Raw genomic sequence first — 243,481 nt, 5'->3', positions numbered from 1 at the left:
ATTAAACTTTTATCTAAGTAAATTATATATACGTAAATTGCCGTGTTGTCCCGACATAGAATGGGCCATCCCTTCATTTCTAGTGGGTGTCGTAAGAGCCAGTTAAGGATGGGCGAGGGATGGGCAGCAGCGTTCCTCTTAAAACATCTCTAAAGCCTGACTGCGATTGTCAATCCAATGCCAAGCGTGACAACTACTGACAAAACTCTTAGCTTATGGCTTATGTTCAGCGGTGGACAGTTTTTTTTTTTTATGAATAATGAATATGGTAACCCCGCCTGCGCTATCTGTATACGCTGGCGGGGCACCAGTGAGGGATGATAGGTGAGGATGAAAAAACAGGCCAGTTAGCCCATCGTGATGAATACACTTAGAATTCAACACGATGGTTTCCAGGGGGGACCACGGGGAGGTCGACCTGTTAGGGTATATTGTTAGCAATGGTACTGATAATCCGCATTACTAACAATCCCTTTCCCCCCTAAAAGAACGGTGGACAGTTAAAGGCTGATATGAGGATGATCAATAGAAGATCTATATCTGATTTCATCACTCTCTATAAAATAATAAACTATACATGGGGCACTAACACATTGTTGAGGCATGTTTCATTTCGTACAGGTAATAAAGAATACAAAAATTATTTTACGAGTATATAGCGATTTGTAATAATAATTTATCGTATCCAATTATCCGCATGTACAGAAAATATAACAATGTATGCGAGGACCTTGATATTTTCCAACAATCCTTGCAATGGTATAATTAGGCTGCCAATTTGTTGCTTTAAATCTATAGTAGTTATTCTTTTAATGTTTATAATATCAAATGTTATGCAGAGTAGTTATTGGAGTACAAATTTGATGTTGTTTTATGTAATATTTATTTTACTAATATATTAATTTGTAACCTTTTGAAAAGGCAGGTCAGTTAGCCCATCGTGATGAATTCACCTAGAATTCAGCACTATGGTTTCCAGGGGGTACCATGTGAAGGTCAAACTAACAGGGTATATTTCTAGGAATGAGACTGGTAGCCCGCATTACTAACAATCCCTTGCTCCTCCAAACAAGTTCGTTAGTACAGAAACGAAAAAGGGCCAATAGATTTTTTTTCGAAAAAAGTTAAAAAGACATGTTTGGATATTATTATTACATAGTAGTACACATTATATAATTTTGATTGAAAATTTCTTTTTATGTAAATATTATCTTGATCAATTAGGCAGGGTAGGATTAAAAATATTCCGCCAATTCCGGATTAATAGATTTTCTGAAAAGGTATAAGAGGCAGATACAAAAATATATTGTCAGAACATAAAAAATAGTAGAGCAATAGTTGCAACACTTACCATTACTCATTAGGTACTTCATATAATGAAAGTTTTTTGGCAGGTGTAATTAACAAAAAACAAAAACATAAACTTAACCGATGATCCAGCACAGAAAAAAAAATTAAATACGAAACAAAAGGATTTCGAGCGGGCTACGAATGATTCAAAATCTTCAATCAATACAGATTCAATGTTCTTTTTTTAGATGTCATAAAAAATTATAATGTCATAAAAATCTGTCATAATCAAATTTTCTTCGTTTTTTGTTTTGTCTTCAAACAATACACATCTTAAATAACCATTCGACATAGAATTATTCCAATCCATGAAAACAGCTTAACGCAATATTTTATTAAAAGGAAAAACCTGATGGAAAAACATATGCTTCTGTACCTAACAGATACTCTTTCAGGCTCCTGGCAAAACTTATAAATGACCTTAATAACATAGGTTAGCTAGACCATTTTCAGCACCATACACACCCCAGCATGTAGCTGAGGGAAAGAACAAAAAAAATTACTGGAAAAAGTTTGTTGTATGTTAATCTAAATTACCAAAAACATTTTGCGCTGAAGCTGTTCATATAGCCAATTATATTTTAAATGAAATTCCATCTAACTATAAACAATAAACCACCTTTTGAAAAATGGGGGACATATGTTCCTTTAATAAAATAATTTAATATTTTTAGAAAAAATGCATTTGTACTAAATAAAAAGAAAATAATTAAATTTAATCTAAGAGCCCAAGAAGGAATTTTTGTAGGGTTTTCAAAAAATACTAAAGGACATATGTAAAACATGGACAAAAAAAAGACAAATAAATATTGTATTCGGTAAAAATGTAAAATTCATAAACGAATTTTTTAATTAACATGATAACATTATTTTATGTTATTGTAAAATCATTTAATAAATAAAAATGATTGACATAAATCTATTATTGTGGGTTCCACTGCATACATACATACATACTCCGTTGTACAGAACATTCTCTTATGACTATAGAAAAATTAAAGTACAGAATTCGCTGTATTTTATTTTTATGTGTATTACACATTATAAGTACAAAATGAGAATAAGATATATTCGACAGGTCTCATAATTATTTTTACAATTTTGACAATATTTTTTTAAAAATTATTATATTATTTGCATGAAAATTCCGGGAATAATATTGGGTTCATTAGATTAAAATATCTAGATAATGGTTTTTGAAGCTATTGTTTGTAGTACATTACTAATCCATAAATAATACAAGTCGATTGCTTACTTTGGGCGAACATTCCAACACATGCGCGCAAATTTGGTATCAATGAATTAAAATATTTGATTGTTTCGTCAAATAAATCTTTCTATCTCTTGTGTGTTTGTTTGCTATTTACGTAATGTGACAATAAATTTTATTGAACTTTGGAATGTATATCAAATATACTGTAATAACCTAATATTATTATAATTACTCTTTAATCTCATCGAATTCAGTTCTGTCTTATTAAAATATTCCACTTTTAATTAGGTTTCTAAATATTACATGGTGCTTATCATAAACTATTTACAAATTATTCGTTCTTTCCAAACTGTATCCACGAAATATTATAGATTGAACATATAAGTATCTATGTATATAACAATAGGCATTCCCAAATTTTTTACAATGGAACTTTTTACAGATAATAAATATCAAAGAAACATTTAGTACAGTATAAGTTTTCAATGTAGATACATGTAGATAAAATTACAAACATACTCACAATTGTTTATAATTATAAATTCTGTTAGTCGCGACTATGTATTGTCTCAAATAAACAAGTAACGCTAAACCCATTAATATTGCAGTCACCTGCATCGTCCATTCACGGGGCATACCACATTTTGATACTTTTACCTCGTCAGGAGTTACTGTCAACTGGAAATAATAAAAAAATGGTTCAGCTATGTACTAAATTTACTTAGTAAAAATCTAAGTGTGCTAAAACCACTGAGATGACAAACGCTCTTGACGCGTTTTTACAACAAAATTTCAGTTTCGTAATAATTGGCAACGTGTTTTTGTAAGAATTTCAGTAGGTAGTTTTAGCCCCCATATCAAAATATAATAATATATAATATAATAATACAGGAGCTGCTGATGCACAGCATACAGAAACAGATATGGCAATGTTCCAGTCAGACCTCTGCTAGCCAAACAAGTGATAAACGAATCTATTGATCTACACTAAGCTAATACATGAGACAGAACGAGCCAACAATATCCAATGTTTTGTTCTTTCTCATGTGTGCATTAAAATGTACAAACATATTTATTAAGCCTAGGTTGCCCAAATTACCTATATTAAAAACTATTTACTTACTTAAGCAAAACTTAGCATCACATTATGAACTTTCTAAACACTTACCAAATAGTATTTAGGGTCCAGTCTGTTCCTCCAAGAAAACGAAGGTACAGTATACTCAATGAATTCTATCTTATGATCAGATGTTGGTACAAAGCTATGACGCACCACACAGCTGTGGTGCGTGTGACCGCCAAAAGCCGCTCGTGGGTTTAAACTCTCAACTAGATATTCGGTAGACTCCTTAGACAGGCAGTCCCAGCGTTCTTCAAACAGGTTGTTTCTTTCTGGTAATGGTGCTGCATCAGGCTCTGTGCAAATGCTGTCAGACTCACGATACAGTGGGTAATGCTGTAAAATAATACAGCTTTATATAGTAATGAAAAGTAATCTAAATGAATATTATAAAGATGAAAGAATAAATTTTTTCGTTGTTTGTGTTTTTACTCAATAAATACTTAATTTTACCGTGTGGTCCTGGCATAGAGTGGGCCACCCCTTTCTGTCCCTGGGTATCGTAAGAAGAGACTAAGGGGCTTGAATGGTCGAGGGATGGGCACCAGCATTCCTTTTACAATGCCAGTCACTAAATAAATATAATCGTAACTCATTTCATATGACAAACTATAACAAGATGTATTGAATGCTTTGTTCTTAAATATAAATAAAAAGTACTTACATTATTTTAGTAGGTACTAAATTACATAAATAGAATTAAAAGTAAAAAAAAAAGGTAATAAATAGTATTTACCTGCATTATAATAGGCCTGCTGTATTTCTTCAATTTAGTTTTGCCTTTACATAATGGCGATCCACTGCTACATTTTAGAATATCTGTAAATTAAATAATGAATGTGAGATTGTTTATGTGAAAAAAAAATGTGTTGAAAGTGGTTCTACAAATCAATTAATTTCTTGAATAATTAGTCACTAAGAGATAATAAACAAAGTCACTTTCTTCAAGAATTTAATATGGTTGAAAAATAATATTATTTTACAAATTACTTTTACCCTTAAAACTTATAACTTTTTAAAATAAAATAAATATAGACAAGCTTCAAACCACAGGGATGTACATATAAAACCCTTTAGGAGAAGAAAAAGTTAATAACTATTATTTTTAATGAGCTAAATTTAAAGTAAATTTTTTATACAGTTACAAAAATAATATTTTTTTAATGTAGAATGTGTAATTTGAAAATGTTATTTTAAATTAATAATTACATATGTTAGTCAAATCTATTTTTGTATGTACATTCCTATGGCTTAAAGCATGCAATATAATCTAACATACAATAGTGGCCATTTAGTACCGGCATAGAATAGACCACCCCTTCCTTTCCCATGAGTGTCGTAAGAGGGGACTAAAGGAGGACAAGAGATGAACAGCAGCGTCCTTCTTAAAACATCAACGTTGCTAGACCCCAATACTAACAATCTCTTCACCCCCCGCCCCTGACTGTGGTTACCAATCCATCTGCCAAGCGGGGCAACTATTAACAATACCCTCCAAGAGGGAGGTTTATGTTCAGCAGTGGACAGTTAAAGGCTGACATAATGATGATAAAACAATAGTGAAAAATCTAACCTGAAATTCTATCAATTTCATTGACTGCCCTTGAGCACAGGCTGCAACCATCACCTTCCATAGCCATAGAATTAATCAGCACAAAGTGGTTGTTACGGATGCTCACCAAGCGAATAGGTGGTGCATTCAATTTGCTCTCAAACCTCTTGGCCAAATGTGGGGTTATCCTTTGAATGCACTATAGTTAATATTAAAGACAAACATAATTGAAATAAAAATTACTATTTACAAGAAAAAATAGAAGAACAAAATTAATTCAAATAGAATAAGAGGTAATGGAAACTTTATTAATAATAGCTATTTGTATATTTATTAATCTAAATAAATTATTAATTAAAAATTAAATAGTTTATCACATAATATACTGCAGATTATAATACATGTTATAAATAAATTTTATCTATTTGATCAAATAAATATACTCATAATATGCAAAATGTGGTTACCTATGAAATTTGTCACTTTCTATAGATCCGGCCACGCAAAATTCTCTTTCAAATTTCTTATTTTAAAAATATACAAATCTTAAAATTGGTGTAGGTATAAAGTGATTTAAAAAATCAAATATAACTAAAGGCAAAGCAATGTTTATTTACAATACAATGGTATCATAGTATATATTTTTCCAAACATTATTTTTATAACACTTTCTTACCTGTAATGAAAGCCAATGTCATGATTTCCAACAACAGCAAACATTGTTGTTCCATCTAGTACTTTAAACAATTTATGGAATCTTTCTACATATTCATCAAACTCTCTCTCAGGACACCATTTGCCCTCATCAAATAAGTCACCTATTAAAATATATGTGTATTGAGATTTAATAAAAAAATATCTATATTGAAAATTAAATTAGTAGATACACCTACCTAAAACAAACACAACCTCAGGTCTATGCAGTGTTAAAGCAGTTTGAAATGATCTATGCATTTGCCATTCTCGGCGCCATTTATCCAGCCAGTGCCCATTACGAGACCCAAGCAGATGAGGGTCAGCCAAGACCATGGCATATACCGGCTGAATTCCATCATTAGGCGGTTTATTCAAGATTGGCCAGCCGCACTAAAAAAAAACGATACTTTGGTAGGAACTTATTTTTCAATTGTTTAACTTGCCCAAGCTATAAAATTACCTACTTGTATTTGAGTAACGTAATAAATAATATATTCACAATAAATATAGATACAGATAATTCCAAAAAATAGTCTAAGAGAAACGTTAAAAAACAATTTATGTCGCCATCTACGGAAAAGCATCACTATAGTAAATACGTTAAACGACGAATTGATAAAAATAGAAATAACGAAAGTAAAAACATAAGTATATAATTATATATTTTAATTATCAATTTCAATAATGCAAAATTTACAAAAAGAAACAAAAAGAATTATCACAAATCAAACTAATATGGTAACCACAGAGCAAATATAGTAACCACAGATAGTAACCAATCCTGACAGCACAAAATTTGACAGCAGTAAATTCATAGTCTCTCTAATCTGTGCATACACTCTCAACCACAGGTACACATAGTATTCCATAAACGGTCAATTATAATTTATTACCTAGTTTATTTAAATAACTTGATATTTTTTGTAATTTAATATAAAACATGTACTTTAAAAATAGCATACTTTATTTTACTTGTGAATTCATATAAATACTTGCAATGTCGTCAATGTGATTTTGTTATGGACCAGCAACTAGATGAGAACAGGTACACGAGCATTAATTTATAAATACCTACTTGATAAAATTTATTTTTCGAATAATACATGTTAATCACATTAATGTATAAATAACCTAGATATATAATTAGAGATAAGTAATTAAAAAATAATATATATATATATATATATGTAAAGATAAAAAATTTCTTTGAGATCACTGCCAGCTGATAGAGTGCCTAGGATACTTACTGCATTTCCACGCTGAATAGCAATGGTAATGCGTTAACCAAAGTATAGGCCAGCTTTCTGGTCACCAGAGGTTTCCACCAGACGGCATGAAATCTCTTTAAAAAGATTCATGGCCTCGGGGCCCCACGGACTCAGAGTTTCAACTGCAAACGCTGTAAATATATATCCATTTCCAAGGGATGAATATTTACGGCTCTTGATAGACTCCTGGTGTGTTGCGGCGGCACCAGCCCTCTTGGATGTACATGGAAGGTAAGACGGCGCCACCGTGTCGACGCAGGTGAAGTCCCATACAAGCGGACGTCCCATCCTCCAAGGTACCAAGGACATCCCGTCCATAGATGATATATACATACTGAGAATCCCGTCATTACCTACTTCTTCTTCTTCTTCTTTTCATTAATGGCAATCGGTCGCTATTTTTACGACCATTTCTGCCAGCATCATGTATAAGAGGCTCGTACTGGAGATAGAAATTATAACTAAATAATTGGTCTAATTTTGAACTTTTTGGTATAAAGCTGAAAAAGACAACACAATATGAGCCAGTAATAAATATCAATACAAAAATCTTAAATATATGTTTTCTATGAATATATAAAATAAATACATAATATAGAGTTTATAGTTTGATATTATTGTTTTTGATAAAATTTACCATAATCCATAAAATATTGGGGTTTTCAGTAAAAGAAATAATTAAAAGATTACTTAAGTTAGTAGGCTGGGGAATTTGTTCTTTGACAAGTTGTGGGTATAATGGGCTTATACTATTTAAAGGGCAGGCAAAAAAAATATGGTTTACATCACCATCTTCTTGACCACATTCACAAATAGAGTTATCTCTAATTCTAAGTTTGTGCAAAAATACTGGTGAACAACAATGACCAACACGTAGTCTACATAAAATAGAAATGATAGACTTAGGCAACCTTTTGTGTCTAAAGAACCAAGGTTTAATAGGGATAATTGATTGGATCGAAGCGTAAAATCGGCTAGTGTTTTTAGACGAATCTCGCCAACTATTCGTCCACGCATCTCGGAGGTCTTTTAATGGGCATGCTATAAGGTCATTGCAGACGATTTTATCGTGTTTCTGATCTCCACCATTATTGGCTGCAAATTTAGCAAGAAAAATCATTACCTAAGATCCCTACATGAGCAGATCCACATCAAAACTATCTCCAGACCTTTATCTGAACACTTTCTTAATTTTGATTTAATATCTAAAATAACGGTACTTCGAAATCGATTTTTAAATTGGTTTCCGCTCAGTAATTGCAAACAACTTAAGGCGTCTGAGAATATGATACTTTTAGAAATGTTGTGCGCTTCTATAAAGTTGCACGCCTCTAAAACAGCCAAACATTCACCGGTAAATACCGAGCAAAAAAACTTTTATTGCATAGATATTTTCGAATTTTGATAATACAAAAACCGGTAAAACGTGAGTTTGTTTGTTTGGAAGCATCTGTAAAAAACCGGTGGTAATTTGGCCAGAATTTTCCAATATATGAATTAAACTCCGAATTTGCTTCAATAGTATTTTTATGTATACCAGTGTCTATTACGATGTTTGGTTTAATATAATTGCTTGAAAAGAGCATTCAAATAGCGGCCACTTAGAAACCCTATTTATGGGGGCCACTTCTGTTAATTCCTTCATTCGTCTATAACTTTTGATAATTGGGGGAGGGTTATGAGAATTGAGAAGAAGGTTGTCTAATTCTGCTACAGTAGCCGATATGGGATGAGTATTAATGAAATATGTTTTATATAAAAATTTGTCAGATAAATATTGTTGACGTAGTAGAATAGGGGGGTCTACACACTCTACCTGAAGGGCATTGCGAGGTGATGATTTCATACATCCCGTTATGATACGCAGGCATTTAGATTGAATAGTCTCTAGCTTACGTATAGCTGTTTTGTTACACGGTAACAGGAGAAATGTCGCATAATCCATCACACTTCTTATAAGGGCGTTGTATACGAGTTTCAGACTGTATGGATGAGCACCCCACCAGACGCCAGAAAGTGCTCTTAATATGTTCACATTTTTTTCGCATTTGGTTATAATATATTCCAAGTGGGGCACACCTGTTAGTCTTGAGTCCAAATACGCGCCCAAAAATTTAACTTTTTTGCTTGTAGGGATAAGGACGCCGGCAACTTCCAAGGAGGGTTCAGGAATAGAGCGTTTTTTCGAGAACACAACTACGGCACTTTTGGTTGATAGTTTCAAACCGTGAAGTTCGAGCCATGTATTTAAAGATTCAAGGGAGATCTGCATGGAGGATATGGCGGCTATAATGTCATTGTCAGAGACATATAGTGCTAAGTCGTCTGCATATTGGAGAACACGACAATTATCGTTCAATGAAAGGTGTAAATCATGTGTGTAGATGTTAAATAATAGAGGGCTTAAAACAGATCCCTGCGTCAGCCCATCCAGACAGTTCTCGTCTGTTGGGGGCCATCGGTTCGTGACAACCTGACGTTCCATTAAAATACTACATATAACATGGATCATCCTTGCTGGAATGTTCAGCTTTTGCAACTTTTGCCTGAGCACCGAAAGAAGAACGCTGTCATATGCTGCTGAAATATCTAGGAATACCCCTATTACGGACTGATTTTTAACAAATGAAGTCCTTATGTCTGTTATTAATATCCCCACACTGTCCAGTGTACTAAGCCCTCAAATCCGAACTGGGATTTTGGGAGAACATCATTATTTTCCACCAACCATTCGAGCCTATTTTTGATCAGGTGTTCTAAAATTTTTAAAAGCGTGGATGATAGGGCGATGGGGCGGTAATTCTCTGCATTATTTGGGTGTTTGCCTGGTTTCAAAAGAGGAATGATAATTTGTGTTTTCCAACTACCAGGAAGCTCACTAGACGTATAAATAGCATTCAATAAATTAAGAAAATATTGTTTTAATGTTGGACCAGCATTTTTAATAAATGAGTAAATTTTCAATCCCTGGTGCAGAATCTTGAACGCTAGATAGTACAATATTTATTCTTCCATTTTAAATGATTCTCTATGACGTCAATCCCGGTTGGAGGACTGCTCAGACCGCTTAGACATTCCTCCTGAGCTGGGGCTGTTGAAAATCTCAAATAGCTTCTCAGCTGTTTCTACTGAGATAGCTGGCGAAAATCGAGGTGCACACGCTACGATCATTGACATTTTGCCAAACCAGATTTGAAGGTGTATTTGGCGAAAGGCTATGCAGAATCGTTTCCAACCTTCCTGCTTCTTCTATGAAACAGACGCTTTGCTTTGGCTGTTATGTGTCGAAAGCAAAAAGGTTGACAGTCGTCATGTTTGTATTATATGTGATCTGCTTCATTACGTGTCGTTATCATTTGTGTGCATGAACATATTAATGGGGTTTTTTGAAACTAGGTTTTTTAAGTGTATTTTCATTAGCGCTCTTTTCAATCATTTCTATCAATTTGGAATAGGCATCTAAAATGTTCTTTTTATTTATTGTTGGTAAAATAGTAGATCTGTCCTCTACCGATTTGTAATATGATTCCCAATTAGCCGCAGATGTACGATATTTCAATAATGGAGCAAGATTTTTTTGCCAGTCTAGAAGATTAAAAGTATGGGAAAATGGTCGCTACCGACAAAGATGCATGACCAATGGAAGAGAGATGCTATATCTGGTGAACACAAAGAGATATCGACACAGCTTTTGTGTTGATTCGGAGGTGTTCTGCGGGTATATGGGAACCATCATTAAGAACGCACAGGTTAAGTTCATCTACTAGCTCTGCCAGCAGTGATCCAAAGTTGTCACACATTTCAGAGCCCCATAAGAAATGGTGTCCATTAAAGTCACCCAGAGCGAGAATAGGGGGTGGTACATTCAAAAGTATTTGCTTTAAGTAGGAAATCAGGGAGGGACGGGGGTCAGCTATGTAGATAGAAATAACAGAAATATCCAAAACTCTAACTGCAACAACATTGATATTTTCATCATGAGAGGGGAGACCAATAGGGGAGCAAGGGTGATTGTTATCAACTAAGATGACAGATCCAGCATAGCCATCTCTGTCATCTCTAGCTGGAGAATCCAGCAAGATTAAAAACTGAACCAGGCTTTAGCCATGATTCAGTTATGGATAGGATTGTAGGGTGGTATTTATTAGTGAGATAAGATAGTTCATGTTTCTTGTTGCGAAGACTTCTAGCATTCCATTGAAGGACTGATAGAGCCATTTTGATAGTTTATATTAATAAGAGACATAATTTTATTTGCAACGTGGTCTGGCATAGAGATATTATTATTAGTAATAAATGCGGTTAACATATTAATTATTAGAAAATATATGGAGTTTCTCGAGGCGATTTTCTATATATGGAGGGGGGAAGGGAGTTATTAGTAAGAGCACTGCCATTTTGCATGAAAGAGGGAAACACATAGCTATTAACAATTTCATTATGTGATTGGCGGTCATATCCAGGTGACAAGGTAGGGCGGGATTTAGCTATATATAACAGTTTTTCTATATGATGTTGTATGGGATTTGCATAGATTGTTCTGATCTGGTTTTAGAAATATCTGAGAAGAGATTCTTGAAGAAGACTGACTATGGGGAGGATGGGCTATTACATCTGCATATGACCGAGTAACTGCAGGGATTTTTTTACAGGCTTCATCATAAGAAATTGCTTGTTCTGCCATCATAGCTTTAATGTTTTTCTGTCTGAGGAACTCAGGGCAATTTCTATTAGTGGCATAATGATGACCAGTACAGTGAAGGCAAGAAGCTTCTGCTTCTGTGATAACACAAGTTGCAGCTGAATGATTTTGGCCACATTTGAAGCATCTAGGTTTTGACCTACACTTATCCTTTGTATGACCATATCTACAGCAGCTGTAACATTGTACAATGGGATATTGATATAATTCTACTGGGAGGGAATTATAACAGCAAAAAACATTCTTTGGCAAAGTTTGTCCATCAAAAGTCAGAACTACCGTTTGTGTCGGTCTCCATTCAGTAGATTCATCTGTAGAAATTTTCCTTGACAATCTTCTAGTTTTAAGGATTTGTCCACAGCCAGTTGGGAGTTTAATATTTTCAACAATGTCTTCATGTGTCCATTCTACTGGAATGTTACGGACCATTCCCAATCGTGTGACATTGAATGTTGGGATAGAAGCAGAGTAACCTTTTTCAACTAGTGCGTTATTAGATAGGAAGGCATTTGCATCTGCTGCAGACGTGAATTCTACTGAGATTTTATTACGGCCTATTCGCTTAACACCATCCGAAAGAATATTCGCAATTTTATTTTTTAATAAAAATTGGCCAAATTTAAGAGGGTGGAGAGAAGTACCTGATTGGGGATCGGATTCAATCTGTGATACGTAGACGAGATATCGAGATTTATCGGCATGAGAGTATTTTAAACGACCCACAACTTGTTTTAGAACTTTGGTAGGGGATGGATTTTCTGAAGGTGTCTCTAATGTTCTTTTCCTGGCAGAGGTTTCAAAAACATCAGAGGGCACTGTTAAGACAGGCGAGTATTCAAATAAATCAGGGGATTTATCAGGCGGTATATCAGGTGGCTCGTTGCCCTCCATGATATCCACCTAACAAAAAACAATTATTACTGGTAAATTAGGATTGTTATAGTATAAATTTACAAACCACCACCGCAACACTGATACACCACACACACACAAAACACCAAAAAGATGAAAAGATATCAGAAAATAAATAAAATCAATTTAAATTCTCATTAACTCAACACACTTTTCGATCTCCAGAGTACCTTCCCCCCATTACCTACTTATTTATTTATGTCAATTCTCTCAAAACTAATTGACACTGACAGCTATTAATGACATTTTAAAATTCTTATTACATGTGTTTTAATGTTTGTTTACTAAAATTTTATCATTTTTTTATACAAGGAAATAAAAACGAAACACGATTGATATTTTTTCTATCTCTATTTTATATGTATTTAATAAAAATTTTGATAAAAAATGTCGGTACATTGGAGTTCAGAAATTATGAAATGGGAGTACCGGGAACTTCAAGCCACAGCTATGTCTGTGGATTACTCAGGAAATAATGTATTATTGGCTGGTCGAAGGTGGCTCGCTATTAAACAGCTTTCTCTGGATGATGACGGAGGAGATATAGTGAAGAAATATCCTAGACACAGCAAATATGATGCAGCTGGTGCAGAATGGTGCCAATCATATCCCGGACAAAAGCTATGCGCTATTGCGGTTAGTAAACAACAATATATTTAAACTATGTAGGATTAGATAGTTTTATAAATATGGTCTTAATTTCATTACATTCTTACAGTATATTTATCAGTATTTGTAAACAAGTCCTTTGTATATTGTATTTTGTTACAGAGTAATCAACGCGTAGATGTATATGAATGGCGTGCTGGTAACGACTTGACCTGCATATGCTCTCTTCGTGGACATACTAGGGTTGTTAGTGATACACATTTTCATAGGCAAGATCACAACCTTATCGCCACTTGCTCTATTGACACATTCACTCATCTCTGGGATTTGAGAGATGCTAGAAAACCTGTTGTTTCTCTGTGTGCTGTAGGTCAGAAACTTTCTTAATTCATTAACAAATCTTCAAAAGTACATAAATAGTGAAGCAAAATATTATAGGCAGAGAGGAAGTGAATGCCAAAATGACTGCAAATAGAGATGATTGGATATGGCCAAGAAGTTATAATTTTTTTATGCAATTTAGAATATATGCATATATACATATGCACCTGATGGAAAATGGTAACCATACCTATACACATGAACAGTACAATGAACATAACTGAGTATACTGTTTTACCTATGATATCCCCATGTATTGCATTTCTGAGGGCTAAAGTGTTATACAATGCTTTTTTTTTTTTTATTTTAATAATTAAAAAAACATGTATCCAATGTAACTAAGTACATTGTGACAAGCAATTGTATATCTGTAATTAAAAAAATTCAGAAATCTTACTAATTTAGAAATTACTATAAAAACTAACATATATTAATATATTATTTCTACTATATATTGCAGCTGGAGCATCACAAGTACAATGGAATAAAGTAGCTACTCACATAGTGGCAACAGCACATGATGGTGATATTAAAATTTGGGATTATCGCAAACACACATCACCCATACACTATATATCTGCACATCTATGTAAAATACATGGTGTTGATTGGAGCCCACACCACGAGTATCAACTAGTCACTTCAAGTCATGATGGTAGCATAAAATATTTTGATATAAATAATGCGAGACGTCCAGAGAATATCATAATGACAAACTTCCCAGTCTGGAGAGCAATTTACACCCCTTTTGGCAGTGGTTTATTAACTATTGGTGTGGGTTGGGGTGGGTTGCCAAGAGCTGAACAGGCAGGGGTTATCGGCATTTGGGTGGGAGGATCTTTAACACATAGACTAGTTGGTCATACAGACACTGTCCAGACAATGGTGTGGAGACCAAATACTGCACCATGTAATTACCAACTGGTCACTTGGGGCCGTGATCAGTCTCTTAGAGTTTGGGCAATGCACCCATCACTATTGAAGATGTGTAATCATTATTTACCAGATGATGAGGACACTGAAGAAGATAATAACAGTGATTGTAAGTTTCCAATTTTCCAAATTAAATATAAACAATTATTTAAACATAAAATGTACTTTAATAATTGTCTTCCACAAAAAAACAAACCGACTTCGAAACTCTGTCTGCAAAACCAGTTATTTTGATTTAAAAATTAAACTACTGAACCGATTTTGATAAACATTTTATGGGACCAATCTGTAAGTATATTCTTTCAGATAAAAAAAGATTTTTTTTTTTAATTGATTTTCTTTGCATAATTTTTAAAATAGAATTTTAAAAATTTGTTGTTCATGTTTGTCTTCCAATGTTAATATCAATCTTTCTTTGTCTTTTAATTTCGTTTGTTGTAGTAAATTTGGAAATATATTTCATGTATAGAGTTGACCTCTCTACAGATTTATTATAAGTATAGATAACAGTTATTTTATGTCTACTATTAGAGTCCAAAGATCAGTTTTATTTCAAACACGATCAACCGTGTTTATATTTGAAATATCGGTGGTAATTTACAAATTGTATGTAATATGTTAAATTAATATGTATGTTAAAGTAATATGTTGTTTTTGGGATATGTTAAATTTGTTAAAAAGTAATTTCACACTTTTATCACTGTAATTGCATGGTTATTGGACCAGGATGTTTATAACAGTTTATTTGTAATATTAATATTGTTTTTTAATACTCACTGCGATTCAAATATCACTATATTCATTAAAACTTAACAGGACTCTTTTATCTTCATAATTCGCAATTTCCTCTAACAAACAATAACATGTAATATTTATTAAATTATTAATACACAGTGAATTAATTGCATTAGTGCAAAACTTATTTGTTTTTAAAAAAGAAATGTTGTAAAGCCAATGTTTACTGTGCGTCATCCTCTAGTACAATCAAACAATATGACAATTTATTGCTTTTAAAATTTATATATAATTATAAAAGGGACCAAGATCATGATACTGTAAGTCAAATAGCCAATAGAAACTTGCTATTCTAAGAAATATATTAACTTTATTTCTACTATTTTTCAGCAGTGAGTTATGCATCCACAGTAGGCTCAATGAATGATCTATCAGTCAGTGATAACAAAGTTCAAGACATACAAATGGCAAGTAAATTATTATTTTATAATTTAAAAATTATATATGAAATGTATAAAAACTAATAAGTAATTAATAATATCCTTCCATATCATACCTAGTTTTTAAATGATTAGACTTTCGGTTTTTATATTTATAAAGGTACATAATTAACTAAGTCAAAAGGTATCTGTACTATTTACGATCGTAAAAATATGCTCTTTAGTGCCAGGTGGACTGACTTTGGCTATAGCCCTCACAATTCCATATAATTATTAAGGTATTTATAAAATGTTATTTCAAACTATTTTATTATTTGTAACATGTTTTATTACTTGTCTGCAGATTAAACTGACAAACAAATCTACCACATCCATTAATGAAGAATTTGAATCTATACCAAAAATGGCCAATATAGAAGTTACGGACATGAATATTGAAACGCGTACTTGTCAAATACACTCTGAACGCAATGGCTACATAGCAAACTTACAAGTAATGTTCCCAAGAAATGTAACTGAACAAACTATACCAAAGTTTTCTTGGCTGTCGGGCACGAATGTGGACAGTCCAACTACAATTAAAATATTACAAGCAATAAATAGGACTGCTCATCGCAAGAAAAAAGAAGGTCACAGATGTTTACTACATTGCTTAAAAACACTGGCGACATCTATCGACGAGGTACATTTTATCTAATTGCAAATTATCTAACTGTATTCTCAAGGATACCATCACTCATACTGTATATTCCAGATACCAGTGAAGACCAATGATGATACGGATTCTATGAAATCTAGTCAAAGAAGTCAGTCTGAGAGTGAGAATGCTGGTGATTCATGTATCCCGTTTCCACGTACATGCGGTGCTAAGTGGTGCGGAGTGAACACTCTAGTCGTATTCAATCGTCCACCGAACGCGAGGCGATTGTCATTAAAACATGAAGCGGGAACACCCAGGTGAGTTACTCATTATTATTCAAAGCTAGTGTTCCCATTCGTGTTTCTACCGTGAAGCACTTGTGTTTGCATGGCTGTGTTTCAGTTTGAAAGGTAAGACATTGCGTAAATTTACAGGGTACAGAGGAATAACACCTAAGTCCTTAGGAATGGCAACGCATGGGGGGTATCATGGGCGAAACAATATACTCTGTTATGTCCATGATACTGCTCATGTCTATAGGCGACGGTCACCACTTTTCATCAGTTGGGCCGATAGCTTGCTTGCCATTCTAAGTTGTAATAAAAAAAAAAGTTCATCATTTTTTACTTACATTATAATAAAAATTATATTATAATTATTTTTACCCGACTGTCAAAGGAATGAATGTAATATTTTTCGGGTGTATATTCAAGACATTTTCCAGATCTTTGATGCAGAGTAGTGTCGATTTTATAATCGAATGAAAGATCGCTCCGATTATTCATTCGTCATAATTTCAGCCGTTAACTATCCACTGCTGTACGTAAGCCTTCCCTATAAGGGGAGTTTTACCAGTTGTTGCCATGCTTGGCAGGCAGGTTGGCAACCGCAATTAGGCTTTTAGAGATGTTTTAAGAGCGACGTTGCTGCCCATCCCTCTACCGTTAAGTGACCTTAGTCACCTGTTACAACAGCCACGGGAAAGGAAGAGATGGCCTATTCTATGCCGAGATCAACACGGGAGCTCCGATTATTGTATATATCCATTTTTTGTGAACTTTGTGTTTGTGACATGATAAATAAGATTTTATATGTTCAATTATCATTCAGGTCGATGTCGTCGCTGTCGTTAGCGCCGACGTTATTCGGCGCGGGGTACAGCTCTGTATCCCCACACGCGACCACTACGCCCTCCCCTACAAACGCACCTGGATTCCCGCAATTACATCATAGACATCCATCGAATTCGATAACAACATTCTATTTTCAAGATAGATGGGTAAGTTGTTAGTTAGTCTTTGTCACTTGCAGTTTACCGCATGCTCTATACCGTAACGGAGTCAAAATACAATGTCTCACCACTTCTTTTCATTCTCGATGGAAAGGATGGTTAAAAGAAAAGTTATAATAGTGCCCGAATGAGTGGAAACTCGTGGACTTTTTAGTCGATTAGATTTTTTTAATGGATGATAATGAAATGGTAACCTCTCCTACGCTATTGATATACACTGGCGAGGCACCGGTGAGTGATAAAAAATAAGAATGAAGCAGGTCACTTGGCCCATTATCACGAATTCATCAATAATTAACCAGGATGGTTTCCAGGGGAAACTGCGTAATATACCTGATAGGGTATATTGATAGCAATGGGGCAGCAGACTTCATTACTAACAATCCCGTTCCCTCCAGTTGATTAGTAATCAGTAATTAGTAAATCTTAAATAAACAATTAAGTGAATATAGTGTGTTAGTGGATGATAAAGCAATGTTAAGCGCTGTCGGTTACGCTGGCGGGCCACCAATGAATTGTAATAGGTGAAAATGAAACCAGGTCAGTTAGCCTACTGTGACGAATTGGGAGGAAAGGGATTGTTAGCAATGGAGTTTGACAACCCCATTGCTAGCAATATGCCCTATTAGGTCGACCTCCACATGGTTCCCCCTGGAAACCATCATGAACAATTCTTGTTGAATTCATCACGATGGGCTAACTGACCTGCTTCTTCCTCACCAATCATCCTTCACTGGTGCCCCGCCGGTTTAAATATAAACCATTAAAAAAAAACTGACGAAATCAACAAAAATTGTTTACAAAAGGAACTGCTCGGAGTTCAACCTGACACGGTATATTGCTGGTAATACGGATTAACGTCCCCATTGCTAACAATCCTTTAATATGAATATAGTATAAGTAATGTAGAAGATGTTTGCGAGCAGAAAGCGGTAGGTCGGCGAGCAGGCAGTATGCGAAGTCGCGGTAGCATCTCGGGATGCGGATCGCCGCGTGTGCTACTCTATACTGCAGATCTGTTCCTGCTGCACCGCGTCCTCGCAGAAAAGTACGTGATCAATGCCGAGAACCCTGTTGGTAAGTTGCTTTTGCTATATATCTTCCTACTGTAAATAAACTAGAATTAAACCTATGTTTCATTCTAGGAGTTTGTGTTTAGTGTTCATAAATCATCGAATTAACCACGTTACCTAAATAATGTCACGAAATACAATAATTCGAATTGGTCTCAAAAACCCGCACTATAGTAATGAAGTTTTAATTTTTTTTTCCAATCTCATAGATTTTCAGATCGCCACCCTGTATTTTACAAATAATGCTAAAATGCCTATTATTGCAGCTTTACATGACAGTATAGAAATAAACAATATAAAAAAGTAACAATGCTCAGAATTGAAGATATAAAATTTCTTGAAAGCAGTGCGCACGAAATTCCCTAATACTATAGATGTCATTATTAGATTACCATTTATTATATATAGGCAACGTACATGCCCACATCTGTATGCACCATATGTAGTATAAAATATGTTTAAAATATAACCTTACTATTACAGAGATGTGCGAGAAGAACGCGAAAATAGCAGCGGAGGAAGGTGAGCGTGAACTTGCTGACGCTTGGGACTTAGCGGCGCTGTCGGCCCGCCTACTGAAAACACCCATAGTCGACCACCTTGTATCCAGCGAAGAGACTATGGGCTGGGTTGGCCATCCACTCTGCTGCAATTTGCTACAGTCTCTGTGAGTACACAGATAATTAAATATCTAAACTATAATCAATCGATAAAACATGTAATACACATGATACATGACCATTTTACTTGGTAATAATTGGCTTTAATAATTTATTGTAATTATAAAATAACCCATTTGATTTTTTCTACTTTGTATATAGGATAACACATACACAGAATAGATGGCGACAGAAAATTAAAAACATCTTTTTTTTATACAACTTAGAATGGTAAACAAGCTGACGGCCCACCTGAAGGAAAGTGGTAACCGTCGCCTATAGACATGAGCAGTACCATGGACATAACAGAGTATACTATTTCGCCTATGATCCCCCCCCCCCCCTGAGGACTCAGGTGTTATTCCTCTGTACCCAGTAAGTTCACGCCATATATATATATATATATATATATATATATATATATATATATATATATATATATATATATAAAACACGCAGTAAAATAGTTATTGTAATGATTGATGGAGTATGATGTTTATTAAACAATTTCAAAGTTCATCTCATTACATAGCTTCTTTATTGATGCTAAATGATAAATGCATTTTTCTGGTAGGAACGCAATATTTATGTATTTTTTTATAATTCCAGAATATCCCATTATGCGAAGTTGTCAGATCTACAAATGGCAGCGATGTTAACTTGTGCATTTTCCGTCTTCAATGATACCAGCAATTCAAGTTCACAGTCCACAATTAGTACTTCTAGTTGTGTAAGTTAGTTAATGCAACATAGCTTCAAAATTATACTCATATTTTATAGATAATAATATAAAAATAACGTAACATATTAATTACTAATTATTATAATGTTAAGGCATTAAATAAAATTAATTTCGAAGTTTTGATTTGACTAAATAATTCTGCTTATAGGGAAATGGTACATCTCCATACAGTACTGTAAACCAGTACAGCGAAATCAGCGCAGACGGCTGGACGTTACCCGTCATGTTGCGCAGTAACTCGTGTTCGGAGGCCGAGAACTTTTATACTGACTCCACCGTGTCGAAGTCTGAACGCGTGTCATCTTGCGTACTCGACGAATCGACGGTACACCTGTATAATTGCTTCAAACGAGCTTACGCTGATGTTTTACATCGGTGGCAGTTGTTGTATAAGAAGACTGAGGTGAGTTCTAATCCAGTATTTCAAATTATCTCAATTCACCAATCACTTAATCACTTAGTTAATTATTTTATTTCGATATTTTCGCACGTAACCTTGCAATCGAGAGACTAGTGTAACCTTACTAATGTTATGAATATTTTTGACGGTAAAAAATAAAATTATATCTTTTAAAAAAATATCAAATAAAACAGCATGTTTTATTTGAATTAAAACCTGTAGAAAACAACTAGAATATGTAATATAAAATATTTAATATCTTAGGTATAAAATGACTCAAGAAAGATATTAAATAAGAAAAAAATTATATGTTTCCTTACAGGATTGCATTATTCATGAGAATGGTATTGGTATACACATACTATATGGGATGTAGACTACTTTTCTACCGTGAAGCAGTTGTGTTTGTATGGCTGTGTTTCGGTTTGAAGGGTGGGATATGGCGGGAATTTACAGGGTACAGAAGAATAACACCCGAGTCCTAAGGAACGGCAACGCATGGGGGATATCATGGGCGAAACAGTATATTCTGCTATGTCCATGGTACTGCTCATGTCTATAGGCGACGGTTACCACTTTCCATCAGGTGGGCCGTCAGCTTGTTTGCCATTCTAAATTGTATAAAAAAAAAAACTTTTATTCCTGTCAGTGAGCATTACAGTAAAGCTAGTCTGTTAAATATAAACGTGTCGGTGATGGCGGCAGGTGATGAAGCTGGTGCGCGGGGCCGGCGGCGCGGAACAGCTGGTGGGCCCGGCGGGCGGCGCGGCGCTGCGCTGCGCCGTGTGCGCGCTGCGCGTGCGCGGGCTGGCGTGCGCCTGCGCGTACTGCGGCCACGCGGGCCACGCGCGCCACATGCTGCACTGGTACGATGCGCTGTCTCACACTAGTGTGGTTTTTTTTTTTATTTTGCCAAGTTTCTATCGTAATCTTTTGAGAACATACATACATATCTGTCACGCCTGTCTCCCATTAGGGTAGGCAGAAACAATGGAACGCCAAATGCTTCGATTCGAACAAACCTCTTTCGCTTCTTCCACATTCATCGATCTTTTTATACACGCTCGCCGGTTACGGGTACTTTTAATTTTTTTTTTTTTGGCCCTTCTTCAGCACGTCGCCTACTTGGTCAACATACGTCCGTCTAGGGCGGCCACACACACTAAAAAGTATATTTAATGGTGTCGAACCGAAAAACGTAACAAAATTTGCCTAGAAATCACTCAAGTCGAATGTCGTCCAGACACTAAATCTAATTTTTCCCATTAATAAGAACTTTAATCTTAACAAAATTAACTTAATTTATTAAACAAGTAAGATCTTTACCACATAGTCGCTACTTGACCACATGGTCATGGCAGAACTGAAGCGGCGTCTTTATCTTGTAGCCTGCGCAGTCATCTCAGCCGCTCTCATATTATCATTATTGTTATCTATATTCACGTCACCTCAATTAAATTGTAGAGGGATGGATAGCAGCGTTCCTCTTAAACATCTCTAAAAGCTTAACTACGGTTGCCAACCTGCCTGCCAAGCGTAGCAACTGCTGGTAAAACTCCCCATATGAAGAAAACTTAAGTTCAGCAGTGGCCAATTAGTAGCTGAAATAATGATAATGATTTTCACCCCACATATTGTATTCACGGTATCAACACTGTTTATATCCCTATTCACGTTTAGTCCCGAACATGAAGGGAAAAGCGATTGTTATTGTATGCCTTATTAGGTCAACCTCCACGTGGTTCCCCCTGGAAACCATTGTGAACAATTCTTGTTAAATTCGTCACGATGGGCTAACTGTGTATGTGTGATGGGCCGGTGTATACCGATAGCGCGGGTGGGATTACTATTCCATTTTCATCCATTAAAAAAAAGTTCCGAACATGAATTTAAATGTGTGTAACAACAAAAAATCTCAAATTAACAGTATATATTTTTTAAAACAGGTTCTCACAACGTGAAACGTGTCCAACTGGCTGCGGATGCAAATGCGTCATCGAGGGCCACAGCCTCTGGAAAAGTGTCAATAAATTTGTTTAACGTCTAAGGTAACCCAATTTTATTTAGCAACGCCGTGTATAATGCGATCAAAATAGAATAAGACCGATTCACCATTGTGACGATCATATTGACATATTAAATATTATTATAGAATACAGACGCTCAATGCAAACAATGTAGGGATAAGATATGTATGCAAAATAAAAATAAAATGTAGAGAAATACCCATCGAAAATACCAAGAGATTTTTTTAATCGCACAACAATTATTAATCCTGAATAATTTTATTAATAATTATATATGCTTTTCTAGAATTGACAGTCATTGACTTATCGTAATATAAGTTGGCTAATTTTCCTCTCTAAAATCGAATAAATCTATATCTATCTAATCTATAAAAGCGAATATAATAATAATTTAAAAAATGACCATGAATTTTTTAGATAATTTATAAAGCAATTTATTAAACAAATAAGTAACTGGTTTAAAAATCTCAACATCTGTGTATAATTTAAATAAATATGTATATGAAGAGTCAAATTGATAATCCCTCGTGGCTCTAAAATAGATTGATTTTTCAAATCATGCTTCATGCTGTAGTCGTAATATTTTTTATTATTTCAAACTTTTTATATTAAATATTTTATTATTCTCCCAGCTACAACTCTAAATAAGTAGTCAGAAGCATTAATTAACTCTTATTGTTGTGACGAACATAGATAATTTTTTTATAATTTATATTCTATGTTTTTATATACTCTACCTCTACCTTAAAGGTTATCTGAATTTCTGTGTTCAATTTTTTTACAATGTATGTAGATATTTTTTACATTTTGAAAATTAGGTTGTATAGCTTTGTACTGTGTTGTCTTGCGTTGAAGATAATCTATAAACATATTACATTACCAGGTTATCTCTAATGCCAAAGGCCCTTATCCCATAAACCTGATAAGTAGAGTTACTGCTGTATGAAAAACGTGATAATATTTTATTAAGAAATAGGGTAAATCATGTAATGATCATGCTTCATTCATATTGGAATATCGATGGATGATAATAAATATAATAAACTTAAATAAAAAATATTGTGTTCTATGCTGTGTACATAAAAAAGCTATTCAATTAATTTAAAACAATAATTTAATATAAATATATTAAGCGTTATACTTTTATATCTGTACATTTGCGTTAATAAATAATTACTCAAATTTGAATCCAGTATTTTATTTAACAAACATTTTACGATACATTATTAAAATGAAACAAACATAATGAACGTGTGCTCGTGAGTATCATAGATTTGTGAGTTAGAAATTCAAAAGTGTCATTTATTTATATAATGCTTACTTTCAGTCTCGTCAAAGCATTTATAAGTAGAAAAAGCTGTTTCATATTATACAATTAGGTCTACTTAGGTACCTTTTACATTAAGCGCGTATTATCATAGCTCTTACGTACTTGATTCTAAAAATAATAATTACATAAGTCAGTGCTTATAATAAAAAAAAAACTTTCTTTTCAATTTAATTTGGTTTCGTATGGCGCTTTATATTATATGTAAATACATTATTGTGGATACATACGTATAAAATCAATTGATAAACTTCAAAGATAACTTTCAGCTAAACAAATATACTTAGTATTTTCGCACATATCACAATAATGCAACATACGAGAACAATATTCTCAAAAGTAAGTCATAATCATTATTATAATGCCATTCTTAGGGCTAATCCACTTCGACGATGTGCATTGCAGAAAATGTCCAAGTTTAACTTAACCCTCTCTATTCGTTTAATTTTGTGAGCTCGATTTTCATTCACTTTATAAAAGCTAATATATATTCATGAATAAGTATGTTAATTAATTTTTGATATTATCCCAAAACAAGCAAATTCAATAATGTTTTAGCAATGAAAAAATAAATCTGCGCTGTGACTCGTTAGATGTACACCAGTCCTATACATATGAAAGTCATTTTGAGCATTATTTTCACACCAAATATACTTACATTTGTATAATTTATTTATGATTTGTCGTTCTTAGAAACTGTAGATTGTTCTTCCAGTTAGTAAATAGTGTTCAAAATGACTGATGGCAAAATTCAAAAGGCTTGACAATAATAATATAAGCTATTTATTATTTCGTCTAAGTATTTCTATGAACATAGTGGAAAATAATATTAAGTACCTATATACAAAGTTATCTTGGTATGAAATCTGCGCTTAAAGTACCTATTTATGTTCTTATAACTATGTATTATGTATGTATTTCAAATGTACCGAAACTATTAATACGGGGTGAAATCGTAAACGGTATGTGAAACTATGAATCAACCACCTATGCTATATAGCATTTTCGCCGATTTTCATTGGTATCAGCATATGCTGATATCATTGAAAATGAGCGTCATGTTCAAAAGGTCATGGTATATACCTCAATGACAACATTTTAATGGTTTTCTTTTCCCTTTTTGTTTATTTTTATTTTTTTTTTTTTGTAATTAAGTGTAAAAATATGCACTGTATAAATATTTCTTTCTTTTTCTTTTCTTCATTCTATAGAAAATATTAGGGCATATATTTTGTGAAACAAAAATACAATGGCCGAGCCACGTTAGTATGGGAGGCACACAATTTTTTGTATTTTTTCTGCTCTTTCTATGGGAAAAATTCTCAACTTCACTGCTGGAACACTCCCTTGAAAGGTTGATAACGATTTCGATTTCACCCTGTATATTTGCTTGAATAATTTACGCAACTTCGGAATTATTAAATTAATATCACTTGAAGATTTTAAAAAAGTTTTACAATACACCACAAATAAGTCATTATTTTCAATTGATTTTAATTCTTTATTTCATATCGCCTACCTTATGTATGACATAAGGCTATTTTGAAAAATTCTATCGTTATTATTTAAAAAAATTAAGATTTACAAGCGAATAGTTAGACATAGTAAATTTTATAAGCATAGTTATATTTCATTTACTCATAGATAATCGAAAAATTTTATAGTTTATTTTAGCAAACGAAGAACAAAGGTTGGTATAAAAGGTAATAGAACTTTTGCAATTTCCACTTTATGCAAAAGAAATTATATTATTATATTTATTATTTTGCTCAAGCAGTGTACTGTATCTGTCATATATAATAATCAAGAAATTTTAAATATTTGAAGTATGCATGAAATTAAAAAAAAAAAATAGGGATACTACAGAAAGAAGTGAATCTGACGTACCAAATGAAGTATTAAAGACAATGCATTATTTTCAATTTTATATTTAAAAGTTGTCGTGTCAACTACATTAAATTTTAGTTTAAAATTATAAAACATAAATTTTGGAAATTTATATATTCATAAAGGACACTTTGACGCCATAAATATGAACTGATCACCATATAAACTGCAAATTTTGTCACTAATTTCACTATGTACAAGAATTTCTTACAGAAGTGTTGCTAGTTATAAAAAACTTTACAAGTAAATACGACTAGGGAGAAATTAGGCACCCATTGTTTAAAAGCAAACTACGTCTAAGGGGAAAATATCTACTTCATGTAACTAAATAAAACTTATTAGAAATAGTATTATTGCAAGGTACAAATGAGATTCCATCTTCTAAAATATGGTAAAACTACATTGATTTTCATAATTACATAATCGTTTACAAGATCAGATTTTCTATGAATATCTTGAACTCAATATTTTAAAACTAAGATTTATAAAACTGCTTATCAAAATAAAAATAATACAAATATTGTTCTGTACCTTAATCGACATAATAGTAATATTTTTGTAAAAGTAATATACAGGAAAAAATATTTCGCTTACATTTATACTACCTTGATTATTACCGGTATGCAGCAAAAACAATGTCGTCGATGGATAAAAAAAACTATTCAATTCAGAAAAATTCGTTTCATTTTTTACACAGTCGATTTAAGGTAAGGAACACGAATCGTTGACAACGTCTTTGTCTACATCAGACTGTTCTCACATGGCTAACCAACTACGAGTACGTCTACGGAACTGGTAAAAAATACGCATGCGCGACGCAACGTCATGGACGATGTGCATTTCAGAGACGGGTCGTTCTATTGTAGCAGCTAAAACAAATAACATTTATTAGTGAAAATGTTAATCAACTCCCACACTAAGACCATTGTATTTGGTATAAATAGCCAGAAATATATATTCATAGAGGTTTAGTGATTTGCTCTTTTATATTGCGCAGGCGTCGATTCAGGATTTTACTAATTATAATACCATGAATTGTTTTCATGGTTTTTAAAAATATGATTCTACCAAATAAAAAAAAATACATGAATAAATTTAAAAAAATATACTTATATTTCTAGGAATATTTACTAAAGGCAAGTTGTACTTGTTAGAAAAATGAATAATTAAAGCAATATTTTTATAGTATCCGCGCTTGATGCCACTTTTTACGTTGCAAAATTTACAGACGTGCAAACTATAGTGACGATGACATCTTAGTAAGGCCAAAGCCACTGATATATCCGCCAGACTACACCATATACAATAAACATGCTTTAAAAAATAATGAATGAAAACAGTTTGTATTATCATTCATAGACTAAATTTAAAAACTGTTAATTTAGAAAAATGCTCTGATTCAATAATAATTAAGGCGACCTACTTATTTAAAAAAAGATTTCTATTCACTGAAAAATATTCATATATATTAATGTGCAAAATACAAAAAAAAAACAACTATTTGAATACGGGGAAGGAAGAATTGTTTTCTTATTAACTATTTAATAAGTAATATTTTACTATGGCATCATAAAAATAGGATATTTCATTAAAGACAAACCTTCCTAGACAAATGAATCTATCGTGATTAACAATAACCTATTACTATCGCGTGAAAAGAATTAGAATGAACAGCAACGTCCGACGTCTTATTCATTCTCATGCGTAAGCTTATGAAAATGTATCTGCCGTTCAACTTGTATAAAAGAGTAGACAACAACTAGGCCAATACAAAACATATATAACCCTGTTATAGATCGACAATTTTCCTTCGTATTCCTGCGGAGTGACAATCTTTTGGGGTAGGGGAATATTTATAAAAGTACACGTAATATGAGATTGGTATAATTATTCGACCCATACCGAGCTACAAACTCGAATTCAAACGCACTAATGCGTGTTTTTCCCTTCAAATATCTCTATTAGTAGATAGAAGAATGCGTTATAAATTGTCATATAATCGTTAGGGGCATGCCAAATATATAAGGCAACTGCTTGTTTCTACAGTTATATGAAGAATGGTCAAGTGATTAACAGCTTTCCACTGCATGTACATAATCATAATGACGGTAGTTAATCGACACGAGACTGCCTCAAATAGGGCGTGAGCACGATAAGTGTGAGTTTATTGGTGGCGTACCTCTCTAGTAGGCGCCGCTTGAGCTCCGGCGGGTACGTGACGTATATGTAATGGTCGTCGTGGTCGTCGTCGAGCACGTCGTCGGCTGCAAGCCGTTCGCCGCGCGTCGGCGACGAGTGCGTCGTCATTGAGACCGACGCACTGCCCGCTACACTACCCTCCTCTGAACTGTATTTTTTACGAAGAGTAAACATAAATGTATAGAGAATTAAAAATATGCTTGATTCTAGAGTCAATGGGTATCTTAGATAAGTACTTAAATTACTATATTTTACGTGTAACTATTGTAGTCCTTCGTAAGTAGGATTACTATTTTAAAATTAGGAAGTGTTAACAGAAAGTCGAAAATAGTCCAGATTATATACTTGGTATAACGTATATACTTTATAATGTAAGGTTTAAGTATAAATACAATAAATCACAGCATAAAGTGTTCTTCATCCACGAATTATGAATCAATTGTTTTTATTTTCATTGTATCCTTTATATTTCATTTCACCACATATTACTTATATTCATACTAATTTCACAACACTAATGAATCTTTAAAAGGGATGTAAATAAATAAAAACAAACCCTTACAAGGATTTTAAATAATGTGTGTAAGTTCAATATTTTGATAAAAATTCCAGAAGATAAAAAACATACGATTTGTCCACACTCAATCGAGAGTGGTGGTAACGGTACTTTTACATCATTATGCATCAGATACTCCACCTGGTGGGTAAAGACTCATATATATTTTGGACGGTGCTACTCACTCGAACACAATCCATATGATATAGTAGCACATGCAGAGCGCGAGCGCGAGCCCGGTGGCGAGCGCCAGCAGCAGCGGCCACGGGAACACGCGCGCGCTCGGCGCCGCGTCCTCCCAGTAGCGGTCGCAGCTCAGGTACCAGCACACCGCGCGCTGCATCTCCTCTGCACAATCACCCAGATATTACCGATAAAAAAAAGCCTAGGCGGTAAAGCAGTACCGATATAAACGATAGAAGGAGTAGAGCGCTTATTTAAAACCTAATTATTCTTATTTATCATATTTATTCAATATACTTATATTTTACTTAATTTCTTTTTTCTGCTACTCAAGGTTGACTGGAAAAATCCCTTCAAGAAATTTGTCCAAATGGACTCAATTCTAAATAAAAAAAATACATTATAAAAAGATAAAGTAGACACTTATACTATAATCAAGTTTTTTATATGAACATTCCAGAAACAATGTTCGAAGCCAACTGTGGCTTCGAACCTAACTACTGGTAATATCTTACTAGATATTGCGAATGCGGCCGTTGCATTTCATGAATTCTATGCACTATGAATACTATGCACTAAGGTTTTTTTACTTGGACAATGATGATGGACGACTTGAAATTGCTTACAATCCAATAGAAAGTAGCGACCATCGTCTATACATAAACATCAAATCAAAACATGAACCAACAAATAAAGTCAACACGGGATAGAACTACCAACCTTCCAGTTCGGTGAACTGATGTTGAGTGAGATGTAATAGGAGTGTCGCAATGCAAGAATGTACAATTTTCTCGCAACGCACTTTGAGTCCCTGCAGACGCGTAGGGTCGCAGGCGGCCCGCTCCGCCTGCAGCTCGGCCAGCCGTCGCTGGCGGCTGTCGGGCGGCAACGACGACTCCACCGTGTCCGCATCGCACAACTCGGCCGTCTGGTTCGCGTCGCCTTCACTATCTTCCGTCCTTTTTTCATCTACTTCTAAACATATTTTGTTATTAAATACTAACCATATTAGACCTTTTACATATCTATTTAAGGTCAATTTCATTTAACTAGAAATATCGGTATCAGTCAGTGGATGATGTCAGAATGACGGGAGAAAGTAAACCAGGCATTTATATTTTTTACAGAAAATAATATAGTGAAATATCCCTATATATCCCACGAGTATAAATATTCGTGAACCACTTGTGCTGAGACTCGCGCCATTCGGGTTTTTTTAACCATCGGTCTTTTTCCGGATACGATTTCAGGTTAAGCAAAATTAGGTAAATAGCGTCTATTAACTGAATTTAAGTATTATACTTCTCCATACATTTTAAAAATCGTAGCCGGCCGTATGAGAAAAATTTACCAGATTCTTCAGCTTCCGGTGCAGTGGTAGGACAATCCCGTGCGGGTGATGTTGCGCGGGCTCGCGGGCGACGCCGTGCCGAGCCGCCCGCGCCCCGCGCCGCGCCCTCCGCCCTCCGTCCGCTGACGCGCGCGACGCCGCGCGGCGACGCGGGTGCCAGCGCCGTCCGCGCAGCCTCCATATCCTGCCACACCTGAATCACATGTCACTCATATCATTATTCATTTGCTTGCTTGCAGAGATGCTCTAATGATATACTAGCTTATAAATCTCAAAGGTCATAAATCGAATCTAAAGAACTCCAAAAATATTACGTTCTCCATCATGGTAATTATTTATCAACAATTGTCGCTATTCCTCCTCAACTCCATATGAAATTATAGACATCTATGCTACAAATTGATGTTTTTAATAATTCATTTTTAAAATTTAAGTTTTCTGTTTAATATCCCAAATTTTTTAATTTTTATGTTTATTATTCGGTCGTAAAACTAAAAACCAAATATTTTTGTAATATGGATAAAATAATATTACGCCGACCTCAAATGATTGGGATAAGGGTAGTAAGATGATGATGATGATGTTTAATATATAAAATTCTTCACAATTATTTTATAAAAATTAAACAATTATTTATGAAGATATAGAAACTCTTGAAAGAAACCCTTAAGAGACTATATCTTGTTATATGTCCTATAACAATTCTATAACTGGTTATTTTATTAGAATTATTTTGTTTAATTCCGCTACTATTGTCAACACTCGAAGATTAGTTACTACTATGGCTAATGTGGAAGGTTATAGAATTTCTGGTATTAATAATCTTTGATTGCTTCAATCTTCCAGTGTTGACAAACGCGCATATACTACGCGTACATACTATGTATGTATACACGTACACATACATAGTATTTGATAAGAAATATTTTGTGATATGGTATAATACATTTATTAACCAGTGATATGGAATTCCGCAACAGTTTAGTAAAAGACTCTGTAACTTTTCTGGATTTAGGTTAATTACCTGCAATGACCACTTTACGTAGTATCTACTAGTGATCCATAAGTTTGAGTTTTCTTCTGCCAAAGAAAAAAATTATACTCACCTCGATATCTGTGCCAGGCCCGCCACCGCCGCTTAGTAGCCCGTGAGCCACCAGCACCTGACACCGCATTATGTCGCAGTAGTCCGCCAAACATACTGCGTCCTCCGCCTACAAACATTGTATTGGTTCTCATAGAGGTGTAAAATTCAATACAAATCGTAACTGAATTGAAATCCAGCTACATTTCCTAATAAATTTGTTATTAGTATGCAAATCTCAGGTCTGATTGATCATTCTCATAGCAACGATATGTATATGAATTTAAAGTTTTGAGACTGAATATCAATTTACCCAGTTTCACAAACAAATGTACGTTCAGATATCGTACATACGAATTCATAAATACGAATAGATATTTATTTATTTAACACTTTATTGCACCAACATAACATGATTTGTTAAACAATTTTCAATACGTATAGTGTATCCCATTGCTAACAATATATCCAACCAGGTCGACCTCCTCGAGGTTCCCCCTGGAAACTATCATGATTAATTCCTGATGAATTCATCATGATGGGCTAATTGGCCTGTTTTCATCCTCATCGATCACCCTTCACTGGTGCCCTGCCAGCGTATCCCATTAGCGCAGGCGGGGTTACCACTCCATTTTCATCCAATAAAAAAAAATAATACGTATAGTGTAGTACAAAAGGCGGTCTTATTGCTAAGCAATCTCTTCCAGACAACCTTTGGGTAGAAGGTATTAAAGCATAAATATGTAGGTGGCGCGTTAAAAAAAATTTCAATTAAAGGTTACGTCGTAAAACCTTTCAAAATCCTTACATGCGTTGACGTGATGACGAAGAAACACCGCCTGTTACGGAACTTTATTCATATAAAAGTCTAGATCACACCAATGTCCATATTCAGTTGTCAAAAAGGTTATTTAATCTATCTGCTCGTATCTTACAGGATAAAACTATACATGCGTATAAGCGCAGTAAGTACCCGTATATATATATCGGCTTATCAAAAATTTGCTACGTTATTTATACTCTTGCCTTGTTAATCTGGTTCTTGTGGCGCTGGTCAAAGTGCGTATCAAGATGGCGCTCCTCGTAAAAGGATTTGCCGCAGAAAGCGCAGGTCCACTGCGAGGGCCGATGTTGCAGCTTGGCGGCGTGCTGCGGTGCGAAGATGTCGCGAGCAGGATGGAACGGACACTCCAATGGGAGTTTCACCTAGAAACAGCGATATTATTATTTTAGCAATAGTTGTATATAAATGGTGCAGCCCATTAGCTGCAAAATCGGAGGAATTGTAGGTGCGTTGTACCTTTTTTTATACAAGCTAGTTCATAGGCTACAGTTTACCATCAGACGGGCTTTATGCTTGTTTACCATTTTTGTGGTATTAAAAATAAAAGCTGCAAATAAGTTCACCTGATAGGAAATGGAAAATGGTAACAATTGCATATAAATATGAACAGTGACATACTGTTACGTCCATGGTACCCTTCATACGTTGCCATTCCTGAGGACTGTGATATTATGCTAAATGTATCTTGTAATTTCACTGTCATATTTGAACGTCATGCCAAAACCGAAACAAAGCTATTGTGTATCGCAATAACTGTGGCAAGTCTACCGATTCTTATGTTTCTTTTTGCAGTCAATATACTCGTAATTAACTCCCATATTAAACTCATATTGATATTGTCACCATTGAAGACGTAATTTTTGAAGAAACAAAATCATAAATTATAAGACTGTTTCTTGAAACTTCAATGCAAGCGTGATCACGAACTCGTTTTAACCGTTTACGTGCAGTTCAAATAAACCTTTCCTAGTAAACGTCTATATACACCCAAAGTATACCCATACACCCAAGTCAACCGTTGGGAAAACAAATAGAGAGGTAGGAGGTGCATTGAAGAATTAAGAAAACATAAACTAATTTTGTCTGCTTCATAGATTAAATAGTTTTTAAGGCTTGATGAAGGAGTGAATTCGCGTTTAATATGTAGGTATATGTCTACGTACTAATCAAAAATCTTATTTAAACTTACTTGAAATCTCTCTAAAACTGGAAGCCATTTGCTTTGTATGACTTTTCTTACGATTTTGGAGTTGTCACGTGAACAGGTGATTTTGAAAACAGACGGCCCCGGCCACGGTATCAGCGTGAGGAATAGTAGGGCTAATACCTGCAATTTGGCATTTTTAAAGAAGATTTAAATATCTCTACTTAACTTTTGAGTGTACAGAATAATTTGCGGTATATACTAACTGATGTGCTGGCAGTTATACAGCATTATTTACTAATATTTAAAAGTGTTGGTCTCTGAAACTACTAGTCGGTTTTAATAAAATATTTATATTCGAGAACATCACGACACGATCACGGATTAAGCAGCGAAATACGGCTGGTAATGTTATAACTGTAAATGTTTTAGATACATTGTTATTATAATATAATGATATTTAATTATAATAACCTGCAGTCTTGCAAAATTGACATTTAGCGCTTGACCCTTTTCATAATTAAAACTTCAGAAACTTCATAATACTCGTATGAATCACATACAACATTAAAAAATAAAAAGATAAAACGTCTTATTATATAATACAAATACGGTTGAAATTTTAATATATTCTCACTTTGAAGTTTCATTTTAAAACATGTAAGATCCTAAATATAGAATAATTTATTCAAAATCGTCTTGTGTTTTTCAAAGTGTTTTCCACGTAATAAGTTTCATCAGTACCAAATAATAAATTATACTATAATGATTATAAATGTTAATTATAAATATTAACTATAATGATTTAGCGAAGAATAAGCTGACAATATTATCTCCATATAACATTATTTTTAGGTTAGGCTTCTGTTATTTAATTATCGATTTTCCTTCGGCTTCCATAACCTTAGGGGTATGTATTGAAATCACTCTTACCTCGAGAGAAAACGACGTGGTCCTCATTCATATCTTTTATGCCGCAAATATTCAATGAAACTTTTGGCATTTATTGTTTATATAAAAAGTAGGCGTTAGTTTATTTCATAGTTAGTAGTCGACGGGTGGTCACCGGCTGACTTAGATGTACGCATGCGCCACGTAACGAAACGAACCCAGTCTCCCCTTCGGGTCTGTTGATGTTATACATGAATTAAAATTCATTTTAAAATAGTCTCCTAAAAATAAGGAAGTTCCTGTTCAGCGAATAGACATTCTTACTTATACAGTCAGTTATAGTTTTTATAATATTTACACAACATAATCTTAATACAGACTTCATTAATTAATAAGATTGTGTTCCATAAAAAACATCTACTTCAATTTATTTTTTTTGTAGGATTACAAGCTTCTTTACATATAAGATATAAACTATTAGTAATGAGGTTTAGTAGCCATGTTACTATGAATATACTCTGTCAGGTCAACTTCCACGTGAAACCCCCCCCCCCATCCCTCCCCCAGCCGAACTATCGTGATTAATTCCTGATGAATTCGTAACGATGGACTAACTGACCCGTTTTCGTTCTTGTCTATCACCCTTCACTGGTAAATCACTAGCGTATACTGGGGTTGCCATTACATATCATTCATAAAAAAACTCGTAATCCGGGTTAGACGTTTAAGGTGAAGCTGCCGGGACGGTGTAGTAAGAACAATTAATCTTATAATTACATCCATAGAAATGACAATATCTGAGAATACCTTACTGAAAATGGTTTTGTTTTCTTTTTGTTTTGCAAATAATACCATAACCATACCCTAATAACCGCTATCGAGCACAGCTCTCTTCCCATTTGAAAAAGATATTAGGCTATTATGCTAGCCAAGCAGATCGATACTGATTATCCTCTTGTCGCCTCACCACATTCTAGGAAGGATGGAAGAGATTTATAGTAACTGGTTAGAACGACCCCGTTGTTCGAAATATACTTATTACATTGACCTCTTTCACTCAGAGAATCATCAATTCTCTATGAACTCATCACAACAAGCTAACTGATCTGCTTTCATCCTCACCTATCATCTCTCATTGGTGCCTCGCCAGCGTATGCCATTAATGCAGATGGGATTAATAATGACCCCATCTAGAATCATAGGTCTTTATAAAAGTACCATCACTATCATATCAATCATTACCTATCTACTACTGATTATAGGCCTCCCTCATAGACTGCCATAAGGAGCAGTTCTGAGCCATCTGCATACCTGCATCCTCTGACTCCCAGTAATGTATTTGAAGTCGTTGCTCTGTCTAGTGGGGGGTCGTCTTACACACTGTTTGCCCTAACAGAGTCGTCACTCAAGAACCTTTTTTCCCCATTGATTGTCATTTCTTCGAGCTATAAGATCAACCCTATGTCACTTTTAGTTTACTTATCCTTATTGCTTTTTAAGAATAATAATAGAAATAATCCATTATATCTATATAAAAATATCTTGGTGACAACAGGGTTGATCGTAATCTTACTCTGTCACCACACAGACATATGAATATGTATAAGTATAAATGTGAACAACAATATATAAAATAAACCAAGCTAGGTACTAAGTTAATATTTAACATGCTCCACGTCTAAGCTGCTACAACACGCTCTACGTCTGGGTTCCTTTTTATCTTGATTCTTGACACGCTCGCCAAGTGTTCTTGAATAAAAACGCCTGCATTTTTGTCCCATTTCTGTTTAATGCAGCTATGCATTTAACTAAGTACCTACATAAATATGGTTGGGAATTAATTTTAGTAAATGTCATAGCCCAGTAATATACTGCCCCGACTTATAGTCTATTTTCAATAGAATTTAACAAAAATGTAAGCCAAAGAACAGTTGATCCGACCATAAGGTAGTCTGCTGATGTCCAATAGTGGGGTGAAAATGATTGTTAGTAATGAGTTCTAATAGCCTCATTGCTAGTAATATACCCTCTCAGGTCAACCTCTACGTGGTTGCTCCTTGAAATCATCATGGTTGATTTTTGTCAAATTCATCATGGTGGGCCAACTGACCTGTATTTATTCTCACCTATCATCTTCCATGGTATCCGGCCGGTGTATACCGATAGCACGGGCGAGGTTACCGTTCCATTATCACCCATTAAAAAAAATGTCCAATAGTAATACAAATCGAAAATCAATTAGTTGATGTGACTTGTTACTAAATTAATTTAGAGAGTGTTTATATTACAATTTCGACAAAACTTTATTTTTCATTCAATTTTTATGGAGCAGACTGTATATAGTCATGAATTAATTGTTTTACTAACTCTAATGATAGAAAACACCAATAACACACTAAATTAATCCGAATGACGACGGGAGGCTCTCCGCGAAATTTGAGAATGACGAACGTTATGTTTACTACAACAGCAACAATGGACAAATACCTTTAACGACGCTATTAGGGATTATATTCGTGAGTAATATATTATTTTTCATAAGCCGTGTGGTCCTGGCATAGAATAGGCCACCCCTTTCTTTCCCGTGGGTGTTGTAAGAGCCGACTAAAGGAGGGCGAGGTATGGGCTGCAGCGTCCATCTTAAAACATCTCTAAAGCCTGACTATGGTTGCCAATACGCTTGCCAAGCATGGCAACTACTGGCAAAACCCCCCAAAGGGAAGACTTATGTTCAGCAGTGAGTAGTTAAAGGCTGATATAATGTTAATGATTATTTTTCATCGTCTATGTTATAATGATTGAACAATGTCAAAACTCATGAATTGTATGTATGATATAAAACCCAAGGCACACATTACAGATGGTAAAAAATATTTGAGATTTAATTAGGCATATGTCTCCAGCATTACGAAATGACAATATGTTTTATTTAGCTTTTTATGTGTGTAATAGTTGTTATAATTTTTTGTTAGATTTTCACAAAATTGAAAAATTATAAGAACTCGATATGTACTAAAGATATGTGCTTATCTTTAGTACGTAAATATGTTTACAGTTAAATAGTCTACATAATTTTATTACTCTAGTTAAGTATGGATAATTAATTTTATTTAATATAATTAATTAAAGTCTTTCGTGCATATGAAAGCTGCGGAACTATTACAGTTCATTAGAAAATAAAAATAGCATAACCAACTACTTCCGTTATGCAACGCTTGTTGTGTTCAAATCAATTTTTAAAATTTAAAATTTACTCGTTTTGTGCCAACAAACGAATGCAGGTAACATAGCAAAAAAAAAACTGTAGTTAGCACTTCAAAACAATCCATGTTTGATAACATACCATACTGTACACAATCATGAGAAAACTGCAAAACTCTACCGCATTCAAAAGAATGTATAGCGTTACCCGCTTACTACACTGAAGAAATTTAACAAGAAAATTCTAGTCAGGTCAGTCAGCACTCTATCTTGTGTAATTGTACATTTAGAAAAATTATAAAATATAATCAATTATACAGGATGAAATCGAAATCACCGGTATCCTGTTAATGCAGTATTCTACTAATGAAACTAAATATTTTAAAAAAACATCTGTTTTACTACCTTACTATCTTAGCTTACTATATTATACCTAAATGTGAAAGTAAGTTTGTTTCTTACATTAGAACACCTTAACGACTTGACCAATTACTATAAAATTTGGTATACTATATAGAATGGAGAATCCCGGTTACGTAGATATACTCGCGGGTAAAAACTATTGGTACATATTTGGGCTGACTTTTAACCAACGACAGAAATTATAATTATTTTACTACTAAAATATATAGCTAGTCGTCATTTAAAATATGATGCCACGACCACTTTTTACCATCAAACAGCTCGCTATCGATAGAGAGTTTACCCCCATATCTTAGAGCTTTGATGGTCGTGTACAGTGTGATTTTAGAGGTGTTTCCTCCCACGAACGCTCAGATTATACGAGTCCCTGTCGAGATTTTTTTAAGAGACTACAGCATGGGGGTCAGAAAAAACGTAAAGGAATTTTTTCAGCGTCGACAATGCAGTCAGGTGAATCATTTGCTTGTTTCCTACTTCAGTGGTATAAAAAATCTAAAATAATCTAATATTAAAACGAAACCTTATACGTTAACGTTATGCGATATACACTTCACTGCAAGATTCAACTATAAAAATAGTAAAACATCACTAATTTGTTGATGTTATTTATAGTTACATACATATAATTATAGAATAGATATACCAGAAAATGATCAAGTGTCGTCTGCTTGGGTATGTCCTCAACTTCACTCGGCTTTTTACCACCAAGCTTGCATGCCTGTGCTCTAGTTTAGTTGGTGGGATAAACTTTGTCCTCATGGTCCTGCGGAGAAATAGTAACACTTGCCAGGACTTGAATTACGTGTTGTTCATATAGACGACGGGTACCACTTTTTATCACATGGGTCGTCAGTTTGTTTGGCATTCCAAGTACCATAAGAAAATTGCATTTTTTTTTAAAATTTGTTTGAATTAAAAAAAAATGTGTCTTTAATTACATAAAATTAAAGAAATCGTATTCGTAACAAAATGTCCTATATAAAACGAAGCGATGTAGAGATGTACGATTCCCGCCATGAATTTTTTAAAAATTTTCTCTCAGAGAACTTTTTCAACATTCATGGAAATTGGCTTGCTACGTCAGTCGTATCGTTTATTGGGTCATAGTGTGGAATGAATAGGTAATAACATTGCATACCTAAATGGAACACCGTTCTAACATTATCATCTCTTTTTCAATAATAATAATAAGTTCTACGCTAACGGGATACTGGCGGAGCACCAGTGAAAGGTGATAGATGAGAATGAAAACAGGCTTATCATGATGAATTCGTCATTAACCATGATAGTTTCATATCGTTGATTTCAGTATCCATTACTAACAATCCCTTTCCCCCAAAAAAATAACTATAGGTTAGGTTAGATATCTTTTACCTAAAAACAATTGGCTCGCTATATAATTGTATATATAAACTTGAGAATTATAACTATGTACATTGAACTACACTAACAATTTTTTGATTGCTCTAACTGTCCACTACTGAACATAAGCGGAGGGGCTTTGAGGTTTGGGTTTGGGGTTTGCTAGTAGTTGCCATGCTTGGCAGGCGGATTTGCACATTATTAAAAGACAAAAATTATTGAATATAATATAATATTTAGTTTAAAAATAGCTATTGTGTCAAAATTGTCACCAAAACGAATATAAAATAAAAAATTCTCGATTACAAAAAGAATTTACAAAAACGATTTAAAATTGGCAAAGATATCACGTGACGTACAAATACATAAAAATACGTAAGTAGTTTTTCATTTTTGAAGAATAAATCTAATGTAGAGGATGCATAGTAAAACAAATGAACAGACAGACCTATCAATTCTAATAACACTCTGAATGGTAGACATGTATTATACTATAAATTATTCAATTATTTGACCCCTGTCTATATAGACATTTTGTATACCTATTTACAGGTAAGATAGGACAAGATCGTAGTCATGCTTGTAATTATAGAATGTTGAAAAAAGCATCTATCTAATGTACTGCCGACAACGAGTAGGGGATGGGTCCCCTTTCTATCTAGGCATAACGCATGCGCGCAGACTCCGGGACAACCTTCTACTTCGTAACTTGCCAGTAAGCCCTTTGTATCGACAAGAATCATGCTTTCCTGGTTACACCAGCTGATATTTGAAAAAGACGGCTAACTTTATTGCGATAGGTGACAATTCTGATTATGTATCAGTTACCCGTTGGATCGGCTCGTTCTAGCTGTCCAGTCATTGAGTGGCTTTAATACCTCAATGATACCCATAATATATCGTGCACAGACATAGCTGTAACATCTTTAAAATCATCTGTTGGGTAACACATGTGCATGTTTTATATTTGATGACGATCAAGTGTTAAGTATGATGAATAAAACTGGTATTTTATTTTCCTGTATAACATCACGTTTAAGTGAAATTGAAAATTTTCCCTACATATTATTATAGGTAAGTTAGTTTGAATTAAAACTAAATAACTCTTAGTGAAATTTTGCTACTTATGTGATTATATTATAATTAAATTAATTTATTGGAAGTCTAATTAGGTATTCTATATACATATTTAAAAATAATTATTACTTTTATTTATAATCGTGTATATAATTATATATATTTGCGTGATCTATACTTATATATTTATATCCAAAATTTAACTTAAAATTAATTTACTACCTTGTTCATAATGTTTGTAGTTCTTATTTATTTCATATTTGCATGATCCTACTCATGTTTGCATTTTAAAAATAAATATCTACTTATCTAATACATTAGAAAATCAGTGAAGGAAACTAAATTATTGTAATTTTAAATGTGTTATTGTTTTAAATTATTTTTGCAAAAATTCTCTAAAACAAAAAATAAAGGTATGAGTAGATATGTAAATATACAGAGATGTAATTTTAAAATGAAAAGTTATGCGTATATTTACAATTATGTATTAAAGTAACTAAGAAAAATTGCTTATTTAAATTACGACTCTATTACAGTAATACTACTTTGTAATGATATCTTTTATACCTACGAGAACTTGCTTAAAGTAACCAGCGACGGCCCGTGATTTCGTTCCCGTGAACTTTACAATTATACCACATAACCTTACATTAACCATTCTGGATTTTATTTACTTCAAAACTTCTTTAAATCTATTTGCAAATACTTCTAAGCTTTTTGTAGAAATGTATAATTTAACCATGAAACATATATCATTAACCCATGACTTTGTCGTAACATTTTTGATAATACGTATCGTTTCGAAATATCTTTTTGATATTATACATTAACAGCTTAATAATTTACCATACAATAAATTTAAATACAGATAAACATACTTTGTTAATTAAAATATTTTTTGAGTTTAATTATTATCTACCAAATATGAATGCAAAGATTAACGAAATATTACAGAACTATCTTTTAATTTTCATAAACAAATAAACAATGTTTCATATTTTTAATTACCTATTTAAAAAATGCTCTGATAGCCAACTAAAACGATTAATGCATAATCCATACATTTGTTACAATATTGTCATTGATTTATGATTGTTTTTTTTTATATTTCAGCATGGGCCCGTTAACCAAAAATTCAGGGAGCAGAGCACGCTCTGTTCCGGTACGCTTCAAATACCTGTTTCTGCTGGCAACAATATGTGGCAGTTGCTTTCTTATACTTTCCATCAGCAACAATACTACAATGTTCTTTCCCAATAGCGACAACCTCATCACATCCTCGTCCTTTGACGTACATCGTGTTAACGCAGGCCATTCAGACAAATCTTACACCATCAAAACAGAGGGCTGTACTATTCCCGGCTTAAAACCCTTTCACGAAAGTATTAGAAAATTTATTAGACAACCTGAACCTAATACTTGCCCTAATGCAAATACTTCGTTGCTAGAAAACAACAATACACATATCTGGATCAAAGAAGAAAACTTACATTTTTATAATATGGCTAGAGATTTTAATATTTCTTGCTGCTATCAAACTTTTTACCGACCAACGGCAGTCGCGGATATCACAGCTATGAATGTCGACGATAGAGTACAATACGAACCCTGTATTAACTTTACCAGTTATATTGAAGTTATGAATGAATTCGTTAAAGTATCTTGCGGTTATGATTATAAAACACTGTACGTACATTTTTTTCTATTTGCACCTAAAAAACCTATGCTTACATATGATGAGGAGTCATTTGAAATGCCGTTAAATCAAACGGCCTATAACGTCATAGTGATGGGATTAGATGCAATTTCCCGGTTAAATTTTCACAGAACTATGCCCAAAACATTGGCCTTTCTAAAAAAGAAAGGTGCCATAGAATTGTTAGGATATAACAAAGTCGGCGACAATACATTTCCTAACTTAACTCCTATGTTACTTGGCATCAGAGAAAAGGACCTAAAAAAGACTTGCTGGCCTCATATAAGATCTACTTTTGACAATTGTCCTTTTATTTGGGAGTTTTACAAAGATGCTGGATATTATACGGCCCTTGGTGAAGACAGTGCCAAATTGGGAACATTTAATTTTGGAAAATTTGGTTTTATAGGAACTCCAACTGACTACTATATACATACTTTTATGCACGAGGCTGAAACTCACATTGGCAACAAAAAAGATTACAATACTTTCATTTGCATGGGAAACCAACACTTCTATAAAGTTCTTTTGGATTACATTGAAGCATTGACGACGACATTGAAATCATCCAAGTTATTTGGATTTTTTTGGGAAGTTACCTTGAGCCATGACTACTTAAATTATCCAATGTTAATGGATAGTAGTTATGAAAAGTTTTTAAAAAATCTTGACGAATCTCAATATCTAGATGATACTATTTTAATTCTACTTAGTGATCATGGTATAAGATGGGGTGATATTCGATATACTAAACAAGGAAGGTTAGAAGAAAGACTGCCCTTTGTTCATATACTTGTCCCACCAACATTTGAAGAGAATTATAATCGGGCTTATAACAACCTAAGACTGAATAGTCGACGGCTTACAACCCCTTTTGATATACATGCAACTCTTTCTGATTTGATAAATTTGGACTCGTTGACAGATGAAAAGATCACATCAAGAAGCGAAATGCCTTACGCTCATGATAGAAGTATAAGTTTATTCTTACCCTTGCCCAAGAACCGAACCTGTAAGATAGCTGGCATAGACGATCATTGGTGTACATGTCATAAAAGCAATAAACTTACGACTGATAGCGCTGAAGCGCAAGAGGCAGCAGCACAATTGGTAAGGAGTTTAAATTTGATGATGCATGAATATCCTCAATGCTCCCGTCTTACCCTAGCTGAAGTAATAGAGACAACAGAAATGATAGTGGGTACACCTCCAGAGAATGAAGACGGCTGGAGAGAAATAATGATAGTTGTACGTACTGCTCCCGGTGGAGGAGTTTTTGAAGCAACATTGCAGCACGACAGTCGCCAGTGGACACTGGTAGGTACCGTCAGTCGTCTCAACTTATATGGCGATCAGAGTCGCTGTGTACACCATTACCAGCTAAAGCTGTATTGTTACTGTTATTGAGTCAAAACTGTAATTAAGGATAACTAAAAAGCTGTGATATTATAAAGTACGATCAAGTTGTTTAATTCGTAGATAAACATGTAAAACGTATGAAATTAGAATGTACATATCAGTTGCTCAAAATATGATTAATACCGGCCTAATTTATATTCTGTGTAGTCATTACCTTATGTAAGTAATATATATATAGGAGATTTCAATTAATAAATAAATAACTTGCATTTAATAAGTAGAAAAAAGTAAATAAAAAATGTAATATTTTTTGTATTAGAAAAAGTGCCAAGTAATAATCAACGATAGGTGTGCATCAAAAATTTAATTGGTGTTTGCAGTGATTCCATTTAAATAGAAGAAATGTATAAGAATAGCTATAGAATAGAACATTGTTATACTTTATTTACCATAGTAGTAAGTTACTAGCAATATAACTATTATTCACAAACTGTTTTGGTTTTAATATTTCCACACAACGTACAGGAGATGGATATTTAAAGTGAGTTAGATACTATATACTGAATTTCATGATGCTATATTAATATCAGTCGTATGGTCCCGGCTTAAAATGGGCCACGCCATTCCGTGGAAGTTGTATAAAGCGACTGGGGGAACTTAATGATTAAAGGGTAGAAACATCCCTCTTAGGGGGGAAAGGGATTGTTAGTTATGGGGTCTAATTGACCTATTGCTAACAATACACCCTATCAGGTCGACCTCCACGCGGTTCCCCCTGGAGACCGTCGTGGTTAATTCTAGTGAAACACGATGGGCTAACTGACCAGCCTTTTCATCCTCACCTATCATCCCTCAATGGTGCCCCGCCAGCGTAGCCCAGTGCCGCAGGCAGGGTTGCTATTCCATTATCACCTATTTAAAAAAAACATCCCTCTTAAAACAAAACCAAAACCTACCTGCAGTTGTCAACTATCCTACTAAGCGAGATAGCCTCAAGGCCATTGTTCAGCAGTGGACAGTTAACGGCTGATACGATGATGACGATGATATTAATATTATAATTGCGAAAGTTTGTTAGGGTGGTTGAATGAACGGACGGTTTTTTTTTATAGGTGAAAATAGTAATATGACTCTAAAAATCGTGTCCAATTTGGTGAGAGAACTCTAAAAAATGTTGTCTGGGCATCCTCATATCAATTTTTTTCATCCTCATATAAATTTTTTGATAAATATCATCTTGTTACTATTTTATTATTATATATAGGCAAAATTTTTGTGAATACACGTATGTAATATTAAGTGTAATCGTGCCAATAGCCTGGCTTCAAGCTAAGAGAATTCTTTTGAGATTTGTTATGAAGAACCAAAACGAATATTTAGGTACACAATCTAGGTAGTGTCCCCAAATATTCATTTTGGACCCCACGATGATCATAAAGTAATCGCTTCTATACAATTACACCCAAGAACATTCAATTCCAAAATATTTGATTACGCTATAGGACTACGTCGCTGAGTGCGCATCTGTATACGCATTTTCTTTATTTTTTTTTATAGATGATACTGGAATGGTAAACCCACACGCGCTATCGGTATAGGTGATGAAAACAGGTCAGTTAATCATCATGATGGATTCCATAAAAATTAATCACGATGGTTTTCGAGAGGAACCGCGTGGAGGTTGACCTAAAAGAATATGTTACTAGCAATGGGGTTGTTAAACCTCATTACTAATAATCCCTTCCCCTGTTAGTTTGTGTTGACATGCAGTACCTGTATAATTTATGATGCTAACACTGTAATTATATTGATAATAGGAAAATAGGTAGTAGTGGATGAAAAGAGGTTGTTAGTAATGGGGTTTGAAAACCCCATTGCTACCAATATACCCTATCAGCTCGACTTTCTCGTGATTCCCCCTGGAAACCATCGCGGCTAATTGTTGTTGTTGTTGAATTCGTCATAATGGGCTAACTGATCATTGTCACCTATCGTCCCTTACTGATACCCCACCAATGTATACCGATAGCGCAGGCGGGGTTATCATTCCATTATCACCCATTAAAAAACACCGAGTAGTAGCCAGGGAATGAAGATAGAATACTTAGCATTAATTCCTATATTGCTGTGCAGATAAAGCACAAATTAATTATCTATACATGAGTGGTAGTCAAAGATTTCGGAATTTACGAATATCTTTAGTCAATACCTATGTCTTTGTAAATTAAAGCTTGGAAAGACCGCAACAACTATTATAACTCGTATGCGTCTAGGTCACGTATGCACACCTTCTCATTTATACAAGCTTGGTATTGTACAAAGTTCGTCGTGTAATTGCGGTGCTGAAGTGGCGGACTTGAATCATATATTCTTCTCATGTTCTAAATTTGACCACACCTCCCTTTTTAATCATCTCCGATCCATCCGTGTTCCATTCCCAACTTCTATTCTTACTCTACTTTCTTCCAATGATCCTATTATCTATAAAATACTATCTTCATATATATACGAGGTTTGTCCGGAAAGTACGTATAAAAGTTTTTTAAAAATTTTATTTTACAATTATTCAGGTAAATCAATTTTATCCCCTTCAAAGTACTCCCCCTGTGACATAATGCACTTGTGCCAACGCCGTTTCCACTGTGAGAAGGCTCCTTGAAAGTCCTCTGGTTGTAGGTTTCTCAGCTGCCCCGTCGTGCTTTTTTTATCTCATTTATGTCCCCCAAATGCCGCCCCCGAAGTACCAATTTTGTTTTTGGGAACAAGAAGAAGTCACACGGGGCCAAATCCGGCGAATAGGGGGGTGTTCGGTCACCGTAATGGAATTTTTACTCAAAAACTCACGGACAACAAGAGAGGTGTGGGCAGGGGCATTGTCGTGGTGAAGAATCCAACGCCCCTCTCGCGCCAATTCTGGACGAACTCGTGCCACACGAGCTTTGAGGCGTCTGAGCACATCGACGTAGAATTTTCCATCAACTGTCTGGCCTGGAGGGACGAATTCTTGATGGACAATCCCCCGAACATCGAAAAAAACAATCAACATTGTCTCGGCCCTCTCTGAATCTTTTTAGCCACTTGTGGACGGTTGGTTCCTTCACAGCATCATCCCCATAAACTGTTCTGAGATCGGCAAAAATTTCACGGCCATTCTTGCCGAGTTTCGAGAGAAACTTGATTACGACGCGCTGCTCTTCAACGGAAGCGGGCTCCATGCCGACGGGGTTTCGTTAAGAGGTAACTTCACAGATGGCGTGACAAGCCAGTTCGCACCGCACGGCGGTCAGACCAGAACTGAAGCATTGTTAGGGACATAAGGAAGGGGTCCTGCGCTTACCTGGCCTCCCCACTCCTCTTTCTCGCATTCCAGAACACTTTTATACGAACTTTCCGGACAGACCTCGTATGATAACAATATTAAGATTTAGTTATATTACATGAATACATTTATAGTTGCATCAATTGCTTTTCCTATATATTTATAAGTATATTCTCATATGTACAAGTATATCCTTCATATCCTATAAATATCCTAGACCTAATCCTTATCCTTTCTAAATTCGTTTGTGTTAGGTATTTTTATTACTATTATCGTTTCCCCGTTTTGTTCTTGGCAAAATACCCTAATATCGGGGTGAACGCCAAAAAAAAAGAAAAAAAAATTACCTATGTCAATTTCCGCGCTGTCAACTGTCTGTCTATATACCAATGTCAATGTCATGTCAATTTTTATCATTCCATTCCATCCCTATATTTTGTAATACTTTATATCTACGCAATAGAAATAATTGTTTTCTTCATTAAAAAATTATGTGTAATTTATAGGATTTTGTTCAGTATTTATTATTATTAAAAATGGCGTTAGTTGTTAGACCTTTTTACAGGAATTGTTATTATGTACATAACATAACCAAACCGGCAAGATGGAGCACAACTAAAATCTATCCTCTAAGAATTGTAGCTAGCGGGATTTGTTATCAGAAAATCATTCATAGGCCTTTACTCGAAGTTAAACAACCAGATTCATTGATGGGATCACTTACATTGCGTACAATGCAAAATAGTAGTGATGTCAACAAACCACAAAAAGACCATCAAAAATCTAAACCAGGTCTCTTCCAAAGGTTCAAAGATATGTACAGAGATTACTGGTATGTTCTAGTACCTGTTCATATGGTGACATCAGCAGTTTGGTTTGGTGGCTTTTACTATGCAGTTAGGAGGTGAGTTTCATCTGATGCAATATTTTTATAATGTTTTTGTTCTTGATCATTTATCTTGATAGCTATTACAGTTTGATATAAAAAGTGGTCAATGCATACTCTTAGGGATTCTAAAAATTACCTTTATAATACAAGTGAATAACTGCTATAAACTAAACGGTTTATGATCCATACTTTAGCTAAATTATCTATTTAAAATTTGAAGATAAGTATAAGAAATTGCACTTCAGAATTAACCTTTATATATTTAATCTCTTAATTAATATTTTTTTACAGTGGTGTAGATGTCTTGGCAATATTGGAATCTTTAGGTGTAAGTGAGAAATTGATGGCACCTTTAAGAGACTCAAGTGCAGGATATTTTGCTTTAGCATTTGCTCTCTACAAAGTAGCAACGCCACTGCGCTATGCTGTCACTGTTGGTAATTAATTGTATTATCTAAATAATTGTATAAAACAAAGTCCACATCTGTACATTTATGTGCTTAGTTTTAGACCCTAAACTATGCAAGGGATTTTGGTACACATTTCACTATCATTTTTTATGAAAGTTTTATATGTAAAATATATCCTAATTAAACAGTAAGTTTGATACTTTGGAACAAATTATAACCTCTGCAAAACCAGGGCAAGTTGGTAGATTTTTTTATATGCATATTGAATGTAATGGTAACTATGAGTAGATAAGCAGTTTACAAAACTGCTTGTCAATATTTACATTACATTATAAATACTTGGGTTACCAGATCGAAGGTCATATTTATTAAAGATATTTTTATTATCATGAATGTAGCTAATAGGGAGCAGAGATGAGCACTATTTAACCTAGATATGCCACTACTCCTGGGAAACAAAAGTGATAAAATCATATATTGTACAAATCAATAATATTTTATTCATTTTCATAATAATGTAATACAGTGAACACTCTATATAAGTAACCGCTCTATAAGCAAAGTTCTTTATATTTTTTATTCTACTCTGCTTAGTTAGAGAAGTAAAAGTAAAAATATTTTTATACTCCTTTTTTTCCCTATAAGCAACTTTTACCAATCAGCATTTATTTTTTTTATTGAAAGTGGTTCCAATGAGTTGTTTATATAGGAGTGTTCACTGTATTATTGATTTGTCCAATAATTTTATTAATCAAATAGTCCTTAATTCAAATGAAGATTATTTGTCATATTATGAAAATTTCTACTGCCATTAGTTTCACCTGATTTTATGTAGTTAATATCTGCTACTAAAGATAGTATCACTTTACCATTTAAATTAGCATTAAAATCATGATTTCCCCTAATAGCAATAATTTCATTTATATCTGTCAGATATTATGTAAACAAGTTGAATGTTATGTAAACTAAAATTCAACTATGAAAATAATCCTCAAAATGAGAATTTGTTTTTTTGATCTTGTTGTATATCAATCATTCTGATTATTAGTGTTTTTTAGAACCACCCACACTTTCGTAACTTTTTTTGAAACAAATATTATTATTATATAGGGTACCAAAATATAGTTGTATATTAGTCATACTACAATATTTCCAATAAAAGACATGATTTATTTATATAGTTCCTCATGTAATCTATAATAAATCTAAAATTAGAATTTTTTAGTATCAAAAACAATGTATACTTGAATGAAATTTCATGTTTTGTTCTAGGCGGAACAACTGTTGCCATTAAAAAATTTACACAAATAGGTTGGATTAAACCTGTACCCTCGAGAGAGCGTATTAAAGAATTGCTACAGGAAAAAAAGGACACCCTTCAAGATAGGTTTAATGAAAGCAAACAACATTATCAAGTGCAAATGAAAGAGAAAAGCACTCAAGTGATGGACGAAATGCGACGGTATAAGACCGAAATTCGAAACATGAAAAACAAGGTGAAAAAAATGTAAAAATATTTATATTTGTTTATTTAATGTTGTCTCATGGTTTAACTATGGAATTATTATTTATATAATTTAATTTTTAAGGGTTATTTATAATGAAAAAAAAAACATTAACTAGATATTTTAATAAATGTTTTAAATAAAATGGATGTTAACTTCTTTGGTTTATTTTTACCACAATATTAAATAAAAAATAGAATTTTTAGAATAGTTTATTGTTTAAATATTTATAAAAAGAAAATATTCCTAACAAAATTGTCTTTAAAGCATCTAAACATACAAATAATCACATATTCAAAATTTACAGATATAAAAAATCTTAATATAATAATTACATTAAGTACACAACAGGACAGCACATAACTGGAATGTTTGGTGTTGCTCCATTGAACCTAACTTTAGTTCTGTGACAATTACAATTAATAAAAAATTCTAATAAATAACACTAAATATCAAATCAGATGGAATATCACAATAGTATCATAGTTTAATTACCAGGTGTGCTGCCATGTCCAGTGTCCATTATTATGTATAATTAGTAAATGCATCCCAAATTTTATCTTATGACCATAACAATCATTAAGATAAACTTTTTTTGTACCGTAACAACAAGATTCTATCATAAATCCTAAGGAATTCTTAAAAATGTAAATTACTTTATAACAACATGTTTTAAGAAAGACAAATGGTGAATTATATGGCAAATTATTGAAACTGGCATTATCTTGTTTATATTCCTCTAAATCCCATTCAAATGAAGCAGCAAAGAAATTAATCTAATGATATCACAAAATTTTAGGCAAATTATACTACTGTCTTCAAGTCACAATCAATATTATTTAACATACTATGTTGTAGTATATGTAACTACTTGTATAATAACACAAGTTGTACTTGTATGAATATACAAGTAGATATGTCTATATTCTAATTAAATAATATTTATTAACTCTTACAAATTCTACATGGAGCTTATCATTTAATTACGGGATATTTAATATGCTACTTATTTCTGTTAATTTAAAATATCTTTAAACTGTCTGTACTTACCACTACAATGTTTTACAAATATAAATGTAAAACAACATTATATTATAATCTGTACAAATACTGATAATTTTTTAAAAGTACTGTCAATATAGAAACAATCTTTTGAGCCGCCAGTCGTTGAATTCTAATGTATGCAATATTTGTATATTTAGGTATTCAGATGACGATCTTTTTAACTTATATGATGATAGTACTCGTATATTAATATATATGAAACTGAAATATGTCACTTAACTGATATCACAAAATATATTTATTATTAATATGAAATTCCATCCCACTATATTCCTTTTGAATATGAAATCTGTAATGTTTTTGGTTCATTAAAATTTTAAATGATAATATATTAATTTAGAATTGCTAAAGTAAATTAGACACTATAGAGCCAAATTTACGGCCTAAATTGACACACAAAGTTACAATGCAGTAAACCTTATATAATTTGATCTGCAGGTTTACTCTTAAATCTAATATCAATATCTTTATCTTTTATTCAATCCAATCTATTGCCAATGACAATTTTATACTGCACTCATGAAACAGTTAGGAATTAGGTTATAAATGGGATCGGTTTGCAATAGTTTGCAATGACAAGCTACACTAACATACATCTATTATGATGAACAGTATGGAACTATTATGTCGCTAATATTGCAATTAAAAAGTATGCAACGTCACAATTTCAATATTGATTTATTGGAATTTATTTCAAGAGTAACCCCACTGGCATTGATTGATCTTAACTAAAATTTTATAATTTACATTTATTTGGACCATATTAACTTATCGTATAAAGCCATATTTAAAAAATACACAAAATTGCATACAAAAAAAATCTTATATTTTAAAATTGTTGCACCAAAATAGAACAAGTGCCCAATACATTATTTTTTTATTATTGTCAATTGCTGCCAAAATAGACCACACCCAAGATGATTTCTAATAAAAATATTGTTGCAGGACATTATAATTAAAAAGAATATTTTTATAGTAGATTTTCAACCACATTCAGGTCAGAAAATCATAAAGGCATTTATTTAATGGACAAATACAAACAAACGTCACAAAAAGCCAGTCTTATAGTGTCTTTTTTGTCAAATTTTATTAGGTTTCATATCGTCATTTAGCACTAATATAATAGGAATATCGTATTATTAGTAGGCCTTTTTTCACATTAGTCATTAATGAAAAAGACTTAAAATATTTGGATGTTTCAACCAAATTTTGGAGTGTGCTCCTTATCCATAATTCCAATTTTATTAACAATGATAAAATAGATTACAAGTATAATTAACCTCTTAGTAAATTATTTAACTGTATTAATAACCAACTTTGAGCAAGCTTCATTACAAAAGAAGAACTGCAATTGTAAAACCAAGCAATTAACCCATGTACTGATAGGATGCCGGAGACAGATGCGGAGCAGGTGGATGGCCAGGTCCTGAGGTAGCTCCGATGGTGGACAGGTGGCAAGAACGGCACATCAGCCGACCTGAAGGCAATTTTAATAATAATAGTAACAGTCACTAATTACTGTGTTCACAAATTAGGACAATATGTTATGAAGAACTAAGCAACAAAATCTGAGGATACACCAAACCCAAGCTTTTTAAGATATCCGGGGGATGAATAAAATTACAAAATGATATAATATAACAAACTCATTTAGATCAGCGATATTTCTTTCAAGAAAGATCGGAAGATTTCCCTTGAAAAAAAAAACGTGATATCACGAAAAGTCGCGGACAAGCCCACACTTACGCACCGTAAAGAAAACCTTAAGTTTCATCTGTAATATAAAAGTCGCTGTCGATCACGACGATCTGTCGCAAGCTGATACATTCCAAGGTGATTTATATAAATTTTTAATGAAATATTAAGTCCGATTATAACAAAATTTATTTTCTATACGTTTTATGTTAAGGCTGTTTCTATAACTATACTAATATTATAAAGATTTGACTATTTGTTTGTATTGAATAAATTCAATAACTATTAAATCGATTTTAAATATTCATTCACCTATGGAACGATAAACGTAGGCTATACATTATTTTCTAAAATTTTATTTACTTTTGCGAAGCTGGGGTGGAACGCTAGTACAATAATATTTCTATAGGATTACATTTACATGTCTAATAACACATGCAAATATTACACTAAAAGATATTTCTAAATTTAATGCAATACATTTCGGTTTTAAAGAACTTACCGGCTAATGGATAGCAACGTTTGTCAGGCTCGTCAGTCAGTTGCATACCACACACACAACACATGTAGCAGTCGACGTGGAAGTCTCGGTCCATTGACACCACTCTCACTGTCTCATCTGTTCCCTCAACTGGTGTTATACCTACATAAATATAGCTTGTTATACAACAAATTCTACCTTTATTACTAAATAGTTCATTTATTTTTCAGGTTAAGATAATAAAGAAATCGAAATCAACTATTATCTGTCACCTGAACAATCCCATGCCTATTTCCACGCTCAAAGGAAAAAAATGAAAACTATTTCACTTAAAAAAGGAAACTGACTATTTTATCTTTATAACACTTCATCATTCAGTCATCATCATTACCTTTTCCGCAACTTGCACATTTAGGCGCAAACATGCGATGATAGTCATTAACACAGTAAATCTTGTTATCAACATCCACAGTAAATGGCACACCATCCAAACATTCATTGCAGACACAGCATCGGAAACAGCCTGGGTGATATGATTTACCCATTGCTTGCAAGATCTGAAAGAAAATAAACAGCTATTTAGGTACCTATCCAGTATAGATATAACATAATGGTAAACATAATGTATATAAACTTATAACATCTGTTAGGATTTTTTCTCTTAAATATATAAATAAATTTCAATAAAATTTATTAAGTGGCTTTTCTTACCATTTCCATTATCAAATGCCCACAAATTGCACACTTCTCTGCAGTTTGTTGAAATCCTGAATACTGAAATTAAAATACAAAAAAAACAAAATATACAAATATGATTTAAACTTAATACAAATATCATGTAATGTAATGCATTTATGTATATACAAATTAGAGACCCACTAAACCATATTCAGGAATACAAATGATTGTATTGTGCAAAAATCAAACCCACAACCATTAGAATGGTAGGACAATCAATTAAACCACTACATCATTGACACTGTGCTGATGTAAATAAAATAAAAATAAAAAAAAAATTACCACCATCCCAGAAAAGGTAGTGAAGTGAAACATGAATGAAAATATATCACACCAACCCCTAATAATTGGGATAAGGGCAGGAAATGATGATGATAATGATGAAAAAAAAGAAATTAAACCTGAAGAAATATATTTTGTATTATTGTCTGTATGTTGTTACAAATGTTGGCATTCTTACTAATATTACAAATGTTAAAAGCAATTTGTTACTGTAAAGTACCTTAACAGCTTTACTAATCACTATAAAATTTGGATTACATAAATTATATAGTATGGACGATATATTATCCCAAACATATCCTGGTTATGGGATGAAGTCGCAGATCAAAATTGGTATATAATACAGTTACTGAATGGATTTCATAGAAATACTAGTATTTATTGTTTGTGTAAATAAATGTAATGGCCGATAATAAACAACAATAGAACCATATCATAGAATCATAGCATACTTGAAAAATAAATGTAACTAACCAAGTAATCCTCTTCACAATACACTTTGCCATGTACATTATAGAATGCCTTGCCACGGAGTGCCCGCCCGCAAGAGCAGCAAATGAAGCAATTGGTATGATACAGGTTGCCCATAGCCTGACATGCCTGCCCTGCACCAGTGACACCAGCGCCACATGTGTGACATATACCTGTACACAATATTTATATATTATATATAGTACAATATACAAAGTATATAGAAAGACAATATCCATTTCTCTATAACTAAATATAAATTAATTTTATCATGAACCAATTTTTATTTTAATGAACATTTAAGTGATTATTACAAACTTTAAAGTCCTTATTAGCATTGTTATCTTAAATATAGTTTAAATAACCACTAATTATTGAATTGACTAATCAATGAATATTATTTTTTTATTCAATTTTAAATAAAGATATTATAAAGTTTTACAAAATTATATAGGGACTTTTCCTCATAAAATTGTATCAATCTCCTTGAGGAAGACTTTGTACAAAAGTCGATTGCTTGGGTACCTCTGTGCCATTCGTGTCTCAACCGTCAAGCAGTTATGTTTGCATAGCTGTGTTTCGATTTAAAGGGTGGGATATGGCGTGAATTTCCTGAGTACAGAGGAATAACACCTGAATCCTCAGGAATGACAATGCACGGGGGGTATCATGGGCGAAACAGTAAACTCTGTTATGTCCATGGTACTGCTCATGTCTATAGGCAACCGTTACCACTTTCCATCAGGTGGGCCGTCAGCTTGTTTGCCATTCTAAGTTGTATAAAAAAAATTATGGTCTGATTAATTCAGAAGCTAATTATAATAACATTAGAAACAGTTTATGAGTCTATTTTATATATGTACTGTTTGTAAAGAATTAGTTTACAAGTTTATTAAGATATTGAGTACTTCTAATATTATTTCTTTAATTTTATTATTAAGAAAATGTAATATTCTATATATAACAAAGAAGTTGACAAATGCTTAATACTTACCAAAATATTCACCTTCTTCATCTTGTCTTTCCATTTCCTCCTCTAATTGTCTAGTTAACTCTTCAATTTTACGCTGAGCTTCACTGGGTCCAGGTGGACGTGGTGGAGTAATGCTGTATGGTAATAAACTTTTGCCTCTCCCCCCTGAACCTCTAGAGCCACCTGATAACTGTGAAACGGAACTTGGAGTAGGACTTGGAGCTGGTGACTGTGCTGGGGAACACAAAGATGTCATCCCGGACACTAAGTTTCGCGAGCCAACAGATTCTGATGCTATTGATACATTATCCTTACTGGCTGCTACAGCTGCAGGGGACTGACCTCCTGTCATACACACATAATCTGACCCATTTATATCATCAACTATCTGCATTCTATTAACGACAGTTGGCTTTGCTGTATATCCACCATTGGCTAAAGCAGGTTTCTCTTTACCAAGAGTATTTGCAATATTTGGTTTGTGGTGGAAAAATTTAGGGCTTGCTGTAGCAGTCTGGACCTCAGTAGCAATGTTGGCTTTAGGTCTTTGAGCACTCGGCGCAATTGAAGCATAAATAGCTGTGGATGGAATTGTAACAACTTTGTCGTCAAAACTGACAGTAGAATTACTCTTTAAAAGAGCAGTAACATCAGTGTATTTAGGTGGTGCTGATTTCATCACTGTATAGTCACTACTTGGATTATCCTGCGATGAACTATATGGTGGTGGTGGTGGACCTTTGTCTATTTTTCCTACTCTTTCATTCTTCATTTGTGACACAGTTTTGTTTAAGTTACTGTTGGCCACCTGTGGCCCAGGAATAGATCCTTGCTGTATATAATGTTGGTCTTGAATCTGAGTAGGTTTATATTCACTTTTCTTTTCATTACTATCACTACAAAGCATATTTTCGTAAACAGATGGTGTTATTTTAGGTTTGGCGTTAACAGGTACTTGGGGCTGGGCCTTGCTATAACGCGTATCGTAGTACCCGTCGGAAACGGTAGGCGCCTGTCCGTGCTGGTACAATTGGTGATAAAATGCTGCCTGTGTTGACCTTTGATCACTATAATAATCAATATTTTCATACACTGGCGGCGGATATTGAGCGTTTGGATTTGCAGGAATCTCATACAAGTCTTCTGTTTGATAACTCAGTGACCTTTGCGATAATGAATCGATAGAACGCGTAGGGCTAGCGGGCAACGCTGCAGTATTTATATCATGTTTATTTATCGATGCAATTGTTTCCACTCGTTTAGGGGTCGCAAATTTTGATGCCGCTATAACATTTGATCTCTCGTAAAAACTATAATCTTGACGACTGTTCTGGGTGTTGTCCAATACAAAACTCTCTATTGCGCCGACCGGGCGGTTTTTGGCGAGTGTACTCGAGTTAGAACTTGCACCACCGTGCGCTTGCTCAGTGCCATCCTCATCTTTGTTTGATAATTTCAAATCTTGGAGTCCTAATATACACCGTTGTTCTTCAGAATTATTTCTTCGCGAAGATTCCATATTCTTAGAATTTATAAATAATATTATGAAAACTATAGCAAGATAAATTTATAAAATTAACAAAATAAACATAGGTATACTATGAATCATAGCCTAAATCAATTGAACTTGACCAGATTCGAATATCTCCAAACAAAACATCGCGCTAATGATGTAATGTAATTAGAAAAACAAGAGTCTTACAATACAGATAGCGACAAATAATATTATTAATAATAATATCAACAGAAATAGAAATCTTAGAAAATAATGACCACTTTTTTTTAAGGAAAGAATATTAGAAAAAAAAAACAATATTTCAAGAAACTTTAAAGTGTACGATGGAAGAGTCGTCTGATATAGATTATAATATGACAGAACGAACACACACAAAAAAAAAAAAAACATAGAAGTGTACCTATTCTATACATAATCATGCACCAAAGATATTGTACACGTTAACCATAAATTAAAGATAGTGCGTACGTCATAAATATTTGCTTTTGATTTTTAATGGGTGATAATCGAATAGTATTTCTAATTATTTTTATGTACTGAAGTAGAATTAGTTTTAAGTGTGCTTTACCTGAATGTAATATAAATAACAGAGAAAACACTTTCAATTTAGTGTTTTACGTATCAGTTGTGAAAAATAAAATGTGTATGTAAAAATTTTTGTTTATTCACATAACTAAATTATATATTCGACACAGCTTATGTAAAAAGCATGCAAGCAGGTTGTATCTGACTTGACAAAAATAGCAACTGATGGTGTATCTTTCGTCCTCTTTTTACTAATTATATTTGTATAAGAAGAAAGGTGGGAACCATATTATTTCCAGTTTTTATTTTATCATTTCTTCTATGTAATTCCTTGTTCTTAAATCTAGTCTCTCTAATCTGTGGTAGGTATGTGAGATTAACGGATTAATATAAATAATCGATGCATAGAAATAGATACATGATTATTCAATTTTTATCGATTTGTCAAAAATTAATTTTAATAAAAATAAATAATAAATTGAAAAATCTATATTTTTTTTATTTAAGAATCTACATGCTTTTCATATTTCAATAATAATCCTAAGAGATTTCTACAAACAATTTACCAAATTAAAAATCAAATAACATTATATGAATAAAAAAGGGACCAATTCAAAACCAAAAATTAACGCGAATGTATCTTTAAACTTTTAAAGAAAATCAAGGAATATGGAAACCAAATATTATTATTGACACAAAATTTCACTACCATTAAACGTTTTATTATAATAAAAATGAAATAATATGCATCCCAACAAAACGACACCCTTATTGTCTCCAAAACTACTTAAAGATATTCGTACCTTGAATCTTGTTCCTTGAACAGTAACGGAACTCTTCAAAGATTGGTAGTAAGAATTAGCAGAATTGTCAGTAGATTTCACTTATACAGTTTATAAGGTCCAAACAAATAACACAAAATATATATAAACGAACACACAATATCACTTGATATTTAAATAAAAATAATATTTAAATCACCTACTAATTTTCTATTTTCGTAATAAACGACAGTCAACAATTGCTAAGCAACACACGCAATAGGTGTCACACCGCATTTAAATTTTGGAACCAACCAAAAAGTATTAACAAAACTAAAACATAAACCAAATAAAAAAAAATGCCATAAATGTTCGGTCCTATTTTACGTTTGATTTTGAATTGTCACAAAGTGCGATCTTATTTTATATTTACTAGTATTAAAATAAAATACTTAAAACGATAATAAAAAAACTAAACGACTACGTTATGGTCTTAAAAACTAAAATATAAAACAAATCTTTCGTTAATCTTTAAGTTTAAACAATAAAAAATTAATAAACTATTGACACTAATTTTCAGTCTCGTTTTACGTACTGATTACGTTCACTACTACGGAGTAGTAGTGAAGTATCACAAAATGTTCAAAAGTATTATCAAATATGATTATAATAATGATTATTCTTTAAAAAAATACTTTTTCAAAAACGCGTAATATTAATCGAGTTTCTAATAATCGATTATTATATTATTAGAATATAATAATCGATTTAAATTAAACTGATTTTACATCCCTGATCTGTAGTCGCCATCTTGACTTATTGTTCTATTTATCCTTCATTAGGACGTTTTCAATTTATTACGGCTTTTACCGTATTTTCATGGCACGTGTAGTGATTTTATAAAATTATTGTTACCAATATATATTATATTGAGAATTAACTTTTATGATATTGACGGAGATATAATTACTTCGAGTCAAAATGTATGATACGGAAGACGATCAATATGAAGAGGAAGATGTTGAAGAAATTTCTTCGGAGCTATGGCAAGAAGCTTGTTGGATTGTTATCAACGCTTATTTTGATGAGAAAGGTTTGGTACGACAACAATTGGATAGTTTCGATGAATTCATTCAAATGTCCGTACAACGAATTGTTGAAGATTCCCCTCCAATAGAACTACAGGCAGAAGCACAACATTCTTCTGGGGAAATCGAAACTCCACCTCGATATCTTCTGAAATTTGATCAAATTTATTTATCGAAACCCACTCATTGGGAAAAAGATGGTGCTCCATCCCCTATGATGCCAAATGAAGCTCGTCTTCGTAATCTTACATATTCTGCTCCATTATATGTGGATATAACAAAAACTATTGTGAAAGAAAATGAAGATCCAATTGAAACTCAGCATCAGAAAACTTTTATTGGGAAGATTCCAATTATGCTAAGATCTACATATTGCCTTTTGAGTCATCTAACTGACAGAGATTTAACTGAACTTAATGAGTGTCCTCTTGACCCTGGTGGCTACTTCATAATCAATGGCTCTGAAAAAGTTTTAATAGCTCAAGAGAAAATGGCAACAAATACTGTTTATGTATTTAGTATGAAAGATGGAAAATATGCTTATAAAACAGAGATTCGCTCTTGTCTTGAACACAGTTCAAGACCAACTTCAACATTGTGGGTAAATATGATGGCTAGAGGCGGTCAAAGCATAAAGAAGTCTGCAATTGGACAAAGAATTATTGCAATTGTTCCATATATTAAACAAGAAATTCCAATCATGATTGTGTTCAGAGCACTCGGTTTTGTAGCAGACAGAGATATATTGGAACATATAATATATGATTTTGATGATCCTGAAATGATGGAGATGGTGAAGCCATCATTAGATGAAGCTTTTGTATTCCAAGAACAAAATGTAGCACTAAACTTTATTGGCTCTCGTGGTGCTCGTCCTGGTGTAACAAAAGACAAGCGTATAAAATATGCTAGAGAAATCCTACAAAAAGAAATGCTACCACATGTTGGAGTGTCAGACTTTTGTGAAACCAAAAAGACTTACTTTTTGGGTTATATGGTGCATCGACTGCTGCTTGCAGCTCTAGGCCGCAGAGAACTTGATGATCGAGATCATTATGGCAACAAAAGATTGGATTTGGCTGGACCCTTGCTAGCGTTCTTGTTCAGAGGTCTGTTTAAAAATTTATTGAAAGAAGTTCGTATGTATGCCCAAAAGTTCATAGATAGAGGAAAGGACTTCAATCTTGAATTAGCTATTAAAACTAAAATTATTACCGATGGTCTCCGATATTCACTTGCTACTGGTAATTGGGGAGATCAGAAAAAAGCTCATCAAGCTAGAGCTGGTGTATCACAAGTATTAAATCGACTGACATTTGCATCCACCTTATCTCATTTACGTCGTGTCAACTCTCCAATAGGACGTGATGGTAAACTGGCTAAACCACGTCAACTCCATAACACCCTTTGGGGTATGATATGTCCTGCAGAAACCCCTGAAGGTGCTGCGGTAGGGCTTGTAAAGAATTTAGCTCTGATGGCTTATATATCAGTTGGAAGTCAGCCGTCTCCTATATTAGAGTTCTTGGAAGAATGGTCAATGGAGAATTTGGAAGAAATAGCCCCTTCTGCAATCGCAGATGCAACTAAGATATTTGTTAATGGTTGTTGGGTTGGGATTCACAGAGATCCCGAACAATTGATGGCAACATTAAGAAAACTCAGACGTCAAATGGACATCATTGTATCAGAAGTAAGTATGATCCGTGATATTCGAGACAGAGAAATTCGTATCTATACAGATGCTGGAAGAATATGTCGTCCATTGTTAATCGTTGAAAATGGAGCCCTTTTGTTAAAGAAGAAACACATTGATAATCTCAAAGAGCGGGACTATAACAATTATGGATGGCAAAATCTGGTGGCCAGTGGTGTTGTGGAATATATTGACACTCTGGAAGAAGAAACTGTAATGATTGCCATGAGCCCAGATGATCTAGCACAACTTAAAGAATATGCATACTGTACAACCTATACACACTGTGAAATTCACCCAGCTATGATATTAGGTGTGTGTGCTTCTATCATTCCATTCCCTGATCACAATCAAAGTCCTAGAAACACCTATCAAAGTGCTATGGGTAAACAAGCTATGGGTGTTTATATTACCAATTTTCATGTGCGCATGGATACACTAGCACATGTATTGTATTATCCCCATAAGCCACTGGTCACTACCAGATCAATGGAATATTTACGTTTCAGAGAGTTGCCTGCGGGCATTAATTCAATTGTCGCAATTTTATGCTACACTGGGTATAATCAAGAAGATAGTGTAATTTTGAATGCATCTGCAGTTGAAAGAGGATTTTTCAGATCAGTATTTTATCGTTCTTACAAAGATTCAGAATCTAAGAGAATAGGAGATCAAGAAGAACAATTTGAAAAACCAACAAGACAAACATGTCAAGGTATGAGAAATGCCTTATACGATAAATTAGATGATGATGGAATTATTGCCCCTGGAATTCGAGTATCTGGTGATGATGTTGTTATTGGTAAAACAATTACATTACCTGAAAATGACGACGAATTGGAAGGTACTACAAAACGATTCACCAAACGTGATGCGTCTACATTCTTACGTAACAGTGAAACAGGTATTGTGGATCAAGTTATGTTGACACTGAATAGTGAGGGATATAAATTTTGCAAAATCCGTGTTCGATCAGTTCGCATCCCACAAATTGGAGATAAATTTGCCTCTCGACATGGTCAAAAAGGTACATGTGGTATACAATACCGACAAGAGGACATGCCATTTACATGTGAAGGATTAACACCAGATATTATTATTAATCCTCATGCAATTCCATCTCGTATGACAATTGGGCATTTAATTGAGTGTATCCAAGGAAAAGTGTCCTCAAATAAAGGTGAAATTGGTGATGCTACGCCATTCAATGATGCTGTAAACGTGCAAAAAATTTCATCTTTGTTACAAGAATATGGTTATCACCTACGTGGTAACGAAGTAATGTATAATGGACACACAGGACGTAAGATAAACGCTCAAGTTTTCTTGGGTCCTACCTATTACCAACGTCTAAAGCATATGGTGGATGATAAAATTCACTCAAGGGCAAGAGGACCTGTTCAAATTTTAGTGAGACAACCTATGGAAGGCAGGGCAAGAGATGGTGGATTGCGTTTCGGTGAAATGGAACGTGATTGTCAAATTGCTCATGGTGCCGCGCAGTTCCTTCGAGAGCGGCTTTTTGAAGTGTCAGATCCTTATCGTATACATGTATGCAACTTTTGTGGTTTGATAGCTATAGCTAATTTACGAAACAACACATTTGAATGTAAAGGCTGTAAAAATAAGACACAAATTTCTCAAATACGCTTACCATATGCTGCAAAATTATTATTCCAGGAACTTATGTCCATGAATATAGCACCAAGATTAATGGTGATAAATTAAGTCTTAATTGTTGTAATATCAATGTTAAGTATTTTAAGAAAAAAATAATCATAAATAAAAGTCTTCAATGTTATATATACTTTTTATTAACACAAATCGACGACATTAAGTGTAGCTTAACAATCATGATACAAAATGTATAAGTAATAAATCTTACATACTTCAATAATTTATAAATTTATCAAATGCAACACTTAAGACTTGAGGTATATTTAAACAAAATCCGTTCATATTATCAGAGACTTGCCTTTTATTCTTTATATACACATATTAAGCTGTAAGTAAATAACAGTCATTATAACATAAATTTTTTAATAAAATATAAACAGGGTAAAAACATTTAAAACATGTATAAATAGTATTTTAGTATTACAGTCATAGAAATAAAAGATTTAATACCTATTCTCATTTAGACGTTTTGGTCTAAAACTAAGGTGTCGGACGTCTGAAATAGGCGGATTTTGCTACATACCTACCTATTTTTTAATGAAATATTTTCTTAAGTAAAAATCTTTCATTTCCATGTATAATTTTGTATAATTATGGAAGATTTTTTTATACAATAACAATTCTACCGTGAAATGGAAAAAGATGTTATTTTCATAACGACAGGTACTACTATGTACTATTTAATACGATTAGGCCTAAAATATTTGTAAGTACAATTATAGTACTCACAAATATCTTGGGCCTAATCGTATTAAATAGTACATAATATATTTGGGTAAATATAAAAAAAAGTAAATATAAGATTGTGGACTATTAATTATAGGTAGTAATAAGGTATAATTTTCAGGTCTCATCTATTTAGAATCTTCGCCCTAATGGTAGGGCACATAATATGGAACAATGTAGCACTAAGAAAGTTCCTATTTTATAAGTAGCAACTAGACATAGTTTCTTTAAAACAATATCATCAACACCAAAATAATCCATTGTTTATTTCAATGCGAGATGATAAGCTATAAACATATAAGCAGTTTATTAAACCACTATTGGTGTTTTGTGTTATAATTATTTGAACGAATAAAACAAATCTGATTATAATTGATACTAGTGTCACCCGAACATAAGTATAGATTTTATTGGAAGCCTCCTTTTACAAATTTTAAGCAATTCAATTATTATAAGTTCTCCAAATGCCTCAGTTTATTATATTTGTATCAGTTGTCATTTGTACATTACAGCAAAAAAGGGAATTAGTATGTTCGGGTGCTCTTATGCACAATAGACGGACTTTGAATAACTGTAATTCTTTAAAAGTTCGTTATTTTGTTATATTTTTAAGTACTATATTAGGCTAATTTTGAATATATGTTATTAATAAATACAGATCTGTCGTTTTATTTTGTAATAATCATTCATAGTCAAAAGTTCAGATCGTTATTTCATGATCCGGTCCATGTCTTAATTTGATTCGTCGAGATTAAAGGTTCTAGATCGATAGGATACTCGATATTAAAATGAAATAAATTTCAAAGTAGAAATAAAAAAAGTATATGAACACAATATGACAATGAACCCAGAAAATATAATTGAAAATCCTCGTAGATATTCAAATTTTTGTCTATTTTCATAGATTGAGATAACTAATAATAAAAATTTAGTAAGCTTGTACAAACAGGTATTGCAAGCAAATTTTTTGAGTATTTAATTATAAATAGACTTAATACATACTTTTGGTTATAGTAAGTATTAAGCATAAGTCTTTTTTACTACCTAGAAACAGCAAAACTCTCCGAATTACAAATGCAAAAAGTGTTCTGTTACTAGGTAATTCAATCGTTTTTTCATTGTAAGTTATTTATGAACAGTTATATTTGCTAATATACAAATTACATATAGATTATAGCCACGTTGTGAATTTTAATTGTTTGATAATTAATTTATTAATAATTTAACACACTTTTAAATTTTTGTGGGACATTATACCTATGTGTACATTTAGATCTAGTGTGCCGCCACTGTACAGAATAAATTGTTTTTCTTTCTCATTATAAATTAATAATATACCTATAGTATAAACTACGTATTTGTATAAAAATAGCAATTGCACTGAAAAATTAAAGACATGAAGCCATAAACGGATCTAGAACCTGCAAAATTATAACTAGACAATAAAGATGTGCGTATCGATATTCATAATATTTCCATTATTTCTTTAATAATTTTAATATTAAATGCGTAACGATTCCCCAATCGAATTGACTTATTCTTAAATTTACTTTAAATATTTCTGTACAACTTACGTATCTAAAAACGCAACTGCTACATGACGCGTTTTGTTAAAATATATAAATAAATATAAGACATAACCCGTATATCTTCTAAGCACTGACTGAACTATGAACGTGCATTTCATGGGACTCCCATGTTATCATATGGTATGGCATATAATAATAAAAAAATGTCAAATATATCGGCAATAACTTGAGCATTATATCAGCACCACATGACTTAAATTGCACAGTAGACCGTTTTAATATCTACTGAGCAAATTTTTCTGTCTATGGTTTTGATCAAGTTTTATTTGACCGCGAATTGTAGCAGCACCAATTATATATGTATGCTCTTTTATGCAAAAGCAAGCAAGCACATTTTATACTTGCAAATGTGCATTATTAACAAGAGAGCTGAGAACCATATAATAGTAATTTGTTTGTTTCACTGTGTTATTAAACTCAACGCGAAGGCGGCAGCGCTCTCTGCTCTTCTGCATCTTCCTCCTTCGGTCGACTCCATTTTATCATAGTTTCCGGTGATCTATACAAGAACACCAGTTTTGCGAATAGATCTTCTTCGAGAGCCAGCTCGAGGGCCTCGCGTACCTATAAATGTAAAGGAGAATTTTATTAGCAGTATTAATAGCAGTCTTAAAAAAATCGTCATGTCGTATAAGGTGGCCCAGGATTTTGCCTCTTCTATTCTTTATTATTTTTAAGAGCATAGTAGAAGGAAAGATAGAGGGCAAAAGAGGAAGAGGAAGACCGAGGATTAACTACATGGGACAGATAAAGGAAACACTAGGCGTCATGTCGTATAGGGAGATAAAGGATATGGCCTGGGATAGAGCTGGCTGGAGAAAGATGCATAAATTAGTTGCACCGACAAGAGGAAACTCTTAAATGAAAAGAAGATTAATAGCAGTCTAAGGCTTCTTACAGAATTACTGATTACAAGACGAACATTTGTTATTATTTATTTATTTATTCTTTATTGACTACATTACAAAAAAAATGTCTGGTACAAAAAGCGGACTTAATGCTATATAGCATTCTCTCCGTAGCAGTCAGTCTTTGGCAAAACAGAAATTTAATTACGGGGTGAAAAAATTATATAATTGTTGTAGATAAATAATTACATGTACGTATCGATAGTGTTTTGAATCGATGTCATTGTATTTAAAAATATTAAATTAATTTAGAATATTACAAAAATTTTCTTGTTACACATCTAAAAAAGCTTCTTGCATTTTGTAGACCCAATATTTAAGTACCTAATAGAGACACAGATAATATACTATATTGTTATACCAAATACAGACAAATATTAATATTGTATTATGTTTTTAGATTTATGTGTAACTATGTTATGATAAATCAGACGAGGAATATCTACGGTCAGGTATCTATGTCTCAAAATGCGCACCCAAGAGCAATTTGTTTCTTAAATTTCCCCGAAGAAAAAATCAAAACCAGGACTATTTTCGCATGTACCTACCACAGCTCCTCTAGGGTAGCTAAAACTGTCTATTGTCAATCATTCATCACACTTACCAAATAAATATCTAGACACAGCTGCAGTACTCTGTCGACGTTCGGCAAATCGTCGAACATAATCTTTGTGTAAATCCCGGAGAAGAAGCCTCGAAGTACTCGAGACGCCAAGAATACGAATGTGGTATACAAGCCGATAATTCTGTAATCAATTATAATTATATAAATATTTTTTTATTCAAGTAAACTTAGTTATAAGCATTTTCGATGAACCTGATAATGATTTTATTATAAAACTACCGCCTAGTTTAAAAAGCAATTTCAGTATATTACGAGTATTATACAAAAATGTCTTTGAGTTTGTAGTCAAACGAATAGTGGACGCAGACAGATAATACGACGATCTACAAATCAGATTACGTTTAGCTCACCACTACAATTATCTGAACTACGTCTTAATGGTACACATTTTGCCTACGCAATTACAACAACAAACTGGGCTATTCTAGCCACTACAGAGTCTATCAATGGAGTATTAATATCTAGAGAAATAATCGTTATGGCCAAAATCTATCTAAAAATATATATAGATATATAAATACTTATTTTGTATAAGACCTTTTGGACTCAATAAGCAACTTTAATCTAAGTGATTAATCCTACACCCGAAGGTTACAGTTCAGGCCTAAACACAGTTCTTATACATCGTACAATATAATATGCTTTAAATATATAATCATTAGGAATAGTTCTCTATAACATCATTTAAATAGATGACAGAGCAACACAGAAGTAAATCCTCTATTCGATTGGGTTATGAGAAAAATCTAAAATGAACCTTATTTCTATCAGTGTAAAGTGTATCTCTAAGTGTCAAGTTAATATATACTCGTTTTACAAGTACTTACCCGCTGCCTGAAATAAAGTTGAGTGTCTCAGGGAACAGTTTGTCGTTGAAAGTGTACATGACCAGCATGTTGCAATTGTTCATTGGGATAGACGACAACGAGTCCTTAAAAATAATAATAAATTGATTATATGATTGTTAATATACTTTTATAAGTGCTATAACAAAATGCATAATATAAAAAAAAATCAGTTTTACAAATTGCTCTGCGACAAAATCAACTTATTGTATATATTGTATATATATATAGAAGATATTTAACAATTATTTCGGTAACACGTAAATATATATATATATATATATATATATATATATATATATATATATATATATATATATATATTTGATTGAAAATGAAGCTTTTAACTATCAAAATTAGTGAAGATATAAAACGCATACAATATGATGCGGTAGTTTTTGCGTGTTACAGAAATAAACATATAGACAGAGAGCAGACAAAATTTATAGTCAATATATTTTGGCTTCTGTTGCTCTTATTACATAATACGGACCTCTAATACGGATAAATTTTTCTTAAATATCTTCTATCTAGAGATATCAGCTAGTTACAATTTTATTATAACAATAAGTTGATTAAAATAAGTACAAAAATACAACACTAGAACACTTATACTTACAACAAAAAATATCAAAATCATTACTAAGTAAATTAAGACGTGTTTCACAAAAAAACCGTCTTCAATTGTGACAAATCTAGTCGTTTTGGTTCAAAAAAGAAACTATTGAAACGATTTTAATAAAATTTCTACGGGACCGATGGGTAATTATATTACTTTAAATAGAAGTTTTTTTTTCGAATCGGTACATAACTGACGGACTAATGTAATAATAAACATAAAAAATACAATCGAAATAATAATCTCCTTCTCTTTGAAATCGGTTAAAAAAATGATCATATCTCACCTGGCCCGGTTTGCAGTACTCGCGCACCCGCCAGTACATACCGTTACCATCTCTTTCTAAGCGGAGTTGCACATCGCGGAACAATCGAGCGTCTTCATCTAAAATATGCATATACGAATAAATAGTAACGCTTTTATTTATAAAAAAAAACAAGTCTTTAACAAAATAGATACTATATATCTACTATGTACTTAATAAACGGCTTATTCACTTTCCCTTTGAAAAATTTCAGATTACAATGCCTAGAAAAAAGAGAGAGATATTAAACTCTAACCATTGTTTACAACTGTTAAAGATTTTGACCCTTAAAAAAAACCGTCTTTAATCATGGCAATATAAGTTATTTTTATTTAAAAACTAAACTGATGGAACCGATTTCGATAAAATTTCTATGGGACAAATCAATAGGTATATCAGTTTCTTTAAAAATTTTCAAATTACTTTAGAACAGACTGAAAGAAAATACAACCGATTTGAAAACCTAAGTCAGTTGATAAACCAACTTCAAGCTAGGTAAAACAAGTATGAGATTGGATGTAAGATCTATCATATCGTCATAGTCGTAGAATACTGACAGATATGTATATTTAATGTTTGTCAGATCAGTCAGTATTCTACGACTACGACGATATGTATATATGCATCTAGAGAAAAAAATTATATATTTCGATTTACCAGTATCATCAGGAACTTCTGGCATGAGTTGGTATGCCGCTTTAGCGGTACCTTTGTTGAACACTTTGACGAATTTTGGGAACAGTTTTTTTACGTGTAACCTGATAAAGAACAAATCATTTTGAAATGTATTTATAAATAACTAGCGATCCGCCCCGGCTCCGCACGGATAGATAGAAGATAATATATAGCCTACGTTAGTCGCTGATAATGTTAGCTTATAGATGAATGAATCTTTTTTTTTATTTTTTTTTTTCATTGTTACCCTAATGAGAGACAGGCGTGACAGATATGTATGTATGTATGAATTTTTAAAATTAAGTAGTTTTTGATTTTGTCTATTACATACAAACATACATTTAATCTTTCCTCTTCATAATAGTAGTACTGTACTTTATAATATTAGTGGTACTATATTTAATTTTCATTTATATAGATCTTTACTTAATATTCATTAACATTCGCATTAAGTCCCGAATGTGAATTTAAATATATAGATTCTCATTTAATTCTGTTATTTGTAATGATTTTTTCAAATGATAACATAAACTTTTTATTTTAACTAGTTGTGGTCGCGACTAATATATGGGAGACATGACGATGACAATATTGCTATGTTAATATTTTCGTTATTTAAACATTACTTAAATATCTATAAAACAAATTGACAACACCTGTATATTCTATACAATTTATATAATGGAAGAGTTAAACTATATGACTCTATTATATATAATTATGTGAACTTACCAAGAATCCGACTCAGCTTTCCCGGAGAGTAGTTTGAGCAGGATTTCCCTCTGTGGGTTGGGTTTATTATTTACGAATGCATCGAGCGCCACCTCGCGGTGGTCTTCGATAGTAGGCGGGTTCGGCACCGCGTTCGTTGGGTGAGTGATCACGTATGTGAACTTCACCAGTAGGGAGGCATCTATAAAATTAAATCAGTTAAATGGCTCTGTCATTATATTATTCAATATTATAATAATAAAACAAGCACGGTCGTGGACAATTTGATAGTATAGTACTAATAACACTACACCAACTAGACAAAGTGACTAAGTATCGGCCGATACATACGTTATCTCTTACGTATGCATAAGACAGCATTAGTTATTTTTATAAAAATCAGTTATGTTTCTAATAAAAATGTATATTAAACATTTAATAATAACATCAATATAACAAGCTAGTGTGCACTCTTTAGTTAAAAGCAAAATATTTTATAGTATCCTGTACTAGTAGTTATGGCAAAAATGGGCTGCTCCTTTCTTTCCCGTGAGTGCTAATAGCTGATTAAGAACAACTATTGATCGAGAGATGGGCAGCAGCGTCTCTCTAAAAACTCCATCAACTACTGGTCCCCCCCCCCCTCATAGAAGAGGCCAATGTTTAGCAGTTGATAATTAACGTCTGATATGATGATATGTTTAATATACGTATATAAAAATTCCGTGTAGAAAAATGTTTATAAAGTTCTTGAAACTGCTTAACCGATTTTAATAAAATTTTGTAAATATGCATTGTTTGTTACGATATAGGAGATAGGATAGTTTTATCTCGATTAAAAAAGTGAACTCGGTATAGATGGCGACAGGGTGCAAAACAACGTTTGCCAGATCAGTTAGTACCTATGTTGTACAGTTTAAAAATAATCAAGATCTCCACTTACTGGACATGGCCTCTCGTTCGAGCCGGTCGAGTTCGGGCGGTGAGATCTCCCACTTCATAGTCGAGTTGGGATTGATGGTGATGACTGCGACGTCGTTGTACATGTAGTTGGAGAGGAACGTTTGCGCAGTACGATCGCGCGCGTACAGGTTGCTCAGTTGCGTGTAGTCCTGCTCTGTGTAGCTGGGTACGTAGAAACATGTTTAAAAATTAACAATTTGAAGGATTACAAATATACCTAAGGTCTTTAGATAAGGTTCCTTTTTTAACAAGTTCCTTTACTCATTGTGAATGTTGTTTTTGTTTAATGATTTACCAATAAGTAATATCACCAGTCAACTTACAGATCGATGTTGTGGGACTGCGCCGACATCTGGTAGACGGGTAGAAATGGACCGATACGAATCTTCACCGTAACGTCTGTTGGCGGGTTTGGTTCTCCGACCTGGTGGAATAAGTAATTCATGACAATTCATTAAGCCAAAGATATATCAATGGTAATAAAAAAAAGGAAAAGAAAAAAAGGAGAAACTATTAAAAACAATAAAAAATAAAAAAGTATAAAGATCACTTGCCGAGTTACCAAACGCGAAGAACACAAGAGGGAACCATATAATGGCGATCACGAAGGCAAGCACTCCGCCGCCGAGCAAGTATTTGGACGTGCTCGATTTCTTTACACCGCGCGGTTGTGGGTACTCGTCCTCCACGTATCGCGAGCACTGCACACAATTTTTATTTGTGTATTATTCAATTTACCAACTTGTATTTAAAATAAAATGTTGATACTATTTACATATATATACGTATTTTTAGTATCAATGTTTTATTTAAAATAATTTACAGAATGTCGATTGATAATTTTCCTCAACTTCTCCCAACCTTTAATTTGTAAAAATGTTATAAAAAAACATACTTCTATTACATTATATTTATATTATCGTTTACAACATTAAAGAATTTGATTGATGACTTTTGAGCAATTTAACGTTTTGTTTTATTTAGTAGTAGTACTGTTACTCGTTTTATGTAGTAATAATAATACTACTAAATAAAACGAACTTGATTTAATTCAGATCACAGAACAGTTTTATTATTACACATTGACCATGGATTTGTATTTTAATATACCTTAAGCAAAAACACGCTTGCAAAAATGTCTTCCATTTTGAGCCAGTCCATTAAAGTCATAGAGGTGTCGGTCCATATCCAGTCCATTAACGTGCGGAGCTCGAATACAAACGGCACAGCCATGAAGCTGTGAACAAAGGCGGTAAATGGATATTTGGTATTCTATTAATGTCGCTACTCATCACAACATAAATTGTTACTTTTTGTCTTAAATCACCTGCGCCCATTAACTTAATGCGACATTTCGGAGGTCGTCACTTCACAATTTTTAACCTATTCAGGTCATGTGGTAATAAAATAAATCACTGACTTCTTCTCGCGGGCGTCAACAAGCTTGTCGAGCACGATAATTTTCAGCAAAAACCCTCATTTTCTTACCCAATTTATTTTTATCTTTATTTAAGTAGTTACATTATATAAATATTTAAAAAATAATAAAAACAAATATTAAGTACTTAATAATGCAAACTACACTGTCAACTACAAGTTACTAGACAAAAATAATATATCTATAGTCTTATTAGCGAAAATGTTTGTTTAAACGCTTTAGTGCGTTTATCTAGAACTACCTGTTAGATTTAAAAAAAGTTTATGTATTTGTAAGCTAATTTTTTCAACAACAAGATCTTTTTAATCATTCAAATAACTACCATTTGTTTCCAAGTACACAAAATACTAAAAGTGCAATAGACTTACCCTCTAAAGAATATCATGTTGAGGAAGTGGTACGACTTGCAGAGGAAGTTGCCGATGATGCGGCGCGGGTACCCGCAGCGGATCTGGTACGCGGACAGCAACAGGTATATGCACTTCATCATGTACCACATCGGCGGCGGCAGCAAGGCGTTGAACGTCCTATATACCATCACAATTGTTAGAAATATGGTATACATTTCTTGCTTTGTCTACTTTAAAATAAAACAAAAAGTAATTAGTAATTTTTATTTTTACAACATTTAGAATAGCTAATAATCTGATACCGATCTGATAACTGTCCAACCATTACGTGTGATCACATGTACGCACGTGATATGTACGGATGATATGTACGGATGTGATAAGACACATACAAGTGAGCGAGACGCAGTCTCACTGCGGTGTCTGTTGTGTGCAAGCAGACTGATTTAGCACTTAATTGGATGCAAGTATTCAGTGTGCCAACGTAGATATTATTGCATTGACGTAAGTGTCAGCTCTATCTAGATATTAATTCTAATAGTTAGACTCAACAGGTATCTCACCTCTCGGTGATGAATGGAAGCACGAAGAACATCCACACATGCACGCCAATAATGAGTGCGTACTGGAACAGTATCTTGCCGAGCATGAACTTGCGCAAATAGAGCGCGCGATCGATGATGATCAGAGCGAACTGCAGGATCAACATCACCAGGAACGGGATTGGTACTTTGTTCTCTTCTAGATACGCTTGTACGCCGCCGTCGCCTTGGTGGGTCTGTGGTATTGTAAACGCATTATGTGCCATCAAATAGATAGTTTCAGAGTTGAAATAATTTTGTCACAAAGTGATAATACCTATATCGTTTGAATGTTTAAATTTGTTTTTAAAATATACAATGTGGATGTAAAAAGTTAATGCAGAGGTATATTTTTCAATTTAAAATAAATATTTTTTTTTTTCTTAACACACTATATACAAAACTAAATATAGATAGCATATAACAATACTATATAATTATCAATCAATAAAACTAAATAATAGATTTCAGCATAAAAATTATATAAAAATATTATATTTAGATATTACAGACCCCAAAAGCGGCGAATCCGAATATAACAACGAGGAAGTTGAAGAAATCGCAGAGAAACATGTAGGCGTAGATATCAGCGGTGACACGGGCGCCCGGCGCCAGCATACGCTTGAAGAAACGATGCGTTGGACGCAAGTAGCGTTTTATTCTGTAACATCAGTAAAAAATATCTAATAACATTTTCAAGCAAGATTTTAAAATGGAAGTGGGTTCTTGAGAAGTTAGAACCACAATTTTTTAAGTTGGGTTTCGCTCGCCCTAGAAAACGCCCAGTTTTTCGGCATAAGTGGAACCAACACGAGAATTTATTACTGAAATCCTAACTTTACAACTGATTAGTTTACTTACGATAATAGAATCACTTTGGGATAATGTTTGTATGTATCTTCCATCGTAGTCGTAACAGCTATTATTGGCTCTTGGTCGTCGTTAACCCTGGAACAATTAGATGTTATAGTTTACTATAACTCGCATTCGAGTGACACGTGTCTAGGTTTAAATGTAAGGTAACAATGATTGACATATTATATGAATTTGATATCAAATAAATACTCTTCTAAGCAACCTTTAAAAAGAAGTAACATAATAAAGCATTTGCAAAATGTTTTTGTAACTTTAAATAAATAAATAAAAATAACTAAGTAGTACTTAGACGCGCTACATCTCTCAAAGATATTGACGGAGAAGAAAACTCGAGTGGCTACTCTTACTATGTGAATAATCAATGGAAGTAGACGACTCGTTACCTTATAATGGGTTATTGGGAAAAGTCTATTAAGGAACATTTTGAATAAAGAGCAAGGCATGACCTCAGTCTCACTCGTTTACACTGTATTTCAGTTAGAAAAGTCGAATATGCCAATGTAAATACAGGATAACATCTCAATTCTCTGGAATGGCATGGCGTGGGAGAATCGTGGACTTTAGTTTATTCAGTGATGTCCTCAGTGCACTTCATGTTTATAGGCGACGGTTATCACTTTCCGTGAGATGAACTATCAGTTTCTTTGCCCTCCAAATTACATTAAAGATATATTCAGTAGCGGATAATGATTGGATGTAATTATGATGTACGTACTTGTAATGGTCATCATCTTGTTTAGAAGGCCCAGGCTCGTGTTCATGCTGCTCTGCTAGCATCACCTCGCGGTCGTGTTTCTCTGCAAGCTTTATTTCGCGTTCCGCCTGTGATAGTGATCCATTTGGCTCCGCTTCCTCGTCGTTTCTAGACAGTAAAAAAACATTAAGATCACTATAAAAATAAAACTAGAGCATGAATTTGTAGCATTGTTATGTTATTAATATAATAAAATTGTAACTAAACAATGTCCGTTATACTAAACGAGATAATTAAGAAAAAAATATATAAGTCTTAAAAGAGTAATAGCAGTCAAAATAATATTTTTTAGGAATTTTGTCTGCCTGTAAGTTTGTTCATAAGCTAGTACACCACATTGGATACGGTTTTCACTATTTAGCTCCTAAAGGTCTAACTTAAAAACTGATACATATATTATCTTGATAATCTTTTTAGAAATATCGCAATTCATTGGTTTTCCTACTTCTAAAATCCACACGTAACAAATAGCAAACAAAAAAGTTTTTAATAATCATGTAAATCTATTTATAGTTTAAGCTACCGCATTTTACAGAACAAATTTATTTTATAAAAGATATAGACAGTATATATAAAAAAAATATATGAATATTTTGTCAAAGAACTATGGTAATAACAACATTGACGTATTTGGGGCACGGAGGGGGAGGTGGGGGATATTCTTAAATAGGCCAGTGAATAAAAAATAACTTAATTATAATTAATTAAAAGTATTTAAAAGCACTAAAGATAGATTTAGATAGCAATTACTTCTATCTCATATAATAAGTAGTCTTTATAGTACGATACTAGAGTTACATATAAATTTATATATTAATTATACATTATTAACTAAATATAGTTATACAATTTTGTAACAAAATATTACGAATAAAATACAGTATTGTTTCATTATTCGTATACTGAAAGCACAAACGTTATTCTTATAATATTTATAAAAGCGTATACTAAAACACATATTTTATAACGCTAACAAATAAATAGCAAAAATACTAATTCGACATACATTGTCTTACAAAATGTAGTAGAAATCTACTATTATTTATTAGAAATAAACTCACAAATCAATTATACATCTAAGTTATTATAGGTACTAAAATTACAATTATAACGAGCTGTCTACCTATTCTATGTAGGTATCTACCATGAGTTTACCGAGTCGTTAAGTTATATACATACTTAATGAATGACAATAGTGATTGATTAATCTATTATTACATTACAAAACAATCTGTTAAATATAGTGTTATAAACAAACAAGAAGCTTAGAATCAAATGGAGATTTCATCGTGAACACAGTTAACTTACTTCATCTGCTAAGATTAACAAGATAGAAAATTCACCAATATTTAACATATAAATTTAACAAGGACCTGGAGGTGCTTATAACTTGACAGTTTTACAGATTAAATGGAACTACCTTGCAATAATTGGTACTAAAATCACAGACAGAACTGGAGAATTTGTAGTCACGTGATCCAAACCCGTCAAGTATTTGAAGGTTTGTAATCTCTGACTAGTATACAGAGAATTTCTTTATATCAAGTTATTCAAGTTATATGAATGACAAGATAGAAGATAATGAAAAATAATAATCATATTGCAATGTAAAAAAAAATTTCAAACACTAAACGATTACTTGAATAAGGAACATGCATGGCGTTAGTCGATTATACACGGGTTAAATGACCATGTTCTTTAAGACATAGTACAGTTAAATAAACACAACTGAGATTTAAAAGAGTAACTGTTGAATTTTTTGCGGGCTCTTAGCTGATAACAACATGTCGAGTCCAGCAGTAGAATCACAAAAATGACGATTTAAAAGTAGGAGTATATTCAATAAGTCTATTTATCTGATTGATTGATTGATGATTTTGAATTTTAACTTGACTTTAGGTGTGGTTTTAAGCACATGGCCCAACCAGGCCTATGCTCAAAAAGTCTTTGCAGATTTTGCCACGATAATGATCTAGGAAAGGTTGCAATGACACAGGCTTTTCTGCCTGAAAAAGTTCGTCTTTTTATAATAATAACAGATATAGTTTTACTACGATTGTAATCTCTATTTGGTTTTAAGCCTCTTTTTCATCAACAAATATCAATATAATGCACGAGTACGTGTCGGCGTGGCGGTGGTGGCGGCGGCGGTGGTGGTCGTGCTGTAGACGCGTCCAGACCAGGCAAGCGACGCGCGGGTCGGAGCGGCGCGCGTCCAGCTCGCGCATGGCGGCCGCGATGCTGGCCTGCACATGGTACAGCCGGTCCACCAGCCGGTGACGACTGGCTGAGCCACGCACGCACACCTAACTATCTATTGCCCACGCTCTGTCTAACATTACTATACCAAGGGGGATTACCGAGATATCTGTTACCACTAAACAACGTAGTATCAGTCCAACATAGCGCATTTGTGGTAAAGGGATTGCTCCATGTCGACTTACACGCGGTCTTTATTGGAAACAAACGTGATTAATTTCTAGTGAACTCACCATAACGTGCCACCTGATTGGTCTTCATCCTCTCTCCGTCTATATCCTCATCTATTATCCTTCACTGATACTTCACACTCATAAATTTATTTATAATACAGATGAAGTTACTATTTGATTATCATTCATAAAAAGTTTACCTACTAAGTGCGATTAAAATGACCTTAAAATACTATAGTGAGTTTTGAGTTGCGGATTGGTAGACAAGTTTAAAAAATTCACACTCGAATGCTGTACACAAATTTAAAAGGAGAGGATATGACATCAAAATTATTGGATACTGTGACTCCTCAATATCTACATGTCGATAAAGACAACTACGTGCGAGTTATCTCTAGAATTGTGATCATTTACGATCTATGGTAGTCATTTATCATCACGTAAATCATATTTGTTGCCTTTGTTTAATAAAAACTTGCTTTTATAAAGAGAAATATGTCCAGTAGTGGAATGTTAATATTAGTAAAGCAATAGTAACTATACTCACGGTCCGGTGGTGTCGTGCAATTGCACGTACTTGCGACCGACTTCTGCGGCGCGCCCGTCAACCACCAGCTGAGTATCCTCAGGCCTCAGCTGGTACTCCATGTCCTCGCGTAATTCGATCTCCGGCGTCGACTCCTTCCACAGACCCAGGGACTTCAGCATAAATCTATACACAAACAGATAAACAGTCAACATTTTAATTGTCAATGATTATTATGGAAATGAATTAAGCAGAAGGTGTAATGTACTAGTAAATAAGGATAAGCCTTTGGCAACTGGTATCTACTTCGTAAGGTACTTGGTGAAAAGATAGATGGGTATATGACATAACAAAGACATTTATATTACTTTTATGAAAAAGAACGACTAGTGTAATGTAATAATCCTACTAATATTATTGATATGTAAAGTTTAAGCGGATACGGATTTGAATTATTTTTTATACACAAATAAAGCATATTGTAATCTGTATCAATCTTAAAAGTGAAAGTGCGTTTATTTATTTATCGCTTAACGGCGCCTTAAGGATTTAACAAAATTTCATAAATTTTAATAGAAAAGTACTGTTTAAAACTGAGGGGCATAGGTTACTTTTACCCCGGTCAATCAACGTGCCACTGTCATACAGACAAAGGTAGAAACTAGTGTAATATACAAATAAAACATGCCTGTGTAAAAATATGATCAGCAGCAGCAATAAGTCGTATAGCGCGTAGTTACTCTTCCTCTCGATGCCGATGATTCGCGGCGCGGTGAACGGCATATTCGCCGGGATCGCCTTCTGGTTCCACGGCAGGATTTCGAATTGGAACATGCTCTTGATGAGGACGATAACCTTAACAAAGAAATTAAAAATAAATCTCATTATATTATTAATAGGTTGAAAAAATACCTTTCGATAACTCATAAGAATCACATCGGATCCAGTCATTGGAAGGCATTTATTCTCACCTATTATTAATTTAGGATTTACAAATGGAGGATTATGGATTAAAAATATTTACACAAATATTTACAAAGTCTGTAAATAAATCTGTTAATGATGATGATTATTACACAATCCAGTATAATCTGATGAATTAAATGGATTTAAATGAAATTTTGTACACAGACAGACAATATTATATATCTTGATAATAGCTGATGTAATCATTACTCTATTTATAATTATTATATAAATAATGTAATGACTTTATTTATCTTGTTTGTAATATGGAATTGTGTGTTATAATCAACACGGTAAACATTGTTTTTTTTTAACTCTTTGAATAGGCTAGTGATATTTGTTCAACAAATTTGAATTAAAAGCCTATATTATGAACTTTACCTCAGTATAGGCAATCAGCGTCACCCAAAATGTCTTAGTAGGCCGCGGTATAGTAAGCGTCCCCCATAAGAACACCATCAGGGGCAACGGTATAGACAGTATTGTTGCAGATTGAATCTGAAAATAAAAAGGCGATTTTAATGTTTAAACATTTTCTAATTTTGTTTTTTTAGTGTTATTAGTATGATATTATAACTTGAAAAGTATAATAAAATTAGATAAAATCAGTGTCTAGACGTTATTTTTTTTTTTAACTCGTAAAAATATTTCAGCATATTTGACTATTAAGGTTACTGGTTAGTTATAAACGAGTGCATTATTTGATCGAAAGGGCTCTATTTTCGCCTACCCTTATTCCAATTATTATAATATGTTTCTCTCCATATTACTAAAGGATTTGGCTTATAGTTTTACGACCGGCCGCCTGCCTGACGTCAACCCTCTTTGGGAATGCATTTATTGGTGGTTTCTATTTTTAATATAAATTACTAAATGAGAGGAACAAGTTATATCCATTATATATCAATGAATATTATATCAATGAGAATTATATCTATCCGTTATGTTTATTTGTAATCAACCAACCGATCATATTTGTGTATAAAAAAATTGCTGCAGTAAAAGTCACCTGATTGATGAACACAGTGATGTAACAAACGATGTCGGTATGCGCTAGTACAGCGTACCAGATGGCGTACGCCAAGTACACAATCGGCGACCTGCCCTGCTTGAACATCGAGTCGTCTTGCTCTTCTAGCAGCGTCACGTCCTTACTGCAATGCCATTATATCCGTGAATATAATAGCGTATCAGCTATGATTTCTAACAAGTCCCAATAGTTCGATTAAATAGCAAAAGTTGTTACAAATATTTTGTTGCTTTTATTTGATTGAACATAGTAAAGGAGCGAATGAATTAAACCAGTCAATAATCATCGAATATTTGTTTTTATCATTGGTAACACTTGCTATGGGGGAGGCCTATATCTAGCAGTAGATGAATAGCGGCTGAAATGATGATGATGACGATAATGAACACTTGCTAATAAAATATTATATAGAATTTGAGTGATCTTACACTTCGATGCAGCAAGATATCTATGATACTAGAAAAATGTCTTGATAATTACCATCAAATAAAACTATCAGGACTTGCTTACACAAAAAAATAAGTACAGAAAAATGAAAGCTTTAAATGTTGTTAACAGCGAATTTAAATATGTATATAACATTAGTAAACGAATAATAATTTATAAACAATAAATATTTGCGATATACTGATTCATGCGAACTTCTTCCCTATAGTCTATAAGATATTTACATAATTATATACGAGGTTTGTCCGGAAAGTACGTATAAAAGTTTTTAAAAATTTTATTTTACAATTATTCAGGTAAATCAATTTTATCCCCTTCAAAGTACTCCCCCTGTGACATAATGCACTTGTGCCAACGCCGTTTCCACTGTGAGAAGGCTCCTTGAAAGTCCTCTGGTTGTAGGTTTCTCAGCTGCCCCGTCGTAGCTTTTTTTATCTCATTTATGTCCCCCAAATGCCGCCCCCGAAGTACCAATTTGGTTTTTGGGAACAAGAAGAAGTCACACGGGGCCAAATCCGGCGAATAGGGGGGGTGTTCGGTCACCGTAATGGAATTTTTACTCAAAAACTCACGGACAACAAGAGAGGTGTGGGCAATTGTCGTGGTGAAGAATCCAACGTCTCGCGCCAATTCTGGACGAACTCGTGCCACACGAGCTTTGAGGCGTCTGAGCACATCGACGTAGAATATCAACTGTCTGGCCTGGAGGGACGAATTCTTGATGGACAATAACCAGAACATAGAAAAAAACAATCAACATTGTCTTGACATTTGAGCGGGATTTTCTTGATTTTTTTGTTCGTGGTTCCTTCACAGCATCATCCCCATAAACTGTTCTGAGATCGGCAAAAATTTCACGGCCATTCTTGCCGAGTTTCGAGAGAAACTTGATTACGACGCGCTGCTCTTCAACGGAAGCGGGCTCCATGCCGACGGGGTTTCGTTAAAGGTAACTTCATGGCGTGACAAGCCAGTTCGCACCGCAATCAGACCAGAACTGAAGCATTGTTAGGGACATAAGGATATTCCAGAACACTTTTATACGAACTTTCCGGACAGACCTCGTATGTGCCTGTCACAAAATAATAGTTCTTCAATAGTCTTGTACTAATATCATTATTAACAATAAAAAAAGTAGATAAACGTACTCTGAATAATTTTGCTGAAATAGATACAACCATTAAAGCTTGGACAATAATTTACTCACCTTTCCGACGTATTAGGCAGACAAAAATATACGAACAAAGCTGCGATGACATGCGATAATCGAGACTATTTAGAAGAAAGATCAAAAATACGAAAAATATTTTTTGAAAAATACATAGCGAAGCCCATCGCGTACGACGACAGAGATCGGACAAAACTTGTACTGTTTTGTTTGTAACGATTCAAAAATAAATATATAAAAACTTATAATGAATGTTCAGTTCCAACAAGGCCATTTAAAATTTTATCTTTTAATTGGCGACCGCGTTTTTACACAAAACAGTACAAGACATCCTGAATCACTCCACCTTCCGGTAGTCTGCAAACTAAACGCGCTCTCGTGCTCAGAAGTGTCGTCGTCGTCGTCGCTTTCATCGTCATGTCGTGACGTCACACTGCGTGTTTCCGACGAGTGCGACGTGTCGGTCGATAAGCGTGCTCGCGCCCGCGGCCGCGGCAGCGGCGATGCGTCTAACCCTCGCTCCATGCTCGGCGCCAGGATACGTATCTCCGGCACGCTTATATCGCTTAACTTACGGCTGTGAACACGCCGCGAACGGAACATACTATACTGGCTACCTGCTGCATCATACCTAGATATGAACGCATGAAATCTAAAAAGCAGTAGTGAAAAACGCTCTACGCTCTATATGTAATGTTATCTGTTTATATGTATCTTAAAGGACAAATTTAAATATGTTATACTAAGCAAATTAAAGAATATCTTGAAATTTCTACTTTTATGCAAATATATCATGATTTATGTAATAACAAGTAATTTAGATAGGATTTACGACAGCATAATGCCATCAATCAGATAGTACCGGATTCCAGAGACGGTGATGTAATTATGCCGAGAGCTTCCTCGATGAACATTTGACCTAAATAACTATAGCAGTTATTTATACACATAAAATATTACAACAATATTAATTCAACAAATAATTTGAATATACAAGGGAACCTATAATTTATTATTACGCTCTTGTCACATAATGTATTAATAAAGTATGTAGTTACACAATTGTAAATATTGTTAATCAATTAATATAGATTTATACAATTTAGTTGCAAATACAAACCCCATATCGTCCGCAGGTACCAGAAGATTATTGTTAGCGCTTTCCGAATCGCTACTAGGCAGCATGCAAAGATAAGTCGCTACTCACTAAATCACACTAGGTTCTATTATGAATAAAAAAAAAAACACTATGACAATGTTTATATAGATTACATGAAAAACTAATATTATTTTATATAACTATTGATTCTTCTAATTAAACTAATTCTTATTTAACTTTATTGATGCATTTTACTAAATATTAAATTAAGTTCAAATTATATTTTTATTAAAACAAATAATATAAAATGTAAAATCTAATTTCATTAACTAAACATACTAATCAAGTATCAATACAAAAACAGGGTAGATATTCTAATTACAAAAAATAGGTATATAATTTTTAATACAATTGCTTTTTATTTAACAATAATATTAATAAATATCACACACAGATATAACTATAGACAATAAACTTCGTGCGCAGAACTTTCTAATGAACAAGGTATGACGTCCATGAGTGTGAATAAAGTAGAGGGACAGGGAAGAGTGTGGTTATGTATTCACAAATTATGCGGCGCTTCTACGACGCTTAATTTGTAAATATAGAAGCGCCGCGCACGAAGTTGTCGACCAATTTATCACAAAAATCTGTTCTTGATTATATATGCGTCAATAAAGCTCTGATTAGTAAATAAAATCTATGTTATATATTATGTAAGTATAACATGCATACAAGCAGGCGATACTAAAGCTACCGAACCAACCTCGGCATTCCTTTGCTCACGCCATTAAATGACACGAGTTACAAAAACGTATACAAGTAAAAAAATATTAATACTCACTGATGGACAAGTGTTTCGGGCAGCGGTTCCCATATCATTTGCGAACCTTCTCTTATGCCTATACCGAACCCTTCTTTTTCCTACAAAGATAAATAAAAAAATATTAGAAATGCAGGATGAGAAAATAGATACAACAAATTTCTTACAAGTAGTCCGATAGAACCACTTATATACATATATTTACATAAGGTTCTGCAAACTTAAACTATCAATCGTATAGAACACGTAAGTATGCTTCATTTCATACGTAATTAATTAATTTAGCATATTAAATCGGACAATGTACATTTTGACACAATATAAAACGGTAAAAATTATAATCATTTTAGTACAAAAACATAAAATATATGTAGCGTAATTTGAATTTAGTACAATTTGTTGACAAAGAAAATAGCGTTGAGAAACAAATAGAACAGAAAAAAAGTACATAAGTGTATACTGGAAGGAATTAATGGATATTTTTAAATATGGGCATTAGAATATGTATAAATAGACAAGTTGTTTCTATCCACATTTTTTGGATGATAAGAGATTAAGAATTCAGTTCTTTTCTTTTGCAAGATGTAAAAGGTATCTAAGAAAATAAAATACTATCAAAAGGATATACGAAGACGCCCCTATACAGCGTGGTATTACTAAGATAAATTTTCCTCTTATGAGAAGAGATCAGATCCAATGAGACATTAATGGAGTGTGAAGATAAGTACTAACCTTGAGTATTCTCTTTTCGATAGATAGCGTCCGTGACACGTATCGATAGTCGCGCGAGTACTTCATTAGGTGACGCGTCAACGATATTAAAAAGCTCGATATAAACGCCCACGCCGTCTCCAAGTAATGCTTCAGTTTATCGAACCAGGTCTCTTGTTCTAAAACAGAAACGTAATTACGTTTTATAAAGAACTAATATTGTAAGATAAGGATTTATTTAGAATAATTGAAAAAAAATTAGCATTTGCGCTAATGCTAGGAATATATTAAAAAAAAACAACGACAAAACTTCATGTTTTTATAATTATTTTTATTTATCTTTACACCTAGTTGCATAAGTAAGTCGCGGTGTAAGCAGAGTGAATCGACTTTTAAAGGCCTTTATCCCTATTGATTTTCATAATTCACCTTATACACGCTGGTTCCGGAAACTTGATTCCTCTATCAGATAGGATAAAACATATTCTAGGTCATAATAGGTTAATTTATACCTTTCTATGTACCGACTAATAATTTTAAACTTTAATAAATAAAATAAAACAAGGGAGGTTCTTACCGGGCATTGCAGTGTAATCATCTAGTTCCGACACTTGTCCGTCCCTGTCCCGATCCCGATCACGTTCTCGATCCTGATCGCGTTCTGACATCGGCAAATTTACGCCGTCAGCTTGAGTTATGTCTGCTTGCGACGACCGACGACGCATCTGTAACTTTTTTGAAAACTTTATTATTGTATTATTATATAGAAAATGAGGGTAGTCTGTTTGAAAAATACTAGTTCTCAACTTTTTGAAAACTAAATATATCAATTCAATTTATATACATTTTAGCGCGGAAGTATTTAATAAACTGATCTTTCTTTTTGATAAAAATGTTAACTTCAAACAGACTACCACTCATAAAATAAATTTAAAATTCCGTACACCATACTTACCTGTTGCAAATATTAATGTTTAGTTTAAAAGTTTATATAGTCATATGTATTATTAATTTTTGATCAATTTTGTTATGCAAAGAAAATTACAGCCAAATATAAATAAAAAAAAAAATAAGAATTTAGAAAAGAAATCTACCTACATTTATAAAATGATAAAATAATAGCAATTTTATTAGGTGATAAACAGTTCTAATATGTATGGAGGTACCTATAACAAATGAAAGGTTTTAATATAAGCATTATATTCTTAAATGTTAATAAAACATGCTATTAATGCATTATTGTGTGCAATAACAGATAAAAAGTAATATAAATAAGTATAATAAACCCAAAATCCAATTTGTCGAAGCAACACATGCAACAAATATAATAAAAATTCCAAGCATAATAGCTCATTACTGAATACATAACATAGCTTGGTAATCTATCCATTAAGTGTGTAATAAGATTATAAATAATTTATATTAACATCCGTATTATTAACAAAATAATGTGTAGATACCAAGCATTACGGTTCTATCTGTTGATTGCAAATCTAGATTCAAATAGTACAATACTCGATTTTAATACTAATTTTGAGAAATAGTCATGAAACGTTGATATAAAATATATATTTTTAGATAAAAAACAATAACAAAACTTTTTGATACAAATCCAGTCCAATATTAGAAATAATAATAAAATAAGTATATATTCTAATACTATAAGGCAATTAAATGAATAGATAGAAAACCTACAAGGCTTGTATTAATTTACTCCATGTCTTTTGAATGTAGTTATATTGTAATCAGTAATTACACTGTTCAATATATCAATGAAATTTAAACAAACTTTAGCATGTTTTGTTATATGAAGATCTAGTTACATAGTTTCGATGAATCAGATAAGAGTTGCAATCACCAGTTCCAATTTCAATTAATTCTGATAAAAATGTAAACAAACTTATTTCGGCAATCAGCCAAGATATTTGGGTTTAAGTAGCTATACTATATAGTATACTATATAGTAGTATACCTGCACGAAATGCCTCAAAACATTTGTGTTTTCAATATATTAGATGCCTAATATGGTCCTCTGTCGCATTAGATTCTTACACGTTTGGAGAAATGTGGTCATACTGAGTGCTAGTTTTTTTTTTTTTTTATATACCACAAAGATATTAAAGCATACAGTGTGATAATAAATAGTCATTGTAGTCTATGGACGCCTGTTACACCAGGAATGTCACGTGCGGGTTACCGGCCATAACGGCATTATTCGATAAATGCATCTAGCTACTTCAGGATTATAGTCATGATATTATTTATTTTAAATATATTATAACAAGATTTAGGATGGCTAACTCGACATTACTTACACATTCATTCATTTCATAGACGCTATAAATGTTTGTTTACATTTTCAACTGAATTTATTGAAACATTATGAAGTCTAAGGTTTACCTCAGGCGGATAGGAGAGTGGATAACTGCCGAGTGAGAGTTGGCGCGCCGATCGCACAGCAGGCGCGGACGCGCGGCGCAACGATACCGCACGCTTTAAATCCGTCTTGATTGCTGTCGACAGCAGCTGCACCCGGGCCAAGCGGGAATGTATGCTTACCTCACTACACGCAACTTGCTCTGTCTCTTTTAGCTATTTCATTTTTATACGGAGAGTTTAACAAACCATTCATATCAAAATCCGTTGCGTGGTTTAAAAGAAATAAGTAGAGAAATATACGCTGACAGCGGATTTGTTTTACATCTACTATTTAAGAAGTACTTTTTAATTCGGATAATGAGATCATTAGTACCGTCACATTTTGTTTTATTAAACTTAAAGACAGAACAAGCTACGTATTTTACAACATTTTTTGTGCAATAGTTATTACAAAACAATTGGGTTAGTCACCTTAAGCTGCGACGAGGCATTTGAGTTCGATACAGTAAGCGGCATATATATCATCATTTTTATAAATATCCTTTAGGTATAAGAGGTAAGGGTAACATGCGATATACACCCAGGACAAACACAGGGATTGCTAACTCATTGCTTTTTGTCATGCTATCCAACCCAAACCCCTTCAACTTCGTACAATGCCCAGATTATAGTTTTAAAGATGATTCAGTACCCTTATTTTTGAACTATATGTAATTATTATTAAATTCCCGTTGTAAGGGTTTTAAATTATATAAACTATAACACCTATTAAATTGTATGAACCATGCTTTCCACAACCACAGTAACGAAGACATGATCCAGAAAAATGTACTAATATATCGAGACAATTGCCTAATAAACATTTCTAACACATATGACTTAATTACGTTCACAACCTAGACATCACTTAATATCAACTATTTCGGATTCGATTAATATGTCAACTAGCTAAAACTAAAGGCGGCGACGAACGCAACTACAAAACTCGTGTTCAAGCATACAATTCGAGTATGTATGTGTTATGATTATGATTATACAAAAATCGCTGGTACGCGTTTAAGCAGAGTTGCGTATGTAGCCAGCTTTAACATGCGATATTTGGAATAATTACAGTAAAACTACGTAAAGTAACGATTTGATCTTATGTTGAGCGACAGACAGCTTATCTGGAAAGAGATAAAAGCATACCTTCCCAAAACCCATTTCTTTAGGAGCGTCTTCATCAGAACTGGAGTCTTCATCTTTCAAGGGCACTTCGGTGTCATCAAATTCGTCGAACATGTAGTAATCTCCGGAACGCACCGCTATAACATAATTGATATTTTAATTGTATATTCAAATAATGTATTAGTGTAACTAGATTTCATAAAAAAATCAGTATTAAATATGTATTTTGTATATTTATTCTTATTACACAATTGTATACATTAGCTAGCAAATTTTTTGGTTCTTAAAAAATTAAATGAAGTCCTAATTTTTTTTTTTTAATAGCTGGCATATTACGCATTACTCAATCAAGAAATCCTTAAGTTTATACTAAGACGACTAAGTTCTTACTTTGAAGCTTTTAAAATAATTAGTGTAAATTGTGTTAAAATCAAAACGTTACTATTTTAAGTATTGCAAATTTATTATCTTTAAAGATTAGACTTGGATGACTGAATTGCGATCCCAGATTATAATTTTCACATCGCATTTTATCATGCTTTACTTGAGATGACATTTTATACACTTATAGAATATTTCAGCTTCAAAAAATATCAATATTGGAAGTATAAAATTTATCACTAGATACATACTGCATAATAATATTAATAAGATATTTGTATAGATCAGAATAATTACCAGTTATTAAAAAAATAGATTTCTCTAGTTACACCAATACTTAATATGTATACATAAAACTAAAAGCCGTGGATGTGTATCATATAAAAGCGATTAGTAGTCCCACACAACATGCAATGTATAATTCAAAATCAAGCACAATGACATTCACTTATCAGAATATGGAATGATGACAATCTACAAATAAAAAAAAAACTTCCTAATAGCTAATTGCATTTATGTAAACAAAATGTCTAACTTAACATTTGTCAATCCCTGTAATATGTACATCTACATTTATTCAGGAACATTAATATACATATGCCGATATATTTTAATTTTAAAATAACAGCCACAATTAAACCAACATAAATAATACAAAAATAATCGCAATAAATAATCGTCGTGATATAAAATGTGGAAAATTAGGGAATATATTTATTCATCTAATAATTAATATATCATTATCGAATATTAATTAATAATATCGATGGTTAATATCAATAACATGAAATCTAGTAGAAATTTGACATAAATGTAAGCATATTTTTCAGCCAATTGAATAAATAACAATGATAGATATAAGATTGTGAAGTTGACTGTGTGATTACTTTTAGTAAAACTATATAGGTGTGTGGAAAAGTGAGCACAACAAAATAAAGAAACTACTCTATAATGTTATACCTAACAATATATAAATATGTGAATGTCGTATGAAATTATACAGTGCATGGAAACATAAAACGAGAAACATGCAAAAGTTGCAGCAATCAAAATAGCAGAAAAGTCGTGCAAAGTCTTAAGCATAGTGCGCAAAGGCGTATTCTGTCTTTTATTTTACAAAAATATTATACAATTTATTTACATTTAAACATTGAACCGTGTACAAAATGTTTCAACCAATTACAATCGACGTAGTCAAGACAGTTCCCGCCGCAATGCTGTCTAAATACGAGTATCAACCAAAGCAGATTATGTTAGTGAGGCACAAGATTACTGCAGACGGATTCGTTTCTCAACGTTACCCTTCTGATGGCTGGCGGGCTGCTTGTACGGTAGTCTGTCTCGCGCTACAAAGAAAGGCATAGCTCAACACCACAGGAAACAAACCGGTTTAGCGTTTGGACAGACTTAAAGCTACTAGTTATTAGTATAAAATTCGCAGTCCAATTGTAACCCATCGGAAAGTTATCGGAAAGTTATTATTGTTGAAGCGCATCGCTATTATACTCATTTCTGATAGTCGCAAACATAGATCGGTATTAGCTCTATCCTTTTCTAAAGTATCTGACTCTATATTAGAAACAGATAAAGCTTTATATAATTGTAATTATTTAATTAAATAAACCTAAAAACGAATTTGGAATACATATTTGTCTTTTGTTTATAGCGACTATCATAGTACAATGACTGGACATGACAATGAGTAGGAAACACCACCAGCCCGGGCAACAATACGAATATACCTTCGTGTCTTCTCGTGAATACTCGACGTCTAATTGGACTTGATTCACTTCCTAAATGAGTAAAAAAAACATCCATAAGCGTTTGTTAGATTTAAAAACACACAGAACTGTAATATAATGCTTTACATTATTTACATGGTGAAACATGTAGTGTATTTTCACTGGCACATTAATTAAGGCATTTGCCTTATAATCGAAATTACCACGTACTTAGATATGCCTTCTATTCGCGCTTTAGAGCGTTATTAATTACGAACGTTTTAATGATAAAATATTTAAGAGTTGAACATTGTTATATCTACACGTATGGCTTTTTTCTCCGAGCCTGCCATAATTAAAAGAAATTCGTATATGGTTCATAATCTGTAATCTGCAACATACAGACTTATGAATAGAAATTAAAATTTCTAAGGAATACACGGCATCATGTCCAGGAGAAGGTTTCCCAGGCGAACATAGTTTTGTCCATACATCTGCTACACCACTGTTCTCATTTTTCTTTTGATATTAATAAGAGCATATCTCAATAAGTAGCAATCGTTAAAATAACACAAAGTAAAAATAATAAGGGCATATCTCAATAAGTAGTAATCATTAAAACAACACAAAGTACTAAGGGTGCTTCCATGGAAGTAGTTACAGGTATGATGGGAATGTGGCTCCACGCGGCTCGACATGGAAACGATGGAGGGTCGACTCATCACGGTGGGGCTCGCCACCGTGTGACGACGTCTGATCGGCGGCGGGGAGAATACTGGATACGATTCCTCTGGACTTTGCGCCCGAGGGAGGAGTTCCGAGGACGGCGGTGATTCGAAGGATATTCTTCGAGGTTCGAGGTATGCGTCTAGGGATACGGTCATGAGGGCCGACGAGGGTGACGGTGGTCCACCCTGGGAGCTCGGAGGAGGGAGGACTGGTGTAGGCTGAGGGGGTGAAGTGTGTGTGGGGGATGGAGGAACGGATGCTTCGGATACTGGAGTATGGAAGCCGCGTGGCGAAGCCGCACTGTCTGGTGTGTGGAATCCTCGTGATGCCTCCGAGTCGCCGTGCACTAACGGCACCTTCTCCGATCGCTGGGTCTCTTCGTCCTCTTCAAGTTCAAGAATGCATTGCGAAATATCCAATAATAAATAAAACTGTTCTTTCTTACTTTGTTTTTGTTTACACTGGTTTAAATAAAAAAAAAAAATACTTAAATACATGTAGGATTCGAACCCACCAATAATCAATTATATAATAATAGAAAGTACGTCTATAATTTTTGTATTGTCTATATCAACTTAAAAAGTTTTACCTGTGTCATGTTGGTGAGGTTCTTTTGTCATAACGCCTTGTATTTTTTTCTGGTTAGCCTTTATCCTCTCCATTTTCACCTTTATCTTCTCCAATATCTTTACTTCCTGTTCTTCTTGTACCTGCATTTGTTTTTGCCGTAACTCTTCTATCAATTCCGCACCTCTATAAAATTGCAAAGCAAACTGATTAGACAAACATGAACCATTAAATAAAACAAAAAAGTTCCACTATATAAACTAAATCAATGAAAGAATATACGTTAAAAATATATTAAAAAAACGGACGATAACGTTTAATTTTACGTGACTAAATTTTTAATAGAAATTTATACAAATAAGTATATATAATATGAATGAGTTGTTATCAATTCACCTTGATGCAAGCACAGTAGTGGCTTTACTCTCGTCAATGACTCTGTAGAAGTAGTAACTGTGGAACAACCGCCGCTGCAGTATGAGGAAGGCAAAACAAACGCCGTCCCACGCGAGCCCGATGTCCTCTTGCGGAACCGAACATGTTGCCTCCTATATAATATATTCTTTTAGACACTGACATTTAAAGAATCTTTGTAAGTTCCTACAGCAGTACGTATAATATTATAGTATAGCATAGATTTTTTCAGGATCAGCAACATGGCATTTTTTTTAAAGGCAAAACAGGCATAGATATAATATAATAGATACTCTATTGCATAATAACCGCTTACTATCAGGCGGTCCCTATGTTTGTTTGGCATTCTTGTTGCATTATTAAAAATATGTATTTTCTCAAACAGAATTTGATAGAATCGAGTGACAATAATTTAATATTTTGTTACAGAAAAAAAAAAAACACGTACTAGGTACACTGTGAAAATCAATCGTCAACGTGGAGTAAATTAATCGTTAAAACAATTATCAAAATAGTATTGGCGGAAGATATAAGGTACTAAAAAAAAAGATATAAGATACTAAAAAAAAAACAATCGATATAACAACGAAATCGAAACTGAGTACATTACACTTTAATCACGAATGGCAATGCTTTACGAGTACCACATTTTTCATCCTGCACTTTTCCCATATCTATTTGGGATCAGTGTAATATATATTCTTCTTCCATTTATCTCTATTTGCAGTCATCTCACTGGTCACACTAGTGACTAGTCTAGCTATGTCATCTTTCATACAGTCCACAAATGTATAAAGGGTTAAATTTTTAAATACCCTCACATTTATGAAAAAAAAAATACTCACACCATATCAATATCATAAAATAGATATGAATATGTGCAATATAAGTTGACGTTATATACTGATATATAATTTATAAACAAATTATATAATGAGTGTCCTTTATGTAATTTTCACTCAAAATACTTACCTTCTTACTGCTCTAAGTATCTTTAGTATCTTTTATTAATTTTATAATGACACTTAAAACCAGTTCAGTCACATTGTTCTAAAGTAGTCAAATATTATTAGTAATAAGTATATAACATTATTAATATATATTTATATAACATTAATATATCAGTAACATACAAATATTACAGTCTATATTGAGTACAACATCAATCACTATCTTCCAATAACTCATCATATTCGAATAATCCAAATATCGTTGAACTCTTCAACGTTTCTGGACACGCGATTATGTACTCAATATGAATTTCAAAGTTCCACAAAGTGCTAACAACCACCAATATATGTAACATCAAAGCTGCATACCATAAAATAAATTTTGACAAAATAAAGAGATCGCCTGAAACCAGAGTTATCCATGTTATTTATGTAGCTGATATTGTCTTTATAGTATTTTATTACTAATATATTTAACTAAACGTAATACAAACTTTAGTTTTAGGCGATTTACTCTCTGATTTTTTTTTTAAATACACATACATTAGTATACACATTAATCAGCGTGTGTTAATCGCTGTGTTATCTATGTGCCAATTAGCAGCTTGTATTATAAATATTATAATATAAATATAGTTACATACGTGAAGAGGCGGATCTAAGAAGCGGCCACAGAACTAAGTCATATTACTTACTACCTTATTGTAATCCATCTTGAGGAACCGTGCTATATTCCCACCAGCAAATTTGTCGACGCATCCTATGCCCAGAAGTTGCACGAGCCAGCATGCGTGATTCTGCATCACAGTGCTGAAGATGCAGCCTGGGATTTGTAGCAATGCTTTTACTACCACCACTGATATGTTGTATCGAAGTAGCCACGACCACCTAGATAAAAGATAACTTGTGAGAAATGTGACCTAAAAGCAGAAACATACACCAGATACTAGCCCTACAAAAAAAAAAAAACAAGAACTACTATAGCAACAAAATAAATTATGACTGTCATTAATTTATTAATAATCTCATTATTCTTATTTAATAACTATTTTACATCACTCTAAGATAATAAGTTGAGATTACAAGAGACTAAAAATGTATGTCATTATTACTTATACATTTTTATAACAATATAATTCTATAGACAACGATCTTTAGATAGGACACCATTTTTTTTAAGAACTTTTATTATTATCAAAAAACAGGAATAGATAAGGATTAGTAACATCGGTAAAATACTGTGACAATACTGCTTACCATTGCAAAATAGCTTCTTTAGGCCTCAAATAAAAGTCTGTCCCTTGCCAAAGGAAGATGAAGGAACCTATGAGGTAGCCCATCGAGAACAGGTTCACTCGATTAGTGCCCGTCATGAACATTATGGCGAGCGTCACCCAGAGCATTCCGAGGAATACCATACGTTTCAACACATCAAGCCATGTGCTGCAAATAAGGAATAATTTTAATTTATTAAAAACATAAGATTACGATGATATTTGTCATTTTAAAATGCCAACGTCGAATACCAGGATTTAGTCCCGAGTATTCGGCGTTGGCATATAAGTTATTTGTATACTAATAAGAAAGATAAACATATAATATTGTATTTTTTTTTAAATTAATTAGTTTTATTCTCAAGTAAGACAATTAAATTAAAAAAGAATTGAAATTTTATCAAGATTAAGATTATTAAGATTCTTTAATATTTTTCACTATAAATGAGTAGTTTCAGTTTTGGCCGTCCAAACAAATTTGTAACAGTCACCCTTATTTGTATGTAGATTTATAAAAAATGTTTGGTGTGTACTTGATCCTACTGCTTTATTTTTATTTAATAATATGCTATAACTTATCTTTTCTATGTTATTTTATATTTTACAAGTATTCGCGTCATCGTAAACAGTTAATTTGTAATCAATAAATTATTGAATAGTGTTTTACCTAACATTGCTAAGGAAGTCTGGCACGGGGTTGACAAAATTCGGCGTCTCCCAGTCCTTGCCAATATTCTCGCTGTTGGAGCCGCCCGGGTATGATTCACCTTGGATTTTTTCTATCTTGAACACCCGCAACTGCCGCGTGGCGAACAAAAGCAGGAAGTAATCGAAAACGAGCTTCATCGCGTGCGGCGGCTCCGCAGCGTATGGGAGGAATAGCCACGTCCGGATGTGTTTCATTTGCTGTAAAGAAAAAGTGTTAACAATTTTATATGAATAAAGGGATACAAGAGGGTAAAACCGCATGTACTCTGCACGGGCATTAGTACCATACTTCGGACACTACATATGGTAAATAGATGACGGCTGTACATGTGAAAATGTGTATAAACTGTTTCAAAAAAACTTGATGAAAATGTAAACAAATTAATAAATTGACCTGATCTAAATTCAATCTAATGATGTCCAATAGTAGTAATTATTTTCAACAAAACTAGATTACCTTTTTATTAAGATTTATCGAAAAAAAAAAACTATAAATACATATTTAGTGGTTCTTTTTGAATGAACATATTTAAAACACGGGAATTAGTTATGTCAGTTTGAGGAAGGGGACAGGAAATGGTCATACTATATTGAATAGTACTATAATACGCCTTTTTTATATAATATTTTACTCTTACATTATATAGATAGAGCATCGAGCCTTAAAAACGGGTCTTCTTTTTGTCAGCTAATTGTCAAATTAGCTGATTCGTTTTTTTATTAGTATTCTAGGTATATAATTATGCATAAAATATATTTTGATGTATTATTTAATAATAAAAATAAGTGTTTACGCATTAAAAAGATGCATAAATTATAAAACAAAATAAATAGAAGTTATAAAGGAATCACTTATAACTATTTATCATGCAAAATTGTATGAAAAAGTCCGTTTTTCTCGAAGCATTTCTATGGAGGAGACACTATGTATATATTTTAAGATTTTACTATATTTTAGTAGTATTTCACCGTCACGTGACCCAAACTATGCTAGTACTTACCTGCGCATCTCCACTCCACGGGTACTGGATACAGAACTGCGGCAGGAAGCCGACAGCGAGCACGTACTGCGCGGGCACTAGCACGGTGACGCACAGGCAGAAGGCGGCCCACACGCGGGCCTGGCGCGCGCGCCGCATCGACACGAGCGCGAGCAGCCAGCCCGCGTACACCACCGCGTACACGTCCATGCGCGACCCGATCACGCCCATCAGGCACATCAGGGTTATCTGTAAAGTCACATATCACAATCCACTATTGAATTTATTTGTATTTTTTTTATGAAATTTATGACTGTTTTTGAACTGTTTATGGAAAAGGTAGAGAATCCCTATTATAATAAAAAAATTGTATCTCACAAAAAAAAAATCGATTACAGAACAATTGTGACAGAACCAGTTATTTTGATTTAAAAACTATAACTACCGAATCGATTTTCAATGAAATTTTTACTGAACCAATCTGTAAGTATATCGTTTGAAATAAAAAAAAAGATTTTTCAAATTGGTTTATAACTGGAGTAATGAGGTATCAAACATAAAAAATACAACCGAATGGAGAACCTCCTAAAAAGGAGGTTCAAGAAGATTTGAAGTCGGTTGAAAAAGAACGTCAATTGATTACATGATAAATCTAATTCATATGAAAAGAATTTAGCCAAATTGATCGACACGTTTTATCGTGCCTCAAAATAGATAGATACTCTTTATTGCTTCCTCTAAAAGTTTACAATAGTAAACTTATTATAAATATAAACAATTACAAGAAATAATCACATTGAGAAAACAATGGGCGACCTTATTGCTAAAAGCGATCTCTTCCAGGCAACCTTTGGATGGAGAGGAGTAATTATAAACAGTTTGATCGGAGGCACAATGAAATTCTATTATTTCTTAATATAGAGTAAATAATAATATATATTATTTCAAAATATGTTATTTGTAAACAATTTTAGATTTAGAACCGATGATTCCCCGTATATATCTAATATTATCATAGCCAAACTGACTTCATAAAATAGAACTATACTAGATAATTCCTTACCTCAACTCCAAATTTATAGAAACCATAATTTATTAAATATTTTATACAGTGGATCATATCTATATCGGCTTCTTTCCGTGTTACTTCCGGGAACATAACCTTGTCTTTGCCTTTTGGTAGTAGACCCATTTCCCTGTAAAAATATATTAGAAATTATTAGTACGTAATTACAAAAAAAAAAGTTTAATTAATGTATTGAGCACAAACCGTTTCGATTGTTGTCTGTACGTGACGAGGGAGTAGAAAGTGAACACGGCTATTAGACCAATGTATCCCTTAAGCAGTACGACTAGAGGACGAGTGCGGCGAGCCTTCATGAAGCCAACCCACTCAGCGTTATTGTAAGTCGTTACATTCATAGTGTCATTCTCACCAACCTAAAACATACGACCACAATACTATAGAATAATAGTAAAACATATCAGATACCATAGATTATAAAAACCATATATCTAATACATCTAAGGGGGGAAAGGGATTGTTAGTAATGGAGAATGAGAATCCCATTGCTAGCAATATACCCAACCAGGTCGACCTCCACGCGGTTCCCCCTGGAAACTATCTTGGGTAATTCCTGATGAATTCATCATGATGGGCTAACTGGCTTGTTTTCATTCTCATCGATCACCCTTCACTGGTGCCCCGCCAGCGTATACCGTTAGCGCAGGCGAGCCTGCCATTCCGTTTTCACCCATCAAAAACTGGGAACTGTTTGAAGCAAAGGGACCGTGGAAATAAATCACTAAAATAATAATCAATATTCAAAATAAAATTTACACGGTGAAAATTTGATGTGCGTATTCTCATTCTTAAACATAAAATATATGATAGAAATATAATCATACTAGACAATTTCCGCAATTAATACTCGTATACTGAGAACTCACTGTACTACAATTGACGTTGAAAAAGTCATGTTTGATGTATTCGATCTGATACACCATCTTAGCCATGAGGTAGATGCTGATAAGTGTAGATATCAGCAGTACGCAAAACCGTTGCTTCCTCGCGCTCAGCCAGAGCGCCGGGCAGATTATCAACATTATTGGCACGTGCATGGCGCATACCTGGCAATAACATCGCGAATGTTAGTTCACACACACTAAATACAAGATGTCAAATTTATGTTTTCAGGAATATTATTAAGATTTTACAGTTGGGCTTATACATAAATTTCATTTTGCATGCTTTAATTATATGTATTGTTATAGCTATTCAAAAGGTTCTTTGTTTATATAAAAATATAAAATATTAAAGGCTATAAAAAAGCTAACAAATACAGGAAGCAATAAAAGAAATAGTTTTGTATATTGAAAAGATTATTAGAAATTTAATTAATAATATCTTATTCTAAAAATTGTAAGTGTCACTTAGATACGATTTTTTTATACAACTTTTTTTTTTTGTATAATAAAAAAGATACGAATCATAAATATTACAAAATCTGCCTGTCCCGAGCTCGAGGCCTAATTACACCTACGTCACATCATAGTCATAGTCATCACCAGTAAAATTATTATTGAAACAAACTAACATTAAATACGCTGAGTAGCATGAGCGCCAAAAATATAATTTTGACGAGATGTATGTCGAGATAGATGAAAAGTCTGTCAGCGAATATGTGTAGCTTTAGGCGCACGTCCTCATAATGTGTTGAGAACCCATTTGCGCCATCCCGCATCCGTCTTGCTCTCCCCACCACCACCCGTCCTCTCTGACACAGCGTACGACCGTGATGGTTTCCTGTAAGTCATATTGTTTTTAGGTAACTTCATAACGAATATCTAAAACTTTGTGTCAATTTAAATTTTCCGATTCACTTTGCGGCAAGTAAAAAGTATGATAAACGAAATCAATCCAAGTGAAGAAAGATATCAGACATATCATAGTAAAAAGAGTGTCATTATATTTTTAAATCATTTCAAATAGCTGGCTGTTCTCAATTCACTATATTAAATATTTTGTTTATGGTGGTACGGGGTATCGTTGCAATTGTGAATCAGTTTTGACAATTTATTTTGCAATTAATTGAGTTAAATAGATCGAATAAAAACACGGTTAGTGTTGTGTACAGAAACTATCAGTATAGGGGCACAATTTGTGCGATGTGGGACGAGTGGGTAGAAAAAAATACTTCTGCTTTAGAAGCAGAGGTATGACAACGCTACGTCAGTCTATTCATGACCATGGCTAGTATAACTTGATCGGAGCGTTTAGATAACTTAGGTAAATTATCATAGTTTACCTAAAGGATCGTGTTAATTCTCAACTCTTATAAACTATAATAGAGTTTAGTCCTATATTATTATCATTAAAGTTACTGCCATCCTTGCGTTGTCATCGTACCTATGAAGCGATCGTCTAGCGGCGGTGTTTATGGAAGACACATCCATAGAATTTTCAGCTTCTGTGATACTTCTATCATCAACCTCCGCTGACCGTGGCCGCTCCTCTTCAAACGGTAGTTGGGGGAGCTAATACAGACAATAATAAATTTTAAACGAAAACCATGGAAAGAATTTTCTTTCCAATAAATGCTTTATTAGCAAGAAATTCATAAAAAACGCAAAAGAATTATTTTTTTGTCACTAAACATACATTGCGGAAATTAAACCACCATAGCATTGGCATCCTGTAGTAGCCGTTGTATGGTGTCACATCATACAAACTTGATAAAAATAAGACCTCATCATAACAAGTTATCATCGTTCTAGTTCTGGACATGTCCTTACGTATTATATAGCTTACAATTATCACGTTATCCAAATGGCTTGGTACAGATTTTTTTAATTGATCTTGCTTCATTATGTGGTCGACACAATGTGTACGACATCCTGATTATAAAAGAGTGATTATATTCTTACTTCATCACCAGAAAAAAACTTTTACTACAAAGGGAAAAGTCTAAAAATTAATAACTCACATCGTCTTTTATAGTGGAAGCGCCGGCTTGACTAGGTCTGCTAGATTCAACGTCTTTTGCGACACTATTTGTTCTGTAACAGTAAATTACAGGCTATATAAATATATGAGTATAGCTTGGCTAGCCTCGATACTGTAGCGCATTAGAAATGTTTGCGTGCGTAAAAGGGTAATATTTAACTATAGTTTGAAAGTTACTATAGAAAGAAGAAGAAAGAAAGAAAAATATTTTATTCAGTGCAATGTAAAAAATACAATATAAACAACAAACGAGAAAAAAAAATGAGCAAATAAAATGTACATATAATTAAACTTAATTTACCATAATTAAAATAAACATAAAATAATCATTTTTACATGCAAAAATGCACTGAAATGGCTCCACTCAGCTTTAATGTATGTCCTAGGTGAACATACAGCTGGTTTTCAGTGGCACCAAAAATATATATATAAAAAAAGGGGGGAGAGAGAGGGCACTATTTATAATATTCATGATAATAATTAAAACAAAATTACAACTAATAAATACAAACCAATTACATATACTAGAAAGAACAAAATAGAATAAAATAACATTAATAAATATAAACATTAAACAATTAATTATAGAAGATGTATATGAAAACTTACCTAGTTTTCGGATCCGATAATGCCATAAAATCTTTATGGAAATAGTGTACTTGCATTATCGTGATAATAAGGAACAAAGTCGGAGTTAGTAATTTGACGAATAAATCCGCCGGGTGGTAAGGCTCCAGGCCTAAGTCATGTTGCCTAAAATATAATAATATTAATTAAACAAAGGAAAATTTTATGTATTAAGTAATTAAGTTTAAAATACAACTTACAGTCTTTCATTAATCATAAGATAAGCCTCTATAGTTTTAGAAAAGTTGTCGAACTGGTATATGTATATAAGTATGAGATTTATCATCGAATAAATGATGACAGTTATCCAGAAGACATACATCAGTCTTCGCCACCAGTACCAACTTATCTGCGAAGAAACATACAACGATTTTAAAACATTATTAATTTGAAATATGAGTTATTTAACATAATAGATAGGTACAAAGTATGCTATAATATACATATAAAGAAAAGTGTAGCAGGCCAATGGCCTCGCCAATGCTTTGTTTTAATATTATAAAGAAAATAAATGTGATTGTAGTGTTTTTTTGGTGGGTGAAAATGGTATGGTAACCCCGCCTGCGCTAACAGGATACGCTGGCGGAGCACCAGTGAAGGGTGATAGACGAGAATGAAAACAAGCCAGTTAGCCCATCATGATGAATTCATTAAGGAATTAACCATGATAGTTTCCAGGGGGAACCGCGAGGAGGTCGACCTGTTGGGTATATTGCTAGCAATGGGATTCTCAGCCTCCATTACTAACAATCCCTTTCCCCTCTGATTGTAGTGTTAGGTATATAAATATTTATTTAATTAACTTTATTGTCCAAATGAGAATATGGTACAAACGTCGGAGACATTGTAATCACCTGGAACATGAGTATAAACACGAGGAACAGGAACATGTATATGATGCGGAATATGGTCATCCGGTCGCCGGTGACGCCGATGACGAATAGCATGATGACGACGACGTAGATCCAGTAGCGAGCGCAGGCGGCCCGCAGCCACTCGCCCAGCGCGCGCAGCAGCCGTGAGCGGGACTCTTCTTCGCGCTGCGCTTCCATTACTGAAGTTTGCAATTAGGTGCGAAAAGTTTCTTTTATTATGTATTCTAACTAGTATTCTAAAAGTTTTAAATTAAAGAGGTATTATGAAAGATAACAGTTTTTATTATCTTGTAATTAATTGTAATTATAATCTGTGTTAATAGAACGTACTGAAAATGTAAAGAAACGAATAATGTATCTGGACTATAAGATCGCCTACTGATGCTTAATAGTAGTATAATTAAATAACTAATTAATTAATTGATGCTTCCATTTATTACAAATTTTATTTAGACAGTGTATCTGTAATAATTTCAATAAAACTAGGTTACCCTTTTTATTAGTTTCTATTGAAACGGGCTAATATTATTTTATATAAGTATACCATTAGTATATTATACAATTATTATAAATTTGCATTTTTGCATTATCTGTCTGCACTATGAAAAATAAAACAATCTTATTTTTTTTTTAATTTCAATATAACTTAAACCTTAAACAGAAATAATAAATCGTAGTTTTGTAATCAAATAAAATAAAAATTGTTATGTAGTACCCTCTGAGATATAGATTTATCTTTAAGAGCATCTTAAACATCTGTCTGTACCTTTTTTTACTTATAGCATAATTATATATTGAGTGTGAAAAGTTGCAAAAATCAGTGCTAGAGACTTAGTAACCAAGAGATTGTAATAGTTCCTGTACACTGTTTTAATAGTACAATTGAAGTAAATCTTGAAGTGAAGCAAGTAAAAGAACAGAAATATATCCTTATTGATAAGATCGAATTAAGTTTAAATTGAATTGTATACTCATATATGTACCTAAAATTGTGATTAGTGAATAGTAGTACTACTTTGTGTTTATATAAATTGGAAGAATGGAAACAGTGAAGTATTTGTAAAAATAACTTATAAAGTATAAGAAAAATTATAGATACAAAAATTTTGAAATATGACAAATAAACAATATATTTACCATTCGCCAGACCTATTATGAATGTAGAATCAAAACAACAGGACGATTAGGTACTATATTTTACTACTTATGAATAAAGTAGTACTTTGTAACTTTGGCTGCGACTTCTTCCTTAGAGTTTAGAATAAAAATTATCAATGTGTTTAGCATTACATTACATTAAAATTTTTGTACTAATAATCCAGAACGTGGTTTTTGAGCCAAAATTCATACAATTCAGTCGATTTATTTATTAATTTAACCATAAATACAAAAACATGAAGTACAACTATTTTCCCTGTACTCTTAATAAAATATATATTACGGCTTTTTATCGCATGAGCAAAGACAATCAAGTGTCAAAAGCTTCTATTTTGGGACGCATCTTTTGCTTTAGCCGCTTTCATAATTCTTATTATATAAACATTAGCTTTGAATACTCTAAACTTCTCCATCAAGTAGTATCACTGTAGAAACCGTAAACGGAGGTGAGTAATGTACTAATTACATAGTGACTGACCACTGGCAGCGGTGGAGACGGTGAGCTGCAGCGGCGCAGCCATGTCTGTGATGACGGCCGACTGGCGGCGCTGGCGCAGCTCCTGCACGCGCTGGCGCAGCGTTACCCAGAACATGCACGTGAACAGCGACTTAATTAACAATGGAACGCACGCCTCGCCCTCGCTGCGGCCCAGCCCTATCTGCCGGAGATTCACCTCCTGCAAAGATGATTTATAATAATTAAAATCGATCTTCACACGGTTCCCCCTAGAAACTATCATGACTAATTTATCGATTTAATTTAAGAATTCATCACGATAGGCTAACTGATCTGCCTTTTCATCTTTACCTATCATCCCTCGCTGGTACCCAGCCAGTGTTTACTGTTAGTGCAAACAGGGTTACCACTCCATTATCATCCATTAAAAAAAATCTCTCGCCTTCCCTTTGTCACCTGTTACGACACCCATTGGAAAGGAAGTGGTGGCCCATTCTATGCCAGGGCACACACGGCGACTAATGATATTGAAATATATTATTAATGTACACCTGAGTACTATATAGCTATATAACCATACCAAGTTCACTGACCGTAATATTAGACGGTAACTCTGCTTCGGTGAGATTCATGCCGTATATATACTGCGCGAGTAACAGCAGCATCGCGTAACACACCAGCACGGGGCTGGTCTTCAGCATGAACGAGCGCTGATCCTGGCACAGCCACACGATGTTCGCCCACATGAGGAACACGAACGTTAGCCACGAGTGGAACATTATGCTCCACGCCATCATGGTGATCGTAGTCGCTATGTACGACGATCTGAAAATAATAATATTTGACAATATTTTTTTTTACAAAAAATAATTTTCCTATCATAAGATCCGCGACACATTTACGTTCGTTCAATTTATTGTTCACGTAATGTTCTTTATACTTGGCACAATTAGTAAACAGTTTTGGAATATGTCTTTATATTGTATAAAATAGACAAATATTTAAAAAGGTTTTTGCGTCTTTGTATTTAAAAATAATTCGATAATAACTTTATACATATTCTGTGGATTAAAAATTGGTTTTTAAAAACTTTATATCCATTCTAAGGGTTAAAACTGATTTTTTTTTTATGGGTGATTATGGAATGGTAACCCTGCCTGCGCTAACAGTATACGCTGGCGGAGCACCAGTGAAGGGTGATAGATGAGAATGAAAACAGGCCAGTTAGCCCATTATGATGACTTTATCAGGAATTAATCATGATAGTTTCCAGGGGGAACCGCGAGGAGGTCGACCTGGTTGGGTATCTTGCTAGCAATGGGATTCTTAGTCTCCATTACTAACAATCCCTTTCCCCCTTAAAACTGATATTGTACGAATCGGTCACATTTGGGCCCAGCAAACACTTTATTCATATTATCAAGCTTTAGGCTTTTGATTTTACGACTGGTCGCTTGCCAATAGGTTATTTGAAGTCAACATCAGTCAGTATTTGAGAAAATCAAAATATTGTATACTTTACTCGGACAATGTCGTATGTAATTGCTAGTACAAAATAAGTTTCTATCACGTCTGACTCAAGGGATACAAATAGAAAAATGAGTGTCGTCACAATGAGAATTTATTTTCCTTGACGCCCTTCTCAAAGGAGTATCCTTATGATAAATAAAAATCCCAAATGAAAAAAAAAATCTAATGAACATGCCGTTTTGTTTTTTTCTTACACTTGAAATAGCAATCAATTAATGAAAATCTGTATCCGTCACATGAGCTTCATAGATTACACTATAATGCTCCAAATATATTGTAAGTTAAATTTACTAATCAGTCAATCTAGCGTATTACTGGTTACGACGTGGGCGATATGCTGAATTTTGTTCTCTATCCATAAAGGAATAAAGGTAATTTTACTTTGTCACAGGTACATGTTAACGCATACAATGTAGTAATGGTTTCGTTTCTCACTTGTCTGCAGGTACAGTTCATCGTTATACCAAAGTAAGGAACTACGTCATATACAGATTTGAATACCTGACTAGAACTTGGAAGAAATCTATAACAGCTGCAATGATGTCATCTATTAGGGTCGGTGCGTCCGCTTCTATGACTGACTCTGCAATAAATATTGGCTAGGTTATTAGTCATTCCGAACACTTAACAACACCTGAACGATGGCCTTCAACATCAAAAATTGACGCTATATGCATCGTAATTCTATTATAAAGGTATTAGAAATTCATTCAGGAAATAACTGTTTATAATTATGTCTACTTTAAATTAATGTACTCAGATCAGTAGTTAAAGAAAATAAATCTTTAATAAAATAATCAAAGTATTATCAGATACTGTGTCTTAAGACATTGTTAAATCAGATAATTAAAAATAACATGTATTGTTTTACTACAATGAATAACTAAGTACGACGATTAAGGGCAGCTCATCGTAAAATCTGTTTAACAAGTTCCCTATATAAATAATAAGCCATGACGTGTTCAATATTTAAAAACTATGTTTTTTAGCTAAACCATTATTAATTGGATAATGGACAGCTGTTACTAGAATTTAAAATTTAATTATAAAGTAACTGCAAAATGAATCGCTGTACGATATGATAAAAGAAAAATCTCAGTTTAATTTCATTCGCTGTTTCTCGGGACTTTACTCGCACATTTTCGTGAGTTTAATAGAACATCTTTTTTTAGAAAAGTTTTTTTTTAAAGACCTGTATTTAAACATAACTTTTTCAATACCTCAATATGAATGTATTGTTACTTTAATTTAATTGTGTGCACCTATATTAGTAATAATGATACAATAGTTTAATACCTTCATCAGGTACAACTACGGAGCCGGTGGAGTCCTGGTGCAGCTGCCTGGTCACCGACCCGGAGCGAATGCTCGACCACCGTTTGTTGGGACTGATGTTGCGCAATAGCTATACATGAACATATTATATCAATGAAAAGACTAAATTAAGCGTAATATTATTTATTTTTTAGGAAAATTATTGTTTGGTATTTAAAAAATTATACTGTTATTTTAGATTCTATATTTTACATGTGTAAACATGTCATAAAACTCAAAGCATAACACGATTGCATTGTTCAGTAGTTCTATTATTTTTTTTATTGACTTCACCTCTAAGTAATGAATTTAGAGCCATTTATCAAATAAGCACAAGCTTTCAAAAATTCAATACATAAAGTAATAAATTGTTTGCCATTCTAAGTTGCATAAAAATAATGTATGGAAAAACATGTAAGTACTTACCATAATATTAGTTAAAAAGACAGTGCAACAAACATAATGAAAACGGGCGCATACTAAAACACTTATGGCAAATATTTAGAAAGCACATGTATTATGTATGTCTTGATGGATAGCGTGAATCAGCATACAAATATATAGTGATTCTTTAAATATGTATAAACAAAAATAGATATAAGTGTAAAAAAGTAATAATTATAACAATAATAATGTTTTCTGATGTATCAGTACAGTTCATTTTATGTTTCATTCATGCTTTTGTTATTTAACATTATATGTAATTAGTTTTCATAAAAGTTATGTAACTTTTTAATTATGCGAATAAATCTAAGCATGGATAAAACAAAATGTAAACAAGATTACAAGTCATTCCCAATTCCCCCACAACATTTATATAAAAAAAAGAATAAAAGAAATACCTACAGGAGTGGTCTCACTGGCGTTCCCGTGGAGTGCTTTGGAATTTATGTATGAATATGCAACCTATAAAAGAATGAAAGCAGGTTGCAAACAAAAAGTTGAAAAATTTTGATGTTTAAAAATTTCAATAACCAAAACATCAATAATATAATTATTAGTTCCTCTATTGCCTACTGCAAGCGTCATGCCTTTTCCTATGCTTGGTTATTTCGTATCTAATAGTGTGTAACAGTGTATGTAAATTACATTTTAAAAACAGTGCAAAATCTCAGTTATCTACAGGTGCACATGTCACATGCATTATACACACTAGTGGTAAATTAGATACAATTTAAATCAAACTAAGTATGAGTAACATGTTCTAATTACGAAAAAAACTATTTAGGTAAATAACAACTTTTCTTATTTATAAACGTTATATTATTTCATTGGTAATAAATAATTAATAAGTGCTTTTATACTTTATTTACTCACTAAAATGCATTCTTACCCTGTCTTGCATTGACATTTTTCTTTTTGTTTGCTTGTGTTATTAATCCAATTTGGCAATAACATTTTAAATCAAAACGAACAACGTTTATAATGGAAAAAGAAATCTAGAAACTAAAAATTAATGTGCAGTGATAATATATATATGCCAACATATGAAATAGGTACTATATACATATAATCAACTATGCGGTGGATGATTATTCGAGAAGCTTACTCGAACTTTCTTAGTGGCATTCATCCACTTGTCCCTGGGTGCGCGGCGGCTGCCGCGGTGGAACGACATGCCCCGCACCAGTGATCCGTTCAGCTTGCCGGCCTCTATGCCCGTCAATGCGCTCTTTTTTTTCGCCTACCATCCCCATTTGATAGCATAAGAAATAAAATTTTCCAATAACTGAATGTCCCGTAAGAAATGGTTAGATTTCATTGTAATAAAAACAATTATCATTGTTTTTCTGTTAATAATTTTCCAATTTAAATTTTCAAATAGTTTTTAAGCAAGAAATTGTACTTTCTTCGCTGTATTATTAAAAAGCTATACCAACACTTACAGGACAAACACAAAATATAATAACTATGAGCCGAAGATAGATACCGCCATAAAAGTCATAATTTTATAGCATTAATAAAGGATAGTAGCTAAATCCCAATTGAAACTTAGTTTAAAAAGCAGACGGCTAATCATCTGGTTAGTAAATTAACTAATAACCGTTTCACAATGCTCGGTGATGTTTTGTCAATGCATACATACCTTCGGTTTAAATAGTTCTCTGGTTTCTATAGCGAGAATAAAGTATGTGAAGAGAATGACTAAAGGACTCGCCAGCGTGGCCCACATATGGTCTTCCGTTACTTCATATTTAAAGGCCATGGGGTCCGTATCATTTATTACAACCAATTTTGTGAGACCAAAATACCTGCAAAGATATCAAAGATTAATTTGAGATGCACTTGGAAAAAAATCCATTTGTAGCGATTCAACATTTGTTATAACTGCTGAATCAGTATTAGTTTGTTTATTTACTCCATCGCTTCTCCGTAGACATGCTAATAGTGTAGTAAAATACTGATAATGAATCTATTTCGTTCTTATTCCTTAAAATGTGATGAGAAACTAGATTTTTTATTACACTGTAAAGTGGTATATTCTTGGTTGCCATTCCATATGACCTTCGGTCTGTAGGAATGCAACAAAATATTGCTTTTTTTATGTTATAATATTTCAATGAAATCTACGACGAGAATTTAATCTGAGTGGTCCAATGTCATATTTCAAAATTTTGTGCTATAAAACATTTTCCTAAAGCGTATCTATAGACAGAGAATAAAGTGTTTGAACAAACGAAACCTTTACTTTTTTAATAGAAAGTTTTTTTGAATAGTAAAGATAGCGTTTCGTTCGTTTCTGAAATTCGTAAACTTACTGGTGAAGTATACATGGTACTAACACTAATATAACTCATACCAACAGTAAAATGTAGGCAATGACATGAGCACATACCTAGCGAAATCCATATCTGGTGGGTAAATAGCAATAAGCCAAGAGCATTGGTATACGATGAGAACTAGTATATGGACAGACATGATGGCCATCAGACAGCGACCGACGACCGCAAAGCCGCGCTCGAGAGGACGTCCCAGAGCCCACGCAGTTGCTGCGCCCATGAACACCAGGAAATATATCCCGGAGGTTACACTCGGTCGCATAATACCGGAGAACATTATAAGGAACAGCGATAAATATTTGCCTGCAATTAGAAATTATTTGTTTAGTTACTTGTAGGTAGTAAAGTGTTGATGTATGATAATGGGGTGTAGCGGTTTAACAGAGTTTATTAGTCAACTTGAGCCTTTAGCATAAGCTATGTCTAATTTGGGACCAGATGGGATTGTGCGATATGTCTACTATTATCTATTTGAAGTTTTGTAGTATGTGTAACTATGTTTTAATTACTCTGGTTAAATAGCAAAACGTGTCTTGTGTCCAGCCTATAGGGTGAAGTGCCCAATCTTTGATTATAACATCACATCTTAGTCTAAAAGATAGACAACATATAAAGTCAATATAGAGACTTCCTGCACCTCTGATGGTCATAGGAGATACAATATATTATGTCTGTACACTATAAAGACCATGACGTTGTTTTATTGATATCTATAGACGATGTTTAACACTAATATAATTTGTGAATTGAAATTCTTTTTATATAACAATTATAACAGAACAAAAACAAAACTATCATCATCATATAGGCCTCTTTCTACGGATGAGGGGGAGGGGGATTCTGCCAATTGTCGCCATGCTTAGTACGCTGGTTGGCAACCGCATTTAGGCTTTGGTGATGTTTTAAGAGGGACGTTGCTACCAATTACCTGACCATTAAGTTCCCTTTTACGACACCCACGGTAAAAAAGCCCATTCTATACTTATATATATATACTTAAATATCACTATAATTTCAAAAGCTCAAAATAATTTGTTCTCACCAGCGCTAGTAAGAAGTGGATACCGCTGATGTTTGGAGTCTTTCTTTTGAATATCAGTCGTTGGTCCAGTTACCAGTTTTTTGACCACTAAGTATACCACCAGGGATACACTTGTCATAACTAGCTGAAATTATGATGCGTTATTATTACACTAAGATTGCGATATAAGTTATATTCAAAACAACACTTGATTTTTAATTTCAAAAACCCATTTTTAATATTAATTATATTTTCATAGACTATGAGTACTATGACTTTTGTATAAAGAAGTATTCTAACTATGCGGTAGCTTGGGGTAGCAGATCCAACCGCTAATCCTTGTCTACATCTTTTATCAAGTTTCAGAGTATCGGTATAGCAAATTTCATTAAAATCTTTTCAAAATCAACCGCTACAATAACCAAGTAGGCACATAATATTCTGATGTCGATCCCCGCAAAATACAAGCATTTATAGAGAAAAGTATGTCTGTTTTGTTGCGACCTTTGCTATGTATTATTAGGTACAATTAAAATATTTACTATGGATGCTACATACCTCAGGTGCTAAATAATGGACGGCCATTAGAGGATCTATCCCAGCGTACGAAACCAGACCCAAATTATGTCCAATCTTTTGTATGATCGGATACTGATCAAGTAACGAGCCATAGGGAGTGAACGCTGCCAAAGCACTGTGCCATGCAATATGCACCATCAAAAGTAAAACTGACACTACCACATTAAGGAGAAGGTATTTGCCCCTTATTCCTGAAATAATTTATTTTTACTCATAAACAACATTCGTTTTTTATCCGTAAAATTAAAATACAAATATTCACAACATCAGTAGAGTTTAGTTACGAACATATAGGCTTACTAAAAAGACAAAGTGAAATTATAGTTCTGAAAATACACGGTTTAAATACAAATGTTGCAACAGGTTGTAAGTAAAAGGTATGGAATGTAAATATGTACTACATTTAGGTATCCTGAAATAACACTCATACGTATCTCATATTTAAATCATAACACTGCGCAGCATGTAAATGCAACTAGAACACAATATATTAAAACTTCGATAGATTAAGTAATCTGTGTATTAACCTATCCATTGTTTACTGTTGAATATAGATCTGCCTCATATTACGCCACAAAGTACAACCCTGCGCCTCTTGTATAAATCCGTGTACAAAACTAGGTGAAAATATACATTGCATCCTTGTTTCCATTCAGAAATGCATTACAAAACATGCGTTGCATAGTACAATGTTAATGTATTTAGGTACATTCCTATCTTATATTCCAAATATAAGATAGGAATGTAGGTACATTTAACAATTCGTAAACAAGGAGGTGCTAAACGTGATAAGATTTACATTCGTTGACCTAAATAGCCCTCTCACATTGCTATCGAAACTCTCGATATTTTTGGTATAATGCAGCATTCCAGTCACACAAATTAAATTAAAATAGATTCATTGGTGTGCTATTAAAATTCAAAATAGAACGGTGGCTTACCGCTAAACGTTTGTGAGTCTGGAACTTGGGGCAATGGTGCTAATAAATACAGCAACAGATATATCAACGAGAGGCCGAACGGACGTAGTGCTATACCTGAAAGAAACAATTAACAGTTAGGTATACAGTCAGGTATTCAGAATTAAAACTAATTAGGTATATTATGTTTACGCTTAATGAACAAAGAGGTAATGTAACGATTGTTATTTAGGACTAACTTCTTCTCGCGACTTCGTCCGCGTGACTGGGATATGTTTACTGATCGGTATAAAAAGTAATATATATCCTTTTCCATCCATAAATATGTGTATATCAAATTTCATAATGATTAGTTAAGCTGTTAAGGCGCTATAAAAAATATACCCCAGGAAACAAATAAACTATATACAGTTACATTTAAAATATTAATAATGGAAATTAATGAATTAGTTGTCAAACTATCGTGTTCAACTCCAAGTGTGTTTACGTTCTAAATACAAAAATATATTCATTAAAAAAACTCTCAGGGTGGATTATATCATTTTGAATAACTTTTATAAGATTACAATAGTAAACTTATTATAAAAACAAACAATTTTTTTTGATGGGTGAAAATGGTATGGTAACCCCACCCCGCCTGCGCTAACGGGATACGCTGGCGGAGCACCAGTGAAGGGTGATAGATGAGAATGAAAACTGGCCAGTTAGCCCATCATGATGAATTCATCAGGAATTAACCATGATAGTTTCCAGGGAGAACCGCGAGGAGGTCGACCTGGTTGAGTACCATATATTGCTAGCAATGGGATTCTGTCTCCATTACTAACAGTCCCTTTCCCCCCAATACAAACAATTACAAGAAAATATTATACTGAAAAAACAAGGGGCTGCCTTATCGCTAAGACTACCTTTTAAGGCAATCTTTGGATGGAGAAGAGTAATTATAAAACAGCGTGACTGGAGGCACGAAAACCTGTTCGTTATTTTAAATACTATAAATATAGAGATATAATATGTACGATAATATGAATATATAAATATACATTTTAATTATTGATACATACTTAAATCCATATATACACATAAGTATAACATAACTTTTGTTTTTAAAATTTGGTAGATATTGTATACTTTATGTAGAGGTTGGTAGACTATTCCAATATTTTTTTATAATATCACCTATATATTTTCATAATATTATAAATTGTCAAACATATCAACCACAAAAAATGAGACGAATATAGACTCTCCAAATTTTTTAAATGTCTTAAATATTTGACGTTTCTTGAAAAACAGGAAATGGTTTAGAAGCGGTGACGAAATCTATTATATGGCTCCTTTGCTACTACATCTACATAAGTATGTTATGTACACAAAAACATCGCCATTGAGGGGAAAGCGCAGACACTATAAATCACGAATGCGACACAGCCACGGCGAACCCGGCCGATAAAAGTCAATGTCAGATTAGTATACCTACTAGAGTTTGTAATAGTCATGAGAAGAATCGCAGTTCATATTCAAAAAGTCTGGAAGAGCTACGAGTAGATTTTGATTTTTTTATAAAAAAAAAATGTTTTTAAGTTCATTAAAAGTTTACAAGAACGATAGACTGATAGACTGTCAGAGCACTCAAACTAAAGTAGAATAGGATAGACCGCGTTATATGGAGCTGTTATGGGAAAAATTATGTGAAAATATCACCAGTTGTCAGAACGTAGGCACAATTATGATTTGGAGACAGCTACATGTACGTGAAGATTAATATAATTTTAATTCTAAATTGGGAACACATTTCTTTTATTTTTTTAGAAGCTTTTATATAATATTTCATATTCATAGGGAAAATTAAATACCTCCCTAACATCAAGTCATATTACAGTTGCAAGTAGAAGGAGCGGTCGCGCGACCGACGGCATGTTTTAAAACTAGTGGAGTGACCCGAGGACCCGACTCCGACTTCGCACGGGTGCATCTTGTACATTTCGAATTATCGGGATAAAACTATCCTCTCAAGTAAAAGCAACAAAAAGTGAACACGGGATTTTTATATATTATAATACCTAGTGGTATTAACATGCAATACACAGTAGGTACTCTGTACTTCAGGACAAATAGGTAATACGCAAAGCGGCAATAGCCAACCCAAATGTCACAGTAACATTTAGATTTTGTTCCACTTCGTTTTATACTATGCCCCATTTCTCTTTTCAACGCACCACTTATAAAGACTCGTTTATATTTTTATGCAATAAAAGCAATCCACGACATAGCACAACAGAAACAGACGACAATATAATTTCTATGATAGTATATTATAGACATGTCAGGTATATTGTACTTCAAATTAATGTTAAAATTAATATAAAAGTTTTATTATTATATTACTTAAAATTATTGTTAAAAAGTTCACAAAGAGAAAAACTTCGAAGTCGATTTTTATAAAACTCTTTTTGTGACGATTGAAAAGATGCCGATTTCTTTGCGAAGCAGTATAGTATAGACGCATTTCCGCATTCTAAACGTTTTCTTAAAGTTTTCTTTTTTAATTTAATTCGTTCTAATTGTCTACGAAATAACCCGTTGTTATTCGGTGCGTTTTATTAGTTTTTAAATAGGACCACATAAATGAGATTACTTATTAATTTTGATACGATTGAAAACACTGTTTTTTTATTGCGAAACAAAACGTACACGTACATTTAGTTCCGTGTTAGTATCTACTCGTACATAAAATGCTCTTTTATATTATACCTACCTGATTCTATCGCTTGTTCTTTTAGATTAATTCTACATATAAATACCGTAAGAGTACGGTGCTGTAGTGCCATATGCAGATATCTAACAATTACCTAACAAATTAGATGTCTTTTCGTAAGTTTATTAGGTAAACAGATATCAATAATCTACTAAGTAATTTGTTAAATGAATGACGAAATTTGTTTTTGTAAAAAAAGATGTTAATATACAGATAAATGAGATTCGTGATGAGTATAGACAAGATCATGTTGTACTTTATGTAATATTGGTTTAGGTAGCAATTAATAAAATATAGTACCTACCTACCATACTATATTTTAAAAATTAATCAAATACACCTACTTAATACAATACAATGTGTACTAACGAAATATTTAACAAGGGACAGCTAGTTTCTAATATATATTAAAACTATATACCGCCTAACAGTCGATTTTTTAATTTTTTAGTTTTTAAATATTTATTCTACTATTCGGGACGCCGGGTTAGCTAGTAAGATAAAAAAAGAAAAAAGGAAGTTAATAAGTCAACAATTAAATTAAGTAAGTAAAGTTTAAAAATAAAAATTATAAAACAAGCCATGCCATATCACTGAATTGTTTTGCCTTCCCGGAACCTCTCCACTAACATTTGAACTTAACGATATGGTACTAAAGTTCAAATTGACTTTTAAGTATTATTATGAATCGTTTGTATGGAAGTATAGAAAAGTGTTGCTTTTAGACTTATTCAAGCAATTTTTTTAAATTTTCTTTCCGTAAAAACCATTGTCGTACTTCAAGAAATATTATAAAAAAACAATTAGCGAAATCGGTTCAGCTGTTCTCGAGATTTGCGCTTAGCAACACATTCAGCGATTCATTTTTATATTATAGATAGAAGATAAATGATCTATTTTTTAGTAAATCAATAAAAAAAACTAAAGTCGTACCTAAAACACTTTCACGTGATTAGTGTAATATTTCTAATAATTTTCTCTACTTAATGTATTAGATAAATTTTATGCTTATTAGTAGAATATATTGATTGATGATGATGACAGTGATGAAAAATGGACTAATGTTATGTAAGATTTGGTTTACAGGAATTAAAAAAAAATAATCAAAATCAGAATTATCAAGACATCACGAAACACAAAAGGCATAGACAAATTGAGGTCCACATTTTTTTAAATCTGTTTATCATCATCATATCAGCTTTCAACTAACTGTCCACTGTTGAACATAAGCCTCCACGTTGGGGAGATTTTGCCAGTAGTTGCCACGCTTAGCAGGTGGATTGGCAACCGTAGTTAGGCTTTAGAAATGTTTAAAGAAGAAGGCCGCTGCCCATCCTTCGCCCACTCTTAGTCGCCTCTTATATTACCCACGGAAAAGGAAGGCGTGGCCTATACTATACCGGGACCACACGGCAAATCGGCAAATTTAAATCGGTCAAACAATAATCTATGAACAAGCACTATTGTTGTATCTATAATTAACAAGTTATAAAAAAATGCATGGCTCCTTCAATTTAGAATTTACATCACAAATTTCAAGTCAAAAGTAGCCCATCAAACTACGACATCCCACGGCCTTGAAAGTCTTAAGCATCTCTCTGCTGAAGAAAGGAGGAGAATGTTAATTGAATTGAATTATATTATAACGAATACTATACGACGAGGGCCATTCAACTGCCGTCAGCTATAAACAACTGTCTATAACTTATTTTATAGTCAGTTTGTTATCTGGATTTTTATGACAAATCTGCACATTCAATTTTATTAGAATACTTTTTTTCTTGAATTATAGACATTATTATAAGTACTTAATTTATAAAAAAAGAACCTTAGTTACTCTGTCCAATTACAGGGAGTCGAGAGGTTAACAAGATATAAATTACTGTGTACTAAGGAGGTATGTTTAAGTCTAATATTTATAAGTTTATTAATATGGATCCTTAACCGACAAAAAATTTAAAATGGATATTAAAAATTACACCCTCTTCCCCCAGCCCATGTTCAGCAGTGAATAGATGATTAAAATTAACAATGCAAATAACTCAAGATCTTTTTGAAGACTGAGAAAACTAATTCAATCAAAGTTTACGTTGATAGTTTTTATTGTAGAAATGTAAAGTTCAATGCAGGTCAGATATTATAATAATAGGTTTAGTAAGTACACTACAATGACTCATAGTATGCAGTACACCACAGAGATCTTGGTAGAATCACGTTAAAAACTGAAAACTTACTTAAAACTCGTAACGTATGAGACAATGTCAATGACGTGAATGTGAATCAAGACAATGAATTAAGAATTGCATCTTTTCAATTTTTTAAGTAACTTCTAACAGAGAACTTTCTATTCTTAAAAAAAAAATATAGTACGCGACACCTTTACCAATACTAAACCAGTATTTTTTATAATTAGCAGGGTTTACTTTCTTGTTAGGCCTATTTAAATTTTGTTAAACTTTTTGTGTCATTTTCTTGTGATCGCTAATAAGTGTATAATTTTTCTATATTATAATACACAACCATATTATGATACCACAATAAAAATAAGTGAGAAAACCAATAAACCGCAGCAGTCGAGTAAAGGGATCGCATTCTAACAAACTGTACAAATAAAATTCAATGTCACTAATGAATAATATTATGTATCTAAAATAAAACAATAGGTCAGGTAACGTACCTAAATAAATATTGTGATTACGCGGTTACGTCACTGTATATGGAAGGCAAGTGCTATTAATTAAATTAAGTAAGTACCTATCTACAGTGCCTACAAATATATTTTAACATTTGAGATATCTTACAATAAACAGCTCCGTCGAGAGTAGATATGTATACTTGGAATGATTCATTGGGTACATGTCAATTACGAGGTATATGGTAAATAACATCTTATGCGGCCATGTAATACTAAATACAATATCCATTTATGTCCATTATCAGTTGCATGTGCAACGATAATGACATGCATTGTTTTAAACCCAATGGATTTGATATTTTAGTGGCGATTAAAAATATGAAGCCATTTCCGTGCAACAATTACATTTCAGTTTTACTCGAGTACAATTTTTTTTTAGAGTTTCCTCGTATCGTTACAACTAATCCATTATCCTAGATAAAAATTAAACAATAAAATTAATAATCCTAAATGTGTTTATTTGTATATGTTATGTAAAATATATTAAGTAAGAATTTATGTATGAAAGATAACTATTAAAACAGGAAAAATATAAAGATAACGAAGCTCGCAGAATACTTACTCGTAGTTTAAAACTTTTGATTGCTGAATATTTCCTAATAAGTACAGTTAAAACAATATTTTATCAGAGGTTAAATGTAAGTAACACTCGGTTAATAACATTAATATTTCATAATAGCGTTAATATCGTTCATACCAATTCGGTGAATCCAAATGGCTGAACGAATTTGGTAGACAGTTGATCATATTATACAGGATTGATAAATAGGATGGTTTTTAACTGAATAACGCAGGAAAGGATATTATTAAATAGGAAGCATTAATTTTCATTAATCTAATTTGTTACTGGTGGAATATATACTACCTATGTACTTGTATATTTAGTTTAATGCACAAGCAGCATTTTGCCGTACAAAAAATAAGTTGAAGTAATTATTATTTTATTTTATTTGTGTAAATATTGCGTAACATACGGTTACACAAATTTTAAATGGTACATGCGAATTGTATAGCATTCTAATTTGTATAAAAAAAGGCATCATTTTCCATAGATAGATACAGAGCTAGCGCAAAAAACACTCCAATCGTGATAGAAATGTCAGTATTTTTATTGTAAAACCCATAAAATGCAGCAAACATACTTATATAGTAGATAAAAAATGTGAGCATAGTGAACTGCTGCGTGCTGTTTATGTTGTGAAAGAAATAAAAAAAAAAAGTTACTAAAATTAGCAATCATTTGTTGAAATGAACAAAAGATCCTTGTATCTATACTCATAATTTGTATCTATAAAAATTCTTTCACCTATAAAAAGCTACATTAACAGAGGCCAAATATAAATTTCGAAAATTACTGGCGCGATATTTCTAAATAGATTCTTTTAACTGGCTCCAACGATTTTAACGACATTTATACCTAGGGTTTATTGTGCGGAGAATTCAATTTAAGATATCGATTTTATATAAGACCAACTTATCAGTACGATATAGCTAGGTCAGATAGATTCTAAAATAATATATATTATAGATATAGATACTGAATACAAATGTGTTTTCCCAAAAAGCGATAGAAAATTAGAAATACAATGAACTCGACAAAAAGCTGTGGGCGGCAGCCAATAAAAGCGGCGGCAAATGAGAACTTATAGCTGACATTTGTAACAGCAAAACAATACGGGTACATTATTGTGGCTGAAGAAATTTACCATTGATATTTGAGACAGTAATGGCAAATTTGCATAGTTAATTCAAATAGTTCACTGATAGTAGTAAAGCTTCGTAAAAATGCGTCAGACTCATAACGCATGGAACGATTCAGCGCTAGGATGTTTTAATAAAATGTTGTGACACAGTAGTATGTATAACACCCATAATTTATGCTTTAAGCGTACGAGTAATGATTATCGTGAATAAACATAATAATGCAAATATAATATCAACGTAGACGACTGCTAGACTTTGTTATGTAGGCATGTGTAATGGGACAGTAATATCTATATTTAATTAGACGGCAATGACATTATTATTAATAATTGCTATGATTTATATGGATAGGATTGCCTGCTTTTTAATAGCTCTATGAGACTTTTTAATATTATCGCAATAAATCTTAATAATTCTAATAGAAAGATTTTAAATTGATTCCATCTATGTAAATTAAAGACTGGAACGAACTCCTGCTTGACATAAGATCTACCCTAAACAAACTACCTATTAAACATAAATTGCGCTCATATTTCATAAAAAATGCCGATTTATAAACTTCATTACCTTTTATTTATTATTATTATATATTTTTATTCATATTCATTTTTCTCACATTCCTTTTAAACTCAATCTTGCTGGTTACTCTGTTTGAGTCATAGATTGTTTCATTTGCTCTTCTAATATAGTTAATTGTTTATTATAGTAATATTTATGTATGATAATTTATTCCTTTATTTAATATATTACATGTATCTTTATATTAGTCTAATTGTATGTTTATAATGTATGAATATATTAAGTATTAATTTTTATATTATTTCAATTCAATAATGCAGCGCCTATTTTTTTCACTGTTTTCCAAATGGTTGACAGGCAGAGAACACCATCCGGTGTTAAGTCCACCATATGTACATAGTTTCACGGTACATTAAAGTTTAAATAAATAAATAAGTATACAGTAAAAACAGACTAATATTTTCATGTAAACATTTAATCCTTAAATGACTGAATCTACAAACTAGATTTACACAGATTTCTTATGTAACGGATGCTTATTTTATACATACATACATACATATCTGTCACGCCTGTCTCCCATTAGGGTAGGCAGAAACAATGGAACGCCAAATGCTTCGATTCAAACAAACCGCTTATTTTATACATAGAAGACAAACAAGCTGTCGGCCCCTGTGATGGATAGAAAGGACGTCACCTATAGACATGAACAGTACATACCATAGACATATGGTACCCATAGTACTATTTATACGTCGCCATTCCTGAGGATTATGTTGTCAAACATCCATACCCTGTAATTTCACCGCCATATCTCACCTTTAAAACTACTAAGCTTTCACTAAAAAGAGGTTTTTGGAATACCTTTACCAAAATATATAAAAAAAATGTATTAAATCACCTGGAAACGAGATCCACATGAAAAAAGCCACTGGCTTAGAATATCCTATAATCTAAGGGTTTCCTTCTAGTTCATAAGTATATTATGTCGTTTATGCCTCGAATTTCTTTACTATCTCATGGGAACCAGACCTTTTACCGCAATAAAATGTATCCAATATATTGGCTGAGGCACTAAGTCACGCACCAAAAAATATTTTTCGAAATATGTTTTATGTTGTTTTTATGTTATTTTCCTCTTTGCCAAATAAAAGGTTTTGTATTTATTTTACATGCAAATATGTTTTATTACATATAAAAAAAAAACATAACGATAACATTAAAATATTCTCTGTACTTAATTCAATTTTCTATCATCATCTTCCTACCTTTATCCCAATTATTATTTAGGGTCGGCGTAATATGGTTTTATCCATATTATTAAAGGATTTGGCTTATAGTTTTACGACCGGCCGCTTGCCTAACGTCAACCCTGTTTGGGAAAATTTAATATCAAATTATATATATGTATATTTAATTAATAAATAAATTTTCTATAATCTAAATAATCAAACTTGCGATTTCTTCTTTGTGCGATAGAAATATTATTAAAAAACAATAATTTGTTTGATTATATGTTAAAAGCTTTAGTACAAAATAGGTGTCATTAAAATATATAAAACTAATAAATTTAAATAATATACTTACAGAACCTATGAGGAGAACCTATTAACATAATGCATTCAAGCATTATTGGAATTTGTATAGGTAATTGCTAGGAGTAAACTTGATAATATTTACAGTTTTACACACTTTATGATCTCAGTCATAGACAAGAAGGTCAGATCTAAAGTAGCAATGCGTTTGAACAAAAGGGCAACATAAACATCAGTATTCGTTTATATTTATGATACAAGCGAAGAACTGTCTGTGTAATATTGGTTATCAGAGAATTAAATGGGTTATAAGTAGGTACCTTTCAACGCTCATAATTTTAAATTCATTAGTAGACGCAGTAACAGATATCCGTATACTTAATCGCTTTTAATTTTTACTACACATTGCCGTTAATATTTACCTTGTATTATCAAAGCTTCAACAAGGTCAATCATTTTTTATTGACAATTATTATGTAAGTATTAACATTTTTCTATGGCATTCTTATCAGCATTAGTTTAATCTGTTGATGTTCAATGAGTTTTATTTTTATATTATTCTTAAACCAAGTTCTTTATCAAATACAGAAGCAACCTCAATCATCAAATTAATAGGCATGAGATCAACACAAAAGTAAGCATTATAAAACAAAAATATATTTATGAAAACCGGTTTACAATTGATCATGTAATAGCATATTAAAGTCACAAATAAAAAAAATACCAACGGGAGTTGTTATGGAAGACTGTGAATAGTTAGTTGAGCCGTGTTCGTATGAAACGACAACTTTCGATCCATACATATTTCTTTGAGAAAATTGTTTAATTTCACTAGTAGAATACGCATTCAAAAGAATGCCTAAAATTTTAGTTTCTCCTGTATATACGAGTAATATCACAGTTTGATGGAAAATTCTCATTTCATTCACAGAATAGACATACAGACATCACGAAACTTTATGCGCTAACATATTCGGCGCGAATGAATTGCGATGATTTCACTTCCTATAGGTAAGTATATCCTTGATGTACATAATTAGGCTTGTTGATTAATGGATACATGTACCTGTTTGCTATTCCACTATTTTGAAGCAGCAATTCATTTACAATAAATAAGAAGTAAATATATTTTAGGATTTTTAACTGAGTAAAACCATCCTGAAACTACGGGCTAGTGGGTTTTAAGAGAGTACGTTAGATATAGACATTCTTAAAGTCATTTTTTACTTATTGATAGAATTCACCTTACTAATTGATAGAAAGATTACCTATGCAAAACATGAAATAACCTTTCGAATATAATATAAGCTAATTATAATTAAAAACTTTGATTCACAACGAGTAAAAGTAGATTAAATTAACTAATCACTTCTATTATTATATGCTAAAATCTGTGTGTGCTTCAGAAGTTAAAAATGCAACTTCAATCATGACAAATTTATATTGGTCCCATATTAATTTTGTAAACCAATAGAATAAATGGTATGCAAAAAAAAATCATAAACCTCAGTGCAAAATTAGGTGAATATGTATACAACAAAATTATCATCAATCAATTTTTTTATGTCGCTTAAAAATCAAAGCAATGGGGTTAAAAGTCGAACGAGTTTGATGTGTTGATGAGATCATTTTTATGTAGGTTGACTTGACAGTTAACCAGTTGAACTGTTCATGTATGTGACCTTGTGAATCGTGCGTCTGATAAGGCAATGCTAGTCGGCCCGCCGAATATTGCTCAAATGGATTAAATTACTGTTTTTACAGGGCATATTTTCATTTTAAATCAATATAAAATTGAAGAATTAACAATAGAACAATTTTATTAAACTACTAAAATAGAAAACTATGTATATACACATACGAACCATATGATCCGTCTAATATTTAATGGTTACAGTCTACGGATGCCTGCAATATGTCCACCATGGTGCTCAGTAGAACAACATTTTATTTTAATGTCATTAAATGTACTACTAACACAAAAGATTCCAATACTATTAGAGAGAGTATGAAGTACGTATCCTTTGGAATATTTTATCAGAAAATTAATCTTTTTTGGCGATAAATACGCAAGCTTGTCAACCGTCTCCAATCAGGGTAAGCATCCCCAATATCCACAGCTAACATACCATAGGTATACAATAAAAAAGCTTTGGATATACCATAATAAAGTAATACAACAGTGACCATGCTGTCAAAACAGCAAATATCGATAAGTTTTTATGCAACATAAAGCTGATAACCCACTTATAGAACTCCTTTGGAAAACTGTAGCCTATTTTATTGAATTAATAATTTCAATAGAAAATTTCGACTGACCTATTCGAAAGTCTGGAACGTTATGACATCATTTTGGTAATAAATGGCTACTGCATTTGTACAGATACACTAGGACAGGACTACAGGAGATTACAAGTTGAGCGTCAAGGGAAGAGTAATGTAAATAAATCAGTAATAACTTGCTCCAACACGAACTTTTCATTCAAGGACTTGTTCTATTAAATATTATTTCGTACATTTCTCTTTATATGTTCTCTGACGGAACTCACAAGAAATTGTGTGTTCACTATATGTTACTTTAAAATCAAAACCAATGTTGTTTGTTGTACCTTGTCGACTTAGTATCTATCCTGTAAAGGTATTGTAACAAGGAAATAAAATAAATAGTATTCATTTAGATATCCCAGCAGGTATTTTAAACACGACATGATTTGAATTACATCATTGTTACAAATCGGGAGCCAACAAATTAATAAATTTCCTGTAGCTTATATACCTACCTATGTATTTCCATGCAAATGAAAGCTAATTACAGTAACCTAATCAACAAAAAGTCTATCACTGAAAATAGATTACTTGGTAAGAACCAGAGTGAAAGCTATGTGATTAGAGTGGATTTATACAAATGTCACTCAGGTGGTATATCCATTTAATTAAAAGGTTGCCACCGCCCAATCCGAACTGTTAGTGTGGGTAAGTACACTATTTCGCAGAATAGATTTTATTTTAATTTATCAGAGTGGTATATTTATGTGTAATTAAGCTGGTGTACGATTAAGGTGGGGATCGGTGTGGGACGGCAGGGTGCCTGTAGTGGCATGCAGTGTGCGTGTGATCCGTCTGATTACACTGACACCGCTAGCATAGGGAGTGTCCGCAAAAGTCGACAACCGACAAAAAAGTAAATATACTAATAAAAGCCCACATATGTTTGAACACTCTACAAATATCTACGAACTTTGGACAACACAGTTCTTGGAATTTTGACAAAATTTCTATAAATTGTATAAACTGTTGTTAGATCATTGACTTTTCATACAGAGATATACGGAGGAAATGTATTTAATATTTTATCTGTACCCACTTACTATCTTACATAACAACGGCAAATAGGTTAACAAACAAGTTGAGGATCAATCAGAAACTACAGTGTATTAATTAGGAGCAAATGTGGTGGAATGTGTCCAACTACTACTATCGTCGAGAACTTATTTAATATACTTATAGCAGTGATACTACATATTAACCTTTTGATACTGAAACAAGTTTGCGACAAGTATCGAAACACTAAAGGTCAAAGCGACTTGGTCCACCGCAAATTAAATTATAATGAAGCCTAAGTAAAATTGATTCCAATGGCCTCATATTTTAAAGTGTCTTCCAAAAAGAAAGATATTTATTAGAGAAGTATGATAAGTAGAAGATTAAGGAATTTAATATGTAAAAATCCCGCGTCACAATGTTCGTTCACACCAATTCTGGCAACAGCTTATAATGAAATTTTGCAAATGTGTATTTTTTTACTCCAACGAGAGCTCCGCTTTAAGAGATAGTATAATTTTTATTCCATATCATATATATGTAGATAGGTGAAAATAGGAGGCAAAACAACATTTGCTGAGTCAGCTTGTTAGTTTATATTTTTTTATGGCAATGTTACGCGATTACACAGAAAATCCTGAAATGGTTTTGATTACTCTTTATGTTTTCGCGTCGATCTCAAAACGTACAAAGAATCGAGGATGAACTGAAAGTTTAAGAGGTTTTCATTACACAGTTGTCCGTTGTTATTTAAGAAATATAGAGTAAATAGTAAACGATTCCTCTATTTTAAAAGTAGTTCACGATTTTTTTTTGTAGGAATGTCATGTCATAAGGGTTAGTGGCAAAACTCGACGAAAGAAAGGTAGGTTTAATTAATGACGCTTTGTGATAGCAGGCGTGGCCCATTAGTTCAGCAAACATCGTGGCCTCACGCCATCCTGCAATCTACTCTCTTAACTCGTCTAGCAAACCATGTAGTGTTTGTTTGTGTATACTACTACAATAGGTAATAGCAGTTATCAACGTTCGTAGCGTAAAAACTTTTGTTACCTTACTTTCGATAAATATATTCATGGTTAAAAATTATAAAGAAAACAATACAAACTTATTACGAAATCTTATCATCTCATGATAACTTACGATTTTGCTTCGTAAATAAAAAAAACACGGAGTTGACACAATAACATAAATATGTGACTAACCCCTTATTCATAAAAACTATAAGCTTCTACAAGTCTATTTAACTATTACACTGTTTTGTCACTTTTTTTTTAATTGGGAATTCAACTCAAAAGGAGGATACAAAACGGTTCAATAATTAAAATATGATAATGAGAGGTTTGCCGTTTTTATGAATAAAGGGGTATTACTATCAATTTATAATTCTAGCCCGACAACAGATATAAAATATTTATAGTCAAATATTAAAAAACATATTACTACATTAAAAAGTTAAATGCCACTTTCTTATTTGTTCTATATTAGCATTACATAAATTTGTATACGATATATACGTATCATTGTATATAACATATTTGTGAAAGGACGAAAATTGTGCAATTTTTGTATATTATTTAATTGCACTTGAGGCAATTATAATTTGTCGAAAATCTGATCGAGGCTAATAAAATATAATTACACTTTTGGACAGTTTTAAGTACATATAATACCGGCCAAGAACATGCCATACACATTTCATATTTTCGACTTGACTGCATACAACTTAATGACACGATCATATTTGTTTTGTAGTTTTTATTTATAATATAATTACTATGTTATGTGAGTATAGGTAATAACTATAAAATAATATATACGTTATAATACAAAAATGTTTGTAATTTGTCAACTTATGTTTTTTGGGAAAAATGTTCAGTTTAACTGGTAGAATATAGGGAGTAAAAATGAGGGTATTATTTCAATTTTAGCTTATATATAATGTGTAGGGTTACATATTGTATACGAGTATAACGTATAAGTACGGCTTGTTGGGATTTTTTGGTATTGTGGGATGTTTGGATAATTAAGGAACCCGTCCTCTATTGGAAGCGGACGACGGGTTACTTCAAAGTATGTGAGAATTGGGAATAAATTCTAAATCGATATATGATGATGATAAATAACGTGGCACATATCGTACGATTTACATTTTCCAGTAAAACTTCATAGATTCAAAATAGCAACAAGCTGTTTATATACAGAGAGATTTACATTATAAATTTTTCGTTTTCGACAGTCGTTTACGGAATCCTGTCTTCAAAAATATGAATTGTTTCCTATTAGTGGCATTATTGTAATATCCATCGAAGTAATGTAATAAGCTTTACGACTACATATTGGAGAAGGTAGTAATTCAGACTTCAGAAAACATTAAACTCTGAAATAGAGTTGTAAACAGAGGGCTGGGGCAGGAACCGCTCCAAATTGTCACATTTATGGGCCACGCTGGAAAGGAATCTGGGTCAGGATGTGTTCTTTACGAGTATGTAACCAATTAACACAATAACAATGATTGATTGTGACAAGTATCTTATAAACAATATGCTTATTTACTTCTTAACAAGAACATTTTTCATTGCATAAAATAGGAGACTTCGTGAACTCATACTACTATGAACGGTCAGTTATTTCGCAGGTACCTTGCATTAAAAATATTTAAATTTAGAACACACAATACCCTGTTCCTACCTCCACCCCTAATAGGAGGAGGCCTATATTCAGCAATGGACAATTAACGGCTAATATAGATGGATGGATGGAATACCATGGACATCACAAAATACCCTATGTATTCCTCGAGTGCTGACGCCTCCATACAATAGAGAAAAAGAATATTTAAACTGTTTAGACTTCCTTCCTTAGTTGTCAGATGTATAGAATAGATGCATCATGATGCCCTTCGAAGTACGGATAAATGTTTTTACATACTCATAGAAATATATTACGCTTGTCTCAGATTGAGGTAAACAGAAACAATAGATCGCCAAATGTTCCGATTGAAATTTTTCCTCTCCCTCCACATTCATCATCATTTATACACAACTCGCCGGTTAAGAGTACTTTTATTTTGGTCTTTTTCAGTGCTGTCACCTATTTGGTTGACGTACATCCATCTAGGGCAGTTGTTACTGACATCTTTACTCATTGGTATGGAGTGAAGTTCCGATCCCGTTGCGATAGTTTTTTAGATACGTTATTTCAATGGAGTGCTTTGACTTGAGAATAAAACAAAATGGCTATTTCACCTGTACATTTCTTCCGATAATAAATCAAGTCAGTTTAACGGAATTTGTCTTAGAAAATATGGTAAAAAAGGCATTTAAAATAATAGTAATATAGAAAAAATCAAACTATAGCTTTATAACGCTTAACTAAAGGGCTTATTTATCAAATCAAAGAACAAATTCCAAGTACGTTTCGTAATGGATTTAAGGGCCAAATCAAGGTACAGGTATGTTGCTCGATCGCGTGTCAGGAATGGCATGCAAATTTGGTGGTAGTAGGTGCCTATAATGAAAAGGCTTGTAGACAAGGCCATGGCAAGTCGGTCAACGGGTCAGAGTACGAATCGCGAGGACGCACCCAGAATCAACCGGCGCGCCCATCGGGAGGATACATTACGCTGCTTTCCTGCAATGCGACGACGCGTGGGTAGTACCACATCCTAATCTTACCCAAATTTACTAAGCAACAAGCTAAGAAATTAATTCGATGTTTTACTTTATAAAAATTAACTGACTACTTTTTGCTTCGCATGGTCCTCCTCCAAAACTATTTCGTAAACTAAGTATACGTCGAAATTAGATATATTTGATTCTGTTATTATACTAAGTACATATATGTGTATTTGTTCGCATTACCGAGATAAAATCCTTCTCCATGCTAAGTACGATGTATGCCTAAACTATTGGTTAGCCGTTAGCCGCCAAAAGATATTTAACAAAGATGTGGTTTCATATTTACATTTATAAAGATTTTTTATTGTATTTAAACAGAAAATTCTATGTATGAAATGCACGTAGTAATGAAAGAATTATAAAAATCAAATGGATACTAAAAACATTTTTCTACCTGTCTACTACAACTAAATATTCTAAATTCTAAAAGATTTTAATCTTGTTTTAGTGCAATAAAAGCTATTATTGTAGCTTAAGTATACCAGTTAGGTACCAATATAGTCACGTATACTTTACTGTAGAACTAACATTTCAAGGTCAACATAATGTCCATTTCCACCTGTAATGTTGGGCAACATATGTGAAAAACAATCTAAACGCGACGTTATTTTAACTTCTTCGATAAAACCACACTATTATAAATGACTATCGTATATTTCAAGTTGGAGCAAATAATACATATTTATAAAATTTCATTAAAATCAGTCGAGCGGTTTCGGAAATTAGCATGAACGAACATCGTAATATGTCATTTTTATCTATTAAGAAAATTCAAAGAGCTAGAAGAGAAGCTAATATAAATTGTTAAATTAAATATACATAAACCTTCAATGTTTTTAGACTATAAATACTAATCAATCTCTTTTTTTTTTAGCTGTATTTTTATTTTTATATACCCCACAACCACTACAATATCTATTAGTAAAATCTTTATCAAAATCTTATGTTAAAGTGTGTACTTAAGCTATACAATTTAACAAACAGGAAACATAATAGGGTCTTTGCTTTATAACTCTAGTTATGTGTTAGTAGATAACTTTTTTTTATAAGTGATTTGATCGACATGCCATGACGTAAGTTTTATTTCGGCGACGTTAATTCAAAAGTGCTAGAAATAAAATACATAATATCATTACAGTGTCGAGAGATCGCATCGTGACCCACAAGCGGCACCGCCACACGCCGGCCGGCTACGCTAATTGCGTCATATGAATCATCGCAAAAATAACGCTAAATATCATCGATTTTTAATAACAGGTGTTGCATTTTAAAGCATGGGCATTCAAATTAAAAATATTAAACTAGAAGTATAAAATATAGATGTATAAAGTAAAGAAAATATTAAACTGATTTATACATCATAATTGTTATAAGATTTTTGAGTTATTGTAGAATGACTTTTCTAATTTTTTATTCTAAATGACAACATTACTTGATAATACACATAATAATTATGTGTTCATCAATTAATACAGAATGTACTATTACAGTAGTATTTTTCTATATTGACACAATAAGTAAACAATGTGGAATGTTTTTTTATATATAGATTTTTTATATTTAATATATGTGTGTATATAAAAACAAATAGCTAAATAGAAAAGTTATTTGTATTAACTGATAGTTATAGGTCTAGGTATAGGTAATCGTTAAAAAAAATCAAGTTTTTTTATAAGGCAAAATAAATAAACAAATAATAGGCACATGAGTCAGATTTAGAAAAAAATTATCATACCATACCTACTTGTAAAGGGACTCACCTAAAATTAGGATGATTGGCAAGAGCTCCATTGACAAAAGGTGTAGCTCCTCAATAATGAATGGGTGAAATTTGTTTACTAATTGTGTCAAGTGTAGAAAAGTAGCTTATAGGTATAACATTCATACTAAAAAGAATATTAAAAAGAATACATATTCAAGAAGGAATATAAAAATTAATGTAATAATTAGCTTACAAACTAATTTAGGCTTCTTAGTCATTATTTTCAATATAATTTATAGACAACAATATTATTAACAAGTAAATAGTATAGCTGAATATCAGAAATGTATAAACTATCTAATAAATTAAGCTTTGTTAAAAATTTTTTTCTACATTAAATAATATACTTATTAGTATTTTAACAAAACTTAATTTATTGGATAATTTATACATTTCTGATTGTTAAAATTAACTATAAATTTAATTGTGACATAGAGATAATATTATAACCATAAGAAATAATAATAATAAGTGAAAGATGTTTTACAACATTCAGGTGACATTCCGTAACAAAATTTTATAAGAGACACAACACATAACAATATTAATCTTAACACATTATGAATTTATTCCAAATGCAATGAAACCATGAAATGAAAAGAAATTTATCCTAAAAAATCTTGAAATAATAGAAAAATAAAATATAAGGGTAATCACTGACCAATTCAATAAAGAACAGTAAGAATGGAAATTAAAATTATAGATATGATAAAAAAATCATGCTTACTGAGAAGAAGTCCTGCTGGCAGCACAAGCCTCACCATCAAGATTGTAAAGTAGTATTTAGCCATGGCTTTATCTGCAAAATAAAGTGAAAAAAGAAAGGATAAAAAATATTTGTAATAGATAAACCTACAAAAGTTAAGATATATATATGAGGCGTTTTAAGTTAAAATATTGTAGCAAACAACAATATATTTTTAATGTTTCTCTTATAGGTTCAGTGGGTACTCTAATTCTAAAAATGTAAATAATGTAATTATAATCATAATCATGAGGTATATTGGTACCTGTTGGTTGTTTAAAAATATAAATGACGACTATAATAACTTATAAATATTGCGTGCTAACTCCATTTAAATTATTTAATATCAATGCGATAAAGTAAGAAAACCTAAGTAAGAAGTAGTTAAATTTAAATATAAATTTATTTTTATAATTACAGATTTTTTTATATTACTATAGCGATTACTATAACCACTTGAAATAGTGCGGGTCAAATTCAATATTTCAAATTTCGTGTCACACGTACCTTAATGTACAGCTAAACTAAAATCACTTCATTTACACAAAATCACTTCTAACCTATAGAAATAATTTGAGTGTTTTTGATTTAAAATGTCAGCATGTCTAAGAATCATTTTAAGACATGAATACCTAAATTATTTTGAAAAACAAAAACACAAGCAACATCTTCCACACCCGAAATGACACTTGTTTGACCAAAAACTAAATTCAAATTAGATAGAGTAACCATGGTATCTACAGAGTAAAACTTAACAAATATCTGGCAGTTGACTGACAAGTATTTCAGACAACTTAAATTAAGGATACTACTTGTGAAACAGGCAAAATCTAAGTCTTACATGTATTTTCGTTTGTGGAATCTTCCTTTTATACAGCAAGATGTCTAGTAATAGATAATTAACCACTTTGGATAGGTATCGGCCTTCTTATTTCCAGTTACAGCAAATATTTCTTGAACACTTCCAAACGATTGTAAAAATAATTTAAAATACACGAATTGTCGTATATTACAATATTAATTTAAATGCTAACAATAATAATTAGCTATATATAGGTAGTTTATTTCTTTTTCCTTCGAACATTTTTAAATATATATTATTGATATTGCAACACCAACCCAATTTTATTTTTATTGCGAATTAATGGCGTAGCCAGGTGAGTTTTCTTGTTTATTTTTTATTTCATTTCGTTCCATGGTTTTCAATTGTTTTTTCTAAATGTTTTTCATCGAGCAAAATATTTAATGTACTAAACGTCAAAATTTTTTCAACTAATTCGTTTTTATTTCCCTGAAAACATATATTACGAGTAATGAACGCGTATTGGATTTGTTCCGAATTTATTCGCTAGTATCATTGTCATCACTTTCACTTTTACACGATTTGCTTTAATAGTGGTTTTAGTGTGCATACTCTGCATCGAGGTGCAGTTGCCATGGATGAGTGAGTTTCCCGACAATTTTCTTTGTTTTTGGATGTTTCATCGTGAATATTCATGACGAGGTTACTCATCAAAAAATGTGTCTATCGCTGTTCTCTATAATGTATCTAGGATTTAGCAATAACTTGTACTTAGAAATTGATTTGATTTCTACATTCACATCTTCAGCACCATGTCGACCCTAACGAAAATGACCCGCACGGTAAAAAAACTGGAGGTGCCCAGACCCCTAAAATCAACGACCAGCTCTGCACACAACCGTAACTCTGTACTAGACGTCAAAATCAACTCTGGTAAGGTTTCAATTTGGACTAAACAAATATTAATGTTAGTGACCCCAATTTACTGTTTATATTTTGCATGCCAATGTGATAATTATTAGCATTTTTTAAACATCCTACCTAGTGGTTGCAATGGGTGAAGGTAGTATGTAAGGAAAAGCAAGAAATTATACATGAAAACTTATAATATTCCTGTTACAAAACTGTATTAATGGAATTGTTAATAATTGTCATAATTATAAAAATCTACATCAAAGTTTTTAAATTACTTAGGTAATCATAATTATTACTATTTTCATACATAACAGTTATGATTGCATTTAGTTTTTACCGTTTTTATTTTCATTATTTCAGCTGATGACCTAATAGTGTTGACTGAAGCTGTCGCATATCAAATGATGCAGGGCAATTATGACCGTGCGCTTCAAAGTAATGTGGCCACCATGTACTCTAATTTAAAACTCTATGGCGCCCAGCTCGAGTCCCTTTATAAAGACTTTCTTGATAGGTTTGTTATATTTTCTAAATCTATATATTATATTGAAACCTATTCTCTTATTCTCATTGGAATTTAATAAAAATCTATTTTAAGTGCATGCTTACACTATATGAGGAACCTTTGCAAAATTTTTAATTATAAGTACAGGTGAAAGTGGTGGTATAAAATATACTTGTTTTCACACATACTAATGACACACATAATAATGTAATACACATATGATTATCTTTCAATCAAAGCAGCAGTATGCCATATCAAAGCAGTAGTTCTATGATCCTAATAGATAGTTGATAAAAGAAGGTCAAAGGTTATAATTTATGACTGCAGTCAAAGACTTCCATTTTAAAAAATATTAAAACTATCTCTGCAAATATTGTATTATACAAAAATATATTTGTGTAATAGTTTTCACAGTGCATCAGTAAAATGGGATGCTTCACAGCAATGAAGTATGTTTGGTAAATGTTGAGCTAATTTACTTATAGGTTAAATCAGTGCATATTATCATCTGATATTTATCTTTCAGATATTTTGTTGTATTCCGCAATGGCTCTCAGGATGAGCGTTTAGATAAAAAGACACGTCTTCACCTCCTAGAACTAATTGAGCTGCGTGCTAAACTTTGGCAAGGTTCTGATTATATGAGTCAGTATTACAGGCACCGTGGCACGCATGCTGAGGTATTATTTTATTAGCACAGTCATATCTCTATAAAGTGTTATTATAATTTATAAAGGAAGTTCTAATAATGCACTATTTAAAAATCACCAATAATTTTTGATCATATACAGTATTCTCTAAAATTTCACTCTTTTAAATGTCGATCTTTTGTTTCTATGTAGTTTTTGTATGTAGTATTTTAACAGTAATTGTGATTTACAGCCACTATTGGTGCCCACAATGGAGGGGTCGGGCACGGGCGGCTCGGTGTCCCCCACGCTGGCTGCGCCTCCCGAGCCGCCCACACTTCTTGGCCCTGGTGAAGTCATCAAACCATCTGGCAAGTTCCCCAAACCAACTAAGATTCCCGGCAAGAATTATTCCAAAGATGAAGTAGTCATCAGGAATGCTGATTCTGGAAAAGGTAAACACTTCTATAAATTAAAATTTTATTGCTTTTTTATATGGGTATATTGCATGTCTTTTAATAATGAAATATTAGTATGTTGGGAGACAATGCATGAACAAAAATTATGTACCTTATCTGTTTCTTATCTTTATAGTAAAGTTATGTTTAAGAAGTGCATGTTGATAAGGGGAGATAACTGTATATTAGTATGTCTGTTAATATGCATATAAATATAAAAATATATATTTTATGCTTTTAGTTCAATAAGTATTCATATGAATATCATTAATTCTGTTTAGTAATAAACAGTGTTATGAGCATGGTAAAGTCATATATAAGAGAGAGGTAGGTAATGAGCTCCGCGGCGGCGAGTCTCAAGTTATATTGTGGTGTTACAGTGATGGGTATCAAGGGCAGGAGGGTGCACATGATCGAGGAGCTAAGTGATACGATTATATCGTTTCAGCGAGGTATGAATGCACGGTGCGGGCTGAACGCGCTTGCATGGTGTGACGGTCTCTTCCCATTTCTATGCCGATCTTCTTTTATCATGTTGTTTACCAATATCATTGTTAATATTGTTACATAAACTAAATATTTAGAATAGTACCTAAAATCTCTGAACTCAGTTCAATTAATAATTTTCCTTTATTTTACTAATAAATAAAAGTCATTTTGGTAATGGTAATAATCTGAAATAAACCATCATATCACGCCTATTAATCGCATTCAGCTTTAAGCTTCATCCAATAATCACTAACTCCAGATTATTAATAAAGTTGTCGAGTCATTTATTTTAATTTCGTTTATATTTTCAGTGAGTCCCGGAGCAAAGGAGCGTCTCGTACAGATTACTGGGCCGAATGAGGAGAATGTGAAGTGAGTATTAATAATATGGGGAAGCAAAATAACAGAAGCTATTTACTGAATTTCGAATATTGCTCTCTCATTATAAAATGGTATGTGATATGAAATATAAAGTAAGAAGATAAGTATAAGAAGACACAGCTTTAACCGTTTTTCTTTTCTTTTCTATTTTAACATATATAAATCCAGTGTCAGACATTACAGAGTGAAGATTCACATGAATCATGGAAACCGCTCAACCGATTTTAATGAAATTTTGTAAGTATTGAACATAAAAGGAAAAAGAAGATAGTGCGAGTGAGAGAAAAATAGAGGTGCATAATAGAACGTGTGGTTGTGGTGTGTGCAGCCACGCGAAACATCTGATCGGCGACACGATCCGGCGCAACGCGTCCCCGGTGCGGCTGGACGGCGCGGAGGCGGGCCTGCGCGCCAGCCGCGCCTCGCTCGACTCCAACGGCTCCGACGACTCGCCGCGCGCCCGCGAGGTCAGTACCCCACCACGCACACGCACGCACACGCACCCACACGCACGTACACATAGCGCGTCCCCACTGCGGCTAGACGGCGCAGACGTAACGATGGAATGCATTGTTTGCCCCCAAACAATTTATTCCAATTTCGTCAAATACTTATTTTTATAAATATATCTGTCAAAAACGACTCGAAATTTAAATATAATAAATGTTAATCTAATTAGAGGTTTGGCTGACTACATTTTTTTAAATCAAAACAATGCAGTAATTGGTTTAAAATTTTCCTAGATCAGGTCAATTTTTTAAATATATATTTATATATAAATACACATAGGTATCTGTTACTTATAAATTAAAATGGCGGCAATTTTTAAATATTTAAAAAGTATAACATATTTTATGTCCATCAGGGGTACAGGAGTACTCCCTGAAGGACAAAATATGCCAAGCTGAACACAGCCGTATCATACTTTTCTCAAAGTGATTCACGTTACTTTTATCCCCCTGTAACTTCATTGTAGATAGGTTTGAATTTTTAATTATCTAGAAGACACTATAACGAGCTATGTTGCCAATATATGTAATATAATAATTATGTATTTTACTGTAAAATAACACCTAGTTGGGTGTTATCTTGCGTTTAGTTCATATTACAGGTTATTTTATATATTATTATTAGTATATATGTGTGACTTCGAACACTCAAAGATTGACCACCACTATTATTACCAGAAGTTCCACAACTTCCTATACTAGTTATCAATCTCTGACTGCCATTTTATTCCCACACGTTTTGCGACACATGTTTCACCTCTAAACGAGGCATTTTCAAGCAAATTATCAGATCACTCCTCGGAGCCTAATGTTAACGATTGGGCATCCAAACTTCGAAAAGATATAGATACATATAGATGTAGTCTATATGTTACCGACATTTATATATAATTTTATTAAAGTCTTGTAATTTTTCATTATCACTAGAAGTCTCCTCACAACAATTCCCGGGCGCTTCTTCATAGTTTCTCCACAAATGATGCCGCGTTGGGAGAATATAAATACACTGTGACTTTTGGGCAACATTCCATTAAGATCACGGGTAACAACTTGGATCTTGTTAAGGTATGAATTTTATTACATTCTTTTGTAGTTCGTAGGGAAGTCTGGCAATGTTTTTATTATCTGTAGAACATCAATATGTTTTTAATGAATTTAAAAAGTGCTCTATAATGAATTAAACTGTTAAATGTAGCAGGACCCTATGTTATTGAACTATTACTAACAATACATATGAGTTTTGTTTATAAAAAAAGTATTACAAACTTTGGTAAATCTATGTTAAACATGTTTTATGTTTAGAACTTCAGTTGATTTACATATTTTATACTGTGAAATTATGAAGAAGGCTATATCTTATAGTACGCGAATACCATATTTCGTAGTAATTGGGTAAGCCTTTAAGACATATCAAGTAACAAAAAAACAAACTCACTCTTACATTTATGTGTAAGGATGATATGATTCAGAACAAAATTGTGCAATTTTTCATAATCAGTTTATGATAATTGCCCTCAAGCAGCTGTCAAAACGATAATAAAACTGTCATATACTTTACTAATATTATAAATGTGAAAGTCAGTTTGTTTGATACCACTTGACACTAACAGCTCAGCTAATTGTTTTGAAATTTAGTATACATGTACTATATGGGAAGGAGAAGTACATGGGCTACTATCCATCCCAGTCAAACGATATATCCTCGTATTCCATACGGATACAATTGTCGTCGTATAAGTATGTGAACGTTGTATATGTGTGCGGGTGCGCGTGCGCAGACGGCGAAGCTGGTGCTGGACGAGTACTTCGAGAGCGCAGGCGCGCTGGAGGCGCTGGGCGCGGGTTCAGGCGACTTCTTCACGCTGTCGCAGCGGCCCGGCGCCGCGCTGCTGCTACGCGACGACGCCGCGCTCAACGGCGCCGACGATGACGTCTTCGCGCCGCTTGACCATGACGAACACGCCGACGCCGGTATGTACAACCTCACTCGTCTCTCCCGGCTACTCCGATAACACGCTCTAATAAGTAGCAGCGAAAGAGATAAATTTTAAAATAGTTTTATACCTGGCCAGCATGGTAATAGTAGTAGTCTAATATGAGCTTTACAAAGAGAGATTCCAGTAATTAAACGTGAGCAAAGTTTCGTACATTCAAACTGAATCACTTGTATAGATACATAAATTGTAACATTTTTGTAATCTTATTCTAAAATTGTTTTGCTGAATATATCTTACCGTGCACGTTTTTTGGATAAACAAAACGGCTATTAGTTTAGAACAGCAATTTAGGCATCATTTACCTATTAACAATGAGTAAAATGACAAAGCAGCTGAATTAGCATTTACATATTTTAAGGCATGTACAAATAGCTAGCCGAAGATTTTATAACGTTAATACAAAAAAATCTGGGCATGCAATTTTGCTGCTATTGAGGTGTGCAATATTTATTAGTTAATTTAACGCTCGAATTCGAAATTGGTAGCGACTGACTGAAGCATGTAAAGCTATTAGCAAATAAAATATGTAATTATTATATATGTATATATATTTTAGGATTCATTTAATGTGTCATTAGTTGTAAAGATGACCGATCAATGTGAAACGATATGTATTTATACATTTATATCATCCATATTTATATAATATTTGTCAAGTCACAACGACCACTCCGATCCACGGTCGTGGCAGCATATTTTCCAAATTTTCGTATCATGGCGCATTTCATTAATGTCGATATAACGAATCAACATCTTCATTGGCCATAAAAATTGTTTACCATAAACAGAGTTTCACTTTAACCCAAATCACCTTCTATTCAGAAGCAACAAGTTTAAATCGCAAAATATAGCAACGCAACGACACTAAAAATAGAACCGTTATGGCTCACATGACTTTTTTTTAATGGAGAAATATGAAATGGTCAGGTCGGCATTATCTATGAGCATGAAGTTACATCCACATGAGACAAATTCAAAATTTATTTATGACGTTAAGAATATAGCGGAAAGTCAATTGTATTTTGTTTCAATTCACTGTAAATATTCAAATAGTGAAAATCAAATCATTAATTGGTTTATGTTAATTGTAATTTGAAACCATTTCAATGATATGTAATGATGCATATGAAAAGACAATATCTAGACATGAGATACCGTATCAAGCCAAGATCTCGCGACGCAGACCATTTGGATAAATTAATTACTCAGAATTAGTAGATGTTATTTATCTGACCTCCTCTTCCTCTTCACGAAATTTCCCAAGTGACAAATGTGACAGGGAGCACACATAAAATATCTGTATTGGTGGCGCTTAGGCTTAATATTTAGGGGTCCTGAAACTATAGGTAAAATATTGTAACCAACGTTGCATTTAGGGTCTGTAGGCCCCTACATTCACATCTGGGTTTGGGGCCCTTTTTTACGTATAAAATCGGTTATTATATTTTAAAATTATATCAATGATGTAATACGTACATATTCTGGTACCTACTAGTGACTAGTATGGGATGCTGTTGCTTCTGTCTAGAGGGTAGTGTATGGGCCGCGTACCGTGGGTGTGCGTGTGTGTATGTGTGGTGTCTGTGAGAGCGTGTGGACGTTAACTGGCGATGTGTGCAGCGGTGTGCGCGGCCGACGGGGATGCAACACCGCGCCGGCCGCGTTTTTCTCGCGCCGCCAGCACTGACAAGCACCAAGGTAAGGTGGCCGCCAACACCACAACTGTGACTAGCAGCTTCACTGCTCTTGAGGTGCTCTTATTCGGGCTGTTTAAATTCGCGGTAGTGACGTCACGATATTTAAATTGTGACGTCACTATCACGTTAAACAATATATAGTAACGCGAAAATGTTAATTGTCCGAAATGCCTGTGTAAACGGACCAATAGGTTGCTTGCTGATTTGTGGCGTCGACAGCGATGCAATATTTAAAACAAGAAATAGTATAGACTATATAGACATAGACTATACAGACATAAGTAAAACTTCTAGACTTATATTGTATCACTGTCGTGTTAACCAATCAAGAAACCTTACAGTTACGAGTATATACATATTTATTTCGATCTCTTGTACCGTATATTTTAAAGTAACCACATATTTATGCTAATGTTTACAAGTCAATCCATATTTCATATATAGTTTTATAACGAACGAATATTGAACAATGAAATTACGCCACCATGATAACACATGAAAAGATATACAATCAACCATTTTTCATGCAAGTCGTATCTAAAATTGTTTTCACACACACACTCACATTCACATTCACATTATATATGAAGCATGAAACCCTATGTGGTTTTGTAACCCATAATACGATGGTCAAATGTCTTTGGGTTATGTGTTTTTTAACAAACATTTCTCATTATAGGTCTGTGCAGATGACGGACTGTTTTCAGTGATACTTTCCATTCGTCAAAATTGAATACTTACACCTTTAAACGCGATAATTAATGTACGTGCATTCAACATTTAGAACTATAAATAAAAATGAATATATATATATATATATATATATATATATATATATATATATATATATATATATATATATAATAATATGCAATTACACGAGAGATATAAAAGTTTTTTACATCAGCTTTGGAAGTATCTGATAGACTATCATTCATCTACGCAGATCGTAACTGTCACTATTTTCTCTTACCATAGAATCATGGGAATATACTTCATTTATGTAATATATATGGCCATGAAAAGAATTACATTCATGTGTTTTAAATGTAACGTAGCGTAAACTATCTACAATATATTTTTATTGTTTTCTAAATAAAATTAATGTTATTTCTTTTGATTCTATGTTTTATCTATTATTATTCAGTATATTTATATGATATTCATTATTGGTTAGAGGGTGCCGTTATCATACTACATTATATTTTCTAATCATTGGTCGTATTTTAACAATATGCAGATGTCAGTCAATGGAAAGTTCCTATATACCAGAGGGAGACTTTGTACAAAACTCAATTGCTTGGGTACCTCTGTCCCATTGTGTTTCAACCGTGAAGCAGTTGTGTTTGCATAGCTGTGTTTCGGTTTGAAGGGTGGGATATGGCGTAAAATTACTGGGTACAGAGGAATAACACCTGAGTCCTCAGGAATGGCAACGCATGGGGGTATCATGGGCGAAACAGTATACTCTGTTATGTCCATGGTACTGCACATGTCTATAGGCGACGGTTACCACTTTCCATTAGGTGGACCGTCGGCTTGTTTGCCATTCTAAGTTGTATGTAAAAAAAAATTTTTTTTGCTTCTGGCTGTTGTGATTTTTATGCTTAGTTCATAAATATGCCGATTTTGTAATTGGGCTTACAGTATAACGTAGTACAGCAGATACTAATAGGATCCGCGATGGAAATTGCACATAGCTTTTACTATTTTTTTTTTTAGAGCTGCACATGCCATTTTGAAGGAATATTTTGATTAATTGATGAATACGTTATAATGGCGCACTTTATCCATTAATGACCGAGAGCTTAATAACCAAATATATTTGAGGGTTCCGTATCCATTATGTTGGTCAGCTGTTAAATAATACTCGTACGTGCGCAGTCCATTCGCATCATCTTTGACGTTGATATTTAGAAAAATGAGACAGACTTATTGTTTAAATAAGGTGTTTGTTAGATTCACTATTAGAAATCTTATTAATGTAATAAATGCAAAAGTTTGTAACGATGGATGGATGAATGTTTATTACTCTTTCACACAAATATTACAGAAACGGATTTCAATGAAATTTGCTACACGGGTAGGTCTATCCTAACTTAGCACATAGGATACTTTATGTACTGATTCACGCGAGTGAAGCCGCGGGATACAGTTACTAACTAATATGTATAAAATATACAAGTAATACATAGGAATTGAGATTTACTACGGCTACGGAACCCTAAACATTGATAATAACTACATAAATTAGTGCATAATTTATGTGCTGAACTGCTTTCTTTGCACCTTGTTTTAATTTGGACGATACGCTCAATATAAAAAAAGTGAAGGTGTCTAGGCGACGATATTTAATGGTGTGTGCAGGCGGGGCGTCGGGCGCACGGCAGACGTACACGTACGAGACTCTGGTGCAGTACGCCGACTCGCCGCTAAGCAAGCTGCCGCCCGCCGGGCTCGCCGGTTTCCCGCCCGAACTGGCTCGCAAGGTAACGCTGGCCGCGCCGCGCCGCCTCGCCGCCCCGCGCCGACTCGCACCCGCGTCCTCATCCGCCCCCTGCCCCGTACACGCGCAACGCTTGCTCGCCCCCTTCCGCGTGTGGCCGCCGCTCCACCACCCCAACTATCTTGCCGCGTTGCTCTGCCGTGACTTCTATTGACCGCGCCGCCTGTCAGCTGCTCGAATCTCGCCAGACGCGCGTAGCGGCGCGGGTCGCGGTTCGCAGCTCATTAGAGCGCGGCACGCGTTCCACTGTTTCCTTCTCCTTTTCCTTCCCCAGTTCGACGCCGCCGCCCCGGAAGACGGTCGAGGCGACGCCGACGACGTTTAGAGCTCCGTCGACTGGAACCTCTCTCCCTCCCCTCTTCCGTTTCCGACTGACGATGACGACGCGGGGCGGCCCGCGACGTAATCCTAGAAGAAAAGTTTAACTTTTGTTTAAGATATTGTTTTTGTCTCGCGTCGTCACCTAATTGCTTCAACCGAGCGATCGAATACGTTCCCAAGACGATTTGCAACAAGATTTCTAGATCATTATATATAAAGTAACTATCGCCTCACCTGTAACGCTCTTAGTTAACGTATTCGCTCGTTTTGCAGAACTGCACGTGCTTTGCTTATAAATTGCAATGTTTTATACTAACCCATGGTTTTGGTGGAAAATTTCAGTGTAATTTTTGTCTCCATATTACTGACAGTCTATATGATAGGAGCTTTTTTTTTTTTACTTAATATTTGATAGTCTAAGCACAATAGTAAAATTAAAAGCAAATTAATTAATTTGCTTATAATTTTACAAACGAATGTGACTTCAAAATGTAAAATAAGATTGACATGTAACTAATAAGACTGAAGCTATAATAATGTTAAGATTCTCGGTGCCAAAGTGTTTCTAATAAATAATAAAAATCAGAGTAGTTTAATTTGAAGTAAGCTTATTTGATGACATTGTATTACTTAGCATTTAAAATTTTACAGTATTATTATTGTTCGCTTTTAAATTCTATTCTATTGATCTCATTCGGATCTATCTTCTTTTCGCCACGATCAGATATATAAATTTAAAGTGGTCATTTTTGAAAAGAAGTTTTTCATTGTTGAATTCGTGAATGTTTATTTTATGACAAATAATTTATGAAATTGATTATTGTTAAATCTTTTATGCAAGTAATTTACAGTTTTTAATGTCTATGTTTATGAAGTATTTACTATATATGACACGTTAATAATTTTAAATTTGTGATGTTTCTTTGTTCATGCTGCTCGGATAGAATGGGTATTCGAGAGGGGTTCGCTACAGGTAGAGTTATTAGAAAGTGTCTTGAATTGACACGATTACCTAAATCTCAATGTTGACTCTATCTATAGTATATAACATATATTATTTTTTTATGTCAATATGTATAAAAATTACCAGTGTTGCTTTCTTTAGCATTGTCAATTTCTGAATTTTCAAATATAATTATATAAAATAATGTGTGTTTTGCTTCCGCTAACCTACTAACTACATACTTACTATCTTATTTATATATGGCTTCGGATTTCAAGGTGAATTTTTTTATAAAAGCATACTGCTTCACTAACTTCAACATCACATAGTGTACCGTAACCACAGGTAATCAGCTCATACTATTCGTGCACAGTTCGTGATATGAAAACGTATGATTCATACATATGATATAATATCGACAGAGTTGCCTGGAGTTCGACAGCGCCAGCTACTTGAAGAAGGTGCGGGCAGCAGCCGGCACCACCGTCGCATCCGTAGATGCGCCCGATTCACCTGAGCCCGAGTAATGACAAATGCTGTCACCTTTTCGTCGCCGATAAAATTGGCACCACTTTTTTTTTATTTTATTTTCATTCCTAGGTCTAGGAACTAGCACGCAATTTCACATTTTAAAAATCACGGCAGTGAATATTAATTTGATTAGGATATCGCAGCAGCTTTAGAGTACAGCTGTGGACACCTCGTGTCTATATATTATTAATATAGCATCCCTCATTTTTCTTTATTATTGTAAAGAGAATTGTGTGATGCCCTTAGTACTTTTAAGTCACCGTCTAGTTTACAGCCGTCCGCTGTGCGTTCATGCACAAATTTTTCACTCACTAATCTTAGTGGACTTACTGTAAAAGTATTAGCACACCAAAATATTTATTTTTGTAGTACCTAGCGGCATATCTCATTTTGTGAACGAATATTATTTTGTATCAATTTAATTCCATTTATAGCTGTTGCAAGTGTATTTTGTGGGATGGTCAAAATCATACGATGAAAATTCACTATACAATTACTATACATTTTCCATCAGAAATGCCTTAATGTCCAATATGCAAATGGAACCGATGTCTGAATTTTGAAAAAAAAAATCTCGTAAAATGAGAGTTGAAGAAAATATGTGGTATTTTTTTGAATCTCTTTGTTACTGATTAGCATTTATATAATCTTGAAAGTTATACACATCGCGTTATAACACCATTTTGCTTTTCAAAGTTTTACAATTCCCACATTATTATAGGTAGATACTAAAAAGTGTTTTGCACGCAATATAACTGAATTGTAGGCATCCGATATTGTGTGATTTTGTACATTGGATATTGGATTAATTCTGAAGAGGATTTTTTGATCTCCTAAAGATTAAATTTTTCAAATCTGCAGTCAAGCAGAAATAGGTTTATTGTGTGATTAACTTAAAGACAAGTCATTGATACATCACGCTGAAAATTTACTATATCGACGGTCGCCAATATATTGTATATGGCGACGTGTAGTTAGCACAAATATTATATTATGAGCTTACAATAAGAAAACAATGGTCGATAAACTCGAACTTGACGTCTCCACTTGAAATGTTTTAAGAATACGTTTAACTTTATACGCAAGCGAATATATCGTTTCCATTTTTTTTTTTGTTTTCTTAATTTGTGTTGTATATATTGACTTTTTGACGTTCCGGATGTCAGAGTGATTCCATTTATTTTAAGAAGAATGCATGCATTTCTTTGTGTGTTTGTATACTCATTTACAGATTTTGTATCTAGTGTCTAGTCCTGACGCGTAGATGTGTCGATTCTCAATATATTGTAAGCTCAAGAGAGCCTGTCAATCAATATATAAATATTGTTTGATTATTCGTATAGCTATATAGATGAAAATGTTAATTCCTCTAATAGTAGTTCTTTCGATTGAACAGATTGTATTAGAATTTTTGTGTCTCTATATCTGTGGGCAGAAATTCGTAAAAGTAACTGTTATGAAAGCCAATTTTCTGATCTGTAAAATTGAAATTTTATATTTATATTATTATTCAAAGCTATTTATAGTGAAAAATTTTTTACGTTTATTATCACAATATATTAGTTTTGACTATATATATATTTTAATACTTCACTTTAGAATAATGAGTTTTGCTATAATATCAAATTGAATTTTAGAGATAGGGATTGGTACTTTAAAATTGACCAAAACTTTTCATATATACATGCCAATGTTGACAAACAAACAAAACCTATACAATAAGGCATCTCACAAGTCCAGTCCTGGATTTCACATAAAGGAAATGTAAGCAACTGTTATATAGATAGCGTTCGGTGACATTTTACTTTCCAAAGAGAAAATGTAACGGATTGCCCACCTGTTTGATCAAAAGAACAAATTGAAGAAAAGGAATAATCATTGTTAAAAAAAATATAGTTTTATAATTGTTATATTATTAGAGCTTTTAAATAAACACGCTGTGCACTAAACCAAAAATAAATTTTGTGAATCGTTATAATCTATTTATATAGTATACTAACAGACGTAGGTACTGTAATATTGTAGTAGTGAGGTGATTGCCAGGCTTTCTTTTATAAACTTCTAAATCGTAAAGGATTAAAATCATTTGACTATAACGAAATATAGACGTGGAAAGAAAGACTGTTCGCGGTGCGTATGTAACCTCATTTAAATAATTAGGTACCTGCAATATATGCTTCATCACTCGCTTCTCTTGTTCCTGCACTCGTTTTTTTAATTTGTACAGTTAGATATGAGTATAATATTTTTTTGCACCTTTCTAAAGTTTATCGTGTTCAAGGCCATAATTATGTTAGTTATTTCGAGTTTAATTCAGATTTCATCCTGCAATACAGCCGACGATCAGAGCAGTGAGTGATATCGCATGTAATTATGAATTGAATATCGACAGCTATACTCTTTTACTTGGTGCTTATTACTTTGGAAAAGTATTATCGTTGAATTTGTAATAAAATTTTATGTTTACATTTTTGTTTTTATGTCAAATATAAATATGATTATACATTTTGGAAAAATTGATATACTAAATTTTCTAATAGTCGGTAGTTTAATTTATCATCCTTACCAAATTTATGTATATATACATATACAGACACACATACGCGCACACACACACCCACGCATATCTAATTTCAAGAATAAAACAATTTATGTAGTTAAAATTATAATATATTTACAAAATAAATACGTAGTTACGCAATAAAGGCTATACAACGCAATTTATTCAATAAATTATTCGATTTATTTTACACTTCTTTAGTGTCTTTACACTAAAATAAGCTATAGATTTTACAGGCGTAAAGAAATGTTTCATAATAATAAATAATTATTATTTATGTATTCATTATTACAGATCAATTATTACAAATGGAATGCACAAGCACGAGACAACTTTATCAAAATGCAATATAATTAATAGACAAGTGTAACAATGAAATGGTAATTTATAATACTTTTTAATAATTTTAATTAATTCTTAATTTATTTAATATTGATTGTTTAAAAATGTTCTGCCATTATAAAATTGATCGGTATTGGAAATTACATCTGTCCGTAGCGTTGCTTTGAAAATTGTATGTAATTATTTAAAAACTCGATCGAAACTACATACTTTTTTGAGATAACGTTTTGGTAAATTTTTTCACATTATTCAAGTATTCGCAGTACATTTTTAATCACCGTATAAACAAAGCTATGTTGACCGGATTTAACAAGTTGATAGTTGAATCAAAGCAATTATTTCAATCCACGACAACGTCCCTATTAACAATAGTAATCATGGTGCCTAGTGCGTGATGTACCAAAGTTTATGATCGGACACGTTCATACGTATTTACATCCATAAGTTTGTCAATTATACAAATTGTACACATCGAACGTAATCTCTAGTTAATGCCGAAAGTAGGTAACAGTGATATGAATTTGACACCTATTTATATATAAATTCGGTTCCAACTTCGACTTCTTATAAATTTCCCATCAGTTGTAAACACTCCGTCTTACCACAAAAAAGTTGACACGCTAGACAGGTGTTCAATACAAGTTTAGACAACTTATTACAAAAGCCTATATAACATTTTTGACTGAATAACAGAAAGTTGCATTAATAAAAATTAAAAATAAATATAAACTGACTCAAGAGTTTTGTTAAACGTTGTTTTGATAAATTGTTTTAATTATGTTTTTGTAATAAGGTCTAGGTTTAACGTCCTTTACATAACGTAGCCTAACAGGACCGCGGGTACTACCTTTATAAAGCTACAGAAGCAGTATAGAATTCTAGAAACGATTAGTATTAAAAAAGGGGCGTGTCATCGTGACTTGAAGTAACGCATTTTGATTTATTATTATTATTACATAGTCTTAAAAAAAGATAACCCCTTATTCGTAAAAACCCAGTACAAGCTTATTTTAAACGTTGAACTGTTTTGTCACTTTCTTTCAAATTGGGAATGTAGCTTAAAAGAAAGAAAACAGTAGTTAAAATGTGTTTGAGACATTTGACGTTTTAATGAATAAAAGCGTGACTTTAATGTTAATATGTGTAGATGTTAAACTACACATTCATTAAATATAAAATTGTACATACAGAAAGTACATATAATTCCACTGTAAGAATGGAGTTTTTGAAATTATTCGGTAGGTGCAATATTAATAAATAAAAAAAATCAAAATGTCATAATGATAATAATAATATGATTTAAAATATTTTAATATTGAACTGATTTATTATTTATTAATGCATTATAATTTACATCACTTTCATCTTGCAATATAGACAAAATCTAGCATTCAAAGTGAATAAAAAAAATTGTTCGTTACAACAATCGTTGCGACAACTATACCTAATACATGCAAACTATTTGACCTTGAATATGTCCAGCATTTATTATGGATATGAATAAATACTGCTATGACTGACTATTCTATGAAGCTAAGCGTTTCAATGTACCTACCAATTGTATGTAACATCTTAAACTATCGAAAGCCAAAGTTTGCAACGAAAGTATTCACTTAATCTTATAAACTAATATAACGCATGTGTTAACGCAGATTATCGCAGTCAGTATAAACATACGACAAAATAAAATGTATGTCAATCGATTTAACATAGGAATGCCATAACATAATTGCTAACGGTTGCGCCATTTTCTTATTTTACTCCAATATTGTGACATGGCGGTCAGTCTCACTTCGCTTATTATCTGTAAGGGCGATATTAATTCCTTTCCGCTATCTTATCTGTAATATTCGCTGCTCGCAGCCTAGCGTGTTGCATTATGTCGGCGGAGAGATCCTCTACTGTAGTATATCGGCACTTTTGGAAGCTAAACAGATCTGTGATGAAACCAACTATTTCTGATTGAAAACTTTGGCAGACGTCGCGGAGCCGCTCCCTTGGTCCCAGAAAGCCCCACACTAGTACGGGCAGTAGATGCTCCGAAATAGAGTAGAAATGCGACATGAAGCCGTCAGGGTATTGCAAATAACGTCTTTTAGCCTTTATAACTGACCATACCGCTGTCGTTAGTGCCTGGAAAGAAATAAAAACAAATTATTATGCTTTTAGAGGGGTACGATCATCACAAAATATAGTTATACTCGTATAATAAGCAAAGGACACGGTTGAATGTTGATATCGTAAACTGTAACAAAGCCCATATAAAGATAAACTCGAAATAAAATCCTTTGCCAAGCATGGTTACATTAGTACTATTACTACAATGCAGTAAGACAATGGATTTTATTACGTTCGAGGTGATAATTGGTGTCAATTTTATTAGAATAGATGTATACATACACTCTCCTTGAATCCGTCGGAGAGCCAGCGGTTCCTAACCACCGCCAGGACGGAGGAGGGCGGCGCCGCCAGGTCCTCGAACGCGTCCAACAGGATGTAGTCTAATACCACGTCATAGAACGTGAGCACCTGATACAGTATTAAAATCATTATGATCATATATAAGCACATATTATGGCCGTTAACGTAATGGCAACTAGTATTGCTGGGTAACGACAAGTGAGCAGCATGCTTGTTTGTCTTACTTTAAAAAAAAAGGAAATGAGATTGGGGTGAGCCACTATAATTTATCTACAATATAAGGAATATTCAGCAAATAAATTACACATTTCTCTGATGTCAGATGTACTTACATACAAATTACTTATTTCACATAAAACATGGTATTTTAGTAAAATTTATACATGGTGACCTTGGTAACATTCTATCTGCTAATTTCCGCACAACAATATAACATTACAATAGGTACAAACATTCATATTGTATTAGTCCAGGAATTTGTATTATGTAGGTATATTTACAAAAATTCGTTGTTTATTGTCCATATGAATACACAGTATATGACGCTCATATACTGTGTACAATTCTAATAGGTATTGTAATTCTGTAAATTCAAATGTATTTCTATAAATTCTGTAAATACAAAATTAACAAATCCCGATTACCTTAACGCCTTTACTGAAGAGTTCCTTTTCAATAGTAGGCCAGTTAGTACCATCTGTTGTCCATGACACCATTTCTTCATATGCTACTAAAAATTCCTTTGGCTCCTGTAATTAATTTTTATAAATATAACGAAACGTGACTTTTTGGTCTGATGTTAAAATTTCAAATGAAAAATAAAAGTTTACTAAGTAATAGAATTCTATGTTTTATTCAGGTTTGGTAGTTGTGTCGAATTGAAAGCTAACAAACAACAGTAAATATATGGGTTTGGGGGAAGGGATTACCAGTCCTATTCCGAGAAATATGTTCTATCAGGTCGACCTTCACGTATCCCCTCTGGAAACCATCGTGCTGAATTTAGGTGTATTCATCACGATGAGCTAACTGACCTGCCTTTTCATCCTCACCTATCAATTCTCACTGTTGTCCCGCCAGTATATACCGTTTTTTAATAGGTGAAAATGGTATGGTAACCCCGCCCGCGCTAACGGGATACGCTGGCAGAGCACCAGTGAAGGGTGATAGATGAGAATGAAAACAGGTCAGTTAGCAGTTATCATGATGAATTTATCAGGAATTAACCATGATAGTTTCCAAAGAGAACCGCGAGGAGGTCGACCTGGTTGGGTATATTGCTAGAAATGGGGTTCTCGGTCTCCATTACTAAAAATTCCTTCCCCCCCCCAAGTATATACCGTTAGCATGAGCGGGGTTGCCATTCCATTATCATCCGTTAAAAAAAACGTACGTAAACAAAATATATTGAAGCAGGCAGTCCCGATTTTCAGTCGATGTTTTTATAAAAGAAGCTGTATCACATAAATAATAAAGTACCTTGTCAGCAAAAAGCAGTAAATCCGTAAGGACTTGTCTGCCAGCATCTACGAACCACGCCCAAACGGCCGCGTCCTTGAACACATATTGGAAGGCTAGTCTGAGGCAATATAGCTTGCATAGGAACTCGGAATCTGAACTGCATTGTACTACTTCAGTACGTAGTGTTCTGAAAAGAAGACGATTTCAATAGTTTAATGCAAAACAACGCAAAAAAATCAAGGATCGTACAATTATTCCAAAGGATTTTAAAGTTGTGTCGGAATATAAAAAAAAATGTCAATTCATATAATATTTTTTTACAACTTGAAATGGCAAACAAGCTAATGGAGAAATAATTGGTAATCGCCGCCCATAATTGCTATAATACCACTTCATATTCATATCTGTTGCCATTTCTAAGAAAGTGTTATCTATAAAACTTCGTACCCTGTCATTTTACTGTCATATCACACCCCGTAAAGATTAAAGGCCTAGATTGAAAAACTCCTAACTTCAAAGAACCTAAACCTTACCTGTAAGGTATACCAGACTCTAGTTGCTTCACTGCCATTTGATATAATTCTAAATTATCTAACTCAGGCAATATTTCCGTGAACTCATCGAAGTCTCTAAGATCGGCCACCTAAAACATAAAGCAGAGAAATTAGAAGTAAAAATTATGACTTGAAAAAAATAAACGTTTCTAAATGACATTGGACGTTTTGAAGGGTTCTTACGCTATATCAGTAATAAATTTAATATCAAACGATAATAAAATATATATACATCAGTTTCTTACTGGGTTAAATCTACCGCTATTGAATTATAAATTTTATTGACATTCATCTGTCGTTTTATCGTAATGGCGTAACAGGCAAATGCTATGTTCTAAAAATGGCGATTTGGAGTTTTATGGCTTGTATTAAGTTTCTTTAATCAATTATTACACTAAAAATTTTATAACAAGTAGTTTCATAAAGAATACTTTTTTAGGATGATAATATAAGTACCTAATGGTAACCCTGTCTATGTTACAAGTATGCGTTGGCGGGGTACCAAGAATACGTGATGATAGCCGAAGATAAAGACAGGTCAGTTAGCCCATCGTGACGAGTTCACTAGAAATTTATCACGATGATTTCCAAAAGTAACCACGTGGAGATCGACTTGACAGGGTATATTCTTAGCTATGGGTATTAACTTTTTGATAATAAGCGCTCTTTTCTCTGTCTCTCTCATAAAAATACTGGTTGTGACATGGTATAGAAGATAGGTTTAAATCACGCCCCCGTTTTGAAATCTTATAACTATATTTTAATGTAATTACAAACCAGGTGAAGGGATTGTCAGTAATGGTAATTGCTATCAGGTCGGATCAGATCAATTTCCGCGTGAACCCCTTAGAAACCATTATGATTAATTCCTAGTGAATTCGCTGCGATTAGTCAACCGATTTGACTTTACCCTTATCATTCCATCCTCCACTGGCGTCCCGCCTTGTGTACTAATAAAAAAAGACCATTATAGTTTTATTAGCATCCTTTCAAAGGTGGACTACTAGTGCAATCGAGGATTTTAATCATCGTCGTATATCCACTGCTGAATATAGGCTTTATAGGATGCAATAAGCCACGGGGTCGTTTATAAGAAACGGTAGTTATCATTGGGCGGATTTTGCCAGTAGTTGCCCCGTTTGCCAGGCGGGTTGGCAACCACAGTTGGGTTTTGGAGATGTTTTATGAGGGACGCGGCTGCCCCTCTCTCAACCATTCCCTCAGTTGCTTCTTAAGACAGACAGACATGCAGAGTGGACAAGATGCGTCTAGCAGTCATGTTTTTTTGGTCCATGTGTTTTGCTCTGTATAATTGACTGTATTACGAGTTGATATATACCTGATCTTCGGCGGATGCGAAGGACTCTGCGCTGGAGTGATGGTCGCGGCGCGTGTGCGAGGAGGCGGTGTGCGTGGACAGCAGGCGCGAGCGGCGTCCGCCCGTCGCCGGCTCACTTGCGCCTCCCGCGCCGCCGCCGCTCTCCGATCGGAACAGCACAGACCGCTGGTCCAGGAACAGCAGCTCGCACCGCTCCTAGAAAGTGAGGACATTTTGAAGTTGAACCCGATAAATATATTCCTTACCATCGAGAAGTTGACCTAAGAGTGATATGAGAAAGTAAAATGAGGTCTTACAATGTTTTCTAATTCTGAATGACTGTTGAAAAAGTTATCTAATAGTAAATTAAAACGTTGATCATAGAAAAAGTAACACAATCAATCACTGAAAATAATTATTTTTGATTTTTTTTTACTACTGAAGGATCACGCGATTGATCACGATCTCACCTGATAGAAAGCGATGGTATGATCTAAGATGGGGCTCACGGGCCTGCTAATAGCCTATTCACATTTGCCTCTAATTGATTTCGAATAGATGTTTTTATTATTAAAATCCAAGGTTCAGTAAAAAAGAATATATACGAGTATAAACAATTCCATTGTCTATCTTTACAGTACTTTTTAATAACAACAATATTGAAGTATTTATCGATACCTGTAAAAGATACGCATTCTGCAGCAAGTCTTGTATCTCGCGACAAAATTCGGCCTCCTCGGGCGAAGTGAGTGCGAGTGTGCCGGACACGCCGCCGCGGGCGCCCAGCGAGAACGCCGCCAGAGCGTCCTCCCAATAATTTATACTAGTTTCTAGTGCTTCCATGCCTGGAATAGAAATTAATAGTTTGTTTAATGGGTGGAAACTAGAATGCTAACCCCGCTTGCGCTATCGGTATACGTTGGCACTCAGGATGATATCAGGTCAGTTAGTTTATCATGATTAATTCACCAGAAACTAACCGTGATTGTTGGGGCGGAGAGATTGTTATCAATGGGGAGGTTAGTCCCCATTGCTATCAATATACTTTATCAGGTCGACCTCCACGCGGTTCCCTCTGGAAACTATCGTGACTTATTCATCGTTGAATTTATCACGATGGGCTAACTGACCTGCCTTTTCATCCTCGCCTATCACCTCTCACTGGTACTCTGCCAGTGTATACCGATAGTGCACACGGGGTTACCATGCCATTTTCACCCAAAAAAAAACCGTGAGGGATGATAAATGAAAATGAAAGAGCAGGACAGATAGCCCATCGTGATATAGATATCATATATACACCTGACATCGTGATATACACCTGGAGTTCAGCACGATGGTTTCCAGGGGGGACCACGTGGAGGTCGACCTGATGGAGTATATTGCTATGAATGGGACTGGTAGTCCGCATTACTTACAATATGGTAAGGATATTGTTTATAAATAAAACTGACCACGTAATAAAATATTACTTATATTCAAGCTACTTACAAATGCTCGTAGTTTATACAAAATTTCAATATGAAAAATCACATTGTATTTTATGATTCTAATTACGATTAATTGTGATTATAAATAATTTTTAAAAGAAATCGATGAGTATAATATCATAATAAATTATACACAATATGACTATTATTTTCTACCAATTTTATAAATTGATACTCGTATTATTTAAAACAAGATTAAACCACTTTGTAATAGAAGTAGTATGAGAATTTCTGATTATTTAATTCACTTTTACTGTACTAGTTATAAATGCGACTCGGTTCGCGTGACTTAGATAAAAAAAGTAGATAAGTGATACACATCATGCAGGGCCATTTCCGTAATGACTAGTTGAGCCGTTAAGGCGGCAAGAGGCAACAAATAAACAATAAAATAGTATAGGTAGTTAATTTTTATGAGTAAAAATATAATTATTTCCTCTCTAATTCCAGATGGAATAATAAGTTGTTTGCGTCGTATCTATTAAGTTCATCTGAAAATTTACTTCTTTACATAATTCACTATTTGTATTGTGACTATTGAGTTTCATTATTTCAAACACGAACACGTTATCAATATAATTACTTAATAAAATATTTCAAAAACGCTTATAAAAGTGTCAGTTTCTAATAATAACCACATCACAACTTATAAGAAAACATCTTCCTTTATATTGGGCCCATTGGTTTGCATTGGATACACTTGTTGCAAGTGCTGTACAGCATCCTGTATACCACTATTTAGATCTTGCACAGTGCCAGCTATAGCACTCAGAGCATCTGCTATTCGATCTTCCAAAATCGCTCGTCTTTCTTCTTGTGCTCTCATTACAGATGCCATTGATTTTAATGCTTCCGCCATACGTTCCTCGGCTGCTATCCTTCTCTCCTCTAAGTCTAGAGCCCATTTGGGTGGTGGTGTTGTGGGTCGAAGATCGTCATCTAAAAATAAATAGTGTTATAATTGTCTTAAAGTTTATTATCAGTTTTATTCTAAGTAATTATATTTAATAATCCAAATCCAAGCAAAACGTAACGTATATTTTTGCTGTTAATGGTTTAATTTATATATCATATTTCAATTTTTAATAAATTTTATATAATCTGTTAAATAACACTCAAGTTGATGTAATTATAATAATAGTTATTTTCTTTGAATTATTATTATAACTATTAGGGAGGGCATAGTTTATTAAATTACCAAGTAGGTCTTTGAAATAACAAATACAAAATCACAAGACAAAATCAGACTTCTTTTTTCATAAAATAAAAATTTGACCTTGGTCAGCTTCAGTTTATTTTAAATACATAGTTAAATTCATAAGAGTACTTATACTTCTTTTTGTTCTTAGCATTGATACTTTTGGGCATTCAATGTATTGATAGGCGCAAATTAATATAACACTTATTCTAAATAAAATACTAAGGTCCAAATACACACCTTTGTCAGTCTTGGTATCACTGGTTGATCTTCTTACTTTGATATTAGTCAAAGTAGATCGTGCTTTTACATTTTCTAGTGGTTCAGAATCAGAGTCTTCAGCTAAGAAATTGTCTAATTGTTTGGAAGATGGTATAGAAGCTGCCACCGAGCCTTTACCACTAAGCTCAAGTACTCTCACTTCTAAGTCATTGAGAGGCACAAACCGATTAGAACCCCCACCTGGAGCAGATTGAAATCTTCGAACATCAGCTGCTTTTCTTCTGCATTTATGACGCCATTCAAACCAATACTAAAATAGGATAACAACAATACATGAAAAATTTGTTAAAACAAATAATATAAAATTTACAAAGGCAATCATGCATAATATTCTGTAGACAAAAACTTTCAATAATAACAATTTAATATATTTTAAAAAATTGTTATGTATTTATGTTAATTATATTATTTATATGGCGGTTATTTATTTAAGCAAATCTTAAGTAGCAAGTAAAAAGTTAGCCACTGAAGTGATAAATTGCAGCAATTGGTCTTGGCAGAAAAAATCTGGAACTTGCTGTGCAATATTGTCATAAATGGAAGCCCTTTCAAAAAGTCCTATACCTCTGATGAGAAATTACAAGATTTTCATTGCAGTAACTATCAACATACCTTTTTCCATCCCTCGGGAGTCTTCAAAGCACCTTCTTGCACAGCATTGAGTTGTTTCGCTAAAGTTGCCCATTTCTGCCTAGTAGCCTGATGGCACACTGGTGTGCCTGGTGGCAAGCCTTTGGACATATCTTTATTTTCTTCAAGAAAGTCCATTAGTATCTCTAGTTGCTGCCTTACAATACGCCGAGGAGGAGCCATCTGCAATTATTCCCATTTCAGAATCATTTCTAAAATATGGAATTGATACTTTTCATCACATAAAAAATTAAATCATAATTAAAAAGGCACATAAGCACATCAGTCTTTTTACCAAAACGATCAGTTTGACAATAATATTCATAACAAACTATATTATTTTGTAGAATAAAAATTAGGAACAAAATTGTTCTCAACAAATTTCTATTTGTAGTACTTAGTAGAAATTACCTTTATTTTCTTTATATATATTCTTTGTGTTAATTTTTGAGAATTATTAGGATTATCTGTATCAATAAGGTTTACATCTAACTACTTCATTAAATCAATATTATTACATTTCTTTATTCTCTAGATAATATTATAATTGTTTAAGTATAAAAAATAGTACGTACAAGCTATATAGGAAAATTACTTACATTGCAATCTCTTGTAAATAAATTCAATATTCCCAAGAAGTTTTGTTTACAAATTTTAATCGCGCGCGATTTATTTGACACAACCAATCTCCTTCATTTATAGCACAACCACAATACAATATGTAATGGCGACTTCCATTTCCATCAAACACGTTTTGTTTAGCAAGGTGCGAATTGCTAACATTTTGGTGTTGGATAACTGAACAAAATTTATTATTTACGATTAAAAAATAATAGACCAGCTATTTCTATTATTAATGATAGGATGTAATAATATACAATACAATAATATTTTTCAGGATATAATTTAGATAAAAAATAAATTTCAGTACTTATAATAAAAAAAAAACCAAAACAGTGCCCTCTATAATGCACTAGCAGTACTACGTTTACATTTCAAAGTGACACTTTATACAATTATATAAAGATGGCATTTTTACTAGTTACAGTAAAAATTATTATACTTTTTGTTTTCCATTTATATTCATTATTGTTTTGTTTTGCAACATTCATATATCTATATGCTAAGAACATTCAATTTCGAATTCTTTGCCTATATATCGACAAGTTTGTATGGAAATTAGAGTTTCCGAAACTACTCGCTAGAGGCGCAGTTAAGTTTTGAATAAGTAAATACTAGACACATTGTCAACTTAGTTTATGACCTATAAATCGCTATGTATGTCTTAATCACATATTAATAATAGTATTGACGTTGACTTATTACGTAGACTTGACATCTAATTCTCAATTGCATCAATTCCATCAAACATATTTTTAGATTTTTTAGGAATATGGATATTATAAAAAAAATTAAAACTGTTGATAATTTTTTGTCATTATCATATTACTGGAACCAGTATAAAAAGTAAATAAAATAGTCCAGTAATTTCCAATGTTGTCATGTTGGCGTGAGGACCAAACAATGTTCAAACATGTCCCTTCCTTCTTGCGTCTTGGATATCCTCATTTTTAAACAGGCAAAATACGCAAATGACTACAAGGCCATTACTATTACACATTAATGATGTTAAATCTAGAGTGGATTCGTCACTGGAGCAAGAAAGTATTCGTGTAGGTCTATATGTTTTTTTTACTTTACATATTTGCATTTCATATTCGCGCCATTCATGCGCGGTAAGGCGTGCGCGTGACTGATGTGGACACTACTGTTTTTATTGACTTCAGTACTTAACATGATTATTTACTTACCTACCTTTTTTTACGTAAGAAATCGAAGAACAATTGCAAGAAATCATGTTTATATTAAAACCACTCAAAATTATGTCCTATTTTATTATATTGATGCAAGTTTACTGTAAACTCTAGTAAAGTATAATAAGTTGGTAGTTTATCTATTTTTGCATCTCGATAGATTATAAACCCATATTTATATACGTGACGTGTAATCACTCAAAATAAAGAGCCGCAGGAGTCCCGGGTGATCCCATACCTCTTCGAGCATTATCCATGAAAATACAATACAATAAAAGCATATAAAAACACAATAAAATTTCTCCGTGTTAAAAAAAGAGCCTCGCAATCATAAGTCAATTAATTTCTCAATTTAAATGTAAAAGAAGAACAAACACACTGCAATAGAATAATTTGAGCTGAGACCATCGAGATAGGGACACTACTAGCTGTGCTACTAAGCATAGTAGGAAAAAACCTCTTTGTCACTTCGTTTACCCAAATAGTTTTTGTCAGTTACAACTTCGATTTATATTTAAACCGTTTACAAGGAAAATGGTCCTTGAATTCAACAATGTAAAGTTGAAATTATCATATCTCTATGCATTAATGTATGAGTTTTTTGTCCGCTGCTGGATTTTCTACAGTCACGAATACCTGCGAATTTGTAGCAAGTACCGGTTCTCAGTACGTCACAGTAAAATCGTTGATTGGTACAGAGTATACCTTTTTGATTATATTGTAATTTTGAATAGGTAAGTGTCGTTTGAGAGTTAACATTTAAACTTTTCTATCGTACTTCGTAGTTACTATGAACTTGTCGGACCTATCTAAATAAATACTATATGATATGGCATATTGGCATACTTTGTCCATGCATATTTGGTTGAAAAATATTTTTTATTTTTTTATGATTAATCTATAATTATTTATTTTAAAATATTTTATGCGCGTTAGTATGTACTCAATCATAATAAATCATTTTTTTAAGGGACTATACAAAAAAAAACTGAACTCTTTTTTAAAGTTTCAATGGTAGAACATTTATTTACTTGTAAAAGAACGCTAATGATTTCGGTTTTATCCTAAATACTTCAACAGCGTTTATATTAAATAACTGCATGAGATAAAAAGTTTTAAGTAAGTTCCTATTTAATGTTTATTTTTTTTAAGTAATTCATTAGTTATCAATTTTAATTTATCCAATCGGGAAAAGTAAAAAAAATCTAAAAGTTCTATCTACAAAGTTAATTTGTGAAATCGATAATATCTTCTAAACCGATCTCAGTTAAGAAGAAGAAGCAGTACATAGACACTTATTTCAACTCTTTAATAGTAAAAAATTCCTAAAAGTATATTTGATTCAAATTAGATTAATTTAATTCCTCTTGGTCTTCCTACATTTGAACCGGCAACATAAACAAAAAGCTACAATTTTTTCATAGTTATAAACATTGTTAATCGCCTATTTTAAATAAAACAATTTGTTTTAAACATGCCAACCTTGCTATGAATACTAGTTTCCACATTTCCATTGCATGACCATAAGAATATAAGAGAACGTCGTGGTCATGCGGCTTACTGCTACGTATCCTGTAGAAATTCCAATGTTGGTGAGTACGAATCTGGCCGGAGTTAAACGGAGTTAACAGCTTCAGTATCGTTTGTGATGGCGGTTTATGGTAGAAGCTCAATTTTCAATAACAGATAATTGCCAAAACGATAAAATGCCATGACTAATGAAGTGTTACTTTATCACAACGGCATCTGAACAGTCAACAAATGTCTCTAATTGCCACATCTGGAATTATAGTCACGATTAAAAGTTAATAATTGTTGTATTTAATATGTGTAAAGTATAAAAGTGATGTCATGGTTTGGTACGGGGTAAATTAAATTTTAAAATAAGTTTTGAAAAATTTACATTTCAGTAATTTTATCATAGACTGCTGCAGGAAACAGTTGAAATAACGTTCCCTTGGGTGAGTCGACAGCGGCAGCGGTGGTGGCGCCGCGGATCGTAGCGTCGCCTCGCGCCGCCGCTCTCGTCCACCGGTTGCCGGCACGGCACAGCGCCGCTCCAGTCCACCGGAGACTCCGCACTGCGGCGGTACATTAATACGTTATCAAGTAATCCAAATTTGCCCGAAGTGTTACTTCATAGGCCGTCGTTAATTTGTGAATACGTACCGATAAATAAGTGATTTAGCGAAACAATACTAGTGTTTGTGTGTATCGCATCCCTGCAAAAAAATCGCGATCCTTGTGTTTTCTTAGAAGCTTCTCTCTACATCCCAATTTTATTGACGCCGATTTGAATTACATATTTCAAACGCAGGTAAGAACAAATACATTATTGTATTTGGAAATAAGATCAAATAAAATTAATTCATTTACAGCCAGTGTTTCAATTGACTTATTTTATTTTCTTGTATTTTGTCTACAAATTAAGAAGAATTGAATTATTGGTTACTGTTTAGTTAATATTTGAAATTTAGCAAAACAGCGTTTTTGTAAAAAATCGATACAGATCACTTGAATCTTGATCTTAAGATTTATGATTAGGATTTGCAGTATTCAAACACAAAAAATGCCTGGTTTTAATGAGTACCTAAAACAATCTCTTTACGATATCTGTAAAGGTGTGTTTGTCAAAGTGTTCTTCATTCTAAATTTAAATTCAACAAACACGGAACAAATACATGACGCAATTTCGTGAAGGTGTATTCTATTTCTGAAGGCAAAGGTAAACCTTTGTAGGTAAGGTTTGACGACAAACTAGAGGCCATATTAATAAAATGAATGTTGTGATTTTGATGAATTTTAAATTTAATAATATGTACAATATTTTTGCCTGAGAAAAAAAAATAGCTGATCAGTGTCAATGAAACCGTAGGAAGACTGGCACATTTGAACACTGGAGAGGACCTCCTAACACGTTTCTTGAAAACCGGTTTGATAGGTGCTTCATCGCAGGACTTATGCAATCGACGAATAGGTAGGTATATACCAAGGGGTTACAAATTTCATTCATGTAAATTATCATCAAGGAAATCATCAAAGCCGGTATTCTTTTATAACAACATTAATACTTACGTAGGTATATCAAAATAGAAATTACCACACAGCATAACAAGATTTATCAATAAGTTCATATAATCTTTATCTAATGTAAAACCAATATCTAAGACTTACTAAAAACATAGTACTGTTACTAAATGCAATTTTATTCATAATAATGCAAGATTATAAGAACATCTGCTCACTTCATAAATCGTGCGCTCGTGTTGTGGTCTTACATTGCAAACGACAGCTGCATATCCACGTGTCCCATCCCGACAATAAATTGATAATCTCCAATAGTCGCAAGTCTACATTGTTACCAAATTTGAAGGGAGATTTAGACGCATTGTACGTAACTACGTATGTACACGCAAGGTGTCAGTTTGTGTAGACACAGTTGTATTTACATAAAGATTGAGTTAACATTATTTCAGAATTAGTATGTAATAAAATAATAGAAATTACTAATACTTTGTAGTTGTTATGACGATTATCTCTAGCTGTTATGATCATTGCCTTTAGGGAGGTATAATCCAGAGAACTAGACTAAGATGATTTTTTTTAAATACACATCGAGCGGCGTCTTCTCTCACTTCAGTCCTATCTAACCACGACGTGGTGCAATCCACGTAGAAACATCGGCAATAAAGAAGCAGGTATGTAGATACCATTTACCTGCAAAAGCTTTTTTCATCGCGTTCAGATCCGTTTGTGTATTTAAAATATGTGTAAACAACGCGAAAGTTTAAATTAACTAAAGATGATATTTCCAATTAATTGAACATAATGTTTCTACAATTAAGTTAATTAAATTAGAAAATCGTAATAAGTACTGGGTGCTTTCTTTCGGATGATATTTTAATGATATTCATACTGTAAGCCCAATAAGCTACAAGCTGTTTTTATTATAATTCTAAATAGGATCCATAGTTTACCCGCCAAAACGTAACAAAACAAGGTCTCTTTATTTATACCTGTTTTTAAATCAGTCTAGACTTGTTCAAGAGTTTTGTTTGGATTAGGTTTGGAATAAACACATGTTGAAGGTTACAATACAAACGCGGCCAAATAGCAACAGTTCCGACTGTTGAACCCCGACACCCGACAGCCACTCGTAGCGACACCGACCATTTGGCGTCGTTGTATCGATCTGCTGCTCCACCGCCGACGTCATTAGGATATACTTCAATAAACATAACGACCAGTATTTTACGTAATTTTTTCACATGACCACACACATACATTGAGCCAGACGATAGCTTTTTTGTTATGAAAACCTAATTATTATAGCCTTTTCTAATAGTGATATTGACATTTCTTTTCATATTAGCAAATGTCCAATATAATTTGTCTAATCCGATTGATTGTTTAAGATATAAGCGCGTTTAAATAAACTTTTTCGCTTTATTATTAACCAACTTCAAGAAAAGAGAACGTTCTATGTTACTAGTATAAATTATTGGTAATGAAAAGTAAATAATTTGACCCATCTTAACTTTAATATTTATTTTACATTGCATCTATATATATATATATATATATATATATATTATATATATATATATATATATATATATATATATATATATATATATATATATATATATATATATATATATATATATATATAGTGTATAGTTACAAAAATAATAAATACAGTAAATCATCAAGATAAAAGGCGGTCTTATCATAAAAATACTCGTAAATAACACTTTGGACATCCAGAATGCACTACGTCGCTCATTATCAATCGCCATTGGATTGTAGACCAAAACAAAACACCATTGCAGTTTCATCATTACAATAGTTAATTGTGCACTGCAGAACATAGGCCGCCGCCATGGAACATTGCTGCTTCAATATAGAATAATTAAATGCCTATTCATTCTTATAGTGTTAATGAAGATAAAGAATTTTTGATTCAGCCTATTGTCTCCTTAACAAATAAAATATATTATTAGCTTTCTGCTTCAAATTCTGACGGTTTTGAATTTTGAAAATAAAATACACCCTATCTTATTCGCTAATAATGTAGCTTTCTATTAGTAAAAAGGTTTTTAAAATCGGTTGAGTATATTTTGAGTTTGTCAATTACAAACAAAAAATCTAATCTTTTCTTTTTATAATATTAGTTTAGAACATATCTATTAAAAAGGCAAGATAATAAATACCTTAAGTCGAAATCCAAGCTATAGGGACTCGTAGGAAAAGAGCTTTATTGGCTCCATCACATCAGTTCCGCTGTTAGTTGCCCATTTCCGTTTGGTCATCGTTTACTTCTTATGTATCAGCAATTTTGTATTTAAGTTCATCGAACTATGTTGCTGTGCAGCATTTACCATAAAAGTACTCTGCTCTTTAGTTGCTGTATGATATAACATTGTACTATACAGTTACAAGTGATTACATTGTATTCGTAGTTTGCACTAGCAATTACTTTCTTTCAGCGTATACTTTAAAGAATTTTATTCAATTTGTGATTGTTATTATAATTATACATTATTTTATATATTAATTTACTATTATTACCATATAAATAACTAATGACAGTTCTTACTTTATTCAAAAACTTACATTTTACCCAATGTTGATATGCAGATTATTTTGGTAAAATGTATTAAATTCATTATTAGAATATATCAACACTGTAAAGAATGTGTTTGTAATTAATTCACGAATTTTCAACCCCTATTATGAAATTCATACGCGTGTAAAGCTTTATGCAACTCAAAGTCGGCCTACTAGCTGGCAGAGACATTTCCCGAAGCAATAAGTTCGCGCGTTGTAGGCTGGAAAATTGCGCCAATTTTTGGGGCGACACCACCCCTCAAATATCATCACTTAAATAGCTACTACAAGGAAAATTCTGTAACCTACTCAATTTTCCGTCTAATGCATTACGAATTACAAAGTTGAATTACACGGAAAATTTTATTACACTGGTGGTATACCTGTATAATTTAATAAATTAAATATTATAAAAGTATTTCAGATTTGTCTACGTTATTTTAAATATGTGTTATTATATTTATATATTTAATGTATATTTATTGATGTTTATCATTATATTAAATTCTATTTTTGCGATTTAACAGACCAAATATAAGATGTATTTTCCTTATCTGAATTACTTTTATTAAACATGTGCTTTTTTAAGTTTAGGTCTAGTCAGCACTGCTAAATCTTTTGTTAAACGTTCTGAAACTTCTCTTAAAACAGTAAATATAAGACAAAGTATTCTGAAATCTTTTTCTTAGATTTTTTACTTCAATAATTCGAATAATTAAATTACTAAAAATTTATTCTTGTATTACAAAACATAAAACAAATTGGATATTTTTAAATTCACAAATGTTAATAAAGTTTCTTATAATACACATTATATTAATAAAGTACACAGTCGTAAAAAATCCAAACAACACTTGCGGTAAAAAACAATAAAATGTTTCTGTTTTTAAATTAATGTACTGGCACAGGTGGAAAATGTGAAAAGAAAATATAATAATGTCATTCTTTTTTTATAATTTATATATCCAAGACAGTACAACGTGTTTTAGTGAGGACATAAGGACTTTAGAACAATTTTATTAAACACTATGTTTTAGAATATGTTAAAGTAAATTCTTTGTAGTAATAGAAAGATTTCCTTTTGTCAAATTGTAGTTATTACGCTTGACCTGAGAGCTTGATAAATATTGTTATCTAAGGGATGACCTTGATTCACATTTTACGAGTATGCTGTGCAAATTTGACTGCACGGGTAATTTCATGTCTTATGTCATAGTGTAGCCGTGACCTCATCGTTTAGGTCTAGGTAAATATGTCGCTCTTGCAATCTCCACGGAACGAGGTCGCGTCCCTCGGGCAGGGGAAAATAGGGAAAGCTTTTTGTAATTTAGCCTTGCTCGCTACATCCGCGCGTCATAATATTATGACAGAACCGCGTCATCGCCCTTTTTAAACTTATTATGTTTGTATCTTTGTGTAAAACGTTACATTGTAAATGACAGTAAAATACATCTATATGTCGATAAAATGTATTCATGAATCATAAAATTTAGCAGGTCCTACCTTTCAGGGTCTGTAGCCTACTAAATATGACTTAAATGCTCTTAACATATGCGTTAAGAAGTGCGTGTATGAGTCCTATAGGTTTAACGCAATCTTGCGTTGAATCTTTAACCAACATTTATGGATTTCATAATGATTTATCCGCAATTGGCTATGGAGTTAATGTACCATGTCAGTACAGAAAAATGATGTTAACATAGTACACATTTATAATTGTATTTGATATACGGGGCACAAGTACTCTCAAACATAAAATGGGAATACAAGTAAGTAATTGAAGACGATTGACTAGTTGACATAACAATCAGCGAGGTCACGACACTAACGAAGGGCTCGGGGTCTAGCCTGGTGGAAGTGCCCGATAAGGGACTAACGGAGGGCGATTCTCGTATTCGTATGCAGGCCGCACTGCTTGTTGGCGCGATCGATACGCGCCCGCGCGACGGCGTCCGACCCTCGCTCGCGAAACTTACAAGTTTACTTCAACATTTGCTGGAGATTATTAAATTCTTTCCAGACACTTCGTGATGCTTATACATACAAAAGTAGGTTTAAATCACGTTGCGTTTGAAGTTGTATAATATTACTAACATCCACTAACTTCATAGTGGTGAACACACCGTTGCTTTGGTGTAAACTGAATACTGTAATTGGTGTCCCTTGCGAGAAAGCTCTACAAAGATGTAATTTTCCGGTCATTAACTGTTCCTGTATTCTTGGTTACTGGCCATATTTAAGCTCGAACTAGAATTATATTTAATTGACCAGTTAAACACTTACGTGGTAGAAAATCTTATAGTTTGACTTTCAATAAAGGATAATACAGAACAAGTTGATGAATAATTTAAAATTTTATTTCGAAATAAAACAGCTTTAATCTTGATACAATTTATATGGGATAAATGTATGAGTAAACAGTATACATTGTAAAAGGAATTATCAAAATTGGATTCGAATTAGTGAAGATATAACCATTTTCAAATCGCTTATAAAGCAATAATAAATATGTAAACATAACACGTCTTGTGAATATTTAATGGACAAGAAATATAGCAAAATATTGCGAGTCGAGCGCGTACACACGTTTCTAGATAAGAAGATGACATCATCGTCGACTGAGACCGAGAAGGGAGAAAAAAATGACGGTGACAGGAGCATTCCAACAAGTAAGCATTGAACACGTTCGGCCGGTGCCCCGGTGGCCCTGATCTTGGCTAAATAAACGCTTGATGATGACCTTTAATGATCTCTGAATATGAACGTTGATAAAAACATTGGATAAAAATTGTACCTAAACAAATTCATGGTTTAATTTAAAACAAATGTGTACTTTGTAAATAATGCTACTATACTATCAAAAAAATGTACATAAGTTGCTTTGGATATTATGACAACCTTAAATGGAAACAAGCTTATTAAATGATTCACATCGTAGTAAGCGTAGGCGGTATTACCAGTATTACAGGATGTTATTTCTTTTTGTAAAATATGTAAGTAAGGTGTATTCTTATTTGTTATAGTACTAAATTGAATATTTCGTAAAGATAGCCTTTGACTAATATACTTCATTAATTTCTACTCGTATACCCCTATACCAAAATGTACTGACGGACGGTTTACTAATTATGTTAATGCACTAGATATTTGTGCGGTGGGCAGAAACAAGGAGCATTTGCTGTATTGCATTACAATGTTAATAGAGTTTGATCTATTTTAATAATAGTACATACTTAATAGATCAAATTGGTCGAAATTATTTTTGAAAATACCGTAACATTTATATCACGAAACAAACACAATTCATAATTGAAAATATGTAAATATAGTTAAGTGTTTATCATGGTACCAGAGCACAACATAAGTGTTACACGTTGGTTAAAGTTCTATTGTACGCTATTTATAAAACCATTGTACTGGTTAGTAAAGTAGTTTATAGTTAGATTTGGGCCCTGATATTGAGTCGGTATTAACGACTTATATATATTTTAAATATACATAAAAATATTTTATACGTTTGAAATTTTAGAAGAAGTTGAAATAAACTAACTTCAATTGTATCAGACTAGTATCATATCGCGAAACATGATATGAATCAATAAATTTCAATTAACAGATGATGCACAGGATCACAATAAGTATCGTACATTGTAAGTACAACTCTGCAATTTTGAAATTGTCTACCCGCATCCAACTCGACAAACATATCTGTTGTTGTACAATGAACAAGCTGGAGCTAGAAATTGTTCCGTGGAATTTATACACAACTATTGATACGTTGTTCATATTTTTTTACATCGTACGTTGATAATTTTAGGGTTACAATATTTCCAATAATAATATTAATAACATAGTATTAGTAACGCATTTTTTATTATGTCTTTGCACAAAAGCTACTACCTAAAAATGTGAAAAGCAGTTATTTTAAAAATGGTCATAGTTTTGGTACATTGTAGTCTGCCAGGAACTTATAGCGGCTATTTTTCGTTCAATTGGATAATAAAGAGGATAACAGTCCGCTACAACCGCTACAGCCTTCTTGCGTGGGTACCTGGATACGATCCTTTATTATAGTTTTTTTTTTGATGCCGGGCCATTGCTCTCAGTCTCAGACGACCCTTCGGCCGAACAATGATTAGAGTGAGCCGAGGGGAGCGAGATGCAGCTGCTCTTTTACTTTTTATACAATAAATTCTTGTTATTTTCGCTGATGGAAGTTACTGGGTCGCGAAATGCGGCCAATTCAATTTTCTCGACAGATATCCTCGGTTTTATTCCATTCCCCTATTTAAGATATCTAGAAACAAGATTGCAACTGATGATGCGCAAAAACGTACAGCACCCATGAAAGGTTTGTAGTGCCATAGATTTAAATCTACTTTTACCTATCGTAGTAATGCATACGTTCGCTTTATATGAAAGTTGAACTAGAAAATTTCTTGTGCCTTCATAAAAACTGACTTAGGAATTTATCTAACATATAAATGTTTGGTTGGGTTCTTTACAATTGCAAGTTAAGAATTTTCAGAAGTTAAAGCTGTGTTTAAAAATTAACCAGACTTATTTATTTATACACACAAAAAATACAGGTGAATTAAAAACCTCATTCATTTTAAAGTCACTGTTTACAAAGTTTATTGCGATTCTTGAATACTTATGTCTATGTCATGTCTATAAAAATATTTTACTGTTAAAATGAATATCACGTAATTATTTTAAGTGTTGTCTTCTAGTTGACTACAGAGCCCTAAGATCGCGGCTAAGTAAGATGCATCCAACATTTATGATGCAACGTGAAACGCAATGTATGCCTGCAACTTTTTCTCGCGGCGCCAGACTGCGGCGAGGCGGCAACATGTCGCTGTCACCGCATCAGCACTAGGTTTCTATCTCATGAATAGTGCTAATATACTTGTCTCTGTCAGCTTGAATCGTATACGTATCTTTAAATTGTAAAATATAAGAAAACCAGCGGTAGAAGTTGGATTTCATGGTTGCGATATTGTTAATTTATTATGGTATATTTTGTTAGACCTCTGTAGAAGTTTCTTAGGTTGAACGTGAGAGGAGGTTCAAATTCAAGTTCATGGCCGAACCGAACAATCGATCGTCGAGAATTCACGAGGTGCATGCCTTTTAGCTGCGGTAGTGGAACACGTTCTTGTAACATTTACGAAATGTTTTAACTAAAATCAATTTTGAAACGACAAGATGACGACCATTCTAGTTTCTTCATACATCGAATTAAATATGCAAATAGCTGATCGAATTTTAATAATAAAAATAATGATTAAAATAAAAAAAGTAGTGTGAAATTAGTATACTAATACAAATAACAGGTTTAAGCACCTACTTAATAAATTTTTCAACAAAACAACAGTAAAACTAAAGCTAATATAGCAGTAGTAAGCATAGTAAAACAGGATACCGAAAGGAACAATTGATGAGTGACCATAGAAAATTGAATATATCTTTTCCGCAAAGAATTAATCTTATTTACAGTATTACGTACAGATACTTCACAAAGCATTTTTTTTATACCACAAAGGTGGCAAACAATTATATAGCGCGTCTGATGGTACACGGTCACTGTAAGCTATGGACGCCTGCAAAATTAGGAGTGTCATGTGCGCATTGCCGATCCTGAAGAAACCTTAATATGTTCTTTTTGAAGAAAGAAGAAGTATACAACAATGGCACTAATAAACAATAAACTTGTAAATATATAAGTTTGTAAAAATGATTGTTCTTCAATCCTACTAATGAATTATCTTTTTGGTATCTAAATGTATAGGATAATTTAATTAAAATGATTAGTATTCTAAAATATCACTAATTCAATAATATCACTAATTGATATAGCGCATAAAAGTAATTACTAGTGTGTATGATTAGGAATGTGAACAATTTTACTCCATAGAGAATATTGTTGTCACTAGAACTAATAAGCTCCCAGGAAAGAGAGGTGTTATTAAACCGTCCCAGCTGCATTAACGAAGCTGAGTAAAATTAATTACTTACATTGAACCAACAAGCGGTTATCGCGGTCACTGTGAGGAAATTAAATGAACACGCGCATATACTTCTTTAGGATCTTTTCTTGTTTAGATACTGAATTATTCAAGTTAGGAATGAAGTTCTAATGAAAAAAAAATGTGTTTATAGACACGAGCGGCTTTTGGGTTAAAAGTGTCGCAATCAAAGTATGGTCTCAGTCATAAGAATAACATTTATTCTCGTTTTATATATCATAAACGTTTCGAATCTAATTTCGAACCATCTCATTTATATTCATCGCATGGATGAACGCGGCAGGTGTTATTAGGGCAGTCAAAAGACACCAGCGGCTAATATCGAATATAGGGTTTCCGGCACGTGCGTAACTACGTGCTAATTACTACTCATATAAAAATACTATGCTAATAATGTGTTTTTAAGTGACTTCCAAAAAAGGTAAGTTTTTAATTTGCTTGTATTTTTATGTTATACGCGATATCTTCGTTAATTCTAAACCTATATTAAAAAACCTATATAGATGATTCTTTTTGCAACCGATCGATTAAAAAATAGCCTGATAAAAATATTCATAACATTAAATCCGGCTTTTGTACCGCATTTAATTGGTGAATAAAGTTTAAATAAATAAATAAGATTTACTAGTGTTGGTTCCAAATTTATTTTGAAATTGTGCATTATGTTTTTTGTTAATAAGAATAGCTAGCTTCTGTTATAATTGAAATTTTAGTTCTTTTTAGTTGAAATAATATTCTTTGCACATTACCTCCGCCTTTGAAGGAATTACTAATAATAGCATAATTATATATACAATAAAGTTTTGGTGTAAAATTTGATTGACAGCACATTTATAACAGTCTTGTACAGTAACATAAATCGTGATTTATAATCATATCATAAAAGTCTATCAATAACGGTGCCCGCACCAAGTAATCCGGTTCTCACCGTGTATAATTTAATATCCGCCCGAAAATAATCCCATTTCCTTGGTAATTCCGACAAATGCCCTTGACAAAACTTCATAATGCACTTATAGTGTATCCCTTATTCAATGTATTATTATGTTGCTATCTTACACCTTTCTGATTAATTATACTTTAGACAATGATATGATATGTACTATAATATACTATGCAGCATTAGTGATGATGGAGCAATGCATTGGCCACGACAGATCTCTCGTGAACCGTTAGTGTTAGACATGAATTGATGACCGTCATCGGATAGTGGCAGGAAAATGATCGAAGGCATGACAAAAGTGATGCATTGGAATCCATGACTAAACTTGTTTTATTTTTTTTACTTCTATCATATTTACTACACTTATTTGGTTGAACGATGTTTAAAGTTTTGTCAGTTTCTTACACAATAATAATTGTTTTTATTGCAATTGATAATGTCGTAAATCCTAATATTAATAAACAAACGGTAACATGTGAACTTTGAGCTCTTCAAAATTTTATATCTTCATATTAATATACTTATATACTGGTTTCTGCAAGGACATAGGTGTCACTTTTGTGCGAGGACGGCCTCAAGGTCTCGCCCGGCCGAAGGGGCGGCGTCCTTGGCTTTTCCTCTCCTAACCTCACTCCAATACAGGCTATATTTAGAGCAGAAAGCTTAATTTCACCTCGAGTTAAGCCATTATCAGAGGCTCCATTATCGAATATGAGCTATTATCAAGTTTTACTGCCGAAATAATTAGATTTGCGTCCATATTTTGATGTTATTCGAAATGAGGAGAATGAAATTCGTGCCACTGCTAATTAATATGTTACACTTACCATCAATAGGGCCACGACCCTTTTTAAGGATGCACCGTTTTCTAACGGGTTTTTATTATTATAATAATCAAACAATGGCTGAAAGAACCCTTAATGGTAGATTAATTTACCTAGCGGATAGGAGTATATAATATTCGTACTAGCAGTATGATCCAGCTATCAATAAATTATTATATAAATATATTATAATAGATTTTATAATAATGAATGAAATATTTATATTGAACTTTCCTTTGTATTTTATAAAGTATCCAATATATTATTCTAGCGTATGATAATAATTTATGTATGCACGAAAACGTACAAATGTGTTAAAGTAACATATTTCTAAACATCTCTGTTTTATATTATATAGATTTGAATATAGATTCACAATAAGCAATTAAACTGTAGTTTTGTATTAGATAGGCTTTATCCTCATTTTAACTTTTTCTCGTAATACTGATATCGATGAACAAGGAATATGTTTGATACATATTTTACCATGAAACCTTATATCATTGCTTACAGTAATGTAAAATCATGTTATGTATGGCTGTATTCGTCGAACAAAAGGTGATACTTGCACTGTTGCAATACTAAATGCAAAACAAACAATCTGTGAACCTTTCATTATGAGTGCACAAAGGAATATAACTAGTGGAGTATTGAAGCAGACAATGTACTGGTAACGGGACAAGGTACTAATTGTGAACAGTGAACCTAGCTCTTCCGTTATCCGCTGTAATTGTGACGCTTTTCCGGGACTAGAAAAATAGATTATATAGCCATACCTAATACAAGCTTTTATCCGAACTTTATGTGTGTGGATTTTGTGGAAGTATTAGACGAAAAACCGATGATGAAATTATTTTATTTGAAAGACATCTATGATTTTAACGACGTCAAGCACGTTGACTAAAATCAACAATAAACTGATTGAGTAAAACTGGATAGCATATTAGTAGTCAGAAGTAAATGATCGATTTTTGAATTGAACAATTTATTTAATAAAAACTTCTGTTATAAAAACATATAAACTTACACTTAAAATAAATATTTGTGTGTGCTTACAAAACTTTAAATAAGTAGATATGTCTATTTATGTAGATTATAATTTACTCAGAGATAAAGCTACACATGGAGAAAAACAAATTTACGACTTATCATAATATTTGTATATGTAAATAATAATAAACACGAGAGACATTCTGATACGATTAAACGTACTAGTTACTGAAGAACGAGGTACGAATGTTAAAATACTTTATTTATTCCAGTTTCCAGTCACGATTTTAGAACACTACATGAAACGATTGTTAATATTAATAGATATTAGACATAAGTAAATATTCATTATTTTCGTTTGTAAATTACCTACTTTAAAAAGATTGTGCGTAATAATGAATATTTAATACTTTTAATATAACAATACGAATCCAAATTTTTACTTATGTATGAAAATTAACTTGCTTCTGGGAAATACTTTTTAAAATGCACAAGACTTAGTAAGTTCACAACGTGCTTTACATTTGTTCTCAAATGGCGTAAATAAATATAACTGAGTTAGCGACACGTACGGAATATTTGTACCAATTTGTATCTTTTTATACTATGTTGCCAACCTAAACGTCTTTAAAAAAGAAGGCTTTATATTAGTTTTTTTAGTACTAACACATAAATAAAATTAAATAAATATTATTAGCTATATGAAATAAATATGAAAAATATAGATACCTTGTAAATAAACAACGTTGTCGGGCCAATTTTAATGATCTTAATTTAATGCCTACTTCGATTTTTTTTTTCAATCACAACAATAATTTTTCAATCCAATAAACATGATTTTCACACTTTTTCTTGACTTTAAATGATTTATTATAATATCTACTTTAAGAATTTATTATTTAGTATATATTTTTAATTATTAATTGTTTTTTTAATGCATGATGATTTTATCCTCTTTTTACTCTTATGCCGGTCATATAGTATGTTGTTAATATTGAAATATTTAGATATCTGATAAAGATTAAACTATTTAATAGTGCATATTTTATGACAATGCATACTATAATACTACTGTTACAACTTTAATGTTTATTTACAAAACATAACACTATAGTGTTATGTTTTGTAAAGACAGCGATAATAGTTACTTATTAAAGTTATCAACAAACAATATCTCTAAATTTTTATTCAATGTAAACAGTATTGTAACCGTTAATATGTAAACGTTATATAAATAATCCTATGAACCTATTACTTGACCGTGTTTGGAAAATACTGATTGTTTATAGCAACGAAATGAAATTGAAATAGGAAGTGTTAAATGTATAAATAGAGATGTAGAAAAAGCTATGCCACTACGACAAATGTTGTCAGGAGACATTTGAACAAGCACTCGAGTAGTACGTACGTGGATCTAAGCTCACGTATGGTAACTTCACAGAAGAGCTCTCTAGATACAACACAAACACAAGCGTAAACATTCCATGTAAATATTTAAAAACACGATCACTACTGTTAACTACAGCATTATATTAACTTTTTATTCCAGAAGCTTTACCTAAATAAATACTTCATCATTTTAAATAGTCGAGTTAAATAGTGCTTAACATGTGAAGACGAGAAAGCCAATCTAATAATAGGGTAAAGAAAAAAGTAGTAAACATTATGGAACTTACAATATAAATACATATTAAAATTTCATGGACATCAAAGTCAAAGACATTTAAAAGTACAAACATATAATTTTGATTAAAAACAGCCGAATATGACATGGCAGACATAATACTTCAACGAGTCATGTGATTTTTTTCCTTAGTAATATATTATTCGTTATAATATATGATAGGACAATGCCTGCTGAATAACTATGATAGTTTAAAAAGGTTTATTAGGTTGGTGCAATGATTTATTAGCCGTTCCACTTGAGGTTTGAGTTCGAGAGGCCAAATGAATGCCCATTCTCCACTGCAATAAACTCCACGATTTTATTGTTATGTCTAATAATGTCTGGTAATAATAATGTAACTTACATTATTAAACATTTATGACTATTTCATTATGATATATTTTGTGTACAATTAAGCATTTGAAAAGATACAACACCTTTGGAAATAGATACGATTAAGTATTGGTAGGTGCATTCTAATTTTATGAAATAGGATATAGATATTTGATTTCGTAGTATCAAATTACCGATGTGGGTACTTGTATGTCCCGTTAGTGCACGGTCCACCAATCATCCATCTCTTATTACCGACCTATGATTTTGTTCGTATAGAATCTATGCGTACACCCTACAATCTGTATTCGACCTCACCGTAAGGGATATAATTGAATGTATTTACAGATAAAGCAGGTGTCTTTAGATTGAAATCGCTTCTGTCGGAGAGCTGTTTGATCAGGGAAATGTTCATCAGTTTGACGATGTTTTGTTTATCTATAAGGATCTACAGATGACAAATTAAGATAGTAATGAAAATATAAATCATGCTCGCATGATTTCTCTAACTACTCTACTTTTTAGTCCCGACAGAGATAGTATCTTTTCAATAAATGTCCATATAATTATATAATGTAGTAGGACCAACTGATAATATTGAAATACTATTACTCACAATCATCGTTTCAACTATTTATTGTCACTGTAACCAGTACTAAATACATCTCTAATTAGTGAAGAAATTAACACAAATCTCGGGCCAAGTCATCTATATGGATGCAATAGGATTTAATTCTTTTAATAGGAAGACAATATCAAATATAATTAATATAATACCATGCATGCACTAAACTCAAAATTTGAATTAGAAGACTCTTTAATTTTTATTAACATAATAGACATACTAAATAAAAAAATTAACGTAGCAGTCAGTGATGTAACAAATTGATTATAACAGCAGCAATTGCGGTTAAGTAATGAGCTATTGAAGTGTAAAAGAGTAACGAATAAAGTTTATAGTGAACAAACACGTTCATAATTAGAACATGAATAATATGTGCAAATTAACTGCACCGTACCCCGAAGAAATACTAAAACTTATCGAGCTGGTATAGTAAATGTTATAAAATACCTACTTGTATTTACAAGTATGCACTAACAGAATCACACGCAATCATCTAAGCAATTACAACCATGTAATAGCTAGTACATTATAATTGGTTATTGGAATGTAATTTACGCCCTTGGACATTGTCATCGTTCTTAGAAATAAGAATAATATTTAGGTTAAAAAAAGGTGATTGACAACTAAGCATTATTTCTAAGTTACAATTCAACTTTAATTACAATGTTTGCAATTGTTTGTTCAAGAAAACAAAATGAACTTAGCACATGGAATACAGAATAACAACATAATACAAAATTAAACAAGAATAAAGTAAACGACTTTAAAAGTATACAAAAACCTTTAATACCTTTATTTTCGCGGCCATTTACATATCATAGAAGTGTATTACTAAATAGATGAAGATGAAATAATTAATATTTGATAAAGCAGTAAAACAATTTTAACTAAACCTTATTATTCAAAATCAATTATATATATATTATCCCATATCTAAGCAATTTATATTATTTTTAATATTAATCATTTATTATTGATCATAATAACATTTCGGAAAATTTACTGGATCTTCGCCTCTGTTTGCCTTTCACCATGTAGTATGGATCCTTCTTATACCACGGCGTTCAATAATGAATATTCATTGCGCATACTTTGGTATTGTGGATCATTGAGCAATGAAATTAGTACTCCAATTAGCTTCTATTAGATTTCAAAGCAATATTAACCAATAGACTTATCAATTAACTGTTTAATTAACATTTTTGTGAATATTTTATAAATCCATAGATATGTTAAATTCTACTTTTTAATATTTTTTAAATTTATTGTTTATTTATAATATTTATATGCAACTTAGCTGTGTGGTCCTGGCATAGAATGGACCACCTCTTCCTTTTCCGTGGGTGTCGTATGAGGCGACTAAGGGAATTTATTGGGCAGCATCGTCCCTCTCAAAACACCACCAATGACTAACTGCGGTTGCCAACCCGCCTGCCTAGCATGGCAACTACAAGCAAAACCCCTCTGATAAAGAAAGCATATGTTCTATAGTGGATAGATAATGGCTGATATGATGCTGATGTAACTTAGAATGGTAAACAAGCTGACGGCCCAACTAAAGAAAGTAGTAACTGTGCTGCTTATACACAGGAACAGTAGCATGATTATCACTGTGATTTCACAAGTATTTTAAAATACAATAATAAATATATATCTACACTTAGTCAATCTTAAAAATGCGATATTCACGTGTTTCTCATGTACACTTGTATTTATCACGTATTTTGTTTTTATTACGTGAATGAATGTTCGCAAGTTCATTTGCGGCTTGTCCGAGTTGTTCAATGATAATTTTAAATTCATATATATCTATCTATAGACTGAAGACATGAGGTTTGTCGAAGCGCCAACAATGATTCAACGATGCGCTCGCGTTCGTCGACCTGTCTTGGTTACGATGCGGTGCGGTGTCCGTTATCTCTGATATTGCACCAACGGCTTTTGCTTGAACTTTTTGCGCGAATTTTAACGAAATTGGCCATCGTGAGAAAATTGTACTCACATTATGTTACTATAGGAAGGTAAATTATGCAATCATATACCGGATATTTCGGTATACGATTACTATCAACAAGTTACTTCTACAAGAAAACTACGAGATTTATCTGCGCGGTACCGATATTCGCCGTTCAAGTAGGAATTTCAAAAATCCTTTCTTATTATTATTTACTTATAAATTCAGATACACAAAATCTCTATAAATCTTTATAATGTTCTCGTACCTTATTACACAAACCAACATTATTACGCTGACAATATTTTATAGATTGTAATTTGTCATAACATATTAATTCCATTAATAGTAGCTAGTATTTATAATCTAAATAAGAAGAAATGACTCAAATGCCACTACAACTACCGTACTGAATCATTCCATCTCGATTTTCATATCTGAGTCATCGAACCATTAAAATGACGTCACTGAAGTTGTGAGTAGTTCGTAGTACTCACTTGTACAGATTTAAGTTATTGCTTTAGGGGTGACTCATTATTTCCTCCACCACAAATATGTACAATATATTCTGGAAATACGCCATACATACTGTGATGAAGCTTAATCCTCACATCGGACTGTTAAAAGCATTTCATATGCAAACAGGGAACTTTCACTGTTTGCAAAGCGCAGACATTTTGTCGAGGGTGGAATTTGAGGCCTTTTTGTTGTTCTCTGTATTCATGGTCAAACAATATATATTTATACATAATACATCAATGTGGACCATATTGATAGCGATATTTTTTATGGTTCATTCCATTATGATTTTTTATAATTTACTTTGAATATTTATGAAATACATTAAAGACCTTAATTATCTATATTCATTCAAGTATACGAGTTTAATTTATTGAATCATTTAAAGTTATTTTACATTTGAATTATATCAGACATGATGAATTATTGAGTAATTTATTGCACAATGGCTATTGCTCAACAGTTTGTTCAACCAAGTTACTCGGCGAGTCGGCAGTAATTAATATGGAGTTCGGAAGCCAGCTCCCGGCCCATATAAATGCAAAGTTAACAGCTACCCCGTACTACGCGTAAACTTTGTGCTCAGATGCAATGTCAAGAGATAATAAATAGACTTTTGCATTCACAGTTAATTTGATTCGTATGGTGTAACCTTTCAGATCAAAAATTTCATCGGATTGACATCGCGAACTTCAGTCACCAATACGAACGAGAGTAAAAGAGCCGCCATAAAATAATTTAAGATTTATATATATATATATATATATATATATATATATATATATATATATATATATATATAATATAAGATTCACGCTAAGATCATCCTAAGATAAATACAACCTAAAACAGTAATATAAATAATACTCATAATAATAACAAACATATTTTTAGAAATCCTATCATTCCTTCTAAAATTATAAATAAGTAAGTTTGTAAAGATTTTTACCTTCTCTCACTCCATACACTGACCGTTACAAATTTGAAAATTTTATTAACCATAATCTTCTAGTTAAACTTTAATATACTTTTTTATTCTGTTTATTGTTTTTTTTTTTTTTTTTTATATAATAACTCGATATTGTTAATTCTGCATATACAAAAAGACAGTACTAGTTCTTCTACGTTAGAAGGAACTGGCTTATAAAACACAGGTTACTCTAATTTGTATGCCGGGGCAAAAAATATGTAATAGTGCAACCCTGTATTTATTAATAAAGATTTTACTTACTTATGTCTATAACACAATCACGCTTAAACAACTTAACGGATTTGAGTGAATTATATATTGATTCATACAAGAGAAATCACGGCGAATAGCTAGTATATAATAATATACTAAAAAAGTTTATCACCAATTAAACAAATATTCTGATAAAATCAAGTCCCTCCTGCTACCGGTAAAGCACATTTCCATATTTCATCTGAACTTTCGAGACCCTGTTGGTAATAAATATGTAATGCCTGGTATCGATTGCATTAGATAAGGGGAGTGTTTTTATTTTATGTAAGATGACATCAGCATAAAATTGGCATGTATATTCTATTCTTCTATTCAGTGTACATTACTGTGACCAATTATGATCAATGTATGTACAATGATTGTCATATAATTTTTTAAGTACTCGTATATTGCCACGTTACGCTTCCATAATTATAGACCTCATTTTTTGCGATCACGTCATGATTATCGGTACTATATTTAATTCAAAGTTGTATTTGCTTAATATATAAAAGTGCTAAATGTAACAACATACATATAAATAAATATATAAACACACATTAAATTAGAAATTTAAAATCAAAATTGAACAAAATGTATATTTCAAATATAAACTTTCATAAAAACAAATTCTATCCTTACATATTTATTGATAACTCGTGTTCTGATTAACAGTTCGTGATCATTACAGTCACGTATTGGTATTTAAACTTAATTTTATTGTATTCATTTGTAAAATTTTTGTTCGTTCGGACATTTAAAAGTCGGCGAAAATCAATTGCAAATTTGATACGAGACGGAAATATTTTTAATATATACTAGCTTTTCGTCCGCTCCTTCATGCACGTGGATTTTATAAGTATGAAAAATTAATGAAACAGATCACTTCTAGATGGCATATTAAGATAAAACATACAACAGTTTTTATGTAGGAACTTCAAGAATACAAATGTGAAAATTGCACCTAATTTCGTGCAGTAGTTTTTGTGTGATGTCGGAGCAAAAATACAGATAAACGGACAAAACTTACATAATTGTTTTGGCATCTATTAGTTTCATTAAGACTTTTTATACAATTTTTTCTTAAATATCTCCCATGTACAGACATTATCTAGTTACAATTTTATTATTTTAAGATGTACATAATCAAAGGAAGTTATTTGTATCAAATTTGTCACTATAAATAAGTAGATTGTCTACAAATACTTTGCTTTTAACATTCAAGTATATTATAAGAAGATTATGTTAGATATAACGTGCCAAGACACAAGAATGTTTTATTATAATAGAGACCTTGGCATTAGAATAAAATCCTATGAAGTAGATAGTATATACATATTTTGCAATTCAAATATCATGTATAGACGTTGAATGTTTATCTGTAATAACAAATAAATTATAAGCAGTGCCTAGAACACTATTCGTTATAAATCACTACGATTTTTTTATTTAATCAAAACTATTATTGTGTACACAATTTTATACAAATACTACGAGTGTAATTTCATAATTCTTCCTTCATTCATATTTAGCAAGATGTATGTATGTATATTATTTCATGGAATTTTATATTTTGATTTGTTCATCAAAGTTACACGTTTCTTCTTAAATATGCACACCTACTTGACTTGCATAATGAATGCATGTTTAGTAATTAAAATATTGTCGACACTAAGTGACACACTAATGAAGTAATAGGGGTCATTTCCCCCAGGGCTTGTTCCGTATCCGCCTAAGGGTGCTGAGGTCTTGAATAAATAAAATGCAATTAGACTAGGGCGCGTTACTCTCCTCCCCTATACCATAGAAGTTGCATACAACACCGTTATGCAATCTCTCAAACGATTTGAAGTAACTTAGGGGAGGTGTGATTATCAATTTAGATGTAATATACTTCACAGTTTACAATAAACAAGCGCGAATATTATTTGTTAATTTAAATAGCAGTATCACACGAGCGATTACACTAGATGAACCATCTGTGGTGTAACCGACCATCATAAAGGATAATTCTACAAAATATAAATTAACGTCGCGTGCTTCAGTTTGCTAATTCGATGTGACTGTAGACTGTGCAAGGCATAGACCACGTGCGCAGGGCGTCGCTATGGCAACGGAGGAAACTACGTCGTTTTCCACCCCACTCCACCAACCCACAGGGAATGGTCTACATTTCCCGACATTTAATACACAACAGCAGTTGTTAACGCTATTATTTATACTTACAGTCTCAAGTTTATACTACGTATAGGTATATATCTGACATAGTATAAATACACAGTTACACTGAAAGGGCGCTTTTATTATAATTTATCGTAGTTTGGCATGGCATGATACGATTTCACGATATTCAATCGACTCCAAAAAGAAAAAGGTTTTCAATTCGGTTGTATTTTTTGGTTTGTTACCTCATAATTCCGTAAAGTCTAGAACGATTTGGAAAATTCTTTTTATCTGAAAGTGTATACTGTATATATATATATATACACACTTTACATATATGTATATGTAAAGTGTGTATGTAGAGTGATCTCATATAAATTTTATCAAAATCGGTTCAGTAGTTTGGTTTTTAAATCAAAATAACTAGTTTTATCATAACTGAAGGTTTTTTACGGGGCACAATATTTAATTATATTAAAAAAATCGTGCCCTGCCATTTTGTAATAAATTATAAAAAGCCCAAGAGACACATAAACTAATAGGATAACTATAAATATTTTCCCGAGAGAAAGTTAAAATTGTTATGAAAATGATTTCTGTTTTTTTTTTTTTTCATATAAACCGCTTAGTCATGTAATAGATTTAGAAAGTTAAAAAAATATTTTTTAAATTTGCTAAACGTCCTCTGAGAACGTTGTTCAGTTAAATATTTATGAATCGGCTTCAAATTGGTATACCCTTTCGGTTTAACCCTGGATAATAGTAATGCAATTTAGTCATGCTGATTCAGAGAGGAAATTCAGTCATCGATCTAATTAAAGCGGAACATTTCACAAGAACTTGATTGCCGACCCATGACGGACGACTCGACTTTAAATTGGGAACGTACTTGACTTTATGTAAAAACCCCATGTCACAAGATTGTAAAGGTACCCAATTGAAACGACGAAATTTATGTCGCTAGAAATAAGTGGTTCTCTAATACACTAACATTACTGTAAGTCAAGCTTCCATACACACCTAAACCGCGATGTAGAACGTTCCATAGGCCGTAGGTATTTTACATTTCAAACGCTGTTTTATTTTATATATCACATTTGTATGTTTTAAATAATGAATATGGAGAAGAAAAATCTCCATATATTCGTACATCGATTAAAATTAGAAGATTTTTTTAAGTTAAAACAAGAATATATGTGTATTTCAAATTTCTACAACTAATATATAGTTTTCGTCAGAACAGAACAGTAGTAGTATAAGTATCAGAGATTATTCACATATATTTGCAAGATTTCTAATGAAAATATCCAATGAATCAACAGTAAGGTATAAATATATATAATGTTATTAACAAAACATGGCTGCCGAGTATAATATACTCGTATGCACGGATAAAATGTTTTCAGGCTATATGATTCAACCATAATAAATTATGTTTTTGTTGGGCATCCTCACCAAATCAGTGGCCCGTAATAATAACTCTATTGCAAAGGGCTACGAGATTTTGCCAGACAATTTGGGACTGAGAGCAACCCTCTGTATTAAGATCCTTATCACAATCTATATGACATATTGTTTGGGAGAAAGTGTCTCCATTTTGATAGTTCATAAAATTATAAAATAGAAACAATTAAACCACGGTTCGAAATTTAAAGTTTTAACTAACAATGATTGCATCAAATCTTTTGAAGTAACACATGGCATAATACAAAAACTATTTTGAAACTAAACATATAACACTTACTTCCCTTGTGATTAACGCCCACACGGTAGGTAAACATAGCTGAATATATAAACTGTGATACAAATATGTAAAAATAAATATTATTAATTTTTTTCTACAAAAGTAATGGAAGCATGACTGTTTTTACAGAGGGCAACGAAAAGTAACCGTCGCCTATGCCTACATATGAGGTAAGTGATAGAGGTGGGACTGCGTACCTCCCTACACTCTAGTTGTTTGACCCCTGACAAAATGCAATTGCCTGTCCATCGGAACCCTCACCATTATTGGAAATCCCTGCTTCTTTGCGCTGAATTTGTGGTTAACTGAACAATTTTGTTGAATAGGGATATAAAACAAATTGTACGGTCAATGAATAGTAGTCTTCGTAATGCGGTATCTGTTTAAAATTTTAAAGTAAAAATAATTTACTTATACAGATTAGTAAATTATATTTTATGACATTAGTACAACAGTGGTACTTATATAAATGTGCAGTATATATAGAGGATGTACAATATCGATTGACAAAATGTCTGATGTACGCCGCGTCCGGAGTTCAGCAATTCCACTAATAAAAAGATATAGTAGGCCGATTAGAGAATATAAGAGATGATATCAACTGTAATTAATCACATTTCCTGTCACGACTGAAGTAGTCGCAGAATAAGAATTATAGAGCACATTACTATGGGACCTGTAAATCAGTTAGTTATTAAGTAATTTTTTAATAATGATAATAACTAGTATTTGATACCTGTACAAAATATCCATATATAGGAAAAAGTAAATATATATTATAGGTTCATTTACTCGCGCAGATTCCAAATATAACATATTTATGTTCATTCATACTGACAAAAAAAATTACCAACGGGAAGAGGCGAATTATGTGGTCTCTCACAAATTAAACAATGGAATTTGATAGTAGTTTCACATAAACACATTTGCAGGAAGTGATACTGAAAAATTAGTAAACTTGAGACGTTGTGGATAGAAGACACCAATATCTGGTTTCCAAGTGTTCATTGTAGCTGTCACATACAATGAGACCGTTGCCGTGGCGAAGGCCGACCCATCGCGGCATAACGCTTGCATTAAATAACTGTCAGTGCAGTTGCATCAACAACTGCATAATGCCTATTCTTCCACTTACATGATAATATTGTTTGTATCTAAGACATCAAAAAAATTAAATGTAACGTTATTCCGAAGTATAAGATAAATTATTCTATTTAAATAAATATACAAGTAATATTAAAAAAAAAAACACGGTATTCATAATTTTACATAAACTTGACAAACTTTAAATGAATTTATTTATACTTTATTGTACACATAAAAAACAACCAGTACAAAAGTCTAAGACATCAAAAAAAAACAGAGGAATAATATAAATGGCAATGCGTGGGGGGTATCATGGGCGAAATGGTCCATGGTACTGCTCATGTCTATAGGCGACGGTTACCACTTTTCATCAGGTGGGCCGTCAGCTTATTTGTCATTATAAGTTGTATAAAAAAATCATTGATATATATATATATATATATATATATTGTTATATACGGGTTACACATTTGAACAAAAAAGATCCCATAATGATCAGATTAAAAGAAATTTCTCCCAACAAATGCTCTGATTTTGAAATGATCTCTCTAAGACATTCCTTAGAGACTATGAAAAAGGATGTGAAAATGTTTTTCAAGTAAACAAAAAGTACGCTAGTGTTAGGTTATATAGATTATATAATAAGTAAACAATAAAATTAATTAACAATTAATTCATTACAATCGTATGAGTAAACGGTACCTACTGTAACATGTCATACAGATATGTATTATGAATTAATAAATATATATTGGTTGACCACAAAACTGTATACAATTGATAATCCACACATATACTGTGTCTGATGATAAAAATATTTAAATGAAAATCTATAACCATAAACGAGGAAAATAATGTGTACAATTGACTACTGAATAACTTAATAAGTATATGACTAACACCACAGCAGCTGCTTGAACTTGATATTGCACATCCGATGCACAGATCTACAAGAAATACGTTTGTTAAATACATAAGACAGCAGCTGCAGCGTAAGATTGCATTGGACAAGAACTGGTCCTAGAAATAGAAAAGAATTACACGTCAATGTTATTTGTTGCTAATGTATATTCAATTGCCATTTTTATATATAATATTTTTTTATTATTTTCCTTCAATAAACACATATTCGTATCTTTACATTAATGTGCAGAAGTGTACATATCTTACATATTTATCTACCTACATTCTCTCACTACTAAAGGTTTACTGTTTTCCGTCTTATTTATTGTCCTTTTATCTCTTTCAAACACAGAAAAAATGGTTTTAATTTTCAAGCCAAGTTTATTTGTTTTAAAATATTAGACATGATAGAGATTTAACGGCTACATACACTTCTATGGTATAAAAAATATTAACAATATTGTATTTTAAAATTGGATTAATTACAAACAGTGGCTATTATAAGCAACAATAACAAAATATTATAAATGATGATTCACACGGACAAGTCAAGGACATAGTTAATGAATTGTGATCACACTTCGCCGGTTATTACTTTTTGATGTACTTTCCCGTTTCACATACAACGATATAAAAAAATAAATCTTTTTGTTTCAGATTCTTGGACTACAATAATTGAAATATTACATCTAACATCCTGGAAAATTTATAGGCAGAGGTAATTTCTTCATATATAAGCATTACAAACACATTTGTTAAATAATGGGTCCAAACAACACAATTAGGAAGATGTTTCGTAAGTGTCGTCAACGTTCTAAATATAGTTTAGTTTCGCAACAGGCAGAGAGTGTGTGCCCACTATCATCCAGTTAAGAGTCGGGATGGATTGAACAATTGTTCCTACTACTCGCATCAAACAAGTGCCGTCCATCCATTTTAAGTTACGCAAATAGCTATAGCACCTATGTTTTGTGACCTTTAATATAGCAATGAAATTGTATTTTATATATAAGATAATAAGCAAAACCTAACTAGAATTCCTTCGTTATCTTTTCTAATATAGTAATAACAAAATAACAAGAATGAATCTTAATGTATAAAATTCCGTGTTACAATATTGATTCTTGGCAATTTCCGTAATTGCTCAACTGATTTTAATAAAATTTTATACATGTGTATTGTTTGCTTCAATTTGAGAAATAGGATAGTTTTTCTCCCGATAAATGACCCTCAATTGTTTTATAGGGCAAAACAATCTTCACCAGATCAGCTAGTGCATATAAATATAATAAGCGGATGAGTTTGTTTGAATGTGCTAATTTACGGAACTAGTGGTCGGACTTGAAAATTCTTTTTGCATTTAATGGTTTATTTCTTGAGGAAGATTATAGACTATACAGCATCACAGGCAAAAACCAGAGGATGGATGTCAGGAACGGTTGGTGGATGTAAATTTTTAAAACCTGTAGAAAATAAGAACAACAAAAGTCAAATAGAATTGGGCCAGTGTGTCGTTGGTATCTAATAAGTACTATTACCGACAATCAGACGGCGACCTTGCTGCTCGTTGTCGTGTTGTCGCACGAGTCGTGGGGAGGCGCTGATTGTCATCCTCCATTCCGGCATCCTTTTGCTCATCATTATATAATACCCTCAGCGGATCGCAATTTTAAATGCAGGACGTATGAATTTCAGTCAACATCAGTTAAGGTGTTACGCATTTGGCTCTAGTAAACATGTTATCGTTTCCAATTTGCCTATATATAAACTGAAGGATACAATAATCGTGGTTACACTAATTAACTTGAAAGCACTGCATTGCAATTACTACAATTACTTATGTAATACTATAATAATAAAAAGTGAAGAAAATATAAACGTATTTTTTATATCTGTCTGCACACAATTTATTTAATCCTATTGACATTAGCGTAAGATGTTTTTGGATGTTTGTTAATTACGCTTAACCATGGGTTTGAAAGAAAATTTGATACAGAAATAGTTTTTTTTTATACAACTTAGAATGGCAAACAAGCTGACGGCCCACCTGATGGAAAGTGGTAACCGTCGCCTAGAGACATGAGCAGTACCATGGACATAACAGAGTATACTGTTTCGCCCATAATATTCCCCCATGCGTTGCCATTCCTGAAGACTCAGATGTTATTCCTCTGTACCCAGTAAATACACGCCATATCCCACCCTTCAAACGGAAACACAGCCATGCAAACACAACTGCTTCATGGTTGAAACATGAATGGGACAGAGGTACCCAAGCAATCGACTTTTGTACAAAGTCTCCCTCAGGTGACGACGTAGATTAACAAATGGCAATAAATTAAATTCTTTCTTGCTAGATTAATTTTGTCCCAATTAACATTGCTGAGATGTTATTTTATCCTGTCATTAACTTTTAGTGCGTACGTAAAGAAATATCTTCGCATTTTCAAACTTCTTATTTTTTCTGTGTTAGTACTTTATTATTTGTCGCTATTGAAATCTCAGTAATTTTCCAGAGCAAAATCTAAAAACATTGACTGTAATTATTAGTATCACATATAACAAAGTACATGTTATAATAGACGGACTTAATGCTCAATTGCATTCTCTCACAGATTCACAGAACCAAAGGAGAAAAACAAGTGTTGGTATGCGGTACAAAAAAAGACTACTATATGTTCGCAATTTAGTTCGCGTGACGGGACATTGACTGACCGAGATAAAAAGTAGCTAATTTCGTGACGTTTGGTTATTGAGTCATTAAAGCTTCAGAAATAACAAAAAAAAAAACAGATTCCTTCACTTTAATATTTATAATATTATATTAAAAATAGTAAATAGATATGTAAAAATAAAATCCATTAGGATCTAATTTAATTATTATAAAGATAATATTTATAATAGCGATCCATTTAACATTAATCACAATTCTCTAGGCTATAATGATGATGATAAGAAATCACTATTTCCCTTCAAAAAATAGATACAAATGAAAAAAATTCATTTGTATTTCTTTTTTTATTTTCTTTGAATTATACAAAATAGTTTAAAATAAAAAGTAATGAGATTCTTTTCTCTTGAATGATTGATGTGAGCCATAAACTATTACAAAAGTCGCATTTCAAATGTAGTTAGAGATAGACGCAACGAAATAACAACAAGTACTTATTTGAACAATGATTAATGTATATGAAAAGATGCCAGTTTTAATATTCTAAGCTAACTCGTAAGAGAACGTCGAAATAAGGTGTTACTTGGTGAGTGTAGTTTTATAGTTTCAAATTATCATCGTTGTTCAGTTACCAAATTATTATCTAAATCATCATAATTTCAGCCAGTTGTCCACTGCTGGACATAGGCCTCCCCCATAAACTGCAAGGAACGGTCCTGAGCTATCTGCATCCACTAACTCCCTGCAATGCTTTTGAGGTCGTCACTCCATCTAGTGGGGGAGCATCCCACACTGCGTTTGCCCGTACGAGGTTGGAAAATTATATACATAAGTAAACTAGGCAGGCACATATTAACTTTCAATTAGTGTTAGTAAGGAAAATGATGAGATCATTTGTTAATTAAATAGCTGTTGACGACTTAAAGAAAAACATTATTACCCTCCATCCAATATAAGATATCCCACTTTATAATTACAAGCTACAACAGGAAATAAATCTTTTATCCTCGTTTAAAGCTTAACATTGCAAATTGCTACTTCTAATGTTAGGCCAGTGAACGGCCCTGGTGGCAGGTGCGATGACACCGGGGGTACCCTGGCCGGTGTTAATTAGCCCCTTGCCGTTTGATTTATAGTTAACTTTGTCTTGAAATATAAACTGTTCTTATTTATCATTACCACCAACCACACCAGATTATTGGCGCGCTTTAGAAATATTAAAATCTAAGTAGATTCGTATAGGATATAACAAGTGTAACAAGTCGTTTTAAATATCCAGCTATTCAATGTTTTATATAAAAATTTAAAATGTTGCATTCATTGTATTTTGAACACAATCTCCCATCACTGCTTAAAATTAATAGAAACTCATTATTAGCTGCAGAACGGAAACGAAAGTGCGTATCTAAATGCCATGTGCTCAATTTATCCTTTGACATCTCCCAACATTGTTACGGTGCGCGAATATGGCGCTTGTTCATGAATGTGATAAACAGGCTCAGCCAGACGGAACCATACATAAATTAAATGACGGAAGTTAACTGTTATTCCATATTAGTTACGTGGTAAGTAAAAAAGAAAAATGCAACTCATCGATACAAATCTACCTTCAATGACCTCTATTACGATAATGAAACCATACCAGCTACATTCTGGGGCACGACCAAATATTGAGTGACCATTGTCGTGAAGAAGTCTCTATTACTTTAACTATAATTATATAATAATTTTATTTATTCTGGAGTCTTTTTAAAATCGTTATTACCTTCAATACATTTATTGCAAATAATCTATTATTTATTCGCAGAAAAATCATTTCATACATTTTATTTTACAGGGTATTGAAAATTTAAGATTATGTGATTCTAAATGCTAATTATAATATTACATTCGGATTTTAACAAATAGCGTTTAAACATTTCAATTTATTGAAATAATTTAATGTCTAATTCAACTTGTAAATGAAAATATAAATGCAAGAGTTAATATTTGAAATGTGTCTTGATTCCATTGACGTGTATGTATAAAGTCCAATTTATTTGAATTGCTTTTCATTGAGTGATCATTACTTAATTGTATTGTCAACTAACAACTATCGTGCGAGAGTAATGCAAGTCAGAGTCAACAAGCCACAGTCGCAGACCCGCATCTATTGTTCTTGGAGCTTTGAAGGTTTGAGCGCTCACATGGGTAGGTATTCTATTGTCAACTGTAGAAGCAACTCTCGTAGCCTCGATAACGTGTTCATTGACAATAGTGACATTCGACAAGACCAAGTTACCATTATCTTATTTAGCAGACAAATACGAATATAACTTTCTAGTTTAAATTTACAGTTCCTATATCTATAAGCAATTTGTAACTTACATTTTTGAAAACAACACTTTATGACCTACTTACACTTAAAATCCAAATTGAAGATTTTATAGTGTTTCTAGTATGTTAATAGATTAGTTAGAACATTTATAGTACTAAAAATATTATTAAACACCTATTTTTATACGATAATATTTTCGAAGAAATTAATATTAACATTAAACGGGGAATTACAAGATCGAATTTAATATTTGATTTTTGGCGCCATACCGCACCGATTATAGTTGTGGCATGGCAAGTCGTCTTTATGCATGAGGTTATTCCCACGCTATCAGCTGGTTCACGCGTCGGCGCGCGCGCGCTCTGGGCCGCGACAGTACGCGTCACCGGCCACGACGCTTGATAAAGCCGGAACCAGCTCATGAATATGCAACCAAAGAACATTATTATAGTTAATGTGCAATGAATGACACATAGCCCAAATAATTTACAAAGCTTGAGGCATTTTATACGCATGCATTGCTTTGACCATCTCGGATCTCCGATTCAAGAGACACTAACATCTGAGTCTACAAAAATAAAAGGGAAAGAGGCCGATGTCACAAGTGGCATAGAATTTTCTGTGAGCAATGATTATCATTTTTCATCAGGTGTACCATCAGCTAGCATGCTATTATCAAAAATATAACAAATCCAATTAATATAAAAAAAGTAAAGTCTTAAAACATCAAGGTAGTAAAACCGTTATGAAACGATTAATGAACACTGCAGCTTATAGTATTGAAAAGGGGGAAAATTGCCAATAAATTGGCAGGCAGATGAGATGCTGCCTAAGAGATCAATTTGCGGTAATGCAAAAAGAGACAATGTTGGTACTACAGTACTTTGATATTCTACCAAGTAATACATTATGCTGCAAATACCACGCAGTGTAAAAAGTTTCTTATATAAAGTAGAAGAGTACAAAAAATTGTCACTTGTTCTGTAAGTCGTTGTCATTTGACTATTTTACTAACATATATTATCATTATTTTAATTTTAAAGGTAAAGCTGCAATTTACATTACGGCAGGTTAGTCAATTATAGTTATTTTTTATATATATTCCGTTTGTTTCAATATAATAGAACTGTAAAATAGAGCGTAGATAATGTGGAACACAAGAACTTGACGAGGCGAAGAAAAAGCATGACCGGAATAGCTATTATGGAATGAAATGCGACGTTGTATTCGTTTTCTGGACAACGATGCTAACAAAGTCTGCAGGAGGAGAGAAAGCTGTGCGGGCGGTTTGATTCATTAGTTACAGAGATGAAGCGGCGTCTGATAACTAAGCCATTACCACGATAATTGCTTCCCAATGAGTACCGCCCATTTTACCTTTTACTACTTGCCTCTAGTACGACAATAAATGTCTTTACTACAAAACTAAACAATGAAACGCACGCATGCAAATGTGCGAAATAACAAGTTTAAAATGGTTCGTAATAATAATCATGTAATGTTTCTTTACAATAAAAAAACGTGAATGTGTCAGTAACGGTTTTAAACATTGTCGAGAAATATTGATAAAGATAACACACCTGGCAAGTTAAAAATGTCCGATAAGTATACCGTATAGTTAGTTATCTATGTAAAAAAAATTAACTTATTGTCCTACTTTTTACAGAGAGATGTGCTTATTACTAAAGAAGCAGAGACGATATTTATGGTTCATAAACTGTAAGGAACAAATTAAATACAAATTGCACATACAAATTTGACCAACAATAAATAAAAAATAAACTGTTACTCTTCAGCAGCAAAGAAGTAACATAAGGAATATTTTTAATATACTGGTAAATAATTATCTAACTGTATACCGAGATTTTGCGCTAGATCTTGCAATCATACTCAAATAAAGCATCTATTTAACTATGATCGAGGAGCAAACATCATGAAGACTTTCACATATTATTAGGTATCATATGTTATACACCTATAAAATCTCAACAATAAAGACAAACTTGTGTTTATATGATATAACGTGTTGTGGACCAAATTCTTAGTACGAAGAAAGGTACAATATTATAACGGATACTGTCTAGTGGAATATTCATAATTTGAAGAATAGCTTCCATTCTAACTGATAAATAACGTTGATAACAAAGTGGATTATGGACACGAGACCACGTTTGTACAGTCAGGTGTAATTCAAAGTTGTTTCACATCTAATGGTTATATATGATAATAATATAAATGATAAATATTTTTATGTCTATTTTTTATTGAAATCCCAAAACAAGTCTAATTCAACAAATCAGTATGATTAAATTTTATGTCATTATAAGTAAACATGTTTACCAGTACTTCAATATTAATAGTTTATTAGAAAAATCTTAGTGGGAACGTAAAGCAGCGATACTTGTTGTTTTGGTCAAAAGAGAAAAGAATGAAATTACTAAGATGAGAAAAAGTACATCACATATATCAAAATACAATCTGTGACTTTCATGCATTATTTATTTGTATTGCTAAGGATTAAAAAAAAACAGAATATATTAGTAACAAAAACCAAATATTAATCGATTGATAACAAAAATTTTGTTCGATATATAAAGTAAGACAAAACACTTGATACTCTAATCAACTTATATCAACACAGTGTCACTGGAACCTTTATCCGCTGACTTTAATAAAGTATTTGCACATTTTGCACCATCGGCATTTAACTGGGTTAAAAGCTTATTGCTGTTTTGCTAACTCAGTCCAGGATAACAATGACAAATAGGATATCTAACATACGTATTTAGAGCAAACGTGTAATTGTAAAGTATCAAATTTCATACCTTTATATTACAAAATGCAACATATGAATTTAGTTAACTTTTAGTGAGCTTTCTTTTAGTGCCCAGAGATTCCAATTCGTATGATGATTATTATTTATTTTAATAGATAGTTAAAGATCTACAAAAATATATATAACAATAATAATGTTTCATTCAAACATTTCACCTCTAATGTTAGCAATAAGCTTTCACAATACAACATTTAATTAATTGATTTACTATTTTTAGTGACGAGTACGTATTTAGAACTCTATTGTTTTATTAACAATGTCTGTTTATCTACTTCTCTATGATGACCCTCTAATTTGTATCTTCTTTAGTCTAAAGTCGGAGAAAGTGATAAAAGCTTAATAAGGTTTATTGAATTTTTATTTCTCGACTGACCTTCACAATAGGTATATGAAAAATTATAATTCTGGAAATGATTAAATGCAGTATATTGCCTGTAAGATAATCTTTTACTACGACACGCGTCTAATACGACAGACAATAATCCGGTCTAGTTATTGATTGCGTCGTGAAGATAATGCGATTATGGTGTAAGTAATTGTCCTGGTAGCTTCGCTCTTTGCGATGACTTTCGATTGAATTTTGTGATCATAATACTTTCATCAAATAAATATTATAGTCTTGCTAATACTAAATCAATGCGTTTAAACAATATAAAATTTGTAAATATGGTCATTCACATTTTGAAATATGTATAAACTTTTTATATAGATTACTTTTTTATGTCTTTGGATTGTTTGGACCAAAGGCAAAATAATTTATACAAAAGTCATTAAGGTCATCTTCTAAGATGAAAACTATCTGTCACAACAATTTTGAAAATTTAAAATCTGTCACATTAATGAACACTGTAAGTCTGTAAGTCACTGTAGCCTATGGACGCCTGCAACACTCAGGGTGTCACGTGCGCGTATACTTTAGTCTTACAATATGTACATTTCTGTAAATATGCCTGCAAACATTACAGCCATTTGTTTGACGCGTGTGAACATAATTTCTGGTTCTCACCGGGTAATACCAAGAAAATAACAAAAGACTATGGCTCTTTTGTAATTTTCTTATATTGGAATAAAAAAAATTTACAATGAATTAGAAATCACGTCAGACAAATTACGTTTAAAAAGAGAAATTGATGATAACACATTATTGGGTAACACTTTTGTTAAAAGTACCTTATCGAATGTGGGACAAATGTACTGCAAAGAAAAAGAAAGTCAATAGATATCTGTACTAAAACAAATAAATACTCGTAAATACACTTTGAATAATTGGAGTTTGTTAATAGTGCAATAAGTGAGGATCAGATAAACATAGCATCGACATTGACAACGATTGCCCTTGTCTGCAGTAATGATTTATAAAGTATCTATCTAACACTTGCATATTCATAATACGACCTCGAACACAGTAGTCACTATGAGTATAAAGGTTTATTACCATCGACAATAATATAACTCTCGTAAAATAGTTCTACTGTGGTCTATGATGTCATATTTGTGTTGTATTATATAACTATTATGCGTATATTAGTTGACCTCTACTTTATGAAAATACATATAGATCATGCGCTATAATAAGAAGATTTATGAATTATATTTTGAAACTAGCTGTATTCGCGACTTTGTTCACATAACCGGGTAAATCCTTTACTATCCAAAACATTACGTCTGTGTCATATTTTACGACACTTATTAGTCGAACTGTTAAGATTCTAAATGGTAACAAATAAACTCATCTTCGCATTAATAATTATAATAATGAGTAAAGTTTATTTTGTTAAAGAGTTCAAAGCAAACGCTTTTTTTAAATTAATAACAAAAAATATGTATACTATGACAAGTAGCGAAACGGCTTTTGTTATTTTGTTGTGTAAAGTGAGGAATTCCTGACAGAAGTTTTCTGTTTTGTTTGTACCATCCCCTCATGAATCGAGTGCCAGACAAGTACGAGTAGAAAGGGGTAGCTCTACCCCGGAAGAAATCTATGGGGCGTTTAAATCGACTCATTAGAGCTCACTGTGTGTTATTGTCTGCCTTTGCAATCGCTTATATTTTCTTTCTATGTAGAAAATTACCTTATAAACAACAATGTACTTCAATTAAACAAATAATTAAATAATTAATGTATGTAATTTAATACAAATAATTAAACAACTAATTATTATGACTATACATGTGGTGAAATCAGCTTATCAATTGTAATCACGTGTTATGTTTAGTGACCACACAATCGTGATTGATAAAAAAAATATCTAACACAACCTGACTGCAGTTTCTTATTATGACTATACATGTGGTGAAATCAGTTTATCAATTGTCCATCAAGAATTCGTCCCTCCAGGCCAGACAGTTGATGGATCAGGTGTCAAAGCTCGTGTGGCACGAGTTCGTCCAGAATTGGCGCGAGAGGGGCGTTGGATTCTTCACCACGACAATGCCCCTGCCCACACCTCTCTTAGTGACCACACAATCGCCGGATGTGGACTCTTCTTGTTCCCAAAAACCAAATTGGTATTCGGGGGCGGCATTTGGGGGACATAAATGAGATAAAAAAAGCTACGACGGGGCATCGACACAATGAGGTAGGTAAAATTGATTTACCTGAATAATTGTAAAATAAAATTTTTAAAAAACTTTTATACGTACTTTCACAAACCTCGTATGCGTCAGACAAACCTCGTGCCAACTGCACACGCGATTTTCAACTTCAGATATTGCTCTGAAAATCTATAAATTCACACATATTGTGTAAAAAAAATTATGCATACCTATTACCTCTTTGTGTTTAGAAGAAAACTCTATAAGATTTCTATTATTGTTCCATCATCATTTTTAAGTTAATACTTCAAAAAAAGAAGTATCTTAATACATTAATTTCGAAACAATTTAGAGAACTTTTTTTATATTGATTAATACATCATTTGAATTTTACGAGTATAATGATTGAAGCTGTCGTTTTTTTTGTATAGCAATAAACTGTTGGGAACCAACATATACATTTAAACACATTAAAACATAAATATTTTCGGTCTAAACATATCTATTGAACATTATTTATCTACATGTATAAATATATTTTTGATTGAAAACGCTTTCTTGATAATAATGTTTTTTATTTCTTCGGTTTCTAAGAAAAAATATAATACTTCAAAATTGTTGTGCAGAAGAATTAGTGTTTCTAAAATTTAAACTACAGTTAGTCGGGTAATTGGCTACAATAAGAAAGAAATATAGTTCAACATGCATACCGCGCCGAAATGTGGTACACTTTTTATTCAGTCTTATCTTTCAATGACCCACGACTTTTATATTTATTACTCACTTTATATCATAACCTAATTTTATAACAAATGAAGTTTTGTTATTGAGTAATAAAATTTGTATATCTAATACTATCGTAAAATACATACAAAAGTGTTGAATTGAGCGATAAAATATGACTAAATAATGCTCCACATAAAGTTTTGATAAAAAAAAAAAAAACAATAAAATATATAACCGTAGAAATTTAAAACAGTACTATTATTACTATTGTCAAATCACACAATATCAACTATAGGGTGGCTGGATTTGTGAACCAAATTGCCCGTGTCAATCTCCAATTGAACTTATTAAATTGAATGAAGGTAGGTATTGTTACAAAATAGAAAACTAGTACACAATCCGTTGCTGTACTAACGATGAGTTATTGTTATTTCACCTCTGGGTCTTCTTATGATCTATAATTGTAGGGCCATAAACATAAATTTAAAACATGTACACGTGGCGCCCTGTATATCATACATTTAACACTTGAATACAAGTGGATCGTCGTAATTTATAGAACGTTTTATATTTCTTAAGTTTAAGAAATATATAAATTGTAATTAATAAATAAACCATTAATAAATCAGAAATTTAAAATTTTACTAGTGACAACGGAATGGAGAAAAATGGAGAACAATTGTAATTGGTAAATTTAATACGCTAAATATGAAAGATCAATCGATGCAACAGCAAAGTCTCAAGATCACAAGATAAAACACTTTAGTATCGGCGATGCCGTGTGGTCTTGGCATAGAATGGGTCACCCTTTTCTTTCCCGTAGGTGTCGTAAGTGGCTTAATGGTTGATGGATAAGCAGTAGCGTCCCTCTTAAAACATCCCCAAAACCTAACTGCGGTTGCCAACCTGCTTACCAAGCATGGCAACTACTGGCAAAATTCTCCCAATGATAAACTGACATAAGGAATGGCCCCTTTCCTTATGACAATTTATAGGGGTAGCCTATTCTAAATTAGACTTGGCCTACCTGGACCCCCTTTAAATACGCCTATGTCAAAGATTAAAACAGTCTTGATTTCGCCATGTTTCACGAATAGTATGAGGCCACAGTGGCGTATTATAAATGTTTAGGAATATATGTTAAATAACAGGCCGTTGTTGACGTAACTGATTGTCATACAATATTATTATTAAAATATACACGTGATGTATAAAAACATTGTTTACCCATCAAAATTTCCATGGGGACATAGTAAGTACTATGTAAAGTCCATGGTATTAAACAGAAGAGTAGTATTAGATGAATGTCGTAACATAACATAAGGTGGGCTGTCAGCTTATTCGCTATTATCAATAGAATAAAAATATCGTAGAAGTAAGATTATATGGGTCATGACGATATTTGTTAAATAAAATAATACAGTTATAATCATGAAAATTTAAATACAGGAAAATAACGGAACATCACCTTGAACTTAATTTAAATTAAATCATAGAAGAGTGAATGTTTCGCGACTAAAAAAGGCAGGGCTTTTAATTAAGGTTAATTGACTGTCAGAAAAGAAAGAGTTTAACTAGGTATACAAATTCTGTTAGATTAGTCTTTTCACTTTTACTTTTTAATTATAATGAAAAAATATTACAAAATATTTTCTAAACGCTAACGAATTTAGAAATCTTAATTATAATATTTGTATTCAACTTACATTAACAAAAAAAACGATGAGTTGACGTCGACTTACCTGTAACAGAAGAAATTACATTTAATTAAAATTGAGTTCTAGGACAATTTACTGTATCGATGAAACTTAATTAATAATAAATAAATTAGTTTTACAAATAATAGATAAATACTATGATTTTATAGGTTTGTACGTAGAAAAAATATGTGTACATAGCATCATTATAATTACAACCACAAACTAAATATGTACGTTAAATTATAATAAATTATAATAAGGCTAAAAATGAAAACTTATTCTTTTATATTATTGGAGAACTAATATTGCGAAACTTGAAACTATAAAATCTCGTACATCTAGAGATGTAGGTATGTCTGGCTGAAGTGTAGAGTCGGAAACAATAAAGCTACCCCTCCTTAATTCTCTACAGGGATGAGTGACAAAATAAATAACGCACGACCACAGATCAACCCTCATCTTTACGTCGGCTACAACCTTGTTGTTTTCTCACAAAGTATCAGCAGCACAATACGTACCGATCCCTATCGGCTTGGTTTTACTTGGCATAAAGATATGTAGATATATATATATATATATATATATATATATATATATATATATATATATATATATATATATATTTTATGTCAAGTTCCAATGTAATAAATAAAAAAAAAATGTGCGTTATAAGTTTAATTATTTACTTACAAATGTGAATTTATGAACATATCTTTAGCCTAATCGATAAATTATGCCTTACGTTTCTTTTAAATTCATATATATGGATAAAATTATGATTAGCTTGATTATACATTAAGTTAATTCTGGCAACATTACATATTAGGGTACAGAATAGGTAACAGTAATTTAAAGTAATGTAATTGCTCGTTATTTAAAAATAATTTAGCCATGTTCAAAGGAAAATTGCTTTTATAGCATTTTAATTGTATCTGTACATGTTATCCATTTTGATTTTCTATTATTAACATTGACTAGCTGTATCTCGGGGATCTGCCCGCTTGATTCAGTATATATAGAGTATTCTTTGTTCTAAGCTACAATATATCATATCCGTGCACCAAAATTCATTTAAATCCACTGTGTACTTCTTCTTCCGTGTACTTTATCAAACATCCATCGTCATTACAAACTTCGACATTTATAATAGTACATAACAGGATTATGTATTTTGTCATTTGGTACGGTGGATATGATTACTCATTTTATTATATATATATTATTATAGAAAGTGTTAAAATGTGTGATTTCTTGAAAATACAAACTTCTCGAGACTCAAAATCGAGATAAGATAAACAATCAAACAAATAACTTTATTAATCTTGAGTAACATTTAAGAAATAATCACAAATAATATTAAAAACCGTGTTCAGAACTTTAACCAATAAAGTACGGTTGGACTGTTCTTCCAAAGTTCTCACGGAATTTTATAACTAAACATATAAAATAATATTGGCTTTAATAAACTTTTTTTTTTCATATGTATAAAATGAACTTATTACAGTATGCTGAATTGTTTTGGACTTATGCAACAATGTTGAAACTGAAACGCAGCTATGAAATCCTATAATGCGTTTCCGATACGCTTTTAGGCCGGTTATTTATTAAACAAAGTTATCCGGGTAAATCACACTTGTAAAACCAATCTAAAGCAAATGTGTAAGGAAAATATTGTTCAATGTGTTATTATTAAAAACAATTATATATTAATTAAATTATGAAGTACCTACACATTGCTGTAACATCTAACCTTTCACATTATATCTAATAGTGTCACATCCGTTTCTTTTTGAACGTTCGTTAACTTTCTTGATGAACGAAAGTTAAATAAACTTATAAATATTTAACCATAAAAACTAATATAAATATCAAACGAAATGATTAACAGAAGTTTGCCTTTTGTTCCAGAAAAACAATGAAGAAAAACAGAAACTGTGAAAGTGGATGGTGGGTGGTATTGCTGACAGCCACGCTGGCGGCTCCTGTATTGGGTGAGGCAGCCGTTGGTCTCTACAATGCGAGACTGAAACAAGTGGTTACATCGAGCACGCTTAAATGGACCAACATAAAAAAAGAAGCAATGCAAAACTATGTTATTGGAGCTGAATCTGCAAATGGTACTTACAAATATACATTCTGCTATGTAAAAATAGTCACTTTGTAGATACATTAATTGAAATTTTTTAACTTAGAACGCGTAATCATTTTTTACCAAATAAATTTTTCACAAGAAACAATTCCAGAAAAAAAAAAAACTTTTGTTACAATCGTCACAAAATGAACATGAGTTCAATATGACAATAAACCTTATCTATTTCTCAAATAATTATGTCACTTGGATAATTAAACATTAACGTTTTTTGCGAGAAAATTAAAAATTACATATTTTTCAGGACCAATATACCTCTGCCGAGCGCGCCATGAAGGAGATATGTTGCTAGGACAGTTGAGACCTAATTACACACAATGCGCTGTATCGGGATCTAAAAGTTATACCTTATTCGAAGTGCTTGAAAACATTGAAAATGCTTCCCTAATAAACTGGCAAAAATGGTCTAAATTCTATTCCAAACCCAGTGGAGCTGTTATAGTAGATTCTTCCGTGGATGCCGTTTTCATTGGACGACAAGCTTCATCATCGCAAGGTGGATTTTCTCATAATATTGGAAGAATATCTTATGAAAGTAATATCGGACAGCTGATTACATTTGACGACAAAAATAATGAGTTCAGCGAAAATACTGGAGAAATTTTGGTTGAAATTGAACCTGTTAGCTACATGTTAGAGTATGTTGTTTTAGATGAAGACACATTGCATATTAGACAGTCAGATCCAGAGATATTCGGAGAAAGAGTATTACGTAACGATGGCGATGAACCCGCAGCAGATACAACAGCTATTGAATACGATTTCAATTATATTCTATCTTGGGGTCATGGTCATGGAATTGCTATAGGCCTAAACACTACTATAATATTGACAAATGGTACTGAATTCCCACAAATTGAATGGGCTAACCCATTTACAGAAAAAATTACAAGGCTATATAATTTAGAAAAATTTTTAGAACCAGGTACAGCTTGCAATGTGACTTTTAGGGGTAACCGTACCGAACGAGATGTGCAGTATACAGGCCAATTAACTACATATTACAATAACCATGATCCTCGTATCAGACAAATGAGAGGTGAACGAATTGAAAATACATTAGAAGTTGAAGCTATATATGGAGATGTCTATTTTGTTGGTAATAACAGTTTGGTTCCCACCACAACTACCACTACGACAACTACGACGACGACCACTACTACTACTCAACCTCCGCCACCACCACCACCTGCGCCAGAAGAAAATGATATTGCCAATGCTTTGAAAAAACCTGATAGCCCAATAGAGGATAATAATATGTTAAATGATAGTACCATGGTAAAAGCACCGCCGGTAAAGGAGGTTAACAGTGCCGTGGTGGATGGTCGCGGTAGTAATAATCTTAATGGGGCCCATATGAGAACCGTTTCCGTTATCCTGTTCATTCCAATGATTACGTTATTACTTTAAAACATAGTAGGTATCTAGGGAACCCGTTCCTCTGTAAATAATCGAAGAATATATATTAAACAGTTGCTTGATCATTGATGTATGTATTTGGCAACTAGGCTTGATGCTGTTGTTTGTTGACCGGGTGTAGGCAATAAATATCTTCCTCGGTTCAATTTTGTAAATATGATATTTTTGTTTTCTTGACATTCCTGTTATGTGATTTCATTCCAATATGTAAAACGAGGAGCCAAAATTATCACATAACTGTAAATAGTTTATGTAAATATGTAGTTACAAGTATGGAAGTCGCAGAGCGACATGAAAAAACCTTGTCGTTTACGAGATTCAGATTTGGAGGTTTGTAACATCGTAGTTAGGGATAATAGCAAGTGAGTTCGATTCTGTTACCATTATTTTTTTTACGATAGCTAATGCTATAAATTATATACTTATCAAGATAATTGTTAATAAAGAAATTATCGATACACCAGAAAACAATAGACAACGGTTAAACATCCTAGTATTAATTAAATACTGCGTTAATCTAGTTTCTTTGCAAAGTGACAGCTTTCACTGTTTTAATTATCTGGAGCCTAAATGACAAACAAATTAATATTATTATTAATTTACTGCATAGTTACCCCTCAATGTTAAAAGTATTATAACTATTTGTTTAAAGACATACCAATTTCAGTCTCAAATGAATATGGTTAATAAAGATTACTATTACCACAGTCAATCTTTGCTGATATGCTGAAAAAAAAAAACAAAATAAACAAAGTAATATCAATATTATTTTGTTTACCATAAGACAGCGTAACTAATGGTTGCCACTTCCTTGTAAACGTCAATATAATTTTATTTTACATCACTTGTTTGTCAGCTCAATATTCTCCATTAATATAGAATATAGAACTAAAATATTACGTATTTTAGCAGATTCTCCCAGTTTTCAATAATAAAGTATTTTCTTTATATTTATTTGTTTTTGTTAGTTTGTAAGTTACAAGAGTTTTTAAATCCAGAATTAAGAGATATTATTATTTTTAAAGCTTTAGTGTTTATCGATATTTTAATTTATTTTGTTTTTATTACTCTTTATTTTTAAGACACGTCAGATATATCTACTTAAGTATACCATTATGGATACTTTTAACGAATAAAAAAGGACTATGACTTTGTTAATTCTTACCAAAGTACTAGTTTACTTTGTAAGTTTACCACCTTTTATTCTATATACGTACATCATTAATACATAAAATTTAATAATATCCCTCCGTTATAAACTTACCAATACTAATTGTGTAGGGAAATCCTTAGAAAATGAACTGTTTTTGACAACAGTTATTGTTAATGCTTAGCGGTTTTGTCAATGTGTAAAGAAAATGGATGATATTTTTGTATGGGTAGATATCGATTGTAAGTGTTCGCCTTAAGTAAGTGAAGTTACTTCAATTTTCTAAATATTTCTTCGTCTTTCAATATAGACGTTTGAGTTGCTAATACTTAGTATTCCTTAATATTTTACAGCTGATGGTAAAGTTAGTTATTGTAGTAGTAAACGTTGATTATTTTGTACATCAATCTCCCACCTAGTGTACCTTTTATCAAATTAGCTATAAAGTTATAATTAGTACCTAATTACACTTTGCTTTTATTTAATAAAATATTTTTGCTTAAAGTTGTAAATTGATGTTAGAATTAATAATATTCCGATACTCCTGGCCTCTATGTTCAACGTGATATTCTAGAGGATGATTGCTTATATCTCATGTTAGATATACATATATCTGTTCTTTATAATAAATAAGCAACGTTCCATTATTATGTAACCAAGCGATTCCTACTAAATGGTTAAAACAGAATCTCGTTAAACATCAATATTGTTTTGTGAAGCATAATTGTGATGTTTCATGTAAGATTTATTTCTTTAAAATCATTAAAGTGTAATTGAAAAACGTTTGATTTTTATTAATTATACCCACTATACTACATTCTTTTTTATGTTATGATTTCCTTGTGTTTGAAATGAAATTAGAAAATGTATAAACGCTCTTTTACCCCAAAGACGATGTTCCCTTCATCGTATGTAGAAGATAAAGAAAAAATGGCATATTATTTGCACCAATACAAGAGAAACAAGTAAACCTTATAGCAAAGCACTTGGTTGGCATTGTAAGTAACTAATAGTCTTATGGGTGATAATGGAATGGTAACCCCACCCGCCCTATCGGTATACACCGGCGGGGCACCAGTGAAGGATGATAGGTGAGGATGAAGCAGGTCAGTTAGCCCATCATGACGAATTTAACAAAAATTGTTCACGATGATTTCCAGGGGAAACCACGTGGAGGTCGACCTAATAGGGCATAATGCTAGCAATGGGACTGTCAAATTTCATTGCTAACAATCTCTTTCTCCCCCCAAATAACTAATATAGGATGAAAGAGAGGGTTGTATGGTGACGATGCAATATGATTAATATAATAATATTCTAAGTAGATCATGTTTGTAAATAGGAAATGTCTTATTAAGAGCAATAGAAGTAAAAATTTTTTTTAATGTGTCTGTTTGTTTGTCCCAGTACCACGCAAAAACTACTACATCAAATTGAATGCAGTTTTCACAGTTGTATTCCCAAACGTTTTAAAAACTGGCATACGTTTTATTTTGATACGCCAACTAGAAGTAGTATATTACATTACTTTTCTATTTCTGAGATCCGCATACAAACTAGCATAAAGAACCAATACATAGTAAAAATAATTATATAATGACTACTTTATCCGATAACATATAAGTAATATACTGTCATATATTAAAGAGGGTTAAACCAACCCTTTAGTCTAGGGAAAGCGTCTGGCACTACGTTGCGACGTCTCACTCTCCTTTTACAAGGCATCGCACATAGGTGAATAAATGAAGCTCAATATCTGAAATTAATATGGGAAGGTAATCTTGGTGCAAAAATGTTCTCCTATGATGATTATAATACCTTTATTGCGAACTAATTGCAAGATAATTATATAAATATTCAATACATAATTGTTTATATAAATATTCTTGCATAGTTTAGACATTGGTAGGTATCATACTTGTATATTAGTTGAGCTACCCTATTTGGTATTCCTATTATGTTATCTTAATTTCAAAATCAGATCATTATTGTGTTATTTTTATCTCCTTATTACTGTTGTTAATTATATATTAAAGTTTGTTTTAGTAGTGTACTCAGGTTGACGTTTTGGCGTGGGTGTCCGTTAATGCTATCAATTATCGCACGATGAAGTTGCGTCGGGCATCTGCCCCTCCCCTAATTATATTCAGATAATCCATTACGTTACAGCTTAAAATAAAACAAGCCTATATATATAATTATTATACATTATTAAATCCTTATAAAACATGACTATTTAAAATCTATTATATTATATTTATAAATAATATAAATAATGTTAAACAAATATTGCTCATCCTTTATAATTAATCTTATTTTTTATTTAAATAATTGAGATGTATTATAACATGTAAAATATATATAGAATAAATATGTTACATGTGGCACACCAACTTTTTATAAGAAAGTATAATAACAATAATAACAAATACCAATGGCCTCTACCCATCTCCATACGAGTATGTATACCATTTAAAAGAAACTCAACAGTTAGTAGTCATTGATTGTGTACGAATAATAAAGCTACGGGTGGTAAATGATACCTATAAATATTCCATAATACTATTGTTCGTGTATTGAGAATCCGTAAATAGTTTCACATGTACACATAATCATTATAACATCTATGCTTTTCGTTAACGACATGCACGTGGTGATCACTAAAGCCAATTTTTACAAATTAAAAATCTTATATCATAATGTATATTGACTATGCTCAGTCGAGCACACTTGAGGATTTATTATCTAATAAATCTATTATTAAATAACTTGTTATAATAGAAAGGACAAGGAGAACTTCAGATTAATGTCAATAATTACAATCATGATTAGATTTGACATTTCGGTAATAGGTATGTAAATGAAATAAATTCAGTTTGACAATAAACTAACAGCATAAAACATTAACCGTCGCATATAGACATAAATAATTTAAATTGTTACTTAAAAAAAAAAAAACTTTAATAGTGATAAGTTTTCTAGAAGCAATAATTAAACATATTTATTTTAAAAAGTATTATCAAAATTGGTACAAAATTGGTGACAATATACTCGTAGCACACCCATAAAAATAAATACAAGCTGTCTTTATTATAATTAGGAATTTTTTAATTCATACATTGTCTGTAACTCCTAGGGCGTTAAGGTTTTATGTCTATTATTTGGGAAATTACAGTGGCACAATATTTTATTTCTTACAAATATTTTATTTCTTATAAATATTTTATTTCTAAAATAACAGCCCACACCCAAATATAACTCAGCTGAGTTACAGCAGAAATCGGTAAGAAAATAGTATAATTTTCAAATATCTGTGTATATATATATATATATAATAATCGCCTATATACTGGTATTTAATAGCATGTAAAAGGAATCCCATCGTAAAAGTTCAACGCATCTGACATTTGTAGGGTGTTTTAACTGAGTCCATTCACTAGACCAATAAAGAGCGCTCATTTCATCAAGAAATGGCTGGTATTAGGAAGCTCCAGTATGACGCTATAAAATGGCAAAGAAACTGCCTATAAAATATGGAATAAAAAATATATTATAGAGGTTTTAAAATATGTCAATGAGATATTTGATATAAATGCATCTAATATAAAAATATACTTAACTTTTCGACCTCTACTTTGTATGCATGGTTTTCACAAGTAGGACTCAATAAAATTGACCATGACGACTCCAATTTTAAGTTAGGCCTTAAGGAACACAACTGAGAAAACCGCATCCAATTTGGTGCAGTACTTTTTATGTAATACCGAAACAAACATACAGACAGATAAAATTTCAAAAATTATTGTTTTGGTTTTCATTGTAACTACTGTATAGTTACAGTTTTATTATACTAGTAAATCTTAATCTAGTAGTAGGTCCTTAAATATTCCATACATAGAGTAGTACTAGAGTACAATAATATGATTATTTTGTCCAGAAATATCAAGAGAAGTAGTTTGTAAAATTATGCTGACAATGATACATCAAAATACAGAATTAATCACAATCTTATCACAAAATGTACATAAATAACATTGTTATGTAATGTGATACCCAAACAATTATTTACAAATGGTTCGTCAATAAAATGACAATGGAATACCTAATTTTACATATTACTGATAATGAGTTTATTGATGCCCCATTGTCAGTCTATTGAAACATAAATAACGCAACTGTTCTTCAGATAACATGATCATAAATATCTAAAAAAAAGTATATGTTTTAAAATGGATGTTAAAAATAATATAAAACTGTTTTTCACAACACAGCGTTTTTCAATTGTGAGCATTCGTTTTCCTTAAGGTTATTTATTCCACAGCAGATGGCACCAACGACTAGCCACCATACCGATGGGATTGTAATATAAAAGTTTAAGAACTCGATAGGAAGGATAGAAGAATTATGGCGAGTAATCAAATATTTAGTTTATTTACCTACTTAGCTGCAATACATAGAACATTACATAGTACTAGTAGTAGTGCAATACATAGTACTATGATTCATTCCTAAAATAAAAAAAAATACATACATATATAAGTATAATAATAAATAATAAGATACTTATTATTATACTTATAATAAATAATAAGTATATTATACACAACGGCGATAACGGTGTATGCATGAATTACTTACAAATTATGCAAATTTACTGAAATACTTTTTTTTATACAACTTAGAACGGCAAACAAGCTGACGACCCACCAGATGGAAAGTGGTAACCGTTGCCTACAGACTTATACATATAGATATATACCTATAGACACATACATATACATACAGACATAAACATACCTATTATAATTATGAGGATACAGATATAATGTATCTGTAAGTATTGTATTATATCCCATTGCCTAACTGGAAATGTTTTTATTTACACGAAATACTATAAGCTTTCTTTGTAATTTTATTGTTTATGTAAGTTTCAAAATGTTGCTACTTACATAATCCGATGATTAGAACGACTTACTATAATGAACAAGCAAATATGTAGGTATATAGTTCAGGATAAAGGCCTCTGGCATTCAGTTGTCTGTGCTTATCCCTTAAAGAACTTAGCGTTAAGATAGAAAGACATTATATCCATAAGTTTCTACATTTCATTATTATTACTTCATTTTTTAAATATATTTTGGAATAATGAATGTAGTATCAATTATCATAATAAAACCTACAATTTCATACTAAAATGTAGAAATATTGTGCAAATACATGAATTACACAAAATTAATTTTTGTACGCGGCCGAAATCTGCCTTGCCTGCTTCTGCCATAATAGTACTCATAGGTAAATACAAAAGTTGGATTAAAACTACCTAGGTGCTGTGAGTGTTGTCTTTCACTCGAGGCGTATTCAGTTTTCTTTGTGAAGACGACAGCCAAGGGCCGCGACAAGCTCAAAGGTAGGCTGGAGGCAGTATACTCGTAATTATTCCCTGCATGCGGAAGGGAGACGGAGCGAAACAGACACGCAAAAGCCTTTCCCCAAGGACCCCTCGTAGGCTATTTACGAGCTGGTGCAATCGTGGGGAACAACTCCACGTGTTAGCAGCCGGTTGAACGTTTTTAAGACATACTCGTCTACATATATATAGTTCAGATAAGTTAGGAAATTTTCTTTATAACAATAATTAAGTGCCACACAATCACACCAGTGCGAGAATAAGCATATTCCAAATCTCTTTTTTCAAAATACCGTTAATGTCACTAAATGTGAGACATTGGTCAAACCTCATGAGCATGAAAGGCATAGCAATATGTGTAAGTAGTAGGTATATAGTATTTGGCGTGGAGAAAGACATCGGTATTATTAAGTATAATACATATATGCTATATATAGGCTATCTTTTTATTCCGTTAAATAATTTATTTAATCCAGGACTTATTTACGTTCAGAATTTTATTAATATGGTGCAAAAATAATATGATAAAGAACAAACTAGGTATACTATAAATAAAATTATAAATAAAATATGAAATATAATACATAATTACACACACACACACACATATGTATGTATGTATATATACATATATGTGTGTGTGTATATATATGTGTGTGTATATATGTAATACAACTGTTAAGTGTAAAACCTTTTTATTTGAGCTTTGAAAGCATGAACGATCTTCGCCATTCTGGTATAATTTAGGAACTCCACAGTCCAGCAGCTTGTAAAGGATAGGTATGTATAGTAAGTATAGAACTGAGAGTTGTGAATAAGTAATTCTAAAAAGAAATAATATTCTAAATACCTATTTTATACATTTTTTAATTATAATTTTATTATACCAAATATTCAGCGTTCACTTTGTCCTTTTAAAGATATTTTTTTAAAATATATAGTCAATATTAGTTTATATAGTTGAAAGTAACTATTAAAGAAAAATACTATTTCCTCAAAATTCAACAGTAGGTAAATTTATCAAATAAATGCTAAATACTTGTAATAAATATAAAACAGAATAATAACACAAAAAGAATTTTTGGGCTCATCCGGGAATTGAACCCGGGACCTCTCGCACCCTAAGCGAGAATCATACCACTAGACCAATGAGCCACATGGTAGAATTGTCGAAAAAGTGATACAAAATCTAGAAAACATTTCTTAATTTCATTTATAAACATATAGTCTTGTTTATAACATATTGTAATAATATTGTTTTTATTTAAAGCTAAGACTTTAAGATATTAAATAATTACACTAATTAATCTCTGAACTCGGAAACAATGTATCAACGTTATTTATTATCTAGCCGCGCCATCTAGTATGCGATAGTAAAATTACATCTGACAATTTTGGTTATCATCATGGCATTCAAGTTATTACAAATATGTAAAAAAAATATACCTAAATAAAAATAAAATTATTTATATACATTGTGTTATTAAAATATAAATGCAATCCAATTACCATTACTATAATAACTGTAACAAATTAAAAGAATTTAAAGAGTAATGAAGAACATCAAAATATTAAAAAAAATTGTCAAGTATCCCTTTTTTAACTTATGGAAAATCTACACCAGGACATTTCCAACTGCCAGAGAGAGGGTAAAAGGAGCGTGTAAGATTTTTATCCACTAAAAACCGGATCACTGGAGTTCCATTTGTTCGCGACCAGAGAAACATAAGTACATACTTAGTTTTTTAATGGATGACAATGGAATTATTACGAAACATAACGTAAGGAACGATAGGTACAAATGAAAGTGCAGGTCAGATAGCCCATTGTGATAAATTTCACAAGAATTAATCACAATGGTTTCCAGGGGGAACCGCGTGTAGGTCGATCTGATGAATATACCCTATATGATATATCCGCAGTATTAACAATTCATTTCCTTCTATACATACCTAGTTATAAATGTCTAGGTCATATTGGAGGCATTATTATTAGAAATTCTAAAGTTTGTATAAAAAGTTTGGAAAGATATAGATATCCTTAACTGAATCTACATAAAGTGGTATATATGGAAAGACATAAAGCGGGAGTTTATTTGTTTGTCCGTGCATGTTTTTAAAATAATCAGTTGCATTTGAAAACATCATTTTGCATTTGATACTCTTAAATAATGTCTTGAAGGATAAGCTATTCAATAATATGATACGACTACGGGCAAAACCACGTTATAACTAGTTTTCTATTAACAATAAAACTAATTAAAATAAAATTAGGTTTTTAATTACTTCAACGAACCAAACATCAACACACGATAGAGCAAAAGGTTTACAGCTACTTTAAAATTGACATAATACTTAATGACATACATACATGTCATATAAATTTAACTGGGTATGTTATTATATTTTATAGCTACTTTTTATATTCGCATTTGCTATATCTATTATTATCTGCCGTGCATAGGATGGGCCACCACTTCCTATCCCGTGGATGTCATAAAAGGTAACTAAAAGAACTTAATGGTCGAAGGATGGGAAGCAGCATCCTTCTTTAAACATCACGAAAGCCTAATTGTGGTTGCCAACCCGCCTTCCAAGCACGACAACTACTGACTACGGACTAACGGCTGATACAAAAAAATATCTATTAGCTTATAATAATAATAAAGTGTCTTCTCTTCACATTTCCAGTTGTACATCTATTATATTCTAATATATTTATTTTTGGAGGTTACATAAGTTAAAAGCTTATAATTAACGCACACACGCACACGCACGCGCACACGCATGCGCACGCGCACGCGCACACGCACTCGCACACACACACGCATACGCACACGCACACGCACACACAGCAGTTCAACATCACGTTTTATCCAGTAATCGGTCATCCCAATGCGCTGTGTCAGTAGGTCGGTCGGTACGTGCAGTGAACGCTAAACAACTTTAATCCCGAGGGTTCCTAGTTTTGTAAGTGCCAGTCTATTGTTTGAATCTCTATTGTTTATTGCGAAACGCTTTTCCTCATATGCAATACCCGTTAATGACTTTACGACAAGGTATTGCGATAAATATCGATACAGTTAATTTTATTATTGTTACATAAAATTCCTTGAGATTATTTCATGAGATTATTTCATGATTTTATGAAGTAGTCTATTGCATTTTATCTTTTCAAGAGGTATCTATTTTCAGTTAGTTCTAAGAAAAAAATATAAATTGTTAATTTGAATAATTTGTTTCGTAATCAAATTCTTCTACTTCTGTGTTGGTTTTATATTAATTTTGGCACGATCGGGTTCTTTTATTTGCAGAACTTAAACTTAATTATAAATTGCAATACGGAACAAATTCGCAAAGTATTTCCAGTACCTAACAATATCTTCATAAAAATAGTATATAACTAGTCTAGCCATAAATACTAAATATAAAAAGTATTTATGTATACTTTTTTTTTTAACTTTTTAATTATTTTGATTATGGAATACGTTTGAATAGGATTGCAGTGATCGACTTGCACAAAGCGGATATGGCGCCGACGGTTATATTCCATACAGTTCAAAAGCTTGATATCAGCCATACGTTCGTATATCGTACTATCACAGTACACTACACACTATATCACTTCCTCTGTCGAAGACCAGAAAAGATCGGGGCGGTCGCGTGCTGTTAGAACTACAAAGGTTGTTAATGCTGTTAAAGCCAGAATACATCGAAACCCCATTAGGAAGCAAAAAATCTTATCATGAGAAATGAAGATTCCCGCTAGGACTCTGTCGCGTATTATAAAACAAGACCTGAAGCTCGGCGCTTATCGTAAATATATAGGGCATGTCCTAAATCAGTCTTTATAATTAAAGAGAGTGGATCGATCAAAACGCCTTTTGTCGCGATGCGCAGGTAAAAGACACAGAAATATCCTCTTTACCGATGAAAAAAATTTCACATATATAATACAAGGCACGAACTACCCAAGCCTGGCTTGAAACTAACGTTCCAGACTTTATAAGAGCTGAAGATTGGCCCTAATCTAGCTCAGACCTCAACCCCATAGACTTCAAATTATGGTCAGTTTAACCCACTTTCACATTTATGATAACAATAAAATAAAAATAATTATAACAATAAAATCCGATCAATGAGGGTATAAAAAAATCTTTGAAGCAAGCAATGGCGAAATTTCCTTGGAAACAATGCCTAAATCTATATATTCGTGGCCAGGCAGATTAAAGGCCTGTATAAAAGCCAAAAGTGGCCATTTCGGATAGAATATCTTTTTATTTTTTGCTGAGACTTTAATAAATATGTAGGTATAAATTTTAGTAATATTACATTACTTCATGAAAAAATCCATTTTCATTTGTAACAGAACTTATGGCTGGACTAGGTATAACTTTAACAACTTGATATGGATCTGTCTTACCACAAAAAAGTTAAACTTGCGATAGACATGTGTTCAATATATGTTTAGACATATTACTACAAAAGCGTGTCTAACATCTGTTTATGTTTAAACAAAAGAAGGTTTGTCTTATTATAATTTATAATTAATTATTTATAAATTAGACTTTGACCACAAAATTTTACTTAAAAGGCACAGATTAATACACTGATTAATTATACTAACATCTACTAACTAAAAAATATTTAATCATTTATACAGCGTTTTGTTAAAGATTGCTTAGATAAGCAATATTTTAAATTATTTTAGTGTGAAGACCGTGAACATAATGTTTTAAAAATAAGTTTGAAGCAAAATAATAATACGAGTAATATACTATACTAGTTTTTAGGTACGAACTGAAAAGCGCAGTACGAGTACAGATATAGAGAGATAAAATGGTGACATCATACCTCTATTAATATTTGATATTTATTTATCGTTTATTAAAAAACAGCAGCATGTAAATTTAAATAGAAACGAATAACAAACCATGTTAAGTAAATTACAATGCATATTAAGTACTTCTGTTATTTTATTCTAATTGAATGCTAATATCTCAAATTATATGATCCGGTACAGCTTGGTAGTTTACATTCACACAGATTCATAACTCGTAGAATTTTTTTTTTAAAGTAACAGCAAAATTTGTTGACCATTCTTGTAATTGTAATGTGAATAGGCAGTAATAAAAAATATACATACACCAGTAAAAAATATACATACCATAAATGGACATTAAAACAATAACACGACAAAAAGCGGGCTCGTCCGGGATTTGAACCCGGGACCTCTCGCACCCAAAGCGAGAATCATACCCCTAGACCAACGAGCCTTGTTAACAAGCGACGAATGTTGTGATCGCGCTGGCCATTTACTACGGCGCGAGAGTGCGTCACTAAAAATTAAAGCCTACAGTGAAAGGTTCTCCATATATCGCTGGCAATATGAATACTTCGTTCAAAAACTTCGGCACCTTCGAACGAATTTACATAGAATAATAAAATATCGAAGATCTGTCTATTCATGCCTAATCAGATGCTTACATCGACATCAAAGTAAAAACATTAAGCAGATTGAAATATTATTATAACTTAAACAAGGTATGATTCTATTCGATCTACAAAATTGTGGATGTAAATATGATGAATAAGTACGTAATACAGATGTCTTATTTTAAACGTCAACTTTTCTATAGAAGTCTGATAGAAACTAGCTACCTATATCGACTACCATGGTCAATGAAATTTACTACTTGAAAATTTTAATTACGAGTAAGTAATATTTATTTTCTCATTTAGTTTTTTTTTTTTTAGGGGTTAGATTGTTACTATAAGAGTTGCTGAATAATAGTAATATTAACTGCAACACAGACAAAGGTAACACACTTACCTTTGCATATAAACCTAATGTCATTGTTATTACTAAACAAGACGTCTTTTGTGTTATCAGTTAACTATAAATAATTAAAATTAATAAAAGTAAATAGGTAAGATCATGACAGAGAGCAATAGTAAATGGAAATTAAAAAATCCATTATCACTACGAATACATTCTATCTAATCCATGGATGTAAAATACGATTAGAAGTAAAAGTAGCATTTTCCGCGACCACGCTCAATATTGTGTTGAAAAATCGGATAAAAAAGATAGTGTTTTTCTTATATAGAATATATATATTTGCCTATAATATTGAAATCGAATGACCTAACCTAAACTCAAAGATCTATAAATATACAAAAATCAGAAGTTGATAACAATACGTTCTCATCAGAACGTAGTAAACAAGGTCGAACAAGTGTTACCAACTTTTATTTAAGAAATGTGATAAATATGTTATCCAAATGAAAACAGCTTATGTAATTTTTCGAAACTCTAAGGGCCTCGAAATATTCGATTAGTCGTCGAAAGCTAGTTGTAGCTAGTTGAACAGTTAAAGTTGTAAAAAACAAACAAAATTTACTAATTGCTTGAATATATTATTTGGCTTTCTGTCATGCCTAATATAATTGTTCACATATAACAGAGTTTAAATAACAGAAGGTTTTGTATCACATTTTATTGGTTAATAAAGTTTAAATAAATAAATAAGGTTTTCACTAAACTACGCAATATCTTTATCAACTTCGATTTTAATGATTACGGAATGGTGACTTTTGCTAGGGCAGTTCATGATAATAATAAAAATTCTGTATTTCACGCCTTTGTAATTATTTTGGGTAACGACAAGTCCTCCTCTCGTATACTAAGACAAGTCTGGAGTGCTGAGACAGGCTATTGCGCACGTCATGTCTAGACTCAAGAGTACACCGTCTTCAATGTGTGCAGGTATGTAGAAATTGTAGCTGGAACGTAGATTGTATAAGGTAAACCACTGAGTTCCAACTAAAAAACATTTATAATCAAATAATAAGTACTTGAGACTTCACCAACAAGGTTTTTATTTGTACCAATGTAACCTTGTATTACTTTAGACTATCTCTTAGTCTTTGCCTAATATTTCAGAAGTGCAACGGATAGAGATATATAGAGTTTAGGAAATACTTTTAAATTTGTAAAATAATATGTATTATGTACTGCATGTATATAACTCGTACAAAAAGATAATTTGCATGGAAATAACTAAATAGGCACGATAATTTTATGTTTCTATTTTTTTTTTATACCATTATGTATTGCCTGCTTGATGCTTACGATTACTTAAATTTAATATGATAAGTTAGATTTTTCAAGGATGTCCGTTATTTTAAATGTAAATTTTCCATTTAAGAACTTTCGTAATCTTACTGCTGCAGCAGCAGCAATAAAATTGCAAAAATAGTATATTATTATTAATAATATAATATTATTTGATTGTGTTTTGTAGTTTGCATGTCTTCAATTAGTTTCAAAAAACTCTATATCGAATTATTTTGTCGCATATTATAAGTTAACACACCTAACTTTTTCTCGATTGGAGATAAATCGTCTTGAAATAGAAAAGTCTAGAGTCATAAAAATAAATTTAATTCAATCATCCTTTGATTAAAATACGCAGCTGATGACTAATTAAAAGATCTAGAGCTTTTACAATATAGAAGTCGTAAAGGTCATAATTGAAAGGCAATTGGTTATTATGAAGTATGCAACAAGAATCTTAATATTTAACAAACACGTTATCTCGACCAGATTGACGATAGAACATTTAATATAATGTATTTTTGTAGTAGGTCGAGGTGAGTCAGTCGAGACCTAAGATTGGCTATTACAAAGATTAAAATTATTATCATCAAAATATGCGCGTGTTTGGAAAGTTGATACCTAATAATGAATAAAACTCTATAGTTGTTCTAAACTATTACTTATGTATCATAATAACTTACTAGATAAATTATTTAATACTTATTAAAACAATCTGACTACTCGCATCCCACACAAAATAGCAAAAATTTACTACAGTAGTTTTATAGAAAAGAACTTCTTGTACTTCTAAAGGAGTATCTTTGTCCAAGAAAGTAAGGCGGTTTTTGAATTAAAAATGTTATAATAGTACTCCCTGAAAGCCAATACAGATGTTTATTTTAAATATGACATTGAAATAGTAATTACACCTGCGCTATCGGTGTACACTGGTAGAGTACCAATGAGAGATGACAAATGAGGATGAAGTCAGTACAGTTGGTTCATTCGATCTCATTACTAATAAACTTCCTCCTACTATCATCGTGAGTAATCCCTGATGAATTCGCCGTGATCGAATATTTTATCTTTATCTACCATATCGTCCTTCATTAGTATTTTATTACATGAAACTAATAACTCAGGTAACTAATCATTCTATTTTTTACGCACCAAAACTACTTGTTGGTAGTACTTTTAAAGAATTGGGTCTTAAAATGGAATGGCGCCTAGCCCTACCAAACAATCTATCCGATTAAACATTCAGTAGCTATGTCACGTAACACTCAACAAACGAAGCATAAATTGTAGACGACACGAGTTCGTTCTTTAGCTAATTGTATGCATAAAATACGACTTTTGAATGCTAACATAATAAACGTAATGATAACAACGTTGAGAATTTGCATATTTTAGTAGACATTTGTTTATGATTTTGTTCGCATAAAAATTTAAAACCCGTTGCAAAAATAAGACCTTTATAAGTTTGAAACCTTTTATTTATAAGTAGAGACACATCAATAATTTGTTTAAATATGTAAATTCTAAAATTATATTAACCTATTTTGATAATATTGATATAATCGGAACACAGTCTTTTTAATTATGAACTAGACTCAATTAAAAGTTATATGATCATTTATTATTTTTTAAAGTTGTAGGCCTTGTTAATAATTATGAGAATTAAAATATATAATATACATTTATTATTAATATACTTATTATAGTCATGTAAGAATTAAAAATTAATTAAAAAAATGAATTATTTCGAATATAGTTTGTGGATTATAATTCCTGCCACCTAGATATTATCGTTTATATTAAAACTTTATCTCTTAAAAGCATATGTAGACGACGTTTTGCTACTTAATAATAGATGGCGCTGTAAAAAATTTGTTACAAACAAAAATATAATTATTGTCAAATAAAAATTCAATATACATACAGTAGTATTCTTAATATAAAATATATAATAATTATAAAAATACCATATTAATTTTAATAAATTGAGTTAATGAATACCAATTTAAAAAGTAAATATAGAAGGAAAAGAGACTATCATCATCATATTAGTAGTTGCCACCCTTGGTGGGCAGGTTGGCAACTTCAGTTAGGCTTTTGGTGATGTTTTAGGAGAGATGCTGCCCATCTCTCAACTATTAAGTTCTCTTAGTCGCCTCTTACGACAACCACGGGAATGGAAAGGGTAACCTATTTTATGCCGGGTCCACATGGCAACAATAATTAACTAATAAAAAATTTAATTAATGATGCATTAATATATATAATATTAATTAGATAAACTAACCAAACTCAAAAATGCTAAATGAAAGCTGAAAAAAACTTAACAAACTAAAAACTAAGTGGCCTAACAGTTATTATAATGAATTTACATGGCCACTGAATATAAAAAAAAATATTTCCTACTATACAATAGATGGCGTTGTAATCACAACATTTGAAATTGTGTATTAATGCTTACCCATAACGCCAAGTTGCTGTGGTGAAAGTGGCGCTGCATCTCCACCACCAGAACCGAGAGATCCCGAAGCAAGTGAGAGCCGTTCACTAAACCCAAGTGGACTGCTACGGCCACCACTACTAGCAACTGATCCCATACCTTAAAAATATAACAAATGTTAACATTAAAACATATAACATTTCACTAAAATAAGGATGAAAAAATGATAATGGAATATCATATCAATTAAACATTTCAATTTATTTCAGATAGATAGATACTCTTTATTGTTTCCTCCAAAAGATTATAGTAGTAAATTTATTATAAATACAAACAATTGCAAGAAATTATCACACAGAGTAAACAATGGGTGGCTTTATAGCAGAAAGCGATTTTTTCCAGGCAACCTTTGAATGAAGAGGAATAAATAACCTGTTCCAGGTTGGCAAAAACAGTGAATTCAGACTATTATTCCAAACTGAAAATTCAGTGGAAATTCTTTCCGAAAAATGAATTGATCATTAAATTTATCACAATGGGCTAACCGACCTGCCTTTTCAACTTCACCTATCATCCCTCACTGGTGCCCCGCCAATGTATACAAATAGTGCAGGCAGGGTCACTATTTTATTATTATGCATAAAAAAAATTAAATAAATTGATTAAGAATTAATAGTAACCTATGTCCTTCTTTATATGGATCCCTGGACATATAAGGATTAAAAGTAATGAAAAATCCATTGGCAAGTATGTCATCACAGATTTTTGAGTTCCCAGTAAGTAGACTTGCCAATGGGCAAGTCTACTTACTGGGAACAGCTAATCCAAAGTCAAGACTTAAACTGCGGGATATTGTTAAGGTAACACAAAGAATTTATAAAATGAAAGTATAAGGCAGGGGGCAGCACAAAAGATCCCAATAGGTCGACGTGCAATGGCTTAGTTGACCCCATATATTAATAAAAGATAAGATGTGCTTCTCCAACTCAAATGTATGTGTATCTCAAATATCAAGGTATCAAACCCATATTTATAGTATTAGCAAAGTTCCTCACAAGATATGTTACATTTTTATAAAAAAAATATTATGTATGTTTATTTATTTTACTACAAATATACTTACAAAATCAAAATTTGAAATCAGGATACTAACATAGAATAGTTTAAATTTCATATAAAAAGATTCTTGATTGTATATTTAAACAATACTACAACTAATAGGTAATCTTTAGGTGAGAATACTTATATTAATATAGTATATAATATTTGTTATAATTTTTTTTTACATTTGATACAGAAAATTACATTATGTCTCTAAAATATGTTAATTATTTTAATAAGTTGACTACAATAATCAACAGCTAAATATTTGGGAATTCATTAGAAACGAAGGCCCATATGGAAAGAGCATTTAAAAATGAATAAGAAAAACAAAAAAAAGAACACTTTAATAAAAAAGTTTAAAGACATATACTGATTATTGGACAGACAATTTTCATTAAGCCTTGAAAATAAACTCATTAATAAGTGTATCATAATGAAAATATGGGTGTATGTTATAGAACTTTGGGGATGGGCATGCAACATTTTCAGAAACAAAAACTATAAGAAAAGCACTCTAAATTATAAAAAAGTAAATGAGTAGAGATCCCAACTATCAAGGAATAACAGAGAACCTGTAATTTATACATAGAGACTAAAATGCCATTAAACTAGCCGACCATGAAGTTACTGGATGTAAATAACTACTTATCTAAACTCAATAGATATTCACTAAGTAGCTTTTAAAAATTTTATTTGTTTGATATAGCATCTCTGAATATGCCTCTTGATAGGAGATAATTATAATACAACAGGTCTGATTATAGCTAAAAAGGGCACATAGAAAAAAGGGTAAAAAAATCATTTTAACTGCAATTTATTAATTATAATGTGTGTAAATGTGTATCCCAAAATAATGTAATAAAAAAAATTAAAATTATTTGATTAATTAAAATTAGACATTTTTTTCCGAATGTAAATGTATCATATATTCTAAAAAACATACTAAAAAGAAGACTTACCTCCATTAGGACTTCTCATACGTGAAATTCTTTTATTAATGGCCCTCTGAATCCTTGGATTCAGAATTGGCTTTGCTCGTTTTCTTGCCAAGTACTTTGATAATACTCCAACAACAATAGCACTTGTTCCCACAACTCCTATGCTCCATAACACAACCTGTTTATAGAGCAATACATTATAAAAGGAAAATTAAATATACAATCACAGTAAACAATGTAAGAAAAATCTAACCTTTTGAGATGTTGTTAAATGAACTTCACTGAAAGATAATGCTTGACGCCAATGTTTCAATTTATCTAATAAGGGTCTAGCTTGAATTAAAAGTTGCATTTTTACAGAGTTCAACACAAATTCCGTCCACTTTTATTATTTACACTAAAGTTGCCTTGAGAAATATGAATCTTAGGTTATGTGTCAAAGTATTTATAATAAAAAGCTGTTATTGTATTTATTTAACATTCCAAATATTATAAAACTGGTACAATTGCCATTCTATTATGTAATTTATTTATTTAATATAAACAGTGATTCAATCATACGCGATTCACGAAAGGACTACTTGAAATTCCCGGTTAATTTAGAATGACTGCTAACAATGACAGCCAAAGGGCATAATTGACTGACTTATTGAACTTCAGTGACACTGACTTTATGTTTTTTAATATAGGTAATGGCTTGGTTGTAGAACCTTTATGGCAGCAATTTCTAAAGTGGGTTCCGTGGAACCTAGGGATTCCGTAAAACAGTCACCAGGGTTCTACGAAATTATTTATACAGTGAAACAATTACATTTTTCACGTTAAAAATTAGAGTAAACTATAAAGTGTTATACTTTTAAAATATTTCTAATATAAGCTTTTGTTTTTATTTAAAATATATGGGGTTCCATAAAATAAAAGGTATTTGGTGGGTGTTATATTATGTTAAAAGTTTAAAAACCCCTTCTTTAAGCTAAGAACAAGGAATTATGTAGAAGGAATGATAAAATAAAAACTATAAATCATATGGTTGCCTCCTTCCTTCTTATGCAAATATAATTAGTAAAAAGAGGACGAAGATACACCATCACTTGTTATTTTCCTCAATTCATAGCAGGCTAGTGTATAGAAAATATTTGTCACTTGGTTGTTATGTCACTTATTTGTTAATGATAAATTTTATATTAATAGATTATATATTCAACACAGTTTATATAGAAAGCTAAGAACAATAAATTACATAGAAGGAATGATAAAATAAAAATTGTAAATCATTTGGTTACCTCCTTTCTTCTTATGCAAATATAATTAGTAAAAAGAAGACGAAAAATACACAATCAGTTGCTACTTTTGTCAATTCATAGCAGGCTAGTGTATAGAAAATTTTTGATATGTCAATTAGAGATGGGCAATCCACCTGGGTGGGTTTAAAGTCTGGTGGGTAAAAACCGGGTGTTTTGGGTTTATTGGGTTTAAACCCCATAAACACCCAAATTTTTGGGTGTTTATGATTTTGTACTTCATCATCGTCATCTCAGCCGCAAGACGTCCACTATACTGGACATAGACAATATTATTATGCAGCCTACAGAATAAAAAACTTTTAATTTGATTTTGAGTTTATTAAGAAAGAGATGAAAGTAAAATGTAAAACTACAGTCAATCACTGTCAGATTCAGAGTTATTACAAGCGATGAATTGTATAGGTTCGATAGGCTCTATTTCGTCTAAACTGTTATGTTCATTTACTTGCTCAATGAAAGCTTCTAAGGTATTTTCTTCATTAAACTGAATGTCCTCGCATTCAGCTTTATGTTTAAGATTCCAGTTATAACAAATGAATGAAATTTTTTCAGTTCTTTCAGTTGTAAGTCGATTTCTTTTGTTATTATGTATGTAGCCTTGGATACTAAAGGAACGCTCAGTGGCTGCCGAAGTACAGGGAGCTGATAGAATACGAATCGCTACTTTGCTTAACTCAGTGGAACCACAAATACCTTTCCACCATATTAGGGGCTCAATGCTATCTAATGAGCTCCATACAAATCCTCTGGCCCAAAAGTTTTCTTTAGCTTTATAACACGCCAAATCTGCCATTACATTTGACAAACTTAAGTGTTGGCTTAAATTGTAGATAAACTCCATACCCTTAAGTTCTTCCTCTTGAGTAAGTTCGACTCCTAGAGTCCTGGGGTCTAGAATATATGCTGCAAAATGTATTGGCCTCATTGCCATATTGCATCTTGAAGATACTGATGTTAGAATCTGCTGTTTGCTTTCTTCGCTCAATGTCGAAATCTCATTTAATGCAAAACGTATCTTAGCTTGTACATCTCTAAATGTAATGTATGTGCGATGCAAACGATTCTGGTCGCTCTCTAAGTAAAATATGCTTTCAGTGACTGGTTCCAAAATACTTATACATTCCCCTGTCTTCGTCCAGAAATCATCACTTAGAATTAAATCTTTAATATCTCTTGAAATTACCACATCTTCTCTAACTGTTAATATTTGCAAAGCTATCTTATTTGCTTTCAAACTTTTTAACGAAGTAACATGACTTCCCCATCTTGTAGCACAAGGCAATTTTAGTGTTTGTGTAGAATCTTCACCCTGCCTTGATTTTATCAACAAGGAACTTAATCGTTGACTCCTTTTAACAGTTTTTATTATATTTATGGCTTGCATAATAAACACAGTTACTTCTTGTATCTTTACAATATCTTGGCACAACAAGTTAAGGATATGTGCACAGCAACCGAGAGGAACAACATGTGGATATTTGAGTTTTGTTAATTCGAATGCCTTTTGTATATTTCTAGCGTTATCGCCAATAAGTACAAGAAACTTATTTGCTCCATACACTTTCATTACTTTTTCAACTTCTTGGCTAAGGTATTCACTAGTGTGAGGATTACTTTCTGTATTCAAACTTTTAACGTATGCAGGTTGAGGTTTTGATATAAGAAAGTTTATTATTCCTTCATTTCTTAAATTAGACCAGCCATCGCACTGAAGGTGTAAGTAACTACAAGCATTTAGTTCCTCATTTAACTCAAAACGCATTTCTCTATATATTTTATCTAAGTATTTTGTCGCTAAAGCTTTACGTGAAGGTATTTTAAATTTTGGTTGCAATTTTTCGAAAAATTGTATCCATAAAGGATGTTGCACCATCGATAATGGCGTCCCTGTTACAAATATAGCTCTCGCTAATTCTGTTTTTATATGATCATCGGTGTCTTGAAACTCAGCATTTATTGTAGTGTTAGCAGACGACGAGGGGCTTATAAAAGAATCATTTGTCTCTATCTCTGACAGTCCAGACATTTTGGTTTTGGACGAGCTATCTTTTATAAGTTTCATAGAGTCTTTTAATGTTTCTGGAGATTTTGGACAAGTGATAAGATGTTGAAGCATTTTGGCAGCATTACTGAATTTGTAGACCTTATTACAAAGCTTGCAAGAAACAGACTTGTTTGGTAAAGTACGGTAGTGCTCCCATATGCGTAAATCTTTAGGTCTCCCCATTGAACCTAAAAAAATGAACGATGATTAGTTGGTCTGACGAAAATTCAACAATAGAGTGCCTATTTTTTTACAATGATTATTTCTTGTTATTTACAATAAATTTATTAAAAAAATAATAAAATAAATACAAAAAACCTTTGTAAAATTACATCTCCTCGGAGGATTAAACGCAGACGCTAGTTTATTATCGTATTGTTCTGTATTTTTCTCAGCAACTTCTTTAATTCGATTAGGTACTTACGCATATTATGTTAAAAATAAATATCTAGTACACATCTTAGGCTATCCACCATTATTATCCAATGACGACTCTCAGCTAACTATGCACTATCATCCAAAATAAACGTGTATGGAAAATTTTATCCCAGTCGGTTGAGGATTGAGGATAATTGCATCAACATACGAACATACCTACATACTTTTATTTACATAACGCAAGCTAAATAAAAGCTTGTAATAATACATCTAATTTTAAGTTAAAATTGTTAAGTGATCATGATATAATTGTATCATTCAAAAATCCACTTACCTTTAATTATTTCTTGTTAAGTATAAATATTATTTCAAATCTGCTCCCTTAATATGCACTTTTTTACTGCTTTTCCTACCTAACACGTTACCAGGAAGTCACGTTACCAGAGTCAGAGTAATAGTGAACACGTTTGACAGTGATTGTCGTCGCCTCATATTCAGCGTCGACGAATAGGGGAATCCCCAGTCATAATGTATTGCATGCGTGGCGGTCTTACTTCAAATCCATAAACAAAGAGATAATTACAGAACTCGATACTAGATGGCGCTGTTTTTGTTTGAAGAAAGTTTGCGGGCTAAAATACATAGAATTTCATCAATGACTTCCACAAAGAACAACATTTCTGTTTTTTCTAAGTCCGTATCTCTTCCGTATATTTCATAAGATATAAGCTTGGGCTACATTGTTATGCAACGTGATTTTGTCGCTGTCTTGCTAGCAGGGTTGACAGATATACGATTTAAATCGTACTCATACTATTATTTGTCTATTTTTTAATGTACGATCGTAAAGATTATGATCGTAATTCGCACAAAAACATACGACTTTTTGGTTACCTGGCAACATTTTTATTATGAAACGAACATGCTCACATCATCAGTCACATGCAACAATTTATTGGGGATTTCCCCTTCACATCTGGCAGTCCTGCTTGCTAGAATATAGGTAAGTCAGCCACAGTTACTGACGATCGATATTTAAAGGGTATTGTTTTTGTGCTAAATATTTCATAAAAACGTTATTTAATACTTTGTGGATTATTAATTTAGTTGATAATCACTGGAAGTAAAATGGATGCTAATTTGAGAGATCAAGATCTTCGTATAAAACAGTTAATAAAAGAAAATCTACGTAAGTACTCTTTTTATACCTAGGTAGGTAAGGTATAATAAACACAAAAGGTACTTAGATCGCGTGTGTTCGAAGCATTTATTCTAATAAATTTAATTTAAAATTGTAGAAAGAAAAAAATGTCTGCCAAGCCGTAGCCGAAGCCGATCTCCAAATATATTTGGCGATAGTGAGACCCAGTGTCCAGATGATTTACCCAGCGTCGTCGCAACAAAGAAAAAAAAACGAGGATAAAGTAAAAGAAAATTTACTGAAAGAAGAAACAAACTGTTCTAAATGCTTAATTTATGGAGAAGAGGATAAAAGAAATGAGTATTTCGGACTGTTAGTGGCTCAAGAATTTAAATATATACGGCCATGTGTGCGAACGAGGTGTTATGAAGAAATTTTAAAGTATCTACGGGAAGCAAAAGGCCAACATGTTGATCAACTGCAACATGAAAACACTGAAAATTAATTACTTTCATTTTATTATATATAGATTTTTAAAATTTCCTGAAATATTATTAGTTAACGTTTTATTTAATATTGTAGAATTGATCAATACAATTTATAAAAATAATTTATTGGTATTACTTACATATTTTCAAAAAAATACGTAAAAACCTATTTTTTTGGGTGTTTATGGGTGTTTATTGGGTTTTTACCAAAGCACCGGGTTTAAACCCGGTGCTTTGCCCATCTGTAATGTCAATTACTTGTTAATGACAAATTTTACATTACTAGATTATATATTCGACACGATTTATGTAGAAGGTATGCAGGCAGGACGTATCTGAATTTGGTAGGGTTATACGGCCATGTAACCCTACTATAAAGGTATTCAGCAGAGGGAGATTTTGTACAAAAATTGTTTGTCCATTCATGTTTCTACCGTGAAGCAGTTGTATTTGCATAGCTGTTTTTCAGTTTGAAGGTTTTTTTAATAGGTGGTAATGGAATGATACCTCCGTCTGCGCTATCGGTATACATTGGCGGGGCATCAGTGAGTGATGATAGGTGATGATGAAGTAGATCAGTTAGCCCATTGTGACAAATTCAACAAGTATTAGCTATGATGGTTTCCAGCAGGAACCACGTGGAGGTCGACCTATCATTGATAGCAATGGGAAAATTTCTCCATAATTCCATTGTATGGACTAATAATAGCAATGGGGACTAACCTCCTCATTACTAATAATCACTTTCCCCATAATTTGAAGGGTAGGATATGGCAGTGAATTTACAAGGTACAAAGTATCTGAGTCCTCAGTAATGACAATGTATAGGAAGTATTATGGGCGAAACAGTATAATATTTCCATGGTACTGCTCATGTCTATAGCCGACGGTTATCACTTTCCATCAGGTGGGTCGTCAGCTTGTTTGCCATTCTAAGTCGTATAAAAAATAAAAAATACAAATAAGTTACTGATTATGTTTTGATTCAATTTAGCTCTTTTTAAATTATTATCATCATATTTGCTATTATCTGTCCACTTTCTGAACATAGGCCTACCTCTATTGGAGGGGTTTTGGCAGTAGTTTTTACATTCGGTAGGTGGGTTGCAGTAAAGCTTTTAGTCATGTTTTAAAAGGGACGTTGCAATCCACTCATTTTAAATTATATTTAGCCAAGAAACTTAATATATATTTGGCAACACTGATCAAATTGTCAGTCTCAATGTTATTTGCTCTTGTACATTTTCAAGATTTTTGTCTGTTTTGTACATCTATTTTCTCATGATCGCTATGAAAATGTTGTCTTTTGAAATATAAATCGACGCCATTCAAATATTATAAAATTAAATATAATAAACATGGAAGTTATACACAGATCCCTACGACAACAAACTCTGCGTAGTACTATTGAGGATCTTCCAGATGAAGTATTGGAATTTATATTGAGTTTTTTGCCTCCTTACAAAGACTTACAAAATTGTATGACTGTTTGTAAACGATGGTATAACTGTGCTCAAAGTGAGTCTTGTCTACATCTATATTCTTTGTTACTTTTTGAAAACTCGTAACCATTTACTTAGTGTAATTTTTATTTAAGTAACTTTATTTTTACATATTTTACTCTAATTATACCCACTAGCCATTTGTATATAAAGTTGAATTTGTGATGCTATAATTTATATATTAAATTACATCTTTTGTCTGGTTCTAAGTTGTGTGGTTATTTTTATAAATAGGACGAGGTGAAGATCTAAACCAATTTAAAACTTTAAATTTTGTGAAATTGGAGCAATAATAGAATTGTACTTTTTTCACATGTTATGATGTTTGTTTGTATTTATGACTAAAATCACTTAACAAATTTTAATGAAATTAATTACATTGGACTAGCATATACAAATTTTAGAGTCAAATTTCAGAGAGTAAATTTTAGTAGTCTTATATAAACTATTTTTCAATAATTTTTTGAGTATCTAAGTGTTCTTAACTTATATTTCAGATGTCTTACGTAAAACATCTTTAAAACTCATTAAAGCAGTAGGAGAATTCAATATATTATGGAAAAATATTGCCCCAGTTGACATGGGACCTACAATAACAAAAAGATTTTCACATGCAGCGTGTGTACTTGAAAACAATATGTACATATTTGGAGGTTGTACTACTAATGCTACATCATTTAATGACCTGTGGCGTTTTGATCTGTCTATTCGCCAATGGATAAGGCCATTGGCCACAGGAACATATCCAGTACCAAAAGCATATACTTCCATGGTACATTATAAAGACTGTTTGATAGTATTTGGGGGATGGGCTTACCCTTCATTATCACAATATTATCAGAATACAACTATGTTTAATGAGATACATTTTTATTGTGTTAACACTAATAGGTGGATATTGATTAATTCCATCAATAGCCCACCTCCAATGGCAGGGCATTCTGCTTGCATGAAAGGAGATGAAATGGTAGTATTTGGTGGGATGGTAATGTCAGCAACACAAAACCTTCAAATACAATGTTCTAATGATGTTTGGGTACTTGATTTACCCACTCTAACCTGGAGAAAACAGCCTACTACCAAACCTAGACCATCACCAAGATATGCACAATCATTAATTCGATTAGACTCTGAAAGGTTGATGTTATTGGGAGGCGTCCAGACTTTGCATAACCGGTTTATTTATAATGATTGTTGGATTTTAACAATGAAAGGACCTACTTGGACCTGGAAAGAACTGGCCGTGAAAAATAAAGAATGGGCAGCTGCTAATATATGGTGTAATCCTGCATGTAGGGTTGGAGATAAAGTTGTTAGTTTGAGTAGAAGTAGAAATGGATGGAATTGTGCCAAACCATTAGTCACATCAGCTGTTCGTTTATCAGCTTTAAGTAGACCAGAAGGAGCACCTGTATCAGTTAGAGTGGAACAAAGCTTACAAAGACCATTAGATAGAGATCAAAATATAAATGGAAGAAGAGGTGTTTTACCTAGACAAGCCTTGGCAAGGCAAGTACAGGAAAATAATCCAAATGAACCAATAGCTGGTCCCAGTAATGAGCAAATTAGAAATCAAAATCTAGTGGTATCTGATGAAAATGCCAGCTGTGAAGCCAATAATATTCCAGGACCTAGCTCTGAAATGAAACAAGCAAGTAATAGTGCTGATTTGATAAGAAAAGATTCATCTTTTAGAAGAAACAAAAATAAGGTAAGGTGCAATAATTTATAATTAATGATTTTTTTTTACCACTATGTGAATTTATAATGTTTTATTTTCAGAATAAAGGTATGAAGATTGTACGACAATTACAAGAAGCTAACAAATACCGGATGGCAGCATTTGCTTGTGATTCATCTTTAAATAATACATCACCTGAAAATGATCTCATAAATCAAAGACAAATTGCTAATTTAGAAAATAGAAGAGAACCACTTCCTCCCCCACCAAATCCACAACAAAGGCAACCAGCTGTCAAGAAAATAAAAAGAAATACATTAACTATGCATGTGTTGGATATTTCAAGTATCATAGATGGAAACTCTCTTAATTATGTGTCTTGGTTATGTCCTCGCTTGGGAGAGATGAATGGAGCTCCAGAAGAATTAGTCATGTATTCTTTAGTAAAAGGAAATGGCGAATTGATTATGTTTGGAGGTGTTCACAATGATATTAGTGTTTTAAATTATAATGAACACCAAAGTATGTATTCTAATTCACTCCATTTCATTACACCTCCAAGAGATGTAATATGATTATTGAATATAAAAAAAATCTGTGTGATAATGTCACTTTAAGAAAGCACTTGAAATGCCAATAAACTGTGCAGTATCAAATTATGTATGTAAATATATTATGCTTAATTACAAATTAGGAAGAAATTATCATAATTTTTTTATGTGCAACTTTTAAAATTTTATATTTGTAGTAGTTTCAATTTTTTATTTTGCAATTGAATAATAATACCTTATATTTGCTTAAACTTATTACTTTTCACTAATGAATTTCATTATATAAAATACAATGTTCTGTGATTTCAGTTGTAAATAATAATGGTTTGTGTATAGGAAAGAGTAATTCAATATAAATATTAAAGTGTAACTGAATATGTTTATAAATAAAAAGTTGATTTATTAATGGATATTTAATTAAACTTATACATTATTTTCTCGAACGAGACCTCCAAACACAGCAGCCGGGATCTCTTTCTTTTGAACTGGTGATACTTCTCCATCATCATCATCATCACTATTTTCTGAATCTTCATTAATGTCTATTTCATCAGGATTTACTACTTTCTCTGAACTTTCTTTAAGGCCTTGTGTTTCACCACGTACAAACATAATATTACCTTTGTTTTGTACTGCCATCTCTGCTGCTTTAGCCTCTAGCATTCTCATACCATCCTTCATACCTGGTGCAAGATCAGAAATAGTACCAGCCGCTTGTGCTGCTGAACTTAACATTTGGGCAGACATCATATTTACTTGTGTGTTGTAAGTTGCTTGTACACTTCTCTTTATCCTTAACATTTCACGCATTGTATCTTCATTACCATGTCGAACTTCAAATTCTTTCCAAGTATTCCAAAACTCTGCTGTGATTCTAGGATCACATAGTTGGCTACAATGAGCATATATAGCTCGAGCTCGATCAATTTCACCCAATCGTGTTTCCATTTCAGCAAATCTAACGCACATTTCTCTAGCTTTATCCTCAGGTAAAGTTTCAATTGCTTTCTCATAGATTTGTCGCGTCTTTGGTACACCATAAATCTCTGCAGCTTTTTTAATGTAAATATTAAACATTTCAAACATCTGATCAGGAAGTACTGATGTGGTAGCTCTTTCATAGACAGACATCGCATGTCTTGCCAGACCATGTTCTTCTTCCAGTTTTGCATAAAGAAGGAATATTGATTTTGCAAACTCTGCAGGACAATGTTCAAGGCATTGTTCAAATAAGTCTCTTGCTCTTTCTAGTTTTGTTCCACCATATCTTTTCAGGAATTTAGTTAAATATGTATTCCAGATGTCATAAACATTAGGCCACTTGAATAGAGCTATACCTTTTTCATAGGCTCTAAAAGCTTCTTCAAAATAGTTATGTTCCTCTAAGAAAAGTCCATAATTTATAATTATTTGTGGTGTGGCTATTTTTAAATCAATAATATGATCATAGACAGCTTTACAAGATTTGTATGTACCAAAACTTTCTTCTAAATCTGCATACATTGACCAAACTTTGAGTGACTTATATAAACGCATTTGTACTGTTTCAGTGTCATCATGGTAAGCAACTTTTCTACTAGGTAAAACAGTGGCTTTTTGCATTAACTTAAGAGCTTCTTCATAGTTTTCATGTCTAATTTCCATTTCTGCCCATTCACACCATACTGAAGCTAAATCATCAACTTTTGCATAAAGGACTTGTGTTGCTTTTTCAAATATCAATCTAGCATCTTCTATTTGCTCATTTTTTTCATAAAATTTTGCAAATCCAACCCATAATGTGTATAGTTTACCTACAGCCAATTTGGGATCTACTGTTTGTACAGCTTCTGTATAAGTATCAATAATTTCATGGGGTTTCCCTTCATATAGTTTAACTCTTTTATGCCATTCAGTAACATTATGTGGATTTTGTCTAAGAAGTACTGAATTAAGGAGCAATAACCTTCTCTCCATTAAGTATTCAAATCTTGCAAGCCTAAGTTCCAAATCAATATCATCATCTTCAGTTGGATTTGTTTTTCTTGCAACTTCTTCCATTTTTTTATTTAAACTAAGTTCTTCAAATTGTGCATATGCATCAAACACTTGAGTAAAATCTCTTACTGTTGCTACAGTTTGAATTGCTTCCTCATAAATATCTCTAGCTCTTTCAAAAAGGCCACTTCGTACATAGTAATCTGAGAGAGAGTTCCACAAATGTCCTAACTGATCAGTATAACGTCTAAGTCCTCCTCTAATAATAGCATCCACATTGAGGGAATGAATTTTATCTGGATTTTTAGATATCAATTCACATAATTCATTCCAGAGCTGATGGTTAGATTTACCATGCTTTGATTGAAAGTTTTCATTGTTTACTATTTGAGCCAACTTCAAAGCAGCCTCATCTAGTTTATTTATGGAAATTAAATAATCTATATATTCTTCGGTGTCTTCCGGACACAATTTCAAATATCTTCTAAATACTCTGACAGCAGTTTCAGGGATGTCATGTTTTCTTAGAAAGTTAAGATAAAGCGGCCATATTCTATGGTGTTGTGTAATAGGCAAAGCTCTTAATGCACTATCAAAGGCTTTTCTTGTGCCTGTGATTTTACACTGATCTGTCAAAAATGTGCAGTAATCCATCCATATTCTAGGCATCTTGTGCATGAACACTAAAGACCTTTCAAAACAGTTGTTGACATCTTCATAACAAGGATCAATGATGCAGCGACCCCTAACTTGATTTCGCCTTAGTTTTAAATAATTATACCATAGTTTAAAGGAGCCAGGTAACTCTTTTAAAGCTCTTTCATATATCATATTAATTTCATTTTTGGGTGCTCCTTTTTTATGTTCAATATAACGAAGCCAATGTTTTACAGAAAACGGGTTTCTCAATATTTCTTCTTCATAGGGTAAATCTTGTTCACTCTGAAAATACACATTGTATAAACAATTAAAATTTTAATTTCAGATAAATTATAACTATACCTAGGAAGAATTTATAAGTTAATCTCAATCCTGTGGCAAACAGTTAAAAAATTGCTACTAGCAGCATCCATTCTGCACATTTTGGCACATCTGACAGAGGTTCGACGAGGGAGGGAGTTCCTACTAAAATATGCTTTTCAGAAAAACTAAAATTATTATTTTTTTTTATGAAAGTTATGCACTTATCATATGTTTTTGGAATTATAATAAAATATGCTATAATTTTATACAGACATTATGTTTAAGGTGTAATAATAAAATAATATTCCACATTAAACATAGAGATATGATATTTTTCCAATTTTTGGTATAAAATCTGCCATAATTAATCACACATTTCAAACACACATCACAATTTTAACTTTATTTAAAAAAGAATAAAATATTCAAAAACATAGACTGAAAAATACAAATCACTATATACATTTTTTATCAATAGGAGGTTTACAAAAATCTGCAGTATTGGGAGGCCTAGTGCCAATCATATAAAATAGTTCATGTTACATGCTTAGTCTAGAGAAAGTTATGGGTCAAGTTGCTAATGCTCATTGTTTATTTATAAGTTTGGTTCATAAGTTTATCCTATACACATATATATTTTGTTAGTAGTAGTACTTGTATTAAATACAATAGATTTAGTTCTTAGTCCAAGTAATTCGACAGTTTATTTATAATAAACACAACACACACTAAATACATGAAACATTATTTCACACTATTATATTAAAATATTATTTAATTTGTAAGTACAGTTATACTAGGTAATAATATTTTTCTTTTTCTATTTTCAAATTTCAATAGAGTTTATTAATATACCTAGTTTGCACCTTAACACTTTCCCTTAATAATTAAACTCTCATTGGCTGCAGTTCCAGCTCTAGCCTGGCTTTGCTTGGGTGTTGGTTTGGTTTGGTATCTGCGAGTTTCTTTTTATGCTAAATACCCACTTGCATGGTAGCGCCGTCTGATTGGGTGGTAGATTACATAAACTCCAGAGATCTTTCCTATTTAAAACTTATTTATAAGTTTTTGGATTGCCTGTGACATTTAGTAGACAAAGTCTTCAACTTTTATGGACGTTTATAGTGTTCCTGTCTTTAAAATTATGTCTTGATATCCCAGTATCTTAAGCATCTAAAAACTCTTCAGGTTTTTCAACATAAAAATGATCTTCCATATCAGCAACAACAAATTTATCATTTATTAATGTGATAATGTGTAATAAACATAACACACACTAAATATATGAAACACTATATCACACTATTATATTAAAATATTGTAGTTTTTTAGACAAAAGTCAATTCATAGAACATAACAAATATTAAGTTTACTAGGCAATCATATTTTTCTTTTTCTATTGTCAAATTTCCCTAAAGAGTTTATTAATACCTAGTCCAGCCATAAGTTCTGTTAGAAATGAAAATAATTTTTTTATGAAGTAATGTAATATTACTAAAATTTATATCTACATATATATTAGTCTCAGCAAAAAAAAATCTATTTGAAATGGCCACTTTTGGCTTTTTGGCCTTTAATTTCGCTATTGCTTCCTCCAAAGATTTTTTAAGAGACTCAATGTCACCATGTCGTTTAGAGCAGGCCATGTCCTCTAAAACTGACCATAATGATGAGGGCCAGTCTTCAGTTTTTATAAAGTCCGAAACATTGGTTTTAAGCCAAACATGGGCAGTTTATGCCTTGTGACCAGGTGCAGAGTCCTGCTGGAAAATCCACAGTATATTTTTAATAAGTGTATTGTTGAGAAGTTTCACAACAATATCAAGATATTGATATACTTTGGCTTTTGGCTTGATATACTTTTGAAAAAGGAGTGAAAACTTTATTTTCACTTCTTTTTCCCAAAAATGTAGTTTTGTGACTCCTTGATAAGACACACCCCACCAAACCCTCACTGATGCAGGATGATGACCACATTGTACCTTTCTGACCACTTGAGTAGCTTCTTAAGAACTGTACTGTGTATACACTTTATCATTTTGCTTATTGTTGTGTTCTTAAATCGTGAAAGTTTTGTCATCCATAAAGAGGATATTTCTGTGCCTTTCACCTGCATATAGTGACTGAAAGCATTTTGATCGATCCACTGTCTTTAATCATAAAAATTGATTTAGGGCATGTCTTGTATATCGACGATAAGCACCGAGCTTCAGATCTTGTTTTATAATATGCGACAGAGTCCTAGAGGGAATCTTTATTTCTCATGATAAGATTTTTGCTTCATTATGGGGTTTGATGAATTCTGGCTTAACAGCATTAACTGCGAATGTAGTTCTAGCAGCACGCGGCCGGTTCATAAATAAAAAAGTTATATCAATCTAAAGAATACCCACGAGTGTAAAGCCGGGAAAGGTTGCTAAATAGGTTATTATAGAAGTAGTTTTCTATAATATATAGGAGATATTTTAAATTACCATATAAAAAATAAATAATATATAAATTTTACTTACGAAAAATATATCTATGTTTTTCCCGTCTAATAAAGGCATCTTTGTATTTTTTTCTGTTTATTTACACTAGGTAGGCATACAAATTTATTTTTTTTATATTCAATCAAAAATTACAATAATAATGGAATATGGAGTTGGTAATACGATAAAATGAATGAAAAAAACTCTTCATGGAATATAAACTATAAAAATTGATTTAAATAATTCAATTCAAGATAACCATTTGGAATGACAATCACTACAAAAGAATGGTACAGATTAGAGCGACTATGTCTAAAGAGCATAGATTAGAGCAGCACAGATTAGAGAACCTATGTCTACAAAATAACGAGGTGTGACTACTAATCCGACTATAAATTATTCGATTGGACAATTCTTTCGGATTATCCAATAGATTTTCAAATAATTTGATTAAGATAGATTTATTCTTGTAATTCAAGGCAGTCAGCAAAATTTTTATAATGCACTACTCATTAAATTTCTAATATTTTTTATCCTTTTTTTTTTGTATTATAGCGAGTATTTTGTATATACGAGACTGCAATTGCAATCTAGTGACAAAAGACAATTAATTTATATATAAAATAAATCATTCAGCGGAGATCACTATCGTATGCTCATTAGCATAACGTATTTATGTATATGCTCGCTAATAGCTTTCAGGTAGATAATAAGAAAGAAAAGGAAGACAGCAAACGTGTATTCTCGGCTGGCGAGGATAACGAAGGCGGGTTTACTGTCTATTAAATAGATACCTATTTATTTTAACAAAAATCATCTTTATGATCTGTGATAGATGATGTGATCTAATGTAATCTGTGGATAATAAACAAGGCAATGGCGACTTTTAGACCGGTGAAAATGTATTTTTTCAAACGATTTTAATTGTATGTAAGACCAATGTATTTCATTTATAATGTCAAAGCAAGGAAAAAGAAAAATAACTGTTGAATTACCGAAATCAAAAGATTTATCCAATAGACCTAGTGTTTTTGAGCGTCTCGGAACTAAGAAAACTTCAAGTGCAAAAAAAACAATTGAACATTGTAGACAGTGGGCACAGCACGGCAGTTGCGCTTACGGTAAAAGTTGTAAATTTGCAGCTACACATACTTTAATTAGTCCTTCTAAACAACGAGCTGCTAATAAAGATAGTGAATCAAAACGTTTAATTAAAGATGATGGAAAAAACAGATTACATTCTACTGTGGTTGTGAGATCGGGCCGTAGCCCTGACGGCGAAATTGACAATTGGGATCAAAATGACCTAGAATACGCAGATACAGACGTTCTTGAGAAAAGAAGGCAACAATTGCAACGTGAATTAGAGTTGCAGTTGAAAATGGACTCTGGAAAAGACATGCGTAAGATTAAGAAAAAAACTGTTTCCAGTACTTCTTCGTCGAGAAGTTCTAGTTCTTCGAGTATGTCTTCGTCATCTTCAGATGGTAGTACATCCTCATCTTCCTCTGGAAGGTATGATAGCAATTATATCTATTTGCACTGCTATTATTTGAATAGTGCATTAAATTAGTCATTTACCTTATATTGATAAATTCAATAACAATACAAATTAAACATTGTTTACTTTTTATGCTGAGTACAGAAAAATTATATAGTTAGGTTCTAAATTGCACAAAACAAAAATAGTTTCACTATAAATATTTTATCAAATAGCCAACTATTTATTCTTTTGAGTGAAATTGTATCTTATATGTATTTTTTTCATAATAAATTGTATCTATAATTAATTATAATTAGTGTGTAAGCGAATAAAGATATTGGATTAAATTAGATATTTATGGTTTAGTAGGTTCAAGAAATGTGTAAGATTAAATTGAAAAATCGAAGTATGTTCAGTGTTCTCACATTTTCGTTTGAAAGAAGGGTAGACAATATTATAATACATAATAAGTGTAAGATTAAACAACATGCCTGTATTTACTTATTGCTTTTATATTAATTTATTGTAATTGGTCCATATTTTTGGTAATACACATATTGTTTTAAATTTATAATAAATTATGTAAGAATAGGTACATCGAGAAAAAGTCATTATCAATTCATGTTGAAACAAATCCCAAACTAGAAAATTTTGAATCAAATTACTTGTAATATTGAAAATTTAATTACTTAGTTAATTTTGCATGCTTTACTAGACCATTCCTGGAGTCGAAATATATCTTTATAGTCATCATTATTATAAATATTATACAGGTGAAATTAAATATTTATTTTTTAATTATAATTATTCAACTGCATGCATCATGTTACATTTTAATATAGAAGGTTAAAATTTTATTTGTTATTTATTAATACTTTTTCTTTAGAAAGATCCCTACTTTCACTGGTAGTGCACTATCCTTAGTAAGCTAATTTTTAGCTAATTATTTTGAACTATATATAAATATAAATCTCTGATTGTTTTATTGTATATATATATATATGTTGAATTCTTTTATAGAGACACAAGAAGGAAGGTTAAAAAAGGAAAATTAAAAAGGAATTCTAGTTCATCCTCAGATGGTGATATTCCTACTAAAAAGAAATTTGTTAAAGGTGATTCACTAAAACGAGATAAAAGCAATACAAAAAAAAGTAATGTAAAAAAAGATGACAGATTATTAAAAAAAAATGATGTAAATAAAAAAAAGCCTGTCACTAAGCCAGCTATTAGTAAAAAGTCCCTGTCACCAGGTAAAAAATCTGGTGGGACTCCCCCAATTAGTTCTAAAAGTGTAACTAAACTCTCAACTAAACATGGAAAATCTCCACCAAGAAGAGAAAGAAATAGGAGTGCCTCTCCTCATTCTGTAAGGGATAGGGATAAAGATCGTGATCGTGTTAAAGAAAAAGACAGGGAAAAGGATAGAGATAAAGATCGTGATAAGGATAGAGAACGTGCTAAAGGTCGCAGTAGATCTCCTAGGAAAGGAAGATCTAGGTCTCCAAGACTTAAGGATCCTAGAAAAAAAGAAAGTTCTGATAGAAGTAGACCAGTTTCTCCTAAAAAACAAGTTAGGAGAGATGGTAGTTCAGAGAGGCATCGAAAGAGATCAGCAAGTAGAGATCGAGATAGAGGACGCGATCATAAAGATAGGTCTTTAGAGAGGAGGAAAGATAAACATGATGAAAAAGATAGACATGATAGAAAGGAAAGAGGTCGTGAGAGAAACAAAGATAATAAAAGAGATGATAGTAAGCGAAGGGGTCGTGATCGAGGATTAGGTAGTAGAGGAGGGTCTGATAAGGGTTTAGAAAAACCTAATAAGCCCATGGAGCGTCTACTGCCTAGACCGGAGGAACGTTTAGCTGCCCTTGCTGCTATTTCCAACAGAAATCTTGAAACAGATAAGAATTCCACCAATTCAAAAGATAGACAAGACACACATTCCGATAGAGGTGGACGTAAACTGGACAGACTTGAAAGAGACCGTTCTACTAAAAGAGATAGATTGGATAGTATGGACAGGGAACAAGGTGATTATGAACTTGGTATGGATCGTCAATATGATAATGAACATAGCATTGAACAATATGATAGAGTAGATGAAAGGTATGATGGTCCGAGAGAAGATGAACGATCACCAGGATATAGTATACAAAACAGGGATAGGCACTATGACTCTGGCTATGATATGTCTGGTCCTCCTAGAGGTTATCCTGATGATGACGACCGAATATATGGTGATCATATGGGTGATCATAGAGGTGTTGAAATGGGTAAGTGAAGTTTTGATAACAGGAATATTTCTTCTTCTTACATTTTTTTTATAAATATTAACTTTTTTATGTGGTCAAGGTTATGATGATCGTCGTCCACATCGTGATCACTCATGGGAGGGTCGATCAACGTCACTAGATCGTGAAAGGTATATGCATTCCCATAAAGAGTGGGACAATGAGGATTATCGCCCTTCTGGAGAATGGGGGAGAGAACGACATTGGTCTATGCATGAGCAGGTATATATAATTTTTGTAATTTTTATTTTTTTATTATTTTTAGTGACATTCAGTTTTCATTTATTTACTTTGATCTAATGTTCTACTTTAGGCGAGTTTATACTATCAAGCTTTGTACTGGAATGAACCAATTGATTATCGTAAAAGAAATGATAAAATGTCCTGTTTCATTCTATCCCACATTTTCCTTGGCTGTCCTTATCCTCATTTTGGTATGTGTGCTTTTAATACATATTTATCATGTGACTACTTTTTGGAAATATGTCATGTTAATTTTTCTTATTGTATATACAGTTAACACTATATAAGTAACATTCTTTATAAGCAACCTCTATACAAGCAACTTTTTTTAGTTTAACTGTTCTATATAAGCAACTTATTTTTTTAAAGCTAAATATTTGAGTTGTTTAGCTCAATTCAGAAGTAAAATTAGCTATTCATAACAAGAAACCACAAATAGTAAAAAAATCTGTCATTGGAATATGTTTGTGTATGTTTCAACCATAAAATATGAATCAGAAAAAAAAGAATTTCAATTTCGTTAGGAGATAAACTATCCATTTTAAAGGATATTAAAAATGGTAAGAATGGATCATTTGGCGTTAGAATGGCCAAAAGAAAATGACTTACCCTGCAATGAGGTACTTTTGTTATAAAGAATAAGAGAAAGAGCTATCATGAACAAATATATGTACTAAACTGCACTAAACCAAAGATTTATTAAAATTTTATTTTTTAATTTTTTTTTATTTAATAATAAAATATTTTCCTTTGCAAAGTAAAACTGAATTTATTTTAATCTATACAGCATAGTTATTTATTTATTTAACTCTTTATTGCACCATAAATAAACATATACAATGACAAGTGAATAATTCAAATGAAATACAGTAACATAAATACAGATTGAAATATACACATAAAGGTACAAAGGCGGTCTTATTGCTAGGGCAATCTCTTACAGACAACCTTTAGTTAAGGGAGAACAGATAGAAAAGGGCAGGTGGCGCAAGAGTGAATTAATAATTTTCGTGCATAAAATACAAAAACATAGTTAGTAAAAGAAATAAGTAAAAATATTTTCCAGATGGTATTTTTATACTCCTTTTTTCCCTATAAGCAAGTTTTCGCAATAAGAAACTTTTTTAATGAAATTGGTACAAATTAGTTGCTTATATAGAGCATTCACTTTATTACTACTTCTACTTTGTGTAAGACTATAGATAACTAAATCGAACATTATAGAAATATTAGTTTTTTAGAAAGTGGTATAATAATTTGTATATTTATAAGATTATTTTTGTAATTAATATGTATGTTCTGTAAGGTTTTCATATGAGAATTTTGTGTTATTCTAAGATGAACGAGTGGGGTGATAAAGATCCAGAGATGGAAGGCTGGCATCACAGAGGTCATCCACCTGGACCCCATCGTGGAAGAATACATGGTTAGCAATTTCTAGTATTAGATTACTATTTCCTTGTGATAAAAAATTACTAGATTTATGTCATATTTTATCATTGTCTAAATATTTCATTATATTTTATTATTATATGTTCACATGAGCAGTAGTTTGATTTCATGTCTAATAATGTCAGATTTATTGTAGTTACGTATTTTTTTGCATCTTATAGATGAATATGGTGGTCGAATGCGGATGGATCTTAATAGAGGAGATGGTAACAAAAGAAGAGTGGCTAGAGTTGAATCAGACACACCAGCAAAAGAAACTGCATCGCCTGCTCCCCAGCCTGTTGTAGTCGCACCAGCGCGACAGGATACTGAAAATGATGATAAACCTATACCTGATGATCTCAGTGAAATTAGCGACGATCCAGATGATATACTGGAAAGAGAGGATGTTAGTTTAATTTTTCATTGGTTTAATTAATTGTTGTAAAGATTTGTTACCAGCAAGTATTAATATGTGATTAAATTACTGATTTCAGTCATCCATTATCACAATTATTTATGAATTAAAATTTCGTAACATACATAAAAAAAATTACCAAAACTTCCTTCTTGAAGAGTCTTAAAATTTATAAATTATATTGCAGATGGTCGATCAAAACATCGACGATGATAGTCAAACCGCAGTGCCACCCGATGAAGCCACGTCCAAACTTGACACCTCGGAGAAAGAATCTACGCAGGTAACTACAGATTTGAATTCCGTTTATAATAAACTATAGAAATAATTTTATATTGACAAAAAAAAAATAGTAGGTTATACTAGTTATTTTATTTCTATATGTAATTAGGACACAAGTGGGGCCGGAGAAGAAAAAGAGTCGCAAGATGTTAAAGATGAAGATGATGTTACGAATATGGACTTTGAAGAAATATCTGATGGAGAATTAGAAGAAGAAAGGACTCGAGGTAATTGCTATTAGTTTAAAAACATTTCTAAATTTATTTGTGTCGTAACAAGCATATGTTTTATTTGCAAAAAAATTAAGTAGAAACTGTTAATATATAGACCTTTGAATTGTAAATTACCAGTACACTGAGACTACTGTACAGCTAAATAATATATATAAAATGAATTGGATAATAGAAAGTTGGTAATATTCAACTAATCACCCATAATAATCTGAAAATCGATCAATTTATATAGATTATGAATTCAATTGATATGGTGATATGCAGTTTAATTCAATATTACTATATAATAATTAATTATAGTTTATTATAATCGAATCTACTTATTGTACTTGTAATGTAGATTGTATCGATACAGTTACAATATAATACTATCAATCAATAAAATTAATTCTATCTCTATTTTAACCATAAAGATTTTATCTCTGTGAGAGATTTCTGCATTTATTAACGTAATTAATATCGTTTGTTTTAGCTGGTTTAGGGGATGCTTTGGGAGTAGATTGGGCAAGTCTTGTTGCCGATGTACGTCGTCGCGAACAGACAACGCCTTCAGGCGGCGCCCGGGATCGATGGAGACCAGAACGAGTTCTTGCGCGGCTTGGGTTATCTTTACAGATGGCTGGCAAAGATACTGTACAAGATATATTATACAAAAATGCAGATACTATTCAATCAAAGAATAAAGTACCAGATTCTAGTTCTACAGAAATTTCAGAAAAAAGTCAAGCAGAACAAAATGGCAAATGTGAGACAGAGGATGAACAGAAATTGGAACCACCATCAGATGTCAACACCATACATCCAGTTGCTGCTATTCAGGTAACTAAATTTTTTAATAATTTAATATATATTTTCATATTAAAAACATAGTAAATTAGTAGCAACATAAATTATATTTATAGAGTAGACCTTTTCAGGTTGTTTATTGGCTCATGGAAGCAGTAATAATTTATTTTATTATTATTTACACTTTATTTATCAGTTACAAAAATAGTAAATACAATAAATTATCATTTCTCATTGATATTTAGCAATGAGAAATTATATAAAGGCAGCCTTATGACTAAGCAATTATTTTTAGACAGCCTTTGGGTAAAAAGTAATAGTAGGAAATGTACATATAGTGTCTCCATAGAAATGCTTGGAGAAAAACCGGTCATCTTTTTTATACAATTTTGCGTGATAAATAGTTAAGTGGCTCTTTTATAACTTCTATATTTATTTTGTCTTATAAATTCTGCATCTTTTTAATGTGTAAATATAAGCCGTGCGGATAGAGAAACAATATGAAAATGGCAGCCGGTATTTATAGTGGTGTAGTAGTAGCGTCAGTAAAAAAATATACCATTCATTCATTTATCGACTATATAATGGTCGACTTTTAAATACTAAACATTAACACAAGAACTTAAAAAATATTAATCGATGTTAAAACTATTTGAAAAAAATAGTAATTTAATTTAAAAGTCTTGTTTTAATTTTTATCTCGGGACTTTGCCTACAGGGTTCATAAAATAAGACTAATAAAACAAACTAAAAATATTTAATCAGAATCAAAAAACTAAACATAAAGATAGGCACTAACCACAACTACTTGTCCCTTCGCATGGATCATCATCAGATAAAGGTGTTACGCCCATGTCGACATCTTCTTCACCTTCGCTGCAGCTAGACTGACTGTCGTCACTGTTATCGCTTTCAGGGTTTATTTGAATTATGAAGTCGTTTAATTCATGTTCGTTAGTCACTTCGCGTGACCAGAACTTTTGCTCGAATCTTTTAATGTGGTTAATTTGCTTCTTCCAATCATAGGGTGTTATTGAGGCTATTACTGCCATAGTTAGTCCTTTTATTTTGCTCTCATATTGCTCAACATTTTTGTCTGCTACGCGTTGTTTAATGAGATTCCAAATGTGCTCAATGGGGTTGAGATCACAGTTGTATGGAGGTAGACTTAAGACTTCATGTCCATATTCTTTTAATAGTTTTTGATTTTGCTTTGAAAAGTAAGCCTGCACCATCGATGTATCACGAAGCCCAATAAATCTCTGAACTATGAATCAGACAGAACGCATGTGAGCGAATTCTTTACTATTAACGCTGTAACTGTGATTTGGAACGCAGCTATCATATAGATCATCATCATATAGATATATGATTCATAACCTAAAAAATTAAAAATCTCATTATTTATACTTTAGGTAGATTGTGTACTTAAAAGTATGTAATCTCACTTTCTTTTTTTTTATCTTCGTTATTGTGCGGGGATCCAAACCGGTTGTCATACTTGCGCGTGCGTTATTGAATTGAAAAGGGTGATATCGCTTCAGTCTCTTTTTTTCTTCAAAATACTTAATTACATTGTAAACGATCTGTCGAGCGTCACTGTAGAATCTTCCCGCGTTTACGAGAAGTCATGTTCAACAATAAAAAATCTAAACTTAACAAATAACGGAACACTAACACGAAAAGAGAATAATCTTCACAATTAACAGAACAGAATATTAACAATTGAAATGGAGCGCGTCGAGACAGTGTGAATGCTAATCCAAACTGATATTTTTTTTTGTACGCACTACCATGCAGAGCGAGCATATTAGCGAGATAGCATGAGACCGTCCGCCATTTACAGATTATTTCTCTAATCGCACGAGTTATACTCATTTTATTTATTAAATAATATGTCAAGATACATTTTATGCCTAAATATATAGAAAAAAACGAGTCGGCTAATTTCACAGTTAGCTGACAAAAAGTGGACCCATTTTTGAGGTTCGATGCTCTATCTAAATAATCTAAGATATAAACATATATAATAAAACATATACACATAATAGCATACATACAACAGAAGATAATTAAGGGAGAAGTTGGAGAGAAAACACAGAAAAATAGTACTTGAAGTTTGAGATAGTGGCACTTATCAGAGGTTTAGTGAGTGGTCGAACACACCAGATTTAACTTTAGAACGTTTCAGGTTGCTATCGAGAAAAGAAAAAGACAGCGTGCTGTGTTATTTGGTTCTGGGTGTGAAATTACAAGAGGGCTTAGTGCGAGAGGAGATTTGGCGTTGCGCCGATATTTATGTAATTTGCCAGCTGCTGAACGTACAGGCCAATCCCGTGTGACGCCTCAGCCTTCCCTATTTCATGCGGCACGGGCTTTGTTAATGCAGGCACCAGTCTCTGGCTGACGAAGACATTGAATCCAGAACAATACTGGATCAGATTGCAGTAGTTCAAGTGCAATATATTGAGAACAATTTTTATTAACATTGTGATCAATGAAAACGAGTTATAAATTCATTTAATATCAAAACTGAAATTGTGACAGTGACTAGTTCAAATTGTGAAATATTACTGTGCTTTTGTTGGTACCTATATAATCTGGTAACACTGAACTTCAATCTAGTGTGAAATAATCCTAGGTATTATGTATGTAGTGGTTGTCATCTGATGTTAAATAACATAATCTGTAAGTTATTCAGTCATTTTTGTTTTCTATATATTTGGTAAAGTTACAAAAATAATAATTTTGTAATTATCACAAATTTAATTAAATGCATTATTTGAAGACATTGTACAATTTTATTTTAGATTTCCTATATACATATAAGTACACATGAATAATATTGAAGAGTAAATAAATTGGAAGTAAAATGATATGTGTAGTTAGTTCTCATTTTGATGAAATAAAAAAGTTATGTCTGTTCCAACAGGATATTCAACTTTCTTATGACCTCTGAAACAAAATCACTATTTATATTACTATGTAAGGTTATTTTATATAGTATAAGACTAGACTACTGCTTTATAATTTATGTTCATTTTGTTGGGACTTCTGGGACTGATTAAATTATTAGAACATGTGGCTGAAAGAGATTACACCACTTTCTTTAAGATTAATTGATGTTTTAAAATAATGCTTACACTTATTCTTTACAGAAATGAGTCATACATATATGTACCATAGTACATACATACATACCATTCACACCAGTCTCCCATTAGGGTAGGCAGAAACAATGGAACATCAAATGGTAATGGCATATATTAGCAAGATATTACTTTGAACAACATTATTGATAATAAATAAAGATAAGTCTTTAATATAGCTAATGAAATACTTACTTTCTAAATAAAACTGCACCAGCAACACCTCTTAAAGCTAACGAGTCTCCATTTACATGTAGCAAAGATCCTTCTTTCAATCCTAGCACAGGAGAGGCATGGGACATTTCCAAGTATTCATTGATCCTTTGGTCTCTAGTTTCCCCTTTATGTGTCTCAGGATCTGCACTTTCTATGTAATGGGGGTTTATATTGAAAGGAACTATTCTTATTGCATCAAATGAAGGTGGATATATGATTGGCATATCATTTGTTGTGTGAATACTTTTTGTGGCCACATTAGTACCAGCACTACTTCCTATATATATCAAATTTCCCTCAGCCACTCTGTTTCTAATGAGTTCAACCAAATTATTTTCATAAAGTCGTTTTAATAGGAGGAATGTATTCCCACCACCTACAAATATAGCTCTGGTGGACATAACAGCATTTGCAGGATCAGGATAAGCATGAATACCACTAACTTCAAAGCCCCATGGATCAATAACTTCCTTGATTTTTGATGTGTAAGTGTCAAAATCATTTTGTGCATATGGTATAAAGAGTAGTTGTTTTACATTATTTCTGAAACAAATATACATTTCAAGGAAATTTGCGTGGTATACACTGACCGATAATATTGATAAAAATAGAGGATTGATGTCAGATTTATTGCAAATGAAATTGTTTCGTGATAAAAGTAAAGGTTTTACTAAATTAGCCCGTAATGGAATTCTATATAAGAAATACTGTAGATACACAGGTAGATTTATAGGTACTTACTTTTTTAAAATTGAAGAAATTTCTTGTTTAGCGAATTCTAACATGGAATATCCATGACAATTTGAGGATGAAAGTAATAAGGCTTGGCGAATGGACGACATATTAAATATGTACTTTTTTAAAAGTTTTAGTTGAACAGAAAGAAAATGTAATTAACAGTCTCACAATTGTTATCTGAATACGATTTTCATTATTTACTAAATAGGCAATATTAAAATTGATTTGTATAGAACTTATAACAATAGATAGATATATATCTACAGATAATAAATTATTATAAATGAAATAGACCGTCAATGGAAATAATTCAGTAAGTAATTAAAAGTTATCTAAGTAAAAAGCACAGAGTAAAAAGGTATTGGACTCACTGTCAGCGAGACATTATGTGTCAGTCTTACACTTCCCTGATAAGGAATGAAAGATTGCCAGAATGAAAGATATTTCATTCTGGCAATACTCAAGTTAATAATTTCTTTTTTTCTTATATATATATATATATATATATATATATATATATATATATATATATATATATATATCCCTCAATGTATTAATGCTCTAACAATTTTATCGTTGCTGTAACTTAACCACAGTATGAGTAATAGTACTAAAGTACAGAATAGGTACTCACTGCCGCCTTCTGCGATCAGGTGATTCCGAATTTTTGGGCTCAATTTCGTGTTTATGTTCGTACCGAAATCGAACTTAACATTTCCTTCACCATAAATCCTATCCTAATAGTCCAGAGAAACGATATTTTAACATTTTTAATAATTTTAAACGGCATGTATTATGTAAATTTTACATCAAATTTCTGTTTCGTTCGTCCCCAAAATTTCGTAAAATATTTCATGGTAGGCCCTCTGATCCCCTTTTAAATACGTGCGCTTAAAATCTAATGAACGTCTCTAGGTTATCAGTTGCCGCTGATGTTGGAGAAAGATAGAGGATGCAACATTTATGAGTTATGTAGAGGATAATTTT

At 32.4% G+C, this 243,481-nt stretch overlaps 18 protein-coding genes and 2 non-coding genes across 33 annotated transcripts; 8 read left to right on the top strand and 12 right to left on the bottom strand.

Annotated features, from left to right (window-relative positions):
• Positions 1-1,120: 1,120 nt before the first annotated feature.
• LOC113516960 (metallophosphoesterase 1 homolog) lies at positions 1,121-6,694 on the bottom strand. Its single transcript, XM_026901470.3, has 7 exons — positions 6,396-6,694; positions 6,129-6,321; positions 5,912-6,053; positions 5,257-5,423; positions 4,420-4,502; positions 3,732-4,019; positions 1,121-3,241 (listed from the first exon to the last, which is right to left on the bottom strand). Exons 1-7 carry the CDS (start codon positions 6,513-6,515, stop codon positions 3,083-3,085), a joined length of 1,152 nt encoding a protein of 383 aa, XP_026757271.1. The 5' UTR covers positions 6,516-6,694; the 3' UTR covers positions 1,121-3,082.
• A 6,365-nt stretch (positions 6,695-13,059) lies between these two features.
• Positions 13,060-23,931, top strand: LOC113516837 (GATOR complex protein WDR59). 2 transcript variants are annotated; one of them, XM_052902664.1, is made up of 13 exons: positions 13,060-13,449; positions 13,585-13,792; positions 14,264-14,845; positions 15,865-15,938; positions 16,255-16,593; positions 16,666-16,868; positions 17,662-17,830; positions 18,769-18,919; positions 19,399-19,582; positions 20,184-20,304; positions 20,465-20,719; positions 21,422-21,582; positions 22,663-23,931. In XM_052902664.1, the coding sequence occupies exons 1-13, from the start codon at positions 13,201-13,203 to the stop codon at positions 22,754-22,756; spliced, it is 2,790 nt and encodes a 929-aa protein (XP_052758624.1). In that variant the 5' UTR covers positions 13,060-13,200; the 3' UTR covers positions 22,757-23,931. The 2 variants fall into 2 exon arrangements, with proteins under 2 accessions (XP_052758624.1, XP_052758623.1); XM_052902663.1 differs by having other exon boundaries at positions 15,862-15,938.
• Positions 23,932-34,397, bottom strand: LOC113517071 (uncharacterized). 2 transcript variants are annotated; one of them, XM_026901613.3, is made up of 9 exons: positions 34,252-34,397; positions 33,364-33,501; positions 32,357-32,536; positions 31,353-31,460; positions 30,247-30,439; positions 29,616-29,870; positions 28,898-29,060; positions 28,137-28,304; positions 23,932-26,826 (listed from the first exon to the last, which is right to left on the bottom strand). In XM_026901613.3, the coding sequence occupies exons 1-9, from the start codon at positions 34,276-34,278 to the stop codon at positions 26,799-26,801; spliced, it is 1,260 nt and encodes a 419-aa protein (XP_026757414.1). In that variant the 5' UTR covers positions 34,279-34,397; the 3' UTR covers positions 23,932-26,798. The 2 variants fall into 2 exon arrangements, with proteins under 2 accessions (XP_026757414.1, XP_031763883.1); XM_031908023.2 differs by having other exon boundaries at positions 29,616-29,867.
• A 3,164-nt stretch (positions 34,398-37,561) lies between these two features.
• Positions 37,562-43,817, top strand: LOC113516836 (uncharacterized). 2 transcript variants are annotated; one of them, XM_052902713.1, is made up of 3 exons: positions 37,571-37,662; positions 39,748-40,269; positions 41,386-43,817. In XM_052902713.1, the coding sequence occupies exon 3, from the start codon at positions 41,387-41,389 to the stop codon at positions 43,373-43,375; it is 1,989 nt and encodes a 662-aa protein (XP_052758673.1). In that variant the 5' UTR covers positions 37,571-37,662; positions 39,748-40,269; position 41,386; the 3' UTR covers positions 43,376-43,817. The 2 variants fall into 2 exon arrangements, with proteins under 2 accessions (XP_026757113.2, XP_052758673.1); XM_026901312.3 differs by lacking the exon at positions 39,748-40,269 and having other exon boundaries at positions 37,562-37,662.
• Positions 43,818-47,045: 3,228 nt separating this feature from the next.
• On the top strand, positions 47,046-49,609 carry LOC113516670 (uncharacterized protein C18orf19 homolog A). Its single transcript, XM_026901126.2, has 3 exons — positions 47,046-47,550; positions 47,827-47,972; positions 49,218-49,609. Exons 1-3 carry the CDS (start codon positions 47,183-47,185, stop codon positions 49,454-49,456), a joined length of 753 nt encoding a protein of 250 aa, XP_026756927.1. The 5' UTR covers positions 47,046-47,182; the 3' UTR covers positions 49,457-49,609.
• A 35-nt stretch (positions 49,610-49,644) lies between these two features.
• On the bottom strand, positions 49,645-57,018 carry LOC113516657 (LIM domain-containing protein jub). Its single transcript, XM_026901111.3, has 6 exons — positions 55,177-57,018; positions 54,186-54,355; positions 53,403-53,465; positions 53,083-53,248; positions 52,713-52,853; positions 49,645-51,992 (listed from the first exon to the last, which is right to left on the bottom strand). Exons 1-6 carry the CDS (start codon positions 56,672-56,674, stop codon positions 51,883-51,885), a joined length of 2,148 nt encoding a protein of 715 aa, XP_026756912.2. The 5' UTR covers positions 56,675-57,018; the 3' UTR covers positions 49,645-51,882.
• Positions 57,019-58,758: 1,740 nt separating this feature from the next.
• On the top strand, positions 58,759-63,801 carry LOC113517109 (DNA-directed RNA polymerase II subunit RPB2). Its single transcript, XM_026901687.3, has one exon. It carries the CDS (start codon positions 58,939-58,941, stop codon positions 62,467-62,469), a length of 3,531 nt encoding a protein of 1,176 aa, XP_026757488.1. The 5' UTR covers positions 58,759-58,938; the 3' UTR covers positions 62,470-63,801.
• LOC113516835 (piezo-type mechanosensitive ion channel component) lies at positions 62,538-129,556 on the bottom strand. The gene is made up of 53 exons (XM_052902594.1): positions 129,348-129,556; positions 128,823-128,894; positions 110,143-110,238; positions 109,181-109,392; positions 108,644-108,767; positions 107,658-107,904; positions 106,908-107,073; positions 105,668-105,727; positions 104,804-104,912; positions 104,009-104,090; positions 102,571-102,802; positions 101,999-102,197; positions 100,342-100,541; positions 99,688-99,836; positions 99,470-99,613; positions 98,841-98,913; positions 98,264-98,391; positions 97,637-97,660; positions 97,452-97,602; positions 96,805-96,984; positions 96,125-96,294; positions 95,918-96,050; positions 94,876-95,103; positions 93,834-94,072; positions 93,150-93,335; positions 92,591-92,780; positions 90,925-91,076; positions 90,551-90,714; positions 89,254-89,304; positions 88,813-88,857; positions 87,152-87,267; positions 84,162-84,309; positions 83,606-83,763; positions 82,895-82,974; positions 79,316-79,460; positions 78,688-78,804; positions 78,029-78,195; positions 77,362-77,526; positions 74,344-74,490; positions 73,614-73,700; positions 73,266-73,413; positions 72,735-72,949; positions 72,190-72,348; positions 71,494-71,620; positions 70,938-71,084; positions 70,707-70,807; positions 70,364-70,545; positions 69,442-69,622; positions 68,692-68,792; positions 68,017-68,114; positions 67,094-67,197; positions 66,246-66,387; positions 62,538-65,297 (listed from the first exon to the last, which is right to left on the bottom strand). Exons 2-53 carry the CDS (start codon positions 128,884-128,886, stop codon positions 65,151-65,153), a joined length of 7,380 nt encoding a protein of 2,459 aa, XP_052758554.1. The 5' UTR covers positions 128,887-128,894; positions 129,348-129,556; the 3' UTR covers positions 62,538-65,150.
• Positions 129,557-129,867: 311 nt separating this feature from the next.
• Positions 129,868-144,062, top strand: LOC113517107 (eukaryotic translation initiation factor 4E-binding protein Mextli). Of its 9 annotated transcripts, none has more exons than XM_052902590.1 (14): positions 130,028-130,284; positions 130,451-130,575; positions 130,918-131,071; positions 131,589-131,742; positions 131,945-132,146; positions 132,530-132,601; positions 132,950-133,010; positions 133,348-133,486; positions 134,456-134,593; positions 135,307-135,499; positions 137,146-137,223; positions 139,590-139,711; positions 140,994-141,022; positions 141,415-144,062. In XM_052902590.1, exons 1-14 carry the CDS (start codon positions 130,277-130,279, stop codon positions 141,446-141,448), a joined length of 1,509 nt encoding a protein of 502 aa, XP_052758550.1. In that variant the 5' UTR covers positions 130,028-130,276; the 3' UTR covers positions 141,449-144,062. The 9 variants fall into 9 exon arrangements, with proteins under 9 accessions (XP_026757477.1, XP_052758550.1, XP_052758551.1 ...); XM_052902591.1 differs by lacking the exon at positions 141,415-144,062 and adding an exon at positions 141,290-141,320 and having other exon boundaries at positions 130,029-130,284; XM_026901676.3 differs by lacking the exons at positions 130,028-130,284; positions 140,994-141,022 and adding an exon at positions 129,868-129,997.
• A 129-nt stretch (positions 144,063-144,191) lies between these two features.
• LOC113517035 (mitoguardin) lies at positions 144,192-217,334 on the bottom strand. The gene is made up of 10 exons (XM_026901553.3): positions 216,972-217,334; positions 216,740-216,896; positions 214,698-214,835; positions 150,858-151,024; positions 150,201-150,395; positions 148,841-148,950; positions 148,326-148,494; positions 147,491-147,595; positions 146,826-146,954; positions 144,192-146,558 (listed from the first exon to the last, which is right to left on the bottom strand). The coding sequence occupies exons 1-10, from the start codon at positions 217,068-217,070 to the stop codon at positions 146,244-146,246; spliced, it is 1,584 nt and encodes a 527-aa protein (XP_026757354.1). The 5' UTR covers positions 217,071-217,334; the 3' UTR covers positions 144,192-146,243.
• On the bottom strand, positions 151,672-154,653 carry LOC113517037 (uncharacterized). Its single transcript, XM_026901555.3, has 4 exons — positions 154,379-154,653; positions 153,762-153,962; positions 153,108-153,399; positions 151,672-152,608 (listed from the first exon to the last, which is right to left on the bottom strand). Exons 2-4 carry the CDS (start codon positions 153,960-153,962, stop codon positions 152,316-152,318), a joined length of 786 nt encoding a protein of 261 aa, XP_026757356.2. The 5' UTR covers positions 154,379-154,653; the 3' UTR covers positions 151,672-152,315.
• LOC113517036 (protein unzipped) lies at positions 157,572-200,491 on the top strand. Of its 2 annotated transcripts, XM_026901554.3 has the most exons (4): positions 157,573-157,910; positions 182,865-182,925; positions 196,901-197,109; positions 197,386-200,491. In XM_026901554.3, the coding sequence occupies exons 3-4, from the start codon at positions 196,908-196,910 to the stop codon at positions 198,549-198,551; spliced, it is 1,368 nt and encodes a 455-aa protein (XP_026757355.2). In that variant the 5' UTR covers positions 157,573-157,910; positions 182,865-182,925; positions 196,901-196,907; the 3' UTR covers positions 198,552-200,491. The 2 variants fall into 2 exon arrangements, with proteins under 2 accessions (XP_031763683.2, XP_026757355.2); XM_031907823.2 differs by lacking the exon at positions 182,865-182,925 and having other exon boundaries at positions 157,572-157,910.
• Positions 206,201-206,272, bottom strand: Trnap-agg (transfer RNA proline (anticodon AGG)). Its single transcript has one exon. It is a non-coding gene; the product is annotated as a tRNA-Pro (tRNA).
• Positions 210,321-210,392, bottom strand: Trnap-ugg (transfer RNA proline (anticodon UGG)). The gene has a single exon. It is a non-coding gene; the product is annotated as a tRNA-Pro (tRNA).
• A 985-nt stretch (positions 217,335-218,319) lies between the features above and the next one.
• On the bottom strand, positions 218,320-220,887 carry LOC128202421 (uncharacterized). Its single transcript, XM_052902692.1, has 2 exons — positions 220,779-220,887; positions 218,320-220,254 (listed from the first exon to the last, which is right to left on the bottom strand). Exon 2 carries the CDS (start codon positions 220,247-220,249, stop codon positions 218,378-218,380), a length of 1,872 nt encoding a protein of 623 aa, XP_052758652.1. The 5' UTR covers positions 220,250-220,254; positions 220,779-220,887; the 3' UTR covers positions 218,320-218,377.
• Positions 220,888-223,268: 2,381 nt separating this feature from the next.
• LOC113516649 (F-box only protein 42) lies at positions 223,269-226,217 on the top strand. The gene is made up of 3 exons (XM_026901100.3): positions 223,269-223,591; positions 224,073-225,286; positions 225,358-226,217. The coding sequence occupies exons 1-3, from the start codon at positions 223,432-223,434 to the stop codon at positions 225,829-225,831; spliced, it is 1,848 nt and encodes a 615-aa protein (XP_026756901.1). The 5' UTR covers positions 223,269-223,431; the 3' UTR covers positions 225,832-226,217.
• LOC113516648 (pre-mRNA-splicing factor syf1 homolog) lies at positions 226,206-231,520 on the bottom strand. The gene is made up of 2 exons (XM_026901099.3): positions 231,258-231,520; positions 226,206-228,726 (listed from the first exon to the last, which is right to left on the bottom strand). Exons 1-2 carry the CDS (start codon positions 231,294-231,296, stop codon positions 226,231-226,233), a joined length of 2,535 nt encoding a protein of 844 aa, XP_026756900.1. The 5' UTR covers positions 231,297-231,520; the 3' UTR covers positions 226,206-226,230.
• A 545-nt stretch (positions 231,521-232,065) lies between these two features.
• Positions 232,066-241,180, top strand: LOC113517113 (zinc finger CCCH domain-containing protein 13-like). The gene is made up of 9 exons (XM_026901693.3): positions 232,066-232,733; positions 233,722-234,980; positions 235,060-235,220; positions 236,580-236,667; positions 236,855-237,081; positions 237,278-237,373; positions 237,482-237,599; positions 238,078-238,424; positions 240,583-241,180. Exons 1-9 carry the CDS (start codon positions 232,174-232,176, stop codon positions 240,796-240,798), a joined length of 3,072 nt encoding a protein of 1,023 aa, XP_026757494.1. The 5' UTR covers positions 232,066-232,173; the 3' UTR covers positions 240,799-241,180.
• LOC128202404 (uncharacterized) lies at positions 239,135-239,648 on the bottom strand. Its single transcript, XM_052902629.1, has one exon. It carries the CDS (start codon positions 239,624-239,626, stop codon positions 239,186-239,188), a length of 441 nt encoding a protein of 146 aa, XP_052758589.1. The 5' UTR covers positions 239,627-239,648; the 3' UTR covers positions 239,135-239,185.
• Positions 239,644-242,880, bottom strand: LOC113517114 (probable alpha-aspartyl dipeptidase). 2 transcript variants are annotated; one of them, XM_052902628.1, is made up of 3 exons: positions 242,498-242,880; positions 241,736-242,299; positions 239,644-239,771 (listed from the first exon to the last, which is right to left on the bottom strand). In XM_052902628.1, the coding sequence occupies exons 1-3, from the start codon at positions 242,596-242,598 to the stop codon at positions 239,765-239,767; spliced, it is 672 nt and encodes a 223-aa protein (XP_052758588.1). In that variant the 5' UTR covers positions 242,599-242,880; the 3' UTR covers positions 239,644-239,764. The 2 variants fall into 2 exon arrangements, with proteins under 2 accessions (XP_052758588.1, XP_026757496.1); XM_026901695.3 differs by lacking the exon at positions 239,644-239,771 and adding an exon at positions 241,138-241,346.
• Between the last annotated feature and the right edge of the window lie 601 nt (positions 242,881-243,481).

The sequence above is a fragment of the Galleria mellonella genome, unplaced genomic scaffold, assembly GCF_026898425.1.
Source record: "Galleria mellonella isolate WM207_F2 unplaced genomic scaffold, CSIRO_AGI_GalMel_v1 utg93, whole genome shotgun sequence".
Taxonomy (NCBI): Eukaryota; Metazoa; Arthropoda; class Insecta; order Lepidoptera; family Pyralidae; genus Galleria; species Galleria mellonella.
This window is presented reverse-complemented; position numbering and strand designations above follow the sequence as displayed.

What these genes read in the sequence shown, in the direction of transcription:
- LOC113517109 (XM_026901687.3), top strand. Translation starts at nt 58,939, where the DNA reads ATGTATGATACGGAAGACGATCAATATGAAGAGGAAGATGTTGAAGAA.
- LOC113517037 (XM_026901555.3), bottom strand. Translation starts at nt 153,962, where the DNA reads ATGGCTCCTCCTCGGCGTATTGTAAGGCAGCAACTAGAGATACTAATG. An exon ending in CTCCCGAGGGATGGAAAAAG is followed by an intron (nt 153,400 to 153,761) that starts GTATGTTGATAG and finishes ATCCTATTTTAG; the next exon opens with TATTGGTTTGAATGGCGTCA. An exon ending in TGATACCAAGACTGACAAAG is followed by an intron (nt 152,609 to 153,107) that starts GTGTGTATTTGG and finishes ATTTATTTTTAG; the next exon opens with ATGACGATCTTCGACCCACA.
- LOC128202404 (XM_052902629.1), bottom strand. Translation starts at nt 239,626, where the DNA reads ATGGTGCAGGCTTACTTTTCAAAGCAAAATCAAAAACTATTAAAAGAA.
- LOC113516960 (XM_026901470.3), bottom strand. Translation starts at nt 6,515, where the DNA reads ATGCTTTTCCGTAGATGGCGACATAAATTGTTTTTTAACGTTTCTCTT. An exon ending in TGAGGTTGTGTTTGTTTTAG is followed by an intron (nt 6,054 to 6,128) that starts GTAGGTGTATCT and finishes ATATTTTAATAG; the next exon opens with GTGACTTATTTGATGAGGGC. An exon ending in TGAAATTGATAGAATTTCAG is followed by an intron (nt 4,503 to 5,256) that starts GTTAGATTTTTC and finishes TTTAATTTACAG; the next exon opens with ATATTCTAAAATGTAGCAGT.
- LOC128202421 (XM_052902692.1), bottom strand. Translation starts at nt 220,249, where the DNA reads ATGGGGAGACCTAAAGATTTACGCATATGGGAGCACTACCGTACTTTA.
- LOC113516837 (XM_052902663.1), top strand. Translation starts at nt 13,201, where the DNA reads ATGTCGGTACATTGGAGTTCAGAAATTATGAAATGGGAGTACCGGGAA. An exon ending in TGTTTCTCTGTGTGCTGTAG is followed by an intron (nt 13,793 to 14,263) that starts GTCAGAAACTTT and finishes TATATATTGCAG; the next exon opens with CTGGAGCATCACAAGTACAA. An exon ending in TCTATTTTCAAGATAGATGG is followed by an intron (nt 17,831 to 18,768) that starts GTAAGTTGTTAG and finishes GTTTGCGAGCAG; the next exon opens with AAAGCGGTAGGTCGGCGAGC.
- LOC113517036 (XM_031907823.2), top strand. Translation starts at nt 196,908, where the DNA reads ATGAAGAAAAACAGAAACTGTGAAAGTGGATGGTGGGTGGTATTGCTG. An exon ending in TGGAGCTGAATCTGCAAATG is followed by an intron (nt 197,110 to 197,385) that starts GTACTTACAAAT and finishes CATATTTTTCAG; the next exon opens with GACCAATATACCTCTGCCGA.
- LOC113517035 (XM_026901553.3), bottom strand. Translation starts at nt 217,070, where the DNA reads ATGCAACTTTTAATTCAAGCTAGACCCTTATTAGATAAATTGAAACAT. An exon ending in GAGTCTGGTATACCTTACAG is followed by an intron (nt 148,495 to 148,840) that starts GTAAGGTTTAGG and finishes TCTTCTTTTCAG; the next exon opens with AACACTACGTACTGAAGTAG. An exon ending in TCTTCAGTAAAGGCGTTAAG is followed by an intron (nt 146,955 to 147,490) that starts GTAATCGGGATT and finishes ATACTGTATCAG; the next exon opens with GTGCTCACGTTCTATGACGT.
- LOC113517114 (XM_026901695.3), bottom strand. Translation starts at nt 242,598, where the DNA reads ATGTCGTCCATTCGCCAAGCCTTATTACTTTCATCCTCAAATTGTCAT. An exon ending in ATTTCTTCAATTTTAAAAAA is followed by an intron (nt 242,300 to 242,497) that starts GTAAGTACCTAT and finishes TATTTGTTTCAG; the next exon opens with AAATAATGTAAAACAACTAC. An exon ending in GGTGCAGTTTTATTTAGAAA is followed by an intron (nt 241,347 to 241,735) that starts GTAAGTATTTCA and finishes ATTTTGTTTCAG; the next exon opens with AGGTCATAAGAAAGTTGAAT.
- LOC113516649 (XM_026901100.3), top strand. Translation starts at nt 223,432, where the DNA reads ATGGAAGTTATACACAGATCCCTACGACAACAAACTCTGCGTAGTACT. An exon ending in ATGGTATAACTGTGCTCAAA is followed by an intron (nt 223,592 to 224,072) that starts GTGAGTCTTGTC and finishes CTTATATTTCAG; the next exon opens with ATGTCTTACGTAAAACATCT. An exon ending in TTAGAAGAAACAAAAATAAG is followed by an intron (nt 225,287 to 225,357) that starts GTAAGGTGCAAT and finishes TTTTATTTTCAG; the next exon opens with AATAAAGGTATGAAGATTGT.
- LOC113517113 (XM_026901693.3), top strand. Translation starts at nt 232,174, where the DNA reads ATGTCAAAGCAAGGAAAAAGAAAAATAACTGTTGAATTACCGAAATCA. An exon ending in TCCTCATCTTCCTCTGGAAG is followed by an intron (nt 232,734 to 233,721) that starts GTATGATAGCAA and finishes ATTCTTTTATAG; the next exon opens with AGACACAAGAAGGAAGGTTA. An exon ending in CCATCGTGGAAGAATACATG is followed by an intron (nt 236,668 to 236,854) that starts GTTAGCAATTTC and finishes TGCATCTTATAG; the next exon opens with ATGAATATGGTGGTCGAATG.
- LOC113516648 (XM_026901099.3), bottom strand. Translation starts at nt 231,296, where the DNA reads ATGCCTTTATTAGACGGGAAAAACATAGATATATTTTTC. An exon ending in AAAACATAGATATATTTTTC is followed by an intron (nt 228,727 to 231,257) that starts GTAAGTAAAATT and finishes GTGTATTTTCAG; the next exon opens with AGTGAACAAGATTTACCCTA.
- LOC113517107 (XM_026901675.3), top strand. An exon ending in GAATGCTGATTCTGGAAAAG is followed by an intron (nt 132,147 to 132,529) that starts GTAAACACTTCT and finishes GTGGTGTTACAG; the next exon opens with TGATGGGTATCAAGGGCAGG. An exon ending in GATTATATCGTTTCAGCGAG is followed by an intron (nt 132,602 to 132,949) that starts GTATGAATGCAC and finishes TTATATTTTCAG; the next exon opens with TGAGTCCCGGAGCAAAGGAG.
- LOC113516657 (XM_026901111.3), bottom strand. Translation starts at nt 56,674, where the DNA reads ATGGAATCTTCGCGAAGAAATAATTCTGAAGAACAACGGTGTATATTA. An exon ending in TGAAGAAGGTGAATATTTTG is followed by an intron (nt 54,356 to 55,176) that starts GTAAGTATTAAG and finishes TATTGTGTACAG; the next exon opens with GTATATGTCACACATGTGGC. An exon ending in ATTGTGAAGAGGATTACTTG is followed by an intron (nt 53,466 to 54,185) that starts GTTAGTTACATT and finishes TTTTAATTTCAG; the next exon opens with TATTCAGGATTTCAACAAAC.
- LOC113517071 (XM_026901613.3), bottom strand. Translation starts at nt 34,278, where the DNA reads ATGAGGACCACGTCGTTTTCTCTCGAG. An exon ending in CAGTTTTAGAGAGATTTCAA is followed by an intron (nt 32,537 to 33,363) that starts GTAAGTTTAAAT and finishes CGCTGTTTCTAG; the next exon opens with GTGAAACTCCCATTGGAGTG. An exon ending in AAGCGGCGCCTACTAGAGAG is followed by an intron (nt 26,827 to 28,136) that starts GTACGCCACCAA and finishes TATTTGTTTTAG; the next exon opens with CTGCTACAATAGAACGACCC.
- LOC113516835 (XM_052902594.1), bottom strand. Translation starts at nt 128,886, where the DNA reads ATGGCTAAATACTACTTTACAATCTTGATGGTGAGGCTTGTGCTGCCA. An exon ending in TACAGACAACAATCGAAACG is followed by an intron (nt 96,051 to 96,124) that starts GTTTGTGCTCAA and finishes ATATTTTTACAG; the next exon opens with GGAAATGGGTCTACTACCAA. An exon ending in TCTATAAATTTGGAGTTGAG is followed by an intron (nt 95,104 to 95,917) that starts GTAAGGAATTAT and finishes GTGACTTTACAG; the next exon opens with ATAACCCTGATGTGCCTGAT.
- LOC113516670 (XM_026901126.2), top strand. Translation starts at nt 47,183, where the DNA reads ATGGCGTTAGTTGTTAGACCTTTTTACAGGAATTGTTATTATGTACAT. An exon ending in TTTTACTATGCAGTTAGGAG is followed by an intron (nt 47,551 to 47,826) that starts GTGAGTTTCATC and finishes ATTTTTTTACAG; the next exon opens with TGGTGTAGATGTCTTGGCAA. An exon ending in GCGCTATGCTGTCACTGTTG is followed by an intron (nt 47,973 to 49,217) that starts GTAATTAATTGT and finishes GTTTTGTTCTAG; the next exon opens with GCGGAACAACTGTTGCCATT.
- LOC113516836 (XM_026901312.3), top strand. Translation starts at nt 41,387, where the DNA reads ATGGGCCCGTTAACCAAAAATTCAGGGAGCAGAGCACGCTCTGTTCCG.